This window comes from Hyperolius riggenbachi, chromosome 4 (genome assembly GCF_040937935.1).
Source record: "Hyperolius riggenbachi isolate aHypRig1 chromosome 4, aHypRig1.pri, whole genome shotgun sequence".
Classification (NCBI taxonomy): Eukaryota; Metazoa; Chordata; class Amphibia; order Anura; family Hyperoliidae; genus Hyperolius; species Hyperolius riggenbachi.
Genome location: NC_090649.1, coordinates 146686066 through 146974423, shown reverse-complemented (window position 1 = coordinate 146974423; position 288358 = coordinate 146686066). Strand labels below are relative to the sequence as shown.

Below are 288358 nucleotides of genomic sequence, written 5' to 3'. Positions count from 1 at the left end.
TGCAAAGTCCAAATCGATCAAGGAAGAGAGAAGGGCACTGCTGCATAAAAATACCCTTTATTGTGACCGGGTCGACACACAGGTTACAGCAGTGGGGGGAGGAAAGTTGTCTGACAGCTGTTTCGCAAGGATTAACCTTGCTTCATCAGAGACCTCTGATGAAGCAAGGTTAATCCTTGCGAAACAGCTGTCAGACAACTTTCCTCCCCCCACTGCTGTAACCTGTGTGTCGACCCGGTCACAATAAAGGGTATTTTTATGCAGCAGTGCCCTTCTCTCTTCCTTGATCGATTTGTAATGAAATATCTGTAAGATTAGTAAACAGCAGTGCTGCTCGGATATAATCTGTGATCACGGCATAGCCGTTATTCACAAGCATTTTTTCACTATTCGACATTGTGATATGAATCTGTGATCGGGAATCGCTCACAGAATTCAATCATGGATGCGACCGTTATTTCGCGTACTCGGCCCGTGATCACAGAAAATATATCTGTGATTATAAGCTGAAAAGCCGATGACTTTAGCGGTTTATAGCAAAACCCCCTTACACGATATAAATACCAAATTTGCAGGATATGTGAAGTAGAACAGTGAGAACAAGGGGAAAAATTTGTTCAAAAAGACTTCATAGTTTTAGAGATAATCGATTTTAAAGGTTCAAATGAAATTTCAAAGGAAAAAGTATACGCGTAAATGCGGTAAATACATTAAGGCTGCTTTCACAGTAAGACGTTACAGGCGAACGTTAGTGCAGCCTTTAACGCAGCCCACCGCATAGCAATGAAAAATCAATGGGCGGTTCACAGTTACATTGTAACGCTTCACATTATTTCAAAGTGCTGCATGCTGTGTGTTCTACGTGGCTAAGCCGGGTTAGACTGTTTGCACATGCTCAGTAGTATTGGAGGAGGAGGTCTCCCCCTCCTCCTCCTCGGCCAGGCACATGGCTAATTAATATTCACTGCACGTGTGACGTGCAGTGTTTAATTCCTGGAGCGCCGCTCTGTGCGGCGATTGGCCAGCGGGACCACGTGATGCCGCATGCGTCCAAGAGTACGCATCACGGCATCACAGGACGCATGAAGAGCTGCTTAACGCGGCTCGATCTGACGTCCAGCTTCTACCCCACTATGCGTTGCGTTAGGTGCACGTTATGCAACCTTAACGTAGCATCTAACGCAACGTCTTAGTGGGAAAGAAGCCTAACTGTCATTTACCACATTTAAATGTATACTATTTTCCTTTGAACCTTTACAATCCATTATCTCAAAAACTATAAGGTCTTTTTGAAAAAAAAAATGTTTAAGTTGAACTTGTAACCACTGATCACCTTTATAATCCATGCAATTTTGCTGATTGTAGCATGTATGGGAGCTTTGCTATTAACATTAAAGTCTAATCTTACAGGCAATCACAGATAAAATCTGAGTAGAATTTGGCTTACCCGGATTTTGGGACTGCCGTGGCCGGATTTATTCGAATCAGTGATCGGGGGTATCCGAGCAACACTAGTAAACAGTGTTGCTTGCAAATTTTCGCCAAACTAATTTTCGCATCAAAAATGCTATTTTTGATTTTAAGAAGATTGTCGCAAACACAGCTTGAATCTTCTCGTTTTCATGACAACGTGAAAAATCTACATTAAGTACCTCTTTCAATGTGTGAACCTCCACAATGTGGAACACCACCCACGCCCTCCCTTTCACTTTCAAGTGCTTTTTTTTTTCGTTTCAGCAGACTCCAGAGCAGACCCCGGCATTCCCCAGGGTTGCCTTCTGTCACCTGGAATAAGATTATCGCTTTAAATGTAGCACCTGCGCAGTTCGCATAGCCGGGAGTGCGGCTGCGCAGAGCCTTATCCCCGCCACGGAGAGCAGTGGTCCGTGAGGAAGCTACTTCAGCGAAACAATTGTTGACCGTAAGGGTCTCTGTGGGTGTTGACACCGGAACTGGTGATGTATTGCGATTGAGGAGAGGGGGAAATAGGGTGAAGTTGTTAATTAGAAGGGAGGCATTTTAGATCAAGACTCTTGGGACTTTGGCTCCCGGGGGTCTTATTCGTGAGTTAGGACCCTGCATTTAAAGTGAGTGATATTTTTATTGGGCAGTGACGATGGGTCCCCTATCTTTTGCACGACCAGCTAGGCCATGCGTATCTCGTTCAACCGTTTTTGAGGGATTTTCCTTTGTTTTGCTAATCTGGAAGATTAATGTTTTGTATTGGTTCAGCTCCAACTTTTCGCATCTGTTTTTATGCTTTAGTACCTTAACGCGTATTTTTTGCCGTTCGTATAGCGTATGTTTGCCTACTGAAGCATATTTTCGTTGCTTGCATTTTCATTGGTTCGAAAAACCACCAAATTTGGGCAAGCACCATCCACTACACCATAAAATATGGGTAAGTAATAGAGAGAACAAGAACAGGTAGTTCCCTAAGAAACCGCACCACTCAATCAATTCGCTGCCTCTAATGCGCAGCTTCGTCTGGGCATCAATGCTTCATGCCCAGACGAAGCTGCGCATTAGAGGCAGCGAATCGCGACGGCGTTTGCAGGGCACACCTTTCCCTTGTCTGATCCTCATCCTCCCCGGTAAGCTGCAGCCTCATTTCTTTGCCTTCCACAGTACCTTTATATACATGGTTGTTTCCATTCTTGCATTTTTGCACGCTGGTTCTTTCACTTTGTTTCCATGGATGGTCCTCTGTACTCCACCATCCTCTGATGTTATTATGCACACTACATAATTTATATATATTTTCAGTATTTAATGAGTGTGGCTGACACCTTGTCTGGGGTCTTTGGATTACTACCTCATATTTATTTGATCAGCTTAGTGCTTTTCTATTATATATATACTATTTAGGAGGTGTATTAACAGACATTGTGATTTTGTATATAATCTGCATTATTTACTATTATCATAGAGTGCCCCACTGTTCATTGTTTTTAGTGTTTTTATTGATTTTTTGTACTGAATAAAGATTAATTACATTTTTTGATACATTGATTGAGTGGTGCGGTTTCTTAGGGAACTACCTGTTCTTGTTTTGTGTATGCATTTTAATTGGTTGCCACTCTTTGAATGATGTTTTATGCGTACATTTTTACACGTTAGAGGATTTATGCATGTTTTTGGCTGACGTAACCTGATTGGTTATTGTGGTGTGCTGACCAATTTTACATCACTTCCTATTTACAGCTGGTCCGTTTTTTTGGCTGTATTTTTTCAGAATGTTCCTGATTGGAGGAAACTGGTAGCTATCAGTTTCCCACCAAGCCCTCTTGCCTTTTGTATCTGTCTCTCTGCCGGTCTTGCTTCTGATTGTCCGACACAGTGTCACTGCCCCTATTCTGATTGGCTAATTATTTTTGAGCCTACTATATAAAGGTGGATGTTTCATTACTGTGTCAGAGGTATTGCAGGCTTGAGAAAGGGAGGAGGTCCTCCCAAAACGTTGCTGTTTAATGCTTTAGCCTCTTGTTATGCTGTATCCTGCCTTTGCTTGATGATGTCTTAATAAAGAGCTTATAAATACATTACGAAGACGGTGCTGGGTCATCTTATGGTTTTCCGAGGGATCTGGACCTACAAGCATGTCGACCTGTCTGGTGGGTGCAACCTGCATCTTGGCTGTTCTGAAACCCCATAAAGCACACAAAAGTAAAAGGGAGGGTGTGGATGGTGTCCCAGAAGGTTTACAAATTGAAAGAGGTACTTAACTATTTTTCACAGATTTGCATCTTAAGTCCTTTAAAGAGGAGCTGTTAGCCATACTATCTCAGATAAAACAAACAAACATTTACATAAGTAGATAAATACTTGCTCTACTTACATAGCATATGTATTGCAATGTCCACATTTTGATTTCAGTGCATTTTATAAAGTAAATAGAGACTTCTGTTTCTGTCAGTTTATATTTTGGAATCCCTGTGTCTGAAGCCAATCCTGATGTCATTTCCTCCCTTACTATGTTTTCTCTCCTCTTTCTGATTGTGTATGCATTGCCCATCCTCCTCCCAGTCTTCAGACACTCCCACACAGCTCTATAGTAAGAAGTGCATCTTCACAAATCATTGTGTGACTTTACAGACCTGGTTTATTTGTATGGATCGGATTTAAACTTTCTCACTTTCTCAGCACAAGACATATTGGCCAATCAAAGAGGAAAAGAGGTGTGGGAGGAGAAGAGTGAAAGAAACGTCAGCTAATCAGGCGGAGGGGAAAAGAGGAGCAAAGTAAAGGAAAAGAAATCAGCATGCACTGCAACTTCTCTTTTGCGGCAGATGTGCCAAATAAGAGCCAGGGACCTGGTAAATGATATTCTATTGAGAAGAAAATTAAATATGATTTTTAACTTTTGGATTGCCTGGTTAGCATCCTTATTATTTGTTTACCATATAAAATAGAGAATTGAATTTTGATTTTATGCCTAATAGTTACTCTTTAAGTGGTCCAATAGTAAGTGAAAGAGGCCCCCAAATTGGATGTGTTACCCAGAGCAATTGTTTCCTTTTTTTACCTTACTACAGATGCAATCGCAAAAGGAATCTTATTCTTCTCTAAACACATAATAGTAGCAAATTGCTTTCATATTATCCCTTATTTGTCTAGTACTGTAGTGTACTGCGAAGGAAAAAAGATTTGCTTCCTACCTATTTTTCTTAAAACTACTAAAAAATATCCTGACAAATTTGCTCTTTCTTCTACAATGCCTGGTTACATTCATAAGGAAACTGTAGCTACAACAGCAGCATCTGCTGGTCAATGAAGGGTACTGATACAATAAGTGTCATCCTATGTGCTCTCAGAAGCTAGATGTAGAAGAGAAATTACTGTCTCTTTTGAAAGGAATTGCCTGACTAGATTACAAGAAACAAAACCATTTCTGATGAAAGAGCTCTCAGTGTTAAAAGCTGACAAATAAAACAAAAGTTGTATATCTAAATGGAAAACAATATGAGATAAAGCTGATGAGTGTGTAGATTGAATTTGTCACAGAGTTTCCTCCGGGCACTCTAGCTTCCTACCACATTCCAAAACCATACAGATAAGTTAATTGGCTTCCCCACTAAAATTGTCCCTAGACTAGAATGGACACATGATTATGGTAGGGACTAGATCAGGGGTGCCCACACTTTTTCGGCTCGCGAGCTACTTTTAAAATTGCAGAGTCCACAAGATCTACCAACCCTTCTCCGCCCACACAGTGTCACAAACTCCTCCTCCTCCCCCCCCCTCCCCAATCTTAGCACACATAGGCAGTCACACATTATACTCAACTAGCAATAAATCAAAAGTTTTAGGAACACCAAAGTAAACTACAATATAGTTTGCACAACAGCATTACTTTCACAATTTACTTATGTTCACTTCGGCTGCCAGCACTGTATGTGTGACATGCAGCCCTGCCTGGCTGCCTGGGCTCTGCATTATGTCACACATACTGTCATCCAATCCTGGTTGAGGGCAAAGGTTATCTTCCTGAGCAGATGTCACTGAGTGAAATCTCTTTTACCTTACGGTGGAGAGGAGGATGACAAGCGTCCAGACTGGCCAAAAAGCACTCTCCTGTATCTACAGCCTGGCTTGCACAGCCACAGATGCCTGATAGGGAGAGAGAGAGCGATGGATGAATGTGGGGAAAAGGATGGGTGGGGAGCAGGGGAGAAGCACAGTAAGCACTTCCCTTTCATACTTCCTTCGGGGCTCTCCCCTTTAGCCGTGCCTCCCCTTCAGCCACGCCTCTCCCCTCTGATGCTGCTATGGTAGCAGATTCTGACAGCTGCGGCTGAGCGGCAGAAGAATGTGACAGGACGCGGCCAAGATCTACTCAGCAGGCGGTCGCGATCTACCGGTAGATTGCGATTGACCTATTGGGCAGCCCTGGACTAGATTGTGAGCCCCTCTGAGGGACAGTTAAGTCAGTGCTATGTAAATAATAATAACTAGCCAACCCGCGGCGTAGTAGCATACCCCGCATAAGAGGGTAGAGGGCAGGAAGGGGGTATTGGGCACAGCGGTGGGGAGGGGGGTTGAACCCCCCCTCAACTGCGTCCCCATGTGTGCTCTACCTCCAGCTTAAGCTCAGCAGGAACCCCCCCCCCTCTCACCTGGGTCCCCCATGTGTGCTCTACCTCCAGCTTAAGCTCAGCAGGAACCCCCCCCCCCCTCTCACCTGGGTCCCCCATGTGTGCTCTACCTCCAGCTTAAGCTCAGCAGGAACCCCCCCCCCCCTCTCACCTGGGTCCCCCATGTGTGCTCTACCTCCAGCTTAAACTCAGCAGGAACCCCCCCCCCCTCACCTGGGTCCCCCATGTGCGCTCCTCCTCCTGCTTAAAGAGACACTGAAGCGAGACTAAATCTCGCTTCAGGTCTTATATATAGCAGGGGCACGTGTGCCCCTGCTAAAACGCCGCTATCCCGCGGCTTAACGGGGGTCCCTTCACCCCCAACCCACCCCCCGCACACCTGGGTCGGAAAAAGGTCGCTGGAGCTGATCTTCCTGGAGGCAGGGCTAACGGCTGCAGCCCTGCCTCCAGTCGCGTCTATCAGACGCGCATCGCCGCCTCTCCCCCGCCCCTCTCAGTGAAGGAAGACTGAGAGGGACGGGGGAGAGGCGGAGGTACGCGTCTGACAGACGCGCATGGGGCAGGGCTGCGGCGGTTAGCCCTGCCCCAACCAGGAAGCGCTCCCCCGCTGCTCAGAGGGGGTTTGGGGGGACAGGGACCCCCGTTAAGCCGCGCTATAGCGGCGTTTTAGCAGGGGCACGCATGCCCCTGCTAGCTATGAGGTCTGAAGCGAGATCTATTCTCGCTTCAGACTCTCTTTAAGCACAGTAGCAGTCGCCACTATTAGTAAGAGGCAGTGGGTGGGGATGACTCACCTCTTCTGTGTTCCATCGTGCGTTACACTGTCGTCACTTCCTGCAATGCCGCACACTGTATTGGTGTAATTTGCCTTTTGCAAATCTGCAATAATTCAGCTATAAGTGAACATTTGTGGTTACCCACAATGCACTGCTGCTGAATATGCAAATTATCCCTCTTTGCCCTTGGTTTGATATGACACTACTTCTTCTTCTTGCTTGGACCGGCCCCTTCTTCTTGCTTGGACCGCCCTGGGGGCAGGGCGCTACTTCTTCTTCTTGCTTGAAGGTTGAGGCACTTACTCTATTATATATATAGATAATAAAAATATATTTCGACTTTGTCCACATCTAAAATCGAAATAGCTGTCGCCAGTGGTTTCGGCGCTCCACTGTGTGCTATGATTTTGTAAAAGGCGCTTTTGTAAGAGCTTTTGCAGAGTGATTCTGTTTTTTCACTTTCTGATATCAGTCAAGAAGTGAACTCTTTCACACGGAAATGAATAAATACAATGTATTTATTCATAAAAGTGCGAACGCAATCGCCAGATAAAGCTATTTGTGAGCATTTTGCACTTTTTCTATACCTTCCATTGTAGCAAAATCAGCCTGAAAATGGTACATGCAGCGATTTGCTGAGTGGAAAGCGGACAAAACGCGCTGATATGGACTGTTCCATTAGGAATCATTGCACTAGCGATTTCAGGGCGTTTTTAAAAATCATCCGCACTAAAAAAAAAAAAAAACGCAAAACACCCTAGGTGTGAACAAGCCCTTACACTTGGTGCTGGAGAGGATTCAGTGCCCGTGCAGTCCACTAACAGGCTATGAAATCAGGTTTGGAGGCCAAAGTGTCACAATGGGAAATTTGAGAAAGGAGGACTCTTGCAGCACTGTTCGCTGCATCTCTCTCAACTCACTTTTGGTCATGTGCTACTCTTAATGCACTCTGTGAGGCCTTGTTCACATTGCGTTCGGCTAGCGTATCAGTCCGCGGTGGGCTTTTTTTTCTGCGATATTTTCAGCGCATTCGGTCGTTTTGAGGGCGTTTTTGTAAGCGCTTTTGGAGAGCATTTCCGTCTTGTGATCCAGAAAAAAAGAAATACAATGTGTTTTAAAAAAAATGCTCACGCAATCATTTTCCAAAGCGATTTTGTGAGCGTTTTGCGTTTTTCCTATACCTTCCATTGAGGCAAATCACCTCAAAAATGGCTCAAGCACCGCTTTTTAAAGAGGATCGCAAACAAACCGCTCTGATATGAACTATCTCATAGAGAATCATTACACAAGCGCTTACAATTTAACAAAAATGCCTATAATGTGAACAAGGCCTTAAAGAGTATCTGTAGTGAAAATAGCGTAATTAATAAAATTGCTTCTTTTTTTTAATATTAATGCACAAATGATTTAGTCAGTGCGTGCCAATTGTAAAATTTTCCCTCTCCCTAAATTACTTTCTGAAATTTTTCACAGGTGGTAACAAACAGTATTTCGTCCTTTCAGGCGCAACTCTGTGGAATGTTTGTTTCTGAGAATTCAGAAGTCAGTGAAAATAATGCCTGGTCTCCCATAATGCTCCTGGAGAAGAATTATGCATAGCTGAACAGTCTCAGCTAAGTAACACTGGGAATGCAGGGTTACATACCAATATACAGCAATATAAAAATATAGGAAGTGCTTCTGATGCTGAAACCAGGAAAATTACAAAAATGAGTGGGTATCCTGAATAATTTACTGCATTCTATTTGTTGGTACAGTTCCTCTTTGAGTAAATGTAGCTGTAATAGTACTCTTCTCTCTTCTCCAAATAAAAATGAACATTCTCTTGCTCATTGTAACCTCAAAGTATATTATTTAAAGTGACACTGAAGCGGAAAAAAAAATTATGATATAATGAATTGGTTGTGTAGTACAGCTAATGAATAGAACATCAGTAGCAAAGAAAATAGTCTCATATTTGTATTTCCAGTTATATAGTTCTTCTTTTAATAACATTGCATCATTCTCTAATATTTGCAGTTTACACAATACACTCAGCATTCTAAATGATTTCACAGAGCAGGCTAGTGAACTTTTGAACTTATTCTGCAGAAAAAACAAAATACAGTGACAGACACTTGAGATAATAAGCTTCAGAAGACAGGACTCTCTGCGACTTTGAAAGTCATGGAGCTCAGATAAGCTCTTTTGCATGGATAACAATATTAGACTTATATCTCTGCTGCTAATGTTTTATTTCTTAGATGCACTACACATACAAATCATTATATCATAAGTTTATTTTCACTTCAGATTCCCTTGAAAAAAAATGAATACATTACAAATAGATGCATTGCTATTATGTAGGAACAGATGGTTGCCCACAGGGCACTGGAAGTACCAATACTGCTTCATAGGGGACCCCTTGATAGGAGGGGGGGCTTTGCCTTTGACTGCTTGTGCGCACCAGGGGAACTGACTTTTCAGATGGAAAGAGCATCAATCAAAGTGTTTCAGCACCACTCAGCTGGAGGTGTCAGTGTGAAGCCTACAGATAATCATTGAACCGGACTGAACCAGTGGTGACTCACTCACAGAGTCTGAATATATGCTACCCCTTGATGACTTCAGGGCCGCAGATGAGGCCCTTTCCCTTTACATCTAGCAAGCTGTCCTCCATTTTTCAGACTGACTATCTGTTATGACATATACAGAATTTGCACAATAGACTATAGACAGAGCTGTAATCAAAGTTTTTCCAACCTGAACTAAGCTAATGGTTGGTTTAAATTATTTGATTCATATTTTACCTTTAACAATAATACATTATACAGTGAAAATACATTTCTTTAAAATTGGTATTAGCCTTTTACCTGACTGGTGACAAGTCTCAGATATCACCAAGTGAACTTGTCTACCAGCTGGTATTTTAAATAGCTGTTGTTCCTGGTGAGCTTAATTTGTCATTTGTCTATAGATCAATAATTTTTAACTTAACCGGGCTTACAATGACTTAATACACGCTTTACATTACATTTAACAGTTTATTGCTGCCATCTAGTGGTCAGCACAAAACATATGAAACCTATTCTGAAGACAAGTTACACTACTGAAAAAGAGATGTTTCAAAATTGCATTGTGTATTGTGTTGTGTATCTTATCGCTATTACCTGTATTGTTGTATCTATTGTCTATTACCTGTATTGTTCTGTAACCCCTGTTATCATTGTCTGTAATCCTATTTATTGTACAGCGCTGCGTAATATGTTGGCGCTATATAAATATAATAATAATAATAATAATTGCACAAAATAAATATAAAAAAAAGCACAAAAATGGCTAAACCTACTAATGGAAACTACAGCTAAGAACTAGAGCTTCAACTTCGTGCACTCCCCAAATTGTATAATCGTTATACTCATCCTCCTGACCCACAAAAAAAGTGCTGTTCCTTCATGGTTTCCCGTAACCTCCAAATATCTGTGGGGTGATAAGGACAGGAGCCCAATGTTGCAGTGTCAATGGACAAAGGGAACTAAATAAGATCACATGTGTAAGTAATATACTCACAAAGGTGGGTTGCAACGACTTGCAACCACCGTTAGAGCCTGTGGGAAAATAACCATCCCTGCTCGGTGTCCCAGGTCTTTTAGTGCAGATGCAGGTCGGACTCTCTCCTGGATAAGTTCTGAGGACCCCAAGGTCCTCGTTACAAGGAACCCCTTAGGGTATGGGCTATACTAAAAACACTGGTGAAGGCACACTGAATGATATGTAACTAGTGGTTGTTATTTGAATGAGAAGTGTAGTGTCTTACCTTCTCAGAAAAACAAACAGTCAGTTCACTCATAAGCTTAGATGCCCATGCTTATGACCGATCTGCTGAAGGCACTTGTTAGTGACCTGAGGAAGGACCCGTGAAACTGATTGTCTAACATGCATGAATAAACATATATTTTTCCATTACTTATGATTTGTTCTTCTGAGAAGGTAAGGCGCTACACTTCTCATCCACATAAGAACTACTAGTTACATATCGTTCAGGGGCGCCTCCACCAGGGTTTTTAGTAATCCCACAAAAAAGGCCACACTTTAAACCTCATATTCCATTCAGAACTTTTAATATCCAGTGTGGAAATTGATTCAGTAGTTCGGTCAGACCTCCACACCATCCACTTCTCACAGCACCAGCTGCAAAACACCAAGTGAAAGAACTAATAAAATATTGTTCCTTGAAAGGCTTGTCAACCCAACACCTTCAGAACAACAACTCAATCTTAAATGACTAACAGATCACAACTTCAGCCTCTCTTTATGCATCAAACGTTGTACACCGGTACATAACAGTTATAACAGTTTGACAACTGTGTAAAGGAACTAAAGAAAAAGGACCACAAACTGGAATGACAGTGGCACAAACATCAGTCCTTTTGTTAAATGACTTGTTTAGACAAAAGATAGCAGTGAAATCATGTCTCAAACCAATGCCTATTCAGAAAGCAGGCCTTGGACAAGACTTCCTAATGGGGATAGTCAGTGAGCTGCAAATAGGTCTGAGCTGGTGATGGATTATGTACATTTTTATGCAAATATATTCAGCTTGATAATTGACCTTTCAATTGCATAGCTTTTCATACAAAAATTGCATAATCTTGCATCAAAACATAATTATCTGCATATCATTGGCTAGAGGAAAACTCCAGGGCAAAATAAGTAATTTGGGCAGCAGTGGCGCTTTTGGTAAAATGAGCGCTGCATAGACTGCAAGGGTCTATGCAACTTTATAGGCACCCAGGGAGTATTTTGGGTACTTCAACTCCATTTCCCTTTCCTAACATATACTATGGTCCCCCACTTGCTAAGTTCTAAGGGCAGGGCCCTTTCATCCTACTATGTGCAGCCCTCCCCCCCCCTTTCATTAGCCTCCCCCCCCCCCCCTTCATCAGCTTCATCAATTTCAGTCTCATCACTGTAGCAATAATCATCATCATCAGTGACAGTAAAGTCACTGTCATCACCAGAATCCTGTACATCTGATCCTGTGCTGCTGTCCTCCATAATCCGCTGTGCCACCTCAGCTGCTGACATTTTTTTTTTGCCTGCTGCAGAGGATGCTATTGCTCCTCTCTGTAAAAACACGTTTCCACTGGAGCGGAAACCATAGGAAACCATGGCATAGGAAACTATGGCACCGCCGGCCGAATCGCTTACCCTAGCGATTCGGCCGACACTGCCCGCAGATTTCACGCGGGAGGCTGCGAATCCCATAGCCATGCATGGCACAGCTTCTGTGATTCGCCTGCGATCCTGCACACCCGAAAGTGCCGCCACTCGTCTCGGTGATGCGTGTGGCACAAGTGGAAACGGGCCCTCAGGAATCTGCAAGAAAGAACCTGCAAGGATCTGCAAGGAATCCTCCTCCAGGTCAGCCTGTACTGTGCCTGCATGAGCAGCTCTGTCAATCACCGCCACGTGGACCGGAGCGGACTGCGCAGGCACAGCAGTTCTGCGCCTGCGCAGTCCACTCCGGTCCACGTGGCAGTGATAGACAGTGCCGCTCACGCAAGCGCAGTACAGGCTGACCTGGAGGTCGGCCTGACGTCATGCCCGGGGACCAGGAGGGAGCTGCGGCGAATGGCTGTGTGCAGAGCTGTGGCGAGGGACATGCAGGGAGCCTGGGGCTGGAGGAAACCCCAGGTAAGTAGCGCTTATTTTATTAATTTTTGCCTGATAACTCCTTTAAGTGTTTAAGCTTTAAAAACACGGATAAATGTAAAAAAATACTAAAAGTAGCCATTTTGGATTTAGTTTAACAGTAGCCAATACTGGAAGGATCGCACTCGCATCTGTGGGAATCGCAGGAATTCCCCGTAAGGGTTCACAGTAGCCACTGATTTCTATTGAAAACCGCATGCCTTGTGTGGGAAAGTAGTGCAGGCTGGATTTTTTTCTTAACGCTACAAGGCATTAGATATACTTCCAGAAAACACAGCAGCACCATAGACTTTCATTGTATGCAGAAAAATGCTGCAGATGTGCTCAAGTTCCTGCATGGTGTGGGGTGCTGAAGAGCACCAAAAGCCTAGGCTTACTGAAGGGTGATTCTATTGCTTTTGGTGCCCTTCAGCACCCCACACCACAGTGGCATAGCTAAGGAGCTATCGGCCCCGGTGCATTTTTTGCATTGACCGCCCCCCCCACTCCCAGCAATCTATACATAACAATTGATACGGCTCACCATTACCTGCCAAGGACAACTACAGTGTCAGAGGTGCAGAAGGAGGATGAGGAACAGTTTGTTAATGATTACTACTATTTAATGCATCTATAGAAGTGATTATTACCAGCACAGGACCAATAGAGAGCTAATGCTATGGTTGAGGTAGGGCCCCTCCAGCCCAAGATCCCCAGTGCGGTCGCAACCTCAGCACCCCCTATTGCTATGCCACTGCCACACCATTAAGGCCAAATACACATCGTTGTCCCATAATGTTTTGCCAAATACTTTTCTGCAAGCGTGTAGAAAAGCAGTTGGTAGCTTTTGGCTGCTTTCAGTCTCACTTCCTGCAGGGGAACACAGAGGCACAGTGCTTAGGGATTCTTGAAGCTGCATGTAGCTTCCAGGATCATCTGAAATGTCAGGGAAAAATTGGGATCAGAGCACGGCATTTGCACAACAGGTGCTGTCCATTCACTTGAATGGACAGAGCCCCACTTAAGCACCAGGGGTGGTTTGCCTGATCTGTGCTGCGTGGACTCTCCAGCCCGCAGCACAGATCAGGATTATGCCAGGGCGATCAGACTTACCCCCTTTTTTCCCCACTAGTGGGATGTCCTTCTGGGGGGTCTAATCGCCGCCGGCTTGCTGCATTTTGCGGGGGGGGGGCTCTTCAAAGCCCCCCTCCGCAGCGTTTTCGGCGCTCCGTCCCTCTCCCTCCCTCTCCCTTCCCCTCTGAGCGGTGCAGGACGAATATCCATCCTGCGCATTGTAGGATAGGCTTCAGCCTATCATATGCCAGCGATCCCCGGTCAATCAGAGGCCGGGGATCACCGATCTGCCTTACGGCGCTGCTGCGCAGCAGCGCCGTATGATGTAAACAGCGGGGATTTCTTCCCCGCGTGTTTACATTTTGCCGGCAAGCCGCGATCGGCGTCTCTCCGGCTGTTCACAGAGACACCCTCCGTGAACTGACACAGAAAGGCCGTTCGATCGAGCGGCCGTTTCCATGATAAACCACTTAAGACCTGCCGACGGCTATGGGCGTCAGCTGGTCGTTAAGTGGTTAAGACAAGTGTCGCAGCCCGTTCTTTAGCACCAAGGGTAACCTGTCTGAACTGGCCCTTAAAGAGACTCTGTAACATTAAAAAGATCCCCTGGGGGGTACTCACCTCGGGTGGGGGAAGCCTCCGGATCCTAATGAGGCTTCCCACGCCGTCCTCTGTCCCACGGGGGTTTTGCCGCAGCCCTCCGAACAGCCGGCGACTGTGCCGACTGTCAGTTCAATATTTACCTTTGCTGGCTCCAGCGGGGGCGCTGTGGCGGCTTTCCGTTCCGAACTACACTGAAATACCCGATCTCATTCGGGTCCGCTCTACTGCGCAGGCGCAGGAAACTTGCGCCTGCGCAGTAGAGCAGATCCGACGGCGATTGGGTATTTCCGTGTAGTTCGGAGCCGACAGCCATCAGAGCGCCTGCGCAGGAGCCAGGAAGGTAAATATTGACGTCACCGCTGCACGGACTCCACGGAGGGCTGCAGCGAGACCCCTGACGGATGGAGGACGGCGTGGGAAGCCTCATTAGGATCCGGAGGCTTCCCCCACCCGAGGTGAGTACCCCCCAGGGGATCTTTTCATGTTACAGATCCTCTTTAAAAGAAACCTGAAATGGGCTTTGTTGGTGTATTTATACTTACCTGGAGCCACCTCCAGCCGCATGAGGTGCGTGGGCTCCCTCACTGCCCACCCGGTAATCCAGCTGCCCACGTTCTTCTGCGCATGCATGACTCAGTCACGCCCCCTCAGCCTGGAACGGTCTGCATCTGTGCAGTAGCACACAGGGACACGCGCTCATCCAGGCTGTGCAAGCACAGGAGCGCACAACTGCCCGCAACATGCCAGATTACCGTGTGGAATTAGAAGATAACAGAGCAGCTTGAGAGGACAGGGAGCCCACTCACCTCATGGGGCTAGAGGAAGCACCAGGTAAGTATAAATATACCATTTAACCCTATCTCATGTACACTTTAAAGAAGTATCCTGTAAGCGTACTTGATTGTTTAATGGACATGTTATAATAATTATTGCAGAAGCAACACAAACATTTAATTAACCATTTGAAACATCTGGCAAAATGTAAATCATGCAAGCCAATAACTTATTCGCACAAGGCAGCACCCATAGCATTGCAAGAACAAAGGCGCTAATAAAGCTCCTTGAAAGCCAGTGAATACTTGAAAGTTAATTTAAACTAGCATACTAGGGAGAGTGATTGAAGTTTAAAACATAATTGGAAACCAATTGATTTGCTACAAAATTCATAGTCAGTAAAACAATGGGAAAGGAGTGAATTTGCCAGTGCAGTTCCTAAGAAACTTGTACCTCAAAATTAAGCATTTATTATTGGTGTGAATGCCTTTTTGTGAAATTTAACAAGAGAAAGAAGAAAAAGTAGGTAAAAAAAACTTGAGACTGCACAAAAGGAGAAAACATGCTATTTTTTGTAAAGTATTTACTACAAGCTGTTATGTAGTGGTATGACCCCCTTCTCAGATTGCACAGTTTGAAGGGGAATCAGTGGGTCAATGTTTTAGAAGTAGTCGGGCTCAGGGTACCAACCTACATATTTGGTGGGAATGCACCAAAATTAAGAAAATTTGAAGAAAAAAAAAGGGGGTAGATTTATACAATTTTTTTTCATTGGTGGCACTATTAGAGGAAAAAAATGAATGGACTTACTAAGGCCTCTTTTCCACGAGCAGTTGAACTGTGTGCTCAACAAGCAGTTACCAGGCAGCAGCAAGCAGTTACCAGGCAGCAGCAAGCAGTTGTGATAGTTAAAGAGACTTTTCACTGCCTATCAACTGCTCGTGGAAAAGGGGCCTAAAGCTCAATTTCAATGAATTCCCTTTAGCGTTAGGGCCCTTTTCCACAGGCGTCTGAACTGCGCACTCAGTGACCAGTTATCAGGTAGCAGCAAGCAGTGGGGGCTGCACATGGCATGGAAGGAGAGCTGCTGCACATGGAAAGGGGAGCCACAAGAAATGTGACCCAAGGCCCAACACAGATGACAGGGAGACTTATCTGTAAACTGTGCTTGATCTTCATCTTGTGATGGTGGAAAGTCAGCACTAGTCAATTTTACATGTCAGGTTTGCTTTTGTCGTGGCCTATATAATCTATATATATAATAGAGTAAGTGCCTCAACCTTCAAGCAAGAAGAAGAAGTAGCGCCCTGCCCCCAGGGCCGGTCCAAGCAAGAAAAAGGGGCTGGTCCAAACAAGAAGAAGAAGTAGTGTCATATCAAACCAAGGGCAACGAGGGATTATTTGCATATTCAGTAGCAGTGCATTGTGGGTAACCACAAATGTTCACTTATAGCTGAATTATTGCAGATTTGCTTCTGTTTTAAGAAGGAAAATTACACCAAGCTTTGCTTTTTTTAGTAGGAGGGCTTTTTGGTCTCTTTTATCCTCCTATACATTCTTAGTAGCTTGGGTCACCCTGAGCTGCTTGGTTACTCTGTTGTACTGGTTCAAGCCCTATCTCACACAGCCTTATCAATCCCTGCTATGTACTGATTAGGACCAACTGTCTGAAATAGGCTGTCACATGTGGGTTTGATATAACTGTGGAAAACTTAAAGCTATAGGCTTGCTTGACTTACCAAGAGTGAAAAGGAATAATTTGCATATTTAGTAGTGATGTGTGTTGGGTAATCACAAATGTTCACTTATTGCTGAATTATTGCAGATTTTCTTATGTTTTAAGAAGGCAAATTACACCAAGCTTTGATATTTTTAGTAGAAGGTCTTTTTGGTCCCCTTTATCCATTTATACATTCCGAGTGGTTTGGGTCACCCTGAGCTACTTGGTTACTCTGTTGTCCTGGTCCAAGCCCTGTCTCATACAGTCGTATCAATCCCTGCCATGTACTGATGAGGACCAAAAGTCTGAAACAGGCTGTCACATGTGGGTTTGATATGGCTGTGTAAAATTTAAAGCTATAGGCTTGCTATACACCAGTGGTTCTGGATGCTTGCTTGGCTTACTAAGGGTGAAAAGGAATTATTTGCATATTTAGTAGCAGTGCATTGTGGGTAACCACAAATGTTCACTTATAGCTGAATTATTGCATATTTCCTTCTGTTTTAGAAAGGCAAATTACACCAAGCTTTGCTTTTTTTAGTAGGAGGTCTTTTTGGTCCCTTTTATCCCCCTATACATTCTGAGTGGTTTGGGTCACCCTGAGCTGCTTGGTTACTCTGTTGTACTGGTCCAAGCCCTATCTCATACAGTTGTATCAATCCCTGCCATGTACTGATGAGGACCAAAAGTCTGAAACAGGCTGTCTACATGTGGGCTTGATATGACTGTCTAAAATTTAAAGCTATATGCTTGCTTCATCCTTCAAGTGCTTCAACCTTCAAGCAAGAAGAAGTAGTGCCCTGCCCTCAGGGCCGGTCCAAGCAAGAAGAAGGGGCTGGTCCAAGCAAGAAGAAGAAGTAGTGTTATATCAAACCAAGGGCAAAGAGGGATAATTTGCATATTCAGTAGCAGTGTATTGTGGGTAACCACAAATGTTTACTTATAGCTGAATTATTGCAGATTTGCTTCTGTTTTAGTAAGGAAAATTACACCACGCTTTGCTTTTTTTTTTAGTAGGAGGGCTTTTTGGTCTCTTTTATCCTCCTATACATTCTTAGTAGTTTGGGTCACCCTGAGCTGCTTGGTTACTCTGTTGTACTGGTCCAAGCCCTATCTCATATTGCCATATCAATCCCTGCCATGTACAGATGAGGACCAAAAGTCTGAAACAGGCTGTCACATGTGGGTTTGATATGGTTGTGTAAAATTTAAAGCTATAGGCTTGCTATACACCAGCGGCTCTGGATGCTTGCTTGGCTTACCAAAGGGGAAAAAGGGTAATTTGCATATTTAGTAGCAGTGCATTGTGGGCAGTGGTGCTCAAATACCCCTTTTCAAAATTCGAGTTTGGTCGAATTCGAATAGTAAATTATTCGAGGTCAGTCGAATATTCGAGTCGAATAAATTTTACTATTCGATTCGACCTCGGACTTCGAGCTCACTATTCGAGTCGGTATTCGAGCTCATTATTCGAGCTGACTATTCGAATTGGCCTTAAATAGCTTCCTACACTTGTTTTGAGGGTGAATGATGCAAGAAACATCTTTTTTTCCAAGTAACAACAGCAAGTGATTATGTGGGGATGTTCCTTTAAAAAAAAAATGGTGAAAAGAGAAGTTGTGTCCAGAATTTTGTTCAGTACTGTATATACTTCTTCTTCTTCTTCTTTATCTTCTATATCTTCTTCTTCTTCTTCTATATCTTCTTCTTCTATATCTTCTTCTATATCTTCTTCTTCTTCTTTTATATTGTCTTCTTCTTCTTCTTCATCTTCTTCATCATCATCTTCTTCTTCTTCATCTTCTTTTTCTTCATCTCCTTCATCTTCTTCTTCTTCATCTTCTTCATCTTCTTCTTCATCTTCTTCATCTTCTTCTTCATCTTCTTCATCTTCTTCATCTTCTTCTTCTTCATCTTCATCTTCTTCTTCTTCTCCTTCTTCTTCTTCTTCTTCTTCTATATCGTCTTCTTCTTCACTTATTTCTCTTTTCAATTTTTTTTTTTAAAGAAATGCAGCTATTTTTGAGCGTAACAAATAGCTGGTGGCGCACGCATGTTGGAAGCGCCATTGTATGCGCTCCCTGGCAGTGGAAACACACAGACAGCAGGAGGTAAATTCAGCAGCAGGAGGAGGAGGATGAGTGTGTGGCAGCAGGCAGTCAATGAGGCAGGCAGCGTGACATAATAGCCCTGGTACCTAGCGGTGATACCAGGGCTGTAAATAAACACAGCAGGCAGGAGGTCCCAGACAGCGGTCGTGCAGCCCACATCGTGTCCAATACACAACTGGGACAACACAGTTTTCAACCCGGGCACCTCAGAAAAATTAAACCTTTTTTTTATGGTTTTTTGGTTTTGTTTGTAAAACAAATTACACAGATATATAGCTATTGTTTGACGTAATAGCTGGTGGCAGAGTGGCAGCAGAATGTAATTCTGTGTACCCTGGCAGTGGGAAACACAGACCGACAGCAGCAGCAGCGGGAGGAATGGAGGAGTAATGTGAGCAGCTATTGGTTGACGTAATAGCTGGTGGCAGACTGGCAGCAGAAGGTAATTCTGTGTACCCTGGCAGTGGGAAACACAGACAGACAGCAGCATCAGCAGGAGGAATGGAGGAGTAGTGTGAGTGTGGCAGCAGGTAGGCAGCGTGACATAATAGCCCTGGTACCTAGCGGTGATACCAGGCCGTAAATAAACACAACAGGAGGTCCCAGACAGCGATCGTGCAGCCCACATTGTGTCCAATACACAACTGGGACAACACAGTTTTCAACCCGGGCACCTCAGAAAAATTAAACCTTTTTTTTGTAATGGTTTTGTAGTTTTGGTTTTACAACCAATTACACAGATATAGCTATTTTTTGACGTAATAGCTGGTGGCAGAGTGGCAGCAGAAGGTAAATCTGTGTACCCTGGCGTTGGGAAACACAGACAGACAGCAGCAGCAGGAGGAATGGAGGAGTAATTATGTGAGCAGCTATTGTTTGACGTAATAGCTGGTGGCAGAGTGGCAGCAGAAGCTAATTCTGTGTACCCTGGCAGTGGGAAACACAGACAGACAGCATCAGCAGGAGGAATGGAGGAGTAGTGTGAGTGTGGCAGCAGGTAGGCAGCGTGACATAATAGCCCTGGTACCTAGCGGTGATACCAGGCCGTAAATGAACACAACAGGAGGTCCCAGACAGCGGTTGTGCAGCCCACATTGTGTCCAATACACACCAGGGACAACACAGTTTTCAACCCGGGCACCTCAGAAAAATTAAACCTTTTTTTTATGGTTTTTTGGTTTTGTTTGTAAAACAAATTACACAGATATATAGCTATTGTTTGACGTAATAGCTGGTGGCAGAGTGGCAGCAGAATGTAATTCTGTGTACCCTGGCAGTGGGAAACACAGACCGACAGCAGCAGCAGCAGGAGGAATGGAGGAGTAATGTGAGCAGCTATTGTTTGACGTAATAGCTGGTGGCAGTGTGGCAGCAGAAGGTAATTCTGTGTACCCTGGCAGTGGGAAACACAGACAGACAGCAGCAGCAGGAGGAATGGAGGAGTAGTGTGAGTGTGGCAGCAGGCAGGCAGCGTGACATAATAGCCCTGGTACCTAGCGGTGATACCAGGCCGTAAATGAACACAACAGGAGGTCCCAGACAGCGGTCGTGCAGCCCACATCGTGTCCAATACACAACTGGGACAACACAGTTTTCAACCCGGGCACCTCAGAAAAATTAAACCTTTTTTTTTTTTAATGGTTTTTTGGTTTTGTTTGTAAAACAAATTACACAGATATATAGCTATTGTTTGACGTAATAGCTGGTGGCAGAGTGGCAGCAGAAGGTAAATCTGTGTACCCTGGCAGTGGGAAACACAGACAGACAGCAGAAGGGCAGTACACAGCAGCCCACTGTAGGTGTAAAATGTGTGGCTGCAGGCGACGTAATAGTCAAAGTGAACCAGGCTGGCTTAGTGAGCAGGAGCCAGGAGGTGGTAAAGGGTGGTAAGGCACATTAACGATGGTTCTTAGCCAGTTCATGTCCCCCTCTCGCCGACAACAGGGGCCAGGAACTCGCCTTCCACCCACGCCTGGTTCATCTTAAGAAACGTCAGTCTGTCCACAGACTTGTGAGACAGACGTGAGCGTTTCTCGGTGACCACACCACCAGCTGCACTGAAGCAGCGCTCGGACAGCACGCTGGAAGGGGGGCAGGACAGCACTTCCAGGGCGTACTGCGCCAGCTCGCTCCAGATCTCCAGGCGCTTGACCCAATACTCCATGGGATCAACAGGGGCATCGCTGTCAAGCCCGCTGTAGGACCCCATGTAGTCAGCCACCATGCGGGTCAGGCGCTGGCTGTGACCGGAGGAGGATGCTGCTGCATGCACCTCCTCTCTACTCACTGCTGCCGGAGCCTCTACAGTCCTGTAGAGCTCGTGGCTGAGAGACAGCAGGTCTGTGGGGAGCTTGCTGCTGGATGCAGGCACCTGCTGCTGCCTCTGTGCTGGCTGCTGGACAGTGGGGGTGGAAGGCTGGGGGAAGGCTTCCTCCAAGCGCTCAACAAGGGCCTGCTGCAAGCTCCTTATTTGTTGCGCTGGGTCTCCTCCTACAGGCGGCAGGAACTGGCTCAACTTCCCCTTGAGGCGTGGGTACAACATCATGCTGATCCAGATGTCCTCCCTCTGCTTCATCTGGATCACCCTGGGGTCCCTGCGCACGCACGTCAGCATGTGCGCTGCCATTGGGAAGAGGCGGGCCACGTCTGCTGGCACATCGACGGCAGTGCTGCTGTCCTCATCCTCCTCCTCTGCCTCGTCAGCCTCATCCTCTCTCCACCCCCGCACCAACTCAGCTGCACTGTGCTGCTCCCCCTCATCAGCAGCAAGGTCAGGGACCTCCACCAAGTCCTCCTCCTCCTCCCCCTCAGAGGTGGACTGTGCAGCTGCTTGCCGCTCCTGCTGGTCCAAGGCTGCCGCTCCCTGTTCCAGCAAAGCATCGAGGGCCCTGTTCAGCAGACAAACCAGGGGCACCCACTCGCAGACCATAGCATGGTCCCTGCTCACCATGTTAGTGGCCTGCAGAAAGGGAGCCAGCACTAAGCACACCTGCTGCATGTGCCTCCAGTCATCATCGGGGACGATGGACGGGATGTTGCTGGTCTTGTCCCTTCTCTGAGCGGCGGAAACAGTGGCCAGGGCAAGGTACTGGTTGACAGCGTGCTTCTGTTCAACCAGACGCTCCAACATCGCCAGGGTGGAGTTCCAGCGAGTCAGAATGTCAAGGATCAGCCGACGGCGTGGCAGATCCAGCTCCTTTTGCACGTCTTCCAGGCTCGCACAGGCTGCAGCCGAGCGCCGGAAGTGACGCACAACGTTCCTTGCCGTTTCCAGCAGTTCGCCCATCCCCTGGTAGGTGCGCAAGAACTTCTGCACCACCAGGTTCAGCACGTGGGCAAGACAGGGGATGTGGGTCAGGTTTCCCCTGTCTATTGCGGCAACCAGATTGGCCCCATTGTCGGCCACCACCTCTCCGACTCTGAGGCCTCTGGGGGTCAGCCAAATCCTCTCCTGCTCTTGGAGTTTGGCCAACACATGGGTTGCCGTCAGCTTGGTCTTCCCAAGGCTGACCAAGTGCAGCAGCGCTTGGCAGTGGCGGGCCTTCACGCTGCTGCTGAGGCGGGGGGTTTGGCCAGGTGTGCCGGAGGATGGCAGAGGATCGGAGGAACCTGCTGCAGTTCCCCTGACCCTGCGGGGTGGCACCACCCACTGTGTTGCTGCTGCTGCTGTGCCCGCTGCTGCTCTCCCATCCTCACCCCCTTCCACCAAGCTGACCCAGTGGACAGTGAAGGACAGGTAGCGGCCTGTCCCGAAGCGGCTGCTCCAGGAGTCCATGGTGACGTGGACCCTATCACCAACCGCGTGCTCCAGCCCTCGCTCCACATTGGCCATCACAAAGCGGTGCAGTGCAGGAATGGCCTTGCGGGCAAAGAAGTGTCTGCTGGGGAGCTGCCAGTCTGGGGCTGCGCAAGCAAGCAGCGCACGAATGTCGCTCCCCTCCTGCACGAGCGTGTACGGCAGGAGTTGGGAGCACATGGCCCGTGCCAGCAAGCCGTTCAGCTGCCGCACGCGACGGCTGCTGGGAGGCAGAGCCCTAACCACCCCCTGGAAGGACTCGCTCAAAAGGCTCTGGCGTGGCCTTTTGCTGGCACGGGAATCAGCAGACACAGCGGAGGAGGCCACTGAGGACTGGCTGCCAGAACAGGCCTCAGTGTCGGCGGCAGGAGTTGCAGAGGGGGGAGGAGCAGTGCGTTTCCGCACTCCTGCTGGTGCTGCTGGAGGAGCAGGAGGGCAGGTGGCTGCTGTTGCTGCTGCTGCTGCAGCTGAAGGCTGTGCAGTGATGGGTGTGGTGCCACTGCCAGCACCAGATGCCTTCAGCCTCTGGAACTCCTCATGCTGGTGGAAATGTTTCGCAGCAAGGTGGTTGATGAGCGAGCTGGTGCTGAACTTTAAGGGGTCTACACCTCTGCTCAACTTCCGCTGACAGTGGTTGCAAGTGGCGTACTTGCTGTACACAGTGGGCATGGTGAAAAATCGCCAGATTGGTGACAGAAACATCCCCCTACGGCATGGAATCGCTGCTGCCGCCTGTCTCCCTGTGGTGGTTGGGGGGGGGGGCTTGGGTGCGGCTGGTGGTGGTACTGGCAGATGCTGCTGCTGCTGCTGCTGAGCCTGAGACACCAGCAGGCTGTGGGACCTGCCTACTGCTGCCAATGCTTGCAATGATGCGCCTCCTTGCAAGGCCCACAAGCGCATCCTCCTCCTCCTCCTCAGAGCTGCTGAGGACGACATCCCCTGGAGGTGGTGGCACCCAGTCTCTGTCTGTCACCGGGTCATCATCATCCTCCCCCTCCTGAAACATGTCCTGCTGGGATGATGACCCCCCAAACTCCTCTCCTGATGCATGGATGGGCTGCTTGACTGTCGCCACAGTCTTGCTGTCCAATCCCTCATCCCCCAAAGTGCCCATCAGCATCTCCTCCTCCAAATCGCCAACAACAGCAGACAATACCCTGATGGTGCCTGGGGTAAAAATACTGCTGAGTGACAGGTCGCCAACTTGTGACGGTGAACTGGCCTCCTCCCCAGACCCTGCTGGGCGGCTGCTGCGAACAGGGGTGGTGGTGGTGAGGGTGGAGGCCTCGGATGCAGAGCTGATGGCGGGCTGCTCATCCTCCGTCATGAGTTGCACCACAGTGTCTGCATGCTTTTCCTCAATGGGACGTTTCCGACCCGGCTGGAGGAAAATCGGAGCAGGTGCTACACGCTGCTGCTGCTGTGTCTCTGCAGCGTGAGTTGCAGATGCTCCTGCTGGGCGGCGCCCAAGGCGTCCACGGCCAGTGGCTATGGGAGGAATGTTAGCCACTGACGCTGCTGCTGCGGAACTGTGCATGGAGGCGCGGCCGCGGCCTGCCACAATGCTGCTCCCTCTCCTCCTGATTCCCTTGCTGCCCTTCCCCTTGCCCAAACCGCGCTGGCTGCCACTTCCAGACATCTTCGATGTTTTGGGCGTAAAGACAAAAGTTTTTTAAAAGGGCGGGTTAAAAGTGGGGTACTTTAATGGAGTGGGTTGGTGGGTGAGGTGACTGAGTGAGTGTCCCTAGTACAGTAAGTAAGTAGTAACAGTCAGGAAGTACAACTAGAAGTTACAATAATCAGTAGTAATCACAAGGAAATTTAGTGTGTGTACACTACAGACAGTGAGTGCACGCACGCGCAAACACGCGCAGGAGCTAGCCTATGAACAGTGACTGAGTGAGTGTCCCTAGTACAGTAAGTAAGTAGTAACAGTCAGGAAGTACAACTAGAAGTTACAATAATCAGTAGTAATCACAAGTAAATTTAGTGTGTGTACACTACAGACAGTGAGTGCACGCACACGCGCAAACACGCGCAGGAGCTAGCCTATGAACAGTGACTGAGTGAGTGTCCCTAGTACAGTAAGTAAGTAGTAACAGTCAGGAAGTACAACTAGAAATTACAATAATCAATCAGTAATCAGAAGGAAATAGAGTGTGTGTACACTACAGACAGTGAGTGCACGCACGCGCAAACACGCGCAGGAGCTAGCCTATGAACAGTGACTGAGTGAGTGTCCCTAATACAGTAAGTAAGTAGTAACAGTCAGGAAGTACAACTAGCAGTTACAATAATCAGTAGTAATCACAAGTAAATTTAGTGTGTGTACACTACAGACAGTGAGTGCACGCACACGCGCAAACACGCGCAGGAGCTAGCCTATGAACAGTGACTGAGTGAGTGTCCCTACTACAGTAAGTAAGTAGTAAGAGTCAGGAAGTACAACTAGAAATTACAATAATCAATCAGTAACCAGAAGGAAATAGAGTGTGTGTAGTGTGTACACACTACACAGACAGTGAGTGCACACACACACGCAGGAGCTAGCCTATGAACAGTGACTGAGTGTCCTAGTACAGTAAGAGTAAGTAGTAACAGTAAGTACAACTAATTACAATAATCAATCAGTAATCAGAACTTCAGAAGGAAATAGAGTGTGTTGTACACAGACAGTGAGTGCACACACGCAGGAGCTAGTAGCCTATGAACAGTGACTGAGTGTCCTAGACTCCTATAGTACAGTAAGAGTAAGTAGTAACAGTAAGTACAACTAATTACAATAATCAATCAGTAATCAGAAGGAAATAGAGTGTGTGTGTACAGTACACAGACAGTGAGTGCACACACGCAGGAGCTAGTAGCCTATGAACAGTGACTGAGTGTCCTAGTACAATAAGAGTAAGTAGTAACAGTAAGTACAACTAATTACAATAATCAATCAGTAATCAGAACTTCAGAAGGAAATAGAGTGTGTTGTACACAGACAGTGAGTGCACACACGCAGGAGCTAGTAGCCTATGAACAGTGACTGAGTGTCCTAGACTCCTATAGTACAGTAAGAGTAAGTAGTAACAGTAAGTACAACTAATTACAATAATCAATCAGTAATCAGAAGGAAATAGAGTGTGTGTGTACAGTACACAGACAGTGAGTGCACACACGCAGGAGCTAGTAGCCTATGAACAGTGACTGAGTGTCCTAGACTCCTATAGTACAGTAAGAGTAAGTAGTAACAGTAAGTACAACTAATTACAATAATCAATCAGTAATCAGAAGGAAATAGAGTGTGTGTGTACACTACAGTACACAGACAGTGAGTGAGTGCACACACGCAGGAGCTAGTAGCCTATGAACAGTGACTGAGTGTCCTAGACTCCTATAGTACAGTAAGAGTAAGTAGTAACAGTAAGTACAACTAATTACAATAATCAATCAGTAATCAGAAGGAAATAGAGTGTGTGTGTACACTACAGTACACAGACAGTGAGTGAGTGCACACACGCAGGAGCTAGTAGCCTATGAACAGTGACTGAGTGTCCTAGACTCCTAGTACAGTAAGAGTAAGTAGTAACAGTAAGTACAACTAATTACAATAATCAATCAGTAATCAGAAGGAAATAGAGTGTGTGTGTACACTACAGTACACAGACAGTGAGTGAGTGCACACACGCAGGAGCTAGTAGCCTATGAACAGTGACTGAGTGTCCTAGACTCCTAGTACAGTAAGAGTAAGTAGTAACAGTAAGTACAACTAATTACAATAATCAATCAGTAATCAGAAGGAAATAGAGTGTGTGTGTACACTACAGTACACAGACAGTGAGTGAGTGTGTGTGTACAAGACAGTGAGTGCACACACGCAGGAGCTAGTAGCCTTAGCCTTAGCCTATGAACAGTGACAGTGAGTGTCCTAGTACAGTATAACTACAATACTAAATACAGAATCAATCAGTAGTAAAGGACAGCAGAAATACTGGTATAGATGAGAGAAATATACTAACAGAGGACAGGAGAGGACAGCTGCCCACACAGGCAGGCCCTGAGGCCTAAAGCTGTAAGCTTGCCTGCAGCAGCTGTCTCTGTCTATGTAACACAAAAGCTACTAACTAAAATACAATGTCTATCTAACTAACAACAATATAGGTGTGTATAGGAGGTGTATGTGAGCAAAAACGCTAGGTAAATGACCACAATAGAGCTCTTGCTAAGCCAAAGCACAAAGGAGCAACTCTCTCTCTATGCAAGTCTCAGGCAAGGACAGAGAAACCTAACATGGCGGCCGCTATTTATAGGGTAGGGGCTGGCCAGGGTCCCCCTCTGTGATTGGCTGCCATCAGAGGGCCTGGGAGCCCTCTGATTGGCTCTAAGGACATCAATCTGGGCTATGACGCTATTCGAGCTCGGTACCCGAGCTCGAATAGCGCCGTTTGCTCGAATAGCTCGAATAGTGAATGGGCTATTCGCGTTTACTCGAATAGCCCATTCGAATAGCTGCAGCTATTCGGAGCTCGAATACCGAGCTCGAATAGCTGAAAAAGAGCTCGAATATTCGAGCTACTCGAATATTCAAGCTCTGCTGAGCACCACTAATTGTGGGTAACCACAAATGTTCACTTATAGCTGAATTATTGCATATTTCCTTCTGTTTTAAAAAGGCAAATTACACCAATACAGTGTGCGGCATTGCAGGAAGTGACGACAGTGAAATGCACGATGGAACACGGAAGAGGTCAGTCATGCCCGCCCGCTGCCTCTTACTAATAGTGGCGGCTGCTACTGTGCTTAAGCAGGAGCGCACATGGGAGACCAAGGTGAGGGGGGGTTCCTGCTGAGCTTAAGCTGGAGGGGGAGTGCACATGGGGGACCCAGGTGAAGGGGGGGGGTTCCTGCTGAGCTTAAGCTAAAGGTAGAGCACACATGAGGGACCCAGTTGAGGGGGTGTCCAACCCCCCTCCCCGCCGCTGTGCCCAATACCCCCTTCCTGCCCTCTACCCTCTTATACAGCGTATGCTACGCCGCGGGTCGGCTAGTCATACATAGAGCACAATGAAAGACTCTACCAGCTCATAAGATGATACGTTCACCAGGCCTCCAGAGCTCATCAAATGCTGCAGCTGAGACATTTAATTGGTCAGTTTTCAAGCTCCATGGTTTCCAACAAGTTTCCTGAAACATTAGAGCAGCTGTAGACTGAAGCTGAAAGATAATATTTAATAGAACCCATTTACAAAATGACTTGTCTAGTAATACATCTACTGTATGTTTTGTACTACAGTTGGGGAATCCTTTAAAAGGACAATGCTTTCTGTAATTGTTGTAAGGAATGTCTTTCTGGATGTAATACACAAAAATGTGGAAACCCAGTAATGTTCACAGAGATTGAGATTGTGAGACAGAATGCCTACCAAATTGCCCATTGGCATGCAAGACTTTAATAAAACGTCTGCTCTGGTCTGTGCATTCACTTAGAACCCTTCTGCTGGAGATCAACATGCTATTTGTAAGAGAACGGCAATACATATTTCCTGGCTTACTTGTCTGTCAGCTCTCGCCAAGATGTGTTCTTACTGCTTACATGTTTCTTCCAACAACTGGAGCATACACAATATTAAATATATTGACACAAAGGTCCTGATCCATTTCAACTTTTCTCTTTGGTTTTCTCCTAGGTGAATCTTCACATCATCAATAAAATGTCTTTTAAGCCATCAGCAAGCAAAAAAATACTCAGGATAATATTGACAGTACTTTTTCACCTAAATGTAGGTTCTTTTCAAATTGCAAAGTGCTGAAAAGTTCTATAAAAGGAAGATGAAAAATTATCTGCTGCTAGGAGAAAACTTAGGATAAAAAGTGAGTTGAATCAGGCTTAAAGCCTAGTTCACACTAGGTCCAGAAATGTATCCGTGGCTCCGTTTTTCAGCCCGGGTCAAAACTGGAGCCACGGATAGCAATGTTAAAACTATTAGCCATCTTCACCCCCCCCCCAAAAAAAAAGGATCTGGCTGCATTTGCAGGGACCCGTTCTCAACACCTGAATGGACGGTCCGGGTTTGCTGCATTTTCACGGACCCCGGATACACAGAGGGGTAGTGAAAATGAATGGGAAAACGGATCCCCCTCTACACAGGCAGAAATGGACACAGAAGCAGATCAGTTTCTGTGTCACAGCCTATGGATGAGAGGGGGCCGCCATGCTAGAGGGGAGTTGATGTCCCGCTCCCTTACCTGGGTCCCTTGTCCCTGCTCCCCCTCCAGCTAGTTTCACATTAAAAATCATGTAAAATTAATATAATGTAGTAGGCGGCAAGCGGGGAACTTACTTCCTTGCGTCCCACCACTGCCGCGATACTTTCTGTAATGCCGTCCTCTGATGTTCATTGGACAGCAATACAGGAAGTGATGCAGCGAGCGGTGGAGTGCAAGGAAGTAAGTTCCCCGCTCACCAACTGCTACATAATATTGATTTTAAATGACTTTTAAATTATTGAAACTAGCTGGAGGGGGAGCGGGGAAGGGGAGATCCAGGTGAGGGAGTGGGGGGACAAACCTCTTTCCCCAGTGCTGCCCCCACTGTCCCCTTCCTGCCTGCTCTCCCCTCCAGCATGGTGGCCCCCCACCCACAGCGAGGGCTGACGAAGTTTCCACAGACTGGAAACTTCCTTGCAAAAATAAAGCAATTTCTCTCAAAACAGAGAGAAAAAAAATTGTTTACAAAACTGAATCCATTTTAAACGGATCCATTCTGCAGGGTACAAGTGTGGACCTAGCCTAAGTGTGATGGAATAAACTCTCATTTAGGCCTCTTTTTCAGGGGCATTTAAACTGTGTGCTCAGCAAGCAGTTACCAGGCAGCAGTGAGCAGTTACTAGGCAGCAGTTAGCAGTTGTGAAAACTTTAGAGGCATTTCACTGCCTATCAACTGCCCATGGAAAAGAGGCCTTAGGGCATCGTTCTGCAAACTCCTTTCTCAATAGCTTTTGGCTAATCACTAACTTTACTAAACCGACAGGGGCGTAATTAGAAATCACTGGGCCCCCCTGTGAAAATTTGGATGCCCCCCCCCCCCCCCCGGGGCCCACTCAGAGTAGGGGGCAGAAGGGGTTGCAGCATGAGGGGAGAGCATTGGCTCCCACATCGGCATGGAGGGGGGCTCTTCCCCCCCTCCCTCACCTTGGGCTCTCCCCTCTACGCTCCCCTCCATTCAACAGGTGGCAGCAGCGGAGGCACGAACACAGGCATACCTCAGTGTTCCACCGCTGAGGTCCGATCTTTAATTACAACACGCTACTTCTTGTTTACCATGCTAAAGGAGTCTGGATAGATGTGCAGCACCAGAAGTCACATTTAGAGAGCTTCCTTCACTGTTACTTGTTTTCCAGCGAAATAAGGCCAGTTTAACCAGGTCCGGATTTACCTCACAGACAGGAGCCTTTAGGCACAGATGTCCTGGCACCTAGACTTCTCCCTCTGTGAACCTACAAACCACCACCGAACTGTACCGCAAGTGTGCTAGCTGTCCCAATTCTCACTTCTCCCTTACTTCCCTTGCCCATCATGGGTAGCTACAGGTGCCCCTTAGTATTAGGTTGCCATAGGTACCCTAAGTATTAAGTAGCTAGAGGAGCCCCCAAGTATTAGGTAGAAAGAGGAACCTAAGTATTAAGTAACTAGAGGTGCCCCTCACTGAAGGAAGATCTCGTCAGTGGAATGTCGAGAGCAGAGTGAGTAACCTCTCATTTACACTCTCATCAGGAGGGAGGGAGGCACTGTTATATATGTTTTGTTATGCTATGTACAGTATATGTGAAGTGTTTTGTTTGTGCTGTATGTGAAAAGTCAAAGGCACTTGTATTTTGGAGTTTCACACATTGATATGGAAACCTGTGATGCTCACAATTAAAGCAAAGAAAAACCAGGATTTATTAGCCAAGAACATTTTTTGTGATAGGTCACCTAATTTTTGTGGACTGGGACTATTAACCTTTATGAGCCTGGCTCAGGGTAAAAAAAATGGTTGCCAGGAGGGATAACCTTAATCCATCCTCGAGGTAGCTGAAAAAAAGACAGACAACATTACCTAGTCCATCGTCACATTCCTGCCCTGCTAGAGCCTCCGACAACAAAAGTGACAGTGACTCCATCACTGAGGTAAGTGATGTGTGTGTTTTTTGCCCCATTGACCCTCATCAGGCTTCGCCAGTCGCCCACATTTCCCATTTACTGGTGAGCCTGGCCTCATACTAGAATGTGAGCATACAACAAATGGGAAAAAAAAAGTCTGAAATGAATTGAAATTCTACTGCCCCAATTGTGATGTCACGCTCTGTGCAGTTCCCTGTTTCAAAATATACCACAAGTGGGAGGTGTATAAAATACATATAGTCTGGTCCCTTATTTGTAGTTTCAATATTTTTTAAGTTTATTCTTAAATTGAATCATTTCAACACAATTATGTCTATAAGACCTTTATTCTGACATATTTTGGTGAGTCATGACTGTTTTTAGACACACAAATCCAGAAAGATATGAACCGCTAGGGAGGTTAAAAGGGCACTATGGCGAAAAAATGTAAAATGTAAAATATGTGCAAGCATATACAAATAAGAAGTATGTTTTTTCCAGAGTAAAATGAGCCATAAATTACTTTTTTCCTATGTTGCTGTCACTTACAGTAGGTTGTAGAAATATGACAGAAGCGACAGGTTTTGGACTAGTCCATCTCTGCATAGGGGATTCTCAGGTATTTATTTATTTTCAAAAGCACTTAGTGAATGGCAGTTGCTCTGTCATTGTTGCTCTGTTAATTATTATAATCTGTTTATTTCTATGTCACTGTCTGGGAAATTTGAGAACATCTCACACAATACAAAGCGGTATCATACGGTTTCAGAAGAGAGAATACAGGAACCTGGAAGACTCCTGTTCAGTGATCATGATGTTTTTTTGTTACTTGCTCACGGTCTTAGTTTTACTCTGAATAGGAATATCTAGAATGAATTTCACTGAGACAAAAGGTGTGCACTGTATTTTCACCACATGGTGGCAGCAGAAATCATGACTTGGTAACTACGTGCATTATTTCATGCTCAAGTTTCACTGCTTCTCACATTAACACTACAAAGAGTTAACATAATAGAATAATACATGGATATAATATCTCTTCTAAGGAAAGACACTGGATCTATTTATAATATATGTTATGAAATAATGAAAAGCAGATGTTCTTTTTAATGTTAAGAACTTTTGGACTAACATAAAAAATGTTTTTGTGCTATCAAGTTCAAATTACACCAATGTAACAGTTTTTTTTAAGTAATTTTTCTTTGCTTTGTGTTAGCGGTTTATAACAGACCATGAAATTTTATCACAGCTAAAAAGAAGGTATGCTGCTGGTGTTTCTCGTGCCAAGTTGCTTGTGTTTTTCTTTTAAACCTTATCTATACAGTCATCAAATATGTAGACAATGGTAGGTGAGAGTACATGATGAGCGAGTGGCATCCCTTCATAGGAAGTTCCTGCCGGAGCAGAACCCATTAGGCAAGAACTTTCTGTGCTGCGGGATTGCTGGAGGGGAGCCCAGGATCACTGAATACACCTCTGACTTCAGGGCCAGATCAGACATGAACAATGGTGTTACACCTAAAATGTGTAGATAGCTTTAGAGCAAGCCTATGGTGAAAGGAATAATGATTCTGCTGTGTTTATACTCTTTTAAAATTGTGTTGCTGACATAATGATCTTTTGGCTGCAGCAGTTTCAGAATCCTAGACCTGCAATGATCACACAGGTAATTTAAAGGGTACATAGGGGGCATGTGACATGATGAGATAGAAATGTGTATGTACAGTGCCAAACAATAAAAACAATGCTTTCTTCCTTTTCTTATTTTTCTGTCTGAAAGAGTTAAACATTAGATATTCAAGTAACAGTTTCTCTCACGTCAGACTATAGCATAACCTTCACTGATAAGGAATTACAGCTATAAGGCCTCTTACACAGTACATGCGATTTGGACTTTTTTATACAATCCAATTTTTGATTCCGATAAAAAGTATAGTAGTATGGCATGCTGCTACGGTTTTTAATCAGAATCAAAAATTGAATCGGATAAAAAAAATCAGAATTGAATGTAGTGTGCAAGAGGCCTAAATCTTTTTCCTGGCAGAGAATAGCATCTGAGTGTCAATAGTTCATATATTTTGGCTCAGAACATTGTAAAGATTGTGAGAAGGACTGTAAAATTCAGTTAAAGAGAATCTGTACTGTCCGATTTGTACAATAAAAAACATACCAATCGAGTCACTGTGATCTCCTGGATCCCTCTTTGCCATTTCCATCGCTCCCCGCCGCGATCCTGGCTTTTAATCGCCAGTTTTAGGCAGTGTTTACAAATAAAAAACATGGCCGCTAACCAGGAAGTGAGGTTTGTGTGTATATACACACACACACACACACACACATATATATATATATATACATATACATACACACACACAGTATACTACGAGTTTTTATTACATAGTGAATTATCTGCACTCCAGTCTGGGATTCACAAACTGTACAAGATGAAACTGAGAACAGAGAGTGAGGAGTAAACAAAGCACACAGAGCCTGCAGGGGGCGTGCATAACTTGTATTCATTACAAGGGATGCAGCCCATCCCTCCCTGGGTCAACAAAGCTTGACAAAAAAAAGATTCGATATATTACAGAGACAGTGCAACTAGAAAAGGCTGCAGTTATCAAGACCAGATTAGAACAACTATAGGAACTTATAGGATAGAATAGAGCTGAACATTTTGTTACAGAGTCTCTTTAAGGCAATACTTTTTTCTTTAGCTTGTACACAGACTAAAACTGTGGGATCCTGAAAAAAAAATAATTTGGGGGAGTAGGAGGATGGATATAATTGTTTATCTCACCAATTGTCACCTTGGGTTTCTTTTAAAGGGAACTTGAAGTGTGAGGAATACCGAGGCTACCATTTTCATTGTCTAATACATAATAGCAGTTGTCTGACTTCTGTGCTAGTGCTTTGCCTTCTATACTTTAACCTCCCTAGCGTTCTGGACAAGCTAGGCTCGTCCAGAGACGCCGGAGGTCACTGCTCAGGCCCCGCTGGGCCGATTTGAATAATTTTTTTTTAAAAAAACATGCAGCAAGCACTTTGCTTGCTGCGTGCCTTACCCGATCGCCGCCGCCCGCCGCCAATCCGCCGCTATCCCCTGCGATGCAGGGCCCCCCCAGGCGAGACCCCGTGCGCTGCCTGGCCAATCAGTGCCAGGCAGCGCTGAGGGGTGGATCGGGTCTCCCTGTGACGTCACGACGTGGGTCGCCATGGCGACGGGGGAAGCCCTCCAGGAAATCCTGTTCAGAACGGGATTTCCGGACGGGCCATTGCGCCGGCGGCGATCGGAGGGGTGGGAGGGATGCCGCAGGGAGGGGGGAATCATGTAGCTAGCGCTAGGCTAGCTACATGAAAAAGAAAAAATATATATATGCAAAAAACGTTCCCGCGGCCGCAGGGCCGCGGGAATCAGAACGCCAGGCAGGTTAAGTCACCTTGGGGCAGTTAAACATTTATAAATCGGGGAGCAGGCTTTTGTAGGAATCTCTCCTCTTGCCCACTGCTTATCACAAGCTTTTTCACCATGGCTCTTGCTTTATATTTGGTGCCCCAGGGTGCCCAGATCTTTCAGGGTCTTAGCAACATACCTAGTTGTATTGCATAATGCATGCTTTAACATTTACAGTGAAGCATACATTGTATGTACTGTATGCTTCACATACATGGATTTGTGTGTCTAAAAACGGTCATGACTCACCAAGATATGTCAGAGTAAAGGTCTTATAGACATAATTGTGTTGAAATGATTCAATTTAATAATAAACTTTAAAAATATTGAAACTGTACAAATAAGGGACCAGACTGCATTAGACCTGATGTTGGCTGAATAGTGTACTGGTTAAGAGCTCTGCCTCTGACACAGGAGACCTGAGTTCGAATCCTGTCTCTTCCTGTTCAGTAAGTCAGCACCTATTCAGTAAGGAGTTCTTTGGGCAAGCCTCCCTAACACTGCTACTGCCTACTGAGTGCGCTCTTGTGGCTGCCTCACAAATTAATTGAATCTGACAGAAGAAAAGCGCTATACAAATATAGAAATTATTGTTGAGTTACTTTTCCCCATCTTGAGATCCTGTTTTTGCACTGCAACCTGGCACTATCAACATAGTCTAAAAATGGAGCATGCAATACAATTGTTAAACTTAGTACTGTAAGGGCTGAGACACACTATAAGCGATTTTCTGAGCGCTTGTGATCAATTAGCACTTTTTAAAAATTGCTCCCATTCACTTTCATTAAATTTGTGATACAAATCACGTAAAAATTGCAGCGATCGCGTACGTTTTTACGGGTACACGATTGCTGCGATTTTTACTGTTTACTGTTCATTTGCTGCCTTATATGTCCCTCCCTTTGACAAGTGCAATTTTAACTAGAAAATCATTATCAATTACCATCTGTCGTCTATTTATTTGTTGTGGATGAGGTGTGTATATATTTTGTGATAAACAAAGTATTGTTCAAGAAAAGCTGAAAATGAAAAGAAAAAAATGTAGCTATTATTTAAAGTGAACCTGAGGTGAAAATACAGTTAACTGAGGAGATAAACAAGCATGTTTATCCTCCTACTTCTAAAAAATTGCTTTAAGTATCCCAGGGTTTTCTTTTACATTTACAAAGTAGGTTGAATGTTTTACTGTCTGTAATCAGTGGCAGCCTATGAAGTGTCCCATAGTTAGAAAAAGGTCAATAGTTCACGTATTTTATCTCTCCCTGCCCTCAATTGTATTCTGCCAGAAAAACTTTTATGCCTGTAATTTGCTTTTCAGTGATGTCTGCTGTATACCGGACAAGCCACCTACAAGACAGAAGCTGTCACTTCTATGCCTAGAAATTGAGGGTAGGAACACACTAGGCAGAACCGCTAGCATTGCGGAAAACTCACATAATGCAAGTCAATGGGCCGCATAAAAAATTGTATATGTTTATGTTCTGCAATGTAGGTTTTTAAAACCGGTGGTATTGCTGCATATTTTTCCAAAACCCATCTAAACCGCACATAATGAAAGTCGATGGTGACGCAGAGATATTACGTTTTATATGCATTTTGTATGCATTCTTTTTAAAACCCAAAGTTTGACGATGTATTTCCGCTTCAAGTTGACTTCCTAGTGATTTGCATAAAATGCATTAAAAAAATGTAAACCGCATATGCAATTAATATATGCGAACCGCAAACCTATTAAAATGCATGCGGAACGCAAGAAAAACACATGTTCGTGGGAAAAGATGCAAATTGCAAACGCACAAAAAAACGCACAAATGCACATGCAGCATAACGCTACCTTTCCGGCACTGCCTATTGTGTTCCCAACCTGACTCTTTCAGGCAGCAAAATAAAACCAGTAATACGCCCTGGTTATTAATATGTTTTGTACTATAAATACACATGTTTATCTCATCACGTCACATATCACCTCTGGTATACTTTGAGTGACATTTGTAACAAATCGTCTACGCATGTATATAACACCGGTTTAAACAGCTATGACCGAACACTCTGCAACAAAATTGGATAATCATTTAATTTGGTCCAGTCGGGAAAGTCTTCAAAGTCAAGCCAGACACATATAACACTAACGACCATGAAGATGATGCCAGTCATTGTTTCAGATGATTATTAAAGAATTTAATTCTTGGAGTTGCTCCCTCGCCCAGCCCACCAGATGTGACAAACCTTGCATCATCTTCTATTTATTTCTCTGAGAACTTGCAACATTTAAAGCCCATTCATACTGTTATGCTGAAAGCTACAGATTTAAAGTGTATTTTTATGCAGTGCTTAAAGGACCACTATCGTGGAAAATTGTAAAATAGACGTCTGTGCATATGTATAAAATGTACATTTATCCCAGAGTAAAATGCACTGTCAATTATTTTTCTCCTATGTTTCTGCCACTTACACTAGGTAGTAAAAATGTGACTGATCTGACAGGTTTTGGACTAGTCCATCTCATCTTAGGTATTCTCAAGGTTTTCTTTGTTTTCAAAAGCATTTGCTGAATAGCAGTTACTTACCCCACCTCCCAAAATAGTGTGAAAACCAGTAGAGAGGCTGAAAGAATATAAAGTTAGGTTTCTCTCCGGGACTTATTATGTTATGTTTTCAAAATATTTTATTGTGGTAAACATTCAAATTATTACAAAGATGTAAAGTTCTATAACAAGATTACATTACCACTTTTTGAGAAAAAAAACAATATCAAAATAACCATAAACTAGACATTGTAGAAGCTATGTAAATGCTTGGTATTAGATATATCCACCAAATTATTACTGGCAACAAATTAACTAAAATTGAAGACATGGTCAAAAATTATAACCTACTGAATGACCAAAAATTTTACTATTTAAGAATCTACCATCTTCTAAAATGTAAACCAGGCCTAATAACAAAAATCCCAAAAGACATAGTGGATATGCTATCACCCTAATTCAAACAATTTAAAGGTATTGCCACCTTTTATCAACTTTCCCCCAGCAATTCATAGGTAGGCAGACCTGTCGTCGTCCCCCCATTTAAATATAACAGTTATTTGTGTATTGAATCAAATTAATTGGTTCAGAGCCGATTCATTTGATTCAATACAAAAAAAACCCGGCTCATTGATGAGCCGGTTACTACACCTTAGAATGCGTCCTGTGCAGGACGTATAGCGCCGGCTCCCGCTGTCTCCCCACCTGCCTGCACCTGTCACCCCTTACCTAGGCTGGCACCCGATGCACCCATGGGTGCACCAGATGCCAGGCTAGATGAGGGTGACAGGTGTGGGTGACAGTTGAGGAGGTGGAGAGGACAGCGGGAGCTGGCACTGTGTCGGCAGGACGCATTCTAAGGTATAGTTAATTGCCGTGGGAGATCTTCAATCAACTTAATTGAAGATCGCAAGATTGGAGGATACTGTATATGTTGGATCATTTACCAAGGATATGGGCGTGGGATTTTTTTTTTAAAGGTACAGGTAAGTATTTCTGGTTAATTTAGGTGGGGGGGTGAGAACCCTACCCGTTCGGAGGGGTCGGGACCTGACCGGGGCCGTTATTACTACGGGAGCCATGGTGGAATGAACAGGAGGGCACGGATGGCGTCCTCCATGGATCTGGATTATAAAAAGGTATTTAACTTTTTTCACATTTGTGGCCTTGGAAGTCATATAAATATTGTTTCCTGCTATCTTTTTAACATCTCCCGCAAATTTGGTGTTGCTAGGGTGTAAGGGGCCTTTGCTATTAACTGCTAAAGTCGGTGGGTGATAACCAACCAGAGTTATAGGGGTGCAAAGGTGCTGAATTTTGCCATTGGCTTTTATTGGGCTCCCTATTTCACTTTCAAAAATCTCAAATCTTTTCAAAGGGTGATGGCTCAGCAGTGGCAAATTTTCTAGCATTGTAGGGACTGTTAGGGGGATCATGACTGGTGAGTTTCGGGCCCCTAGGCCAAAGAGGTCATAGCTTAGGGTCACAAAAACCTGTTCATTTGGGCAATGTTAATGGTGGCGATTCTGACGAACATAAATCGCAGCCATGGTCGTTAGCAAAGTCTGAATCTCACGACATGTCTCATGCAGGTAGAAGGCATATTGTTGTACTTGCACTCCAATCTTGGGTCCCCTACATCTCTGAAAACCAGAGTTACGGGGGTGCAAAAGTGCTAAAATCCCCCATAGGCTTTCATTGGGCTTCCTATTTCACTTTCCAAAATCTCACATTTTTTCAAAGGGTGATTATCACCCGCCGACTTTAGCAATTAATAGCAAAGGCCTCTTACACCCTAGCAACACCAAATTTGCAGGATATGTTAAAAAGATAGCAGGAAACAATATTTAAAGGACTCCCGAGTAGTGTTGGGCGAACAGTGTTCGCCACTGTTCGGGTTCTGCAGAACATCACCCTGTTCGGGTGATGTTCGAGTTCGGCCGAACACCTGATGGTGTTCGGCCAAACTGTTAGGCCATATGGCCGAACTAAGAGCGCATGGCCGAACGTTCCCCGAACGTTCGGCTAGCGCTGTGATTGGCCGAACGGGTCACGTGGTTCGGACCCGAACGCGCTCTGATTGGCCGAACTGTCACGTGGTTCGGGTAAATAAATACCCGAACCACGTTATATCTCCGCCATTTGTCTGTGGGTTTAGCTTTGGGTAGGCAGGCAGGGTAGTTCGCGCTCCAGCCACGCTAGCCAGGGTCCCCCCAGTCATTGTGTCGTTGCTGGGAATAGTAGTACACCGCTCGCTCAGCCACACTATATAGCATTGTGTTTACTGCCACTCTGTGTCTGCTGGGAATAGTAGTACACCGCTCGCTCAGCCACACTATATAGCATTGTGTTTACTGCCACTCTGTGTACCTCGCTCAGAAACACTATATAGCATTCTGTTTACTGCCACTCTGTGTCTGCTGGGAATAGTAGTACACCGCTCGCTCAGCCACACTATATAGCATTCTGTTTACTGCCACTCTGTGTACCTCGCTCAGCCACACTATATAGCATTGTGTTTACTGCCACTCTGTGTCTGCTGGGTATAGTAGTACACCGCTCGCTCAGCCACACTATATAGCATTGTGTTTACTGCCACTCTGTGTACCTCGCTCAGCCACACTATATAGCATTCTGTTTACTGCCACTCTGTGTCTGCTGGGAATAGTAGTACACCGCTCGCTCAGCCACACTATATAGCATTCTGTTTACTGCCACTCTGTGTACCTCGCTCAGCCACACTATATAGCATTGTATTTACTGCCACTTTGTGTCTGCTGGGAATAGTAGTACACCGCTCGCTCAGCCACACTATATAGCATTGTGTTTACTGCCACTCTGTGTACCTCGCTCAGCCACACTATATAGCATTGTGTTTACTGCCACTCTGTGTCTGCTGGGAATAGTAGTAAACCGCTCGCTCAGCCACACTATATAGCATTCTGTTTACTGCCACTCTGTGTACCTCGCTCAGCCACACTATATAGCATTGTGTTTACTGCCACTCTGTGTCTGCTGGGAATAGTAGTACACTGCTCGCTCAGCCACACTATATAGCATTGTGTTTACTGCCACTCTGTGTACCTCGCTCAGCCACACTATATAGCATTGTGTTTACTGCCACTCTGTGTCTGCTGGGAACAGTACTACACCGCTCGCTCAGCCACACTATATAGCATTGTGTTTACTGCCACTTTGTATCTGCTGGGAATAGTAGTAAGCTGTGCAGAGGCGCCAAAAGAATAAAAAAATATACTAAAAGGTTTAAAATATTCGGGTGGCGGCGGTGGACCGGCCACTCCAAAAAGGACAAGAAAATTGTCACTTGAGGGTAAGACAATTTATTAAATACTCCACAAACGATTCGCAACGCGTTTCACGGGCATATCCCGCTTCATCAGGCAATAAACATACGGAGTATCACTATAAAAATGACAGAGATGGAAGTATGTCAAAGAACTGTACAATATGCTTACTATCAAGATTTCCACCCTGGTGGAAGGGTGATATACCCTCTTTTCCTTCTACAGAGAGCGACATCTTAATCCTGAGTGGGGACAGGTCTAATCTCCCCACCTGCCTATACAGTGGTTGCCTATGCGGTAACCCTCGTTTGTGAGTATATTACTTACTTGCCTATTATTCTCCTGGTTCCAATACATACTACACCATACCGGGCTCTCGGTTTCTTTGTTTTGCTGGGAATAGTAGTACACCGCTCGCTCAGCCACACTATATAGCATTGTGTTTACTGCCACTCTGTGTACCTCGCTCAGCCACACTATATAGTTTTGTGTTTACTGCCACTCTGTGTCTGCTGGGAACAGTAGTACACCGCTCGCTCAGCCACACTATATAGCATTGTGTTTACTGCCACTCTGTGTACACCGCTCACCCAGCACACTATATAGCATTGTGTTTACTGCCACTCTGTGTCTGCTGGGAACAGTAGTACACCGCTCGCTCAGCCACACTATATAGCATTGTGTTTACTGCCACTCTGTGTACCTTGCTCAGCCACACTATATAGCATTGTGTTTACTGCCACTCTGTGTCTGCTGGGAACAGTAGTACACCGCTCACCCGCCACTGTATAGCATTGTGCTCTGTGTCGCTGCTGGGAATAGTGGTACACCGCTCACCCACCACTGTATAGCATTGTGCTCTGTGTCGCTGCTGGGAATAGTGGTACACCGCTCACCCACCACTGTATAGCATTTCTGTACTGCCACTGTACTGCTGCCAGTCAGCGTGTACTTTAAGGATAAGTGAAATGAGGAAGAAATCGGGTGAAAGAGGGAGGGGCAAGGGAAGAGGTGTTTCCCCTGACGGTTCACGTACAGGCCACAGGGAAGCACCCAAGAAAACCCACTCAATACCGCCCATGTTGTCCAGGACAACAACCCTCACAAATCCAAAAGAACAGGACCAGATAATTACTTGGATGACCTCTCAAGCGTCCAGCAGTGGGTTAAGCAGCACCAGCACATCACTCACGAGGTCCGAGTCCTCAGCCAGTTACAAGGAGCCAGTGGGCACAAAGCTGACACAACCGGCAGCGACACCACGCACCCAACTGCCAGATAACCAGTCCGATTAATTACCTCAGGACACAATGGAGTATTCGCAGGAGCTATTCCCAGCCCAACAAACTTCCACCTTTGAAAGGTCAATGGAGGAACAGCCAGAAATGTTGTGCCCGGATTCACAACCATTAACTGTGGGAAATGCACCGCGCACTGAAATGCAAGGCGAGTCCGAGGACTTTGAAACCCAAATCCCAGAGCAAGTTGGGCAGGAGGGGTTGCAATTGCAGGAGGTCGGCCGAGAAGATCTGGAAGACGACGTTGGAGTGAGCTGCGCAGAGGTTGTTCTGGGGAGCTCTACTCCACGGCGGCGGCCCCCCACAATGACATATGACGAGTTTGAGGAGATGGAAGAGGAGGGTATGGACAATGTGGACATAGACCCAGATTTTGGTTGTGAACGAGAACATCGCCGTCGTAGCAGCAGCACAGATGAGTCTGTTGAAGAACCCACTGCTGCACGAGTTCGCCTTGTGCCACAAGGTAGGCGGCGCGCAATTTCAGGCACCACAAGCATGGAAGTTCAAGTGAGAGGCAAAAGAGGCGCAAACAGAAATCGCCAGCAAGGCAGGTGCTCCAAAGTCTGGGCTTTCTTTGAAGACTGCACTGAGGATGGTACTATGGCGATTTGCAAGGTGTGCAAGACCCGCCTGAGCAGGGGGAAAAGTATTAACAACCTCTCCACCACCAGCATGAGCCGCCACATGCTATCCAAACATCCCACTCTGTGGGCAAACGCGGCAGGGCAGGGTACCAGCAACACTGCCTCCCTTGGGGTCACCAGACTCACCACCAGACCCGCCTCAGCAGCAGTAGTGTTGGGCGAACATCTAGATGTTCGGGTTCGGGCCGAACAGGCCGAACATGGCCGCGATGTTCGGGTGTTCGACCCGAACTTCGAACATAATGGAAGTCAATGGGGACCCGAACTTTCGTGCTTTGTAAAGTTTCCTTACATGCTACATACCCCAAATTAGCAGGGTATGTGCACCTTGGGAGTGGGTACAAGAGGAAAAAAAAATATTTGAAAAAGAGCTTATAGTTTTTGAGAAAATTGATTGTAAAGTTTCAAAGGAAAAACTGTCTTTTAAATGTGGAAAATGTCATGTTTCTTTGCACAGGTAACATGCTTTTTGTCGCCATGCAGTCATAAATGTAATACAGAGAAGAGGTTCCAGGAAAAGGGGCCGGTAACGGTAACCCAGCAGCAGCAGCACACGTGATGGAACAGGAGCAGGCGCAGGAGGAGAAGGCCATGCTTTTTGAGACACAACAACCCAGGCCTTGCATGAGGACAAGAAGCGTGCGGATAGCATGCTTTTTACCGCCATGCAGTCATAAATGTAATAAAGATAAGAGGTTCAATAAACAGGGACCGGGCGTAAACGCTAACCCAGCAGCAGCAGACGTGATGGAACAGGAGGAGGTGCAGGAGGAGAAGGCCACGCTTTCAGGTGCAACTCAGGCCTTGCATGAGGACAAAAAAATGTGTGCGCAAAGCAATGCAATGAGTAGTTTTCAGGACACAATGGGCTATTCGGAGGAGCTATTCCCACCCCCACAATCTTCTACCTGTGAAAGGTCAATGGAACAGCCACAAATGTTGTGCCCGGATTCACAACCTTTTTCTGTGGAAAATGCACCTCGCACTGAAATGCAAGGCGAGGCCGAGGATGAACATGAGGTCAACAACTCAACATGACGCAAAATGGGGGCGGAACAGAAAGCTGCTTTCAATGTTTTGAAGGCCTTAATTGCCTCCGGTGGCCAGTTAGATGCATCATTCATCACACCCAAATCCCAGAGCAATGTGTGCAGGAATTTGAATCGCAGGAGGTGTACCGAGATCATCTGGACAAGTGACCAAGTGACAAAGTGACCAGTGACAAAGTGACAAAGTGACAAAATGACAAAGTGACAAAATGACAAAGTGACAAGTGACAAAATGACAAAGTGACAAGTGACAAAGTGAGAAGTGACAAGTGACAAAGTGACAAGTGACAAAATGACAAAGTGACAAGTGACAAAGTGACCAGTGACAAAGTGACAACTGACAAAGTGACAAAATGACAAAGTGACAAAGTGACAAAGTGACCAGTGACAAAGTGACAACTGAGAGGTTGTTCTGGGGAGCTCCACTGCACTCAGTCGCATATGAGGAGAGGTCTCGTCGGGACTGCTGATCCTCCTCAGCTTGCTCAAAGCCTTGAGGGTTCCTGAAGATCCTCTGCTTGGAGTTCGCCGGGGTTCAGCTTGGTGTCGGGGTCGGCGGCGTCCTCCTCACTCCAACGTGGCAGATCTTCTGTTGAAGGAAAAAAAAAAAAAACATTGTTAAAAGTCCAGTACCGCTTCTGAAGGACTCACCAAGAGATGCAGGAGCGCTTCAATCTAGCACACCATCGCTCGCTGGGTGATGTCCCTGCCTACGCGCTGGAATTCTACGCTGCACATGCTAGCACGCTTTTGCGCAGTGCCGAGGCGCATTCCAGCAGCTAGTAGCTACCAAGCTTCTGTGGATCTGATTGGGCCACCATGTTGGATCTCTGCCAAGTCCTCCAAAATTTTGAGCAATCCACGTTGCGTGACTGAGCAGTGACAACTCTACAGTCAGCATTACAATACCACTGCTGTGTTTACTGAAGAAATCAATGTTGAAGATGGAAACCGCTGGCATGATGCAAGTGGGGGATTCTGAAGATGAAAACGATCAGCGTGATGATACCAACATCAGGCAACCTGCCTCAGGAAACGCTGGTCCCAGCTATGACAAAGAACAGGACGAGGAACAGCTGGAGTTGGAGCAGGAATTGGATGCCCCCACTGCCGAGGGACAGAGCGGTGCACGTTGGACTTCCACAATTTAGCGGGAAAGGACAGCAGAAGAGGAAGAAAGTGATGCTGGTGACGAATATGGTGCATCACAACAATCACAACGCTTACAAGAACATGAAGATAGAGGAGTCTGGCAGGACTCTCTGGCACACATGGCTCAATTCATGCTAGACTGCATTGAACGCGGCCCGCGCATTATTCACTATTCATTATTATTCATTATTCTGGAATCTGGACAACACCAATTACTGGGTTTATACCCAGTTTATACAAACACAATGCTAAAAAACTGATTGAAGAAAGTGTCAGACAGGTCAAAAATGGAACAATTCCAGCAGGCCCTTGAGGATGGAGACTTTAGAGAGGAGATTGACATCCTCCTCCTTCTCTAGCCAGTTGTACGCCGACATTCCAAACACACAGGAGATACTCACTTCCCAAACAGTTCTCTGCTGCTTATATAAAGCCTGCAGGCTGCTTGTAAGCCAATCAAGAAGTGCACATACACATGACACCTAGTCTGCAGTGATTAATTCAAACAGAAGCTGAGCTACTCAGCTAGTAATTGGAGAGGGTTTCAGTTGCATATAGACAATGGCTATATGGCCAGCAGGGGGCACCAGCGTGCAGGATATACCCTCTCATCTGCCCCCCTCCTAACTAAACTGCATGGGAATCTACAATAAAATTAAAAACAATAATGGTGCACAAGCCAGCCTAGGGCCCCAGGAACTCTCACTGCCCGGGGCCCCAGAACCAGCATGCAACACCATATGTGAGCGCAGCCAAGCCCTGGATCTGCCACACCCAGGAGCTTGTCCCCAACTGCTCTAAGACTTACCAAACACACAGGAGATACTCACTTCCCAAACAGTTCTCTGCTGCTTATATAAAGCCTGCAGGCTGCTTGTAAGCCAATCAAGAAGTGCACATACACATGACACCTAGTCTGCAGTGATTAATTCAAACAGAAGCTGAGCTACTCAGCTAGTAATTGGAGAGGGTTTCAGTTGCATATAGACAATGGCTATATGGCCAGCAGGGGGCACCAGCGTGCAGGATATACCCTCTCATCTGCCCCCCTCCTAACTAAACTGCATGGGAATCTACAATAAAATTAAAAACAATAATGGTGCACAAGCCAGCCTGGGGCCCCAGGAACTCTCACTGCCCGGGGCCCCAGAACCAGCATGCAACACCATATGTGAGCGCAGCCAAGCCCTGGATCTGCCACACCCAGGAGCTTGTCCCCAACTGCTCTAAGACTTACCAAACACACAGGAGATACTCACTTCCCAAACAGTTCTCTGCTGCTTATATAAAGCCTGCAGGCTGCTTGTAAGCCAATCAAGAAGTGCACATACACATGACACCTAGTCTGCAGTGATTAATTCAAACAGAAGCTGAGCTACTCAGCTAGTAATTGGAGAGGGTTTCAGTTGCATATAGACAATGGCTATATGGCCAGCAGGGGGCACCAGCGTGCAGGATATACCCTCTCATCTGCCCCCCTCCTAACTAAACTGCATGGGAATCTACAATAAAATTAAAAACAATGCACCATTATTGTTTTTAATTTTATTGTAGATTCCCATGCAGGGTTTAGTTAGGAGGGGGGCAGATGAGAGGGTATATCCTGCACGCTGGTGCCCCCTGCTGGCCATATAGCCATTGTCTATATGCAACTGAAACCCTCTCCAATTACTAGCTGAGTAGCTCAGCTTCTGTTTGAATTAATCACTGCAGACTAGGTGTCATGTGTATGTGCACTTCTTGATTGGCTTACAAGCAGCCTGCAGGCTTTATATAAGCAGCAGAGAACTGTTTGGGAAGTGAGTATCTCCTGTGTGTTTGGTAAGTCTTAGAGCAGTTGGGGACAAGCTCCTGGGTGTGGCAGATCCAGGGCTTGGCTGCGCTCACATATGGTGTTGCATGCTGGTTCTGGGGCCCCGGGCAGTGAGAGTTCCTGGGGCCCCAGGCTGGCTTGTGCTCCATTATTGTTTTTAATTTTATTGTAGATTCCCATGCAGTTTAGTTAGGAGGGGGGCAGATGAGAGGGTATATCCTGCACGCTGGTGCCCCCTGCTGGCCATATAGCCATTGTCTATATGCAACTGAAACCCTCTCCAATTACTAGCTGAGTAGCTCAGCTTCTGTTTGAATTAATCACTGCAGACTAGGTGTCATGTGTATGTGCACTTCTTGATTGGCTTACAAGCAGCCTGCAGGCTTTATATAAGCAGCAGAGAACTGTTTGGGAAGTGAGTATCTCCTGTGTGTTTGGTAAGTCTTAGAGCAGTTGGGGACAAGCTCCTGGGTGTGGCAGATCCAGGGCTTGGCTGCGCTCACATATGGTGTTGCATGCTGGTTCTGGGGCCCCGGGCAGTGAGAGTTCCTGGGGCCCCAGGCTGGCTTGTGCACCATTATTGTTTTTAATTTTATTGTAGATTCCCATGCAGTTTAGTTAGGAGGGGGGCAGATGAGAGGGTATATCCTGCACGCTGGTGCCCCCTGCTGGCCATATAGCCATTGTCTATATGCAACTGAAACCCTCTCCAATTACTAGCTGAGTAGCTCAGCTTCTGTGTGAATTAATCACTGCAGACTAGGTGTCATGTGTATGTGCACTTCTTGATTGGCTTACAAGCAGCCTGCAGGCTTTATATAAGCAGCAGAGAACTGTTTGGGAAGTGAGTATCTCCTGTGTGTTTGGTAAGTCTTAGAGCAGTTGGGGACAAGCTCCTGGGTGTGGCAGATCCAGGGCTTGGCTGCGCTCACATATGGTGTTGCATGCTGGTTCTGGGGCCCCGGGCAGTGAGAGTTCCTGGGGCCCCAGGCTGGCTTGTGCACCATTATTGTTTTTAATTTTAGTTGTACGCCGACAGACTGACTTCAGCAAACCCAGGAGGACCAGGAGGGCAGCAAAGAACACAAGCTGCTGCTAGTGCCCAAAAGGGAATGGTATTGGCAGTGTCCTTGGAGTGGGAACATTTTCTGACACCCATGCAGCAGCCCACAGAACAGCAATCGGGCAGTTCCACGTCCTCCAACACCAATCGCCTAGAGAAGATGGTCAAGGTCCAGGACTACATGTCAGATGGCGTAGCTGTGTTGAACAATCCATCTGCAGACAGACGGTGAGTGTGACAGGCAGCACAGAAGGACCATGGCAACTCACTCATAGTACCACAGTTTGATAGTGCTGCCCAAAAAATTATATGGATCCGTGGACCCGGGCACTGCAGGCAGTACTGGGAAGTGGGAACGCAGATTTTAGTACCTAAACACACGATACAACATGTTTTCCGGGGTCGGACTCTGAGGCACATACAGATGGTCCCGATCATCATCCTCATCATACAACTCTTCTCCTGAGTCTGACCCACCCACCACCTCTGCCACCCCAACATCCCCAGACACAGACCCCTCATCGTCCTCAACATTAACTTGGGATGCTGGCCTGAGCCCGACCTCCTCCTCCACATCAGGCCCCATCATCTCCTCAATGGCAGCCCTCATTAATCGTTCTGGCGACGGACCGATGGACACAACATTCTCCTCCGGAGAGGGCTGCTGTAGTGGATGTTATAGCTTGCGTGGGGCGTTGGCTGTTGCTGTTGTTGGGAGTGCTGCTCACAGCGGAGGTCTCTGAGGAACTCATGGTGAGCTCATATAGTGGTTGGCGGTGAGTGGAGTATTACTGATCCCAGCAATATACACACTGACTGGCAGAGTACGCAATGCTATATAGTCTGGCTGAGCGGTGTACACAGAGTGGCAGTACACACAATGCTATATAGTCTGGCTGAGCCGTGTACACAGAGTGGCAGTACACACAATGCTATATAGTCTGGCTGAGCGGTGTACACAGAGTGGCAGTACACACAATGCTATATAGTCTGGCTGAGCCGTGTACACAGAGTGGCAGTAAACACAATGCTATATATAGCGTGGCTGAGCGAGGTACACAGTGGCAGTACACACAATGCTATATAGTCAGGCTAAGCCGTGTACACAGAGTGTCAGAAAACACAATGCTATATATAGCGTGGCTGAGCGAGGTGCACAGTGGCAGTACAAACAATGCTATATAGCCAGGCTAAGCCGTGTACACAGAGTGTCAGAAAACACAATGCTATATATAGCGTGGCTGAGCGAGGTGCACAGTGGCAGTACACACAATGCTATATTAGTCAGGCTAAGCCGTGTACACAGAGTGTCAGAAAACACAATGCTATATATAGCGTGGCTGAGCGAGGTGCACAGTGGCAGTACACACAATGCTATATTAGTCAGGCTAAGCCGTGTACACAGAGTGTCAGAAAACACAATGCTATATATAGCGTGGCTGAGCGAGGTACACAGTGGCAGTAAACAATGCTATATATAGTGTGGCTGAGCGAGCGGTGTACTACTGTTCCCAGCAGCGACACACAATGACTGGGGGGGGACCCTGGCTAGCGTGGCTGGAGAGCGAACTACCCTGCCTGCCTACCCAAAGCTAAACCCACAGACAAATGGAGGAGATATGACGTGGTTCGGGTATTTATTTACCCGAACCACGTGACCGTTCGGCCAATCAGAGCGCGTTCGGGCCCGAACCACGTGACCCGTTCGGCCAATCACAGCACTAGCCGAACGTTCGGGGAACGTTCGGCCATGCGCTCTTAGTTCGGCCATGTGGCCGAACGGTTTAGCCGAGCACCGTCAGGTGTTCGGCCGAACTCGAACATCACCCGAACAGGGTAATGTTCTGCAGAACCCGAACAGTGGCTAACACTGTTCGCCCAACACTAAGCAGCAGCAGTAGCCCAGCCATTGCGTGGTTCACAACATTCACAAACATCAGACGCTGACACTGTCACTTTCCGGAGTAGTGCTCTTGAGGTCTCCCAGTGTTCATCAAACGCAACAACCAACAGCCCTTCAGTGTGCAGCCCTACGATTCAGCTGTCTGTCTCGGAGATGTTTGATCGCAAGAGGAAATTGCCAGCAAATGACCCCCGGGCCGTGGCAGTAACAGCCAGCATAGCCAAGCTTCTGGCCTGCGAAATGCTACCATATCGAGTGGTGGAGACAAACAGCTTCAAGGGCATGATGTCAGTGGCCATCCCACGTTACGTGGTTCCCAGCCGCTACCACTTTGCGCGCTCTGCAGTGCCTGAGTTGCATGAGCACGTGGTCAGCAAAATAACCCGAAGCTTGAAGAATGCCGTTGCCTGCAAGGTTCACCTCACCACTGACACCTGGACGAGTGCGTTCGGCCAGGGTCGATACATCTCCCTTACCGCGCACTGGGTGAACCTTGTGGAGCCTGGCAGCGATTCCTCACCTGCTACGGCGCGGGTGTTGCCCACGCGACCCACGCATTGTGCGCATTCTGGACAACACCAATTACTGGGTTTATACACTTCTGGATCGACGGTACAAACACAATGTTCCAAAACTGCTTGAAGAAAGAGTCAGACAGGTCAAAATGGAAGAATACCAGCAGACCCTTGTGGAGACTTTAGAGAGGAGATTGACATCCTCCCCCTCCTCTAGCCAGTTGTACGCCGACAGACTGACTTCCGCAAACCCAGGACGACCAGGAGGGTAGCAAACAACACAAGCCGCAGCTAGTGCCCAAAAGGGAATGGTATCAGCAGTGTCCTTGGAGTGGGAACATTTTCTGACACCCATGCAGCAGCAGCCCACAGAACAGCAAGCGTGCAGATCCACCTCCAACACCGATCGCCTGGAGAAGATGGTCAAGGACTACATGTCAGATGGCGTAGCTGTGTTGAACAATCCATCTGCACCCTTCAACTATTGGGTATCGAAGCTAGACACCTGGCACGAACTGGCAATGTACGCAATAGAGGTGCTGGCTTGCCCGGCAGCCAGCGTTATGTGGGAACGCTGTTTCAGTGCTGCCGGAGGCATCGTCACAGATCGGCGTATCCGCCTCTCCACAGAAAATGCAGACCGTCTGACTCAAATTAAAATGAATCAATCCTGGATTGGAAACGACTATGCAACACTCCTGGACCCCAACCAAGTAACATGAACAATGACCATCTGTGATGGGTTAGCGTTGCCGGTCCCTGTTTATGGAACCTCTCATCTTTATTACATTTATGACTGCATGGCGGTAAAAAGCATGCTATCCGCACGCTTCTTGTCCTCATGCAAGGCCTGGGTTGTTGTGTCTCAAAGCGTGGCCTTCTCCTCCTGCGCCTCCTCCTGTTCCATCACGTCTGCTGCTGCTGGGTTAGCGTTGCCGGTCCCTGTTTATGGAACCTGTCATCTTTATTACATTTATGACTGCATGGCGGTAAAAAGCATGCTATCCGCACGCTTCTTGTCCTCATGCAAGGCCTGGGTTGTTGTGTCTCAAAGCGTGGCCTTCTCCTCCTGCGCCTCCTCCTGTTCCATCACGTCTGCTGCTGCTGGGTTAGCGTTGCCGGTCCCGGTTTATGGAACCTCTTATCTTTATTATATTTATGACTGCATGGTGGTACAAAGCATGCTATCCGCACACTTCTTGTCCTCATGCAAGGCCTGGGTTGTTGTGTCTCAAAGCGTGGCCTTCTCCTCCTGCGCCTCCTCCTGTTCCATCACGTGTGCTGCTGCTGCTGCTGGGTTAGCGTTGACGGTCCCTGTTTATGGAACCTCTCATCTTTATTACATTTATGACTGCATGGCGGTAAAAAGCATGCTATGCGCACGCTTCTTGTCCTCATGCAAGGCCTGGGTTGTTGTGTCTCAAAGCGTGGCCTTCCCCTACTGCGCCTCCTCCTGTTCCATCACGTCTGCTGCTGCTGGGTTAGCGTTGCCGGTCCCTGTTTATGGAACCTCTCATCTTTATTACATTTATGACTGCATGGCGGTAAAAAGCATGCTATCCGCACGCTTCTTGTCCTCATGCAAGGCCTGGGTTGTTGTGTCTCAAAGCGTGGCCTTCTCCTCCTGCGCCTCCTCCTGTTCCATCATGTCTGCTGCTGCTGGGTTAGCGTTGCCGGTCCCTGTTTATGGAACCTCTTATCTTTATTACATTTATGACTGCATGGCGGTACAAAGCATGCTATCCGCACGCTTCTTGTCCTCATGCAAGGCCTGGGTTGTTGTGTCTCAAAGCGTGGCCTTCTCCTCCTGCGCCTCCTCCTGTTCCATCACGTCTGCTGCTGCTGGGTTAGCGTTGCCGGTCCCTGTTTATGGAACCTCTCATCTTTATTACATTTATGACTGCATGGCGGTAAAAAGCATGCTATCCGCACGCTTCTTGTCCTCATGCAAGGCCTGGGTTGTTGTGTCTCAAAGCGTGGCCTTCTCCTCCTGCGCCTCCTCCTGTTCCATCACGTCTGCTGCTGCTGGGTTAGCGTTGCCGGTCCCTGTTTATGGAACCTCTCATCTTTATTACATTTATGACTGCATGGCGGTAAAAAGCATGCTATCCGCACGCTTCTTGTCCTCATGCAAGGCCTGGGTTGTTGTGTCTCAAAGCGTGGCCTTCTCCTCCTGCGCCTCCTCCTGTTCCATCACGTCTGCTGCTGCTGGGTTAGCGTTGCCGGTCCCGGTTTATGGAACCTCTTATCTTTATTATATTTATGACTGCATGGTGGTACAAAGCATGCTATCCGCACACTTCTTGTCCTCATGCAAGGCCTGGGTTGTTGTGTCTCAAAGCGTGGCCTTCTCCTCCTGCGCCTCCTCCTGTTCCATCACGTGTGCTGCTGCTGCTGCTGGGTTAGCGTTGACGGTCCCTGTTTATGGAACCTCTCATCTTTATTACATTTATGACTGCATGGCGGTAAAAAGCATGCTATGCGCACGCTTCTTGTCCTCATGCAAGGCCTGGGTTGTTGTGTCTCAAAGCGTGGCCTTCCCCTACTGCGCCTCCTCCTGTTCCATCACGTCTGCTGCTGCTGGGTTAGCGTTACCGGTCCCGGTTTATGGAACCTCTTATCTTTATTATATTTATGACTGCATGGTGGTACAAAGCATGCTATCCGCACACTTCTTGTCCTCATGCAAGGCCTGGGTTGTTGTGTCTCAAAGCGTGGCCTTCTCCTCCTGCGCCTCCTCCTGTTCCATCACGTGTGCTGCTGCTGCTGCTGGGTTAGCGTTGACGGTCCCTGTTTATGGAACCTCTCATCTTTATTACATTTATGACTGCATGGCGGTAAAAAGCATGCTATGCGCACGCTTCTTGTCCTCATGCAAGGCCTGGGTTGTTGTGTCTCAAAGCGTGGCCTTCCCCTACTGCGCCTCCTCCTGTTCCATCACGTCTGCTGCTGCTGGGTTAGCGTTGCCGGTCCCTGTTTATGGAACCTCTCATCTTTATTACATTTATGACTGCATGGCGGTAAAAAGCATGCTATCCGCACGCTTCTTGTCCTCATGCAAGGCCTGGGTTGTTGTGTCTCAAAGCGTGGCCTTCTCCTCCTGCGCCTCCTCCTGTTCCATCATGTCTGCTGCTGCTGGGTTAGCGTTGCCGGTCCCTGTTTATGGAACCTCTTATCTTTATTACATTTATGACTGCATGGCGGTACAAAGTATGCTATCCGCACGCTTCTTGTCCTCATGCAAGGCCTGGGTTGTTGTGTCTCAAAGCGTGGCCTTCTCCTCCTGCGCCTCCTCCTGTTCCATCACGTCTGCTGCTGCTGGGTTAGCGTTGCCGGTCCCTGTTTATGGAACCTCTCATCTTTATTACATTTATGACTGCATGGCGGTAAAAAGCATGCTATCCGCACGCTTCTTGTCCTCATGCAAGGCCTGGGTTGTTGTGTCTCAAAGCGTGGCCTTCTCCTCCTGCGCCTCCTCCTGTTCCATCACGTCTGCTGCTGCTGGGTTAGCGTTGCCGGTCCCTGTTTATGGAACCTCTCATCTTTATTACATTTATGACTGCATGGCGGTAAAAAGCATGCTATCCGCACGCTTCTTGTCCTCATGCAAGGCCTGGGTTGTTGTGTCTCAAAGCGTGGCCTTCTCCTCCTGCGCCTCCTCCTGTTACATCACGTGTGCTGCTGCTGGTGCTGGGTTAGCGTTACCGGTCCCTTTTCCTGGAACCTCTTCTCTGTATTACATTTATGACTGCATGGCGACAAAAAGCATGTTACCTGTGCAAAGGAACATGACATTTTCCACATTTAAAAGACAGTTTTTCCTTTGAAACTTTACAATCAATTTTCTCAAAAACTATAAGCTCTTTTTCAAATATTTTTTTTCCTCTTGTACCCACTCCCAAGGTGCACATACCCTGCAAATTTGGGGTATGTAGCATGTAAGGAAGCTTTACAAAGCACGAAAGTTCGGGTCCCCATTGACTTCCATTATGTTTGGAGTTCGGCGCGAACACCCGAACATCGCGGCGATGTTCGGCGAACGTTCGCGAACCCGAACATCTAGGTGTTCGCCCAACATTACTCCCGAGGCCACAAGTGTGAAAAAAGTTAAATACCTTTTTATAGTCCAGATCCATGGAGGACGCCATCCGCCATCCCATTTGACTTCAACATTTTGCATTTGGACATGTCTGCAGTCTGCACGTTATGTGTGCAAATGCACGTATGGCTGGATGCCAAGGGTGTAACAATCACCCACAATTACTTAAAGGACTACTGTGGTCCCCCGCAGACTTCCGGTGCCCACACAGCCACTCACCAATGCTCTGGTCCCTGCCTCTGTTTCACGTCGGGAATTTCCGACTTTAAAGTTGGGAAACCACTGCGCCTGCGCGCCCGTGTCCTCGCTCCCGCTGATGCCACCAGGAGCATACTGCGCACGCTGTACTGGGCCTGCACAATACACTCCTGGTAACGTCAGCAGTAGCGATGGCGCGGCCGCGCAAGCGCAGTGGTTTTCTGATTTTAAAGTCGGAAATTCCAAAAGTGAACCGGCGGTGGGGACCGGAGCATCAGTGAGTGGCTGCGCAGGCACAGGACGTCTGCGAGGGACCAATAGAAGCCCCGGGTAAGTTCAACTTTTTTCCCCCTACCCCCCTACAGTAGTCCTTTAAAGGACAACTGTAATGAGAGGGATATGGAGGCTGCCATATTTATTTAGTTTTAAACACCACCAGTTGCCTGGCTGTCCTGCTGATCCTCTGCCTCTAAGGCTGGGTCCACACTTGTCCACTTGCAGATCGGATTCGTTTTCTAAAATGTTTTTCCTCCCCCCCACCTCACCTGGGTCCCCTGTCCCCGCTCCCCCTCCAGCTATTTGCACAAATATTGTTAATGTAAAGTATGCAACAAGCGGGGATGCTTACCTTCCTCTCTTGCATTCCACTGCTCGCCACATGACTTCCTGCAATGCCAACCTGTATACTTCAGAGGGTGGCATTGCAGAAAGTGACGCACAGAGCGGAGGAAGTAAAGAAAGGTAAGCTTCCCCACTCGCTGCATACATTACATTACACATTGGTGCAAATAGCTGGAGGGGGAGCAGGGATGTGGGACCAAGTTAAGGAAGTGGGGGGCACCCCCCTCCCCGCTGCCACCCCCGTCCTGGCTGCTTCCCCCTCTAGTCTATAACTGAGGACACCTAACCTATGCTGAGGGGAGGAGGATACAGCAAGCAATCCGGATCTCCCTCCAGTTTCTGTGTCTGTGTAGAGGGAGATCCGTTTTTGCATTGCCTGCCACTACCCCTCCGTTTATTTGGCTCAGTGTGCGGTCCATGAAGTCCCGACAAGTCCGGACCGTCAGTTCAGTTTTTCAAAATGGATCTCCCAGAACGCACACGGATCCGTTTTGAAACTGAGTGAAGACTGCTGCTATTTTTAACATTGTTATCTGTGGCTCTGTTTTGGATCCGGGCCAAAAAAACTGAGCCATGAATACATTTTAAAATAAGAGTGAACCTACTCTAATACCTTCACTTTTAGCCATGGACCTTGAACAAGCATAGGCCGACCAGGCATTTCTGACAATATTGTCAGATCTGACGAGATTATATGCATGCTTGTTTCTGGTGTGATTCAGACACTACTGCAGCCAGATACACCATCAGGGCTGCCAGGCAACTGGTATTGTTTCAAAGGAGATATATGGCAGCCTCCATATCCCTCTCATTACAGTTGTCCTTTAAAGTACACCTGAAGTCAAGTAAATGGGATATGGTGGCTGCCATATTTATTTCCTTTTAACAAGACCAGTTGTCTATCAGTCCTGCTGATCTCTTTGGTTGCAGTAGTTTCTGAATCACACACATGAAACAAGCATGCAGCTAATCTTGTCAGAAACACCTGATCTGCTTGCTTGTTCAAGGCCTATGGCTAAAAGTATTCAAGACGGGATCAGCAGGACAGCCAGGTAATGTGCATGGTTTACAATTAAATAAATACGTCAGCCTCTATATCCCTCTCACTGCAGGTTTCATGTAACCCTGGCAGAGCATATGGTGTGTAGGTGCAAGCAGTGATCTCTGCAGGCTCCTCCTGGCCCATTCCTAAAAGAACCTTCCTGTGCAGTGAGTCATCCATTCCCTGCACGGAGAAGGAGAGGAGCCTCCTTCCACTGAGCTAAATCTGCTAATTTTAAGGTAAAAATGCCCCTCTATGATCTGACTGACTTTTCCTTATCCATAGCAGACTCCTCCTTCCTAGCTCCTCCTTGGGTGAAACTTTCCCCATGACTACCCCTTCAAGTTTGTTTGCCTCCACTCTGTTTCCTCCACCCCTCAACCCTGGCTGAACCTCTACACCCCTTAGTTTCTACCCTGACTAAGGCCTCTTTTCCATGGACTGTTTGAACTGTGTGCTCAGCAAGCAGTTGCCAGGCAGATGTGAGCAGTTATCAGGCAGATGTGAGCAGTTACCAGGCAGCAGAAAGCAGTTATGAGTGTTTAAAGGGCAACTGAAATGAGAGAGATGTGGAGGCTGCCATATTTATTTACTTTTAAGCAATACCAGTTCCCTGGCTATTCTTCTGATACTCTAATACTTTTAGCGATAGCCAGGGCCGGCCCTAGACTTTTTGCCGCCTGAGGCAAATTTTGAAAAAATTATTGCTGCCGCCGCCGAGCTGGAGGGGTAGCGGGCAGGGCGGGGGTATTGAGCCTAGCGGCGGGGAGGGGGGGTTGGACCCCCCCTCCCTCGCCTGGGTCCCCCGTCCTCCGCTCCCCTCCAGCCTTAAATACATCAGAAGCGCAACTCTCGTAAGAGGCAGTGGGCGGGGAGGACTCACCTCTTCCTCGCTCGATCCAGCGTGCGCTCCACTGACGTCCCTTCCTGCAGCGCCGTCCATTTACAATACAGTGGGCGGCGTTGCAGGAAGTGACGTCAGTGGAGCGCACGCTGGATCGAGGAAGAGGTGAGTCCTCCCCGCCCACTGCCTCTTACGAGTTGCGCTTCTGATGTATTTAAGGCTGGAGAGGAGCGGAGGACGGGGGACCCAGGCGAGGGAGGGGGGGGTCCGACCCCCCTCCCCGCCGCTAGGCCCAATACCCCCGTCCTGCCCGCTACCCCTCCAGCTGGGCGGCCGGCTCCCCGCACCCACCGACGGGCGGATGCCGCCCCTAGAAGTTTGCCACCTGAGTGGGCCGGCCCTGGCGATAGCCCCTGAACAAGCATGCAGCAGATCAGGTGTTTCTGACATTATGATCAGATCTGACAAGATTAGGTGCATGCTTGTTTCTTGTGTGATTCCAGCGGGGCAACTGGTAGTGTTTAAAAGGAGATAAATATAGCAGCCACCATATCACTCTCACGTCAGATCCCCTTTAAGAGGCATTTCACTGCCTATCAACAGTCCGTGGAACAGAAGCCTCACTCTTCAATTCTGACTGCCACCTCCATCCTCATTTCCCCATCAATTCTGGTTGTCTGCCGAGTTCCCCACTTCCCTCCCCCCACCATGGCTGACTTTTTCCACCCTGTCTACCTCCTCAATTCTGTCTGCCCCGCTACGTTCTGAACACCCCTACCTCAGATACACACATTGAGCCCTTCATATAGGCTAACCTTCTCGCGTACGTTAAAAAAGGGCGTCGGGAAAAAAGGGCGCAGGGTTTTAAACGATAAGCATGATTAACGTTTAAAAAAAATTGTGCTATATTTCGTTTAAAAATAATGTTTTATAAAGTTATAAATTATTAAATAATGTGTATGAAATCGGCAATTGTAAAAACGTTAATCTGCCCTGTTTCAAAAGTGAAATGTATAATAACGTTTTATAAAAGATTAAAAAGAATATTACTAAAGCTATACCTAACCCTACTCTCACACAGAACCCTCCCTGTACCTACCCCTAACCCCTAGAACCCAGTGGTGGTGCCTAAACCTAAGACCCCCCTGGTGGGCCTAACCCTAAGACCCCCCAGGTGGTGCCTCACCCTAAGACCCCCCAGGTGGTGCCTCACCCTAAGACCCCCCAGGTGGTGCCTAACCCTAAGACCCCCCTGTGATAAGCATTAATAACGTTTGAAAAAAATATTGTGCTGTTTTTCGTTTAAAAATAATGTTTTAAAAAAGATTGTACTGTTTTTCGTTTAAAAATAATGTTTAAAAAATTATAAATCATTAAATAATGTGTAATCATGAGAAGCAGTTACAAAACACTAAAAGTCTCCGGGCGCCGCTTGTAAAACGTTATTTTTCTCCAGCGCCCTTTTTTCCTGTTGGGCGCCCATTAAACGATATTTTATATGGGAGTGAATGGCGGCACCCTTTTTGTCCACTTGCCTCAGGCGCCCGAATTTACTGTTTCCAACCTTCCCACCCTGACTTCCCCCTCACTGACCTCTTCATTCTGGTTGACCCTCTCCACATTCCATCCACCCTGGCTGAGTCTGTGTTCATATCGGTAGCATCTTCAAAAAATAAAATAAAAATCAAGGCATTTTTTAACTGGAGTTCATTCTTTTGTTTTGAATGAATAGAATTACATCTTTTCTCTCTTACCTAATTTATTTGTCAAACACTTTTAGGCAAGGGCCTGATTTTTCCTACAGTGTAAAAATAGCAGGTATCTATGTATTCAGCCAGGCCACAGTACACGTAGAGTGATGAATTTGAGTGGAACATAAACTTCAGCTCACTGCCGTGAAGGAAAGGTACTGTGCATTGTGCACAAGCCAGTCTCTGTTCCATGGTGTCTGGCTCAGTCCTGAAAAAAAGAGAAACGCAAACAAGAGCTGCCTTCACATTCCATTTATATACCTAGACATTTAATCAGCATTATCAAAGAAGAAGAAGCGCCGGCACCACAACGGACATGTTTTTTTCTTACGGTTTATTTTAAGTAGATAATTGTTCAGTCTTCAGCGCTTTTGTTTCCTCTGGCATGGAAATTGATGATTTTATGGCTTTTTAAAGGCATTCGTCCATACTTTCTGCACGGGGAGCTATGTACTTATAACAGTTCCTAGTTATATTAGAGTGAAACACTTTATATATGGTGAACTACTGCAAGACAATGGGAGATTCCGCATTGCCATTCCCAACTATATCCGTGTAATGTATGGGAAAAAAAAAAAAGAGCACAATATGTTGTGCTCTTTTTTTTTTCCCATACATTACACGGATATAGCTACAAAGCATGCCCCCCCCCCCCCCCCCCGAAAAATGTTGATCCCGCCTCACTTTCCTGTTCATACCCTTTACCGTGCATCTCCTGGTGACCCTCATTGCATGGAGGGGGGGGGGGGGGCAAATAACAAGTGTGGACATCATTATCTTCACGCCCATAGCAAGTGTAGCCATGGGCGTAGCAATAACTCCTGCCATCGCAGGGGGGCCAGAGGCTTTGGGGAGCCCTCCACCTCCCTCTCCTCAACTGCAACTACAGCCAATTAGCAAAAAAAACCTCCCTGTTCGCTCACAAAAACCCTGTGCAGGAGTGTGTGTAATTTTTTCCTGCTTCCAGATGCTGCTTCAGAGCAGAACACACTCTGCTGCCATTTGCGGGCTCCCAATCTTGTGACCTGCATGGGGTTCGGGGACCAAGGGGGCCCCATGCTATCATTTTTGCAGGGGGGCCCTATTAAGTCTAGTTACGCCTCTGAGTGTAGCCACAAAAACCCCTGATCCCAAGGATGGACCCCTTTATCAGAGGGAGTGAAGTAGTAGTTGGGACCCCTTACAGCTCAGGACCCCCTGCGGTCGCTTCCCTGTAGTTATGCCCCTGCAACATTGGATACAGTATATAATGTGCAGACAATTTACCCTGTCCATGAAGACCAACTTTTATGTTTAACCACTTTACCCCCCGTGGTACGGATTTCTCCGTCCCTTTTTCCACCCTTATAAAACCAAGGGACGGAGAAATCTGTACCTCCCGCGCTACCGCCGCTGTCCGCACTCCCGTCGCTCGTGCACGCCGCCGCCTGCTCGCCCGGAGATCAATGAATGGGAAAATCCATTACCGTTCGTTGATCTAATCCCCCGCAATGATCTGCTGCTTCTATGAGAAACAGCGCGATCATTGTGATTTTCCCAGCCTCATAGTGCTTCCTGTAAGCGTCCTTCCGGATGCTTACAGGTCGCATGAACACAAACTCACTGTGGCCAAATAGTAAAACTACACCCTAAAGCATTTTACATATACAAATACATTAGTTTTACACAATAAATTAACTCATTACCTCCCACACTCCCCACATTTTTTTTTTTTAATTAAAAAAAAATACAATAAAAAAAAACCATAAATAGTTACCTTAGGGACTGAACTTTTTAAATATTTATGTCAAGATGGTATAACACTGTTATTTTATAAACTAAGGGCTTGTAATTAGGGGTGGATGCAAAACTGAAAAAATTGCACCTTTATTTCCAAATAAAATATTGGAGCCAAACATTGTGATAGGAACATAATTTAAATGGTTTTATAACCGGGACAAATGGGCAAATACATTTCATGGGTTTTAATTACAGTAGCATGCATTATTTAAAACCTATAATGGCCGAAAACTGAAAAAGAATATTTTTTTCCCACATTTTTTTCTATTTTCCCATTAAAACACATTGAGAATAAAATAATTCTTGCCATAATGTCCCACCTAAAGAAAGCCTAATTGGTGGCGAAAAAAACAAGATATAGTTTATTTTATTGCGATAAGTAATAATAAAGTTATAGACTAATGAATGGAAGGAGCGGTGAAAATTGCTCTGGTGTTCAAGGGGTAAAACCCCTCAGTGGTGAAGTGGAAGCCTTTTCAGTTTCCTGAAAAATAAATGGTACAAACCAATAAAATGTTGTGGTGGATCCAGCATATTGGTTAAAAAAAAAAAGGCCTACTCGTTCACACTTGAGCGGGATTCGCACGTTTCCCGCTCAGCGCAAAACGCTAGCGGTTTTTTAAAACCCATTAGCCCATGTAAGCATTAACCGCAAACACATGACATGCAGCGTTTTGCTGGTGATTAGCGATCTCGATTAGCATGCACAGCACCACTAATCGCGATCGCTCAAAAAAGCACTGCAGTAGCCAGTGATTTTTCTTCCATGTTAATCGCGGAAAAATCATTCCCGCAAAACGCCGGCGTTTTGCGGTTTTAGGTGTGAATGAGGCCTTAGCCCTATGCAGGGGATTCATCAAGTCCTGAAAAGTCCTAAAAAATCCCTGCAGCGGAAGGAGAGTGATTCAGTACACACTTAGGGCTGGTGCACACCGAGCGGCCTTTTCAGCGTTTCTGCAGCCACCTGCGGCTGCTGATCCGCTTGGTCAATGTATCTCAATGGGGTGGTTCACACCAGAGCGGGAGGCGTTTTGCAGAAACGCATACTCCCGGGGTGAGGCATTTTTTGGATTGCAGATGCGTTTCTGCCTCAATGTTAAGTATAGGAAAAACGCAAACCGCTCTGAAAAACGCCAGTTCAGAGCGGTTTTGCAGGCGTTTTTGTTACAGTAGCTGTTCAGTAACAGCTTTACTGTAACAATACATGAAATCTACTACACCAAAAACGCTTCACAAAACCGCAAAATGCTAGGTGAAACGCTACAGAAAAATAAGAAAAAGCGTTTCAAAATCTGCTAGCATTTTGCGGATCTGCTAGCGGTTTTTGGTGTGCACCAGGCCTTAATCTATGACACAAGCACCAGAACATAGTAGTATTTATCAGCATCACTAAATTCACTAATTACTAAATAAAGTTACATTTCCTGCAGCAGTAAACTATAAGTTGCATGAGGGCTCGTTTCCACTAGTGCAGTGTGCGTCTCGCAGACGCACGCCGGCACTGAGCGGGTGGGCGGGATCGCAGGCGAATCCCATGAGCCGTGCCATGCACGGCTATGGGATTCGCAGCCTCGGCCGTGAATTCTGCGGGGGGTTCCGGCCGAATCGCTCCTGCAAGCGATTCCGCCGCGGCACCGTCATCCCCTATGGCAGAGTTTCCCCGTGCGATTCATGTGCGGGGAAACTCTGCGGAATAGCGGCGGAAATCGCGATAGTGGAAACGGGCCCTAAATGAAGCTCAGACTGAACAAGGAAATAAAGAGCCTACAGACTAGACTGGAAAAGTGATCTTAATCACATTAAATAGCAAATTGCCCAGTGTATTGGGACAATATATGAACATTTTTAATTGAAACTGGAGATACACTAACACTATGCCTAAACATAACCTTCTTCTCCAATGCCTATAACTGTTTCTCAACCCTATCCTCTTGACAGATGCCCAAGGTTAGGTCCACAGTAGGACGTTGCGGTGCTGTGTTATAAAGTCTTACAACGCAGCTTACCACGCTGCAATAAGTAAATGGGCTCGATTCACAAAAGGGTGCTAAGCTTTGGGCATGCTAACTAGGGTGCTAAGCAGTTAGCACGGCCAAATATTTTATTGATCGAGCGCAAAGTTTAGCGCTGCGCCCAAAACAGCGCACCAGGTGCGACTATAACATCTGTAACGTCTATACGTCTATAACGCACTGTGCGAAGTTTTGGACGCACCCGGTGAGACATTTTAGGGGCACCCGGCGCTGACTGCGCACAAAACTTTGCGCATCCTAAAGGGCTTTAGGCGTGCTAACTAAGTTAGCACCCTTTTGTGAATCAACCTCAATGTGACATTCCCAGTGCGACGTTAGCGTTGCATTGTAACGTTTAGCACTGCTGCAGTGCGTTACTTCTAAAGGTACACATTACCAGGTGCAGGAAAGCATACTTTTCATTGCCTGTATGCTTTACTGTAGCCACTGTATGCAACGGTAATCCAGCGTTAATATGCGTTACCACTTTTTTGTTGCGTTGTAATGTTGCATTGCAACTCAAAGGGAACCAGAGATGTCCCATTGCTGAAAAAATGAAAAATATTCTATACATACCTGAGACTTCCTCCAGCCCCATACGCACTGATCGATCCCACGCCGCCATCCACCGCTGCCCGCAACTACGAGAACAGGCTCCCGTCGCTGACGTCATCGGAGCCAGCTACGCAGGAGAAGTGCGCCCTCTACGTATCTCTCCATACACTGCTGCAGAGATACGCAAAGAGCGCACCTCTGCTACGCTTAGACTGGCTCCGACTGACGGAACAGCGCAGAGCCGGTTCTCGTAGCTGCGGACAGAGGAGGATGGCGGCGTGGGATCGATCAGCGCATATGGGGCTGGAGGAAGCCCTAGGTATGTATAAAATCTTTATTTTTTGATCTCTGGTTCCCTTAAAACATCGCATCATAATGCAATGTTCTACTGTGAACCTAGCCTACCCATAACCTAAATTACAATGTGCTACTAACCTTGTCAACAGTAGCCCAATTCTTATTCACCACCTTCCTCCACCACAGTCTTTACCATTTCCTAACGTTAAAAATCAGATACTGAACGACCTGGGCAGAACAAGAGATACTTGGAAATGGCTGTACACCTATATAAACACACTGTCAAAATCAGAGCCGGGACAAGGTCCTCCAGCACCCAAGGCTGAGACACCAATGTGCACCCCAGCCCTCACACACTGATTGCTGTTAGAATAAGAGGTGCCCCAGGACACCCCCCCCCCCCCCCCCCCAACACCTTAATCTCTAATTATCTGGCTTGCAGTCACTGCCATGTGTCCCCTTTTCTTATTTTTCTCTGTTTCACAATAGGGGAATGATAGCTTAGTGAGTTGTGTGCCCCTCCTACACTGCGCCCTGAGGCTGGAGCCTCTCTCGCCTCTGTCTCAGCCCGGCCCTGGCCAAAATGACATTTTAGGCAACCGTACACCAAAGGTTGTATGTGTACTGGTCTCATCCACTGATAGATTTCTGCAGATTAGTTAGGCCACTGTCTAAAAGAATATTACAGTAGAATGTCCATGGAGGGGAGAAATTTCTCCACATGGGAGACAGGGTTTGCTTTGCACGTGCATGTAATCATGCATGTGATGAAAGTGGTGGGAAATTTGAGTGCTGTGGCAAATTTCCCTGCAACATTTATTACTAATCCCCCTTTGAAACCATTGTTCGGTGGGTTAAGATGTAATTCAGCTTCCAGCTATTGCTGGTGGCTAAATTAGGGTTGTGTTTTTGACTTTTTAGTAATTTGAGCTCTGGCTTTCGGTGGTGCCCAAATTACTCACTGAGTGCCACTATAGCCATAATACCAATTATGGCGCCCAAATCTCAGCCACCACATGACACCCTTATTACCCGTCATGTCTTATTGCCCATTTGCTCACCTGGGACTTCTTTCAGCCCTCTTAAGTTTTCCTGTTCCCTCACCATCATCCCGCACTCTTCCGTTTGTCCGCGCATCCCCCTCCAACACTGGATGTGTGGCTCTGTGCCATGCGCCTCCTCCAACGCGCTCCTGTGACCAGTAATGCTCTGCACTTCTCTAGTAAGAAAAAGTTGGTACAGTGCTTGCGCAGAATGCTCCTGGCCGCAGGAGCGTGAGAGAGGATATCTGAGACCAGTACCACACATGCGCAGTGGCCAGACAACTCATGAGTTTGACGGATTATGGAGGATGACAGCGGAGGAACTGCTGAGTGCAGAATCGCGGCGCAGGAGAGGTAGGATTTCAGAAGGCTTGAAGAAGCCCCAGATAAGTAAATAGGCTTTTTTTCTATTAAGGTTCTAATGAGCAAGGAAATGGGGCATTTTACATGGAAATGGGCAAAGTACTGCGTGAAAAAGTAGGTTGTTGCACATAGGGAAAGGGGGTAGTGCATGCAATGGGGGCCTGCTGTGCATTATATTGGAGAAAGGAAAACAATGTTATATGCACATGAATGTGAGAAACTGCATGGAGGAGGGGGCTGTTGTACAACTATATATAGAAAGGGAGGGAATACATCACATGATTGTATGGGTGGGGAACTGGCACAAAACAGCTTGTGGAACACAAATTATAAATCTAATCCTTCTCCCAACACCCACATTACACCACTATTATGAATAGGGTACCTGATCAATGAAAACTGTTATTAAATGATTTAAAGGACCACTATCACAAAAAAAGGCAGTTAAAAACTGACAGAACCGACAGGTTTTGGGTCAGTCCATCTCCTCATGGGGTATTCTCAGAGTTTTGTTTGTTTTCAACAGCATTTCCTGAACTGCAGCTTAACTGCCAAAATAGTAAGATACCAGCCAGCCTCCCTACTCACTTGCACGCTATTTTGTCAGTTAGACTTTGCAACTGCTGTTCTGGAAATGCTGTTGAAAACAAAGAAAACCCTGAGAATCCCCCATGAGGAGATGGAGTGGCCCAACACCTGTCGGTTCTGTCAGATTTTAACTGCCTAATTTTTTTCACAATACGGGTCCTTTAAATACACATTTTAAACAATTTCCTGCACTGCATTATTGAATGCCATTTGCATTGAGTGTTAATCAACAGCTTAGTTGTTGTTAGCTGCAGACCTGTTACTATTGGCTCTGACCATCGCAGAGGGAAATCAGCTGTTTACAACAGCTGCTAATTCTTGCAAAAAAAAATAAAAATAAAAACTGTCTAGAGTTTATCAATTATGAAATGCAGCTATAAACATAAAACACACAACAACAAATTAGCTACATCTGTTTTTTGTTTCATAATTGTTGAGTTTTGTATTTATGTATTTTTTCAGAAGAAAATTTGTCAAAGAAGCTCCTGCTTTAGTACACAGCAAGAAAGGGGATGACAGCATTCTTCTAAAGTCAAAGAAGAAATGTCCGTGAAGCTGCTTTCAAGGAAGAAAAAAAAAACATTAAAGGCAACCTAAACTAAGGCTTCCCTATTTATTTCCTTTTAAGCAATACCAGTTGCCTGACCGTCGTTGGCTGCAATAGTGTCTGAATCAAACACCTAAAACAAGCATAATCCAGTCAGACTTCTGTCAGAGTATCTGATCTGCATACTTGTTCAGGGTCTATGGCAGGAATGTCAAACCGGTCCTTTGGGGGCCGAGGTCCTTACACATTTTTGACACAGCTCAAATTAAGTGATGGGTCTGAATCAAAAAAGGTGTGGTCCATCGGGTATAACACGTTTCTCTCTTTCTCAGTCCATCCTAAACACTGACATGGATCTGGCCCTCCAGGCCTGGAGTTCTACACCGGTGGTCTATGGCTAAAAGTATTAAAGGCAGAGGAACAGCAGAACAACCAGGCAATGTGCATTGTGTAAAAGTAAATACAATTGGCAACCTCTATGTTCCTCTCGATCTTAATTATCTCAAATTATTCTCTCTCCTAGGCCCATGGAATTATCTTTTTCTCCTAAGTTTTCTCCTAAGTTTTATGATTTTTCATCATCTGTTTAAAATAACTTTTTAGCACTCTAAATAATTATGGCAGTACTTTTTCATCGACTTTTTGGTGCCTTTTCAATTGCAGAGTATTTTCTTGCTTGCTGACGGTTTAAAGGGCATTTTATTGACAATATGTACAAATTTCACCTTGGAGAAAACTTAGGAGAAAGTGAATTGAATAAGGGCCCTGGGCCCATATATGCAATTCACTCGTTCTCCTGAGGTTTCTCATTCTCTTCCAGGAATGGAATATTTGAGGATAATAATTCCAGGAATGAGGGAGGGAATGTTATCTTCTAAGATATCATTATAGCACTTTTACAATTAAGGTGTTAGAATGTTGGAGAATTTGTTTATAGTACATTAAACAAAGTCCATCCAATCCTGGGGCTTTTAAAGGGAACTGAAGATGGGAGATTATAAACAAAATATACATACCTGGGGCTTCCTCAAGCCCCCTCTGGCCTGATTGCTTCCACACCGTCCTCTTCTGCCTCTCTGTTCTCCTGCAGTTGGCCCTAAAAAGTCCTCCGGTATAGGACCATCTATGCCTGTGCGGCCCGGCTGTACACGCTCTCCAGCGGCTTTCACGTCGCCAGCTGTGTGTGCCTGGCCGGCATGCGCAAACTGGCCCTGACTGGAGAATTTCCAAATGAAGAGGCAGAAGAGGACAGCATGGGAGTGATCAGGTCGGAGGGGGCTGGAGGAAGCTCCAGGTACCTATATTTTCTTTATAATTACCCATCTCAGGTGTACTAAGTTTTTGAGCTTTTTCATGTTTAAAGGGGACATTCAATAGGATAAATGTCAAAGGAGGGTTCTTATCCAGCAACTTGTAAATGGCATCGCTCTAGTTAAAGGTAGTATCAGCATATAATGATTGGTAGTAAGCAAAGCAGACTTTATAGGTTTGGTGAGGTTCTTGGTAACTGAACAGAGGTTTATTGATCTTATGAATTCTGTTAACAGTACGGAAGTATGGCCAAAATGGTGATTTCCAATTCCGCAGAAATTCTGATTCTTTCTATTGGTCATTTTTTACATTCTTTGATTAGGCAAATGCAGAGCCGGGCCGAGGCATAGGCTGGAGAGGCTCCAGCCTCAGGGCGCAGTGTAGGAGGGGGCGCACAATTAATTCAGCTGTCATTCCTAATTGTGTTTGAAGCAGAAAGAAATAAGAAAAGGGGATGCATAGCAGTGACTGCAAGCCAGATAACTAAATATTAAGGTGTTGGGGAGGTTGTGGGCCCTGTGGCCCTCTTAGTCTAATAGCAATCAGTGTGTGACGACTGGGGTGGGAGGGATGGAGGGGCGCATTTTGGTGTCTCAGCCTTGGGTGCTGGAGGACCTTGTCCCGGCTCTGGGCAAATGCTTCAGTATTCCTTGATTGGGCTTAAATAACTGTGTTGCAGTAATGCTGTATTTCCAAATCAGTTTTTTTTTATTTCTGATATGAAATGCCTAATTAACAGTTTCCTGCATTTTCAGCTTGTGAGCAAGCCATCTATTTGGTTTACTTAGTTGCTCACAGGGTATTGCTTTGATCCATCGAAACCTCTTTTCAACCCTTGCCATTAACTAAATGTACATCTAACTGAAGGTTCAAATCCTTTATTTGCTTACTTAAGTTTCTAGAAGTGGTTTGTTGGTTAAGAAAGACCAGGTTAAGAAGGACCAGATTAGTGATTTTGTGTTTCAAGTTAATTATTGGCTCAGAGCTGGACCATTTCATTATTATTTATTTATTTTGTGGCACATTATCACATTATGTAACATCACATTTATGGTAACAATATTCATAATAGTATGTCAAGTAAAATAAGGTTAGGGGTGTCCGCAAGGTTTAAAAACAGGTGAAAAAATAAAACAAAATGAGTATTTCTCCTAAAAGGAGAACTAGAGGTGCAGTTGCACTCGAGTTGGAAGTAAAAATCAAAATAATTTGACTACCTATTCATTTTTTATTGGTTCTGTGCATTAAGAGTAATATGGAGGTTACCATCTTTGCTCCCTTATAAACAATTCCAGTTGCCTGGCTGCCATGCTGACCCTTAGGCTTTATGGGCCCATTCACACTAGAAGCACTTTTCTGAGCGTTTTGCGATTAACGGTTTTTAAAATCGCTCCCATTAACTTTCATTAAAATCGTGGTAAAAATTGCAGAAAAATCAATGTGATTTTGCGGTCACATACGTGCAAATCGCTGCGATTTTTCTGCGTTTTACTGCGATTTTAATGAAAGTGAATGGGAGCGATTTTAAAAACCGCTAATCAATCACAAAACGCTCAGAAAAGCTCTTCTAGTGTAGAAAAACACAAACAATTACATAGATCTGTACATCAGTCTTGAACAAGGGATCAATGATGAAGAAAGAGCGACAGAGGACTTTGTTTCCCAAAAAGGAACTGTCCATCTGAAAAAAGGACAGTTGGGAACTGTGCCATACTTCCTGCCTTTGTAGGGAGGCACAATTGAAAGTTGGGAATGGTCACAGTCCAGCTGGGAGATATAATCCATCAAGACATTCTACACTTGATTCCAACTGCTTGTGTTCTCAACAGCTTTCATACGAGCCTCCCAGAGGAGGCTATCCAAAGCACCTCAACTGCAATATCTCAATCAGAGAGTACGCTTCACAACAGTATCATTTCTAACCACGCAGAAACCATAGTGAAATCTGGACCATTATTTTGCATCACTTTTAAGATCAAGTTCTCAACACTGTAGAAATCAAAACTACTCATAAATCATAGGTACGACCTATTAGACACATTTTACTGTAGAGAAGATGAAAAACTGTTTGGCTTGAAAGAAAGTGCCGTGCATTTGACTCGAAATGCTTTCCCCAGAGCATGTACTCCACATGTGAAAAGCCCTTTGTCCAGCTGGAACACAAGATTCTTGGACTCCTTTCTTGTTTTTGGACAACATTTTCTAATACAGTAAAAGCCGGCTGTTATTGTGTAACACAGAAAGATCTGTATAAAAGCAATTTAAAATGAAAACTAGGCGTAGGAACGTGAGTCTATGATGTTTTAATACAAGCAAGATCTCTGCAACACCTCCTGACTGACCTCGTTTAGGCAGTATGTAAACAGTGGTTTCTGGCTAGACAATGCAGAAAGGATGAAGTTTGCCCAAATTCCTTCCCACCAATGCCCATCATGGAGGTGTCTGATATTTTTAAATTATGGCCAAGTTTCCATTTCTTTTGACATTTGAAATGAAAATGACTCTTAGCAATGTTACACAAGTTTAAATATACAGAGGAGGAAGATGAAAGCTGCTTTGGTTTATAGGTTTTATGAATACATCAGACTTTTCATGTATTTATTGGCATACATTTGAAAAGGGCGCCTGGATAAAAGGGCACCTGGTGTAGCCCACATGCCAAAGGTGGCTACAAAGGGCACCTGGTGTAGCCCATATGTCAAATTCAGCTACAAATGGCGCCTGGTGTAGGCAAAATGTCAAAGTTGGTTACAAAGGGTGCCCAGTGTAGCCCATATTCCAAATTTGGCTACAAAGGGTGCCTAATGTAGCCCATATGTTAAATTCGGCTACAAAGGGCGCCTGGTGTAGTCCATATGTCAAATTTGGCTACAAAGGGCGCCTGGTGTAGTCCATATGTCAAATTCGGCTACAAAGGGCGCCTGGTGTAGCCCATATGCCAAATTCGGCTACAAAGGGTGCCTGGTGTAGCTGAAAAGCTAGTTATAGTTTATAAAAAGGATGCTGTTAAATAGGCAAAATTTGTTGGGCTATAAAAGGGCTCTGGATATAGCCGAGAAAAGAGTTTACTATAACCTAACTTCTCCCTACTCTCACACAGAACCCACCCTGATGGTGCCTAACCCTAAGACCCCCCCCTGGTGCTTCCTAACCCTAAGACCCCCCTGGTGGTGCCTAACCCCTCTCTAGTGATGCCTAGCCCTAAGACCCCCCTGGGGATTACTATGACCCAACTTCTCCCTACTCTCACACAGAACCCTCCCCTGGGGGTTCCTAACCCTAAGAACCCCTTGGTGGTGACGAACCCCCCCCCCCTGGTAGTGCCTAACCCCAAGACCGCCCTGGTAGCGCCTAACCCTAAGACCGCCCCACTTGTGATACCTAATCCTAACCCCCCCCCCCCTGCACCCGATTAAAAAATCTTGCCTATAAAAAGGTGCCCCTTTGTAGCAGGATCAAAAACCTTGTAGCCGAATCAAAAAATGGGCTACAAAAAGGGTGCCCTTTTTGTAACCGAATCAAAAACCTTGTAGCCAAATGAAAAATATGGGTTACAAAGGGGCCCACTTTTGTAGCCAAAAAAAAAAAACACTGGTATTTGCAGATATAACATTGAAGTCTATGGAGGAGTCCTTTTAATGTAGATGGCTCAGGCGCCCTTTTCAACTGATCCCATTTATTGCTACCATAAATCCTTTACGGTGTCATGTAGAGAAAAGGGCAAGCATTTTAAAAATGAATACATTACCTTGGCTAGGCCTCTTTTCCATGGGCAACTGAACAAAACCATTTTCAAATTAGGGTTAGGTGGCAGGAGCGTCTGTACCTAGGAGGGGGGGGGGGGTGATGGGAGGTTACGGTTAGGTAAGCTACATTTGGTGGTGAGGGAAGGTTAGCAGTAAAGAAGAGATTTCTGTGTGGCAGGGGCGTAGCTAGAAATGACTGGGCTCCATAGCAATTTTTTTCTTGCACCCCCCATAGGACTACATTTGCAGCTGGCTGACTAGACAGCACAATACACTTGTGTGGGTTTTCCCCCGGGCACTTCGGTTTCCTCCCACTTCCAAAAAACATACAGATAATTTATATGGCTTCCCCCTAAATTGGCCCTAGACTTTGATACTTACACTACAGATACAGTGGTGTGAAAAACTATTTGCCCCCTTCCTGATTTCTTATTCTTTTGCATGTTTGTCACACTTAAATGTTTCTGCTCATCAAAAACCGTTAACTATTAGTCAAAGATAACATAATTGAACACAAAATGCAGTTTTAAATGATGGTTTTTTATTATTTAGTGAGGAAAAAAAACTCAAAACCTACATGGCCCTGTGTGAAAAAGTGATTGCCCCCCTTGTTAAAAAAATAACTTAACTGTGGTTTATCACACCTGAGTTCAATTTCTGTAGTCACCCCCAGGCCTGATTACTGCCACACCTGTTTCAATCAAGAAATCACTTAAATAGGAGCTATCTGACACAGAGAAGTAGACCAAAAGCACCTCAAAAGCTAGACATCATGCCAAGATCCAAAGAAATTCAGGAACAAATGAGAACAAAAGTACTGTAATTGAGATCTATCAGTCTGGTAAAGGTTATAAAGCCATTTGTAAAGATTTGGGACTCCAGCGAACCACAGTGGAAAAACATGGAACAGTGATGAACCTTCCCAGGAGTGGCCGGCCGACCAAAATTACCCCAAGAGCGCAGAGAAAACTCATCCGAGAGGCCACAAAAGACCCCAGGACAACATCTAAAGAACTGCAGGCCTCACTTGCCTCAATTAAGGTCAGTGTTCACAACTCCACCATAAGAAAGACACTGGGCAAAAACGGCCTGCATGGCAGATATACAAGGCGCAAACCACTTTTAAGCAAAAAGAACATTAAAGCGGACCCAAACCAAACATTTTTTTTAATTAAAAATATTTAGTTGCACCACTCTGACACATACAAAGATAAATAAACACTCCTTCAAACCTATGATCATTTCAGTGCATGCTTTTCACCCTTCTCTTTTCATAGCTAGGGTTATACTGGGGGCAGCCATTAGCAATTCCTCCATTGCCAGACACCATCTACTCCACCAGTTTGCCGGAAAAATCCCGGCAAATTGAAAGGAAGGGAGGGGTTCCTCCAATAAATGTAAAATATTTTATATTTGTCATCATGCAGCTGAAAAAAGGATGCTATTTATTATTATAATTTAGAAAATAGATTTTATTTCTGAAATCTTGTATTTTTAATTTGGGTCCACTTTAAGGCTCGTCTCAATTTTGCTAAAAAAACATCTCAATGATTGCCAAGACCTGTGGGAAAATACCTTGTGGACCGCCGAGACAAAAGTTGAACTTTTTGGAAGGTGTGTGTCCTGTTAAATCTGTCGTAGAAGTAACACAGCATTTCAGCAAAAGAACATCATACCAACAGTAAAATATGGTGGTGGTAGTGTGATGGTCTGGGGTTGTTTTGCTGCTTCAGGATCTGGAAGGCTTGCTGTGATAGATGGAACCATGAATTCTACTGTCTACCAAAAAATCCTGAAGGAGAATGTCCGGCCATCTGTTCGTCAACTCAAGCTGAAGCGATCTTGGGTGCTGCAGCAGGACAATGACCCAAAAGACACCAGCAAATCCACCGCTGAATGGCTGAAGAAAAACAAAATGAAGACTTTGGAGTGGCCTAGTCAAAGTCCTGACCTGAATCCTATTGAGATGTTGTGGCATGACCTTAAAGGGAAACTGAAGAGAGAGGTATATGGAGGCTGTCATGTTTATTTCCTTTTAATCAATACCAGTTGCCTGGCAGCCCTGCTGGTCTATTTCTCTGCAGTAGTATCTGATTAAAACCAGAAACAAGCATGCAGCTAGTCTTGTCAGATAAGACTTATAAGTCTGAACCACTGAAACACCTGATCTGCTGCATGCTTGTTCAGGGGCTATGGCTAACAGTATTAGAGGCAGAGGATCAGCAGGGCTGCAAGGAAACTGGTATTGTCTAAAAGGAAATAAACATGACAGCCTCCATATACCTCTCTCTTCAGTTCCCCTTTAAAAAGGCAATTCATGCAAGAAAACCCTCAAATAAAGCTGAATTGCAACAATTCTGCAAAGATGAGTGGGCCAAAATTCCTCCAGAGCGCTGTAAAAGACTTGTTGCAAGTTATCACAAACGCTTGATTGCAGTTATTGCTGCTAAGGGTGGCCCAACCAGTTATTAGGTTCAGGGGGCAATTTCTTTTTCACACAGGGCCATGTAGGTTTTGAGGTTTTTTTCTCACTAAATAATAAAAACCATCATTTAAAACTGCATTTTGTGTTCAATTATGTTATCTTTAACTAATGGTTAATGGTTTTTGATGAGCAGAAACATTTAAGTGTGACAAACATGCAAAAGAGTAAGAAATCAGGAAGGGGGGAAATAGTTTTTCACACCACTGTACATACATAGACATATGACTATGGTAGGGTTTAGATCAGGCATGGGCAAACTTGGCCCTCCAGCTGTTAAGAAACTACACAATGCATTGCAGGAGTCTGACAGCCACAGTCATGACTCAAAGGCAAATGCATTGTGGGACTTGTAGTTCCGTAACAGCTGGATGGCCGAGTTTGCCCATGCCTGGTTTAGATTGTGAGCTCTATTGAGGGACCGTTAGAGACAAGACAATATACTCTGTACAGCGCTGTGGTAGAGGTCATCGCTATACAAATACTTAATATTAGTAGTAATAATAATAATGAAGATGCAGACTGAGGTAAGCCTGTTCCATCCAGGCTGCAGCTTCCGTCTCTGCCCTGTGCATAACTTCCAGCTTCTGACTGCAGTTCCTGACCACACACTCTGTGTCTCCCTGACTGCAGTGCAATATGCCATCCAGTGCCACCAGTCCTCCTCTCCTCCACCAATTTCAGAACCTCCATCAACGCCGTCTGGCACCGCACCTCAGCCTGCACACACGCGTGGCACGCGGTCCGCAGCCATCTTCTCTGTAGTTTCAGGCACCACAGTAGCATCACTGTTGCCATAGCAACAGAACACAAAGGCCAGCCACATGTAGCACATTGGCCAGGCTTCTGTGTTTCCATGGAAACAATGATGCTTGTCAGCACCCGAAACTGCAGAGTTCAGCGGCAGTAGAGACAGCACGCATGAAGGACATCACTCCGGCTGCATGGTTTATTCGGGGGCCCGGTGGAATTATATGAGTAATAAAAAAAAGCTGCCAGAATGGGGCCCCTCTGTGGCATAGCCACGTAGGGCCCCATAGCCATTGCTATGGCGATTCCTATGCCACCGATGTGTGGGGTATTAGGCATCAGGAAGGATAAAAGATCGAGGAGGATGTTAGTGTTAAGCATTTGGAAAGATTTTACATGGGTGAGGTTAGGGATAGGTGATAGGAAAGAGAAGCGGATTGCTAAAGTATATATCCAAGCTTTTTTTTTTTTCCCCAGCTCCTGGCAGCGGATACATCCCTCACCGCAGCTCCAGTGGCTCCTGGTCCCTTCCGTTGCAGATGCAGACATTTACTGTTCCTGCGCAAGCACAGTTCCATCTCGCTCACATGGTCTGGAGTATAATTTGCAGTTGCAACAATGCAGTAGTTCTGCGCCTGCGGAGAACACTCCAGATGACATCAGCGTGACCATAAGTGGCTCTCGTGCAGGCACAGTAGATGCAGACCTGGTGAGGTCGGCATCTGGAACGGTGGGGACTGGGAGCCACTGGAGCTGCGGTGAGGGACATATCTGCTGCCAGGGGCTGGAGGAAGCCCAGGGTAAGTAGAACTTTTTTAAAAACTTAGATGTATCCTATAAAGTGAACTCAAGGTGAGAGGTAATATAGAGGTTGCCATATTTATTTCCTTTTAAACAATACTAGTTGGCTGGCCCGCCCTGCTGTTCTATTTAGCTAAAGTAGTGTCTGAATCACACCAGAAACCAGTATGCAGCTAATCTTGTCAGATCTGACAATAATGTCAGACACCCTGATCTGCTGCATGCTTGTTCAGGGTCTATGGCTAAAAGTATTAGAGGCAGAGGATCAGCAGGGCAGCCAGCCAACTGGGTACTGCTTAAAAGGAAATAAATATGGCTGCCTCCTTTTTACTGTCATCTTGGGTTCAACTTTAAGAACCATGCAAAGAAAAGAAAGAAGTGTACTAGATTTATAAGTTGGGAATGCTGTACTATGGTTAAAGAGGGGCTTTGAACTACATTTTTTTATGGTTAAAGAGGGGCTTTGAACTACATTTTTTTTATAGGTATTTTTGTACTAAAAACACCATGAAAATGGATCCTAAACACTATCTGTGTTACCAATAGTATCTATGTAGATTAGCTTAATAAAAGTTGCATCCTCACAATTATCCTCCCCTTTTTGAGTGGAGCCAATTACGACGTAATCAGAATTTTATGTTCATCAATATAGTACAATAAAAAGTAGTAGAAGGGATTATGTGTGTGTATGTCTATGTATACACTAAGCATCTTGGCAAATTAGTGAGGCACTCTGACTGCTGGGTGACATTATACTTGCCTTGTTCTTGAATTGAAAAGAGCTTTTCTAACCTAAATATTGTTCTTCATCTTTACTCCACCATATATTACATTAGACATGTGACTTGCAGAGTGTTCCACAAATGCAGTATAAACCAAACATGTAATTATAACAGTTACAAGTCTGCAAAGTAAAATCTGCTTATCTAGAATGGCAGCCTTTTACCCGCAGACTGGATTTGTTATCTGGCATACCAGACATGCTCATCTTAATACATGCTGGGTTGTAAGCTATATGAATAGATTTCTGCAGGGCGTATCTTGAACACCCCATCTCAGGTGACACAGAAAGCAATGAAGAAATCTCTGTGTTAGTGTCCTGAACAAATAGTGTTTTACCCTACAGCTGCACTTAGCATACCGGATACAGGATTGCTGATGGGATTTGAACGTACTACAATTTCACACTGGAAAGTGCAGTTAAAATAGTAAGTAACCGTCACACAAGTCAATCTATGTAGTAGAAGGCTAAAAGAGTGAATATATCGAATGGATACTTTAGGCCACCACCACTTCCACTGCCCCATTTCAACCAAACAAGTCATTAGCCTGTAAGCATCTGTAAAGCCTTGGCCCAGTGATGTTGCCTGAGGCATCGGGTCTGGACCCCCCCCCCCCCCCCCCCCTCAGGTGACATCCATCTAGCATGTGCATTAATGCCAATGAACTAGCTTAGTTTTAATTTAAGACATGACACAGTTGTCAAAATCAAACCCTCTACCAATCAGGAATTAGGTTTTTTTTAGTTGTCCTACAATTACAAGTTCTGGCTGTTTATTATGAATTACTAAAAATCAATGTCCATCATTGTCCCCTTATGAACAACGCATATGGTGAGAATGGAATTTTTTTTTCTCCCAAAAATAAATTCTGTTACACAATGACAGAGAAGCCTTTTTGTTATGGAACACTCTTAAATTGTATCTTTACAGTGTGCAGCCAGCTATGGTTTTCTAGACATGGGACAATTTCATTCAAACTTTCAGGGTTGGATTTACCATAAGGCACCGTAGGCACAAGTCTACAGGCGCCTGATGATGGGGAGGCGGCTTACTCCTCTCCCCTAATGCCTCCCTCTCTCCTTCCCTATGGAGAGTCCCGATCTGATAAATGAGAAGTTGTTCACCCAGCTCTCCGCATTCCACTGATTAAATCTGCCTTCAAGTCTGGGGCACCACTAGCTACTTAACAATGAAGGTACCTTTGGCTACTTAATGCTAAGGTGCACATGTAGCTTATGACGAGTGAGGGAGAAGTGACAGATGGGCTAGCCAGCACACTTGCAGTGAGGTTTGGCGGGGGGTTGTAGGTTCATGGAGGGTAAAGTCTAGGGTGCCATGATATCTGTGCCTATAGGCTCCTGTGATGTAAATCCAGGCCTGCAAGCTTCCATGTAGCTGGACATGGAGACAGTACCGCATTTGGGGCTCGACTCACTAAAGCGTGATAACTGATATCACTCGCTTGTTTCAGTTATCACGCGATCTGCCATGTGTGGCGCTTTGTGCGTGCCGAGCATTACTCTGTGTGATAAAGGAAGGTTTGCACGCAATCACTCGCTTGTTTCAGTTATCACGCGATCTGCCACGCGTGGCGCTTTGTGCGTGCTAAGCATTACTCTGTGTGATAAAGGAAGGTTTGCACGCAATCACTCGCTTGTTTCAGTTATCACGCGATCTGCCACGCGTGGCGCTTTGTGCGCACTAAGCATTACTCTGTGTGATAAAGGAAGGTTTGCACGCAATCACTCGCTTGTTTCAGTTATCACGCGATCTGCCACGCGTGGCGCTTTGTGCGCGCTAAGCATTACTCTGTGTGATAAAGAAAGGTTTGCACGCAATCACTCGCTTGTTTCAGTTATCACGCGATCTGCCATGTGTGGCGCTTTGTGCGTGCTAAGCATTACGCTGTGTGATAAAGGAAGGTTTGCACGCAATCACTCGCTTGTTTCAGTTATCACGCGATCTGCCACGCGTGGCGCTTTGTGCGTGCTAAGCATTACTCTGTGTGATAAAGGAAGGTTTGCACGCAATCACTCGCTTGTTTCAGTTATCACGCGATCTGCCATGTGTGGCGCTTTGTGCGTGCTAAGCATTACTCTGTGTGATAAAGGAAGGTTTGCACGCAATCACTCGCTTGTTTCAGTTATCACGCGATCTGCCATGTGTGGCGCTTTGTGCGTGCTAAGCATTACTCTGTGTGATAAAGGAAGGTTTGCACGCAATCACTCGCTTGTTTCAGTTATCACGCGATCTGCCATGTGTGAGGCACTTTGTGCGTGCTAAGCATTACTCTGTGTGATAAAGGAAGGTTTGCATGCAATCACTCGCTTGTTTCAGTTATCACGCGATCTGCCATGTGTGGCGCTTTGTGCGTGCTAAGCATTACTCTGTGTGATAAAGGAAGGTTTGCACGCAATCACTCGCTTGTTTCAGTTATCACGCGATCTGCCATGTGTGAGGCACTTTGTGCGTGCTAAGCATTACTCTGTGTGATAAAGGAAGGTTTGCATGCAATCACTCGCTTGTTTCAGTTATCACGCGATCTGCCATGTGTGGCGCTTTGTGCGTGCTAAGCATTACTCTGTGTGATAAAGGAAGGTTTGCACGCAATCACTCGCTTGTTTCAGTTATCACGCGATCTGCCATGTGTGGCGCTTTGTGCGTGCCGAGCATTACTCTGTGTGATAAAGGAAGGTTTGCACGCAATCACTCGCTTGTTTCAGTTATCACGCGATCTGCCACGCGTGGCGCTTTGTGCGCACTAAGCATTACTCTGTGTGATAAAGGAAGGTTTGCACGCAATCACTCGCTTGTTTCAGTTATCACGCGATCTGCCACGCGTGGCGCTTTGTGCGCGCTAAGCATTACTCTGTGTGATAAAGAAAGGTTTGCACGCAATCACTCGCTTGTTTCAGTTATCACGCGATCTGCCATGTGTGAGGCACTTTGTGCGTGCTAAGCATTACTCTGTGTGATAAAGGAAGGTTTGCATGCAATCACTCGCTTGTTTCAGTTATCACGCGATCTGCCATGTGTGGCGCTTTGTGCGTGCTAAGCATTACTCTGTGTGATAAAGGAAGGTTTGCACGCAATCACTCGCTTGTTTCAAGCAAGTGATCGCGTGCAAACCTTCCTTGATCACACAGAGCAATGCTTTGCGCGCGGCAGATCGCATGTCAACTGCTGTGATAGCAGTTATCGCCCTTTAGTGAATCGAGCCCTTGGTGTGCAAAAAGGGCCAAGTTCTCTTCCTTTATTTTTATTTGATTCTGTGGGAGAAATGCTAAAATTTTACTGAGAAAGTGTTTCAGCTGTACAGCCACAGAGTACAAATATTTAGGGAGGTCAATACATGTAGTTCTCTCTGACACCTCCAACATGGTTAGGGCCTGTACACACTGCTGCGCTTGCGCTGCACTTTTCAAATCACATGCACTTTTTAATCGCAAGGTCTTTTGAAAAATAATGAAAATCGTGAAGACCTGTACACACTGGTGCGATGCGCTTTTTCTATTCTCATGAAGGCTTGCGATTTAAAAGTCGCATGCGATTTTAAAAGTGCAGCAATGTGTACAGGCCCTTAGTCTGCAAAACCTGATGCATTTTCATGGACAATGCATGAAAATATAATTACCCAGTATGCAATTGCTTTGAAAATAAAGTTTTTATTATGTTTTTAGCTCATACCAACTTCACATTATGGGAATGTATGCTTTTTGAACAAATTAGACCCTAGAAATAAACAGTAATAAAGCATACCTACAGCTACAGGGTTAAAAACTATATCCAGTAGCTTAGTAATCAGAATGTTCATCTGAAAATTTTATGTGTAAATCAAAGCTTCTGCAGAGAACATCAGCCTAAACAAACATACTGTCATTAAGTTACATTAGTTATGTTAATTAAAATAGATAGGTAATATAATCTCTGACCCACCATGTTTAAAAAGAACAGGTAAATGTTTGTGATTTCATGGGGGCAGCCATCTTTTTGATTGAAAGGAGGTGACAAGAAGCATGAGACAGTTCCAACTGTTCTGTGTCCTGATCACCCCTCCCAGCTGCGCGCACTAGGCTTCAAATCTCAAATTAAAAAAAAAAAAGTTTTAAAAATTTGCAAAACAGCAGAAGGAGAACAAGACCAGAAATCCCATCATGCTTTGCACAACATCAGAAGAAAAATTCCCAGGCAGCTGTATTTGATGGGGCGGAGCTTAGCTTCTGTGCAGCTAAAAATGAGGCTTGGGTAATAAAAACAAAGTTCTGATGCTGGGAAACAGTTACAGAAATATCAAACCTTTTCAGTGCTGTTAAAGAGTAACTGTCAGGCAAAAACAAGTAATTTTGATCTATGTTCCCCTGTGTTAAACAGTGTGGAAGGAAGCCAAATATCAATACTGAAGTTAAAAAACTCTCTTACTTTATTGTGGGCTGAATAGCAGCCTTCCTTATCTCCAGGCTGTTTAGGAGGACGCATCAGACTGTAAAAGCCGCAGTCAGCCTGCAAAGCAGTATGGGAAGGTCTTACTTCCTCTCTACTGCCCTCCCTGCACCACCCCTTCATTTCCCTATCCAGCCCTGTTGCAGCCTCATTGGCTGGTCCCTCTCTCCTTCCCTCCCCATCCAGACACTCCGAGTGACAGCTGCAGGCTGCCTGCGGCAAACCCCCCAAATCCTACCCAACCTACCCCCCCCCCCCGGCGAGTGACACCCGCCCGCGATCGGCGGCACTCCAACCCCCCCGCGAGTGACACCCGCGATCAGCGGCACTTCCCCCCCCCCCCCCCCCCGCGAGTGACACCCGCATTCGGCGGCACATCCCCCCCCCCGCAAGTGGCACCCGCGATCGGCGGCTCCCCCCCCCCGCGAGTAACACCCGCGATCGGCGCCTCCCCCCCCCCTGCGAGTAATACCCGCGATCGGCGGCAGCCCCCCAAACGACCGTCATCGCTATCGCTCGCAAAACGACCGACATCGCAAGCAAAACAACCGACATCGCAAGCAAAACGACCGACATCGCAAGCAAAACGACCGACATCGCAAGCAAAACGACCGACATCGCAATCGCAAGCAAAACGACTGACTTCGCAATCGCAAGCAAAACGACTGACATCACAATCACAAGCAAAACGACTAACATCGCAATCGCTAGCAAAGTGACCGACATCGCAAGCAAAACAACCGACATCGCAAGCAAAACGACTGACTTCGCAATCGCAAGCAAAACGACTGACATCGCAATCAAAACGACTGACTTTGCAATCGCAAGCAAAATGACCGACATCGCAATCGCTCGCAAAACGACTGACATCGCAATCAAAACTACTGACTTCGCAATCGCAAGCAAAACGACTGACATCGCAATCACTTGCAAAACGACCGACATCGCAAGCAAAACGACCGACATCTCAATCGCAAGCAAAACGACTGACATTGCAATCGCAAGCAAAACGATCGACATCGCAATCGCAAGCAAAACGACCGACATCGCAAGCAAAACGGCCGACTTCGCAATTGCAAGCAAAACGGCTGACATCGCAATCGCAAGCAAAACGACCGACATCGCAATCGCTCGCAAAATGAACGACATCGCAAGCAAAACGACCGACATTGCAATCGCAAGCAAAACGACCGACATCACAATCGCAAGCAAAACGACCGACATCGCAAGCAAAACAACTGACTTCGCAATCGCAAGCAAAACGACTGACATCGCAATCGCAAACAAAACGACTGTCTTCGCAATCGCAAGCAAAACGACTGACATCGCAATCGCAAGCAAAACGATCGACATCGCAATCACAAGCAAAATGACCGACATCGCAAGCAAAACGACTGACTTCGCAATCGCAAGCAAAACGACTGACATCGCAATCGCTCGCAAAACGACCGACATCGCAAGCAAAACGATCGACATCGCAATCGCAAGCAAAACGACTACATCGCAATCGCAAGCGAAACGATCGTCATCGCAATCGCAAGCAAAACAACCGACATCGCAAGCAAAACGACCGACATCGCAATTGAAAGCAAAACGACTGACTTCGCAATCGCAAGCAAAACGACCGACATCGCAAGCAAAACGACCGACATCTCAATCGCTCGCAAAACGACCGACATCGCAATCGCAAGCAAAACGATCGACATCGCAATCGCAAGCAAAACGACCATCATCGCAAGCAAAACGACCGACATCACAATCGCAAGCAAAACGACTGACTTCGCAATCGCTCGCAAAACGACCGACATCGCAAGCAAAACGACTGACATCTCAATCACAAGCAAAACAACCGACATCGCAATCGCAAGCAAAACGACTGACTTCGCAATCAAAACGACTGACATCGTAATCGCAAGCAAAACGACTGACTTCGCAATCGCAAGAAAAACGACCGATATCGCAATCGCTCGCAAAACGACCGACATCGCAAGCAAAACGACTGACTTTGCAATCGCAAGCAAAACGACCGACATCGCAATCGCTCGCAAAACGACCGACATCGCAATCAAAACGACCGACATCGCAATCGCTCGCAAAACGACCGACATCGCAAGCAAAACGACAGACATCGCAATCGCAAGCAAAACGATCGACATCGCAATCGCAAGCAAAACGACCAACATCGCAAGCAAAACGACTGATTTCGCAATCGCAAGCAAAACGACTGACATCGCAATCGCTCGCAAAACGACCGACATCGCAAGCAAAACGACAGACATCGCAATCGCAAGCAAAACGATCGACATCGCAATCGCAAGCCAAACGACCGACATCGCAAGCAAAACTATTGACTTCGCAATCGCAAGCAAAACGACCGACATCGCAATCGCAAGCAAAACGACCGACATCGCAATCGCAAGCAAAACGACCGACATCGCAAGCAAAACGACAGACATCGCAATCGCAAGCAAAACGATCGACATCGCAATCGCAAGCAAAACGACCGACATCGCAAGCAAAACGACTGACATCGCAATCGCAAGCAAAACGACCGACATCGCAATCGCAAGCAAAACGACTGACATCGCAATCGCTCGCAAAACGACCGACATCGCAAGCAAAACGACAGACATCGCAATCGCAAGCAAAACGATCGACATCGCAATCGCAAGCAAAACGACCGACATCGCAAGCAAAACGACTGACATCGCAATCGCAAGCAAAACGACCGACATCGCAATCGCAAGCAAAACGACCGACATCGCAATCGCAAGCAAAACGACCGACATCGCAAGCAAAACGACAGACATCGCAATCGCAAGCAAAACGATCGACATCGCAATCGCAAGCCAAACGACCGACATCGCAAGCAAAACTATTGACTTCGCAATCGCAAGCAAAACGACTGACATCGCAATCGCAAGCAAAACGATCGACATCGCAATCACAAGCAAAACGACCGACATCGCAAGCAAAACGACTGATTTCGCAATCGCAAGCAAAACGACTGACATCGCAATCGCTCGCAAAACGACCGACATCGCAAGCAAAACGACAGACATCGCAATCGCAAGCAAAACGATCGACATCGCAATCGCAAGCCAAACGACCGACATCGCAAGCAAAACTATTGACTTCGCAATCGCAAGCAAAACGACTGACATCGCAATCGCAAGCAAAACGACCGACATCGCAATCGCAAGCAAAACGACCGACATCGCAATCGCAAGCAAAACGACCGACATCGCAAGCAAAACGACCGACATCGCAATCGCAAGCAAAACGAACGACATCACAATCACAAGCAAAACGACTGACTTCGCAATCGCAAGCAAAACGACTGACATCGCAAGCAAAACGACTGACATCGCAATCGCAAGCAAAACGACCGACATCGCAAGCAAAACGACTGACATCTCAATCACAAGCAAAACAACCGACATCGCAATCGCAAGCAAAACGAACGACATCACAATCACAAGCAAAACGACTGACTTCGCAATCGCAAGCAAAACGACTGACTTCGCAATCGCTCGCAAAACGACCGACATCGCAAGCAAAACGACTGACATCTCAATCACAAGCAAAACAACCGACATCGCAATCGCAAGCAAAACGACTGACTTCGCAATCAAAACGACTGACATCGTAATCGCAAGCAAAACGACTGACTTCGCAATCGCAAGAAAAACGACCGATATCGCAATCGCTCGCAAAACGACCGACATCGCAAGCAAAACGACTGACTTTGCAATCGCAAGCAAAACGACCGACATCGCAATCGCTCGCAAAACGACCGACATCGCAATCAAAACGACCGACATCTCAATCGCAAGCAAAACGACCGACATCGCAAGCAAAACGACAGACATCGCAATCGCAAGCAAAACGATCGACATCGCAATCGCAAGCCAAACGACCGACATCGCAAGCAAAACTATTGACTTCGCAATCGCAAGCAAAACGACTGACATCGCAATCGCAAGCAAAACGATCGACATCGCAATCACAAGCAAAACGACCGACATCGCAAGCAAAACGACTGATTTCGCAATCGCAAGCAAAACGACTGACATCGCAATCGCTCGCAAAACGACCGACATCGCAATCAAAACGACCGACATCTCAATCGCAAGCAAAACGACCGACATCGCAAGCAAAACGACAGACATCGCAATCGCAAGCAAAACGATCGACATCGCAATCGCAAGCCAAACGACCGACATCGCAAGCAAAACTATTGACTTCGCAATCGCAAGCAAAACGACTGACATCGCAATCGCAAGCAAAACGACCGACATCGCAATCGCAAGCAAAACGACCGACATCGCAATCGCAAGCAAAACGACCGACATCGCAAGCAAAACGACCGACATCGCAATCGCAAGCAAAACGAACGACATCACAATCACAAGCAAAACGACTGACTTCGCAATCGCAAGCAAAACGACTGACATCGCAATCGCAAGCAAAACGACCGAAATCGCAATCGCTCGCAAAACGACCGACATCGCAAGCAAAATGACCAACATTGCAATCGCAAGCAAAACGACCGACATTGCAATCGCAAGCAAAACGACCGACATCGCAAGCAAAACGACCGACATTGCAATCGCAAGCAAAACGACCGACATTGCAATCACAAGCAAAACGACCAACATCGCAATCGCAAGCAAAACGACAAACATCGCAAGCAAAACGACCGACATCGTAATCGCAAGCGAAACGACTGACTTCGCAATCGGCCGCAAACCTACTGACTTTGCAATCGCAAACAAAACAACCAACATTGCAATCGCAAGCAAAACGACTGACATCGCAAGCAAAACGACCGACATCGCAATCGCTCGCAAAACGCCTGACATCGCAAGCAAAACAACTGACATCGCAATCGCAAGCAAAACGACCGACATTGCAACCGCCCGCAAATTGAATGACATCGCAATCATCCGCAACCCCCCCCCGCGACTGACAACGCAATCGCTCGCACAGCTCCCCCCACCCCAACTGACAGCGAGATCGCATGCAACCCAGACATGATCGCTCCCCGCTGAGTGCCTAATAAACACTATGCGTTTTCCCGCTCGATCCGCGGGTCGATTAGATTATTTCCAACATGCTCGATTCGGATTTCGATCGTTCCTGCCGTCAATTTGGCATAATTAACATGTTGGAAATAATCAAATCGATCCCGATTGACCCGCGGATCGAGGGGAAAACGCATCTTGTGTACCGAGCATAAGACCAGAGACTGGTAGGAGTGTCTGAGGGCTGGGACTTGGGAGGGCTAATGTATAATTAATCAGGAAGCAGGGTAAGGGAGGATATGACATCACAATTGGCTTCAGACAAGACAGACAAACATGGAGCTGTCAGGAGCATCATTCTCTGCATATACTATATAAAAATTCTGTGAAATCCAAACGTGGACAGTGAAATGCATATGTAATGTAAGTACAGCCAGTATTTAGCTACTGATATATGTGTTTTTTGTCTCTGAGACCCTATACCTAACAGCTCCTCTTTAAGTAGATTTTTAGTCTGGAGGTTAACTTTAAAAAACTGTTTTAACATTGAGTCATACGTAAAGGAACCCTGAACAGAGGTGAAAAAAAGCAAATCTGGACTTACCTGGGGCTTACTCCAGCCCCTCATAGACCACGAGGTCCCATAGTGTCCTCTAGGATGGTCACCTCCATGGTCCCGCTGGTGGCTCTGGTAGGTGCGTGACTTTCCAGACACCCCAGGCACTTGGTGTATCATCACGCCCATTGCCATAAGGGTCCTGCGTCTGTGCAGTACTTACACTATACACAGGACCAAGGAGGGACCCAGAGGAGACAGAGGGACCTCGTGGGCTGCAGAAGACGGGAGGAAACCCATGTCCAGATTTGCTTTTTTTTTACCTCGGCTCAGGGTCCCTTTAAAGAGACTCCGTAACAAAAATTGCATCCTGTTTTTTATCATCCTACAAGTTCCAAAAGCTTTTCTAATGTGTTCTGGCTTACTGCAGCACATTCTACTATCACCATCTCTGTAATAAATCAACTTATCTCTCTCTTGTCAGACTTGTCAGCCTGTCTCTGGAAGGCTGCCAAGTTCTTCAGTGTTGTGGTTCTGTGATGCATCTCCCCCCTCCAGGCCCCTCTCTGCACACTGCCTGTGTGTTATTTAGATTAGTGCAGCTTCTCTCTGCTCTATTATCTTTTACAAGCTGGATAAATCCTCCTCTGAGCTGGCTGGGCTTTCACATACTGATGAATTACATACGGGCAGAGCTGTCTGCACTCTGCAGTAAGAAACAGCCTGGCACTTCAGTGGAAGATAGCTGCAGGGGGAAAGAAACACACAAATGATCTCTTGAGATTAAAAAGGAAGGCTGTATACAGCCTGCTTGTGTATGAATGTATTTTCTATGTGTGGACATACTGTACATCAACCTACTTCCTGTTTTGGTGGCCATTTTGTTTGTTTATAAACAAACTTTTAAAAACTGTTTTTAACCACTTTTAATGTGGCGAGGAGCGGCGAAATTGTGACAGAGGGTAATAGGAGATGTCCCCTAACGCACTGGTATGTTTACTTTTGTGCGATTTTAACAATACAGATTCTCTTTAAGGGCTCGTCTCCACTTTCGCGAATCCGCATGCGTCCAACGCATGCGGATTCGCACATGTAATGCAAGTGGATGGGCCTGTTTCCACTGTAGCGTTGTTGAGGTGCGTTTTTTTCAGCGGTGAAAAAACGCACAAAAGAGCCGCAGAATTCGCCTGCGAGTGGAATGCATGCGAATCACATGCAATGTATTTAATAGGGAAATTGCATGCGTTTTCTCCATGCGTTTTTTGCCGCGAATTCGCATAGGTACCAATGTAAATTCACACAGGCAGTGACATGGTTAAAATCGCATATACCCTCACCTATGTGAATTCGTGGCAAAAAACGCACACGGGGAATCGCATCCGCATGCGATTTCATCAGCGGTGGAATCCAGGCGATTCCGCACCGCAATAGTGGAAACAAGCCCCAAATCTTCCCCTGTGCTGAAAATAAAAATCACCCCACCATAAAAACTAAAGTTAAGTCACTGAAAGGGTTAATAGACTGTTTCACTTTGCAGAGAAGGTTATCAATCATCTGCTGCAGAAACTTATCACTGCAGAGGAAGCTCTCCAGATTGTTCTTTCAACACTAATTGCAGCTGATAAAACTTAGTAAACACAGCACAGAACTTTTTTTCTGAAGGATTCAGTGTCTGAGCAGTTCTGTAAGCATTGAACAATGAAAACAATAGAATGAATTTGATACTGTATAGCACACCCATGTAATGGCAGCTCCAAGCAATGCTATACTAGGCTTGTGATTTTTACACTGATCACATTACTAAGGGACAAATCATGCATATGGGTCTACGAGCAATAAAGAGTAGAAAATTATTTTTGGTATGCTTTGCCACACTGTAATTCCACTTTAGTATCAGATAGCCAGAAGCAAGTGAGTTGACGGGAAGAGGGAGTGCTGGGGGAGGGGTGCCTAGATTGGTCATTTTGCCTTTTACTACAAGTCAGGCAAAAACTCACTAACCATCTATTTTACAGAAATTAGCCAGTGTCTGACCAAGTACTTTAAAAGTAATTTAAAATCTGCTACACACTCATACAACATTTACGGATCTTTTACACTGAATAAGTAGCAACAGACAATATCATTGTAACGCAATACAATGATATTCTTATGGCATGTTCACACTGGGTGTGGTGTGGCAGGTCCCAATGGAGTAACGCACAGCATGAAAGCATTTGACAACATGCACATTTACAGTGTCAGTGAAACATACTTTCATTGTATTGTATGCTTCATGGTATGGCTGCATTGTGTGTCCATAAATGAAGCATACAGCCACTTGTCGGCACTGTGGCATCGCAGCGCAACATGCACAGTGTGGAAGAAACCTTATGCCTGCAGAGGGCTTTTAAGAATCAATCCCCTGAAAATGTGTATTTGATTTATGTTATCTACAAGTAGACCTGTATCTGCCAGCTCGTAAAATCCTAAAACACAAGTTAAGGATAGTAAAGGGAACCTGAGGTGAAAGGATTATGGAGGCTGACATTTATTTCCTTTTAAACAATACAAATTACCCAGCTGTCTTGCTAATCCTCTGCCATCTAATATTTTTAACCATACATCCTGAACAAGCATTTAGGGCTCAAACCCACTAGCAGCCTTTTCTAAGCGCTGGTGATTTGAAAAGCTCTGGCTAATGCAATGCTATAGGGAATTTTATAAAACCACATCGCTCAAGTGGGATCACAAGCATGGCATTACATTAGCAAGAGTTTTCAAATCACAAGCGCTTAGAAATTGCTTAGTAACGTACTGCTAGTGGGTTCCAGGTCTTAGATCAGGTGCTCTGACTGAAGTCTGACCAAATTACCACATACTTGTTTTAGGTATGCGATTAGACACTACTGATGTCACAAAGGTCAGCAAGACTGCCAGGCAACTAGAACTGTATTAAGTGGGCTGAAACTCCGACATAACAGTCAAAAATGTGTTTTCCTACTTTTTATTACTCTTATAGTTATCATATTTGCTTTTGTGCATAAGTAATATTGTCTGTTTACAAATTACAAGTTTCCAAAGTGTAGTTTATCTTGCCCTGAAACCCGCCATTGCATTTTATTCAAACTGCTTTTATTATATATTAGCATCTTCTAATACGCTGTTCTGAGCTGTTTGTGTGCTTGAAGCACAGAGAGCTTCTTTTCAATTGTCACACTGTGTTTACACACATGCATCAACATTGGAATGCAAACAAAGATACTGTTATCTCCAGTTTGGATGCAGATTTGAAGCTAAGTAGCAAGACAAAGTGCTTTGTTTAACCATTTAAGTGATGTTGTGCTAAAAAAAAAAATCTGGGATAGTAGCTTTCAAGCTGTGAGGAAACTTTTAGAGCAAAGTAGAAATGCTGACTTTCAGGCCACTTTAAAGGGAAGGTTCAGGGAGGGTGGGTAAAAAATAAAAATCAATTTCCACTTACCTGGGGCTTCCTCCAGCCCGTGGCAGGCAGGAGGTGCCCTCGCCGCCGCTCCGCAGGCTCCCGGTGGTCTCCGGTGGCCGACCTGGCCAGGCCGGCTGCCAGGTTGGGCTCTTCTGCGCTCCAAGGCCCGGAACTTCTGAGTCCCACGCCGGCGCTCTGACATCATCGGACGTCCTCCGGGCTCTACTGCGCAGGCGCAGAACTACTGCGCATGCGCAGTAGAGCCCGGAGGACGTCCGATGACGTCAGCGCGCCGGCGTGGGATGCAGAAGTTCCGGGCCTTGGAGCGCAGAAGAGCCCGACCTGGCAGCCAGCCTGGCCAAGTCGGGTCGGCCACCGGGAGCCTGCGGAGCGGCGGCGAGGGCACCTCCTGCCTGCCATGGGCTGGAGGAAGCCCCAGGTAAGTGGAAATTGATTTTTATTTTTTACCCACCCTCCCTGAACCTTTCCTTTAAAGGAAATCATTATGGCATCCTCTATATGCCTCACACCTCAGGTTCCCTTTGAGCTACAAATGGAGTTGCAGAAATCTCAGCAATACAATACCAAAGCTGATGAGCTAACTTATCAGCATGTGCTGAGAAAAGCAAATATGAGGTTCTGAGTGGGATGACCACATAAGGACTAGTTCACAGTACCTCAGTTGTGTTGCACAATAATTATGCATGTCAACTCACCGCCCATGCAGTTCTAGGGGCCTGTTCACAGTATTGCATTGTAACGGATTGTGTTATTCTAACTAGCTGCATGCAGATGTCTAGTCTCCATTGCAGTTCACACACATTTAAATTTTTGCATTATGCAACTGACCGCTGTGAATCCAGCCTCACGCTATCAAATCAGTTTATAAGAGAAACAAAGAAACACAATAAAAGAAAACATTTTTTAAATTAACATTTATTTATTTATCACAAACATGACATCACTGATACCTTAAGGCTGTTTTCTTCAAGTACTGCAAATACAAAGAAAATTCATATTTGCAAATATTGCATCTTGTATGTTTTTGAAAATGTATTTTCTTTCTTTTTTAAAAAGAGATCACTTTGATTAAAAAAAAACAAAAACAAAAAAAAAAAAACTACACAAAAGCTTATCAGCAGACTCACTCAATTTCAAGTAAACTGAAATATGTTTAAAAACGTCTTCAATACTATCATAAAATGGGAAAAAAGCATCCAAAACCAAATAACCATTTTCACAAAGAAAGAGTAAGGAAGGCACTTCGAGGTGTAGGAAAAAAAATATATATAAAGATTTATAAATTGAATATAAAACTTGTCAATCACATGATGAAATCAGCAGATCAGAAGATGTAAATCGTCATCATATGTAATTGATCAGCATTCAGATATTTGCTTAGGCACTTAAGTTCAGTAAGGAACATTATAGACTTCAGATAGGGCACTATTATAACTACCTCACTATAGACCTCATTTAAAAAAAAAAAAGTTGTAATCTTCAGGTGGGGCAAAATGCAGCTTGTATCCTTAGGGCTGGAGCCCACTACAGCGCTTTGAGCATTTTAAGTTGCTAGCAAGTTCCCTAAATGCTCAGCTAATGTAAACGGATGGGACAAATTCCACAGTAGCGTTTGCGATTAGCAAAATCGAAATTACAGGACATGCAGCATTTTGGTAGCATTTGCGCTTCAATGTAAAGTATGTAAGCGCTGGCAAAACGCTATGAAATTTGCTTTGTTAGCGATATTAAAGCGTGGAAGTACTCAGGAGGCCTATAAAAATCTGATTGCAAATCACTTCAAAAACACTGTTCATTTGTTCATATCGCTCACAAAAACACCAGAAAACGTTTAAGAATTCGCTTGTAATTGAAAATGTGAGTGATTGCGATAGCGCTTTGCACTTTGTAGTGGGTTCCAGGTCTCAGTAAGCTAGGAGAAATAATTTTTTTAAACTCAACTAAAGCCTAAATTGGACAAGGCCAATTCTAATAGAAATTAGATGACTAAGGGAATATAAAAAGGGTATAGGAGCAAAATGATGGACAAAATATTTTCCCATACATCAAAAGGGCTTGCCGAACTGCATGGAGATTAGTCCTGCCCTTTGTAGAATCAGACTGGTAGGTCAATCAGGAGTGACGATGTGACTCCTTGAGTAGTTGTATTGACAGAAACTAGACTACATTTTCCACCATTGCAGCAGAAAGCAAGGTCAAAGGTGGTGGCAACAGGTGGTGACAGAGCAAATGACAAAGGCAGGGAATGGAAATAGTATGCAAATTTGTTTCTTTGGCAGCGCAGATCACTGCCCACCTCATCCACATTCCACTTAATGCACAAGAGATGGACAGAGGCTTGTGTCAGTCACTATGCAATTAATGTTAAAATGCAAGAGTCAGGGCCGGCCCGCTCATGAGGCGGGGTGAAACATTTGCCTCAGGCGGCAGATCTGGGGGGGCGGCACCCGCCTGTCCATGGATGCTGGTGGCCGCCCGCCGAGCTGGAGGGGTAGCTGGGAGAAAGGGGGTATTCGGCCTAGCGATGGAGAGGGGTCGGACGGCGTTGCAGGAAGTGACGTCAGTGGAGCGCACGATGGAACGCGGAAGAGGTGAGTGATTCCCCCGCCCGTTGCCTCTTAATCATATGCACGCTGGAGGAGGAGCGCAGATCGGGGGACCCCTAGGCAAGGGAGGGGGGGTCCGACCCCCCTCCCCACCGCTAGGCCCAATACCCCCTTTCTGCCCGCTACTCCTCCAGCTCGGCGCCCCCACCCACCCACGGCTGGGGGGGGGGCGATTTTTTTCTAATTTTGCCTCAGGCGGCAAAAAGTCTGGGGCCGGCCCTGGCAAGAGTTGAGCTTTTGCTCTGCCACTTCCACTTTCCTCTATGCCTTTTTCTTCTAGTAGCACCATTGTTCTTCACCTTAATATTTAGAACACAAGGGCATAAAACAAAAATTACTTCCATAATCTTTAACATTACTGTTAAAGCTAATAAGTGTTGCCATTTACTGACCAGTAATTACACAGTACAGAGGAAACAGTAATTTATGCATATGTCAAGTTCCACGTTGCAGACAGATACTGAAAAACAGAATGCTACAATAGTTAAAAGTACTAATTGATGATGACACCTCTTCCAGAGTAGGTCGCTGATATACAAACTAGCACCAACTTTATTACACTTTATTTTTACATCTAACTTCAGATACTTTGTTCAAATGGTGTTTGCAGACTGCAATTTCTAGTTTGTATATGAGAATAACAATTCAAACATAAAAAGTGTTCATTTCAAAAAGGCATTAAAAATACTAAGTTGGAAACCTGGATATCATATTAAACTTTGTACAGAAAGAAGATAAATTATTCCCTTCCTGATATGAACAACAATTTCAAAGATCCACCACAAATCTCTTTGGGTGGTTTGTTGTGGTACCCCCCTCCCCAAAAAAAAATAAGCTTGCTAAAACCTGTTTGTAAAAAGTTTTTACTGCCATACTGCCACGGGAAAAAAACTGTCTACTGGAGATTTGCAAAAAAGAAAATGTTTGACTTGAGTTACCCTTTGAAGGAACTATACATAGTTTTTATAGGCTTATGTTATTTCAGCATTATGTTTAGCACTAAAGTTTTTTTTTTTTTTTTTTTTAAATAAAGATTTCAAGGTTTTTTTTTAGTACTATACCTACTGAATACAATAAGGATTAAAAACCCAGAACTTTCCCAGAGAGTAAAAATAGCAGTATACAAATCGTTCATAATAGATCAGATTTCTTTGGAATAAACTCTGTTTGCACAATAAATATATGTACATGAAAATATTCTTCATTGCAAATTCATGGTAAAAATACATTTCCCTGAAAACTTTAGACTGGCGATTTACAGCTTTTGTGAAAATCTGTAAGGGAGGAAAGGTGTCATAAAAATAGCTGTCTGAAATCTGCAATTCTTGAACCAGACATACCGGAAGTTTGTAGCAGGACAATATAAATGGGAGGCAGAATAGATTTAACAATACTGCTCCCGTAAAATTCTAAATCTGATTTTTTTACTTTATAAAAGATCACCGTCAAATAGACTACAAGTTGATTGCCATGCAAAAGAAATGGAAATAGATGCCAAAAAATGTCTCTAGAATTTTGGATACTAGCTATTACAAAAAACATCATTGATGATGGCTGCATGTATCTGCTACTTGTTTGGCTCTACCACAACCACTAGATGAATCAAAACACACTATATTCTAGTGGTGTTATTTAATCCAGTATACTTGGCTTGGGAGACTGCCATTGCTGCTGTCCTTTTGAAAATTGCTGTTGCTTGCAATAGCGCATTTTCAAACACTTACCTAGAATATATAAAGGTAACTTAAAAATGTAAGACGAAGCCCATCTGATATATATAGTTATACAGGTCAATGTTTTGTTGAAGTGTAATAGCTACTACAGAAAAAAACTAAAATATTGTACGAGGATATCAGCAATGGCAGTCTCCAGGTTTTCCTTTTTTTATCATGATAGGCATACATTGAATCTGAATTTATTGCACAGAATGGTCATGTTTATGAGCTAGTGGAGATTTTTTGTTTGTCCAACACAACTGTCAAACATTTTAAGAAAGATAATTGCAATACAAGGAATATAAAAAGGTTTGAACCCACATGGAGTTAGATTTAAACTTTGATGTCCATGTTCCATTTTTCTTTTTAAAAACAGTAGTGAATAGTCTGATCTCAAAAAAATCTCTATAAATAAAAACATAAAAAAAATAAAAAGATGGTTTGTTAATGGTTTCATGTGTCTACCAATGTTCATGGATCAATAAAAGACACAGCAATATATCTTGTCCCATTTGTAACAGGAAGGCCTTCATGCAAGTGTGTAAGTCGCCCCGGATGCATAAAGCTCCACCCTTTTCTTGGTGAGTCAACAGAACAGTTATATCTGGAAAATCTGCATCCTCCACCCTGCAAAAAATAAGATTACAGTTTAATGTTTTGAAAGCTTATCAGTTAGTTAGATCACCATAACTAATAATAACAATATTATTATTACTACTATTATTAACAATTTCGGTTTGAAAAACTGAACTTCTTAAGTTAATGGGCAACCTGAAGTGAGAAGGATACGGAGGCTAACATCGAACATCGCTTAGCGTTGCATGGCAATAATGACTATCACGGTGGATCGGATCTTTAAAGGATACTCGAGGGGACGTGACATGATGAGATAGACATGTGTATGTACAGTGCCAAGCACACAAAGAACTATGCTGTATTCCTTTTTTCTTTCTCTGCCTGATAGAGTTAAATATCAGGTATGTAACTGGCTGACTCAGTCCGGACTCAGACAGGAAGTGACTACAGTGTGACCCTCACTGATAAGAAATTCCAACTATAAAACACTTTCCTAGCAGAAAATGGCTTCTGAGAGCAGAAAAGAGATAAAAAGGATCAATAGTTCATAGATTTTAGTTCTGGCATACTTCATTGAATGTGTCATTGAGCAAAAACAATAAAAGAGTTAAAACTTAAAAAGTAGATTGAAACATAGAATAAAACTGTGGAATATCTTAAAAAGTCATTTTTAGGAGAAGGAAGATAGATACAATTGTTTATTTTATTAGGTTTTTTTCGCCTTGGGGGTCCTTTAAGATCCCTGATGACTTCCGCGCAAACTACTGTAATCGCTGGAAGTCTCGTTGCGTCTGTCGTGTTACATCGTGCATACCCGCCGATCGGAAGATTAGGGAAGATGGATTGTCGGAGCACTTGTCAGGGAGATGTTGCTGGATCCATCTCCCTGCATTGCGAGGTAAGTACTTAGCTTAACTTCAGAGTGGGAACGCTTTGTGATGAGCTTCCCTCCTGCTGCTATCCTTAGGCATGGACCCAAACCCAGTATAAATACAAATGCAAGCTTAGCGGAGTGCTCTAAAATAAACAATGCATTTTTCTGTTTTTTTTTTAAAGTGCGTATTTAAACTCTCTAAATCATCTCTTCTTACTGGTTTCACCCTCATCTGTAAATGACAGTGCCTGTCGATTCCTCATTTTCCTGTACCACTCAGCAGAGATCTCCCACGTCTCTACTACATGAAACACTAATGGCCAGTTTGCTCTTCCTAGCATAGCTGCACACTTGCCCTCTCTATTGGTGCAGAGGGCTGAATGGAAGTACTGAACTACCTGGCAGGCCCAGATGATTCCTCCATGCCAAAGGCATGCTGGGACAAAGGGGTGACAAAAAAAGAAGCCATCTCGAAAGAGAAAGAGGTAAAGTAGTGAACAGTAAGAATGTTAAGCACAGAGACGGCCTTACAGACTAAGGTCAGTAACAATTCCACGTTTAGCCCTTTAGCAGCCAATGCAGCCAATGAGACTTGCAAGTGCTCCAGGCCAATTTATTTTAGCACTTTTTTATTTCTTACTTGTTATATTTCCTTGCTTCTAATTAGTACTGCTGTAATGTGTCTCTATAGCCATTTGTCACCAGGGGGCAGTGTGAGACAATAATAGAGGATTTCTGCTTTCAGTTTCTATATTTTCTATATTTTTTTTTCATACTCTTTATATTTTATATATTTTCTGCTAACAGAGATAGCGAGATCAAGGCATTCCAAGAATTTACAGCACGATTTCTGCCGTTATGTTAAACTATTATTGAAGCTGCTAAAAACTAACTAGAACAAGTAACTTGTCTATATATCTTATCTAAAGTTTAGATAGTTTACACAGCATATCTAGCTGCAAACAGCTTTAAAAGTTTATGATTATTTATTCCTGTGATACAATGAGGGCAGCCATGTTTTGTTTGTCACAGGCTGAGGGCTGGGGATGCTATCAGCTTGCCTGTGTGTAAATTCAGTCCCCTCTCCTCCTCCCTCCTCCCCTCTGCCTCTGAAATCAATGGCTAGTAACCTCCTCCTCCTCCTCCTGCCCAGACTGAGCTCCCATAAGCCCTTGCTACAGTGCCAAGGCACAAAAGGAGCTGTGGACGAGCATTGTTTAGTTTATAGAGAATTAGAGTATTAAAACAAAACAAAAAAGTATTTGGCTTGAGGAATGCCCTATAAACTATATGAAAGGAACACAATTATGCAATGAGTAAAAGTTTATCTCGGATCTACAAAAAAAAAAAGTTACCTGGAAATCTTGATCCTTTGTATTGAGAGCTATATTTATAGTGAACGTTGAAGCATCATGATGTGGTCTCAAAAAGTATTGTCGACTAGGAGTGTATTTCACTACAAAATTAAGTAATGCTCGGCCCTGAAAAATAACATCAATATGTGAGAAATGGTTTGTATTAGATATGGTTAGGTTGACAGAAGAAGTATTACTATTACAGAGAAAGTACCAGCAGGGCAGCCATCAGAAATTTTGGGGCCCCTCACACATCATCAGGCCTAGGCCCCCCCCTCCCTGGGCCCACCCACTGGTTGTTGTGCCCGCCCACTAGCCACCCCACCCCTGTTGTCGTGCGTGAAGTGCGCTATAGTGAAAAATGTGCATGTTTCCGACACTGAAGAAAGCAGCATGCGAGCGTGATGCAGCAAAAAGTTGGCTTGACCACGGCATGTTGTGGGTGGAGCCAAATACTACCAAAAATACAGGTAGTCCCCGGTTAACAAATGAGATGGGGACTTGTAGGTCCGTTCCTATCCTTTATCCGTTCCCTCTTGTCCCTCTGTTTTCTTCCTGTGCCTCTTTTGTCCACCTCTGCCTCACCTCAGTTTGAGCCGCTTTTGTGTGCCTCTGTTTCACCTCACGTTCCAGTCTCATCTCTATTCTCCCTGTGACTCTTGTTTGCCTCTGTTCCCCCTGTGCCTCTTTTATCCCCCTGTGTTACCTCTTGCCCCTTTCTGTCTCAGCTCGTCCCCCTGCCCTAGCCAGGTATAGGTGCCCCCAGTATAGGTATCCAGGCATAGGTGCCCCTAGGTAGCAAGCTATAGGCGCCCCAGTATAAGTAGCCAAGTATAGATGGTTCCCCAGTATAGGTAGCTAGGTATAGGTGGTTCCACCCCCAGTATAGGTAGACAGATAGAGGTGGTGCTCTAGTATAGGTAGCCTGTAGCCAGATATAGGTGGTGCCCCAGTATAGAAAGTCCGCTGTAGCGGGCTCACTCATCTGCTCCCCATGTTCAAGCGCTGATGTCATTTTTCTCTCAGTGCTAGAATGCGGAGTGCTGGTTAGTGTGCCACAGGCCCGCAGCCAGCACATGCAGCCCTTCCAGCACTTTGGGGGAGCCCAAGGCCCCCAGAAGCCCTGGGCCCCTCACTGTAGAGTCAGTTGTCCCCCCCTGATGGCTGCCCTGAGTACCAGTCAGCCCAGGCTAGGTATAAGAAAAGCAAGCAAAAAATCCTTACTTTTGTATAATATCCTGCAAACACCTTGAGAGTTACTGGGGCAATGAATTCCCTAATGAAATGTAGCCATTCCTTCTCCATTTCAATTTGAGTCATGTGAATATCATCTGTAGGAACATTCTCATAGCCTCCAGAAATTCGAACGTCCTAAAAAGAAGAAATAAACCATTAAAAAAGTTGTCTTATGCCCAAATATAATCTCCTAGCTATGTCAACTGAAGTTTGTCTTATGACTCGCTTAACGTGTTGCAGTAGTCTGCATAGCTACTTACTGAGTGACTTGAACCAGACCATTGTCCAAAATGCTCCATCTCTTCCACCAGTTCATCACAGGCCTGCTCAGAAAACACTGGAAACCAAAAAACGTCTGGACAGGGCTATACCAGGGTGGAAAACAAACAATGATTAAGTCCTGCACATTGTGTTGTATCAACATAGACAAGTTACACGTTTTTCTTTATCACTTAATCATTAACACGTACTGATCTGCTTGCATGGTAACATGGACTATTTGGGGTAAGTGAGGGTTTTTGTTTATCGGGAATTAGTGAAATGACTTTATAGTAGTGTCAACCATTGTACTAGGGGAGTGATTTTGATAAAGCTATGCACCTTGTTCCATACTGTATTTTCATTGACAGCTGTCACAAAGAACAGCAAATGAGGCAATCATCATTAGTAGAAACACAGCTGAAAAAAAACTTTTGTTTTGGTTTTTTAATACAGGGAGGAAATGGTAAAATGTCTATTGTGGTGTTTTTTGTCCTGTCTGGAACATAATTTACAAGTATCACACACACTTTATGTTCCAGTGGCTGCTGTTAACAAGACAAAGTGGAGAGAACTCTTTACATTGGGAACCTACACCACAATAAAACCTGGGTAGTCTTTTTTGTATTTCTATGTTGTATAAAGTGTTGATGCCTTTTTCAGTGCTTCACATGCTGTACAGTATTATCCCTAAGAGAACCTCACATCTTATTTCTACCATAGTCATAGTCAATTTAGCCAAATATTTTTAGTAAATGCGCTTAATGATACTTCTTGAAAACTTGAGACAAACACTCTCCTAAAGCAACAACTGCAGTCTCACTTATTTATATTACCCAGGTCTGTTTTTAGGCATAGAGAAACCAGGCACATGCCTAGGGTGGCACCTGCAGGAGGGGGCACCACAGAGCTATTCTTAGCACACTGTACTTTATGGAATACTTATGCACAACAGCTTGTTCCATTGAGAAAGGGATGTATAGATCTACGCTGGCCCGCCGTTTCCGCTCCTGACGCGATCGTGCGCACCCGGAGGGGGAAATTAAGCTGTCATATGACAGCTGACATCTCCCCCGAGTGATCAGCAGCCATCGCGTATGGCTGCTGATCACGTGATCACTACGATCGCCGTCAGATCGCAGTGATCACTTTGACAGCGGCGGCGGCAGGGGGGAAAAGAAGAGGATCCACTCACCTCCCTGCCGTTCCAGCTACGATCGGCGCCCCCCTCTGTTCTGGCCGGCATCTCCGCTTCTAATGCCGCTCCGTTCTGGGTCCCAGCTCATCAAGCCGCGACCCGGAACTGAGTGGCATTAGGAGCAGAGATGCCGGCTGGAGAAGAGGGGGCTACTGCGGCTCATCGCTGGAGCCTGGAAGGTGAGTGATGGCTGCTTGCAAAAGGGGGGACACCTGCCACCATGGGGGGGGGGGGACACTGCACAGCCAGCCACAGAGGGGATCCGGCCGCCTGACCCCCCAAAACGTGCACCCCTCACACCGCAAAATGCCTGGTCCTTAAAGGGGGTTAGGCGGCCGGTCCCGAAAAGGTTAAGATAATTAGTGGAGGCTACGATCTTCCTATTCACAAGTTTGGGTAAAAAACAAAAGGTGGCTTGCCTGGGGCACCAAACTGGCCAAAAAAGGTCCTGGCATTACCTGTTCAAAAAAGTTTTCTGTAAAAATCCTTGAGTAGTTTGCATTTATATATTTTGCCTTCCAATCCTGTAAAGACATAACAAAATCAGATTGCAAGTAGGTTTAGAAAACAAAGATAATTCCAGTAACATTTTTTTTTCCTTTACACAAAAACGTTCCTTTTTTTTCCACAGGTCACATCACATGCCTAAAGAAGGATTCTGGTAACCCCCTCCCCAAAAAAATACAGTGGAATAACATATTAAAGCGGAATGAAACCCAGCATTTCTTCTTTTTTTTACTAGAACAGCATTCAAAGGGTTACACACAGGACTTGAAAGTTCAGTGCAGAGAAATCTGAACACATCCAAAGTTGTAGATAATGTTATCTTGTGTTTAATTGTTTCAAGTGATGAATGTAAATAAACACTTCTCCTACACTGCTGGGTCCCCTGAACAAAGTCAGATAATTTAGAAAGCATTTCTGCTTGCTTGAACATGAATAAAGCAGTTATAAATAAAATGCAAAGTCAGCTTTCAGCACAAAAAAAGTGTTCTTTGGGAACGTATAATTTCTAAATGAATACTAATACTTCTGCACAAAAGCAAATATGATAACCCTATGAAATATAAAAAGTAGGAAAACATGTTTTTATTGAATATTATGTCAGGGTTTTATACCGCTTTATGGTAAAAAAAACTAAGAGAACACAGTGTCCCCATTGTTTGCATACATGTACATTTCTGCAATGTGATGCCATATACTATATTATACATTTCAGTGTCTGATATGCTGAAGATACTTGTGTCTGCATTCACCTGTTCCAATTCACCATCCAGAATCTCATCACAATTGCAAATGGGGGATTGTATAGTTGGTAATATCGCCAGAGGCGAATTGCTGTATGCATTCAATATTATTCTCAGTTTTTCAGTGGCATCACCTATGACAGAGCAGTTTTTGCCTGCAGGCTAGCAGCTGCCTGTCAACAGTGTTTCAGTTAGTGACAGAGCCTTACTATTATAGTTCCTAGCAACATCATTCCATATAATGTAGAAGTATAATAACACGGCTGAGTAAGTTACCCGGGACCGAAACCAGGTGAACAGAGCCACCTGGGAGGACCGTGAGGGACGCATCAGTGCTCATGGGGCTGGAGGAAGCCCAGGGTAAGTATAAAATCTTTTAGTGTGCCCATCTTAGGTACACTTTAAGTTTGACTGCATTTGCTGCATGCTTGTTTAGTTAGTTAAGCGTACATTCAATACAAAATAATCTAACACTGACACTCTGGCTTCTATACAAAGATGTCAGAAGCTGCTAGAAGCCCGCAGGGGAAAGAGGGAGAGTGCTGGACATCGCTGGAGCCTCTGTAAGTATTTCAAAGCAACAGCATCCACAGAAAGCCTCCCAAAAGAGGTCCCAGTTATCCCTCAGACATGCCAGTTAGTTGAGACTTCCGGTTTCCTGTATTCCAAATAATAAGGGCTTAACTGTAATTCTAAAAAATAAACATTAAATGCACACAATTTGTAATAATTACTTTCATATATGTCTATTTTCTTTATTTGGTACATACCACAGGATTTTCAAAAATTTGCCAAAGGTCGTTGTTATAGTGAGACGTATTGTAGTTAGCTGTTGAAATAAGTCTTCCAAATTCATGACGGTTGGTGATGTACATGAATACACCCTAAGAGAATTAATGAGAAACATGTTAGAGGAGCTGCTTGCAAAAATGAAGTGAGAGCTTTCAGAAGAAATTAATTTAAAAGATCACAGGATTCTAGATAATTTCTTAAGGAAAAAAAAAAAAAAAAGTGAGAAGGATTCCATTAAAATTATTTCCTCTAGAGAACAAATCTTACATCTCAAACGTATTGACAAATTACTTTGACCTAAATATTCTATAGCAGTCGAAAGGGACTTAAGTAGTAGAAATTATTTGTACTTTAGTAAAGCTTAGTAAATGTAATTTTACTGTATTATAAAGCAAAGGAAAGACAAAAAAGTTAAATCTATAAAAACATTAAAGAGGTTGTGCCAGGCAGAATACAGAGCTTATTTTATGTATGTCTCAGCACTTAGGGAGAACTGCTAGTCTAGTTCATGAGAAACTGAGCAAACTGACGAAAACAACTTAAAAATAGTCTTAAAGTGGCAAAATATAAAATTGCATTTATGCTTTAAAACATTAAGCACATCATAAAACTAGAACACCACAAGGAAAGACTGGTTTTAAGTTACTGTAATGCTAGGTACACACCATACAATTTTCTGGCAGATTTACCTGCCAGATTGATTTTTTCCAACATGTCTGATCTGAATTTCGATCGATTTTCCGATCAATTTCTATAAAAGTGAGCAGAAATTGATTGGAAAAACTGATCGGTAAAATCAATCGAAATTCAGATTGGACATGTTGGAAAAAATCGTTCTGGCAGGGAAATCTGCCAGAAACTAGTATGTTGTGTACCTAGCATAAAATAAGTTCCACTTCACTAAAGCCAACTAATAATTTGTTGTGGAAATCTGAATTGTTATCAAACTGTTTTACAAAGTAAAACCTTTTCTGCCTCCTCACTGGACACAGGGGAAGCCTTTCTTCTTGCACTGCACATACAACTAAGCACAAACTGGTCATATCAAACCGTGACCACTGATCATTTGCTAATGACATTGTAAATGTTTGCCTGTACAACCCCTTTAATATAGTTACCTATGTTATATTAGTAAGAAAAATATTTTTGCATTTTTTTTCCCAGACCAACAATTTGTTTATACATTTAAATACATTTAAAATGATTTTTTTGTTAGGTTCGGCATTTTAAAGTCTGGGAAAAAAATCTCTAAGTATAGAATTAACTATGAAAATAAAAAGGGGGGGGGGGGGGGGGGAGGGGTAATTGTGTGGATTTTACCAGCAAGCCCAAACAATGGCATCATGGAGCAGAAATCCATAAATAGGTAACAAATGTGATTTCAATATTTGTATGTAATATTTTTGCCACCAAAAGATGAAATTCTCGTGGCTATTATAGATTAATCATGTGCTTCAATTTCAAACCAAAGAGAGAAAAAAATAGCAAGCAAAATTGTAGGCTATTCCAGCCTTGAATTTTGAGGATAAAAAAAATCTTTTTTTAATGGCTGCATATAGTATGAACAAGAAATGTATAATAATAATAATAATAATAATAGTCATCTTCGGACTCGGTCAGCTTTGCAATATTGAATTTAAAACTGGAAAATGTAAATATACTGTGTATATATATATATATATATATATATATATATATATATATATATATATATATATATATATATACATATATATATATATATATATATCTCAAAAAATATCAATAAAAACAGGTCCATGTTTCAGTGGGTCTTAACTATAGAGGCAGGCAAATCAAGGTGTTAGGACAAAGTTGTGTTGCCAGTGGTACAAATTCCTTAGATAAGGTGCAAGCTTGGTGATTTACAATTTGCTACATGAGTCACAGAGTACATGCCAATTGCTTTCGGTTACTTAGTTGCAACTGTTGTGACAACTGACATAAAATGAAAAAGAAATGATCCTTGCTCCCCTAATTCGCACTGAGCTGACTATAGGCTGGACATTTATTCAATCAATCTGGAGAACAGTCCCACCTTACCTCGGGAATTTTGACTATGCAAACAGTCAATTCAAAAATATCTCACTGAAAGAAATGCCCAACAGGATTTAGAAAGGCTAACATTGATCAAAACCATTACCTAATGACTGACATCTACAGTGCTATCTGTTCATATCTCAACTAGGCTAAATCTCGTCGAGCATAATTTTTTTTTGTAACAGTCTTTATTCTATTGTATAGTTTGTACTCTCTGATATACAGCAGCACGGAGGATGGTGCTGCTATACAAATCCAAAATAGTAATATTCTGATCTGCTAATGCCCAAATTGCTGTACACGTGCTTACTCATCTCTGACCATCTACTGTTACCTAAAAAATGTACTTTCCTCCGTTCTACTAGATGGCTTAAAGCGAACCTTAAGTCACCTAAAAAAAATGAGATGAACTCACCTGGGGCTTCCCTCAGCCCCCAGCAGACGATCGGTGCCCTCGCAGCTCCGCTCCGATGTCCCAGGACCCGCCGGCGACGACTTCCGGTTTCGCCGTCACCGGCCGACAGGCATGGGAACGCGAGTGATTGTTCGCGTTCCCAGCCTGTATATCGCCCCCTATGCTGCTATTGCGGCCAGGAGCGGAGCTGCGAGGGCACCGATCGTCTGCTGGGGGCTGAGGGAAGCCCCAGGTGAGTTCATCTCATTTTTTTTAGGTGACTTAAGGTTCGCTTTAAGATACTAATAATGAATTCGTGGAATGAAAATATGATGCAAATTACTAGGAACTGGTCCACTCAAAATCATCAAAAACCATTAGGCTGCCCTGATTCCAAGCAGTATATAATTTGTGTTTAATTTGTATGCAACCAGGAATTAGTTGTGTTGCATTGACCATTTCTACCTCTTACTAGAGATGTCACGAACCTCCGATTTTAGGTTCGCGAACCCTGTTCGCGAACCTCAGCGAAAGGTTCGGTTCACGAAAAAGTTTGCGAACCGCAATAGACTTCAATGGGAGGCGAACTTTGAAAATTTTAAAGAATTCTACCAGCTGGAAAAATGATAGAAAACATGTTTCAAGAGCTCTAATACCTGGAGGCACACCTGATTGAGTGAAATACACATCACTGCTGGAGGACCCGCCCTCCCTCCCACCTCCAAGCAAGGTCTTTATACCATTTGACTCAGTTGTCTGCCTACACTAATTAGTTATGGGACAGCTGCTACACAGTACACACTCTGCTAGGGAGATTTTAATTAGCCTCTTGTGGGTCTCCTCCCACCTCCCTCCTCCCCTTCTACCTATTCCCTCCTCCCTCCTACCGGAGGGAGGAGGGTCTCATCTGCCAGGGAATTATCCTATTTCAAAAACCAGTATACATCATACCATGGCTGGGAATCAAACCCAGATCTCACTGTGTGGTGGGCAAGCACACTAACCACGGTACCACTACAGTAGTAACTGAAGCTGGCCTAAAATTTACCATTTATGCTCAATCCAATAGAAACATTAGGTTGCTTAAAGGGAACCTTAACTGAGAGGGATATGGATGTTTCCTGTAAACAATGCCAGTTGCCTGGCAGTCCAGCTGATCTTTGTGACTGCAATAGTGGCTGAATCACACCCTGAAACAAGCATGCAGCTAATCCAGTCTGACTATAGTCAGAGCACCTGATCTGCATGCTTGTTCAGGGGCTGTGGCTAAAAGTATTAGAGACACAGGATCAGCAGGCGATTCAGGCAACTGGTATTATTTTAAAAGGAAAAATCCATATCCTTCTCCGTTTAGGTTCCCTTTAAGGATTTGTAGCATAAAAGCCAACTCACTTTGGCTGGGATTTGAACCTGGGTCTCACTGTGTGGTGGGCAAGCACACTAACCACTGTACCACTACAGTAGTAACTGAAGCTGGCCTAAAATTTACCATTTATGCTCAATACAAGAGAAAAAGTAGACAAGACAAATAACATTTATATCACACTTTTCTCCTGACGGACTCAAAGCACCACAGCTGCAGCCACTAGGGCATGCTCTATAGGCAGTAGCAGTGTTAGGAAGACTTGCCTAAGGTCTCCTACTGAATAGGTGCTGGCTTACTGAACAGACAGAGCTGAGATTCGAAATTTTAGGCCAGCTTCAGTTACTACTGTAGTGGTACCGTGGTTAGTGTGCTTGCCCACCACACAGTGAGACCCAGGTTCAAATCCCAGCCAATGTGAGTTGGCTTTTATACTACAAATCCTTAAAGGGAACCTAAACGGAGAAGGATATGGATTTTTCCTTTTAAAATAATACCAGTTGCCTGAATCGCCTGCTGATCCTGTGTCTCTAATACTTTTAGCCACAACCCCTGAACAAGCATGCAGATCAGGTGCTCTGACTGAAGTCAGACTGGATTAGCTGCATGCTTGTTTCAGGGTGTGATTCAGCCACTATTGCAGTCACAAAGATCAGCTGGACTGCCAGGGAGGTGGGAGGAGGGAGGTGGGAGGAGGGAGGGAGGAGATGGGAGGTGGGAGGAGGAGGGAGGTGGGAGACCCACAAGAGGCTAATTAAAATCTCTGTAGCAGCTGTCCCATAACTAATTAGTGTAGGCAGACAACTGAGTCAAATGGTATAAGGACCTTGCTTGAAGGAGGGAGGGTGGGCTTACAGCAGTGAGACCAGTGTGTTTGGCAATAATGTGTCTGCTGACAGTGATAAGGAGGGTCAAAGTTTTGCTCAATAGAGCATTATGGGGCGAATCGAACTTCCGCAAAAGTTCGCCTGATGCAGGCGAACGCGAACCCCCAAAGTTCGCCTGGAACCGTTCGCAGGCGAACCGTTCGCGACATCTCTACCTCTTACCTTGCTCATCTAAAGTGTTAAGCTTTTTACCTGTATTGAATTTATGAACAGAACGGTTTTGAGTAGACAAACCACGGTGAGGGGAAGAAATGGTGATGAGGAGGATTGGATCATGGAGAACTGTAGAAAGTTCAGGTCACCACCAGTTTCCGTTTGGTGGAATTGTACTCCGTTTTGATGAGATCATGGTGATTTAGGAGTGACCGAAAACATTTATACTTTTTTTGGTCTATTGTTTAACACAAAATTGCTCCATAATATGAGGGATAAAAAGAATTGGGAATATATTTCTTAACTTTCTTTTTTAAAGGACAAAAGAGAAGAAAAGACAGATGGCTGCTGAGATAAATTCTTCAGTGATCAGGATAATTAATTATTACACTTTAAAGAAGCCATACCATTTTTGACCTATTGATGGCATGTGCCTTTCAGCATGCATTCTGGTAACTCCTGGTCTAATATAAATAGACTAGTGACCTAAGCCTGTTTAAAAATGGGCTCCAAGTCTGTCACCACTGCACGCGCGTGCCCCCACCCGACGTGCAAGCACCTGCCCACCTGCATCCTGTCCCAACGGCTGTTAGTGCAGGACCTGCGCAGTAGCGCAAAAGCACTGACACAGGGACAGGACGCAAGGACACTTGCCTTTTATTAGATACAATAAAATAAGGTATCCCTTTTCAATAATGATCATGATTATTGAAAAAGGTTTCTTATTTCATCTATCTATATTAGTCTGTTTCCTGGGTGGGTATTTGACACTTGTGTGGATACTTTAAACTTTATGTTCTGTTTATTTAAAAGAATATGAGCAACTGGGTGGCTGGCCACAAGTTAAATAAATACATAAAACAAATATCTTCCTAAGGGAGGTTTGTAAATGCTGTGGGCTTTTTGGGGTCGACTGCTTGCATTTACTTATCTACAGGTGTGTGCTCCAGGTCCCGTCTATAAGAAAGCCTCCATCTTCTCTGTTCCTGTGCCTCAAAAGGGAAGACTGAAGAATCTACAGCAATGTATTCCCCTGAAGCTGCAGTGCGTGCCAGGAGACGTAGTCCATTCATGTAATGAAATCTACTGACCAGGAGACATAATTACATGAATGGACTACATCTCCCACAATGCACTATGGTAGCCAGGAAGCCACAACATCACAGCTGGTATTTTAACCTCCGGTTCTGTAGGTACAAATACAAAGAAGATGGAGGCCCTCATATGGATGGGGGCCTACGGAGCAGCTCCCCCGTAGGTAAGTAAATTCATACTGCCCACCCTAAAAGCCTACAGCATTTATGAAGATCCCACTGGGGGAGGTTTTATATATTTGTTATAAGTGGTTTTCATGTCCCTTTAATATTAATACTGATATTGTTGTTTTAATGGTCTAACAAGAACACCTGAAACAGAACTATAAAAAAATACTGAGATAAAAAAAAATAGAAGAAAGATTAGAGGAAGGAATAAACAAAATTTAAAAAAAAACCTTGGGGGGTCTGAACATTTGGAAAGTTTCTGAAGATGGGGAGTCTCTCTCTCTTTGGAAATTCTAAAATGAAGAAGCATCAAGTAAGTTGACTTGTTTATCCACTTTTCCTTTTTTTAAATTTTGCCTAGATTGACTGTGGAGACATGAAAACAGATTCAAAAATAACAGCTTAGATGGCAGCTGAAGAGCTATATGGGACTTGCATGGATAACATGCAGCTTGAAGCAAAGCTTATGTCCGACACACAACACGGCTTGCCATGCCTGTTGGCAAGCTGCTTAGACCAACAATCCTTAGAAGAAGAGTATGAAACAGTGAATGAGGAGGGGGAAAAAAAAAAAAAAGAATGTTGCTGCTTGACCAAAGCTTGCGTAGCATATCCAAGCGATTAGCGATGGTAGAGGTGACGAATGCAAAGCAATGACAGGAAGCAGTGCTGATAGATATGCAGACAATAACAAAACATGAAATACTTGCCAACTGTTTATACACATTTCAATAACAGTTTTCAAATACAAAAACAAATTAAACTGGTGACTTAATAAATAAATTCTGTTCAGTAACCAAAGTAGAAACTGTTGAATATTTAAAAAACTTTGCAAGCAAAAAAAACAAAACAAAACAAAATATAGTTCTCAAATTTGTATAGCGATGTAAAATATACATAATAAAATAAAATGCTTCCAAACCTAATTTAAAATTGACATTGTGTGTTTTATGGTTGTGTACATTTTGGAGTGGAGGGGTTAACACTAAATATACAAAAGTCTGCTAACCCTAATGATGGCTATAGATTATTATTACAGCTGGATAACATTAAATGTGTAGATTAAATTGTCTCATATTATTCCATTATCCTCCAAGGACTAATTTGGGGATAGTTCCCAGAAACGCATGCTGCAGGTACAAATAACAGATACTTGCACAAATCTGGGAAGCATCTTTACAGCACACTTTTTTTGTAGTGCTATTGTGTGTCTACGTTTTATTTGCTAGTACTTAGGAAATCTGCAGTAAGAATGTTTCGACAAACGTAAAGCCTGGTTTGCACCAGCTTACCATTTCCCTGGCATTTCTACATAAAGCCATGTCCGGATCCAGCCTGTCCAGGATGAAATGGTTTCTCTCCTTTAACTCTGTCCTAAGTGTTTGACCTTTAATCAGATACACATTGGCCATATATGGAATGTTCCAAACACCTCTAGATACAAAGATTGAAAGAGATGTGTTAGATTCAGTCAGCCTAATGTACTTATATCAATGTTCTATTGCAAAAATACTACATGCATGTGTTTGATTGTCATTTGTGGAACTTGGCAACTCTATCTGAAAAGCCCACAGAAAAAAAAAAAAAAACATGCTATGGCATTGGTGATTTCACAAGCACATCATTTGCACATACAGCACATATCCTCCAACAGTTAGACCTAATAAGGGGTGAGTAGTGCAGGAACAGGGTAGTGCTTCTCTTGTTGCATGAAATGAGCATAAATTTCACATAATTGCATTGTAAGTGCGAATTACGATGTGAAATCATAATGCAAAATATGGGGGAAAAAAATCATAATTACTATTGAATGCAAATGCAACCAGCAACTGTAGTTTAGAATTTTTGTGTAATTTTCACATACTTTTGTGCTAAGTTTAGGGGTTAATAGCAAATACATGCTATCATCACCAAAATTGCTACGTATGTTGAGTATAGTAGGAAACTTTTAAAATTAATAATAAAAACAATTGCAGCAGCAATTAGCGATCACCCAAAAAAAATGCTCTATTAGTGGCAAGAAAAGGAGGTAAAATGAATTTGGGTGCCAAGTTGGATGTCGCCTGTCATTAGGGTGGTACTTGTGGTCTTCAAGTGGTTAAACTAAAATATTTTTTTTTTTTTTGCAATTTTAAAATCGAGGTATGTTTTGGCTTGTTTCCACTATCCCCCTTAACCTCCCCGGCGTTCTATTGAGATCGCCAGGGAGGCTGCGGGAGGGTTTTTTTTTAATTAAAAAAAAACTATTTCATGCAGCCAACTGAAAGTTGGCTGCATGAAAGCCCACTAGAGGGCGCTCCGGAGGCGTTCTTCCGATCGCCTCCGGCGCCCAGAATAAACAAGGAAGGCCGCAATGAGCGGCCTTCCTTGTTTTGCTTAGATCGTCGCCATAGCGACGAGCGGAGTGACGTCATGGACGTCAGCCGACGTCCTGACGTCAGCCGCCTCCGATCCAGCCCTTAGCGCTGGCCGGAACTTTTTGTTCCGGCTGCGCAGGGCTCAGGCGGCTAGGGGGGCCCTCTTTCGCCGCTGCTCGCGGCGAATCGCCGCAGAGCGGCGGCGATCAGGCAGCACACGTGGCTGGCAAAGTGCCGGCTGCGTGTGCTGCACTTTATTTGGTGCAAATCGGCCCAGCAGGGCCTGAGCGGCAGCGGCATACCGCTCAGGAGGTTAACATATGTAGCAATTTTGGTGACAACAGCGTGCATGGGGACTCTAATCTGAGAAGTAACAGATGCGGAGACTGAAAGGAAAAAAAACGGACATTAAGGCTAAAGCTGAAGAACATCTGAACCCCTAATAAGCATGATGGCCCTGCTTTATTATAAAGAAATCTTATTGTAAGTGTATGCACATAATCACACATTTCAGCAACCTGTCAGCAATCCTCACTATAGCTTGTTATCACCTCTGTAAAGTTCATTTTCTTTTTGAATTCAGGCCAGGTTTTTTGCGCAATAAGTTCTCCAGCCTTGGAAAATGTTACTTAAAAGGACAACGGTAATGAGAAGTATATGGAGGCTGCCATATTTATTTCCTTTAAAACAATACCAGTTGCCTGAATGCCTGGCTATCTTGCTAGTCATCTTCCTCTAATACTTTTAGCCATAGACCCTGATCAAACATTCAGCAGATCAGGCATTTCTGACATTATTGTCAGAACTGACAAGTTTAGCTGCATGTGTGTTTCTGGTGTGCAGTAATATTCTCTACCAGAGAGAGACGGAGGGAGCGCACTGCACATGCTCAGACTGGCCGAAGTTACAGGATCGGGTACAGAAGACAGAGAAGACCGAGGACAGCGGTGTGGGAGCAATCCATGCGGATAGGGCTGGAGGAAGCCCCAGGTATGTATAAATGTTTTATGTTAGTTCATCTGTGGTTTTCTTTAACAGGAAATAAATATGGCAGACTCCACATCCGTCTCGTTACAGTTGTCCTTTAAAGGGAACCAGAGACACCGGAATCGTAAAAAGAAGAAAAGATTTTATACATACCTGTGGCTTCTTCCAGCCCCATAAGCCAGCATCGCTCCCACGTCGCCATCCTCTGCTTCCTGGATCGCCGGTACCGGGTCCCGTCACTTCCGGCGGACGCGGCCAAATGTCCGCATTAGCAGGGGCTCCCTCCATACCCTTACGCGTGCGGCTGCGCAGTATGCAGCTGCACGCATACGGGTATGCCGGGAGCCCCTGTGATGCGGACAATTGTCCACGTGCTGCCGCCGACTGGCCGAAACTACGGGACCCGGTACCGCCGGATGCAGGAAGCGGAGGAGGGCGGCGTGGGAGCGATCCGTGCGTATGGGGCTGGAGGAAGCCCCAGGTATGTATAAAATCTTTTTTCTGAGGCCTCTGGTTCCCTTTAATCAGACCCAATGTTTCTAATATCCATGGTGAATTTCTAATACACGCAGAATATCTAACTTTGAATTCACAGAATACCTAACTTTGAATTCTATAGAGGCACAAATTTGGAGCCATTGCACTGCAAACTTTCAATGTTGTAAAATTTTAACATAAACAGAGCTGATTAGAAATGAAGAGTCAGACGTATTTAGGCTACCCAACAAAGACTGATACATCAGTTCTGTTGGATCATAAAGACAATTTCCATGCCAGACGTGATCTTATTTATAAGTTTCCAACCTTAAAGAGAATCTGTAACATCAAAACGTCCCCTGGAGGATACTCACCTTGGGAGGGGGAAGCCTCAGGATCCTAATCAGGCTTCTCACACAGTCCTCCGTCCCTCGGGGGTCTCGCTGCAGCCTTCCGTACAGCGGCAACGTAAATATTTACCTTCCCGGGTCCTGCGCAGGCGCTCTGGCAGCTGTTGGCTCTCGAAGTAGGTGGAAATACCCGATCACCGTTGGGTTTGCTCTACTGCGCAGGCGCAAGTCTCCGGCGCCTGCGCAGTAGAGCGGACCCGACTGAGATCGGGTATTTCCATCTACTTCGGAGCCGAAAGCAGCCACAGCACCCCCGCTGGAGCCTGCAAAGGTAAATATTGAATCAACAGTCGGGTCTGTCGGTGGCTGTTCTGAGGGAGACACCCCCATAGGACAGAGGACGGCGTGGGAAGCCTCATTAGGATCCTGAGGCTTCCCCCACCCGAGGTGAATACCCCCCAGGGGATCTTTTTGATGTTAAAGAAATATCAGGCAAATAACTAAAAACCAAATTTACTTACCTGGTGCTTGCACAGGCGCAGTAGCAGCTGACCTCGCCAGGTTGGCAGTTGCTACGGAGGGACACACAAGCTTTCAGGGGCTGGAGGAAGCCCCAGGTAAGTAAATTTGTTTTTTTTTAGTAATTTTCTTGATATTTCCATTATGCTGTTTTAAGTTTTAATTAAAGTATCAGTGACTTCCTAAATGCTTCAGTAACTTAAGTCAGTTTCTAATTTTTCATTCAAAAAAAAAAAAAAAGATAATTAAAATTAAAAAAAAAAAAAAAAGGCGTTTGAGGTCTCAGACAATTCAGCTAAACTCCTTTTGGTCATTTAAATGTGGTAATAATAAAACACATAGGCTTCAAAAAATATTAGATCAAATGTTTGTACAGTGAAATGAAGGGGAAAGTGTATAATTCTAAATTCACAGCAACAAATCAGAAGTCCTGTTCCACTTCCTTGATGGTTAATTGAAATCTGGTTGTGTACTATGCATCACTTCGATATGTATATTATTATTGTGCTTTTTGTGTTTTTATTAAAACCTCACATAACCCAAAACCTTTTTTTTTTTTAGTTTTGTTTAAAGTGGAAAAGGTTTAGAACATTCCACTTATTATAGTTTGTGACTATGTTAGGTAAAATTTTCCAGACATGAAAAAACAGAGGAACAGGGATAGAGACAGTAATATAATTAGAACAACTAAGTGGACAAAGTGATATCACTTTACACAGGTTTATTGTTTGCTTTAAAAAATATATAAGAGTGTTTAAAGGAGAACTCACAAAGCTTCATTGCATTGAGCATTGTATTAAAAAAGTTTGTAAATTACACATTTTCAAAATAATTTCTTTTTTGCGTCATTCATTTGGGCACTAGAGCAGTTTTCAACTATGTGATGTGTTCTTCAGTAATTTTTCAGCTCCTCATATTTTACAGGATTTATCCTCTTGATACCTAAAGCTGTATAATGACTTCCCGATGGGTCCTGTAATGTCCTGTTGATGACGGTCGTCAGTGACGCCTCTTGTCACGGATGCGCATGACGTCACGTGACGATACACGCCAGGCACGAACAAGACTTCAAGCGATCGCGGTACATTGCGCTGGAGTCATTGGGGATCTTATTGATCCGCCGTGACAATCGTTATTGCAACACAACACTAATCGACGCTGCATGGTCGTGCGCCTGTGTACACACATCCGTGATATCACAGAAACTACCGCTCAGCACTCAAAAATTGCCAGTCGGTGGGAAAATCGTGACGTTGGTACTTAGCTTAACCGCATTTTTTTCCATTAACATAAGCCCCTTCCTGGTCAGGAATGGTTAACAAGATGTCATTTTAATGCAAATGTATGCAGCATATCATTGCTCCATTTTCAAGTTGCATACATTGCGTAAAACAGCATACAATTTGTATCAACTCAGAATTATTGAGATCTCATCTCTTTTCCTGACACATAAAGTTAACCTCCACATTTTATAATTTTTTTTTTAATACTTTACCCTATGTACCTACCTTAATATTGACCTGATGAAACCTCTAACTCCTAACTGTAGTTCCCTAACCCTAGACATTAAAACTAGCCTCCTCCCTTTCTCCTCCCACTAAAAGTGCACAATATTTTCATCAGATGCATTCATTCATATAGATTGGTGGGATAGAAAGCAATCAGAAGGTAATTAGTGATTCTTCTTATAAACCAGTAGCACTTTCTCTTCAGATACGATTGCAAAACCCAACATTATAATCAACTAAATTTTCAATTAATTTTCTATTCATAGAATCATTTTACATAGATTTTCTCTGTATAATTTTTTTTTTTTTTGTACAAGGTGAGGTTGAATAAAAATTTGCCTTTCACAGTCTTATAACTGGAATATTGGCTTAAAGGGAACCAGAGGGCCCAGAAAAAAGAATCTATATGCACCTGGGGCTTCCTCCAGCCCCATACGCACGGATCGCTCCCACACCGCTGTCCTCCGCTTCCTGGATCTGCCGGTACCGGGTCCCGTCACTCTCAGCGGGCGCGGCCAATTGTCCGCATGAGCAGGGGCTCCCTCCATATCCTTACGCGTGCGGCTGCGCAGTATGCAGCTGCACGCGTACGTGTACGGGTATGCCGGGAGCCCCTGTGATGCGGACAATTGTCCGTGTGCTGCCGCTGACTGGCCGACACTACGGGACCGGGAACCGCCGGATACAGGAAGCGGAGGACGGCGGCGTGGGAGTGATCCGTGCGTATGGGGCTGGAGGAAGCCCCAGGGATGTATAGAATCTTTTTTCTGGGCCCTCTGGTTCCCTTTAAAAGAGAACCTGAAGTGGGGAAACTCGCTTCAGGTTAGACACATACCCAAGTTGAGGGAAGGCTCTAGTTGCCATAGAGTCTTTCCAGCTATTGGTTCATCCCGATGTTCCTGCTTCGTCACCAGTTATTTGACCTGCTGTGTCGAATATCTCTTTAGTACACCTCAGGTAGCCTGAAGAACTACTTGCGTCCTCGAGAAGTTCTGAAGACAAATTCTTATGTACTGCACACGTGCACGACTGAGCTCACACGTCCACAGTACGGATAGGTTAGTCTTTGGAACTACTCTAGGATGCAATTAGTTACAAAGGCTGCCCGAGGAATACCAAAGACCTAGCAGGTTGAACAAAATCAACCGGGGTTGGTACAGGAATGACCGGACAGACCGAGGACCGGGAAGTCTCTACGGTATCCAGAGCCTTCCCTCTACTTAGTAAACTCACTTCAGGTGTGATAAATACCTAAGTTCAGGCTTGCTTTAATGTATATTAGTACATAGAGGTTATCCCAGTGTGCATCTACTTACACTCTGAGGCCTTGAACAATATCTATATAATCTTCTGATCTTGCGTAGTATCCATCAGGGCTTAAAGCACCCCAGAAGTTTGACCATAGTTTTCCATGACGGGTTACAAGTGGAGCAATGATTTTCCTGGAAGCAGAAAAATGGTACAAGGTCAATTATGTTTCTGTACTATAATAGAAGAAACCAGTCAAATACTTGTATAAAACAGCATTATTGACCATTGTGTATACTCACATTTTACCCTAAAAGGTGCTGTAGTCAGAGACAGCTAAACCTACTGAAAAACTGGCATAAGAATGTAATGTATTCTAAATGACTGTCTATTCCCCTAAAGGTGGCCACTAATGATCCAACCTTACAATTTCTATGTAATATAAGTTAACTGCCTGAAGTATCCATTCAGTATATTCACTCAGTTTACCCTTATACTACATAGATTTGATAAGATTGGATCATTAGTGGCCACCATAAGACTATCAAAACCTATTTCCTATGAAGTCGCATTCTTATCTCTTCACTTACAGTTATGCTATTTTGCCATAAGAACTACTATTTAAAGAGAACCCGAGGTGGGTTTGAAGAATATTATCTGCATACAGAGGCTGGATCTGCCTATACAGCCCAGCCTCTGTTGCTATCCCAAACCCCCCTAAGGTCCCCCTGCACTCTGCAATCCCTCATAAATCACAGCCACGCTGCTGACAAACAGCTTGTCAGAGCTGGCTGTGTTTATCTCTATAGTGTCAGTCTGCTGCTCTCCCCGCCTCCTGCAGAACTCCAGTCCCCGCCTGCATCCCTTCCCTCCCTGCTGATTGGAGGGAAGGGACGGGGCAGGGACCGGAGCTATGCAGGAGGCGGGGGAGCAGCTGAGACTGACACTACAGATGTAAACACAGCCTCACAGCACGGCTATGATTTATGAGGGATTGCAGAGTGCAGGGGGACCTTAGTGGGGTTTGGAATAGCAACAGAGGCTGGGCTGTATAGGCAGATCCAGCCTCTGTATGCAGATAACATTCTTTAAACACACCTCGGGTTCTCTTTAAAGGAGTGACAACAAGAACTATTTAATTGAACTGTGAAAAGGGCAGCCTGAAAAGTCTCTTTACCGACAGAAACATATTTGAAATAATACAGGACAGGGTTTATTTTTATAAAAAAACAGAAGCAAAAGAATCATCATCTAGCTACTTGTCATGAGGGGAGGAGTTAGGGGTAGAATGTTATGCTGAATGGCTATTCATTTTTCGTGGTTATTCCATAATTATTGGCTTCATTACATCTTTCATCCACCCAGAGGCGGTCAGACTAATAACCAGTTTTGCCTATTACCACATTTAAGGAGGCCGATTTCTAAGTTTATAACTTATATAGACCTAACCTATATATTTTTGTATGTATTTATTAATTTCTCCATGCCACAGTTGGTTTCATATGGATATTGGTTGCAATGACATAATCAAAGACTTTAACTGACCACCAGAAACATAGGAATGCCAAAAGCATACAACAATAATGGAGAAACTAATAAACAGCTTTCCTTTTCTCATTGTACATTTCGTCTGGTTCACCCATAGTCAAAGTGCAAAAAAAGGAAGCCTTTCATAATTTTCCTTGCCTGATTTAGACATTCTATAGGACCCCTGGATTTTATACTTTGCCAGTAACATACATAGGCATGATTTTTCATTTTGCATATCACTGTGCACTATCTGGAAGTTTATTTAATTAGCCTCTTAGGAATGTTCATTAGGTACCTGTTGAAAGACTGAAAGAGGTCTGTTGAAGTTCACAGAAAGCAAGGACAATCTGGATTTCACTATCCAGTAAAAAGGTATACATGATACTAAATCACAAACCTGTTTTGCTCAATGAGTAACTTTAAAGTCTTGGGGTTTGTTAATACAACATCTGCATCAATGCTGAAGTAGTAGTCACAGTGCTCATCCTGCCGGCAGTTGTGCCTGCCAGAAAAACAAAAGCAAACATTGACATTTAAGTATAGCACATTCATGGGTGTCTGCAAATAGGGACAAAATAGACCTCCAATCAGCAAGTGACCAGTGAGAAGAAGTGATGCTCGAATACCCCCAATCACGAATAAGAGTAAATCCGGCCACAGCAGAATCGAACTCTGGATTTAAGTCGTGATTACATGTAGAATCCGTGACCACTGATTTGACTTTGACGTTAATAGCAAAGTCCCCATAAATGCTACAATCACCAAAATTGTGTGGATTATAAAGGTAAAAAGTTTCAAATAAAAAAAGTATTTGTGATTAAAAACCACAAAAACCCACCTACTTTAGCAGTTAATAGCAAAGCCCCCTTACTTGCTAGAAACACCAAATTTGCAAGATATGTTAAGTTAAGTAGAACAGTGGGAACAAGGGGAACATTTTTTTTTTAAAAAAATACCTTAGTTTTTGAGAAAATCGATTTTAAAGTTTCAAAGGAAAAGGTATACATGTAAATGCGGTACATACATTAACTGTCATTTATCGCATTTACATGTATACTATTTTCCTTTGAAACTTTAAAATCTATTTTCTCAAAAACGATAAGGTCTTTTTTGAAAAAAAAAAAAATCCCCTTGTCCCCACTGTTCTACTTCACATATCCTGCACAATTGGTATCTATAGCATGTAAGGGGGCAGGTTTTGTCAGTTTTACTAACGGCAACGATCACTGCTAAATCGGTGATCACAAGCCGGATTTGGACCAAGATCACGAGTGCATTCGGAACTGAATCCGTGATCGAGAGGCGATCACAAATTCTGATCATGAATGATGTGAGCATCACTGGTGAGAAGCAATATCAATTGTTCTGTATAGAGGGCTTGAGGGGGCCCCATGTAAAACTCACACTGTGGCCCATAGCTGCCTAGCTACTCCACTGCTCCTGGTGTTCTCGGTTCTTTTTATTTCTCGGTCCCTGAAGTTCAACACCACCTGAATTTTATCCACCGGACACCCTGTACTTTAAGAACAGCCTCAGTGCAGCCATGTGGGAGAGCGATGTCAGCTCAGCTGTAACATGTAAACTATTTGGAAAGAAGCTGGATGCCAAAGTCAGCATTACAGTAGACAGAGAAATGTAAGATTGCTTTAAAAAGTATTGGTTTTTTATGCTATTAAGCATTGCAAATGAATCTTCCACCTAACTGCATAACAGCAACCTGAAGGATGTTGGTAGCAACCAATCACTGTTTGGGCTTTGACATCACATATCGGGAATGTCTTTTTTTTTTTAGAAATCTTCAATTAAACATTTGCAATAAAACAGAACAGGATAAAAGTCATTTTAATAGATGTACCAAAGGGCAGAAAGTTATGTGGAGTAGCTGAATAACAAAATAGTAATTTTAGGTTACAGTCTGGTATGACATCTCAGTGAGGGAAAAGAAAATTTGGTAAGAATAGGTCTACCGAGATAATTAGATTACTATAATCTTAATAAAGAGGCACAGTAATGAGAGAGTAGAATGCAGTAAATGATTCAGGATACCCACTTTTTTGTAATTTTTCCTGGTTACCGCATTAAAAACACTTCCTAAATATTGCTGTACAATTGTGTGTAACCCCAACCTGTTGCTTAGCCTAGGCCTAGGCTGATTAGAGGTGGAATTCTCACCCCAGAGCATTCTGGGAAACCAGGTATATTTTTGTACTGGCTTCAGAATTCTCAGAGACAAACATTCCGTAGAGATCACTGCCAGTACTATAGATGTTGCCGACTACGATCAATTTCAGAGAATAAAAAAATTTAAAATGCACAATCACTGACTAAAAAATGTATAAGTTAATAATGTAAAAAATTAACGATTTTATTAATTACCGTATGTTATTTTCTTATGTTATTCCTCTTTAAGAAAGCTGCAAACTGAAAGTAAGTGTTATTGCATTGGTGACCAGTACAACAGTGGCTAAACAATCCTGCATACTAATAGCAACAGCCACATTTTTTGAGCTAGTTTGTTATATCTACAAAAACAAAACAAACAAACACAGAACATTTATATTGTGCTTTTTTCCTGACGGACTCTAAGCACCAGAGCTGCAGCCACTGGGACACGCTCTATAGGCAGTAGCAGTGTTAGGGAGATTTGCCCAAGGTCTCCTACTGAATAGGTGCTGGCTTACTGAACAGGCAGAGCCAAGATTCGAACCCAGGTCTCCGGTGTCAGAGGCAGAGCCCTTAACCAGTACACTATCCAGCCAGTACTGATATTCTTAACATCCCAGTGTATTTTCAGCTAAGTTCTCTCAGACAGACAGCACAGCTCCCGTACTTAACAGCCCTGTCTGAGGAACAGATTCAATGTAAAGAACACAAACACAGATCAGAATATCCAAGCAACTCAGGGTGACCCAGAACCACTAGGAAGTATAGGGGACTAAAGGTATACACTGATAGATTTGCAGCAGATTCGACCATCAGATCGATTTCTGTCAGATGCCTGTCAGGTCGAATCTGACAGGAATCTATCTGATGTGTGCCACACACTAGGAACAGATTTCCAATATATTTCATTCTGAAATCTATTAAAAATCTATCTAAAGGCATTACTGCACCATTAGATCCAATGCAACTTTATGGGCCATTGATCTGCTGCCAGCAGCAGATCGACCTACATCTTCCATCCTGTCAGATAGATCAAATCGATCAAAATCGGCCACAAATCGATTGAATGGGGAATTTGATAGAATCAATTTCTGATCGATTGATCAATCGATGACTGAAATCGACCCCTTAAGGGAGACCAAAAAGCCCTCCTACTAAAAAGCAATGCTTAGTGTAATTGTAGTGGCTGAAAAGTGTAATGGTTAAGGGCTCTGCCTCTGACACAGGAGACCAGAATCTCGGCTCTGCCTGTTCAGTAAACCAGCACTTATTCAGTAGGAGACCTTGAGCAAGACTCCCTAACACTGCAACTGCCTATAGAGGGCTTCCTTGTGGCTGCAGCTCTGGAGCTTTGAGTCCGCCACGAGAAAAAGCGTGATATAAATGCTCTGTGTTGATGTTCTGTGTTTGTAACTGTCCTTCTTAAAACAGAAGGTATTTGCGATAAATCAGCTTTAAAGAGACACTGAAGCGAGAATAAATCTCGCTTCTTGTCTCATAGTCAGCAGGGGCATGTGTACCCCTGCTAAAACGCCGCCATCCTCGGCTAAACGATGGTCCCTGAACCCCCCAACCCACCCCCTACAAAATCAACGACCAACTTGGTCGTAGATTTTGCTGCTCTTCAGGCAGGGCTAACGGCTGCAGCCCTGCCTCTCAGCGCCGTCTATCAGCGGCGCATCGCCGCCTCTCCCCCGCCCCTCTCAGCGAAGGAAGACTGAGAGGGGTGGGGGAGAGGCGGAGATACGCGCTGACAGACGCGCGTGAGGCAGGGCTGCGGCGGTTAGCCCTGCCTTAATCCGGAAGAGGGGATGCGCTGCTCGGAGGGGATTTCGGGGGGTAAGGGACCCCCGTTTAGCCGCGGTATAGCGGCATTTTAGCAGGGGCACACATGCCCCTGCTGACTATGAGGTCTGAAGCGAGATTTATTCTCGCTTCAGACTCTTTAACCACTTGCCGACCGCGCACTCATAACGCGCGTCGGCAAAGTGGCAGCTGCAGGACCAGCGACGCAGATCTGAGTCACCGGCTGCAGGCTAATTAATCAGGAAACAGCCGCTCGCGTGAGCAGATGCTTCCTGTCAATTCATGGCGGGGGGCTCCGTGAACAGCCTGCGGGCCCCCGATCGCGGCTCGCAGGCTAAATGTAAACACAAGCGGAAATAATCCGCTTTGTTTACATTTGTACAACGCTGCTAACAGTAGCAGCGTTGTACTAGATCAGCGATCCCCGGCCAATCAGCGGCCGGGGATCGCTGTCACATGACAGGCAGGAGCCTGTTAGAGGCTGCACAGGACAGATACAAATGTTCAGAAATGTTCAGATCCGTTCCTGTGCAGCCTCCGATCTCCGAGGCAGGAGGGAGGAGAGGGAGAGGGGGAATCCTGCGGTGGAGGGGGCTTTGAGGTGCCCCCCCCGCCAGCCACACGCAGGCAGGAGCGATCAGACCCCCCCCCCCCCAGCACATCCCCCTAGTGGGGAAAAAAGGGGGTGGTCTGGTCGCTCTGCCGGGTGTTTGATCTGTGCTAGGGGCTGTAGAGCTACCACCCAGCACAGATCAGCGAAATCAGCGCTGGTCCTTAAGGGGGGGGGGGGGGGGTAAAGGCTGGGTCATCAAGTGGTTAAGTGAACAACTGGGTTCCCACAATACATCACTACTAAATATGCAAATTATCTCTTTATGCCACTTAAGCCTGGCTTACATCCAGAACCGCTGTTCTATAAACGCCTATAACTTTTTAAATTTTACATAGCCTCATCAACTCAACATGCAGACAGCCTGTTTGTGGTCCTCACCAGTGCATGGCAGCGATAGATATGGCTGTATGGGATAGGTTGGACTAGTACAACAGAAAATCAAAGCAGCTTGGGATGGCCCAGAAGCACTAGGAAAATATAGGAGACTAAAAGCGTATGTGTCTGCCTTTTCCCATTTCCAAGATGGCTATTGAGGAGATAATAGGAGATTACAGGCTGTACACACAGACAGCGCTGGAGGGACTACAAAGTTAGAGAGGAATATTACATTACCCAACTGAAAGAGGGTTTACTGTACTCAACATAGTAAAGATTATGACTAAACATAGTAAATATTATGACTAAATTTGGCAAACACAGATAATTTTGAACATAGATACGTGTGTTACCATATCTACAACATATAACAAAATAAAACATTTTTTTTTTAGTTTTACTCAAATATGCCCCCAGTTTAAGAGCAGTTTGGTTTAACTGGATAAAATATATAGAATATATAAAGCTTCTGAATGCAAACTATCTATGGGACTAAAAAGGAGCTTTGGTGGTTTCTTCTGCAATTATAGTAGCCCAATATACTGAATCACAACATGATAGAAAACTGCTGGGCTTTTCCCACCATTTCATTACAAGTGTCAGTTTAGCACACAGTATTAATCTACATGTACACATGAGTAAGGTCATCAGAGGCAGCCGATAACGGTATAATCATGCATGTGTACAGTGGCCACTGGCCACCTCACAAGCGATCCACCCAGCAGATAACTTTGGCCAAGTCAATTATGCATTTTACTACCCTGGCCCACCACGTGATGTCATGTACGCAATGCCCTCAGCCTCCCCAACCTCTGCATAGCAACAGTGCGCATCCTCAGCTACACAGCTGACTGTGCATCTGTACAGGTGGGCCCAGTGATGTCACCCAAGAGGATCAGGTCCCAGACCCCGACAGGAGACATCCATCCCAGATGTGGGCCTTTAGCCATGCATTGATCTGCTCTATCCCTCAAAAACTTATTTTAACACCGCCAGGTATTAAAAATGCTGTTTCCTTAGTAATTTTAAGAGGGCAGTTGAAAGGGTCATCCTAAAATATACTTGGTCACTGAGTAGAGGCAAAAGGCAGCATTTGACTTTAGCCTGCATTCAAACAGCACCACTAGCCTTTTATTGAGTCATGAATATCATATTACAGAATAGGTTTATAATAATCTACATTACATTCCCATGTTTCGGGCTTCTGCTTGAGTGATCGGCTCTTCAGGTCCAACAACTTTAAAATTTCTAATGACTCCCTTGGCTTGCTCCCAAAATTTCTGGATATGTTTTTCATGATAAACCTCCTGTAATTAAAGTACAGTGCATGAGAAACTATTATTACATTACAGTACTGCCTCATCAGAATACTGATAAATGGAAGAAACAAAAATACATAAAAATTAAACCACAAGCTGAAATGATGTAAGATTTAGCACTAGAGCATACATCTAACTAAGGATAAATAAGCAATCCATCAAGCAACACTAAGTTTTGTAGACTTTAAATTTTAGGACGGAGTCATCTTTCTTATGATCCTAACTCATGTGATTTAACAAATGCATCAAGCAAAACAGACAAGTAAATCAGTACACATGGTGGACATTCCAGCTTAGAGCACCAGTTTCAGGCTAGAGTAGGGACAGCTCTTGTGAGCTCTGTGGGAAAGTGTTTTTAGCCCTTTTTCTCTGCCAATCATAATGAATATGATATAAATGACCATGTCACCATTCTGCTCAAATTATCTCCATTCTCAAATGAGCAAACCGGAGATGGTAGTATTCCTATCCTTATTCAAGTGCAAATATATCACAAAAGCACTCTATAGAAGCGTGGATAGGATTTTAGGTAAGTGTGTTTATGTGTGTGCTTTGATTAACATAGCATTCTTAATACAATTGACATTGTTGCTATTTTTTGTATTTTTTATTTACAGGCTTAACTACCATTTGATTTGCATTATGAACTGCTGTAAATGTATCTTGAAACCTATTTGAGACTATTTGAAAGCTGAAATGAAAAACTAATGAGATAATTTTATATTTGGTACTAATAGTAAACAGGAGCTTTAGATGTGTTATGTCAGTTTAAAGTGGTCTGAAACACTGACATTACATTCAATAAAAATGTGTTTTGCTACTTTTTATTACCCATGCAGTTACCATATTTGCTTCTGTGCACAAGTAATATGGTCTGTTTACAAATTACAAGTTCCTAAAGTACAGATTACCTGCTCTGAAGGCTGCCATTGCATTTTATTCAAGCTGTTTTTTTATTATATATTAAAACCGTCTAGTGAATTATTTTGAACTGTGTGCATGCTTGAAGCAGAGAGAACTCATTTTCCGTTGTTACACACAATGTAACAACTGAGGAATGTAAACAAAAGATACTGTTATTTCCACTTCAGATGGATCCTAAGCTGAAGGGGCTTTCCCATGCAGAGCAAAGTGCTGCGTTTAACTGAATGCTGTTCTGCTACAATTTGTTTTGTGATAGCTTTAAAGCTGTAAAGAATCTTTTAGAGAAAAGAAGAAATACTTAGTGTTACATGAAAATACAGATATGTATTAAGTTTTATATCTCTTTGGCACTGAAGGTCCTAGTCAAAGTATTGAAAATATCAAACATTAAATGTGTTTTAAAATGAACCTGCAGTCAAATGATGCACTAAGAATTAGTAGTAAGGCTGAAGACTGTAAACTCCATCATCTTTAAAGAGCACCTCCAGCCAAAAAAAGGTCTGAATGGCAATGTATACAAGTAGTCTATGCACTGTGTACAGTCAGATGAACATATAAAGTTTACATCTTGTACATCATAGTGGATAGAACAGATTCACATTTATATCTGTAGCAGCACTTACTTATTTCTCCTAATGCTGAAGCTTTTTGTCCCACTCTCCAGCCTGGTTCCCTCCCCGCCCCTCCCTCACCTGCTCTCTGCCTGCCTGGATCAAGTTACTTCTCTTTTCACAGTGTGTAAGACAGAGGACAGACAGCATAAAACCACTGCAGTCTGTCTTATCCTGTCTGTTTGCTATAATTCTTCTTTAAGATATCTTTCTGCCTGGCTTGATTAGATCCCATGTACATAAGGGGTGGAGTTATGACATCAATCCCCCATCATTTGCACCAGGTCGGCCTGTACTGCGCCTGCGCGAGCGGCGCTGTCAATCACCGACACATGGACCAGAACTACGCCTGCGCAGTCCACTCTGGTCCACGTTGCGGTGATTGACAGCGCCGCTCGCACAGGCGCAGTACAGGCCGACCTGGAGGTGAGCCTGACGTCATCGCCGGGGACCGGAAGGGAGCTGCGGTGAGGGACATGCTGGGAGCTTGGGGCAGGAGGAAGCCCCAGGTAAGTAGCCCTTATTTTGTTCATATTAGCCTGATAACTTCTTAAAGGCAGATGAAAATCTAACTGAATGCCCACCCCCACTGTCCCCATTGGAAAATGCCCATTCCCTACACTGGCACAACTCCCAATGAATAATGCAGCCAAGTGGTGAGAGGGAAATTCCATGACTTCCATAACAATAAGTCCAGCTGACTCCATGGACCCACCAGTGTTCAGAAGAGAGGAAGATGCAATTACAGGTTTGACAGTGGCTGGAGTGCACTGGTTAAAGGGAACCTAAACTGAGAAGGATATGGATTTTTCCTTTTCAAAATAATACCAGTTTCCTGACTCTCCTGCTGAGCCTGTGTCTCTAATACTTTTAGTCACAGCCTCCCAACAAGCATGCAGATCAGGTGCTCTGACTGAAATCAGACTGGATTAGCTGCATGCTTGTTTCCGGTATGTGATTCAGCCACTACTGCAGCTAAAGAGATCAGCAGGGCTGCCAGGCAACTAGTATTGTTTAAAAGGAAAGATGTACAGGATCTTCTCAAAAAATTTGCATATTGTGATAAAGTTCATTATTTTCTGTAATGTACTGATAAACATTAGACTTTCATATATTTTAGATTTAAATACACACAACTGAAGTAGTTCAAGCCATTTATTGTTTTAATATTGATGATTTTGGCATACAGCTCATGAAAACCCAAATTTCCTATCTCAAAAAATTAGCATATTTCATCCGACCAATAAAAGAAATGTGTTTTTAAAACAAAAAAAGGCAACCTTCAAATAATTATGTTCAGTTATGCACTCAATACTTGGTCGGGAATCCTTTTGCAGAAATGACTGCTTCAATGCGGCGTGGCATGGAGGCAATCAGCCTGTGGCACTGCTCAGGTGTTATGGAGGCCCAGGATGCTTCAAAAGCGGCCTTAAGCTCATCCAGAGTGTTGGGTCTTGCGTCTCTCAACTTTCTCTTCACAATATCCCACAGATTCTCTATGGGGTTCAGGTCAGGAGAGTTGGCAGGCCAATTGAGCACAGTAATACCATGGTCAATAAACCATTTACCAGTGGTTTTGGCACTGTGAGCAGGTGCCAGGTCGTGCTGAAAAATGAAATCTTCATCTCCATAAAGCTTTTCAGCAGATGGAAGCATGAACCCACTTTTGAACCAGAAACAGCGGCAGAAGCGCCTGACCTGGGCTACAGAGAAGCAGCACTGGACTGTTGCTCAGTGGTCCAAAGTACTTTTTTCAGATGAAGGCAACTTTTGCATGTCATTCGGAAATCGAGGTGCCAGAGTCTGGAGGAAGACTGGGGAGAGGGAAATGCCAAAATGCCTGAAGTCCAGTGTCAAGTACCCACAGTCAGTGATGGTCTGGGGTGCTATGTCAGCTGCTGGTGTTAGTCCACTGTGTTTTATCAAGGGCAGGGTCAATGCAGCTAGCTATTAGGAGATTTTGGAGCACTTCATGCTTCCATCTGCTGAAAAGCTTTATGGAGATGAAGATTTCATTTTTCAGCACGACCTGGCACCTGCTCACAGTGCCAAAACCACTAGTAAATGGTTTACTGACCATGGTATTACTGTGCTCAATTGGCCTGCCAACTCTCCTGACCTGAACCCCATAGAGAATCTGTGAGTGTGGGATATTGTGAAGAGAAAGTTGAGAGACGCAAGACCCAACACTCTGGATGAGCTTAAGGCTGCTATTGAAGCATCCTGGGCCTCCATAACACCTGAGCAGTGCCACAGGCTGATTGCCGCCATGCCACGCCGCATTGAAGCAGTCATTTCTGCTAAAGGATTCCCGACCAAGTATTAAGCGCATAACTGAACATAATTATTTGAAAGTTAACTTTTTTTTCTGTTTTAAAAACACTTCTCTTTTATTGGTTAGATGAAATATGCTAATTTTTTGAGATAGGAAATTTGGGTTTTCATGAGCTGTATGCCAAAATCATCAATATTAAAACAATAAAAGGCTTGAACTACTTCAGATGTGTGTATTTGAATCTAAAATACATAAAAGTCTAATGTTTATCAGTACATTACAGAAAATAATGAAGTTTATCACAATATGCTAATTTTTTGAGAAGATCCTGTATATCCCTCTCAGTTTAGGTTCCCTTTAAGGGCTCTTACTCCAACACAGGAGAACAGGGTTCAAATCTCAGCTCTTCCTGTTCAGTAAGGCAGCACCTATTCAGTGAGGAGACCTTGGGCAAGACTCCTTAAGGCTAGAAACCCACTAGGAGAGCTTTTCTGAGCGCTTTGTGATTTGAAAAGCTCTAGCTAATATAATGCTATGGGTGTGATCCCACTTGAGTGATGTGATTTTATAAAAATACCCCATAGCATTGCATTAGTAAGAGCTTTTTCAAATCACTCACGCTTACAAAGTGCTCCCAGTGGGTTTCTGGCCTAATGCTGTTATCTATAGAGCACGTCCTAGTGGCTGCAGCTCTGGCTCTTTTAGTCCCCCAGGAGAAAAGCGCAATATAAATGGTCTGTGTCTGTCTGTCTGTCTGATGTTCAGGAGTAAAGGGTCTAACTGTCCGTTTACTGTGCAGTAAAATAGCAGGGGATTCTCTTAACAGGAGATGTTGCTGGTTTTGGAAAATTATAATGCAGATGCATACCTATAAAATACTTCAAATACCGTTAATACACAACTTATTTTACTAGTCCATGATTCCAGCATTAAATGAAAGACTTTAAATTGCTTCAATTTTCTACTAACAAACATTTAGGCAAGCAGAGGGAAAAAAATAGCAAATTTTATGCATCTTGTTACTAATCAAACTCTTAACCACGTCTTACATCATTAACATAACCATTAGGCTGCTTCTTGATTAGACGGGGCACTGATTAATAACTACATATGATGTAAATGGTGCATTTTGCTAAATTCTGGTCAGCGGCAATATAGCCATTAAGGATTGCTTTTAGAATTTGAAACTATCAAATTTCATGTGGATTTTGCAAATTACGGTTTAGAGATTTAGTATGGTAATTTTCTATGGCTGATTTTAGGATACTTCTCTACTCCTTTTGTGCAATCAATTCCTGCCTTGTAATAAAACCTATCCATTATTCGTAAAATAGCTCATCACATGTAAAAATGCATACCGGATAATTCTTACTGTGAAACAGTAATCATCAACTTTATGACTATTCATAAAATATACACCACAAACTGTACAATTAAGCAGCCCACAGTGACAAGATCAGTATATCATGGCAGTCAGTTCGCAATCAGTTTAGTTTAAAGGATACCCGAACTGACATGTGACATGATGAGATAGACATGTGTATGTACAGTGCCTAGCACACAAATAACTATGCTGTGTTCCTTTTTTTCTTTCTCTGCCTGAAAGAGTTAAATAGCAGGTATGCAAGTGGCTGACTCAGTCCTGACTCAGACAGGAAGTGCCTACAGGGTGAACCTCACTGATAAGGAATTCCCCTTTTTTACCTATTTATTGCTCGCAGAAGCCATTTTCTGCTAGGAAAGTGTTTTATAGTGTAATTTTCTTATCAGTGAGTGTCGCACTGTAGTCCCTTCCTGTCTGAGTCAGGACTTAGTCAGTCACTTGCATACCTGATATTTAACTCTTTCAGGCAGATAAAGAAAAAAGGAACACAGCATAGTTATTTGTGTGCTAGGCACTGTACATACACATGTCTATCTCATCATGTCATATGTCAGTTTGGGTATCCTTTAGGGCTCGTTTCCACTATCGCGAATCTGCATGCGTCCAACGCATGCAGATTCGCACATGGTATGCAAGTGGGTGGGCCTGTTTCCACTGTAGCGTTGGTGATGTGCGTTTTTTTCAGCGGTAAAAAAACGCACAAAAGAGCCAACGAATTTGCCTGCGAGTGGAATGCATGCGAATCGCCGCTAATGTATTTAATAGTAAAAACGCATGCGTTTGTTACATGCGTTTTTACCCGCGATTTTGCGTGCGATTTCGCACCTTTTTCAATTTTATTTTGCCCTGGCAGTGTCATGGTTAATTTCGCATGGCACCCTGCCATGCGAAATCGCACGCGAAATCGCGGGTAAAAACGCATGTGGAAACGCATCCGCATGCGTTTTTACAAGCGTCGGAATGCGGCCGAAATCGCGTCGCAACAGTGGGAACGAGCCCTTAAAGGACACCCAAAGCGAAAATAAACTAATGAAATAAACAATTGTATCTATCTTCCATCTCCAGAAAAATGACTAAATCTACTTTTTAAGTTTCAACTGTTTTATTGTTTTTGCTCAATGACACATTCATTGAACTATGCCAGAGCTAAAAACTATGAACTATTGACCTTTTTTATCTCTTTCCTGTTCTCAGAAGCCATTTTCTGCTAGGAAAATGTTTTGTAGTTGGAATTTCATATCAGTGAGGGTCACACTGTAGTCACTTCCTGTCCGAGTCAGGACCGAGTCAGCCACTTAAGCTGGCCACTAACGGTCCAATTTCTAGCGAAAAATCGTTCAAGCGATCAGAAATTCTGATTGGATTGGTTGTAAATAATCTCCATTGGTGGACACAATCGATTATGAACGAGTGAAAAAAATGTTGCCCGAATGAATTTTCGTCTAACAAAAATTTGGATTTTCTTGGTGGTCATGATAGATAGGAAGCAATGATTGGTTAGTTGATGGTGTAGTGAACGATTTTCGTCCGATTAGAATTTCTGATCGCTCGAACGATTTTTCGCTAGAAATTGGATCGTTAGTGGCCAGCTTTATATACCTGATATTTAACTCTTTCAGGCAGAGAAAGAAACAAAAAGGAACACAGCATAGTTATTAGTGTGCTTGGCAGTGTACATACACATGTCTATCTTATCATGTCTTATGTCACTTCAGGTATCTTTTCAACTTTTATTTGCGTTAGGTCAGCTTGTAGCTAGCCACACTACTACACGTACATGTTTTTCTGGACCTATGCAGAGCTTGTTTTTGCCTGTATTGACTTCCTCTTATTAGGTGATGCTAAATAAATGATCTCTCAGACAGGACTATTAAAATCAGTACATGATCCTTCAGAAGCACAGAAAAATGGGAGTGGGGGGCCTTGAATCTCACCATGTAATAGTGAAAGCAACATGTGATACTGTATTTCCAGCAAGTGTTCCAAATCCTTCATACAGGGGATGTGACAACAGGGGAGCAGCCCTGGCAACTGCAGAGCTGTAAGGGGTGCCCAACTGCTACTTCACTCCTCATTAAGGGCTCCATCCTTCAGATCAGGTGTTTTTGTCCATATACTTGTTATGAGTGTGAGGATTACAACATCCACAATTGTTTTGTAACTCTTGCAAAATGGGCCCCCAGGCTGCGATGGTCACTGGGGTAAGCAAAGGGTGTGAACACTAGGGACTCCATTAAAGCCCCATGATTTGTAGTTACCCCTCTGCCTTCATAATACAATTATTGTATATTTTTGTTAGGGGGGAAAGTGGGGCTGTGTGGCATTTTTCTTTACCTTTTATGAGGTTTAAGATTAATAAGAATATTCATAAGAAAGTTTTATTTTCCTCTTTATTTTGTCAATTATTAGCAAGTGAAGATCTAACTATTTTTTTAAACCGTATTTTAACACAAAACAATACACCAAGTTTTAACAGAACATTGGCTCATTTCTCTCCTCACACTCAGCCAAGCTCGTCTGTTACAAAATATTCCCATTGTGAGCTCCAATGGATCCAATTTTTGTCTGCACTTCGGCAATCTAGGCCCTCTCCAAGAGGATGGATTCAATCAGTACCAATGCTGTGCCTTTTTCTCAACAGATTTCCACCCACTAACTCGGAATTGTCCATATCCAAAATATGTGCAACATGTCAGATTTAGTTAATTAACTAAAATAATGCACTGTGCTTGCAAGTTAATGCAGGTAAGCAGGTTCACTAACTTTCTTAGATTATTGCCATTATACTGAATAGCAAAATTACTAAAAGACATGATACACCATAAGCTTCGACGTGCTTGATTTTTAATTTTACACTATTAAGAATACTGTATAGCAGTAGGATGAAACTATTCTTTCAGACTCTGACACAGTAAAAAGATCAGGAATTGTAGGAAAAATGTCCATATATATATCCTATATAATAAAATCCTAATGTTCCTGCGTCCGTCCTTGTGTCAGTGCTTTTTTGCACTGCACATGTGCAGGGACAGACACAGAGACACTGTGAAGAGGCGGAGGAGGACGGGGCCAGAAGGGGCGGGCGGGCGCGGCAGGCGCGTGCGTCTGGCGTGGCAGGCGCGTGCGTCTGGCGCGGCAGGCGAGTGCGTCTGGCGCGGCAGGCGAGTGCGTCTGGCGCGGCGCTGTTAGCGACAGATCTAGCCAGTTTTTTAACGGGCTAAGTCACTAGTAATAAATAAAATCACTAGTCACAATCCATACCTAGTGTCCACCAAAAACTGTGTGGGGTGGACACAGTCTTGACATGTGGGGCTGGATAGTGTAATGGTTTAAGAGCTCTGCTTCTGACATAGGCAATCTGGGTTCAAATCTCATCTCTTCTTATTCAGTAAGGTCATGGTCACATTTAGCAGAATCGCATCAGTTTCCCCATAGAACACATTGGAAAACTCATGCGATTCTGCCAAGTGTGACCCTGGCCCAAGGAGTTCTTGGGCTAGACTCCCAAACACTGCAACTGCCCACTGAGCATGCTCTAGTGGCTGCAGCTCAAGTGCTTTGAGTCCACCAGGAGAAAAGTGCAATATAAATGTTATTTCTCTTGTCTTGACAATGTGGTGAGCAAAAGACGGGGATCCGGTGGGGAAGCTTTAGTTTATAGACTATTCATACAAAGTATACACCATACACTTTCTCAGCTTCCACATAAGCAGCTTTCTAATGCGCGGTTTATAATAAAACGGCAAAGATTAACCTCTTGTGGTTCATCAAATAAACACATCCATTTTCGGCTAAGTAAGTAGATTAGGCTATTCTACAGAAATATGCTTTAAAACTGACAGCTGTGAGTTATAAGTTCGGATCAATGAAACAAGCCATCAAAATAAATCTGCTTAATGACCTGCCAGCATACATACTTCCAAAATACAATGGATTTTATGACCTCTCAAGTCTACTATGAACCATAAGCCGGTTTTATGGAAACTTCACAGTTCTCGAAGCTTGTAAATTCAGCTAGACCAGGAGCCAATAAACAGCTACTGCCACACTTAAGACAACGTGACTAAGAAAATATGGAAAAGAAGATACATATTGCAAAACTTACACTGTTATGAATGAAGATTGATAACTTTTCTGTGGGATAGTCGAGGGCTAATATTCTGTTGAAGAACTCTGGCAGGAAAGGAGTAGGCTGTTCAATAAAAATTCCAACTGTTACCATGGGATAGTCCTGTAAAAAGAAAAGAAATAAAATCACTTACGTTACTGTTTAAAACCAAAATAAAACTGCATTTAAATAACATTTATAGTATCTAGTTCAGAAATAATTTTATTCTCTCAAAATTGGGATTTGCATCTGAATTGGCAAGGAATTTGAGGAACTAGCACTAGCAAGTCCATTGAATGAATTAAGTGGGTCCAACCCTCTGCTGACGCTGGATTGAACTGTCCATCACAGAACAGGCTCTGACTCCCTACTGAGTGTGTATATTAAAAATGTAAACAATACAGTGTCTAATGACCGTCAACCCACTAAAATTTCCAATCCATACAAGCTGAACAATTTCAGTTACTCCATTCATTCAGATGTGCATTCAAATTAATTGTGTCAAATGTGTAATAGTAATGAAGTATAGAACTAAGGAGTTTTAACCGTGAACTGTGCACAGCAGCCATGTCAGGGTGACAAAAATGTGGTTCATTCAGTCCTCCCCCCCCCCCCCAAAAAAAAATATCAATAATTAGCTTTTGAGCATGCTCTTGTTATCAGGATGGTTTGCACAAGATAAATATGTTGTTTCTACATTTTTTTTTGAGAGCTGCCAATGCAGTTCCACCCACTTATTTGTACGCATGAAGCATGGGTCTATTAACCATTGCAATGAAAAAAAGTGAACAGAGGCAAACTAAATAGGCCTGTAACCATGTTTATCTTATGTTATATATCAGTTCAGGTATGCTTTAAGATGCCAGTCGCAGAAATAAACTTAAAAGTACAGCCAGACAGGGTCTGAGTGAGAATGGTCTATGAAAACCTCCCACCTCATTAGCTGGTTGCTATGTACATCCATAGCCTGACTATAACAATGTTATAACATCATCTAATGACCCTCTTAGTTAGAAGAAAACGCTAAACTTAGCCCCCCATTCTTAACCCTCTTTTTTCTGTTATTCTGACCCGTGTTTACAATATGCATTCATTCTATAATATTGACATTAGCTAAATGGAAAATGACAGAATTGGAAAGACTTTTAAAAGACTCCTCAAAGAGAACACAACTTATGGGATCACGTCTGATTTTAGAGTTCACACGAACGATGTATTATTCAAATAAATGTTAAATGAGCTCTTAAGATATTGGCCAAAGTAAATAACCATTGAGACAAAGATGCTTTGTCACCGTGCTCAAGCTGTACCCATTGGTTCATTGAATGCATATTGTGAAAACATGAATAATGGAACAGTCCAGCTTGCTACATCTTCATGTCAGACTTATGAGAAAACCAGATGGTAGTTCTTACACTTACAGTTTATGTTAGTAACGGTGAACTGTTTAGGTTAAAGTATTTCCAACAGAATAGTTATATTCACGGAGATTATTTTGTTTCCAATAGAAAAATAGAACATGTTTAAAATAACCACCAGATAATTTCTCTGTGTTTAACTTTAAACCAGCTTAATATTGAAATGCTTAATCTCGCCTTACAGGTCAGAGGAATGTTTAGACAATACTATATAGATTCTTTTAATAAAAAAAAACAAAACATCTGTGGCTTGCGTATAGTTGCAGTGCTTGGGAAAGGTTAATCCTGGGTGAATTGTGGATGGTGAGAAGAACCACTAAATATCAGAACAAGCAAAAATATAAAATAGTCTGTGACCCAATCTTGTAAAGAAACCCCATCTACTGTATATAGGCCAGTATAATCATGTTTTATTTCAACTGTCCAGATTTCACTACTACTAGTTATTTTGTAATTGTATTTGTGAAACAAACAACCACAAAAGCATGTGGTCTTGGGTGCAGCACAGCACCACTAAAGTGGCTGTGGCAGCTCCCAAATACATTCCAGCCCTGAGCTAATAGAAGATAGCAGGAAGTATTTGAAGGGTCATGCCACGATAATCCCCTTCCCCCTTATGTCAACTATGGACAAAAATAAATCTAAATCATCTCAGCATATGCATGTTATTTATTGTGCAATAAAAAATCAGGATATATTATATATATATGGTGCTGCACCCAAGACCACATGCGTTTGTGGTTTGTTTCACTAATACAATTACAAAATAACTAGTAGTAAAAATTGGACAGTTGGAATAAAACATGATTATACTGCCCTATATACAGTAGATGGGGTTTCTTTACAAGATTGGGTCACAGACTATTTTATATTTTTGCTTGTTCTGATATTTAGTGGTTCTTCTCACCATCCACAATTCCCCCAGGATTAACCTTTCCCAAGTACTGCAACTATACGCAAGCCACAGATTATTTTTTTTAAGAAAAAAAACTATATAGTATATATTTATTTTGGGGGGAGGGGCATGCAACAATGACACACACACACTTCACTCACGTAAAAATATATGACTGAGGTTTGTTTCAAGCGGAACTGAAAGGTAAAAGAAAGAAAAAAGAAAAAAGAAAAAAAAAAAAAGATTTCACTTACCTGGGGCTTCTGCTAGCCCCTTGCAGCCTTCCTGTCCCGCTCCGGTCCTCCACAATCCTCCATTGTCTCGCCACGAGCTACTCTCGGTTCGGTCATACCGTCGACTTGTAAATCGACGGCAACTGCGCCTGAGCGCCCTGAGCCATACGTACCTTTTGTCGCGTCCCAGCCCGCAAAAGCATCCTGCACCAATAGCGTTGGATGCTATAGTGTGCGGGAACACTAAGAAAGCTATGCGTGGCCTGGGACACACAGGCGCAGTTGCCGCTTCGACCGAACCAAATGTAGCTGACGGTGGGAGAAAGGAGGATAGTGGAAGAAGCCCCAGGTAAGTGAAACACTTTTTTTTTTTACCTTTCTGTTATGCTTTAACATTCTGTAACTTGTCTCTTAAAAGTGCAACACACGTGCACTCACACACACAGCATCACCCTAAGGTAGCATTACACATAGGCTGCATTGGTCACATAAATTTGGGTGCAACACACGCCGTTCACTTTGGGAGTAACCATAGGTGCCCATGTAAAATTTGGCTATAACTGGCTACAAATTTCCAGTCATAGCCGAGTGTTACATGGTAATCTATGGTGGTGCCCAGCAGGGGGGAGACACCAGTGGTATTTAGGGTTAGGCATGGGGGCTTAAGGTTAGGTGCCCATCAGGGGAATTTTATTTTTCTTGTTAGGCACTATCTGGGGAGGCCCTTAGTGTTAGGCACTACCTGGGGAGGACCTTCATGTTAGGCATCATCAGGGGGTATCGGTTAATGTTAGACATCAAGATGGTGGGTTCCTTGTGAGAATAGGGTTATGTTAGGACATCGTAAAATATCTGTTTGCAAAATGGAATGTCAGTAAAGTTACCGATATTCTTCTACAGTTATTGAGCACCCATTTTTACTCACTGTGCTAGTATATGTACGCAGCTGCAGGGCTGTTGGCGACAGACTACACAGCACATAAAAAACACTTGACAGCTGCCATCTCCCTATACCCCTTGTGTCCTTAACACTACAGCTAAGGCACACTTTTTGTTTTTCGTTTCAGCGATTATCAAATTACAATCCTCAAAGTAATATTCAGTTTAATGCTATTTAATCTGATTAATTCTTCATTTCAAATTGTTTGTTTAAAAACAATTGTCCACCTGAGATACACCAGATGCAAAAGTATGCTTGCTTTTAATGGCCCGCTTCCTCCAAGTGCATTGCTTTCCCTTTGGAGTAATGAAATTAGACCCTTCTGTAAAATCTGTACAACAAGCCAAGCTCGGTTTCTGGAAAATCACTTTATGTAAAATGATAGCAAATTTAAATCAAGGCCATTCCTAATTATTCTTATACGGTAAGGCCTGGAACCCACTGCAAACCGCAAACGCTAAACGCAACCGCTAGCAATTTGTAACAGCGGTTTGCAAGCGGATTCATGCGCGTTTGCGGTCGCGTTTTGCAACATTGTATTTTTTTGCCCAGCGGGTGCGTAGCGTTTTGCGGTTTGCGGTTTTATCCTGATTGGTCGTGTGAATAATTTTTCATTTTGTTACATTGCGCTGCACCGCAAAACGCTAGCAGAACCGCTCAGTTTAGGTTTTGCTGAGCGTTTCCACTAGCGTTTCAATACTTTACATTGAAGCGCTAACGCTCCCAAAATGCTGCAGGTCCTGCGTTTGCGTTTCTGAGAAACGCAAACGCTCCTGTGGAAGTTGCCCCATCCATTAACATTAGCACAGCGTTTTGGCAAACTGCTAGCGTATCGCAGTGCTGCCAAAACGCTGCTAAAAGCGCTCCTGTGGGTTCCAGCCCTAACAGTCGCAACCCTCTACAAACGGTATTAGGATTTAAAGACTTTCTGTGAAATTCTATTGTAAAGCCAAGCTATACTTTTTCTAACAAAGTAAAAGTATGACAAATATCCTGCTAGTACAATATAATAATCTGCAAGGGAATACACATTTAAAATGCATCCAATTACCGCACAAGACAATTCAAAGTAAAAAAAGAAAAAAAAAAAAAAAAGTGTTTTCAAATGTTGCTGAAGTTGATGCAGCGACAGCGTTCCTTTTATTTTATGAACTTTAGAACAATCCAAACAATAATTGTGACGTATGCAAAAGTCTGGACACCTTAGAAAGTCGGTATTTAGTAACACTCCCTTTGAAAGACACTGCTGCTTGTAAACACCTTTTATATATTTATTGTCTTTCAGTTCTTGTAGGGACTTTTGCCACTCTTCCTTGCAGGTCTTTTCTTATGCAAAGATATTATGTTACCTTGTGAATGTACTGTCTGTTTAAAGGTTTATTCCACTTCCGTGCTAGAGATGGTTAATGAAATACAAATAATTTTGAGTTGAAGCAGGATTATGCAAATTCTGCATGCAAATGTATGCAGCTTGAAAATGGACCAATTAAACTTTACTTCAGCAGGATGCCATTGGTTCATTATCAAGCAGCATAGATTTGCATACAACATTTGCATAATGCTCCATGAACTTGAAATTATTTGCATCTCATTAACCATCCCTATTCAGTTGCAACTTATACATAATTGCACTTAAATGAAACAATATAATTCACAATCACTTTCCAAGGAGGAGTGGACCCCTACACTTCAGCCTTGAGATCACATTTTAATATCAGATACAACTATGCAGGGCTGCTTTAAGTAGAGGGGCCAGCAGCGCTTCAGAGCAGTAATCAGGGTAAATGCATACATATAAAAATAGCACCTGGTAAAAAGGGTGCCAGATAAAAGTTATTTTCATTTAGCGGGTAGTAAAATGTGCATCAGTAAATGTTGTAGAATATCGATAATACCAATATTCTACTGTCCCCAAATGTAGCCTCTATAATTGCATCTAGTAAAATGTGCGCCAGGAAAAGAAGCAAAATATCTGTAACTTTGCTGATATGCTACTATTCCCTATAGTAGAATATCGGTAATTATACTGATATTCTACTTTGCCCCTCTGTATCCTATGCCTAACACTTCCCCCATATATGCTTACCCTAAGCACCCCCCCCCCCCACTTGTAACACTAATCTCCCCCCTATATATACGCCTAACACTAATCTCCCCCATCTACTACTAACACTAAACTTTCATTTACATATGCCTAACACTAACCTCCCCCCACCTACTCCTAACACTAACCTCACCCTATATATGCCCAACAATTACCAGAACAGTATGAGTATTGTGTATCTGAGAAAAATTCCCTAAACCAATAAGTTACATCATATTGAAGTGATAAGTTGAATCATATAATGGTCTGAACCAGCACGGTGGCGTAGTGGTTAGCACACTTGCCTTGCAATGATGGATCCCCAGTTTGAATCTGCAAGGAGTGGTCCTTGCAGGATGTTCTCTCCGTGTCTGGAAGAGTTTCCTCCATGCACTCTAGTTTTCTCCCAGACTCCCACTTCCAAAAAACATACAAATAAGTGAATTGGCTTCCCCCTAAATTGGCCCTATACTACAATACATACACAACACAACACATACAGACATAGGACTAAGGTTGATCATACTGAGTAGCTACAGAATCAACATTTAAATGTGATTGGGCTACCCTCGGCCCGGTGTGTGTGTGTGTGTGTGTGTGTGTGTGTGTGGGGGGGGGGGGGGGTTCACTTACCCAATGTGTCTGCCTTAGATGATGCGCTCCATTTGCATCCCACGTCACTAAATTGCTTCCTTCTTTCGGGTTTCGGGTCGTGGGCAGCCCAATCTAATTTTTCAATTTCGATTCCTATTAGCTACGTACTTGTAACTACTTGGTATGATCAATTCTATATATGACTATGGTAGGGATTAGATTGTGAACCCCTCTGAGAGACAGTCAAGTGCTCGGTCATTGTCAATTATTTAACTTTGGCATACAACAAATTGTTGATAGTGGATTTCATTCTTCCCTCCATCAGTACAATATTGCTTGGAAACTGGCTACCACAAAACTCCAAATTTCCCATCTACAAAAACCTCCACATGCCACACACAACTACAAATATAAGGAAGCCAATGGTCTTCCAGAACCACCCATTTCAAACAGAACAGACCAACCAGAGCTCTACCAAATAGAGCGTTATTTCAGGCCTGGTACTCCATTTTAAACAGTGGTCAATGAGATTTTTTTCATCAAGTTTTTTCTTTGAAATTGTGGCTAAATTCGGTTTCTACTTAATCGCTCCACCATACTTTTTCCAGAAGACATCTGACTTGTCTAGATGCCATTTTGCATGCTTAAATGTTGACTTTAGTGATGAGGACATAGGAAAAGCTTCCAGCTCATTACTGTTCCATGTTGGTTATGTTTGTGCTAGCAACACTTTCATATTGCCAAACCTTCTTGTAGTCATATGAGGATTTTACCTCATCTCTGACCTGCTTACAAGCAGTTTTCAGTGAAAGTATTCTTGATTTTCTCAATATTGCCTCAAAACCTCAACTTCACCAGTTTCCTTAAAGAACAACTGAAGTGAGAAGAATATGGAGGCTGCCATATTTATTTCCTGTTAAACAATACCAGTTGCCTGGCAGCCCTGCTGGTCTGTTTGGCTGTAGGGGTGTCTGAATTACACCGGAAACAAGCATGTGGCTAATCTTGTCAGATCTCAGAATGTCAGAAACACCTGATGTGCTACTTGCCTATTCAGTATCTATGGCTAACAGTATTAGAGGCAGAGGATCAGCAGGATAGCCAGGCAACTAGTATTGCTTAAGAGGATACAAATATGGCAGCCTCCATATCCCTTTCATTTTAGTTGTCCTTTAAACGAGGTGAAAATAAATGTATAAGAAACAATATTATCTATCCTCCTCCTAAAAATGACTTTTTTATATATCCAACAGTTTTATTTTATTTTTAAATCTCCTTTTTAAGTTTTTACTGTTTCATTGTCTCTGTTCAATGACACATGCATTGCAGTATGCCACAGCTAAAATCCACGAATTATTGATGCTTTTTATCTCTTTCCTGCTCTCAGAAGTCATTTGCTGCCAGGAAAGTGTTTTATGGCTGCAATTCCTTATCAGGGAGGGATTGACCCGGTCCCGACCCAGACAAAAACTGTCACTTACATACCTGATTTTTAGCTCTTTCAGGCAGAGAAAGAAAAAAAGGAACACAGCATAGTTATTTGTGTGCTTGGCACTGTACATACACATGTCAATCTCATTATGTCACCTCGTGTGTCCTTTAAGTGAAATTAAGTGAAAGGGTTTTTAAATCTTTTTAGCATTTTTTCTCTTATATAGACACTAGGCATTAAGCCTGCCCGTTTAAAACTGCCACTAGGGCTCAGCCGCGACCACACCATTTTGCCCAGCATGCAAGCCGTGCTCCCCGACACACATGCTCCCCACTGCGCGCGCCTGTGCTCCCTTGCACCCATCGTCCTGCTCTCCAATGTCGGCCTGCATGCCACACATGCGCAGTAGTGCAAGCGCATGGACACAGAGACAAGAGAGGACGCAGGGACACAAGGTTTATTTTATAGGATACTCAGGAAACAGTTGACCTAATTTTAAGATCCTCATTTGCTTAGGGCTCTTTCACACCAAAGACCTTTTTCAGCGTTTTAACGCAAAGTCTGTACTTTGCGTTAACCAAGGTAAAAGGAAAGTCCATAGACCTTCATTTTACTTTTCACACCCGACGCTGCTTTTCGATGCGTTGCGGTACGACGCACCTGGGAGTATTTTATCGTCAGGAATCAGGGTTTTCCCATTGGGTTAATTACTACCGCCGCATCGCAGATTCCCGACGACCGCCGCAGGCTAGTAAAACACGTGCAGGAGAACGGCTCCTGCAAGCGTTGTTAGATGTGAAAGGAGCCTTAGAGGAGACCACGGTTAATGAGTAGAAGCTTAAAGGGATACTGTAGGGGGGTCAGGGGAAAATGAGTTGAACTTACCCGGGGCTTCTAACGGTCCCCTGCAGACATCCTGTGTTGGCGCAACCACTCACCGATGCTCCGGCCCCACCTTCGGTTCACTTCTGGAATTTCAGACTTTAAAGTCTGAAAACCACTGCGCCTGCGTTGCCGTGTCCTCGATCCCGCTGATGTCATCAAGAGCGCACAGCGCAGGCCCAGTATGGTCTGTGTCTGCGCAGTACACTCCTGGTGACATCAGCGGGAGCGAGGACACGGGCGTGCAGGCGCAGTGGTTTTCTGACTTTAAAGTCAGAAATTCCAGAAGTGAACTGGAGGCGGGGCTGGAGCATCGGTGAGTGGCTGCGCAGGCACAGGATGTCTGCGGGGGACCATTAGAAGCCCCGGGTAAGTTCAGCTCATTTTCCCCCGACCCCCCTACAGTATCCCTTTAAAGTTTGGTGTATTAAGCTCTACAGATGAAATCTCCTAATTGATTTTAAGACCCAATGAAGAAATTACAGGCCGGAACCTTGCAAAAAACAACAAAACTCACCCACTGTTCTTAAAGCAAATAGGAAGTCATATTAAAAAACAAAACAAAAAACTAAACAAAAACTAAACACTTACCTCAGAAGGTAGAGGCTTCCTTGACAGGGATCCTCTTCTTTACTGCCATGCTCCCCTGCATGTACGAGCATAGCTGCACTGCGCTTGCCTGCACAGAAGTCCTGGATGTGCCTGCACAGAAGCACAAAGCCCCAAAATGCATGGAGGAAAAAGCTGTGCATGAGCATCATTGCACAGCCAGGAGTCAGGACTTGTGCAGGCGCAGTGATTGCAGATATAGTGAAACACTGCCACAAGCAACATATTCAAACAATATTGTTAAATATGTTTAGAGGGAACCAGCGCTGGAGTGGAGAGCGTGTAACAAGATTGGGGAAACCTCTGGACTGTCCTTAAGTGTTCCTTTACAGAAGGAAGCATCTAGTTGTTTTTTACCATATGGATTTCAGATATGCTTTAAAATGTCTTGTTATTTGTAATGGAATGAAAATTGTAAATATCTGCTGTTTTAAGAAGGCACTGCTGTATGTCCTAATGAGTTTAGTAAAGGCTTTGTTTGTTTAATTAAAATAAACCTCCCTCCCCCCAGCCTCCATAAACAAATGGTTGCTATTTATGATTTGAATGATGATTTTATAATCCTGGCTGGAGAAACTTTTATCCCTTTCTGCAAACATCCTATGCATTGCTTATTTATACCGAGCTGAAAGCCTCACTTATGTTTATATCAGAATCCTTTAAGGCGGTCCTTGATGTATTTTTGAGTGTTTGGAAATGTCTTTTCTAAGCCTTTTTAACAAATTACCAGCTTCTATTTGTCAGCCATCCAAAGCAAATCACGACATTTGAATACAGTGGTTTTCTCTTTGGTTTTCCAGTCTGGAAACACTTTTCAAATGTGACACACTAATGTGTAAACACAAATACAATGATCATGCTCTAAAACATGGGTCCTGTGCCAGAAGGGATGTAGATAGTTTAGGATCACCCTGGTTTTCATTATGCACTTCTGTTTTTAGTAATCTAAATTTACATGTATGACTTATGTCAATCCAAAAGACCAACAGTGACTAAAGCGCTGCAATAAAATCAGACATTTAATGTCTTCTTCAACCATCACAGGAAACTGGGAAATGAACCTGGTAAATCCAAAAACAATATAGAAACACAAGGTGCATTTCCAATTGCATATTTGCAAAATCCCAAAAAACAGTGTACAGGAGGATAAAATTGGAACATCTGTCAGCTTTATTTCCAGCACATCATAGATTTCCACATTAGAAACTGTCCTACCAGCTTTATATGTTGTTCGCGACAAAATAGAGACAAATTTCCATGCCGGAGTTCATTTACTGCTCATTCAAAGTTTTACATGGTGAATTTTTAGCTGGAGGTTTGTGGTTTGGACAGTCAATAAAAATACTGGAAGATGGCGTTTTTCCCTGTTACATTCAAGAAAATAATGTTATTCCATTATTATTTCACAGATCATACAATAAAAATCTGCATCACTTCCTCTGCAGGAATCTGAAACTAGGTTATGAGCTGTAGTTTTGAAAAGAGAACAGTCATGCAATATGCTGGCATGGCAAGGATCTCACTTCCATCAGTCTTTACTTGGGTTTACATTTGTTATTTTTCTTTATTTGGATTTAAAAGGCTTATGAAAAATATAACAAACTTTGACACCTTTTTTTTGCATTCTCACAATTTCACGTGTAACCCCGCTTTCAGGTTTTAACTTCCGCAGGTAAAGCCGAGTTTTGCAACCTGACCACTGAAATACATGGATATCTGATGGATGTTCTACAGGCATTATTCTCAGTAATTCAGACAGATCCCAGAAAATACATACTAGCCAGTAGGCCCGTTTCACATTAACGGGCACTGGGTTGTGCCCCTCTGCCTCCCATTCCCTTTCTACCATACTGCACATGCGCATGGACATGGTCTTGATTGGGCGTGCACTGCCACAACCCTACCCACAGTACGATGGCACACGGACACCTGGACACAGATCTCTGGCATTTTATTAAGTTGGATGCAAAACAAAGGCCTCCAGGATGGGTATTCCTAAGAGACATTGGTCCTGAGCTAATCAACCTTTCTCTTAAGTCTTGTTTCATCTACAAAACACCTCGAAAAAAGTAATACAAAGTTTTAAAGGTTCCTTCCTGCTCTGTGCATGAAGATAAGTAGACGGTGCCTGAATCAGAATTCTGTTGCTATGGTTGCACAGAAGTGAGACCAGAAGAGCTCTAAAAATATTTTTTTCCCATGAATGGAAAATCATATTAAATGTGAAGAATCCCATTGATGGGAAAAAAACAAAGTGTGATGCCTCAGGCTCTTAAACCACTCCTCGTCAAACTCACCTACTAAACGTCTCTTCTATAAGAGCTCGAATTTCGCATCGTGGTAATTTGTTTGCGAAATTTGCAGGTACAATGCACCATTGTAAAATTAATTCCATGTATTCAGAATAACAATGCCAAATTTTGTGAAAATATAATGGATTTTCACAAGATATCCATTTTCATGAAATTGAGAACTCTTGAAAACGTGTCTTCCTAAGCCCGTTCTTCATTGCATTTGGTGAAAATGTGTTTTTGCCTGCCACATATTTTTGCATATAGTCCCATCTGTGCCAAAATGTGACATGTTGGAGAAGTTGCATGCCTAACACGAACATACTTTCTCAAGACAGGTGAAAATGCAATAGAGTGGATTCTGTAAGCCTAATTTTGCATAACTTGTGAAAACTATCCCAAATCAAGATTACCCACACAATCTAATTACAGTCAGAATTGTAATTGTGAAAAATCACAAAATCAAAATTGACCATTACAATCACCACTCTTATCTCCTAAGGCCCGGTTCACATTAGCGTTCGCTGTCCGGATTCGCCTTATCGGATCCGGACCGTATACTGTACAAACGGAACGAACGTTCCGCATAGCAATGCAAAGTCTATGCGGCCGTTCACACGCGTCCGTTCTGTACGGACCGGAGCCGATCGGATCCTGACTCCGGACACTTTTCCAACATGCTCTATTTTTGGGTCCGGATCATCCGGCCGACGCACCCAGACCGGAGCCTGACTGCACCATCCGTGCATAGAAACCAATGGGAAACGTTAAGCACAGAACACACTGGCTATAAAAACCTGACGTTCTACCCCACTTCCTATGCGTTTTCTAGTGGCCATTTTGGATGGGGACACATGGGCCCAGCATTTCTGGAGTGGAGCAGCAGTGACTTGTGCTGGGGCTGTTTGGCAGTATATGTCGGACGTGGAGGTGAGGCCCTACACAGCGGAGGACCTGATTCTACATGTGCACCTTCTGTTGACTTTCCAGACCCCAACAATATTTATATAGTTTGTATCTCTTTTACCAAACGGATCCGGATTGCAGCCATATCAATACGTATGCAAACGGACCGGATCCAGATCGGAACCGTACGCTTCCGATCCGGATCCGTTCCGGTCTTCCGGTCCGTTCTTTACAGAAACGCAAATGTGAACAGGGCCTAAGTCATCAGCCAAAGCTCTATTTTCCTTTCCTTCTGTAATTCAATGCAATCTATGCAAAAAAATTTAATTGCCATTACGATAAAGTACTACATTTTTTATTTTTTTTTTACTTTTTAAAGAAGATTGTTTATGGATGGATTGATGAATGGATGATGTTGGGCGATATTGGGTCATATCAAATGATGGTTCCAGATACATAATTACTGATGAGGTAGAGAAGAATGATGATAAAAAATAAGAATGATGATGAATAGACCATACTTACATCAATCGTTGACAAATCAATTGTGTCGAAATTGCAGGCTGTGCAACCAGTTTCAGGTGTCCATGCATCAGGGACATAATTTCCAAAGTAGTTTAGTTGTGTCTGTAGAAAACAAAAAACACAATAAAAGTTTAGAGATAAATCAAACTATGAATCCTGCATTACATGTCTTAAAGCAGACCTGAACTCAGAACTTCCTCTCTGCTCTAAAGATACGCAACAGCATTATAACCTTTAAACAAAAAAAAAAATGTTTTACAGCTGATACAAATCGTAAAATCTGCACTGTTTCTACTTCTACGTAATCTACCTGATTTATGGAAGCAGACATATTGTTAACAGCCTGTGCTTTCAAATGAACTTATCTGCCATAGGCAGTCATGTGACACAGGGGGAGATCAAATTACAACTTGCGATAAGACACAAATGAGGGAGAATTAAACAGGCTAAACTATCTAAAGACATACAGGGTGCATGTCTCTAGGTTTTCCGTCTGTCTTGTGCAAGAGTTCAGGTCTACTTTAAAAAAATGAGAAAAGACAAGTTCTACAGATTTCCTGGTCACTTTCAGCATAAAACGCGTAGCAAACAATAGACATCTACACTTCTTTATTTCTTGATTAGGTTTTTACTCTCCACTTGTTAGTTTGTACTTTGTGAAATAGGTGTTGATTTTTGCAGCATATTGTATGAAGTAAGGAAAGGAAGAACGTTAAATCATTTTGTAAAATGTTATGGGGAATGTTGTTATAAACACCTACGTCAAGTAAGGCTTACTCTGTTATAGTAAAGAGTAGAGATGGCCCGAACTGTTCGCCGGCAAGCAGTATTCTGCGAACATCTGCTGTTCGCATTTGTGGCAAACAGTGAACATTTGGTGTGTACGATTCGCCCCACATACATTATCATTGAGCTAAACTTTGACCTCTTACCTCACAGTCAGCAGACACATGGCAGCCAATCAGCTAGCACCCCCTCCTCAACCCCCCCCCCCACCCCACCCCATATCAAAAAGCAGTTGCGGTGGCCATATTGGATCAATTCTCTGCTGGCTGCTGACTGTTAGTGAGAGCAGGGTCAGACTTGCTGCAGATAGGTAGGGAAAGCATTAGCGAGGCCTGTGTTGTTCCTCACTTGCTGTAAAAGCATCCCAAACACATTAGTCTCCTGTGTTTTTTTTTGTGTGTGTGCGAGACTCCACAGCCCACTGACACCCAGAGCTGTGTGCACCCACTACTGTGCTGTTGCCTCATTACGTTGCAGGCACAGAACCACTCCAGTGCATTATTATTTCACCCAATTCTCTGTGTGAGACACTCCACAGCCCACTGACACCCAGAGCTGTGCATAATGTGATTTCTACCCTTTAGGGGTTAAAACCCGACTTTGCGTCGACTCCATATTTTTTGGTGAGACTTTTGGCATAGACCCCTTGAAACAACTTTTTCATAACTTTTGTGTCCAGAAACAGTCTTTGTAGGTTTTAAAATTTGCCTGCTCATTGAAGTCTATAGCAGTTCGCCAGATTCGCCTGTTCGTGAACATTTGCTGAAAATGTTATGTTCGCGACATCACTAGTAAAGAATAATTGATTATTTCATACCCATTTCATTTCATACATATATATGTACCATGTTATCCCTCAGTTACAGCGGAACTAAACTCAGAACTTCCTCTCTGCTCTAAAAGATAAGCAACAGCATAATAACCTAGCAATATAACGTTTCTTCTTTACAACTTACAGAATTCCTACAATTCTGCAGTTATTACTTACTAGAATTCTTGGGAGCACAGAAAGGGTTAACCTTCAGTGTTTACATATTAGCACATAACCTCTGCACACCATTAGTACAGCTGACAGCCTTGATTTACAATTGCTGATAAGGAGTAATTAGACAGGCTAATCTCTCTGCACAAAGTGAATTTCTCAGCAATTATAGGTTTCCTTGTCTGCTGTGCAAAAGTTTAGGTCTGCTTTAAAGAATTTCCTCTCTGCTCTAAAAGATGTGCAACAGCATAATAACCTTTAACCACCCTGGCATTTTGATTTGCGGCGCTCAGCTGCGGGTGGGTTTTTTTAACCTATTTTTTTTTAATCATGTAGCTAGCCTAACGCTAGCTACATGATTCCCCCCTCCCTGCGGCATCCCTCCCACCCCTCCGATCGCCGTCGGCGATCATACCCAACAGGAAATCCCGCTCTGTTAGGGCTTCCCTCGTCGCCATGGCGACGATCGGAATGATGTCATCGACGTCAGGGGGAGTCCCGATCCACCCCATAGCGCAGCCTGGCGGTGATTGGCCAGGCTGCGCTGAGGGTCTGGGGAAGGGGGGCCCTCTTTCGCGGCAGGTATCGGCGGAGAACAGCGGCGATCGAATGAAACACGCAGCCAGCAAAGTGCTAGCTGCGTGTTTAAAAAAAAAAAAAAACCACCAGGGGCTGAGCAATCCACCGCGGCGGTCATGGATGAGCTGAGCTCGTCCAAACCGCTCAGGTGGTTAAAGAAAAAATCGTTCTCGTTTAAGCTCATGCAAATCAGCAGAGGAAATTCCTGACCTGACAGTTGAGAGATCAAATGACAACTTGTGATTAGTGACAGATGAGGGTGAATTAGACAAGCTAAACACTTCAAATACATACAGGGTGCATTAGTCTAGGTTTTCTGTCTGTCCTGTGTAAGAGTTCGGGTCCACTTTAAAGCATAGCATAAGTTTTAATTTAGGGTGATAACATTTATTGGCTAACAAAGGACATCTGAACTGAGAGGTACATGGATACTGTCATACTTTTACCATACATTTTTTTTTGCCATACATTTGCCTGCTTATCCATATTTATCAGGTTCGGGCAACACACTGAATATTGAATAACTGCATCTGCGTCCCTTTAAAATATCAGACCTGTAAGTAGTAGAAAGAAAATATTTTCCTACCACAATCGGCGGGGTGATGGGAGGTGTGGGAGGGGAGTTGAAGCAGAACTGGAAGGTCATAAAAAAATAAAAAAAAAAATAAAAAAAAAAAATAAGAGTTTCACTTACCTGGGGCTTCTGCCAGCCCCTGTAGCCGACCTGTTCCCACGCTGTGACATACCAATCCTCTGTTCCCCCGGCTGCGGCTCACTTCTCTTCTCGTAGTGGAAGCCGACTTCTAAGTCGACCTCCACTGCACCCTGGCAACACGTATCCTTGTGCGCACTACTGAACGCTACTGAAGACGCATAAAATAGGGTTCAAAGAATGGAGAACTTTAAATGTTAAGACTGGGAACAGACAACACACAAACAAGTCACATACACATTTGTATGGAATGTGACCTTGTAGAGGGTACGTTATGTCACCATATAAAGATGTGCTTTGGTCAGGAAAATAACCACTTGTGTGTCCTGTAAGCCTGTAGCTGGGGTAGTACCATTACATTTACAGGCGTGTGACCACAGCAACGGATGGTCAAGAGTGCACACATCCTACAGACTTTCTCCGTGTGTGTCTCATCTGGAAGCAATCACTGAGCTGCTGTCCAAGGTTCCCTCCATTAATGTGGTGATAGCTAAGCCTCACTTGGGCAGGATTACACAGCAGACTAAAACCGTCATCCATAGACATGTCATTTGGAAACTCTGCTGCTCAAAGCAGTGAAAAACACTTCAGTTACCATACCATGCACTAGTTTACAATAGCTGCTCATTACTGGATCAGAACAGGGCTACACTGAGACAACCACATTCCCGTACATCGTTAGCATTCCAGATCTACACACCGCTTACAGGAATACTCATTAGGCTGAATTCATGCTGATGTCTAAACCCATCCCTTCTCCATCATTACCATCACTGGGAGAGAGAGTGTGAGCCCCTTAGCCAGGAACTCAAATTCATTTTTTTGGCCTGTGAGTTAACATGCTATAGCTGCATTGGTGCCCAATGGGGTTTTTTAGAAGTTGCTCTCTTTAGGAATCGGCATTAAACTGATCAGGTATACAAAAGTGATCTGCATAGTGCAGAATTCGAATTTCAAAGCAACCTCATTATTACTGTTCATTACACGTACAAGCTTGAGACAAGCAACAAGGGCTCTGGAAATTTGGGCTCACTATGAGCAGGGCGAGCAGTTTTTCAGCTTTGCCTTGCGTCCAAATTTCCGGTGCCTTAAAAGGAACTTTAACCGAGAGGGATATGGATGTTTCCCTTTAAACAATACCAGTTGCCTGGCAGTCCTGCTGATCTCTTTGGTTGGTTGCAGCAGTGGCTGAATCACACACCTGAAACAAGCATGCAGCTAATCCAGTCTGACTTCAGTCAGAGCACCTGATCTGAATGTTTGTTGAGGGGCTGTGGCTAATAGTGTTAGAGACATAGGATCAGCAGGAGAGTCAGGCAACTGGTATTATTTTAAAAGGAAAAATCCATATCCCTCTCAGTTTAGGTTTCCTTTAATTAACATGAATGCATGCAAGTTTTCTTATGTAGTTATGCATTTCTGCTCTTCTTTTGTCTCTGGAAGCTTATTGAATGGGACATATTCGAAAATTAACAGTGTTCAAATTTCTGCTAAAAAGACTACATTATGTTTAGACTAGAAAGAATTGTTTATTAATGGCTAGATGCACTTTTTGTCTATCAAAGTATTTTTTTTTTCCTAATAAGGATATAGGTGGATAAGTGGCTAGGATGTTTGCCTAGCATCATTGGAGTCTCAGGTTTGATCTACAGCCAGGATACCATCTGAGTGTATATTGTATGCTCTAACTGTGGTTATCGGTGGGTATCTCTGGGCACTCTGGTTTCTTCCTTCATGCTATAAACATCCTAGTAGGTTAATGGGCTCCCAAGTTCTCCCTAGACCAGTAATCTGCAAACTTGGCTCTCTAGCTGTTAAGGAACTACAAATCCCACAATGCATCGCAGGAGTCTGACAGCCACAGTCATGATTCATAAAGGCAAATGCATTGTGGGACTTGTAGTTCCTTAACAGCTGGAGAGCCACGTTTGCAGATCACTGCCCTAGACTATGGTAGGGTTATTAGACTAGGACGATGTTAGGGTCATTAGATTTTTAGCGCCTTTGAGATTTCTGCTATAAAGTTGTGCACCCAGTGTCCACTAATCTAGGCAGCAGCAAGAATGCAAAATCTCTGCAGTGCAAGAATAGAAAAGGATAGCTGAATTCCTCTGTTCTGGATTATAACACTTTTAAAGGACAACTATTGGGAAAGATTGTATAATTTAAAATGTCTACATAGAAAATGCACATTTGATCCAGAACAAGATAAACTATGAATGAATGATTCCCTAGGACTAGGTCACTGTCCCTTACAGTAGATAATTAATATGAGAGATTTGATAGGTTTGGGAGTAGTCCATCACCTCAAATAAGCTCAGATTTCCCCATCCAAAAAAGCTAACAATACAAGTCCATACTTATGTAATGTACAGTACCCAACCTATACTGTTATACTACAGAGAAATAAATCCGTGATATTTTGTTTCCCCTCTCCTTCATAAAGTGTGCTGTTTAACTATCATTTATGATTATTACATTCTTCATGTTCCTACTATTTCACTTATTGATGAGATGCCATCTGTAAATCACACTGAACTCAGAATATGCTTCTTTTTTACTTGTACATCATTACCAAACATTGTTTGCTTCTGACACTGCCACAATACCTTATTAGCTTTTGCTTTAAGACCATAAAAAAAATTGCCAAGTCTGATGAGACCAAAACCGCAAACTAATGTTAGCAGGAAAAGAAGCAAATGCTTTCCAGATGACATCAGCCTATCACAGTCTGGTCCGTCTCTTGTAAGACAGTTTTTCCTCCTTTCATACAATTTCCTTCTTTCCGTGTTATTTTACTAAACTAACTCACCAGGGAATACAGAAACATCTGAACAGACATTCAACCCAGCAAACACTGGTGTGGCCTGCACAGTCAGACGTAGGCATCCGAGGTCAGAGAATTACTGACATAAAGTCAGACTCCCATCACACATGTAATCTCCTTCAGAAGCAGAGACTGGAAATTAATTCAAAAATAACTAGTGAGTCACTGGGAAGAGGAGAACGTATTAATGACATTGGGTTTCCAAATGACAAAAACATCCACCTCGGTCTTGCCTTTCATTTATACAAGAACAAGGAACTCCATGGTTTGAACTGTTCTTGAATTTCACAGTAGGGGATTTTACTGCAGGTGTTGGCATACTGAGCAAGAACAAAAGGTAAAAAAAAGTAAACAAATGACAGCTTATATCACATTTTTGGATGGCAAACAAACTAGAGCTACAGATATGTCAGTTTCCTGGGTCCATTTCAGAGGCAAGCAGTTACCAAAAATATTGAAAGGCCACAAGAATTATTCCACAACTGTCTACACCTCCGCTGTACTATTTGATTTAGACTAACACGCTTTCCAGTCTGGACTTTTTCCTTATCGAAAATCTGTTTGATTGTTTTTAGGAATTCATCACAGCTCTTGACTTGACTCTTAAAAGCACATTTATTTAAGGTGTTGCATCTGCTCCCTTTGTTTGGCTTCCAAAACGGAGGTTTTCTCCAGCACGTACGGCATGTCCTGGCCTCATTTCGTGGAAAGGCCAAGATGTACTGGTAAATGTGATGGAATTTAGACATATGGCTCATGAGCAAAGAACAACAACATTTGACTTGTTTGCCCCAGCTAAACAGAAGTCACAAAAGAGCTTTAACAGTTTGTCATACATGGGGCTTGATTCACAAATCTGTGATAACCCATATCACTGTCGCGCTAGCGTTTTGCACGCCTTATAATGTGTGTAATGTTTTACACGCGTAATCGCAAATTTTCACGTGCAATTGCGAATTTTCACGCGCTAACGCAAATTTTCACGTGAAAATTCACGTTAGCATGTGTAACTTCGTGATTTGCGCAAAACCATTACTCGCACAAAACGCTAGCGTGACCATGATATGAGTTATCACAGCTTAGTGAATCAGGCCCATAATATGAATACATCTTCATAACATTGGAGAATAAAATATGTTTCACACACAGCAAAATCTTCAATACCCTCCTTAGTCAAAGTTTTCACCATCCTGAAAAAGGCAAAGAGCAGTATAGAAAGTAAAACATTTAAATGAACCTGAGAGGAGTGTGCAATGGAGGCTGCAATATTTCTTTCTTTTTAAGTGGTAATACAGTCCATATTTTAATAACTCTTACTGTAAAGAAACCATTTCCTAAATAAAAATGGGTAAAGCTTTCTTCCTCCATGTGCAGATCATGCCCCCTAGTCTTTTGCACAAGACTAGGGACAAAAAGTTCATCTGCCAAGCTTTTATACTGCCCTCTGATGTATTTATAAATGTTAATTAGATCTCCCCTAAGGCGTCTTTTCTTCAGACTGAATAAGCCTATTTTATGATAGAAGCACCCGTTCCTTGGCTCAATGAATAATAGTTGCTCCTTTTCTAATGACCTGATGAAGCGGGCTATAGACCCATGAAACGTATTGCATTACACTGTTGGAGTGAACAATAAATATTCATTCCTTTCTGATATTGACATAAGGAGTCTTCAATGGAGAGGCATGTCCCACCACTAGCTCCCTTTTTAAAACTGGTCTTAATACATTTTATCCTGCATTGGTGCCTCTGTTTCGATAATACTACAGAGTTTATCTAACCTATCCTGGTAAGTGAGATCTTTCAACCCTCTAATCACTTTTGTTGCTCAGAATCAGAATCATTTATTTCGCCAAGTACAATGGGGGTTGTACCTAGAATTATTTTTGGGTCGGTGATGTAACAGTGAATAGACATATAGTAGAGTACATACAGTCAAGGTAATCTAGTAGATATTTAGAAGGCATACACAGTGCATGCAGTACAAAATCAACATATAGCAGAACAAACGTGCACAGTGGAGAAGGACCGGAGGGATCACCTGGCAGATGACTCCTGGCTACAACAACTGCCCTGTGTAGTGAGGGCCTGTTGGAGGAGAGCAGGACTTCCTGGAGGCTGTGCTAGGCTGTAGGTCTCCAGGGTTGCGGTGTAGGTTGTCAGGAATATACTGGGGTGCTTATGATGTTAGGATAATATTTTCATTTGCCTGTCTGACTGCTATGTACTGTACTTCAGATGCGTATGTATGGGTCATCATCTGGCTTTGGAGGAAGCTGTACTTGTCTGTGTGACAGTGTGGAATACAATTACCCTCAGTTCCTCGGAGAGCAGGGAGCTAATTAGAAGCCCTATTGTCCCATTATACCAATCAGGACATAGTCAGGGAACTTCAAAGACCTACATTTGCATCTAAAGAGGACTTCAGTGAATAATGCTTGGGGTAATAAGACAATGGCAGAAGTGAAGTGTGTTGAAGTCCTTTTGATACCATTTGCTACCTGTGGAAATTGAATTATTGGTGGAGGTGCAACCTCCTTATCTTTGATCAGCTAGGAAGTACTGTCAACAATGGGGTTGTCACCTGTAACGTGGACTAGGGAAATCTTTTCATGTATGTGGGCTATTGTACATTTTTCGCAGGTGGATGTTAGATCTCTGGAGATCCAATTATGACTGAGGATGTAATTAAATCTAGCTTCCCCCCGTCCACACAGGCTTACAGCCTCGAGGCGAATATTTCATTATAAAAACCAGGGGACATCTACCTCAAATCAGTTCTCTTCTGACGGTAGTGGCAGCCGGTCTCCTGGCCCAAGCTAGGGAACTCCTGGTCTAACCAGAATTGTGTCCGTCCACCAAAATCCAAGGTTCTTTTATCTGGATTCCTGTATTTTTGGTAAGCAAATTGCTTGGTGTTGTATCTTTGTAACCTCTTCTTTTTGTAACTTTTATCTTGTAACATTTTTACTTTGTTTTTGTAAGCTTTTTGTATATATTAAGTTCTGCATTGTTCTATGTTTTTCTAGAATATTAAATTATTATTTAATAAGTTTGACTTCTGCCGTACTAAACTAACACTCATAGCCTAGAAGAGACTGAAGTGTAACCGTGTATAAGTTCATGCCTAATTGTACGCTTGAGCAACATTACCGTATGAAATTGTGATTGCATTGTGTGTGGGGGCGTTTGTCATACGTTGGCCTAAGCGCGCAGCTGACCCAACGTACGAACAACGCCAGTGCGAGTAGCGACAGCAGAGTGGCTAACAGTATCGTTCGGAACGACTGTTAGTGGGTCTTTGCTTCACGACAGTGTAAGATTGCAACTGTGTGTGTGTGTGGGTGCGTGGCGTTCCCATATTTGGCCTAAGCGCAAAGCTGACCCAAATATGAAAACGCAGATTGCGTATTGAGCACTCGATAGCTGAGTGAACGTGTCTAGCAACGCTAGTGGTGGCAGTGGGAAGTGTTTGAGGGGTTCCAGCCTTGTTTGTAGCTTAAATAAGGCTGTTCCCCGCTTAATCTGGTCAAACTCGCAGTCGGGAACCGTATACGCAGGCGTGCCGCGGGCCGGTTCCTGACATAGGTGTCTTGAGAGATGCAGGAACCCAAGTGTCTAGGGCTTGTAGTATATATACCAGCATGTTACAGGGCCTTGTGGCTCTTCTGTGCTGCTGATACTAGCCTCACAGCAGTGGGTACATGGTCCTGATGACTGGAGCCCAGTGGTCCGTGAGCTGGGCTGGTTGCCTGCTAGATGTCCCAGTGTGTGGCTATAGGTGGAGTGTGTAGCTGCCGCTGTAACAATGCCACTAAATGTTGAGGGCTGGGGTCAGCTGGCGAAAACTCAAAGGTGATGGCTGCACTGGCTGGGCCATGCTATGTTGTTCTGGCATGGCTGTCGGCTGACGTTTCCCGAATGTGTCGGCTACCAACGCTCCAGGATTCATGAATCCACAGTGATGGCAGCAGGCGTCTGGCTGGGGGATCATTAGTACTGACCTCCAAGGACACATTGATGAAGTGATCTGTGCATCCGAGGGAGCGCGGTGTACCATCATTCTGCTGCAGTGCTTCAGACCTCCTCAAGTCTTGGCGGTGGTGCAGCACGTATGTACGTTGATGGTGGCATCTGGTTTCCTTGGGCAGCGGTGGTGCAACATCAACATGATGAGGATCACATGGATGCTGAGGTCGGACCAGCATTTTTCCTCCAGTCTTCCTGCCTCCTGAGTCGTGGCAGTGTACTGGCCCACATGGAGTCCATGGGCTGCATGAAGGGGCTGCATGAAGAGGCTGCCGGGGCGATCGAGACCCGCACAGCGGCCTCGGATTGGAGAGCTCACATTGCAGCACATCCGTGAGAGTGATCAGGGGAAAATTAATGGAAAGAAAAAAAAAAGTTATTGAGAGAAGTGCTGGAGCCCTGCATTGCCGTGGCTATCCGTCCGGCGCCATCTTGATATTGCTCATCTCTGCACCTGCTCTAAAGCTGCAGTATACTTCCTGTAATGCAAGAAGTAGCGAGTGTAAGCTTTACTTTCACTTTTGTATATGACCATAAGCATCTTATTGATGCCAGTGAATATTGATCATGGGCACTTAGACCAGTGAATGGGAACTATGTTTCTATTGACTGATCTGTGTACTAATGGGCTTTGGAGTTGCCAGAGATTGAGGACAATTCGAAAACACTGCCAAAAGTGCTCCAGTGGGTCCAAGCCACAGAGATCATTGGAAACCCAATCTTGTCGTGTAAATGCAGTTGAGAAGTGAGTTTATGACCTCACTCCACACATTTTTTTGTTTATATTAGTTTGATTTTGAAAGCATGATCTGTGTGACAATATAAACATTTGTTGGTGGTAGTCACAAGAAGTTCAAAGCCATGCTGCAGAGAAGAAACCAAAAAGAAAACAAAACAAGAAAAATATACCCGGTGCCATGCCTAACCAATGTTATTATAGCACCATGTATGGCTTCATTGATCCCTGGACAGCCCACAATCATATACTTCACTATAAATTATTCATGGTAATAGACCGCGTTTGATGGAAATGTCAATGTATTCCTATGAATTCTGATACAGGCCATTACAATCACCTCCTAAATGTGTCAATGAACAGGCTGAAATAGTTCCATGCATTAGTTGTATCATACAAACAGACTGTGACAATTAACATAGAATATCAATCTCAAGCCTACAGTTATATAAGGAAACTGTACTGTACCTTAGTTGGACCATTTCCATGTATTAGAATTGGGTAGGTTTCATACTGTGTATTCACTACTCTGGCATTCGAACCATCAAAATTAACCACAACTTCATCTGTAAGACACAATCGTCAGAAACTTTCATTAACACATGATATTGATAAGTCATTTCAAATAAAACAAACAATTGTATGAACTATGCACCACTTTCCTTGGGAGCAAAAGAAAGACCATAATGTTGAGCAGCCCCCTGGACCAGTGTATAAGCTTGTGCCATTGTCCTAACAGGACAAAAAGTTGCTCTATATTGCTTGCTTCGGAGTGAAGCATGGTGGTGGCCTATTAAAAACACCATGGAGAAGATTTTGATGTGTGGTGCTGCAAATTACTTATTTGGTGCTCCTAGAGCTATTTTACGGCAGTAACTGAGGCTACCTTTTTTTAGATATTAAATGTTCAGTTAGTGCACTGTTGCTTTTCTTTTGGTTAGTAGTTTTCTCTTAAAAAAAAAAAAGCATTATTATTAGGATTAGTCAAATTTAGGTCAAAATCTAGTAGTATGCCTTATTAAAACTCTTAAAATGCGTACAGAAATATTTGATAAGGACTGTTTTGCTCAGAGGAAAGAGTTGGATATGTTTTAAAGTGATATTCTGCGCTAAGTAGTTTGTTACCTTTTGAACTCATAAAACACCAGTAAAAAAATAATAATAATAATAATAGGAAAAATTTTTTTGATATGGAATCATTATTTTATTTTTTCATGCGACATAAGTAGCATAAAAAAAACTTCACTATGGTGTGCTGCTGCTTACAAGCCTCTACTGATTGATAAAGCCAGGAGGAAGTTCAAGAAAAATCAAAATACTTTCTGCCAGGAAATCCCATAGGAAGTACAGCTGTAGCATTACAATGAAAGAGTTTGTTTAAAGAGACTCTGTAACTTCAAAAAGATCCCCTGGGGGGTACTCACCTCGGGTGGGGGAAGCCTCCGGATCCTAATGAGGCTTCCCACGCGGTCCTCCGTCCCACGGGGGTCTCGCTGTAGCCCTCCGTACAGCCGGCGACAGGCCCGATTGTAATTTCAATATTTACCTTTGCTGGCTCCAGCGGGGGCGCTGTGGCTGTTTTCGGCTCGGAAATAGACAGAAATACCCGATCTCCGTCGGATCCGCTCTACTGCGCAGGCGCCGGAGACTTGCGCCTGCGCAGTGCAGCGGACCCGACGGCGATCGGGTATTTCCGCCTACTTCGGAGCCGATAGCCGTCAGAGCGCCTGCGCAGGAGCCAGGAAGGTAAATATTACGTCACGGCTGAACGGAGGGCTGCCGCGAGACCCCCGAGGGACGGAGGACAGCGTGGGAAGCCTCATTAGGATCCTGAGGCTTCCCCCACCCGAGGTGAGTACCCCCCAGGGGACGTTTTGCTGTTACGGTTCCTCTAACAATACTGTACCTTTAAATGTGAAGTAGCATCAGGTTACAGGGTCTGCAGCTTTATATAGTTTTGTTAGCTACAGAGTTAGATTGTCTTGGGTTCATGATTATACAATGCAATCCTATTGTGGAGCCTTCCGTACAGAAGTTCTGTTCACATCCCTGTTCCACTGTCGGCTTTTGCCCTGGCTAACTAGAATCTCCAGAATTCCTGCCAAGTAAAATTTCCAGCACCGTATATTATGTCAAACTGAACATGGTGAACTGCCACACTCTACATGAAGTAAACGGATATTGTGGGAAATCTACAATAAGTGCTGTAAACCAGCTGTTCTGGATGCAGAGATGGGTACAGGCATAACAAATGAAAGTTATATAAAGCTTTTTAAAGCCGTTTAAAACCCTGACATAATATTCAATAAAAACATGTTTTCCTACTTTTTATATGCCATACATTTATCATATTTGCATTTGTGCAGAAGTATTATTCATTTAGATATTAAAGGTTCCCAAAAGTACAGTTTTTTGCTTTGTGAGCTGACTTTGCATTTTATTCATAACTGGTTTTATTCATCTTGCATTGAAAGCAGAAATACTTTCTGATTGTCTGTCTGTGTTCAGGAGAGTCTGCAAATGTGTCACATTCCTCACTTGATACAATCAAGTAAACAAGATAACAAATTATCACTAGTTCGGATGCGTCCAAGTTTCTCTGCACTGAGCTTGTAAGTCCTGTGTTTAACTAGTTAAATCCTGTTCTAGTAAAGAAAATGGTGGTAGTATATAATATGCTGTAAATAATCGTTTTGAGCAAAGAAGAAATGCTGGGTTTCATTCCGCTTTAAACAAAGGCAAGGTCAAAATCATGGTTCAGATGCCAATATGTTGTGTGTGTGTGTTATTTTTTTTACTTGTACTATGGCATCTTAGTCCAAATCAACTATCTGGTACAATACCCAACAAATCCACAACTTACAATGTGTGGCCCACTCTCCTACAAGCAGTTCTAAAAATAGACATACATTTTTGCTGCTGAAAAACTGCATGTCAAAGCATAAACTGACTATTATTCCATATTGTGGCCATCTAAATGTTACATTATGCACAAATCAAATAAAGGACCCTTGAAGTAAGAGGACTATGGAGGCTGCCATATTTATTTCCTTCTACGCAATATTGATTGCCTGGCTGTCCTGATGATACTTTACTTCTAATACTTTTAGCTATAGATCCTGTACAAGCATGCATATCAGATGTGAGAGTGAAGTTTTACTGAATTTGCCACATGCTTAATTCAGATGCGATTCAGACATGACTGATACAAGAAAAAAAAGCATGACCTGCCAGACAACTGGTATTTTCTAAACAGAAATGCATATGGCAGCCTCCAAATCCCTTCCACTTCAGGTGTCCTTAAGCATTGCTCTATATAAAAAAAAAGTTACAATAATCCTTACCAATCGCTCCATTTAAATTTTGGAAAATGTGCGATTTGTGATCCAGCGTGATGTTTATCCGCTCCTGAGGGTGAGAGAAGGAAAAAAGCAGAGTTTTAACAGAAGAGCTTTATGTTACATATTCCATTTCACTGTAATGCAACAATTGTTCTCTCTGAACTGGCTGGAACCACAAAGCTGGCAAGGAAAGCCGTAAATATGCCAACAGTGAGTTAGAGGGGAAACATATTGCTGTAGGAGAATGAATAAACTTTTGCTTCTTTAGGAACTGACAAACTAAAGCAAGTTTCAAGACCCTCTTTTGCCACCTGAAATTATCTGTAAAGATTGGTCCAGGAGACAAAGATTTCCAGTACCCGTGCTTCTTAAAGGGGCACTATGGCGAAAAAATTTAAAATATGTGCAAAGATAGACAAATAAGAAGTACGTTTTTTCCAGAGTAAAATGAGCCATAAATTATTTTTCTCCTATGTTGCTGTCACTTACAGTAGGTAGTAGAAATCTGACAGAAGCGACAGGTTTTGGACTAGTCCATCTTTTCATAGGGGATTCTCAGCAAGGCTTTTATTCTTTATAAAGGATATTCCCTAAAACTGATTTAAACAATGATGCTGGCCAGCTTTCCTGCTTGCCACACAGTTTTTGGGCAGTTGGATTTTTTTAAATAATTAAATCCCTGAGAATCCCCCATGAAATGATGGACTAGTCCAAAACCTGTCACTTCTGTCAGATTTCTACTACCTACTGTAAGTGACAGCAACATAAGAGAAAAATAATTTATGGCTCATTTTCTCTGGAAAAAATGTACTTATTTGCATAGATTTGCACCTATTTTAAATTTTACAATTTTTCACCATAATGCCCCTTTAAGTGTGAGGAGCTGGAGTGGGCAGACATAAGGAGGTTACTAAGAAGTAGCTATGAGTGTCTATGAATTTGTACATTTTATTTGTCTTTATTTGTTTTAAATTGCAAAAACTACAATTTATTTTGCTAAATATTTTACCCAAAAGTTTATCTAAATAATGTTCTGCTAAATGCATAAAAAAACCCACAACTGTTCCTAGCCTTGGGCTTTAAGGAGTCCTAACCAGTAGCTAGCGATGCAAATCCTAACTTGGTCTATGTAACATTTAAATCTCAGAGGGTCAAAAATTAAATGATGTACTAATGGTGGTCCTTATAAATATTTACCCTATAGGACACCGCTGTCCTATAAGAGGTCCCTTGTTTACTGTAGGAAGGAAAAGGATTCCGCTACACCTTTGGTTCGCAGAAAAAAGTCTCCATTTATTAGAACATCAGTGGATGCACAGCATTAAAAAAGCTCACGCGTATCGGAGCTCACGGCTCCTTAATCATAGCTATGATTAAGGAGCCGTGAGCTCCGATATGCGTGAGCTTTTTTAATGCTGTGCATCCACTGATGTTCTAATAAATGGAGACTTTTTTCACCGAACCAAAGGTGTAGCGGAATCATTTTCCTTCCTACAATACATGAGCTACCTTCATGGATTCCTGACTCCCTCTGGTATGTGTGTGGTTGGTAGAAGTGGGTCCTTCCTCTTTTTGTCCCTTGTTTACCTTGCAGATGGAAAACAATCTCAATGGCACACGGTTAGAGTCAAATAATTAAAATCTTGACAAGAGTTTTTTGTTTCTAAATCTGAATAAATGTAAATTTTTATATTAACCAGCATTGCTTATGCCTATTCCAATTTTTTCACTGATGAAGCTTGTGATCCCCATCTTACACTATTGAAGTCTCTTTGGTAAAGTAGTTAAAACTTGTTGAGTAAAAAGTGTAATTCAAAAGTGAAAAACTTTTATTTAACAAAAGTTTTTGTGAAAATTGTTATTAAACTTAAGCCTTCTCATTCAAGTTGCACTCAGCTTTTAATTTCCAAAACGTTCCAAAAGTCAAATTGCACCAGGGGTGTCACTAGCCCCAAAGATCAGTGGCATGTGCCCCGGATCTATTCTTGGGTGCCCTGGATGTCCCCTAGGCATTTGGAAGAAGTACTAGCCTCCAGCCATTTGGTCTCCAGATTCTGCAGACATCTTCTCTTCTGGGCTTCTCCCCCTAGTGTCTGAGAATGAATCAGACTCTAGAGCTCATAGCATCTGATTCTTGGATGCTAGGGGAAGAATGGCCAGCTACAGAGGATGTCTCCAGACTTGGAGACCAGATGGTGGAGATGAGTAGTTCCTTCTGCGTTGCTACTATGCTGGGGTCAGGGGCAGGAACAGTGAGGAAACACATGATGCATGCTCCCTATGGAGGCTCCAGGCACCACAGCTTCCACCATATCACTACAAACCCCCAGCATGCCCCTTAGAGGTACCAAAGCACCCAGCATGGCAACCACACAGCACCCAGGATGTCCCATATGTTTATTATTATTTATATAGCGCCAACATATTCCGCAGCGTTTTACAAAGCACAGTAAGACAAAACGGGGAACATAGGTACAACCAAAAAAATTTTACAGCAGAGTCTCAAGCAGCACAAATATAAACAGTAAACATTAGGAGTATGACCATGCCCTTGCGAGCTTACAATCTAAATGTTTACGTGACATTGCCTATTTATGTGATGCTGCATTTTATTTTTTTTCTGGGCAGGCCTACTTAGACGGCTGTTAAGTTGATGTAAATTTAGCTCCATTCATGACCACACCCACATTCTGGTGCATGGCCACACCAATTTTTCATCTGGAGTGCTCAAAAGTGCCCTGGATCTTTTAGGATCCTAGCAACACCCTTGTATTGTACAATTGTACTTCTTAAAAAGCCTGGCATCCCACCTGATGGTCTGTTCAAGTGGCTATACAGGAATAAATATAAGCAGTAGATTATTATTATGAAAGTTATACTGTATACGGTAGTACTGACATTTTTCTGCAGCAACTCACAGGCTATATTGAACACTTCAAATCATTAGCTTTTCCTTGGAAGAGCTAACTATAAATAGCACCGACATACACCACAGCGCTGCACAGTGTATCTAATCTTGTCATTTTAGACAAGACAAATAACATTTTCTCCTGGTGGACTCAAAGTGCCAGAGCTGCAGCCACTAGGACACACTCTATAGACAGTAGCAGTGTTAGGGAGACTTGCTGAATAGGTGCTGGCTTACTGAACAGGAAGAGCAGAGATTCAAACCCTGGTCTCCTGTGTCAGAAGCAGAGCCCTTAACCAGTACAGTATCCAGCCACTTAAACTAATTTTTAATAATCATAGTCTTGCCTCCCTAACCCAGCATAATGACATTGTAGTGGGAAGTCACTTAAAGGGGACCCAAACCAAACTTTTTTTAATTCAAAATATTTTGTTGCACCACTCTGACACATACAAAGATAAATAAACACTCCTTCAAGCCTATGAGCATTTCAGTGCATGCTTTTCACCCTTCTCTTTTCATAACTAGGGTTACACAGATGGCAGCCATTACTTCTGAGCTTAGTAGGAGGTTTTAGATCATGAGTGTGTTTGCCATCAGCTACCCTCCCTCACAGGGGCGTCATCTATGTTAAATCTCACACAAGCTGAGATCACCTCCCCTGTGACGTCACCAGTAGCAGCCTGTGTTTTGTTTTCGTTTTTTAGCTTCTCCACCAGTCTGCTGGATTCTGTCCCGGCAATATGAAATATTGGTTCCTCCAATAAATGTAAAATATTTTATATTTGTCATCATGCAGCTGAAAAAAGGCTGCTATTATTATAAGTTAGAAAATAGATTTTATTTCTGAAATCTTGTATTTTTAATTTGGGTCCACTTGAATCACTTTTAGAATTTTCTGGGATGCCATAGTGATTTGGAGCATAGCTAGAAAATCCATACAAATACATGGAGAATATAAAAGCTCCATGCAGATAGCGTACTGGACAAGATTTTTGACCCAACCACTGAAAGACTGCTAACCACTTAGCCACTGAGAGTCATCCACTGTTCTACTGATCCCAGCCTACTAATTAATAAGATTCAGATTTATTTTAGACAATGTATCTATAAAAGCATAATTGGACAAAGTGGTAAAAAAATTTTTTAGAGAGGCGGAGTGGCGGTGTACTAACTGTGCACTAATTGTCACATAATCTTTGTATCACATCAAGCAGGACAGCATTAGAGGTGAAAGTAGTTCCATTACCCCTTCATACAATTTCTGTTAAAATGTGACTGCAACTGAGTTGGGCAAGAAGGTACATTACTGCTGTTACTATTATTACTATGGTCAGGCCCAGATTTACCTCACAGGAGCTATAGGCACAGATGTCCTGGTACCTTAGACTTCACCCTCCATTAACCTACAAACCCCCACTGAACCGCATCACAGGTGTGTTGGCTGGCCCAGCAGTCACTTCTCCCTTACTTTTCTTGCCCATCATAGGTAGCTATAGGTGCTCCTTAGCATTAGATAGCCAGAAGTACCCTCAATATTAAGTAGCTAGAGGTGCCCCTGACTGAAGGAAGATCTCATCAGTGGAATGCAAAGAGCTGGGTGAGTAACCTCTCATTTACACTTTCATCAGGACTCTGCATAGGGAAGGAGGGATAGAAGCACTTGACTTGGAGGGGAGTGAGCCACCTTTCCATCATGGCAGCCTCCATATCCTTCTTACTTCAATTGTCGTTTAAGAAAAATCCGGCCCCGACTATGGTCCAATTGATTTCTAATGGGGCAGTGGCTGACCCTTATTCTAATGGTTCTATTAATTTCAATTCCAGTCCTGTATGCCATGCTTTGGAAACAATGTGGTGGAATGACTCCGTTTCTCATACACAAAAAGCAAAGTGGGCAAATTGAAATGAGGTTTACCAATAATCCTAGCATAATATAATGCTAAACTTAATGGGCAACTCAATGTGGAATTTCACATTAAATGTCAAATTATAAAAAGTGTTCCCTTTTTTGTTTAAATCCATTGAGGTTAGTTCATTGCATCTTAAAGCTGAATGAGGTACTTAAAGACCAGCATATGGTAAATATCAGGGTGTAAAATAAAGTAATGGTTTGGCAGCAATTACAGGAACAGCCTGCTCATTTTTATAGCATACCTTCATTAATCCCCACTCATCCTGCTGAAATGAGACAAAAGCGCAGACATTTATCCCTTCATTCTCACTCGCTTGAAAATAAATTGGTGTTGCTTTTACCATAATACATTCTGCAGGTGTGCATAGCTGTTTGGATACAGCTGCAGCATCACAAAAGTGACATATACTTGTTCCTCTTATGTCTAGGAAAATCTGGATATGGATTATTAAATGACCACTATTAGGAAAAATTCTGGGATTCTCAGGGTTTTCTTTATATCCGAAAGCACTTAGTGAAAGAGAGATCCCTGTGGACCTTTATCATGTTATGAAAACTGTGCAGTGTCCAACTCTACTTTATCTTGTTATGAAAGCTGTGGAACCATCAGCACTAATCAGAATCCATGATAACTGCAGGCTGTCTAGCTTCTGACTAATGGCCCTATAAATGCTCTTTGCACAAAATAATAATAATAGCAATAATATATATTGTACAATACATCTAAAACTAATACCCAGATCAGAGATGTGGCACATATTTTACATCTTACCCTTTGAGATGCATCAATGTATATCTTTGTGTAGAAAAGCTGATCGTCATCATTATCTTGCAACGTCCATTGCTGTACAATGTCTTTCACATTATGTGCATAACCAATAAATCCTGCAACATAAAGAGAGAACATGTTACTGCTCTAGTAATATTTAGAGAGTAGGCTTTTGGTGAGTGATTTACATGTATTCTCCATAAACTGATGGGACAGTCCTGCTGATCATGACTATGATCTGTGTAAAGAAACTTAAAGCAAGATCTGCACACTATTTCTTGGAGAAAGCTCCCTAATATGGATGGTAAGCACACAAATCACAAAAGGTAGCCATACATCTAGCAAATCTGATTCAATCTGATTCTATTGACAAATCAATCTACTTTATTAAGGAATCAACTTCAGTATGGTTGATTGAAAGTCGATCGACTAGTGGCCCCCACACTCCAAGCTATATCCTATGCGATTTAACTTTACTCAATTCTCTGAACGACGTTGTGTCTCCATGCTCTGAATACAAAAGAGTATTTAGAGTTGATCGAATGACGTGAACAGTATTCAATCCCTGTGTGATGGACCGATATCTTGCATCCTGCTTGATTGACTAAGCTGGCCGATTCGATAGGATAGCCACTTTTCATCGATTGGGCATACTGAAGTACGCTCGATTCTCTCTCAATTCTATAAAATGATTGAATTGAATGGTAGATCGTACAGCCAAATTGCTAGATGTAGGGCCTCCTTTATTCACCAACTTATGAGCAGGAGGTTGCCCAATGTGTGACACTTGTAGTGTATTTGGATCAATGGCTCATTACAATTCTTATCAGAAGTAAAAACTTACCTGAACTGGCATGATGCATAATGAGATAAACATGGGTACATATACTGTAGGACCTATCCTATTTGAGTTTGTACAAGTTCATTTGCATTTACAGAGTTAAAACAGTGCTTTTGTCTATGTTATAGAGACAGTTGCTCTTCTAAAACATAAATAGAAGGTAAACAATTATTGATCTGCACATAGACTCGTAATAAGCACATAGTGCTGCTGAAAATAAGTTCCACTACAGCTACAATGAATTGTCTCATAAGTTTATTTTCAGGTTTGCTTTCACTTTCCTAGCGGTAACCCCGAGTCAGGTTCAGGGTGGAAAAAAAGAAGCCAGGAGCGGTAATCCTGAGCCTGACTTGGGGTAGCCACTGGGAGATATAGGGACACAGTGCAGTATTTCAACTCGCCTCCCCCTGGATCCAGACGCTGGCTGCCATTCTGCCGGTCCTTGGAGGCTCTGGATCCCTCAGGTAAAATTGCCATTGATCATGATGACACACCGCAATCTTACATTAGGAGTACAGCGCCACCCAGAGGACAGAGGTAGAACTGCAGTGTTGGTTTCCAGGGAGGCGAGAAAGTGCATGGGCTGCTGCAGATCTTTCTGCGGTGTGCTACTTTTTTCTGGTTTTAGAGTCTTAAAGCATGTGAAAAATTTGCACCGCTTTTAGACCCTAAAATCCGGGGAATAATCATAATGGCAGTGTGTGCCAGGCAAGTGGATGCCAGGCGTTAAAAGATGTGAAGGCAGCCATCTTGATCTACTAAATGAATGGTAATGTCTTGGCTTTAATGCTCATCTTCTACCTATAATATGTTCACACACACTCCACAGAAAATAATAGATCAGGAAAGTGAGAATAGCTGATCTACTGCCTTGTAAGAGTACAAATTGTGTACTTTTAACATGTCTAAATATAAATATTTTATCTTCATTTTAATTGTATATAAAGAAATGGATGATGTAACTGAAAAAAAAGCTAAACAAACTGTTTTGCGGGAAGCATATTGAAGAAGAACAGGTAAAATAAGGAAGAACAACTATACATTCTGTTACAGTGGAAAAGATCACAGACATGGAATGTATAGAACAGGATTTATAGTTCAAAACAAAATAAAGCCCACTGTTCTGGAATTTGCATTGATCAACAAAAGAATATCCAAGCTGAGAGACAAAGGCCCGGTTTCCATTTTAACTTCTATCAATATCTGTACTACGACAAAGGATCATGGTGAAGATGCAAATGTATGGCCCAAACTTAAAAAACAACAACTTAGTTTAAAGGAGAAGAGAACCAGAAGCTGATCACTATATATAGAGGGTAGAAATTAAGCCGATTTTATAATGACTAAGAGGTAGATTGGCTATGTCTCAAGAATGGATCATGATGGGCACACCAGAAAGATTTTTGAATGGATTGTGCATCCAATCAAAAATAGAGTAGACCAATGGAAGAATGGAGAAGGATGAAGATCTTAAAAGCCTGAGTGAGAAGATGGAAAGATATGGATGAGGACAGAGGAGTTAAAGTATGAAAATGTATTTTCTTCTCTGGAAAGTTTAAGTGTACTCTTGACCCTTTCCCACTTAGATAGAAAGAACTTCAAATACGCATGAGAACATACGAGCTTATGGAACAGACGTTCATAAAGTACATTGTACAAGGAGGTAGGTCTACCAAAGAATGGCTCATGGCAAGCAAAGATCATTCCTCTATAAATGTGTTTATAGAGGAATGACCTTAAGCTTGCCATTCTTTGGTAGACCCAACTCCTTTTACAGTACATAGTACCTCTTGATTAGCCTATTGCCTCTCCAGGTTCTCCCTGTATGGTAGAAGCAGAAAACAGTGACCTAATCAACCCAGGCAGCTGAAGTACCTAGAATTACAGGTATGAATTTACCATTAAAAAAACGTATATACTTGCTTAGGAATAACTTAGCACGACAAAATGTGCTGTATACACATGGTAAGAAATGTGATGTGCTGCTGATCACATCAGCATTTTGTAAAAACTAACGGTTTTGAATAATAACTGAGCCTCTCAGTGAAACTCAAGCAGAAAAACGAAAAAACTAAACAAAACAAACAAAACAGAGTTCTGATCTCTGGTGACAAGTTAACAAGACATAAATGCATTAACAAGCTATGGATTTATAGCTGCACAAATTGTGCAAATACAGGGTTAATGTGCAGGAAGCTTTGCCAGAGATGCAAATGAAGCATGATAAATAGAGAAAGGCAGCTCTGAAAACCTCAGTGTTTGAGCCCAGAGTCCCTGAGAAAAGGTCAAGCTAGACTGATCACTCTGCAGTTATGTGTTCCATCCATTCATAGTACTCGCACGTTGGACTTGAGTGAGTTCCAAACCCAGCTCAGCTCTTCCTGCCTAGGAATTTCAGTAAAGGTGGTAATTTACGGGGAACTTGGTAATTGAAAGTATAGTTCTACTGTTTCTCTAAATAACAGTAAGAATAGCAAGAAAGCGTAAGTGATACATTGCTTAGTACAAAGCATTGTAATTTTAGGAGATCCCACATATCCATTATGTTAAGGCACCTTATGGACCCTGGTCAAGACATAAGAAAAACAGAACAGAAGAACAATGATCATAAAGATATAACAACAACCACATACTTGTCAAACTCAGCTATGCCTATGAGTAAGACAATACTTTACAATGCCTCTAAAAGTGAGCTTAACGTGCTAAGCAATTTTTAATTATCTTGTTAATCTGGAACTTTTGATTCTTTATGTATTTGCATATTACCACTAGTACAACATAAAAAAAAAAAAAAGTTTTCTCATCCCTTTTAGAAAAAACATCTTGACCTATTTGCAATATGTTTCTGATGGAAGTTTGTAGCAGTTTAATTTTTTTTTTAAAGGGACCCTGAGCAGTAAAAATAAAATCGGGACTTACCTGGGGCTTCCTCCAGCCCATCGTAGGTCGGGAGTTGTCCCGGTGTCCTCCTGGCTCCTCTCCCGGTCTCACTGCAGAATTGATGACCGGTGGCACCCGTGCCAAGTGTCGGGCTGACACTTCCTCAATGGTGACACTACGCGTCATCACGGCAGCCGGCATAACAGTACTGCGCATGTGCGTTTTTCTACCTCTAATCTTATCGGCGTGATTATGCGTAGCATCACCGATAAGGAAGTGGCAGCCCGACACTCGGCTCCGGTGTCGCCGATCGTCAATTCTGCAGCAGGGCCGGGAGAGGAGCCAGGAGGACACCGGGGGACTTCCCGACCTACGGTGGGCTGGAGGAAGCCCCAGGTAAGTCCCGATTTCCTACTGCTCAGGGTCCCTTTAAAAAAAATTTTTTTTTAAATGCTACAAATTTCCATCAGAAACAAGACGTTTTTTCTAAAAGGGATGAGAAAACTACTTATTTTTTATGTTTTTTTGATGTTGTACTGGTGGTAATATGCAAATACATAAAGAATCAAACGTTCCAGATTAACAAGATAATTAAAAATTGCTTAGGCCTGGTTCACATTAGCATTCGCTGTCCGGATTCGCCTGATCGGATCCGGACCGTATACTGTACAAACGGAACGTACGTTCCGCATAGCAATGCAAAGTCTATGCGGACGTTCACATGCGTCCGTTCTGTACAGAACGGAGCCGGATCGGATCCGGACTCAGGACACTTTTCCAACATGCGCTATTTTTTGGGTCCGGATCATCCGGCTCACGCACCCGGACCGGAGCCTGACTGCACCATCCGGAAATAGAAACCAATGGGAAACAGAAAGCACAGAACACACTGGCTACAAACACCTGACGTTCTACCCCACTTCCTATGCGTATTCTAGCGGCCATTTTGGATGGTGACACATGGGCCAAGCATTTCTGGAGTGGAGCAGCAGTGACTAAAGTGCTGGAGCTGTTTAGCAGTATGTCGGAGGTGGAGGTGAGGCCTAAACAGCGGAGGGCCTGATTCTACAGGTGCACCTTCTGCTGACCTCCCAGACCCCAACAATTATATCGTTTTATTTATAACTTTTACCAAACGGATCCGGATCGCAGCCGTATACATACCTGATGCAACCGGACCGGATCCGGTCTGGTCATCTGGTCCGTTTGGCACAGAAACGCAAGTGTGAACGGGGCCTAAGCATGTTAAGCTCACTTTTAGGGCCCTTTTCCACTAGCAATCACTAGCATTCGCGCTGAACGCTAGTGATTGCGATTCAGCAAATGCACAAAATTTTGTGGCGATTTTCCGACGTTTGCGATCGCGATTTTGCTATGCTATGCATTGCATAGCAAAATCGCGGCAATAATCGCTCCGCCGCGCGATCGCATAAAAAACGAATCACGGTAGTGGAAATGACCTACCGCGATTCCTATGTTAAAAGCAAACTGTAGCGATTTGAAAAATCACTAGCGGTTTGCGGTTTTGCGATTCAGCCATCGCAAATGCCGTAGTGGAAAAGGGCCCTTAGAGGCATTGTAAAGTATTGTCTTACTCATAGGCATAGCTGAAGTTTTTCGTTTAAGTTTTCTCCTAGGTGATATTTTTACATCTTATGAATAAAATACCTTCAAAGCCACCAGCAAGAAAATACTCAGAATAATTTTGACAGTACTTTTTCACCTGCTTTTCGGTACTTTTTCAATTGCAGAATGCGGACAGGTTATTTTAAACAGAAGATTAAAATTATCTCCTAGGAAAAAACTTAGGAAAACAAAAGTGAATAATATTGGGCCCAGAGTGCTATATTTACTCCTCCTGCCATCCCCAACTGCCTAATATTTCATCTGACATCAAACGAAAAATACTTCACCTACGTGTTGTTAATCTCATGTCAGATGATATATTAGGCAGTTGGGGATGGCTTGAAATTTTCATTGAACTTAACTTGGAAGCAAAATTGCCCTTATTCACTCGAATATTTAGCAAAAATTTCCTGTATACACCATGTAAAATCTATGCTGAAAAGAAATACTGTTGGAGACGAAGTACACCCAGCCATATTGGGCCAATGAACACTAATATACAGGGTGGGCCATTAATATGGATACACCTTAATAAAATGGGAATGGTTGGTGATATTAACTTCCTGTTTGTGGCACCTTAGTATATGTGAGTGGGGAAACGTTTCAAAATGGGTGGTAACCATGGTGGCCATTTTGAAGTTAGCCATTTTGAATCCAACATTTTTCTATAGCATTTTAGTAAGAGAGCTTTTTGGTCCTTTGTAGCCCCTTACACACTCCCTATGAGTTCAGGTTCACCATGAGCTTGCTGGGTACTCTGGGTGTTTCAAGTGCTACTCCAGAGCCAAAATAATCCATGACATGCACTGATAGGATCAACCAATCCAAAACAGTCTGTATGCATGTTGGATTATTGTGGCTCTGACACATCATTGCATTCCAGCGGTTCTGTAGATGTGGTTAATGTGTACATATAGCAATAATCTCTTACTGACCTTGCACATAAGAATATTTTTGGTGGGGCATATTACGGTGCTGCCCTAAGTCAGCAATAACCAATCACAAAAGCTGTGATCTCAGGTTGGATTCCTAGGAGTCAAATCTTTAAAAAAATAAAAAATATGACTGGCTGCCTAAGACTGTAAGATCATCATTTTTGGGCTAAATCAGAAGTTCATATGTCTTTGGAATTTAATCCCCATCCAACATATAAAGTAGCATGGAGTGATTTTTTTTCAGAAAGGCATTTTGGCTTAAACTCCAATAAAATAAAAATTTAGAAAGATTACCTCCTGAATTAAGAAATCGTTTCCCACTGCGCACCACTGGGTACTTGTCAGCTAATCTTTTGTCAGGCCATACCAGCGCTTCTGCAGAAAACACAACTTTGTGGTTTGTTTGCTGGAACTTCTTGAGTAATTCTTCTGGGCCACCAGAAAAGATGACATCATAGCTGGAATGCAAAAAATATTCCATTATTATTATTTAGTATTTATATAGCGCCGACATATTACGCAGCGCTGTACAGTGTATATATATATATATATATATATATATATATATATATATATCTTGTCACTAACTGTCCCTCAAGGGAGCTCACAATCTAATCCCTACCATTGCCATATGTCTATATTATGTAGTGTAAGTACTGTGGTCTAGGGCCAATTTTTTTAGGGGGAGCCAATTAACTTATCCGTATGTTTTTGGAATGTGGGAGGAAATCGGAGTGCCCGGAGGAAACCCACGCAGACACGGAGAGAACATACAAACTCTTTGCAGATAGTGCCCTGGCTGGGATTCGAACCAGGGACCCAGCGCTGCAAGGCGAGAGAGCTAACCACTACGCCACCGTGCTGCCCGTATGCTGTGATATTAAAATCAAATTTCTACTGAGCAAGCCATAAAACTATAATTTAAAAAGGAACTGCAGTGAAAATAACGTAATAAAAAAAAAGTGCTCAATTTTTACAATAATTATTTATAAATGATTTAGTCAATGTTAGCCCATTGTAAAATCTTTTCTCTCTCTGATGTACATTCCGGCATTTATCACATGGCGACATTTTTACTGCTGGCAGGTGATGTCTGTGGAAAGAGATGATGCATTTTTGGCAGTTGAAAACAGCTGTCATTGCCCACAATGCAACAAGGTTCCCGCAGTGTGAGGTCAGTACCTAGGTGCTGACATCACACTGTGGGAGGGGTTTCACCACAATATCAGCCATACAGATCCCCCTGATGATCCGTTTTAGAAAAGGAAAAGATTTCTCATGGAAAAGGTGGTATCAGTTACTGATTGGGACAAAGTTCAATCCTTGGTTACGGCTTCCCTTTAGGAATGAGATTTTGATTCTTACACTACCCCTGAAAATAGATGAATGAACGAAATAAAGAAACATTTAAATAGTTACATAGACACAAACTACCAAATTAAAAAAAAGCAAACAAACAAAAAACTAAAAATATGTACTGGTATTTGTTCATTTGACGTACAGCTATTGAAGCACCAGCCAAGTAATATGGTTTCGCTTACCAGCTTTTACTTTAATGTCCGTATTGCAATCCCGTCAGAGAGAGACGAGAAGCAGATGCAAATTTTCATACTAACTTGTTGGAAGAAAAGGAAGTTCATAAAGGAAGTATGCGTGATGATAAACTGGGGAAATCAACATTTAAGCTGTGAAATGGAAAATACAAGTTTTGGAACGTAACCCAGAATCACACAATGAATAGACACATGTCTTGACTTTTCTGTGTCACACCTGGAGCATTTTGGAAGGAGGTGTAAAAATAGCTCTTAAATATTAGGCTGCACTTACAATGGCGTTAAGAATCAATATATATTAGGAAAAGGTGGATAGACACAGATCATGGTCATTCACATGCCTGTTTCCTGTGGCTAGTACATACAGGTGTCCACATGCATGTTGAGACTTTTATGCATGGAAGTGTATTGTGGCTTGTACAGATTCATTTGCACACAAAAGTTTCGGGCCTCTGTATTGGAAGACATTCATGCATGTGAATGAATGCGAGGTGCGCATATGCAAACATTTTTGCAATGACAAAAGACCAATTTAAAGGGACACTGTAGGGGGGTCGGGGGAAAATGAGTTGAACTTACCCGGGGCTTCTAATGGTCCGCCGCAGATGACCTGCGCCCGCACAGCCATTAAACAATGTTCCGGCCCCGCCTCCAGTTCACTTCTGGAATTTCAGACTTTAAAGTCTGAAAACCACTGCGCTTGCATTGCTGTGTCCTCGATCCCGCTGTTGTCACCAGGAGCAAACTGCACAGGCCTAGTATGGTCTGTGTCTGTGCAGTGTGCTCCTGGTGACATAAGCGGGATTGAGGACATGGCAACACAGGGGCAGTGGTTTTCAGACTTTAAAGTCTGAAATTCCAGAAGTTAGCTGGAGGCGGGGCCGGAGCGTCGGTGAGTGGCTGCGCAGGCACAGGACATCTGCGGGGGACCATTAGAAGCCCTGGGTAAGTTCAACTCACTTTCCCCCGACCCCCCTACAGTATCCCTTTAAGCCCAAGGAGAACCAATTGCTGCAGTGTTGCAGCCATATACGTTGTGTGAGTGTGTTCTCCCCTTGACCTAACCTTGTTGTTCACCCTGTTCCTGCCAGATTCTGATCTTGGCTTGACTACCCCCTCTGCTTTCAACTTCTTGTCTGAACACCTGTCCTGTTTCTGTCCTCAGCTCTGTACTACGCCCAACTCCTGCTTGTCGGAAAAGCGGTGCTGCTGCCCACCTCTGCCTAGTCTGACTACTTATTTTACTGCCATGATCCACAAACTAGAAGGATTCATCTGCTCACTTGCTTGGTTCAGCTAATCAGCAATCCTGCAACTGGCACAGCACTCTACCAACTGGAGCTCTCTACAAAGTGGTCTACAACCTAGCCATCCTGCCATTCATTGCCCACAGTGTCCAGTTTAGAGAAGTCGTGAACATAGAATTTTCAGTTTGCCAACGGCGAACAGGCGAATCTGGCAAACCACCATAGACTTCAAAGGACAGGGGAATTTTAAAATCTACAAAAGACTGTTTCTGGCAACAAAAGTGATGAAAAACTTGTTTCAAAGGGTCTAACACCTGGATAGGGGCATACCGGAGGGGGATCCATGCCATAAATATCACCAACATTTACTGAGTTGACACAAAGTTGGGATTTAATCCCTAAATGACAGGGAATCATTATGTACAGCTCTGGGTGTCAGTGGGCTGTGGAGTGTCTCACTCAAAGAAATGTAATAGTACTATCAGAATACAGAGAAATATGAATGCACTAGAGTGGTTCTGTGCCTTCAACTTAATGAGGCAACAGCAGTAGTGTGTACACAGCTCTGGGTGTCAGTGGGCTGTGGAGTGTCACACACACACACACAAAAACACACGGGAGACTACATCAGTCTGTTTGGGATGCTTTCACAGAAATTGAGGAACAAGAACACAGGCCTAGCTAATGCTTTTCCTACCTATCTGCAGCAAGTCTGACCCTGCTCTCACTAACAGCAGCCATCAGAGAATGAATCCATTATAGCCACCGCAACTGCTTTTTGATAGGGGGGTGTGCGGTCCAGGAAGGGGTGCTAGCTGATTGGCTGCCATGAGTCTGCTGACTGTGAGGTAAGGGGTCAAAGTTTAGCTCAATGATGATGTATATGGGGTGAATCGAACACGCCAAATGTTCTCTGCACATGTGAACAGCGGATGTTTGCAGAATACTGCTCGCTGGCGAACAGTTCGGGCTATCTCTAGTTCCACCCCAGGGATGAGACAGGCAAAAACAGCGCAGAAAATGTGGGTGCACCAGGTGCTTCCATAGGCCTTACTGTGAATCATGGCGTAAGGTCAGTAATTTGAGCGCCATCAAAAGACTGAGCTAAATTTACTCCAAAAACAGCGTAATTCAGCAGCTGAATTACATCTTACTCCAGAGTCCATGGCAGCCTGGAGGTGAAATAATAATTAACGCCGCCAGGTCTTTTGTAGGAGCTGGGTGAGCCATTTTTTGGCTTTTCCCTGCCCCAAAATTTCCTTGCGCCTTAATTACATGTACACCAAGAGAAGGTGTCCTCTACACTGTGGTCTTTGCAGATTCAGGTACATGACAACACATTGTTTTCCTAGATCAGTTATTCTCTAACACATTTTCAATCTTAGTTATTTATTGTTTGGCTATGAACAAAGCCAGTCATCCACAAAAGTGAAACAGAAAAGTCTACTGGCAACAAGCCTATATATCTGTATATTTCCCCACCATCAACTTACATGCTACTCCCAGAGCAGCCTGAATGGTGAATACAGAGACAGCAGACAGTTTCCTATTTAAGAAGTGTCAGTCCTCTGTAAGATGAGAGGTGTTTAGGAAGCAAAGCAGGATGCAGGTGGACATGTTCACCTATAGGCTCACTGAATCAGCTTCCATGAGTGAGACAGAAACAGAGAATCTGGTTGAAGCAGCCAGACGTAAATGAAACCGAGTCAGTCAGTTATCTCACTGTCCAACTATGTGGTGGTACCTTCCCGTAGCTGTATGTCTTCATTACACAGACATTTATTTCTCATGTTAAGAGGAGCATTGTTCTGCTGTCCACAGACACGTGGGCTGTGAAACACTCTGTAGAGCTGTCTCCATTTCACAATAAAGTATTAGAGACCATAAAAGATTTATTCCATTGCATCACTTTCTTGGCATCCTTTGTGGCATTTTATTAGAGGACTGACAGAGACTGATTAATGATGCAAATTCTGGAAGCTTAAATTGAGGGTAGGTATCAGGAATTTTCAATGACTGCATGTTCCACAAACCCTGCATGTCATGTGCCCAGCTTAAAGCTGGGGGGGGGGGGGGGGGGGGGAACGGGAGGACATGCTAAGAGCCACTAAACTGTAAATGCATTCTAACAGGAATAATAAGAAACAAACTGAAAAAAAATATTTCTCAGTTTTCGGCCATTATACTTTAAAAATACATGCTTCCATAATTAAAACCCACGTATTGCATTTGCCCATTTGTCCTGGTTATTACACCATTTAAATTATGTCCCTACAATGTATGGCGACAATATTTTATTTGGAAATAAAAGTGCATTTTTTTGTGTTTTGCATTCATCACTATTTACAAGCTTATAATTAAAAAAATAATAATCTTTACATTGATATTTAAAAACTTTTTTTTTTTTAAATCAGCTTTTATTAACACATTAAAGCAGAAAAATGGAGCAAAAATAATTTTTGATGCAGCAATGCGTCACCAACCAGCACAAGATACAAATTACAGATATTGGCAATGAAAAAAAAAAAAAAAACTATGCATAAAATACAGCATTAGAATGTGCAGAACAATAAACCTACCAAGCACCCAGATACTTTGTAAATTATTGCAACCTTCACATTAAAATACAAGGACTTAAGATGTGGGACCAAATAATCTGTTACGAATCAGCTCAAAGTCAGCCAACCCTGGTGTATCAAGCCATGAACCCCACATTTTTTCAAATTTATGAGGAGCATCTCTGTGGGTGTAAATTAATTTTTCCATTTTTAGGTAGTTATTCATCTGTAAAAGCCAATCCTCAATTGTAGGAGGTGATGGCTGTTTCCACATGAATAAAATTAGTTTTCTAGCTTGGAACAGCGCTCTTTGAATCAATAGCTGAATATGGTCTGCCAAATTTGTTCCAGATACCAAGCCCAGGACACAGCTCTGAGCCGTTCTTGGGATGTTAGAGCCCGTTACCACATCTAGAGTATCGAATACTCCTTTCCAATATCTATGTAGTTGAGGACATTTCCATAGCATATGAAGTAAGTCACCATGGTCCCTACAACATCTAGCACAAATAGGATCTGAGCGCAACCCCATGTCATATAATCTCTTAGGATATATTTAAAAACTTTAGACCCTTAGGTAAATATTTAGGTTTTTTTGTTTTTTTTATGGTAATTTTTTTGTTTTTTGTTAAACATTTTATGTGGGTATTTTTGGGAGGGTGGGAAATTAGTAAATAATATTTTTTTAATGTAACTATATGTGTATTTTTTTTTCTTTTTACATTTAGATGTAGTTTTACTTTTTGGTCACAAGATGGCAGCCATGAGTTGGTTTACATGACGTCACTAAGCGTAACATGTATGCTTAACCCATTCGCGTTCCGTCGTTTTCACTTGAGAAATGTTCACCTCCCATTCATTAGCCTATAACTTTATCACTACTTATCACAATGAACTGATCTATATCTTGTTTTTTCCGCCACCAATTAGGCTTTCTTTGGCGGGTACATTTTGCTAAGAGCCACTTTACTGTAAATGCATTTTAACAGGAAGAATAAGAAAAAAACGGAAAAAATCATTATTTCTCAGTTTTCAGCCATTATAGTTTTAAAATAATACATGCCTCCATAATTAAAACTCACGTATTGTATTTGCCCATATGTCCCGGTTATTACACCATTAAAATTATGTCCCTATCACAATGTATGGCGACAATATTTTATTTGGAAATAAAGGTGCATTTTTTCCGTTTTGCATCTATCACAATTTACAAGTTTAAAATAAAAAAAATATAGAAATATTTCATCTTTACATTGATATTTAAAAAGTTTAGACCCTTAGGTAAATATTTTCATTTTTTTTTTTATTATTGTAATTTTTTTTGTTTTTTTTTTATATTAACATTTTATTTGGGTATTTTTGGGAGGGTGTGATGTAAACTATAGTTTTATAATGTAATTGTGTGTTTTTAATTTTTTTTACTTTTAGTTGTAGTTTTACTTTTTGGCCACAAGATGGCGGCCATGAGTTTGTTTACATGACGTCACTCTAAGCGTAACACATGCTTAGAGTGACGCAGGGGGGAGGCAATGGCCAGAAAAAGCACAGCTTCCGAGAGAAGCTGTCGCTTTTTCAGCGGGGGAGAGGAATCAGTGATCAGGCACCATAGCCCGATACATTGATTCCGTGGCTACCGAATCCGCGGCCGGGAGTGCGCGTGCACGCGCGCGGTAGCGCGCATGGTTCCTGGACGTAGTTTCTACTTCCAGGAACCAAAATAGGTTAAAGGACTTATGAGGCCTGATTTGTAAAAAATAAATAAAAAAAGTTAGATACCTGTGTGTGTTTGCAAGGCACGGAGGACGCCGTCCGTGCCCTCCGTGCCGTTCCGCCTGGTCCCCGCCGCTGAACAGCCCCCCGAACGGTCCCCGACCGCGCGGCCCGGGTTGTGCTCCCCAGCCTTTACCAAGATGGCAGCCGGAGCTGGCCGCGGCTGCGCAGTCCGCATAGCCGCGAGTGCGGCTGCACAGCTCTAAGGCCTACCCCCCGATCAACGTAACAGTAGCGTGGATCGGGGAGTTGGCCTTAGAGCTGCGCAGCCGCGCTCGTGGCTATGCGGACTGCGCAGCCGCGGCCAGCTCCGGCAGCCATCTTTGTGAAGGCTGGAGAGCCCGACCCGGGCCGTGCGGTCGGGGGGCGTTCGGGGGATATTAAGCAGCGGGGACCCGGCGGACTGGCACGGAGGGCGCGGACGGCGTCCTCCGTGCCTTGCAAACACACACAGATATCTAACTTTTTTTATTTATTTTTTACAAATCAGGCCTCGTAAGTCCTTTAAAGTGGATCCGAGATGAACTTTTACTCATTGCATAATTGTGTTCCTTTCCATTTGTTTATAGGGCATTTCTCAAACCAAATACTTATTTTGTTTTTGTTTTAATGCTCTAATTCCCTATAAACTAAATAAGCCACGCCCACAGGTTTTCAGAGAGCCAAGTTACTTTCAGACAGTAGCAAGGGCTCATGGGAGCTCAGTCTGGGCAGGAGGAGGGGGAGGTATTACTAGCCAGAGATTTCAGAGGAAAAGGGGAGGGAGGGAGGAGGAGGGGGGGGTTAGGTTTTTTTGCTAAGGGCTCTTTCACACTACAGGCAGCGGTGAAAGGCTAAAACGCTGCGTTTTGGCTGCAGGCGTTTTCAAGGCGTTTTGAAGGCGTTTTAACGCCTATACATTACAATCAATTGTAATGAGAAACGCAGCGGTAGGCCCAGAAAAAGCGCCTGGGAGCGTTGAAACGCAACGCTCCAAAACGCGGCGTTTAGTGTGAATGGTAAAATGAAAGTCTATGGACTTTCTTTTACCTAGGAAAACGCCAACTTCGGCCGTGGCGTTAAAACGCCGAAAAAGCACTCTGGTGTGAAAGGGCCCTCAAGATGCAGATAAGCCTGACTCTGTGTAATGTTTACAAACAACATGGCTGCTGTCATTGTATCACAGTAAGAAATATTCTTATTATATTAAAGCTGTATCTGTATCTAAACTTTAGATAAGATATATAGACAAGTTACTTGTTACAGTTAGCTTCTCATCTCGGATCCGCTTTAAAGGGACGGAGGGGGACGCAAGAGGCAGAAAAAGTGAGGCTTCCGAGAGAAGGGGGTGGGAAACTGTGTATTAATGATCGCCACTACTCAAATCAACTATGGAAGTGAATATTATCAGCACCGGAACAATAAAAAGCTAATTCTGTGTTTGAGGGGTGGGCCCCCTCTAGCTCAAGGGCCCTGATGTGGTCGCTACCTCTGCACCCCCTATTGATACGCCACTGATGCAATATCTTTTTCTAACCTATGGCACACACTGAACTATTTTTTATTTTTTTTTATAAATAATAATGGGCCATCAGGATGGATCACTTGGGAGAGGTCCCGAAATGGCAGGCTGTAGCCACACCACAGCTATGTTCTGTTACTTTTTGTATCCAGTTTTAACCTGTTCTAATAAAGTGGACCATTTAAAGAAGTGGTGCTGGGCTTCGCTTGGTGGATGTTGTTGTAGGGTGCTGGTGGTACACAGGGCCAGTCATTTGCACACTTCAGCCCAGTCATTCAAGTGCAGCTTTTCCTTGCTGTGGAGACTTCAAATATTAGAGACAGAGGATCAGCAGGACAGACAGGAAATTTGCATTGTTTAAAATGAAATAAGAAAGGTCAGCCTCCGTATTCCTCTCACTTCAGGTGTGCTTTAAATTTACTAGGATTCCAGAAATTCTACTTGTTGGCTTCAGTGAGAGTAGGAAGATTACAGCTGTCATCTGTAATGGTAAGTAACACTGGCCAGCTGTGGTTCTTCTACTCCCTTCCATTTCTCAAGCCTGACAAGTAGGCCTAGCACAGGAACAAAGAATAATGCAAAACTTTTATAATGAATATTTTTTTTTAAAGGCATTCTGGTAAAAAGTCAAGTTCCAAGCTGTGGCTGATAAAACAAAAATCCTGATGAAAGCTCGACTTTAGAAAGTGAGAGCAACATAGTTTGTTTATTAGAAAGAGACAGGCTAGATTAACACATGGAGATATAAAAGCTTTTACCAAATCGAAGCCCAGTCTAAGCTATGAGCATGTTTACATGTCTATCAATCCCGACAACGATCACATGGATTTGGTTTTCATGAACTGGTGTTTATTAACATCTCAGAACAAACTGATTTTGTAAAAGCTTTCCAGTGATTGGAGAGACATCATACAATCAGATATCACAGTGAGTGCTGCAGAAATGTAACATCTACTAACTGCTTTGTTGATTTGTTTGAAATGCCCCCCGAGGAAGTTTTGGCTTTGGCTATATAATAAATGGCTTTGCTGGGATACAAGCTTGTCCAAGCAAAATGGTTTTGATTTGTTTTTCCAGAGGTGTCAAACTAAAATAACTGGTACACGCCAAAGGCATTTACAAGTCACATCCATGCATTCCAACAATACAAAGAATAAAGGGGGGGACATAAATAAATAAATATTATATATGTATATATATTACATATATATATACACATATATATACACACACACACACACACACACACACACACACAAGAAACCATGAGCCTGAGATAAGGTTTTACTGCAGGAAAGTTCAAAGGGTCATTATTTCCTCTTTGTTTAATAGCCTAAAAGACAAAGTGTGGTTTTAAATCTGCAAATGTGACAGAATGATTTAATGTTGTAAAAAAGCTACTAATGCTACTAATGTTCTTTTCATTATCTGTACTACTCATACAAATCATTATATTGTACTTCTTTTTCAGTTTAGGTAAGGTTTGCTTTAAGGTGAGGCGTCAACTTACCCTACCCTGGTACTTATCCAGGTGACACATATACATTGGTAAAAAAAACACTTGTTTTATTACATATGGATACATTAATTGGCTTCTCTCTTAAAATTGCCCTAGATTATAGTAGGTTAATGGCTTTAGTAGAGACATTAGATTGTGAGCCCCTTTGAGGCATACACATAAAAAACAGTGATCAGTAAAAAGGGTGAAGTACTAAGCCATAGGCACACTTTGCATGGCAGCAGTTCTGGATGTGTGTCTGGCTTCCAGGGACATAGAGGGATGAATTGCATATTTAGGAGTGGTGTATCATGGGAGACCTTTCTTGCTCACATAAAGCAGAATAATGGCAAATCACTTCTGTTTTAGTAAGGAAAATGTATATTTACTGTGCAAGGGTTTTTGTTTTTCTCAGAACAACCATACTACCATAGACTTTGTCAGATGCACTTTGATATTTTCTCACTGAACGCATGTCTGATGTAACCCTAATCACTACACTATGGAAGAATTTATACAAGTTTAGCTAAGTTGCCAAACGTGCTCATTGTTAGCTTCTTATAAAGAGGAGACGTGTTTTGAATGTTGTGTTATAATATTTAAAAACAAAATTAAAAATGTAAAGGACTCCAGAGGGGAGAGAAAAAAAATATTTTTACTTACCTAGGGCTTCTTCCAGCCTCTACAAGTCACGTGTGTCCCTTGTCCCTACTCTGATCTTCCTCAGTTTCCCGCTAACAGCCCGGTTATACTTTTCGAGGGGGGTGGAGGGGGGGGGGGTCGTAGGGGAAGAGGGACCAGGCAATGATCTTCAGAGGCTGCCAGCAGGAGACAGAGAAAGACCAGAGGTTCGGTATGGGAAACACAAGACTTGTAGGGGCTGGAAGAAGCCCCAGGTAAGTAAAGATATGTTTTATCTTACCTAGGGAGTTCTTTGCACTCATCTGAATCCCACCATCTGAATTCCATAAGGGCTCTGCCTCTGACACAGGAGACCAGGGATCGAATATAGGCTCTGCCTGTTCTGTTCAGTAAGCCGTACATATTCAGTAAGGAGTTTCTAAGGCAAGCCTCCCTAACACTGCTACTGCGTACTGAGTGCGCTCTAGTGGCTGCCTCGCAAGCGCTTTGAGTCCGACAGGAGAAAAGCGCTATACAAATACAGGAATTATTATTATTATTATAAAAGCTAATGGGAATCTTATATAAAAAAAATAAATAAACCAGATACTTCCCTAAGAAAAGGGAAGACTCTGGGTCCTATAGAGCCTTCCTGCTCCTCTCCCGGTACATCGCTGGCTCCCCCATTTGAATCCCCTGCCATGGGGGACTTCAAGAGGACTCCACTCCTGAAGACTTCTGAAGACAGGTGGCTCCATACGGTGCAAGCGCGAGTGCACAAGAGAGGGTGCTCACACATTCACAGCATGGAATCACTCACGCATTCACGCATTCACAGCACTCGGGCTCCCGAAGATGGGCCTTGGTCGGATACTGCTACGGGGGAGCCTTCCCTCTTCTTAAGTATCTGGCTTATTTTTTTTATCCTCAATTACTCCTTACTTTAAGTGGTTTATATACCAAGACTTTTGAATTCAGTGAAAAAATTTTAGTCCATGTTTTTTTTTTTTCTTCTTAGAAGTACTCCTAGGAATATTTGCTTTCCTTTGGGTTATCACAGTAAAAAATCTGTATTTATGACATGAATATTTTAGGAATGTGAAAAGTAAACACAGTATGCTATCAGCCCATGAACATGTTCCCCTGAAAGAGGTCTGTGCGTGATGCTGAAGTGAAAGGGAATTACAATAGTAGTAGCGTGGCGATGGATTAGTTTTATGCTAGAAAATGCTGAACTATTTCCCACCAAGCATACATTTTAGCTCCTACGCTGAAGTTATAGCCCAAGCTATTAGAATCTGATGACATTTTTCCACATGTCATCATTATAAAAGGGAGCAATCTAACAGGATTCCTTCCGAAACAGCATTTTCTATTTTTCTAGCCCAAATTACATTACTCATACATCAAAGCTATGGGTAAATCATGAGGTTAAAAAAATAGTAAAATGGCAATCGTTTCAAACCGCCAGTGAGCTTTGTCAGCAACAATGTGAGCCAAAACTGCATGTGTGTTATGCAGAATCATAAGATTTAAAGAGGCACTGTAGTGACATATAGTGGAATGAAGTAAATTATTACATATACCCTAGAAACACTTCAGATATCTATATATTGCTGAATATTGGTATGTAGCCCTGACCTCCCAGTGATGGCACAGCCTATGCTGTTTAACTACGTGGAATTCTACTCTCAGAGCATTCCGGGAGACCAAGTAATTATTCTACTGGCTTTGGAACATTGAGTATACAAACGTTCCGCAGAGCTGCACCTGACAGCACTAAAGATGTCACATACCACATGGTAAAAGTCAGAATGTTAATCAGAGATATTAAAGAATGGGGAATGATTGTTGTAATCAGAGACAAAGGGTCACTGCCTCATCCATCCTCCACCCCCTAACCTAGTGTGTCCCCCACTACCCATTAGAGTGTAAGCTCGCAAGGGCAGGGTCATCCTCCTAATGTTTACTGCTTTGTAACAATATTTGTGCTGCTTGGAACTCTGCTGTACATTTGTTAGTTGTATCTATGTTCCCCTTTTCATCTTATTGTGCTTTGTAAAGCGCTGCGGAATATGCTGGCGCTATATAAATAAAAAATAATAATAAAATAATAATAATAATAATTGGAAAAAAACTGATTAAATAATTATTTAATATTGTACAGAAAACCATTTTATTAACTATGTTATTTTCAATACAATTCCTTTTTAAAAGAGCTTTTCTGTATAAAAAAAAAAAAAAAAAAAAAAAAAAACATGCTTTTTATTTATTTATTTATTCATTCATTCATTTTTTTAGACACCTAATTCAATAGCCAATAAATCTAGTACTAGACTACTCAAGGTACTCTCTGACATGTTTGCAACATTTTTCCTCTTTAAGAACTCAATGGCGGTCTTCCGGTTTCCGGCGCCGGCATGGAAGGCTGAGCATCAGGAGAGCTCCGCTTAGCTTCATCTAACCAGCGACTAACCGTCGCTATCATACATCCACCGGCTGGCCGAGTGGGTGGCCCATAGCATAGAGAACGCATCACCAAAGTCTGATGGATAAATACGTTACCGGATCGGCACGGAAAAGCCTCCGTCCCGAGGGACTTAAAAACAAGATGGCGCAGGCGGAAAAACGCCACACCAGAGCCTCACACCAAGACGCTGAAGTTAGAGGCTGGGAGACAGACCCTGAGGAGTACGAGGAGAGGCCTCGGATGCACTTAACAACGGCAGACTACCGGGAAATAGCAAAAGAGGTAGCCACATACATTGCTCCCGACCTCAAGGAGATCGTGGAAGCGGCAGTCACGAGCTCGCTGGCCGCCATCACACAAGCCCTACAGTCACACGCTACCCGCCTGGACGAAGTAGAAGCACGCATCAAAACCTGCGAGACAGATACAAGCCAAAACAGTGGCAAACTAGCCACGGTCCTGCAGGAAAACAAAGAGCTGAAAGAGAAGCTAGACGATATTGAAAATCGAACCAGGCGTAACAACCTCCGGATTGTAGGCCTTCCTGAATCACATAAGCCTGAGCACCTGCAAGAACTTTGCGAATCCACCATCCCAAATCTCCTAGGCCTCCCGGGCTCGTGCAGAGTGGAACGCGCACACAGAGTAGGCCCGCCTAAAACCAATACGTCTTTACCGAGAGTGGTCATGACAAGGTACCTAGATTATAATGATAAGTTTAAAATCATCAATGCCTTCAAGGCACGAAAAGAACCACTGCTGCTACAAGATACTGAAATTAGAGTCTTCAACGACTACTCCGCGGAAGTCACAAAGAAACGCAAGCTATTTAGCGTAGTTTGTTCCGAACTTTACCACAGAAACATAAAGTTTGCACTCCTATATCCAGCAACCCTTCGGGTAACGTCGGAAGAAAACGAGGTACTTCTCTTCAAAGAACCCTCAGAAGCCAAAAAGCATTTTGATATTCCTGGCTCAAGATCAAACAAGTCTCCAAGAAGCTGAAACTTGCTAAGCTCCGGCTCCTTATTTTTCATCATTTAGTCCACACCAACCATAAACCTTAAACATGGTGATGCGACTCTCGATTGCTCCAATTCACTCAAAAAGAAGCTATGGAGGGGGGAGTGAAGAAGGCTTCCTACCGGGAAGAAGTGGAGTCAATGCCGAGGAAAGGCTCACGTTGTCAGGACAGTGAGTATGCTCCTAGTCTCACTAGGAGACATCACAACGTACAACCTTCTTCAATTTCTTGTTTAAAATGTAAACTGTTTATTTTCAGGGGATGTTCTGATAGATTAAGGGGGTATAATTTTCTGGGATCTCTCTTTGCTCTCTCTCAGGGGTATGACACAGGCTCGTCACATTATTATTATTGTCTGATGCTACTTATGCCTTCTTACCACACACTGACCTAAATCATCATGGCAATAAAGATAATATCTTGGAATGTCAAGGGCCTCCGATCACCTATCAAAAGGGGACAGGTACTTAGACATCTTAAAAAGCTGAATGCGGATATAGCATTATTGCAAGAAACGCATTTAGGCCAAAACGAAATCAAATACATGAGGAAAAAATGGGTGGCACATAGTGTGGGGTCCCCCGCAAAAGGGAAGAAAGCGGGCACCATGATATTAATAAGTAAAACAGTAGGAGCTGAGATATTGGATATTGCACATGATGATGAAGGTCGCTGGACATATGTAATGCTGCAACTTCCGGGGGAAACCCTGGGTATTTTGAATGTCTATGCCCCAAACACAGAAATTCGCTCCTTCTTAAAAACACTACAATGGAAAATTTCTAGTCTACCAGGGGGAAACTTGATATTGGGTGGTGACTGGAATGAGGTCATGTCACATGCAGAAGACAGATCCACACGTGGGGCACGGCCTTTGCAGCCTTCTCAGGGAATAACTCCTCTCTCAGAAATGATTAAATCACTATCCTTTATAGATGCGTGGCGCTATCTTCACCCATATGATAGAGAATACTCTTTTTATTCCCACGTACATCAATCACGATCTCGCATAGACTATTTATTTCTTCCTCCCTCCATGACTACTAGATTGCAAGACGCCGAGATACATGATCTTGTTATTTCAGATCATGCTCCCGTCTCCATAACTCTAAATGAAACGATACCACGCGGCACCGACATTATTTGGCGCTTTCCTCAATTCTTATATGGAGATGAAGGCTTTCATCAACTCTTGTCTAATTGGTGGGAAGAATATATGTTCGATAACAGAGCACATATATCTAACCCTGTTCTACTATGGGAAACTGCAAAGGCTGTCCTCAGGGGGAAAATAATATCGTACGTCAAGGGGAAAAAAAACAAGAGCGAGGCACAATATAGACAAGCACTGATCACAGTAAGAACCGCATATACACTATATAATCTAACCCCTACAGAGGAAAATAGAAAAGAGTGGCTGGAAGCAAAAAAATCCTTAGATACGTGGGCAAAAGCAAGGGAACAACATGCAAAATCATATAAAGACCTATACATGCACAAATTTGGAAGTAAATCAGGCAGACTTCTTGCGAGACTTGCTGGAGGGGATTCACTATCCCCACGCATATATAGGCTCAAAGACAAAAACAATGTCATTGTGCATCACCCTAAAGACATTAATGAAATATTTGCAGACTACTATAGTACATTCTACAAAAATCCAATAACCCCTGACCCCTCATCCACACACTCCATACTTTCAAGTGTATGCTTACCAAAACTAACAGAAACACAATTAGATCTGCTAAACGCCCCGATAACAATAGAAGAAGTAAGAGCCACGATAACTAATCTCCACAACGGCAAAGCCCCAGGGCCTGACGGCCTGACAGCAGAATTCTTTACAATTCTAAAACAAGACATAGCCCCGTCACTGACCAAAATCTATAATCAAATTCTCACAGGCACAAATTTCCCTGACTCTGCAAATGAAGCACACATTAAATTAATAGGCAAGAAGGGAAAAGACCCTCTTCTCCCTGATTCCTATCGCCCAATCTCCCTCATAAATCAAGATTTAAAGATCCTCACCAAATTAATGGCAGATAGACTCTCACAAGTCATCCCGTCCCTAATCCACCCAAACCAAGTGGGGTTCATACGAGGGAGAGCAGCGGTGACAAATGTAAGACGCCTTCTGGCGGTCCTAGAACATGTCAAAGCCTATCCCATATCAAACAAGAACGCTGCAATTTTAACACTAGACGCAGAAAAAGCGTTTGACGCTGTACAATGGAACTGGCTTGAACAAGTCCTCCTCAAAATGGGCTTTAAGGACTCATTCATGAAATTCTTTCATCTTCTATACGCAAACCCTAGAGCCAGAATTGCTACACCAGGTTTCCTATCTAAGCCATTCCCTCTTTGTCGAGGTACAAGACAGGGGTGCCCCCTATCGCCGCTGCTCTTCAATATAGCCTTAGAACCACTGGCCAGACTTCTAGATAGCAACATAAGTGGTATCAAGATAGGTGAACAGAGGGTGTCCTCGGCACTTTTCGCAGATGATATACTCCTCTTTCTAGATAATCCCCACCAGCAAGTCTCCCATGTGCTAGACATAATACAAAAAGTAGGTAGGGAATCAGGATTCAGAATAAATGCTCACAAAAGTGAACTTCTCTTTCTCTCCCATAAAGCAGACCTAACTCACACCCACTCTTTAGGAGTGAAAATAGCCCACAACCATATCACATATCTAGGCCTCACAATAAATAAAAACCCTTTCCAGATATATGCAGACAATATCACCCCAATCATAGCCAAGGTAGTAACTCAACTAGAGGGCTGGGCAAACATTCCCCTGGGACTGGTGGGAAGGGCTGCATTGATAAAAATGATAAGCTTCGGCAAACTGTTGTATCCGATGCAGGTCCTTCCACTACTCCTCAAGCACAAAGACCTGAACAAGCTAAATAAAGCCTTCTCGTCTTTTTTATGGGCGGGCAAAAAAGTCAGAATAAAACTCAATAGACTGCAATTACCTAAAGAATCAGGGGGATTAAATCTTCCAGATGTCAGAAAATACAACTTAGCTTGCATAACGAGGCATGTTCGAGATTGGGTATCGGAGACCAATTCCTTTTCAAACTATAATTTAGAAAGTAGCATAGCTGAGCCCTGGCACCTCAGAGGCCTGCTTCATTCCCCATGGCCGAACTTGCCAACCAGAATTAAACAAAGCCAGTTACTACGAGACACTATAATCGCGTGGAAAGAAATTCGCAAGCTTTTTGGTCTCCCCTGGACAATCTCAAAGTATATGCCCCTCTGGGGACACCCAGGTTTCACACCAGGTATGATGCACGAAACTTATAGTACATGGGAAGACAAGGGCCTAACAAAGTTGGGAGCCTTCTTTAACCTTGCAGAACACAGATGGCTCACTTTTAAAGAACTCCAACGAGATCATAACCTCCCCAACCATCATTATTTCATGTACACACAAATCAGATCATATACCAAAGCACACTTACATGATATCTCTACCATTGCCAAGCTTACTCATTTTGACTCGTTTCTTAAGCCGGGAAGCATAAAACTATCATTATCAGAATTACAAAAGGCACTGGCAATGCTAAAGATTGAGCCCAAAATAAAGCAGAATTTTAAAAGCTGGGTACCACATATAGAAGACGAGCAAATTGAAAATAAGATAGTGGAGGGAAACAACAAAATTAGAAGTATCATAACAAGTGAGAGATGGAGGGAATCGCACTTATTATTTATTTTTAGAGCAAAGTATGCCTTTGATATTAAATATGCTACACCCCCAGCCCACTATAAAAACCAGTGCCCCAAGTGTTCAGAGCAAAATGCTGGCCTATTCCACTGCATATGGTCCTGCCCAAAAATTCGTAAATTCTGGTTGGAAGTGAGCACTCTACTGAGATCTATATGTAAAAAAACAATTCCACAGCAACTGACACTCCTCCTCTTCAATTATGTGGACCCCTCACAGCAAGGACAATCCAATACATCAATACCGGACATTGCGCATCTTATCATATTGGCTGCCAGAAAGGCCATATTTAACCGTTGGATCTACCCAACTCCCCCCTCCACACAAGATGTCCATGATGAACTCTCTTATCTGATGAAACTGGAAAGACTGGACGCCACCTTGAACATATCCAAAGGTACTAAACGGTTCTTCAAAATGTGGAAACCATATATCCTACACACAATTCCTCCAAAAGATATCAAAGACTTTATGGAACCTTTCAAATACTCGGAGTGGTATGCCTACAACCAGCTCTCAGGAACGCTTGGAGCCCTGGAGATAACGCCTGAATCCACCCATTGCTGATTTAACAGTCCTCATGCCTCTGTACCGTAGAGTATTTACCGACTTTGATAAACCCCTGGCATGTTACAACTGTAACCAAATTGCAGAAAGTGACCTTGATACCTTTAGACTCCCCTTTTATAGGATGCCGGTGTCAGTTTTTGAGCCTGAGAGCGAGCAAAGAGATGAAAAGGAGGGTGGGGGGGAGTTCTTTTCGAGGGGGTTTTAAAGGAGGGGAGGGAATGGGGTGAGTAAGTACATAGAAAATCCCCAGAGCAACATTCAAAGAATCTAGCCCAACTGAGGATTCACGAACTTTTAAATGAGACTTTCTTGTTCTTTGTACTCTTTTGAAGTTGCCCCAGATGTATCTTACACACTTACCTTGTTTTCTTGTTAAATATATGAAAAATCAATAAAAACTTTTCAAAAAAAAAAAAAAAAAAGAACTCAATGGCAAACATACATATTGAAACGTGAATGTAATCTTCAAAGTGGCATCTCAAAACGTACAATGATTCAAATTTAACACCACAAAAAAAAAAAAAAACAAAAAAAAAAAACTTTACAAACATGCCTGCTGCACTTTTTCCATGGAGACTGGGCTCTGTTTATATCATCAGTTGTACAACTTAGCTTGTACAAGCAGACAGTAGAGTTTAAAAGGAACCAGAGGTGTGAGACCTATAGAAGCTGCCATATTGATTTCCTTTCAAACAATGCAAGTTGCCTGGCAGTGCTGCTGATTTTTCTTGTCAATAGGTCTAAATCACACACCTGAAACAAGCATGCAGCCAATTTTGTCAGATTTGTCACAGACATCTAATATTCAAGCTTGTTCAGGGGTCTAGACGTATTAGAGGCAGAGGATCAGCAGGGCAGCCAGACTATATGCATTGTTTAAAAGGAAACAGACATGTCAGCCTCCATATCCCTTCCCTCTTATCTCAGGTTCCCTTTAAAGCGGAATGAAACCCAGCATTTCTTGTTTGCTCTAAAAAAATATTTACAGCATATTATATACTACCACCATTTTCTTTTTTTTTACTATAACAGCATTTAATTAGTTAAACACAGAGATGGCGCCGCACCGGTAGCCACGGCCACAGGGCTCCGGCCTCTTCTTCTCTTTTCTATCTCCTTTCTCTCCCTAGTCCTCCCTAATCTGCAAGGGAGGATGTGGGGGCACATGAGAAGGCATGCGGAGACACACGGAGATCTGTGCTGTCCCACGGCGCCCGGTTCAGATGCGGGCTGTGGGCCGACAGCTGATCAGCTGTTCGGACCCTCGTGCTCACTGCACCCCCATCTCTGCCCGACTCTTTGCTGCAAAAACCAGCCCGCTCACTGTACAAAGGGGAGCCATCTCTATTGCTGCAGATGGCCACGATGGGAGGGACAGAGACACGTGGCGGATCCCATACAAATCGCAGCTCTGCTGCCGGGGCAACCAGACGCCGTCCAGGAAATGTAGCCGCTCCGACCCGGAGACTGCGTATCCTACACTGCTGCAGCCAGCTACAACTCTGCTGCCAGGGTAAAAAGACGCCGCATGAGACATGCGGCTCCGCTGCCACCATCCGAGACCCGGAAACTGCCTGATCCACACGCCGCTGCCCGGAGCCACTACACCGCCGCTGCCCGGAGATGCCATCACAAAACAAAAGCAGGCAGCTCCATCGCCGCGGCCCGGAGGGGTATGTGTTCCACCACTCTCCCCTGCTCCCTCAGGACCACTGAAAATCAGGGCTGCGGCCGCTCCACCACTTTGGGGTATGTGCGCCCCCGCTCACCCCGATCACCCTCCTGCTCCATACAAGCCAGGCCCTGCACCCCACCACCGAGCCCTGCAGTCACCAGCAGCACAGTACAGCCCTGGAGTACCCTGTGCTCTCAACAACTAGGCCACTCAGACCAGCCTAAACAGCAGGCCTGGATCCCCATACGGTGTACTTTCTGCTCCCAGGAGCACGGGGCCCCCTCTGGCCCTGCCAACTCGGACTGGACAGCAAGCCAGGGCTTTTGCTTAAGCGCGCCCCCCCCCTCAGGGATACCCTCAGTTCGTCGAGGAGCACATGGTCTCGGACTGGATGAATGGGTGCTTCAACCTGCAGCCCAAAAGGGACTCTGTCTCCTCTTACATTATTTTTTCTCTCTCTCTTTCTTCCATTTACTCTCTTAGCTATCCTTCTCTCTTTCTCTATCCACTCCTTTCCAGGACACACTGCGGGGCATCTGGAACTGCTGCGGAGCTGTGCGAGCGCCGTCGGTAGTCGGCAGGCTGCTCCCCTCACATAGCATTCCAGACTTCCCCACGCGTCCTTCACTATAGTTATGTGCTGTATGTATATATAGGTAATGCTTATTTTGTACTTACTGTAACTGATTGTATGTGTTGTAGGATCGCATGTATGTGTTGTACCATCACCGACCCTGTATGAGCCAAAAACAATTCCGGGTACAACCCCCGTTGTACTTGGCGAAATAAACGATTCTGATTCTGATTCTGATTCTGATTCTGAAAATTAAGTGCAGAGAAAGCTGGATGCATCCTAAGTGGAGATGATGTTATCTTGTGTTTACTTGATTGTATCAAGTGTGGAATGTGACACATTCTCTGACTGTGCAGAAGCTCCTGGACACAGACAGAAACAAAGCATTTCTGCCTTCAATACAAGATGAATAAAACCAGTTATGAATAAAATGCAAAGTCAGCTCTCAAAGCAAAAATCTGTACTTTTGGGAACTTGTAATTTCTAAATTAATAATACTTATGCACAAATGCAAATAAAATAACCATACGGCATATAAAAAGTAGGAAAACATGTTTTTATTGAATATTATGTCAGGGTTTTATACCGCTTTAAGCAAGGTCATGTGACAGCGCAGTCCATATGTTAACCAGAACAACTAAGGCACAACAACTGAATAAGGAAGGTGCTTACCTAGCCCAAGCAGTGCAGTTAAAACCGATATTTCATAATTATAACAAAATATCACTGAAACAACACAACATTTTGGGTAATCAGTCAAATTTCAAAGAGCTCTTTCTTTGGAAGTGATGAGGGGGCTGATGTAATTCCACCCTTGGATTAAAATGGAAGCACAAAACTGTGGTAACAGTAAAAAAGGGCGCAGGAGGCTAGTGGACAAATCGGGCGCCGCCATTCACTCCCATAATAAATATCGTTTAAAGGGGAACTGAAGTAAGAGGTATACGGAGGCTGCCATATTTATTTCCTTTTAATCAATACCAGTTGCCTGGCAGCCCTGCTGGTCTATTTCTCTGCAGTAGTATCTGAATAACACCAGAAACAAGCATGCAGCTAGTCTTGTCAGATCTGACTTTAAAGTCTGAAACACCTGATCTGCTGCATGCTTGTTCAGGGGCTATGGCTAATAGTATTAGAGGCAGAGGATCAGCAGGGCTGCCATGCAACTGGTATTGCTTAAAAGAAAATAAACATGGCAGCCTCTATATACCGCTCTCTTCAGTTCCCCTTTAATGGGCGCCCGATAGGAAAAAAGGGCGCCGGAGAAAAATAACGTTTTAAAAGCGGCGCCCGGAGACTTAATGTTTTATTACTGCTTCTCATGATTACACATTATTTAATGATTTATACATTTTTTAATATTTTTAAACGAAAAACAGTACAGTTTTTTTTTTTTTACATTATTTTTAAACGAAAAAACCGCACAATATGTTTTTGAAATGTTATTAATGCTTATCACAGGGGGGTCTTAGGTTTAGGCACCAACAGGGGGGTCGTAGGTTTAGGCACCAACAGGGGGGTCTTAGGTTTAGGCACCAACAGGGGGGTCTTAGGTTTAGGCACCAACAGGGGGGTCTTAGGTTTAGGCACCAACAGGGGGGTCTTAGGTTTAGGCACCAACAGGGGGGTCTTAGGTTTAGGCACCAACAGGGGGGTCTTAGGTTTAGGCACCAACAGGGGGGTCTTAGGTTTAGGCACCAACAGGGGGGTCTAGGGGTTAGGGGTAAGTACAGGGAGGGTTACTTAGTAAAAAAAATTTTAAACGTTATTATACGTTTCACTATTTAAACGAAAGATTAACGTTTTTACAATTGCCGATTTAATGCACATTATTTAATGATTTATAACTTTATAAAACATTAATTTTAAACGAAATACAGTACAATACATTTTTAAACGTTATCCATGCTTATCGTTTAAAACCCCGCGCCCTTTTTTCCCAGCGCCCCTTTTTAACGTACGCCAAAACTGTACCCACTGGCGCTTTCCAACAGATACTATGTAGTGTTTGTTAGGAAAGTTTGTTTGGAACACCACTTATTAGTCTGAAAATGTTACGAGTTCAGGCCTGCTTTATTTGTAGAGTATCGATTCACTTTAATGAACAAAGAAATGCAAAAAAAACCAAGCCAAGCTTTTTTCCCAAGACTAAAAAGGTTACCTGTCTGTGAAAAGTACTACAAGTTCCTTCTGGTCAGCTAAAGTTTCCAACGCTTCCTTTAACAGACGAACTTTCTGACCACCACCGATTGAATTTGTAACATCTCCACCTTTCCAGTCCAGTCCATTTCCCAGAACCTATAAAAATTATTAGAAACACATGCATATATTAGGGCTGACACAGTTCATTAAAATAAAGCATCATAAGATGGCCCCAAGCCCGATCACAATAAAAAGCAGATTTCGGATGTTAAGCTCTTACATTTTACATCTGAGAAGTACAGAGAGGGACAGTGGTTTAAGATTATGCTTAATGTGCATTCAATCTTTAGCTTTCCAGTGTGCTGGATTCCACAGTAAACAGTTCACTGATAACACCCACATGTCTGACTAGGTAAATTTTGCCCTTGGCCGACCTTGTCAGACAAGAAGGAACATCTTAAACATATTAGAACAGAAGCAATTACTGGGAAAAAATGGAAATACTTCAGACCAAAATCTTTTTTTAATCAGATCACACATGCATAAAAGCTTTGGCATGTACAGCCCAGGGCCAGGCTGAGGCAAAGGCTTGAGAGATGCCAGCCTCTGAGCGCAGAGCTGTATGGGTGCATTCCTCTTACCCACCATCCTAGGGTCACCATCAGGGCACTACTAGAACTGGTACTGCCATATGGGGTCTGGCTGACAGAACAAGGGACATAAGGAGGGGTGACTTCAAGGGAATAATATGGTGGGAGCACTAGAATACTAGAGAATATTGTGGGGGTTGGGAGGAGCACTCGATTACCAGATGCTGGAGAACCTTGTACTGGCCCTGGTCCAGCCTTATACCCAACCAGGACTGATCAGTATTAAAGACTTAAAGAGAACCTGAACTGAAAATGAAAAGTCAAAATAGCCATACACAGGTCATACTTACCTCCTGTGTAGTCTACTCCACTCCTCAATCTCTTTCTCCTCTCCTGCGTCCCATTTGTCTACTGTGATCAATGGATTTCTCCATCCTCTAGTTCAAAAATGGCCATTACCACATAACATCTTCCTGGTGAACACACTGTTAAACTGTAATATCTCCCACTTGAGGTATAGGGAAACTTGGACATTACCTTGCACATTCAGTTGTAACTGACAGCTGCTCATGTATAACTGACAACAACTGGTATATTTCAGTTCTGACAAAATAGTCAGAAATGGAAAGGATCACTGTAAAAAGAAAATGGTGAGCTTCTGAGAGGAACTGACGGTGAGGTTAGTATATAATATTCATTTGCAGCTACGTCATGTGTTTATTTTAAATATTTTTACTCGCTTCAGGTTCCCTTTAAGAACTGACCTTCACAAATGTACTGGGCAATTTATATGCTATTTATTCTCCACAAACCACCTTTGTTTTTTTTTTTTTTTTTTTTTTTTTTTTTTTAGCAGTGTTCATATTTTTCTGATTCGCATATATTTTCTGGTGATGCAAATTTGAATTGGACATACAGCCTATGTAGATAAATGGGCTTGTTTATATCCTATGCCATTTTTTTCAGACTCTGCATGTTTACTATTTGCTATTGTGGAAAAATGAAAAAGAAAAAGAAAAATTTGGCGTGTGAATGAGCATGGTATTATAAAAATTGCATTAAAAAAAATGAAAGCGCATGCAAGTGTGAGCCCCGACTTATTCTTAGTTTTCTTGACATCCTCATGTCTTGAAATGATGCCTTTTTAATCTGACATATTATTATTACTATAACTATTATTACAAAGATGGTCACTTATTCTCACATCTCTCAAATTGATGGTGGGACTATAACAGACAAATACCCAAAATGCGTGCTTTCACACCTTTCATCTATTACGCACGGTTTTACAAAAATGTTACAGTCCCAACAGCAAAAAACCCACGGGAACCAACATCCGCAAACTTGACATAATTGACATGTATGGTCAGCTTTCAAGTTTAAAGAGCCCGATACTAAGCTTACTTGTAAATGCAATCGGTGTTAAAAAGGTATATGGGCTTTATCAAAGACCACTTGCACACACAACTTCAGTAGTAGAATAAGATAGAAAGGGGGCTAATGTGCTCTAAAACTACTACTGAGGGGGGGGGGGGGGGGGGGGGAGAGCTTTAGCTGGGGGCCAGGGGCGGACCTAGGCCCATGCAGACCATGCAGTCACACAGGGAGCCCATGTCCTCTGGGGCTCACGCAGCTAGGCTCATGTATTTGTTGACACCCAGCCCGTTCAGAAGCCGTCGCTCCACTATGTAGTAGTCTTTCCCTCCATGTGATTTTCCTTCATGTGGCGGTCTCATAATGATGAGAATCATTATTTTGTGAAAATGGCAACACTATATACACAATAATAATAATACTAATAAGGTAGGGAGACTTTAAACCTTACCATAGTTATATTCTGGACTTTAGGTTCCTGTGAGGACAGTCCGTGATATGACTGTACTCTGTAAAAAGCAATGGAAGAGCTATAGATCCAGAATAATAATATTAAGGATGATGGAATAGTAGGGTTTTTTGATCATTTCAATTTTTTCAAGTTTTCAACTTTTTTTTTTTTCTTAGCAACATGGGTGACTCTGCTGTATAAGGAGCAGTGATAATTACTTGTCATGTAGTTACCAGTAATTAACAGTCATGCATGAGACATTATTATCATTATTTTTTATTATTTATTTAGCATTAACAGTCATGTATGAGACATTATTATTATTTAGTATTTATATAGCATCAACATCTTCCACAGCGCTGTACAGAGTATATGGTCTTGTCACTTAACTGAGTGTCCCTCCAAGAGGCTCACACTCTAATCTTTACCATAGTCATATGTCTCTGTATGTATTGTGTAGTCGTGCATGTATAGTAGGCTAGGGCCAATTTAGGGGGAAGCCAATTTATCTGTTTTTGGGATGTGGGAGGAAACTGGGGAACTTGGAGGAAACCCACGCATAAGGAGAGCATACAAACTCCTTGCAGATGTTGACCTTGCTGGGATTCGAACCGGGAACCCAGCGGTGTAAGGTGAGAGCGCTAACCACTACGCCACCGTACTGCCCATAATGAATAGGTAGAAAAGATACGAGTGCTGTAGGGAGTCGCACGCTGAACACGCCGGTTCTCCGTGCAGGACAATGGCGGCAGCAGGAAGTGTGTATGCAATGGTCGTCACCAGTCACTAGTCAGCTGACCCGACTCCGTCACCAGTCAGCTGACTGGTGACTGGTGACGACCATTGCATACACACTTCCTGCTGCCGCCATTGTCCTGCACGGAGAACCGGCGTGTTCAGCGTGCGACTCCCTACAACGCTGTTATCTGGCAGTGGCCGGTGACCCAAGCTATACAGGACCCGGTCTGCGCAAGAAACTGCTAGACTTAGTGGGCGCACGAACATTATTCACGCACGGATGAATCTGGCTATGGAGTCTCTACAGTGAGCGCGGAAAATTGCCTGTGTCCTAAAGGGAACTACTGTGCGGGTGAGACCCATCCATGTACTGTTTTCTTTAAAGCTACAACGCTACAAGTTACCTGGAAGGTTATTCATAAACTGGAACTTGTTGATTATACATGGATCTCCCTATCCTAATATCTATCAAGTTAAGGGAAGAGAGGTATTTTTTAAGGGCCCCCCCCCCCCGCCCCCCGCTTTTTCTTCTTTTTGAGGCAGTATGGATGTGGAATGTATGCGCGGACGGATGATTGGTTATGTGATTCTCTGGCCAGAGACTAATCAATTTATCTGAAACAGCAACACTAGTTATGCGTAACCTTTACTCCGCCATGATTCCTGTTTTTAACTATGGGGAAGAGTGTATTATGTGGAGGGTTGTATCCTAGGGGATTGTGCTTTGTATTTTGATAAAGTATCTTTAATAAATTTTTCATGTTGGTATAATTTTGGTGGCCTCATAACCTTTGTAATAGTATTTAGATATATTCATGTGTTTTAGGTTGGCCCCGCCCTGTATTTTTCAGGGATATTGACAAATTATACTAAGCACCCTTGCACCTTATTTAATTGAGAAAAGATACGAGGCAGGGCTTCTTGGTGTACAGTGCATGCTGCCTGAATTGGGCACCGCTATAGCCACAATGCTACAGTGCGGTGCCTGCACAGCTTTAATTTGGGGCTCTGGCAATTGCCGGACCCTGAATTACTTCTCCCTCTGAGTAGCTAGGACTTGTAGCGGAGTAGTAATTAATAGTAATTAATGCCGCTCCGATTTTCACTGGAAGCAGGGTTAGCCATCATTCGACTCCCCCTGCACCAAAGTGACTGGATTCAGATTCATTTCCCAGAAAGAAATGCACATATGAAATTGCCAAAAAGCATTTTTTACTGCAGTCCAAGGACTTTCTTTATAAAATAATGATTTCTAGCGCTCAGGGCTGTCTAAAGCAGCCCCATCACTCTTACCAGACTGTAAAAATAACAGTGGTAGTCCTAGCTCTGCTGGTTTCTGGAGATGGGGATAACCTTCTACATTCCCCAAACTTTCAGGGTAGGGAGTTGACCCCAACGGACTACCTCTCTGCCAAATTGCAGCCCCCAAGCCCCACTGGTTCCCGACATAGATAACAGAAACCTATCTTGTGAACCAGCCTGGGTGCTGCAATTTGGCACAAAGGTAGTTTGGGGGTCCCCTCCCAAACCTGAAAATTTTAGGAGTGTAAGAGGTGTGGCTATGGAGATATTTTGGGTGTTTAGCGCTGTCAGCATAATTAAATAGGAAATGTGGCAACAACGGCTCGCCTCTCTCCATTCTGCTCTACACTGCCGTACACAATCGCTTGGCAGGTAAGCTGGCCAGGCTGTGCAGACTGCAGGGATAAGGAGATAACAACCTAGTGAGGACTGCCGCCAATTTTGGATGTATGCAAGAATGGGAAAAACGTACTGAAAAGTTTCTTGTTTATTTGGCATATCACAATACAGAGTCCCTACCATGGGTTTCGGCTCTTAGCCTTCGCCTGGGCACAATCCCTGTAATCTATACAGGCCGTCCACCTTCCGAGCGGTGTGTACGGAAGTGTAGGTGGGGACAGCAGAGTGGAGAGACTCAAGAAGAAGCAGCCTTTTTGAAACCGACATTGCTGTAATGTTGAGCTGCATCTCAGCTGAGGATCAAGTCCGACATATTGTGTTGCCCAGCACTGGGAATCACTGTTTTACACTGACCCCTTGCAAAGCTTAGTAGTAGTACTGAGCTTTTATCCCTGGCAGCTTTTTTTAATTTAGGTGCACTGGTGCATAACTATGTTTTTGTATAGACTTTCATTACTTGCAAAAGCGCACAACACAGGCGAATCTGCTTAGTGTGCTCATAGCTCAGAGAGGCTTCATAGCAGGACTTCAGAGTCCAAATTTTCCCAAAGTTTCTTCTTCTTGTATTTAGCTATCAGAAGACTTCAGGCTGTGCTTCAGACTGGTTAGCTGCTCAGTTAAAATTTGGTCTCACGATCCCTCCATCTGGTGAGCAGCCAACAGCGCACTTTGGCCAACTGTAGAAAAGGTTTTGTTGTCTCAGTGGGAAAACCTTAAAAGTTCATTTGGTGGAAAAAGTGGTCTTATAAGAAATAATCCTTTGGCTTTCTGATTGCGATGTCTTGAAGTCCGCATTACTTTGGCTATCCATACCATAACTACTGTCAAGAAATGCTATGGGCACCAATTATTCCAGCTGTATCAGAATGGTTACAGCACATTTGTAAAATAAATGTGAGCCACTGGAATATGGCAGCCTTTACAGGTGATATGAGACATTATTCTTGTACAGCAAAATGCCCAAGTCACAACATTTTTCAGAATACTCAGTGGTTAGCTACCCCTAAGAAATACGGAGTGATCCATGTATAGCAATGACTGTGAGTCAATCTTAAAGCCTGTAATAGAAAATTCACAGGTTCAGACAAAAGAAATACATTATAAAAGGGAGACCCATACCTTCACAGTGTATTTAAAGTGCTTGACAGACTGCATAAATCGAAGAAAGCCATCTGTTTCCTTTGTCGCAACAGTTAAAACCAATAGATTTTCTAAAAGGAAAGAAAAGGGAAAAAAAATAAGATCAATACACACTATTCACTTAACTTTTCTCCTGACCTCTCTCACAAGAGATGTTCTTACACATTGTCAATAAAATAGTTTTTAAAGTAAACCCAGATGATCAGAACCACAGGATTTTTACTTACAAACAAACAAACTAACACACAACATTTGTATCGCGCTTTTCTCCTGATGGGCTCAAAGCGCCAGAGCTGCAGCCACTAGGACGCACTCTATAGGCGGCAGCAGCAGTGTTAGGGAGACTTGCCCAAGGTCTCCTACTGAATAGGTGCTGGCTTACTGAACAGGCAGAGCCGAGATTCGAACCCAGGTCGCCAGTGTCAGAGGCAGAGCCCTTAACCATTACACTTTTCAGCCATGGAAGTGCAACCAAGGAGACACTCAAACAAGGCCATGCATGCACAGTAGTCTGTGGCTGAGTCAATCCACAGACTTTACTAAGGCTGAAAGTAGTACAATGGAGGGGATCAGCGAGACATTTAGGGAGCGGGAAGCCTGCAGGGGACTGGAAGAAGACCCAGGTAAGTAAAAATCATACGGTTCCTCTTGTCTCAGGTACACTTTAACCCCTCAGCAAACAAGGAAATACGCAAAATAAGTTTGATATCACTTAACCTACATGCAATGCATTGTATAGGTAGCCAGATGGGCTCCCCAGCATTAGGTGGATAATTTAGCCATCCCCCACCCCCAGTATAGGAAGCCAGATGGGAATCCCAATAGCCAGATGTAGCCCCATACTGCAGTATGGGTAGCCAGATTTAGGTAGCCCGCCTCCTGGTCCATCCTGCATCCTGTCCCAACGGCTGTGTCAGTGCAGGACATGAGCAGGAGCGCAAAAAGCACTGACACAGGGACATGGGACACTTGCATTTTATTAGGTAGGATTTTCACTACAGTTCCTGATTAAATTGTCCTTCATTCTATCTTTTCAAAAATGATTCCTGAAAAGAACCTATACAGAATTGCAGGCTGGACAGCCTACTTGAGTGCCCACTATTCTGGCAGTTGGACTAAGTAACTGCCGTGGGAGTGGTTTTGAAAATAAAGGAATTCCTGAGAATCCCAAGTAGCTTGACCATTCAGAATTGTCAGATTAAGAACAGGTGTGATAAGTGACACCAACTTAGGAACAAACGGTATTTACAGTGCATTTTTACTCAGACAAACGTACATCTTATATGTAAGCATGCACGTGTATTTAACATTTTACAACTTTTTCATGGTAGTGGTCCTTTAAAGTGGAGCTAAATTCAAATCATCCTCTCTGCTCTAAAATATATGCAACATCATAACAACCCATTTTTGTTATAGCTGATACAAATCCTGCAATAAATCTGAAGTGTGTACTTCCGGCTTTCATGGAAGCAGACATATTGTTAACACCCTGTGTTTACAAATTAGCTGCTCTGCTGTGGTAGAGGAGAGATCAAATTACAACTTGTGATTAGTCACCGATGAGGGGGAATTAGACAGGCTAAACACTATAAATGCACACAGTGTGCATTCCTCTAGGTTTTCTTTCTGTACTGTGCAAGAGTTCAGGTCCACTTTAAGAGGGTACAATGAGGAGTCCATGATTTATAAATCTGTCCCTCTCCACGGTCTATAATTAGGGCATGGATTGAAGCAGATTAGACTTGGATGAATGACATAGTAACTTGTAAATCCAGGCACCAGCTGAGCAGTGGATGGGAGAAATATGAACTCTCATATCCCTGTCTCAAGAGGAAATTGCAGGAAATTGGGTGATGAAAATTCTGAGGCTGGGGTACAAAACCAGGTGGCTCTTTATTAATGTGGACAGCTTGACAGACCTCAGGCAAATGGAATAACTAATTTATATTCAGGAATTTTGCATGCTAAAGACTGTGAACTCTTCAGAAAAAGTGTGTATTTAGCTTGTAAGCTGAACCAAGTTCTTTGTTTCCTTACAAAACTGAGAAACCCGGGATTATTATTAGTGGATTCCCTCATGGATGTGTCAGAATGAGTGGTTAGAATCTCTAGTGGCACAAAGAATGGTGTGAAGCAGTTGAAGATCACAAGAAATGAACTGTTCCCTGTACATTTATGGGTTAAATGGAATAAAAAAAACTGCTTCTCCGTTTCATAAAGGGGTTAACATGAGAGCTGCTAGCAGTACTTCACACTTGAAGGAGGCCCCTGTGCCCTTGTGCTTTAAGACAACCTAAGTATGGCTAAAGTTTCAATGGGGATCACCCAAAATATGTTCTAGTCTTGCACTAGCCAGCACAGATGATCCAATGAATCCAACATGACCAAAATTGCAAGGAAAAAAAAACTAATTACATGCACCTAAAAGGAAGCATTTGGTAACAGCGTGCCGTGTTTGACAAGCAGCAGCATTACCCAGCTGCAAAAATTTGTCTCATTTCACAGCTGAGAGTGGCAACTGTCGTGCTCAGAGCAGGCAACTACATGGAAGGCAGCCAGTACAGCGCTTGTGCCGAGCACAAGCACCCGGACGGTAGATGGGAGCAGCTGACAGGCAGCGGTTTCACCGCCTTCAGGTGCTCGTGGAAAATAGGACTTCACTCTGCCTAATTCACTGCTTCCCACCACATGTTCTATAATATTTGTGGTTTTTATCGTCTTCCCATTCCTGGTGCAAGGACCACTTAGTGTTTCTATTTGCAGCAGCCCTAGTTATCATAGGCTAACAATAGCAAACTGGCAGGTGCTGGGTAGAGGCAGAGACTTTAAACCACAATGGAGGACAGCAGTGTACAAATATACAAATATAACCAAGCCTGCATTTACTAAGTGATAACTGTTACTGTAATAAAAAAAATGGTGAAATGAGCAGCCTGGTTGATTGAAACAAAGTTCCCGATAGCTTTGCACACAACAGTGTACTTTGAGCTTTAGTATAACCTTTGCTTCTGAGAGAATTATAACACAACAATGCAGTGTGCTTAGGTTGGACTTTAAATTGACACACAAAAGTGGACCTGCACCCTATTAAAAAAAACGAACACTTAATAGAACCTTTACAAAAATGATCCAGCTTTTATTATTATTATTATTATTTAGTATTTATATAGCGCCAACATCTTCCGCAGTGCTGTACAGAGTATATAGTCTTGTTTCTAACTGTCCCTCTGAGGGGCTCACAATCTAATCCCTACCATAGTCATATGTCTATGTATGCATTGTGTAGTGTATGTATTGTAGTCTAGGGCCAATTTAGGGGAAGCCAATTAACTTATCTGTATGTTTTGGGGATGTGGGAGGAAACAGGAGTACTCAGGAAACCAACACACACGGGGAGAACATACAAACTCCTTGCAGATGCTGACCTGGCTGGGATTTGAACCGGGGACCCAGCGTTGTAAGGCAAGAGCACTAATCACTACGCCAACATGCTTGCCCCCTATGGTCTCCTGGCTCCTCTGCAAGCGACAGACACAAACTACAGAGGTTCGTCAGATCAGTGGAGAGGATCATCGGAAAACTACTTCTTCCACTGGACCTCCTTTACAACTCCAGACTGTACTCCAGAGCATTGAGAATTGCCAATGATCCCTCACCTCCAGGCTTCCCCTTCTTCAAATCGCCTCCCTTCAGGCCAGAGGTTTTGATCCATCTCCACCAGGACCTCAAGGCACAGGAACAGCTTCCATCCCTCAGCTGTCAACTCTCTGAACCCTATGATCCCTCTTCACCTCACTTCCCCCCCTTCCACACCCTCTCCTCTCCTTTAAGATCGTCCTCCTCATAAAGCTGTAACTGATGAAACACATTCTTCACTGCCACACACTGTACATGACTGTAGTTCATTTTTGTGTAAATTTTTAGGTGTTAAATTGCTGTATTTGTGGACTATGCTACCCCCCTATCTCTATATGCGGAAAGATTTCTCTTATACTGTGTCTCTTATCCTATATGTAAGCCCTGTATATGCCAAGTCCAATTTTGGGCATGACCCAGTAGTGCTTGGCGAAATAAAAGGATTCTGAAGAAGATGAAAAAAATAATTTTCACACTTGTCTAGAAACCAACTATAAGACTACACCATCTGACTTGCCCCGTGCTACTGAAATATTATTTCATTCCTGCTTTCCTTTTTTAAATAAATAGTAAAAACATCTTATAAATTATTAGCCATGTTATACCAATTAAATGCAGGTTGTAAACACGGGATGAAAATATTATACTACTCAGAGGTTTGAACGTAGACACAATTTACCGTCATTTCTTTTTAATGTAATTGTTATTGACATCAAACTTTATAGGTAACCTTTGCTGCAGCTTATTTTTTAAGCCCTAGTTAACCTGAGCATGTTCAAATTAAACCAATTTTGTTTGCTGTGGTTGAAGGCCGATGTACAGTTTTGTAAAGGTTAATTGAAACCATCTGCACAGCCTGGTGCACATCAGCAGGGTGCAGCAGCTTGAGGTTCATATGGTGCTGGCTCTCTGGTCTGCAGTACGCTAGATTTCAAATGATGTCTGACTGTTTTCCACAGCAGTACTAGTTTCATGACCAGGCTGCATACATTTTTTTAATGCAGTGTTTATTTTGCATTATTAAATTCCTTTTTTGTGTTATTTCAGAACACTATAATATTTCCATAAGAATAACTTGATGGGAGTCTCTCACGATGCCTAGCATGTAGCAGTCTATGCACACGAGAAAGGAGAGGCATAACTGGCACATTTAATATCCGTTGTATAGGAGTAATGGTGTTTCTCTTTCTCGCACGAGAGTCCTGGAGGCAGTAGATGGTCTGGTTCCCCATAATATAGCCCCATAATAGAGCTTACGCAACTGTGGTGTCAGGATTTGAAAAAGCAATGTTATCTCTACAGACTGGCAGCATCCTTTCAGAGAGACAAAACAGTAACATCTGGAGTTGCTGTAGCAGTCAGTCTACAGGGACATGTCACTATGAAGAGCATAAAGTCCAACAACAGCGGGTAGCAGGGGTTGTGGAGGGTCAGAAAAAGCTGACTACTTAATGAACACTGGGGATCCAGGTCAAAGCTTGGCCAAAGTTTCCTGTAGCTAGAAGTCTTGGAAGGCAGTTAACCCAGAAAGATGGAAAATACATTGCAGAGCATGCATGACAAATAATCAGCCTGTTGAAAAGCTGGGATCATATTACTGTAGGCCTATACAGTAGCAGTAAAATGTATGTGATCCCTTTGGAATTATATGGATTTCTGCATAAATTGTTCATAAGAGGTGATCTGATCTTCATCTAAGCTTTTATTGAACACACTATGTAAACATTCAAAGCGCAGGTGCATAACGTATGTGAACCCCTAGACTAATGACATCTCCAAGAGCTAATTGAAATGAGGTGTTAGCCAGTTGGAGTCCAATCAATGAGATAAGATTGGAGGTGTTGGTTACAGCTGCCCTATTAAAAAAAAAAAAAAAAAAAAACACCAGTTTTGGGTTTGCTTTTCCCCAAGAAGCATTGCCTGATGTGAATGATGCCTGGCACAAAAGAGCTCTCAGAAGACCTACAATAAAAAACTTGCATAAAGCTGGAAAGGGTTATAAAAGTATCTCCAAAAGCCTTGCTGTTCATCAGTCCACAGTAAGACAAATTATCTATGAATGGAGAAAGTTCGGCACTGCTGCTACTCGTGATGTGTCCGTCCTGTAAAGGTGACTTTAAGAGCGCAGCGCAGAATGCTCAATGAGGTGAAGCAGAATCCTAGAGCGTTAGCTAAAGACTTACAAAACTCTCTGGCATCTGCTAACATACTGAAGCTGTTAGCAAATTTATGATACGTAAAAACTAAACAAGAATGGAGTTCATGGGAGGATACCACAGTGGAAGCTACTGCTTCCACTGCTGCACGTATAAAGTTTGCAAAAGAGCACCTGGATGTTCCACAGCAGTACTGACAAAATATTCTGTGGACAAATGAAACCAAAATTGAGTTGTTTGGAAGAAACACAACTCTATGTATGACAAAAACAAGGCACAGCACGCCAACATCAAAACCTCATTCCAACTGTGAAGTATGGTGGTGGGGAAAATCATGATTTGGGACTTCTTTGCTGCATCAAGGCCTTGACTGATTGCTATCATCAAAGGAAAAATGAATTCTCAAATTTATCAAGACATTTTGCCAGAGAAATAAGGCCATCTGTCCACCAGCAGAAGTTCAGCAGAAGATGGATGTTGCAACAGGACAACGACCCAAAGCATAGAAGTAAATCAACAACAGAATGGCTTAAACTGAAGAAAATACGCCTTCTGGAGTGGCCCAGTCAGAGTCCTGACCTTAACCCCATTGAGATGCTGTGGCATTACCTCAAGAAAGCGATTTACACCAAACATTCCAAGAATATTGTTGAACTGAAACAGTTCTGTAAAGAGATATTGTATATCTGGTCAAGAATTACCCCTGCCAGTTGTGCACGTCTGATCTGCAACTACAGGAAATGATTGTATTGCTGCCAAAGGAGGTTCAACCATTATTAAAGCTAAGGGTTCACATACTTTTTCCACCTGCACTGTGAATGTTTACATGGTGTGTTCAATAAAAACATGGAAACAGATTGTGTGGTATTCGTTTAAGCAGACTGTAATTGTCTATTGTTGTGACTTAGATGAAGATCAGATCACATTTCATAACGAAATTGTGCAGAAATCCATACAATTCCAAAGGGCTCACATACTTCTCACTGCTATATACATATACACACACACATACATATACATATATACATATACACATACATACATACATACATATACACATACATACATACATACACACACACATACATATACACACACACACACACACCAACAACACTGTTCTGCGTAATTATGCACTGGGCACAACATATAGGACCACCACCAAGGCCTGAGCAAACCCATAATATATTTACCACAAGAATGAGGTTGTCTTACATGTAAACATTGCTGACAAAAGCATATATTTTGCAAACCGACCTGAAGGAAGCATTTGAATCTTTCAGATAGGTTTAAAAGGTTGCTTCAGTTAAAGGGCAACTAAACTCTTGCAATTTAAAGAAAACTTGAAGTGAGGGGAACATGGAGGCTGCCATATTTATTTCCTTTTAAGCAATTTCAGTTGCCTGGCTGTCCTGCTGATCCTCTGCCTCTAATACTTTTAGCCATAGACCCTGAACAAGCATGCATCAGATCAGGTGCTCTTACTGAAGTCTGACTAGAACACTTACATGCTTGTTTCAGGTTTCTGATTCAGACACTACTGATCCCAGAATTAGCATAACTGCCAGATAACTGGTATTGCTTAAAAGGAATTAAATACTGTATGCATGGGCGTAGCAATCACCCCTGCAAATCCTGCCATCGCAGGGGGGCCCAGAGGCTTTGGGGCCCCTTCACCTCCCTCTCTACAACCGCAAGTGCAGCCAATTAGCTAAGAAACCTCCCCATTCAATTACGGAAAACGTGTGCAGGAGTGTGTGTAAGGTTTTCCTGCTTCCAGGGGCTGCTTCACAGTAGAACACTCTCTGCTGCCATTCACTGGCTCCCGATGCCATGGGGTTTGGGGACAAAGGAGGCCCCATGCTATCATTTTTGCAGGGGGCCCTATTAAGTCTAGTTACTTCCCTGACTGTATGGCAGCCTCCATACACCTCATTTCATGTTCTCTTCAACTTTATTTAAAAAAACCAAAACTCTCTTTTCATATCAGTCTGCTATTATTTTCTAGACGTGTCAATTTATACAAAACCTGTCTTCTTGCAAACATGGTAACAGTTCAGTATTTGGTGAACATCATTTACACATTCTCATGAGCTACAGAGTTCATCTAGAAGCGCATCTTGTTACTACGTACTTTCTATCCTCATACTCCTTAAAAGTGCAGGTATTTTAAGTGCACCTTCAGTTGAGTGCAAATATTTATACAGAATATTTTGCAGGTGAGTGTTGTAAAATATAATTTGGTTTTTCTCTGCAGATGCTTTAGCTTTAACACTGATAAAAATAAATGTGTAGTATACTTGCTGGTAGTTATAGCAATGTGGCATCGGTTTAGAAGTTTGCACAACGCATGGAGTGAAGCTTCAGGCATCGCTGCCAGAGCTCACAGTGTCTCTAGTTTTATGATAATGACTTGATCTTTTCAGGGCGAGAGAATGCATAGCAGTGTCAATGCTGGAGTCCTACATTATTTAAATAGTCTTAATTTACTGCTACCCACCACTTCCTGCCAGGAAGATCTGGAAGGCAACTGCAGTGATCACATATGCAGCTTCAGAGCAGTCGCAAGCCTGAATGTGTAATACAGCGTGGGAAAAAAGCTTGCAATGGATAAAGAAGATTTAGTAGACTAGAGATTCATGTTATGTCAAAGAAGAGTAGAGTACAAAAGTTATAAGACAAACACACTATGGCAAAAATAGGGGGAGAAAAAAAACCTCTTTCAAATGTGTTCAAATTCTCCTGATGAATACATTTCTACTTATGTACATTAGAATATTTGGACTATTTTTGGGATATGCACATTAAAATGCTATAGCTAGGTCCTAAAAATTACAACAATCATCAACAAGACATTCATCAAAGTATATTCCAGCCACATATCTAGTGACCGACCAAGCTTAACAAAAGTGCAAATTGGCAGTCATGCCTTGCTTTACTAGAATGCATGGTTTCTAAAGGTACACACACACGTCTGATTTTTCTAAACGACCGGTCATTCGGACGTCAAATGGAGCATGTGTACAAATGATCGTTGGGCTGATAAGATTAGTTTTGAGGGATCCGCAAAATCAGCATTATCAGCCTAACGGTCGTTTGTACACATGCCCGATTCGACGTCTGAATAAACGGTCGTTTGAAAAAAATCAGATGTGTGTATGTACCTTTACAGGCTGCTTGTGATGATAGTCTGTGCTCTAGCTGCTGTATAGCAGATGGAATATTGTGGCACCTTTAGACAAACCAGGCTATACATATTCACCACTGGGAGACTGGGAGACGGACAATCACCAATCTTTTTTTTTTTTTTTTTTTTACCATATGCCCTCTCAAAAATACAAACCTGCTGCTTATGATACAACCATGAAGCTCTTTGGGAAAGCAGATGTTTTTAATTCTAGTAGACAAGATTAATAGGAGAATACTGCTCAGTCAACACCAGCCTCATCCATTCTCACAACAGTACAGGAATGTCTACTGGTTCTGTGTTACCGAGCTCTGTCAACACACATAGGCTTGACTAAAAATAAATAAATAAATCTGTAATGACATTAAAATCCCAGGTTCCAGGAAGAAAATGTGTTTTAGTTTTGGATAGTGTAGTTAGTTCTGGGAACTTTTTGCATTTTTTTCTCTGCCCTGATATAGTCCTCATGATGTTGTGCCTTATTTCCAGTCTCCGGTACCACCAGTCTTCACGTAAAAACCACAAAGCTCATGGAGGTCTTAGGGACAGGAAGTTAGGTAAAATCTTTCCTTCATGAACATAAGAAATAATAAATATTACCCCACACCCAAAGAAAACAAAATTATTTTCTATACTGCTCAGAAATCAGTAAAAAATAAATACATTCCAAGAACTGAGCTTGAGCTTTAAAACCACTGCCAGCTGTGATAAATAGTATGACTTGAAACCACGTTATTTGTAGTGAAACAATGAAGACTCAACATTCATCATATGAATAACCTACGGCATAATGGCACATCTGGCAACAAAACATCCTCATTACATTACAAGGCATGCTACACTTGCCCTATAATATTAAGTATTGTATTTTCAGAAAATAGGTTTTAACCCCATTTCAAAGACTTGGCTTCAATTCCATGGTAACTCATTTTAAGGCTGAAGTCATTTATGCCTAGATCAACGCAGTAGGTAGTACTTTTGATGCCTGGTTTAATGTCATAGATAAACCTTTAATTGTCTGTGTAATCCTCAAAGTAATTTTACAGAAGGAACAACCCCTAAAATATACTATGCATAATCTCAGATAGTCCAAAAAAAGCCTGTATTTTGGAATAAGTACTGCTTGATATATGCGCCACTATGATGTTTCAACCAATGAAGACCATAATTATGCCAAAACTTATACTTAAAGGATCACAGGAAATCTACTAGATATAGACATTTTGATCTTCTTTCAGTAAAATTATAGAGGACAGCATATCAGCTGGAAATAGTCCATATATAGTTTTATTTGATCTGTTGCTGTTTTAGTCTTTGTAGTATGTTGAGGTGAACATGTAATGAGTACATTGCCATTTTGCAGCTGCTGCCACACGTTAACCATGCCTCCCTGTAAGCCGGTTGCCTATTAAAAGGAAATTTCACATTTGCACAGGAAATGAAAATGCATTCACTTGATATTAATATATTACATTTCTGCATTTTAACTTTATTTTATGAATATTATATTTTAATATATTTTATGAATAATATAATAATACACTTTGGTAGATAGCTAGCAGAGGGGGGGGGGGATTAAAAGACACAAAGGAACACCAAGGAGAAAAATCTAGTGTTCTATATAAAACAATGGAGGCTAGTATAGAGTAGATCAAATAGGATACTCACAAACCAGGGGTGCCATGCCAAGCAACCACTATAATCACTTGTGGGAAGTACCACCACCACATGGCATTTAATTTACTAAGTGGTCACTCAAAAAGTTTTTATGATAAAAAGAATCAAAAAATATTAATCCCCCAACAGGAGTGACAATCATGACAGTGTAAAGGTGGAGGCACACAATTCTAATGTATTAAGAATAGTTTAAAATGGAGGCAAGTGTTATTATAAATGGTAAACTTTAGTATATTGTGTTGCTCCTATTAAATTGTGACTATAGATGAATGGTTTCCAATAAAAGGCATTAGTACAGGAGATGAAATGAGTAACAAATGGCCATGACCTTTAGAAAATTCTGCTGGGATGGTCTTTTGGATACAGTGGGATGTACGTTCTGGGCTTGGAGCTTACATTTTAGCTTTTGGGTGGGGGAAGAGGCTCAAAAAGGTATTTTATATTGGAGAATTCAAGCCCCTCTTTTGTTGGAACTCATCCTTTGAATATTTTCTATACATTTTATCACTTTCTGGGTGCCATTTTCATTTTTCCGCTCTCTTTCCTGGAGGGGTTAGGATCAAATATAATTTTTTAAAATACATTTAAATAAAATTTAAAAGTATACTTGAAAATCTATAATTTACAAATGTTATTCTTATTCAATTTCCAGTCCAATGCAAGATCAATAAAACACCAAAGGCATCTATAGGCATCTATAGAATGATTGATTGCATTTTTTATTTACCTTCAGAATTAATTTCAAATGAAATACCAGCTAGACATCCTTTCTAAGAAATCACTGAAGTTATACACAACTCCAATGAAGTAGCAAACTGAACTCTGTATTCTAACCGTAGCATTGTAATCTACTTAGTGAACTTAATGCCACAAATACTAAAATAAAAATTTAAATAATGATAGCTGAAGTTGCCAATATTGCTTTCTTTATTTTACTTTTCATATACTTAGAGCTCTGTTAAAATAGTTTAAACTGATGAACATCTTGGCTAGAGTAGGCCTGCCAAAGTCATAAAATCAGATGTGCCAAAGAAAAAAGAAAACTGTATTCCAAAATGCATCTGTTTTTACGTGTATTCTGTTATGTGTATTTTATTTAATCCATGTTGTCTATACATAAGGAAACTTTTCAAGTCAAAAGCACCTCTGGAATAATGCTCAGTTTAAATGATATACAGAACATTGTTATGCTAACTACAATATAAACTGCAGAGACTCAAGTAATGCTATGTGTAAGGCTTGGTGGTGTATTCTCCACAGTCAGCATGCAACGCATGAGCTGACATGAAGGAGGTACACACACTAGCACAAGGAAACAGGCTATCCCTAGTATAGTGGAGGGGAGGACTGACTCCAATACGAGATTGTGGCGCACAGAGCCAGTGCAGATCCGACAGCCACAAACAATACTTTTGCGATAACGTCTCAGCGCAAGGTAGCGCTGAGCGCATAAACCAGAACTGAGGAGATCAGGACATGTAGACAGAATGAACGCTTGCTAGCTAGCCGCTACTTAGTGACAGCAAGCGTCCACAACAAGACAGACTGGAATGAGGCAGCCAATGCGTTGCAGCGATGGCGTGCCTCACAAAGACAGGACAGGATAGTCAGGAAATAGCAGGATCGAGATAGATGAACGTAACACAGACAAAAATACAATAAGTATGTTTTCCTAGCGTATTACAATTACAGCTATCAATGAAACTATTTGTAACGTCTGACTAACATATGTATATATCGGCAATGAACCGATATATGACATAAGCAGGAACTCTGACTAGGACAGGAGTAATACAGGGAACAGGACTCAGAAGGATTCGCTATCTCTTCGCAGAGATGAACGCAATCCACAAACTGTAACAGAACAGGATTCAGAAGGATTCATTATCTCTTTGCAGAGATGAACGCAATCTACAAACGAAAAGATAGAAGACCGAGAGCCCAATATAGTGTAGTATGTATTAGTGGGGGATGGGAATAATGAAAGTAAGTAATATACTCACAAGTCAGGGTTGCCCAAGCGCAACCACTGAAAACGCAGGTGGGGAGAACAAGCCTGTCCCCACTCAGGAATAAAACGTCGCTCTCTGTGGATAGAAGAATTGTAGGGCAGAGCACCCTTCCACCAAGGGTGGACTTCTGGATACGTCAAGATGTGCAGAGGCGCCGAAAGAGTAAAAATGGCTAAAACGTTAAAATGTTATGGTCGCGGTGGTGGACCGGCCGACCATCAATGGACAACAAGGCTGTTGTTTCACAATAAATACAGAATTTATTTAGATAGCTCCAAGCGACTATTCGCTGGGAGCTATCTAAATAAATTCTGTATTTATTGTGAAACAACAGCCTTGTTGTCCGTTGATGGTCGGCCGGTCCACCACCGCGACCATAACATTTTAACGTTTTAGCCATTTTTACTCTTTCGGCGCCTCTGCACATCTTGACGCAATCTACAAACGGTAACAGAACAGGATTCAGAAGGATTCGTTATCTCTTCGCAGAGATGAACGCAATCCACAAACAGAACCAGGAGCAGGGTAACTAACTCAGCACGGGTGATCACGATACGCGCAACCTACCAAAACGTGCTGGAAAGCTGACTAACTGCACACAGGATATAAACAGTTCGTGTACGCATACATCAGCGACACTGATGTATCAACGTAACACGAATACAAGGAAAATAATAAACGTGCTGGTATGCATATATATTGGCAATGAACCAATATATGATGCAAAGACCAGCAAAGTATCTTTAGAACAAGAAACACGATCGGGGGCTGAAGCAACAGCAAGACAGGCTTAAACTGAAGCTATGAAAACCCGAGGAGTCCTGCAGGAAGCAGCTCTTTATACTGAGGTCATCCAATGGGAGCAGACATGCAGATTCCCACACAGGTGAATGATAATCAGTCACAAGCTGACAGCAGGGAAAGGCAGACAAAGCTATGCAGCTTGCATGGAAAGAGATCAGAACTGCCTGAGCTGCAGCACTACTACTTCCAGCAATACCTGCTGCAGCAGCGATCATGACACTATGTACAGTAGTTTAACATACAGATATAATAGCAACATGATGGGGTTAGTGGATCTTGCCTTGCATAAGTGTCCCAGGTTTGATTCTCAGCCAGGACATTTTACGATACCATTTACAAAATTTGCATAATCCTGCATCAACTCAGAATTATTTGCATCTCACTGACCATCCCTAGCTATAACAAGTGCATGTATTGTTACCCACTATCGTCTGTATTGTGATGATGGTGTTACTTAAACATAAATCAATAACCGTAATTGATTTGAATGGAACAGTTAATATTAATTTGTGACTTTTTTTGTCCGAATAAAATTGGAAGGAAAATTAAACAGACTAGACCTTAGACATTTCAATTAAGTTTTTCAGGATAATATTATATTCATTACTTCTCTCTATGCCTCTGCGATCTACCCAAGGTGCCTTATTGCTGGGTGGAGAAAAATATTTTTTTTGGGAGGTTTGAGAATCACCAGGCCTTGTAAAAAATCTTTGCTGATGCAAGACTATGGTGTTGAGCCCACTAGAATGATTGCAGTTTTGGAAATCGCAGGACATGCAGCATTTTGTGAGCGTTTGTACTCATATACATACACACACTTAAGGGATTATTAGGAACACCATACTAATACGGTGTTTGACCCCCTTTCGCCTTCAGAACTGCCTTAATTCTTTAAGGCATTGATTCAACAAGATGCTGAAAGCATTCTTTAGAAATGTTGGCCCATATTGATAGGATAGCATATTGCAGTTGATGGGGAATTGTGGGATGCACAAAGCTCCCGTTCCATCACATCCCAAAGATGCTCTATTGGGTTGAGATCTGGTGACTTTGGGAGCCATTTTAGTACAGTGAACTCATTGTCATGTTCAAGAAACCAATTTGAAATGATTAGAGCTTTGTGACATGGTGCATTATTCTGCTGGAAGTAGCCATCAGAGGATGGGTACATGGTGGTCATAATGGGATGGACATGGTCAGAAACAATGCTCAGGTAGCCTGTGGCATTTAAACAATGCCCAATATGCACTAAGGGGCCTAAAGTGTGCCAAGAAAACATCCCCCACACCATTACACCACCCCCACCCGCCTGCACAGTGATAACAAGGCATGATGGATCCATGTTCTCATTCTGTTTACGCCAAATTCGGACTATCGAGACTCATCAGACCAAGTCTTCAACTGTCCGATTTTGGTGAGCTTGTGCACATTGTAGCCTCTTTTTCCTATTTGTAGTGGTGATGAGTGGTACCCAGTGGGGTCTTCTGCTGTTGTAGTCCATCCGCCTCGTCCCTTTTCACACCATTCTTTGTAAACCCAAGAAATGGTTGTGCGTGAAAATCCCAGTAATTGAGCAGATTGTGAAATACTCAGACCGCCCGTCTGGCACCAACAAACATGCCATGCTCAAAATTGCTTAAATCACCTTTCTTTCCCATTCTGACATTCAGTTTGGAGTTCAGGAGATTGTCTTGACCAGCGCCACACCCCTAAATGCATTGAAGTAACTGCCATGTGATCGGTTGATTAGATAACTGCATAAATGAGAAATTGAACAGGGTGGTGAGTGTATATACGATTTTTTCAGCGATCACAATTAGCTCTTTATTTTGCATTGTAATTGACATTGCTCTAAAAAGAAAAAAAACCCGCAAGAAAATGCTACATGTAGCACGTTGAAGCGATCACCGCTTAGTACAGATCACCGGCACTACTCGCACCAGTGTGAATGGGCCCTTAGACTGAACTGGTGGGTAGCTGGAGAAATCCACCTATGGCCAAACAGCAATAAATCCTCTCTTAGGCCTCGTTCACATTGCAATAAGCTTGTGCTTTCGCCCGCGCTGAGCGATTTTTTTTTTCTTTTTCAAAATCGCTCTGCATGTTAGAAGTGCTATTGTAAGCGCTTTTGTAATACAATGTAATTATTCTTTAAAGCACTGGGGAAATCGCTATTATGAAGCGCTTTTTCAAGCACTTTGCAATTTCCCTATACCTTCCATTCAGGGCAAATTTCCCTGAAAATAGTACATGCAGCACTTTTGTCAGCGGCAAGCAAATAGAACACCCCAATGAGAACTCTCTCATTGGAAAGCATAGTGTAAGCGCTTTTAGGGCGATTTGTACAAATCGCCTGCGCTTAAAAAAAATTCAAAAACGCCTCTAGTGTGAACGAGCTCTTATTGTTCCCTACTGTAAGTTTACACTAGTGAAGAGATGGTTATCACTGCTTGGCCACAGGTGGATGTCTCAAATCCCCACCAGCCGAGTCCTGTATTGTAGTATTATATAGATGTTGGAATATAAATAGATTCCATTGTTAGGACTTTTCATTCATTTATTTATTCATCCATCAACTAAACCAGCTGCACAGGCAGGTTCCTAAAATAAAAATTATCTTCAGCGTAGACTTTTGAAAGATACATTTTTTGGCAGATCTAAAATTGGCAAAAATTGCAGAGTTTTCCATGCTTCAAGGTAATTCTGTGGTGAAAGGAATATGGATGTCATTTTTTCCCCTTAAAATCCCGCTCCCTGCTTTCCATACTGCTCTGTTGGCTTCTGCAGCTCGAGCCAAAAGTCACATACATGCAACAAATGTGCTAGTGAAGTCAGAGTGGAATTCATAGTAGCCAAAATATCCAGTAATAAAAATGATCAATGAGATATTAACTTTTCAAATTGGTGCTAAATATTTTTGCAAGGTGCTTGTAGCTTGGAATTGATCCAATCTGAACATCTCCTGCATTTGATTGTCTCTGTTATTATTGATTTATAGTGCCAAGATGCTTTGTGACGCTGTACAACAAAATACAAGGTATAGGCTAAATAAACAATACAACAGTTAAAGTGTACCTGAGATGTTAATTACTGGTATATTTATACTTACCTGTGACTTCCTCTAGCCCTATGAGGTGCGTGGACTCCCTCCCCATCCACTCGGGCCACTCTGTTCTGTTACTATGCCCAGCCCGGCCGCACGCCCCCAATGCCTGGGAGCAATCTGAGTCTGTACAGTACTACTGAGCAGAACACTTCCATCAGCGGGAGTGCAACTGGGGCGCCCGGGGGATTTGAAACTCGCCTCACTTACCGATGTCCCGCATCATGTCTCCATGGCAACAGGGTGTCACATGACGTGATGTCAGGACGCGCCAATGTATTACACGCTGGCAGCCAGGCTGTGAGCGAGGCCAGTTTTAAATCCCCCGGTGCTTGCTAGCAACTTTGAATGGAGGGATTCCCCTCCAGAAGAAGCAGTGCATGCGGGTCGGATGCGGGCTGTAGTTTGCCCAGCGTTGGGTTAGAGGAAACCTCAGGCAAGTATAAATACACCAGTAATTAACAACTCAGGTTTCATTTACAATACAAGACAATGGTGGATTACAGCTGACGCAAAGAACAAATCAACTACAGATTTTTACACGGGATGGAAACGTGAGATCTTGAAATCCTGTGAGCACACACATTACACAGCATTGTGAGACAAAAGGGAAAGAGAACGCAGGTCAGAGATAGGACAATAGGTGAAGGGAGTCTGTGTATGAGATGGTAAAAATGGTGGTCAGTAGGGAAAGTGTATTGGATAGCAAAGTATGCTTGCCTGAAGTGGCGAGTTTTTACAGTGCGCCTAAACACGGTGTGAGTGAGTGGTAGATGTGATGAGGGAAGGAGAGGGGGGGTGGGCGTAAGGATCGAGAGAAGTGATGACCAAAGAGGAAGACAGGAGAATATAGTTAGTAGAGCAGAGATTGCGCGTAGGATGCTATATGGAAATATTTTTTTTTTTCCGATCAGAAGTACAGTAGCTAGGTTGTAAATTGCTTTGTAGGTCTGCGTCAGGATTTTTCAATGTATCATATTCTCTTCTGTAACTGGCAGCCAGCGGAGAGACTGAAAGAGTGGGATAGGGCTGGAGAAGCAGGAGGCAGAGCCGGATCATCCATAATCCAAACCTAGGCAGTTGCCTAAGGCCTGGAGAAAGTCTAGGGGCCTTAGTGGATGCTAGCCCCCACCAAATCCTACAAAAAAAATCCATATGACCATCAACCATGGGTAAAAAAAAAAAAAAAAAATCTTGCCTAGGGCCCCATTTCCTCTTAATCCTATTCTGGCAGGAAAAGAGGTGGTTGAGTCATGCGACCGAGTTAACGATGGACTGTACTGGGGCCAAAAAGTTAGCATGTAGGCTACAGAGCACATAACATGAGATCCTGAAATCCTGTGAGCTACAAATCTACAGCAGGCTTTGTCAGCATAAGTACTCCTGCCCATCTCTTGTGTATGTATAGAACTGAATATGGATGAAGTGTGCAGCTAAACATACATGCTTCATCCTTATTGCATCTATGATAGCCCTTTGCAACACTCATGTATGCATTTTATTTTGTAATTGTGGAGAAATGAAGTCTGTGACTCTTGAGTCACACTCACTCGTATTAATGGATAGTGTAATAGTTAAGGGCTCTGCCTTGACACAGGAGGCCTGGGGTCAAATCTTGACTCTTCCTGTTCAGCAAGCCAGCACCTGTTCAGTAAGGAGTCCTTAGGCAAGACTACATAACACTGCTACTGCCTACCGAGTGCGCCCTTGCAGCTGCAGCTCAAGGGCATCGAGTCTGCCAGGAGAAAAGTGAAATATAAATGTTATTTGTCATGTCTCAATAAAGCCGCCCACCGGCTGAATCTACAAAAAGCAAGAAACCAGTTGTACTACAGCTAAGTAGTACATATGACTTGAGAAGGAAAAAAAAGAAAAAAAAGGTATTCTGTCCACCACTTTGCTGCTATCTATGGGCTCGGTTTATACAGTACTCCCTTATTAACTGGACTGTGAATATCATTGCCTTGTTACATTTTGTTTGAAAGGAAAAAGTTAACATATTTTTAAATACTAGTATTTTCGATCTGTTTTTGAAGATTACTATCCCTGCTTCCTGTGGTTGAGACTGGTCAGCAATGCATGCAGAATCCAACCACTTTTTGTTTTTCTTTTTAGGAATCCTAGATAATTGTGTATATTCCAACTCAATGCGAAACTGAAATATGAAGAGAGAACCTCATTTTCCTTCTCTTGTCCATAAATGGATAGATTATTTTTACAGTTTTTTGAACATTTGTAGACCAGCTGGTCATAAACGGAACGGATTTTCTGATGTATTTAAATAAAACATGCAAGTGGTCTTCTGACTCCCAAAACATTAAAGTTGGAGGGGCAGTGGTTCATATAACTGCCAACCAAATTTTGAGCTGAAATCTAAGAGGTGACAGACTGTAAATCAATCTCGACTCCCTCATCACCAGTGCAAGTGTAGACAAAAATGCAAATTAAAAAATGCAAACACAAAGAAAGCACAGACAAGTGTGCTCTCTTCCTAATGGTTTGCATAAATGGATTTATTACATTCAAGGAATGGTAGTAGTGGGTGATAGGCAGGCTCTTACCTGGTCCCCGGTGGTCAGAAGGACAGATGTTTCATGACAATATTACTCACCTACCACAGGTTCTGTCAATGGTGCTGTCCTCCCAAACTGCTTCTTATTTGGAAGATAAAACAAAGAAACTGAGAGCTCAATATAGTGTAGTATGTATCGGATCAAGGAGAAACAATGACAAGTAAGTATTATACTTACAAACATGGGTTACCGCTCAGGCAACCACTGTATAGGCAGGTGGGGAGATTAGACCTGTCCCCACTCAGGAATAAGATGTCGCTCTCTGAAGATGGAAAAGAGGGTTTATCACCCTTCCACCTACAGAGGTGTCAAGCGTATATTGGACCTGCAGCTGTGTGATACTCCCGTTGTTTAATGTCTGATGAAGCGGGATTGTGCCCGTGAAACGCGTTGCGATTTTGTTAGTGGAGTATATGAATAAATTGTCTTTATCTCAAGCGACAGCATCGAGTCCATTTCTGAGTGGCCGATCCACCGCCGCCACCCGAATATTTTAAACATTTTAGCATATTTTATCCTTTTGGCGCCTCTGTACATCTACTTGCTTCTTATTTGCCTTTTAGGCTGCTTCCACACAGGGACGTTTCAGGCGCACGTTAGTGCAGCCTGTAACGCTCCCCCAATGCACAGCAATGTAACACAAGTGGGCTGTTCACACTGCCCACGTTGAGTTACATGTAACGCTGCACGTTCTTCAGAAAGTGCAGCATACTATAGCGTTACAGCGGCTTAAGCCGCGTTAGACTGTCTGCACATGCTCAGTAATATTGAGGAGGAGCGGAGAGCGGCCAGGCACATGGCTAATTAATATTCACTGCACGTTGTGACGTGCAGTGTTTACTTCCTGGAGCGGCTGCTCTGTGCGGCGATTGGCCGGCGGGACCGCGTGATACCGCATGCGTCCAAGAGTACGCATCACGGCCGCCAGAGTGAGCTGCACAACGCGGCTCACTCTGACGTCCACATCGAAGAGCACCAGGCGTTGCGTTAGGTGCACGTTATGCGACCTTAACGTGGCACATATCGCAACGTCTTAGTGTGCAAGTAGCCTTAGGGTCACTCCCTGCAACCACATGCCACTTACTCTACCCCTTGTTGTGACTGAACAAAGTAGCAAAGTAGTGAGTGGCAGCTTCCAATGCTTAAACAACAGACAACACTGTGGAGGAGAGTGGAGAGCGTAAAGCATGACCTGACCACCTAGAACGATGTGCCTAGGAACGCCCTGATTGTATTAATATCCTTTGTCCCCAAAAAAAATAAAATAAAAATAAAAATTGTGTACTTAAAAGGCATCCCCTTACTCATCAAGAAATGTTGGTAGATTTTTGATATTGGCAGAGTATTAAACACCAAAAAGTTCTTACATTTCTATTATAAGCTTGTAGAATTGCACTGGAATAATCTACTATGTATTACGGCAGAAGGTGGAACATACCAGAATAAATAACCCCAAATCAATCTTCATCTTTCTGTTCCTAAGTTATTTCTTCCTGAATGATTGTGTCATAAAGCTGGGAGGTCTCAGGTTTGGGAAAGTTTCTTTTTTATTGCTTCTGCTTTTGGAAGCGAGTAGAGTGATTCCTACACATACCGAAGTCCCTGTGGTGAGCCAGTCAAGTAGACACCATTATTGGATTCATTTGTGGGAAACCGTTTCCAAAAAGAAAATTATAAATATTTGCTATTCGGGAGGCTCTCACTGACGGAAGCCCTGTGGGCAGACACTTCTGTAAGCCATTTTCTTAGGTATTTATAGACAATAGACTCAAAAAATTACTGCAATGTCCCACAATTTATTTACTAATTATGGAATATGTGGCAACCCCAAAAGTTTGATAGTGAAACTGAAGGCAAGAAAGTATTTTTTTTCCTAAAGCCACACAACTTGGAATTATTATTTTTTTTTACTCAGTTATTTGGTACACACTGCTCATGTGACTTCTCCTAGACCCGATTTACCTCTAATTTACTTACTGGTGACAAAGCCGTTGCACCCTTAACCCGTTCCGGACCAGCTTAGTCGAAATTTATGGCCGATTTACATCTGCCTAAGCCTGCCATGGCATATATTTCAACTTCCACATTCCATGTGCCCGCCTTACTTGCTGCAGCCCACTCGCTATGGTGTCATGATGACAGCAGAGCTCCGTATCTCGGTTAGGTGCCCATTTCATTGGCTTCTGACTTTGTGATTACTGTGAGCCAATCACAGTAATCACTGGTTATAAAGGAAAAGGATAGCTCTGGTCCTCACGGAGCCAGGGCTGTCCAGTCCTTAAGTGGTTAAGACTTTTTTTTTTAATCTAATTCTGCTACAGTAGAAAAGCTAATGGAAGGAACTGATAGACACTTGTTACATAGTTATTTGGGTTGAAAACAGACATACGTCCATCAAGTTCAACCAGAAAATAACATATAACACTAGCCTGCATCCTCACATATCTCAGTTGATCCCAAAGGAAGGTGAAAAGTCCTTACAAAGCTTGTACAAATGAGCCCCCAAAAGTGGAAAAAATCCTTTCCATCTCCAGATGGTAATCAGCTAAAATCCATGGATCAACACCACCCAAAATAAACTTCTTATATAATATACTTATTATAGAATATAGCTATGGATGTTATGTTGAGGCTGAGTAAGTGAAGGAGATGCACCATTAGGAGCTGGGACTAAGTAAGCCAGCACCTATTCAGTAAGGAATTATCTGGGCAAGACAACCCTAACACTGCATACTGCCTACTGAGTGCGCTCTAGTGGCTGCCTTGCAAACGCTATACGGAAAAAAAGGAATTAATGGATACGTCAAACTGGTGTTCGGGGGAACATGTGACCCTCATATTAATTCCATGCAGCTCTCACCCAATTCAGTGAAGTAAATGAGGCTCTGAACGATCTGTTCTGTGGATCATCAGAGTCATGCTATCATACATAATTCTACAGCTGAGTTGTTTAGAAAATGCTCCCTTGCACCCAGAGTTAAAATTTACATTCATTTTTTTTTTGAACCAAACTGCTGCATACAGTACTAATCATATATCAATCAGAATTGGCACGTTAACAGTCAGATACTGCCATATTTTAAGTGTCTGGGTGTGCGCGGCCGTCAAAACAACCCGGGTGACCCCTTGCTTAGTCAGCCTATAAAATTTGCCACTTTTCCATCTTAGTCTGACATGCTTGCATTACATCGTGTTCAGTTCAGACATCAAATCTTGTACGCAGAAATTCTGACCTTTTAAAAATTCTCCTGCAGCCTAGGGGGAAATAGAAGTAAATGCACTGTGAAACGTCCCTGCAACTCCTCGTTAGTATATTACACCTAGCATGGAGTGAATGGTTGCGCTCAGACTGGGAACAGACATAACAGTTAAGCACAATGTTAAGTGATGCTTGTACAGACAGGCATGCTTTGTTCAGCTGAGTGGAGTGTATTGTACTAAAGAGGTGCAAAAAGTCCTTGCTTCCATAGTGGTAAGTCAGATATAGCTAAATTAAATAACAAAAAACAAAGTCTCACATTCAGTATTGCCAGGAGAATTTACCATAGCCATAGCTCAATACAGTATTGCAGAATACTTCTCACTGACATACCACAGTTAGGGAGGGTCTTTGTATGTGAACTTTACATAACTTTATGGAACTATGGATATGTTAAGCGGTTATACATCCAGTAACTGATGTCAACCTGGCATGCAGAGAATGTGGTGTACTCTGCGTACCTTACCTATTATATGCAATGTATATCTCCCTTCTCAACCAGAACATTGTGATATGGCATTTAAGGGGCCACTACCATGAAAAATTTTAAAATTTAAAATATACGAAAAACAAATAAAAAGTAACATTTCTCCCAGAGTGAAATGTGCTATAAATTACCTTTATCTTATGTTACGGTCACTTTACAGTAGGTTGTAGAAATCTAACAGAACTGACAGGTTTTGGACTAGCCCATCTCCACATAGGGGATTCCCAAGATTTGCAAAAGCACTTAACTACTTGCCGACCGTATCACGCCGATGGGCGTGGCCATGGCAGCAGCCCAAGGACCGCCTAACGCCGATCGGTGTAAGGTCCTGCGGACCAGTTTTGGAGGAGATTGCGCGCGCATCTCCATTTGGTAGGCAGAACTCCGCCCAGTCTTCAGTTTCCCAGCAGTGATCGCCGCAAGGAGACTTTTACATGGCGAAACCGCCGTCTTTTCACTCGGTACAGAGCTGAGATCTAAGGCATCGCTGTACTGGGGACAGCCGTGTGACATTGCTGTCCACTCCAGAGGCTCCGAGGTGATAGGCTGTCATAGGCTGAAGCCTATGAAAGCCAATCATAGTGATTGGCTGGTGGGGGGGAGGTAGGGAGGGAGTGTAAAATAAAAAAAAAATAGGCAATTTTATTTAAAAAATATTCAAATATCGACAAAAAAAAATAAACATTGGGGGAGCAATCAGACCCCACCAACAGAAAGCTCTGTTAGTGGGGAGAAAAGGGGTGGGGGAAATCACTTCTGTGCCGAGTTGTGCGGCCCTGCAGTGAGCCCTTAAAGCTGCAGTGGCCTATTTAATGAAAAATGGCCTGGTCTTTAGGGGGGTTTAACACTGCGGTCCTCAAGTGGTTAATGAATGGCAGTTGCTCAGTCCAACTACCAGAACAGTGTGCAAACAGGTAAGGGAGCAGCCTGCATCTTTATAGTAAGTGACAGCAACATAGGAGAAAAGTAATTTATAGCTTATTTTACTCTGGAACAAACATACTTTCTATTTGTATGTGTTTACATGTATTTTACAATTTTTCGTGATAGTGGTCCTTTAAAGAGAACCAGAGATCCTGTAAAGAAAAGAAGTTATACATACCCGGGGCTTCCTCCAGCCCCAAAAGCGCTGATCAATCCCACGCCGCCGTCCAGTGCTGCCCGCAGCTATGAGAACTGGGACCCCACTCTGCCACCAGTCAGAGCCAATCTAGCTTAGCGGAGGTGCGCTCTTTGCGTATCTCTGCAGCACTGTATTGAGAGATACGTAGAGGGCGCACTTCTACTGCGTAGCTGGCTCCGATGACGTCACTGACTGGAGCTGGTTCTCGTAGTTGAGGGCAGTGGTGGATGGCGGAGTGGGATTGATCACCGCATATGGGGCTGGAGGAAGCCCCAGGTATGTATAACTTCTTTTCTTTACAGGATCTCTGGTTCCCTTTAAGTATATTTAAAAGTCATGCTTACTTGTAATGGACCAGTATACAATTGTATTTTTATTATAATCTAGTGCTGCATATGTGAAGAACCCGACAATCCATATTTGTAAGAAAAAGTTTGTTCTAAATGCGACGAAACAGTAAAGTTGCGATTGGCAGCCGTAAGCCAGTACAAAAGTCTATCCAGTACGGAGTAGGAAAAATTCCTATACAGTTTCCTACTTACAAACGATACAAGGTACAACATTTCATACATTCAAACAAAGTGGTCTCCATGTACAGGATACTGTTTTTGTTACTGTACACTACTGTTATATGTTCTACCTTATGTTCTACCTTACGCTCTATGTTAGGCCAAGTTGCACTCCTACTAGATATCCTAAAACACATTACCCCTAGGTATTTTTATTGTATACTATCCAACCTCTTGTTTCTCCCTATTCCTGTAGATTATAAACTTGTAAGGGCAGGGGCTTTCTCACCCTTTTGTCTCTTGGAATTTGCTATATATTTGATTTATCATGTTACTTTTGTCACTGTCATTACCAATTCTGTACTTTGTATTGATTCTGTATTTTGTCACCAATTCTGCATTTTGTATATATTGGTGTATACCATTGTCTGTAGTATTATGTACCCTATGTTTGTTTCTTACTTTGTACAGTTCCACCCCCCCCCCCCCAAAAAAAAAAAAAAGAAAGAAAGAAAGATCAACCACCAAAAAACAAACAGACAAACACACACAACACTGTTCATCTCATTCGTCCAAAACCAGAGTTGTCCAAAAGTAAATAATCCACGTTTTATTATATAGAACACATGACTCAACATAGAAAAAAAAAAAATCTCAATTATCAACACTAACAATATCTCCCACATGGAACCGGTTTGTATTTATACAAAACATGACTACTGTCCATTTATTCATCACTTTTAGCTGATGATTGAAAGAAAAAGTCCAATGTAATTACAGTTTTCCAAATGTTTTGTCTGTAAAAATACAAGGCTTTTCTGAACATTCATACATACAATACAGACATCACCACACTGCGAAGCAAAAATAAAATCCATCAACAGCTGGCATAGGTTTGTCACACACACACACCACACTATTTAAAAACGAGTTAAAAGTTTGCAGTTTCTGGAGGTAACTACTGCAGCGCAGAAAGCCAAGGACTTCCGACAGGAATTCCCTTTGGCCAACCAAGAATGGAGAAATCATAAAAACTCAAATGATTCTTCTCAGTCTGTATTCAGGGAAAAATGTTCCAGAGTATTTCATACTTATACGCCAATGACTGGATTAATGGGAATAAGAGACAATGCTGGAAACATGCTCTTACAGTCTAGTTTTATAGCAATAAAATGTGCCATCAGTGTGGACTGAACGCAGACTGACAAAGTCTTAGCAAGCAGATGCTGTGATCATTATTGGCAGTTAAACAAGTGCTTAAAGGGGAAGTTTTTACCAAACTGCAGTGAGCAGTTATTCATCACTATGCAGGGGAAATCTCAATTGCATGACTCGATGGCAAAAATGCTGGTGGACAGAAGAAAGAACAATGAGTGTGTGGTTCCTCCCTAATAGACCAACTAGCTCATATTGCTTTCAGCATGGGAACGGGACGAAGCAGGTGGTTTTGGCACTGAGCCCTGAAGCTGGGCGCACTTAAAGTGCACCTGAAATGTAAGGGTATAAAAGTGTTATACATACCTGGGGCTTCCTCCACCCTCCTCTGCGCCAATCAATCCCACACCGTCCTCTTCCGCCTCCTGGTTTGCCTGGCAGAAGCCCTGTTAGCACTGGGAGTGTTCTGCGACTGTGCAGTAATACTGCATAGGCACAGAGCACTCCTGGTGATGGGAGCATGGTGCACAGCCAGGCTGCATATACACAGTATACCCCAACTACTGGCCAAGCTAACGGAGCTTCTACCGGGCAAACCAGGAAGTGGAGGACGGCGGCCTGGGATCGATTGGTGCAGAGGGGGCAGGAGGAATCCCCAGGTATGTATGAAACTTATACCTTTACATCTCAGGTTCACTTTAAGCACTACTGCTACAGTGTGCACCCCACACAAGGGTAATTCGGGGATCCAACAATTGCCAGAGCCCAAATTACTTCTCTCTCTGAGTTGCTACGATTCGGAGGGGAAATAGTATTGAACACCAACGGGAATTTGAGCAGCAGCAGGATGAGCCATCATTCGGCTCACCAGCAGTGTTATAACATGCGCACACGGCGGTATCATGCAGGCTCATCCTGCTTACCAAAGTTTTTTACGTAAGGTGATGGTAGTCGGTAGAAGCCAGGTCACAGAAGTGCCAGCCAAGCCCTGCATCTTCTCTTGGATATGGAAGCCCTCATAACAAAGTGAAGAATACCTAACCATGCCAAGCCTGGTAAATAAAAGGCCTGTTTCAGACCCCTTGAATTATAAAAAAAAAAAAAAAAGTAGGTTAAATGGGGCACAAACACCTATTGAATTTTTTTTTTTTAAACAAAAAAATATCACATCTAATTTTTATCATATATTGTCACTAATGAGAGTCCTCTGTAGTCTGTTCATATTTACCACACAGAACCCTTGTTGGGAAATTTGACGAGGCCAGCTCTGTGGCTCTGGTTTTCCACTGTAAATGCAACTAGAAGAGATGGCAGCTCCTCGGTCACAAACACAATTGCACAGTTTAAAAATAAAAAGGTTGCACAGAATTGAATGCAAAAATGCAGTTTAAAACTTGAAAAAAATGCAATTGCATCACAGTGTATCTCACACAAAGTGGCGACACCCTACAACGTATTACTGATTTTGCCCCCTGAAGACATCTAAGGTCACGCTGGCTGTGTAGGCATTATTTATGGTTCACCTGTACACAGTGGGGTAACTAAGAAACTTGGTGCCCCAGTGTGAGAGTTTTACATGGGGCCCCAAGCTCTCTGTTTATAATGAACCCCAAAAACGATCAAGAACAGCTGCAGGGTCTGTGTATTTAGAGTAAGGGAACAGTTTATTAAGGGTTACCTCTATGTAACGAACATGTAGAGGTGTTCATTTCCAGCATAGGCTCAACAAAAAGCTAATAAGATGGATGAAGGCAGGCCTATAGTAGACCCCTCTAATCCAGGGGTCCCGATGCGGTCACAAACTCTGCATCCCCTATTGCTATGCCACTGCCTGTACACATACACCAGCTCTACTTACTTATTACTAATGCTTGCTGTAACAGTTTCCTAATGCACCCCCCCCCTAACTACAGATAGTGACAGCATTACAAACTAGGTTTTACTTATTTATTTAGTGATGTGGAAACCCATGAACAAGAATTATATTAGCAGTAAGGACAGGCATACCCTGCTCAACGTTTTCAGCAGTTTACATGTAAATCTATAAAAAAACATCAAATGTAACAGAAATCTATTTTGAAAATCTGATCAGGTAAATATCCTTCGATGACACGATTCTAAATGCCTGACTTAACACACAACCTCAGGATTACTACAGCAGTATGCCAGATTCCTATTACAGAAGCCGCAGTGTTTAAAAAATACATGTCTATCCCCACAAGGAAAATGCTTCCTTTGTAGCTGGACCTCAGGTTTTGCAAGAAAAATAAGTCACTGTATCTAAACTTTCTACTTAGATTTTTGACATTTTCCGCTGTGAAATACAACATAGTTCCCGGGATCTGTTTGTACAGCCCAGCAAGAACCGCAAAACCAATTTCCAGATTTTATTTTTAGTACACAATCAGGTCTTACTTTGTAGGATTTATTGAACAGAAATCTGGAATAATACAAATAAATTAGACTAAACCATTCTGTGAATAAATCGGACAGCTTTCTACGGTCCGTGCGCCCGGCGCACTTAGTGCTGTTTATACAAAGGGGAAAGAGGCAGAATCTTTTTATGCTGTCTGATCCCAGCAGATCTTAAAAAAACACACACATTTACTAAACTAATGTGGGCATATTCAGGGAAACTTGGACAACCTACTGCTTACACTGGTTCCAGGAAGTCCATCTCAGAAACGCAAGCCAAAACATTCTTTTTACTGTCTACTCTAGAGAGTGGGTGTGTGTTCTGGAAGATTTTTTTACTGCTGTCTGAATGAGCTTGTCCCTTTAAAGAAAAAAGGTAAATTCCTCCGTTAAGTAAATATTCAGGTCTTTATATTGCAAACATTGATGTCAAGCCTCACTTCACTTGCAGAAAGGATTGTCAAAGGTGGTTTAATCAAAGGATTGGTACAGGTGTTAAAGGGAATATGAAGTGAAAATAAACGTATGATATAATGAATTGAATGTGTAGTGCAGCCAAGAAATAGAACATTAGTAGAAAAAGAACAAAGTCTCATACTGTTTCTAGTACAGGAAGAGCTAAGAAACTTCAATTATCTATGCAAAAAAGCTTCTCTGAACGCTGTAATTTAGTCAGTGAGCAGTGCTATTTTCTGTAGTACTTATACATCAAACAGTGAAAGACAACTTCAAATAAGATTGTACTGCAGGGAAGTTCAAATGGTCATTATCTATGCTCGGTTTCATAGTTTAAAGAAAAATCGTAACTAAAAATTGAACTTCATCCCAATCAGTAGCTGATATCCCCTTTCCCATGAGAAATCTTTTCCTTTTCTCAAACAGTTCATCAGTGGGGTCTGTACCGCTGATGTTGTGGTGAAACCCCTCCCACAGTGTGAAGTCTGTGACTCACAGCATGGAGGTACTGACATCACACTGTGGGATCCTTGTTGCATTGTGGGAAATAACAGCTGTTTCCAACTGCCAAAAAAATCAAGCAGAATATCCTTCCAGTGGCATCACCTGCCAGCAGTAAAAATGGCACCACGTGATAAATGTCTGAATGTAAATCAGGGAGAGAAAAGATTTTACAATGGGTAAAAAACACTGACTAAATCATTTATACATAATTATTGTAAACATTAAGCACTTTATTACATTATTTTGACTGGAGTTCCTCTTTAAATTCCAGTGTAGTTTGCAAACTGCAAATATTAAAGAATGAAGTTACGGGTCCCGTAACTTCAACCAGTCACGGCAAGTCTGCACAAGAGAAGTGCACCCTCTACGTAGCTCTCCGCCAGCTGCTGGAGAGATACATAAAGAGCGCACTTCTCTTGCATTAGACTGGTCGCGCCTGGCTGAAGTTACAGGACCCAGTACCGGAGCTGGAGAAGGCTGGGGACGGAGATGTGGGAGCGATCCGTGCAGATGGGGCTGGAGGAAGCCTCATGTATGTATAACACTTTTATTAGTCAGCTCTGGTACACTTTAAGCCTGGTACACACCATCAATTTTGATTGGCCAAAGACTGGGCAATTTTACCACCTTCATGTTGTATAGAAGTATAAGTATATTCAATTGATGCAATAAATATCTATCAGTCTGTGGCCGGCATTTCTTCAAAGCGTGAAGTATGTCACATGTAAATAGTGAACTCTCATGTAATATCCAGTTGGCCATTTCCCCCCACATAGATGTTAGTGCATGAACATTACCATATTCAATGAAGCGTGTCTCCACCCTCAGCCAGAGTCATTAAATTAGGTGTGAGGTGTACATTGTAAATGCGGCGCCAAATGTAATTTCTGGCCACAGCGACGCCAACTGAGTAATCTGGGTGCCGGAGTTCAGCTGTAGTATAGTCAGACTTCAGCTAATGGCACTCATAGCAGCAGCAAAATAGAAGTGGGTGTGCCAGAGTTCAGCTATTGTATAGTGTTAGGCATAAGTAGGGGGTAGGTTAGTGTTTAGGTAGCCACACAGTGGCTGACAGGTGGGGAATATGCTGCTCAGCAGCCAATCACCTCTTACATTACAATTTTATCATGAATGCACTCACAATAAAAGAATAAAATTCAATTTCATGTTTCCATTAAACTAAACATTTAATCTATTTAAAACTTCTTACTGAGTACTGCCAGCTTAAAGGGAACCTTAAGGCTGCTTACACACCAAGACGTTACAGGCGTTACAGGCTCCCCCAACGCACAGCAATGTAACACAAGTGGGCTGTTCACACAGCCCACGTTGCGTTACATGTAACGCTGCACGTTCTGTGCAAAGTGCAGCATGCTACAGCGTTGGAGCGGCTATAGCCGCGTTAGACTGTTTGCACATGCGCAGTGGGGGGCGGAGAGGAGGCGGGGAGAGCCAGCTACAGTAGCCGCGCACATGGCTACTTAATATTCACTGCACTGGCGGGCGCTGATTGGCCGGCGGGACCACGTGATGCGGAGTGTCTCGCTCCGCATCACGTGGTCCCGCTGGCCAATCAGCGCCACTCTGGGAGACATTATAGGACTCGAGCCGTCTAACGCGGCTCACTCTACCGTCGGCTCTTGCAGCACCATACGTTGTGTTAGGTGCACGTTATGCAACCTTAATGTGCCACCTAATGCAACGTCTTGGTGTGCAAGAAGCCTAACAGAGGGATATGGATGTTTCCTTTTAAACAATACCAATTACCTGGCAGTCCTGCTGATCTCTATGACTGCAGTGGTGGCTGAATCACACACCTGAAACAAGCATGCAGCTAATCCAGTCTGACTTCAGTCAGAGCACCTGATCTGCATGCTTGTTCAGGGGCTGTGGCTAAAAGTATTAGAGACACAAGATCAGCAGGAGAGTCAGGCAATTGGTATTTTAAGAGGAAAAATCCATATACTTCTCAGTATAGGTTCCCTTTAACTTCCACTGTCACCTACATGCAATTTAAAGAGACTCTGAAGCAGTGGCATAGCTAAGGAGCAGTGGGCCCCGATGCAAGTTTTACAGTGGGGCCCCCCAAGCACTCTATACATAACAATTGATCCGGCACACCAAAACCTGCCAAGGGCAACTAAAGTTTCAGAGGTGCAAGAAAAGGATGGTGTCACAGGAGCCCCTTGTGGCTGACCGCACTTAGCCCTCTAAACGGTGCCAGCGCACAGATCGTGCGAACTCTGGTCGCAGTCAATGCGCAGGAACCGTTAAGAATTAGCCGCAGACAACTCAGAAGGGAGCCTGTGAGACACGGGTAATTACAACGTCACCTACTGGTTCAGAGTAAACTGCCACCACCGCGGTTACTATGGGACCGTGGGGCCCACTAACTGACTGACTAATCCGGCGAATAAAACGGTTAAACACACGATATTCTGTCTAGCCAACAACAAACAAACAGTAGCGTATCTTCAGAGACCCGGGATCAGTTCTGTGTGTGCTGATAAGCAGGGTAGCGAAACAGTGAATGACTTGGGGAAAGTCGTTTATTCACGCAATATAAATAATTAATATATACAGACAATTATGAAAATCAACAATTATGAAAACAGTAATAGCCAGTATGAAAAATAAAAGAAGGGAGAAAAATAAATACTTAGTTCCTGGAAAGATGTCCTGTTTGTGGGAAAAATCAGAGTTCTGGTTTCCAATCAAGTTCAAGCAAAACGGTTTCAAGTTCTTAGAGTTCTTTGTTCAGATGGGTCAGCAAAATGGCCACCAGCCCTATGTCCTCTGGCTGGCAGCAGATTGTCATGAAGATGGTAAAGGGAGGAAGAACTTCTCAGGCAGCTCATTCACTTTTAATGGAGATGAGCTCAGAGGCGGGCTTCCAGAGTCGGCCCCCTAGGCCGGACTATGGTAATCACACCTGGGCAGGGGCTTTAGCAAATCCATAATCCTGACAGGTTCCCTAGGCCGACCTGCGCGGCCGGCACACAGATAATAATTACATATTCTCGATCCCCAGAACCTACCGATTAATATGATATCAAACTTGGGCATGTTTGCATGCCCGGTTACAAAACGGTGGAATTCCCAGCGTTCTGGTTAGGCTAGGGGCCCAAATTTAATATCAAAACACTCACAAGCTCCGGACCAGCAGAATGATATAACTTTCACATTTCTCCGATGTATGGTACTTCTAAAACATGCATAAAGATCATAACTCTATGTTTCCCTATCCTGGCTGAATGGTTCTGCTAAGTCTGCCCCCTGCTGGGATTAGCTTCCTTGGCTCTGAAAAGACTCCTGGTTTGTTAATTAACATCTCCATGAGATCAGCTAAGTGTCACCTGGTTCCCAGAGCCAAAAGGGAAATTGTGCCTTCCACAGGGAATATGTCCCAGCTAATTAACAGCTTCCCCCCAGGCTGTCACTGTAGCTTAGGAACAGCTGGGGAATCTGTCTTAGCTGAGGGATACTGTCTGAAGCGCAATCGATGCAGGAATCGAGTGCGATCGTTCTTTACTTCACGGGCGGTGCCAGGACGCGCCTGCGTCCCCGCAACCGTCCGTGACAGCCCTCCCCCTTGTCCGCGGCTCAGCCACTCATCCGCAAGATGTGTGGCGGCGCCGCTAACCTGGCTGACGGGCCTCGAGTTGCCGGTACGGCGGGAAAACCTATTGGAGCCTGTGGCTCGGTTCCCCTGGACCGGTCGCGGTCTGCTACCCTCAGGGTTGACCCAACATGGACCGTTCTGGACAGGGCGTTTGCGCCACTGCAGTCGGACGTGGTGTCTGCCGGGACTGCTGACAACGGGCAGTGGGTTGGTTAGGTCAACAGCCAGCCCACGCAGGGTTCCCCTGCTAAGTGGCTGTGGACCTAAGGGAACCCCGCGGGAATCCCTGGACCTTCCCAGCTCCTGACAGACGGCACATGCCCTGCAGTAGTTTGCTACATCCCTGTTCATCCGGGGCCAATAAAACTGGTTCCGAATACCGGCAAGTGTCTTGCGGACCCCTGAGTGCCCTGTCAGAGGATTACCATGTGCGGATTTCAGCACATGTCCCCTGAACGCACTCGGGACCACCAGCCATTTGGTATTCGCGTGGGATCTACCTGTAGGGGGCTGTACAGACTCACTGTACAGTCTCCCACCTTCCCAGTACACCTTGAAAGCGGCCCCGTCTGCGAGGGGCTCAGCGGCTTGCTTCCTGAGCACCTCCAGGCTTGGGTCACTTTGTAGTGCGGCTGCGAATATGGCGCTGTCAGTTTCAGCCAACTGGCTCATGTCACACGAGGCCAGCGGCTGAAAGGTCTCATCCCTGCGGTCAGAGGAGGGGGAGGAGGCCGGAACCCCCTCCACCTGTTCTGAGCCCAGGTTCTGAGCAGTGCAGCTGCGCGGTACTGCTAGCACCGGTACACTGTCAGAATGGCACAGACGGACAGTACTCAAATCATCATTGCATGCAGTAATGATATTGACAGGTATAGACATTTTTTCATTACAGATAGGTTGTACAGTAAACTCAGGTACAGTTACAGCATCATCACAACAGACAGTCTGTACATCAAACTCAGGTGCCTTTGAAGCAGGCACTATTGAACCTGGTACCCTTGAACTGGGCACATTCAACCCACCTCCCCCTGGTGCTCCCCCAAGTGTATAAAGTACCTGGTGGTGGGTGGAGAGTCCGTCTCCTTCCGTGAGCGACAAGGCGGTCGTGGCAGGTTCATAGTAGGACACAAGCTTGCCCAAATCAGTCCCTAGCAACACAGGGACTGGGAGATCCTTCATAACCCCAACAACCCTTTCTTGGACCCCTCCCACTCCCCAATCCAGCTTCACTCTGGCGTGGGCTATGTGAAAAAGGGTGCCTTCTACTCCAGTAAGGGCAAGGGATCGGCTGGAGCTGATGCTCTCCTTTGGCACAAGGTGTGAGTGAACTAACGTGATGTCAGCTCCGGTGTCTCGGAATCCGGTGACAACTTTGCCGTTCACTCTAACAAGTTGCTGCTGGTCGGTTCGGTCGCGGATTTCCTTTCCGCGGGCAAACAGGACAAAATCGGATGATCCAGGCTGTGGTTCGCTGGCGGGTTGCCTCTGCTGTGGGTGAGGTGCAGGTGATGCAGATGATCCAGGTGCTGGTGGTGTCTGTCTCCGCTCCGGACAGTCGAATTTCATGTGTCCGGGCTGGCGGCAGTAGTGACAGGTGACCTCTCCAGGCGCTGCAGGCCTGGGTGCAGCAGCTGCGCTGGGTGGCCTCTGTGGCGGACGGCTCACAGGGGCAGGAGGGTCTGCCGAGGTATTGGGCTGACCTCCTCTCCAGCTGGATGGGACAGTTCTGCGTGTATCAGCCACCCGGGTAGTTGCAAAAGTCTCAGCAAGGTCTGCAGCGACAGTTGCTGAAGTCGGCTTGCGTTCTAACACAAAATTGTCGTACATCAGCAGGGCAAATGTTCAGAAATTGCTCGAGGACTATCAAGTCCTCCAGGACGCCATAAGACCCTTTGGTGAGGCCTAGTGTCCACTGGCGGAGTGTGGTGAGCAAGCTGCTGACCACATCTCGGTACGAATCAGAAGACTTTTTCTGCCAGGCCCTGAACTTTTTCCGATAGGCTTCTGGCGTCAGCTGGTACTTAGTAACGATAGCGTCTTTTATAGCAGCATAATCATTATCCTTCTCCGCAGGCAATTCTGCGAAGGCATCAAGCGCTTTGTAGCGCAGCAACGGTGTCAGATGTCTGGCCCACTGGTCTTGGGACAGACGATACTGACGGCATGCTTTTTCAAAAGATCGCAAAAACAAGTCAATGTCTGTGTCTTTCTCGATATTAGCAAATTTAAATTTTGCACTTACGGGTGCTGCAGCTCCTTCAGCAGGGAGGCTGGGCGGTGAACTCCGGCTGGCCTGTTGCACTTTTGCCATGTTTAGCTCATGCTGTCGTTGGCGCTCCCGTTCTCGCTCAGCGGCATCCCTCTCCGCGTGGCGTTCAGCAGCAGCAGCAGCAGCTTTGCGTTCTGCAGATTGGCGCTCCTCACGCATGTACTGCAGGTACTTGTCCAGGTCAGTGTCCATCAGCTTTTGTAATGCCTGCTGCATTACCGGGTCAGCACCCATGGACAGTCCAGTACTGGCCGGTTCCAGGCGAGTACTTTCAGAAACTCTGGGGTTGGGGTCCACACTGACATTCTCTGGCGTAACTGTTGCAACAGGGCCCGCAGGATGCTCAACCTCTGTACGCCTAAGATCTTCAGCCTCTGGTTCCCCTTGATTGTCAGATGGGCTGGTATCCACCTCAGCGGACACTCCCAGCTCCCGCAGTTGCTGGGCATCCCATCTGGACAAGTCTGCCATCAGGTCCCGTTTTGTCTTGCGGAGGATGGCAATGCCCCTCTCTTCGCAAAGATTTTCCAGGTCTGCAAGGCACATGTTCTGGTAGTTCCCGGACATTTCCATGCCAAATAAAATAAAACTTTGGGGAAGGGGTACTGGCTACACAGTCTCTCTGTATATATAAAAAATATATTGCCTTCCAGCTACACCAACGAATTAGTTCGTTTCTCGATAGCGCTAGCGCTATCGCAGATACTTTCAGCACAACACAGATCCAACCGCTGCCTAACACTGTCACAGGAGCCCCTTGTGGCTGACCGCACTTAGCCCTCTAAACGGTGCCAGCGCACAGATCGTGCGAACTCTGGTCGCAGTCAATGCGCAGGAACCGTTAAGAATTAGCCGCAGACAACTCAGAAGGGAGCCTGTGAGACACGGGTAATTACAACGTCACCTACTGGTTCAGAGTAAACTGCCACCACCGCGGTTACTATGGGACCGTGGGGCCCACTAACTGACTGACTAATCCGGCGAATAAAACGGTTAAACACACGATATTCTGTCTAGCCAACAACAAACAAACAGTAGCGTATCTTCAGAGACCCGGGATCAGTTCTGTGTGTGCTGATAAGCAGGGTAGCGAAACAGTGAATGACTTGGGGAAAGTCGTTTATTCACGCAATATAAATAATTAATATATACAGACAATTATGAAAATCAACAATTATGAAAACAGTAATAGCCAGTATGAAAAATAAAAGGGGGGAGAAAAATACTTAGTTCCTGGAAAGATGTCCTGTTTGTGGGAAAAATCAGAGTTCTGGTTTCCAATCAAGTTCAAGCAAAACGGTTTCAAGTTCTTAGAGTTCTTTGTTCAGATGGGTCAGCAAAATGGCCACCAGCCCTATGTCCTCTGGCTGGCAGCAGATTGTCATGAAGATGGTAAAGGGAGGAAGAACTTCTCAGGCAGCTCATTCACTTTTAATGGAGATGAGCTCAGAGGCGGGCTTCCAGAGTCGGCCCCCTAGGCCGGACTATGGTAATCACACCTGGGCAGGGGCTTTAGCAAATCCATAATCCTGACAGGTTCCCTAGGCCGACCTGCGCGGCCGGCACACAGATAATAATTACATATTCTCGATCCCCAGAACCTACCGATTAATATGATATCAAACTTGGGCATGTTTGCATGCCCGGTTACAAAACGGTGGAATTCCCAGCGTTCTGGTTAGGCTAGGGGCCCAAATTTAATATCAAAACACTCACAAGCTCCGGACCAGCAGAATGATATAACTTTCACATTTCTCCGATGTATGGTACTTCTAAAACATGCATAAAGATCATAACTCTATGTTTCCCTATCCTGGCTGAATGGTTCCGCTAAGTCTGCCCCCTGCTGGGATTAGCTTCCTTGGCTCTGAAAAGACTCCTGGTTTGTTAATTAACATCTCCATGAGATCAGCTAAGTGTCACCTGGTTCCCAGAGCCAAAAGGGAAATTGTGCCTTCCACAGGGAATATGTCCCAGCTAATTAACAGCTTCCCCCCAGGCTGTCACTGTAGCTTAGGAACAGCTGGGGAATCTGTTTTAGCTGAGGGATACTGTCTGAAGCGCAATCGATGCAGGAATCGAGTGCGATCGTTCTTTACTTCACGGGCGGTGCCAGGACGCGCCTGCGTCCCCGCAACCGTCCGTGACAGATGGGAAACAGTTTGTTAAGGATTACCACTACTCAAAGTATCTATAGAAGTTATTATTAGTACAGGACCAATAGAGAGCTAATGCTGTGGTTGAGGGAGGGCCCTTCGGGGCCCCTCTGGCTTAAGGGCCCCGATGCGGTCGCTACCTCTGCAACCCCTATTGCTACGCCCCTGCTCTGAAGTCTCCCGAAAATGAGGTTTTTACTTTAAAAACCTCATTAACATTATTGTCCCTCTTAAAACGCAGCAGAACCGCAGCTGAAAATCCTCTCAATCACCCCAAACTTACGGGGGGTACATCGCGGGCTCCTTCCGCATAGAGGCAGTGCAGCTCTGCCTCTATGCGCGTCAATCAGCCCGGATCACCGCCTCTCCCCAGCCCTTCAGTCTTCCTGCACTGAGAGGGGCGGGGTGAGAGGCGGAGTTATGCACTGATTGACGCACATAGGGGCAGCAGCAACATCCACAACCTAGAAAGTTGTGGATTTTGCCTGCCGAGTAAGGGATGAGTTTGGGGCGATTGAGGGGGTTTTCAGCCGCGGTTCTGCTGCATTTTATGAGGGACAATAATAGAGGTTTTTAAAGTAAAAACCTCATTTTTGGGAGACTTCAGAGTCCCTTTAACTCATGTTCTCCTGCAGGCTGTTAGGTATAATACAATTATACATCTGAAAATAAAAGGTTGTGAAAAGGCCTCGGTTTTAGGATTCCACTGTGACCCCACCAAAACTTGTCATTTCCACATTTGCTTCTGTTCTGTATTTGGTATAAGGTTACAACTTACAAGTGACAGAATACAGGAGATTTCTATTTATTCTAGTTGCCACGCTGTCAAAGCCACACAATGCTTCAGGTATCAGAAAAGATGCTGGAAAACCATTTGAACAACTTTAACTTAAATAACATGCAATTTTATAACTGTGCTTTAGGAAAGCGGCACTTAAATTTGTATACTCTGTAGTACACACCCATCATGCACCACACCAGTAAATAGTATACCGTACAGTCTATTTATAGCTCAGGTGCATTTTGAATAAACACATACTCTTTTCAGAGTAAGTTACACAAACGCATGTCTAGGATCACTTCTGCATATTCTCACCTTAGCACTTTTACACATCACCCGAGTCTGATAAGTCCTTAGGGCCTATAATCTTTTCAGTGAATAGAGCTGTGAAAAGCAGCAACCAATGGACAAGGACACAAGAGCTGTAGAGAGCTTAGTACACAACAAGTTTAGCTGTTGGTCTTATTTTTGTTACTTCATAGTAATTATAGATTATTTTATTGCCAATTATGCGCTGTTAACCTTTTCAAGAAGAAGAACAAAATGGGAAACTGCACAATGTAGAACACCACAATGACATACTGTATAATAGAATGTAATACATTTCTCAGGATACCCAATTTACATTATCTTTGTTTTGGCATCAGAAACACTTTCTATACGGTACATATGAATTGCTTTATATTTACATAATGGTATGCCACCTGCGATAAATTTAAGAATGTAAATCAGGGTGAGGAAATAATTTATAATGGGCAAACACTGACTAAAAAAAAAAAAAAAAAAAAGGACGACAAATGAACGTTGTGTATAGAAAAAAAAAAAAAGTTGAAAATGAACACACAAAAAGCAATCTTATTCATTAAGTTATATTCTGTAAAATTGCTCTTTAAGACCAGCTTTTACAAATGTATTCATTTTTGAGAACTTTGACTTGTAAAGTGCCCAATAAGTGTCCTTTACAGAAATGGCATGTGATTAGTTACTTTTTAAACTCTCTCTACAGTAGAAACCTGCACTTTATGCTGGTTTCCAATATTTGAGCCTGCAGTAAGGATCCCTAATTAAAGTTGATAAAACAACTTAAAAAAAATTGCATCTCAAGTGTTGAAGAGCTCAGTCAAAGTGTTTTTCTGGAAGAGTTTGAGACAAGCCAGAAGACAAATGTTTACAGTCAGCCAGTACATTTTCCTATCAAAACAGCTCCACTACTCAAGAGTGCGTTTTAGATTTTCCTTTCATATTGAAATGATAATTCGGCAGTGTGCTTTGTGAACTCCGGGTGCTGTTTTACCACTCGCTGGGCCTGACAAAGTAAATAGGTTTATGGGCTATAAATAGATGAAGGAATGTCTATTTTTCCCACACTGCATGACACTCTAGCTAGCATTTAACATTCACATCACAGTCCCCGCATTATCATAGCACCATGGAGGACTGCTCCGTCTCTCCCTGCAGTTGTTTACAGCGGTCATAGAGGTCAATCTGTACAATACACAGGACTTTCCCTACAGCTGTGAGTGGGACAGTTATGTTTCCCCAATCATACTGGAACCATCAGTCACATTTCATCATCCGTTGGTGTACTTGATGGAAGGTTCCTCATCAAAACAGGAAATGGAGCAAGGACAGAAAAAGGAGAATTAACTACACTACAAAGAATAGCAGTGATTTTTCATGCCCAAGTGGTGTGTTTGTACAGTATATATACATTGTATCATTAATATTTACATAGCACCAACATGCATTTTCTGCAGCGCACTGTACAGAGTATATATTCTTGTCCAGAAAAGGACTAAGATGAAGTGGGGCCTTGGCAAGATAAATGTTTTTGACCACAGCTGACAGTCAAAAGGCTGTTTTTAGTTAGATTTGGTGGAGGCAAGCATCTACCAGGCTCCTAGAATCTCTCTAGGCAGCTGCTTAGGTTTGCCTTTTGGATGATCAGGCTCTGGTCTTGTCACTAACGGCTCCTCAGAGAAAATCACAATCTAATCCCTACCAGATTTATATGCCCATCATAATCTAGTGGCAATATTAAAGTGGCAACTGGAATAGTTTAAAAGGAACAAAATATAGCAGCCTCCATATTCTTCTCACTTCAGTTGTCCTTTAAAGTTTTCTATAAAATGGTCCTAAAGGCCAAAGTGAACCACACCAAGAACCACTACTTTAATGCACTCGACTAGGACTCCACCATGACTATACATTTCCACTCTCCAGATTCAGAATATGTGCATACCACCACCCTCCTCTCAGGGCTTGTTCACACCTAGGAAGTTTGGTGGGGGTTTTTTTTGGAGCACCGGCGATTTTTAAAAATGCCCTGAAATCGCTAGAGCAATGAATCCTTATGGAACAGTTCATATCAGCGCGTTTTATCCACTTTCCTTTCAGCAAAGCACTGCATGTACCATTTTCAGGGCAATTTTGCTACAATGGAAGGTATAGGAAAAATGCTCACAAATCGCTTAATCCGGCGATTACGTTCGCGCTTTTAAGAATAAATACATTGTATTTATTCTTTTCCGGGTTAAAGGGTTCACTTGCTGACTTGCGTCAAGAAGTGAAAAAACTAATCGTTCTGCAAAAGTGCTTTGAAAAAGCGCCTTAACACAAAATCGTAGCGCGCAGTGGAGCACCGGGAGCGTGAAAAAAGAAAAAGTGCAAAAAAATCAAAACTCGCTGGAGTCAGCGATTTTAATTTTTGATGTGAACAAAGCCTTACATGACAGTTCTTTATCCTAGTGACTGATTGCTGTAGTGTGAATGAGAGGGTGGACCTGATGCAGTCAACCAGGAAGCAAAAGCCTGGATTTGTGAGAGCTATAGGTAAGCTAATGGTCTATCCACAAGCCTATGGCATCTGTTGCACTGCAATCAGCTTGCATTCCCATTTTGGGAGTTCATGTGCACTTTTAAAACTCAGAGCTGTGGACTACAATTTGCGGTTGTAGAGTATGGATATCCATAGCTCTAAGAATACATAAACAACTGTAGCTACTGTGAAATACACATTTAGTAACTTGTCACTGGCCTCCTTAACATTCTTTTATTTACTCAGAAAATATGCAGCGCCTCAGTAAAGGATAGAAATAATATTTCAGCTCATGACAGTGTTTATTTCCAGTATTTATACAGCAGTGACCTGTCATACAGATCTTTACAGAGCACATGGAGCCGTTTTTGCTTTGTGGTAAAGAAAACAGAACATTTGGAGGTCACACGTCAACGACATACAAACTGCACGCTAATGGCGTCCCTGGAGAGAGTCCAAGCCAGGACCCAAAGTGGATTAGGTTTACAAAATGAAATATGGCTACAGAATACAAATTCTAAAATTTTCTGCATGGAATCTTCCAGAGGCGTTATTCTTGTCTCCATGGAAATTGCTAGGATCCTGGAAGATCGGGGTACCCCTAAGCACCACGAAAGGTCAAATGTGAGGCATGCTTAGCATGATTCACCAAAAAGTGGGCATCCTGAAGGGTAGCTGCGGCTGGATAGTGTACTGGTCTGACACAGAAAACCAGGGATCGAATCTCGGCTCTTCCTGTTCAGTATGCCAGCACCTATTCAGTGAGGAGACTTTGGGCAAGACTCCCTAGGGCGCATCCTATAGCAGTGCTATTGGTTGCCGCTCTGGCGCTTTGAGTTCACCAGGGGGTAAGTGCAATATAAATATTCTTTGTCTTCTCTTGTCTAGGGATGGTCAATGACATGCAAATATATCCCAGTTGATGCCATTTTTTTTCTAATTGTATATGAATGTGCAGTTTGTAAACTGACCAAATCAAATGCTCTGTTTTCATGATGCAATCAATTTCATAGAATAAACATTTGTATGTGTTCTGAATTAATTGCATCCTATTGACTAACCCTACTAAGAAACACACACACCACAACTGCCGCAAAGCACCCGCAGCCCAACACTACAACCACTGCAGACCCCCGCCACCCAAAGTCTGTGCGCACAGCAGAACTGTCGCACAAAGCCAATGGGAGTGTGAAGTATCCTGGGGGCAGGGTTTACACTTACAGATATCATGTGCAGTTTCCCCACATCCAAATTTGCATTAGGGTAGATGTGACACTGTGTTAACCTTCCTGGCAGTAACCCCGAACGTAATTCGGGGTAAGCCGCGCAGGAGGTTTTCTCAGGCCCTGCTCGGCCGATTTTCTTAATTTTTTTTTTGCTGGACGCAGCTAGCACTCTGCTAGCTGCGCCAGCACACTGATCGACGCCGCCCCGCGCCCGATCGCCGCTATCCGTCGCGGCGCGCGCCCCCCCCCCAGACCCCGTGCGCTGCCTGGCCAATCAGTGCCAGGCAGCGCCGAGGGGTGGATCGGGACTTCCAATGACGTCACGACGTCGCTGACGTCATCCCGCCCCGTCGCCATGGCAACGGGGGAAGCCCTCCAGGAAATCCCGTTCTTTGAATGGGATTTCCTGATCGGAGCCCTGGGCTCGCTACATGATTTAAAAAAAAAAAAAAAAACTGCCGCGCTGCCTCCTGGCGGAATTTTTCATACCGCCAGGAGGGTTAATCAGTGGTTCATTCACTTTTAATGAGATTTTTACATGTAAGGGAATAAAAAAAAATATGGCTCTGCTGCATTTTCCACACAACCTATGTGTGTTATTTTCCTTTAAAATCATCTAATTTTCTCTAGCTGCACACACTGTAACAGAGACTAGGTGCATAGTACAGAGCTCATCCCTCGTTATACCTCGTGATTTTTTTGATATATATATATAAAAATATAGAAAGGGGTGGTGGGGTGAGGGGCGGCTCAAGCACACTACCTGCAATGTCACTTCAAATGCCTCAAAAATCATATACTTACCTAAGGAGAGGGAATCCTCTGGGTCATAATGAGGCTTCTCTCGCTGTCCTCTGGTCTCCCGTTGCCAAGGCCGGACCCTCCATTGATTACAGGCAAGGGCTTGTCAGTAATCTGATCAGGCCTGACGACTGTACTGTGCCTGAATGGGTACGGCCACGCTTGTGCAGTAAGCCAGAGCGCCACTCATGCATGTGCAGATCTGTTCTATTGCGTAGGCTCAGCCATGCTTGTGCCAGTAGAGAAGCATGGCCCCGATCAGCTGGAGGGTCCTGGCGAGTGGCAGGGGACTGGAGGATGCAGAGGGAAGCCTTATTACGATCCAGAGGCTTCTCTCTTCTTGGTAAATAAGCATTTATGAACCTGCTCAGGTTCTCTTTAACCTCCCTGGCAGTCAATTGTTCTGCGGCTGCGTGGTCGCGGGAGGTTTTTTAAGCCTTTTTTTATCATGTAGCTAGCCTAGCGCTAGTTACATGATTCCCCCCTCCGTGCGGCTTTACTCCCACCCCTCCGATCGCCGCCAGCGATCAAGCCCATCCGGAAGTCTAAACGGGATTTCCTTCAGGGCTTCCCCCATCACCATGGCGACGAACGGAGTGCTGTCATCGACGTCGTGACGTCACAGGGAGTCCCGATCCACCCCATAGCGCAGCCTGCCGGCGATTGGCCAGGCTGCGCAAGGGGTATGCAGGGGGGGTTCCTGTATCGCGGCGGGTAGTGGCGCTGCCATTTCCTTCTGCTGTACAAAACTTAAGTATACTTCAGGCTAGCTGCCTCCAGGGGTGTCAGCTTGCATTCAAATTTTAGAATTTAGATTAGTGTTAGCACATAATTTGCATCGGATTTGTATTCAAGGTGTGTATTTAGCCTCAAGGGGCTGGGCATATCTCTGGAGCTTTCACTTCACTTGCAGCCTGTGAGCGCTGCCCATTGCTTGCTGGGTAGTGATGCATCGGCGGAGATCGACCCGAACACGCAGCAAGAAAAAAAAAAATTATGAAAAATCGGCCCAGCAGGGCCTGAGAAACCCTCCGCGGCGGCTTTACCGCCAAGGAGGTTAAAGGATACCCGAAGTGACTTGTGACATGATGAGATAGACATGGGTATGTACAGTGCCTAGCGCACAAATAACTATGCTGTGTTCCTTTTTTTTTTTCCCCTTTCTCTGCCTGAAAGAGTTAAATATCAGGTATCAGGTATGCACTTGGCTGACTCTCAGGCAGTGACTACAGTGTGACCCTCACTGATAAGAAATTCCAACTATAAAACACTTTCCTAGCAGAAAATGGCTTCTGAGAGGCGAGCAAGAAAGAGATAAAAAGCAGAATTTCTTATCAGTGAGGGTCACAGTGTAGTCAGGACTGAGTCAGCCACTTACATACCAGATACTTAACTCTTTCAGGCAGAGAAAGAAAAAAAAAAAAAGGAACACAGCATAGTTATTTGTGTGCTAGGCACTGTACATACACGTCTATCTCAAGTCACAAGTCACTTCAGGTATCCTTTAACCAAAAGTTAATGAAGTGATTCCCCTACCATTATTGAATTTTTACATGTTTTTCAAAGATATACAGCAATACGGTGAAGGCAAACCGACAAAAGGGTATTAACAGGATTGCAAATGTAAACGATTGACAGAACATTCAAATCTGCAAGGAAAAAACAGCTTAACAATACATAACTGTAGACAAACGGTTCCCTGCCATTTTTAAGGAGTTCCTAGGACAGTGCAGCTCCTGATAGGGGGCCACAGGTGTCTGTGGCTCTGTGCCTCCAGGCAGAGTGCAGTTGCATCCTACCAAGGGATCATGGTGGTGTACTAAGCCAAAGAAAGGTTCAACATGTAAACTCCTTCAGCTGAGTGAATCAGGCCCATTGAGAGTACTACATATTTCAAACAGAGTATCTCGGAATATAGTATTTCCAAATGAAAGCCTCTTCTATTCCTCTGTCAGGTTCTTTCAAACTTTCTGTAATTACCTCACATATGTAAACCAGGTAACTCACAGCAATTGTAGATTTCCTGTCATGTGACCTCTCATGTCATCAGGGTTTTCAAGGCAATCACTGTACTCTTACAGAGCACGTCTGTTGCAGCAAGAACCTCTCAGACTGAAGGGAAAGCTTTACCAACTGTTCGTGGCTTACAGCACAGCAGAATGTGGCACTGAGCTGAGCTTTACACAGCCCTAGGGAAGACTGCAGCTTTGATTTTCAATGTTCTCTCATGTGAACAAGCCTTTGTGGGGAATGCTGACATTAAAACCAACTTAAGAGAAAGGTGTAGAAATAGTAATTGCCTTTGCTGGCATATCACGAAGGAGATAACGTTAGCTGCAAAACACAGTGAATTACTCACCTGGAACAAGTAGAATGATCAAGTGCCCTGCCTGACCCAGGTCTGTGGAGAGCTTCTCTCATGACAAGTGTGATTTAAATTATTATTAGAAGTACCAACATACTTGCTGTCGAAGGCTCACAATACAGGACATGGAGGGCAGATCAGACCTGCACAAATCACTCACTGATCCTGTTAGGATTAGAGATGGTCCGAACCTCCGATTTTAGGTTCGCGAACCTTCGCGGAAGGTTCGGTTCGCGGAAAAGTTCGCGAACAGCAATAGACTTCAATGGGGATGCGAACTTTGAAAAATAGAAGAAATTATGCTGGCCACAAAAGTGATGGAAAAGATGTTTCAAGGGGTCCAACACCTGGAGGGGGGCATGGTGGAGTGGGATACATGCCCAAAGTCCCGGGGAAAAATCTGGATTTGACGCAAAGCAGCGTTTTAAGGGCAGAAATCACATTGAATGCTAAATTGCAGGCCTAAAGTGCTTTAAAACATCTTGCATGTGTATACATCAATCAGGGAGTGTAATTAGAGTACTGCTTCACACTGACACACCAAACTCACTGTGTAACGCACCGCAAACAGCTGTGCGTAGTGACGGCCGTGCTGGACTGATGCGCAACATGGCCAGAGTGCAGGCCGTGTCAGTTTTCCAGCCCATATGGTCGCCGGGCTGAGGTAGCTCATTGATAGAGCAACAGTGACTGTCCAGCTGATCAAATTTGCTCCGTCCACAATGAAGCAACGACCTTATTAACTTCTTGTATGTAGGTAGGCATAGGTAGGAGTCCCAGTATAGGTAGGTAGGCATAGGTAGGTGCCTCAGTAGTTAGCTAGACATAGGTAGGAGACCCAGTATAGGTAGGTAGGCATAGGTAGGTGTCCCAGTAGTTAGCTAGGCATAGGTAGGAGTCCCAGTATAGGTAGGTAGGCATAGGTAGGTCCCCTAGTATAGGTAGGTAGGTAGGTCTCCCCGTATAGGTAAGTAGGTGCCCCAGTAGTTAGGTAGGCATAGCTAGGTGTCTCAGTATAGATAGTTAGGCAGGGCCTGGCTGGCACAGTAATAACAATTACCAAGGTCCAGCTGCAACAGATAGGGCTGTATAATGTCAGTGTCAGTGAGCAACACACACACAAAAAACCACATCAGGAAAACATTAGCTCTCAAAAGAGCTGTTGAGGGGTGCTATTTTAGCAATAACAATCAGCCAGGAGCAAGCCAAGAGCCTAACTAATATTTCCCTAGGAGAAAAAAATCTGCAGCAGCTCTCCCTAGTGTGTCTATTTGCAGCAGGCACACGAGTGAGTGTCATGGCCAGCGAGCCTGCCTTATATAAGGGGAGGTGGGGCTCCAGGGCTTAGTGTAGCCTGAATGGCTACAATGTGCCTGCTGACTGTGATGCAGAGGGTCAAAGTTGACCCTCAGTGCATTATGGGGCGGATCGAACTTCCACAAAAGTTCGCCTGGTCCAGGCGAATGTGAACCACCAAAGTTCGCCTGGAATCGTTCGCCGGCGAACCGTTCGGCCCATCTCTAGTTAGGATCTGGGTCTTTGTCAAATGTCTTCATACTCAGGAATGTCACATTCAGACTGTGACAGGAAGCGGGTAACAGTGCACAGGAATGTATGCAGGCTATGAGCCCCAACCCCCACCAAAAAAATTTTGCATCTTTACTTATTTGGGGCTTTTTCCTTCCAGCCTCTAGAAGTCCCTATGCACCGGACAGCTACTAAATCCCATACCTCCCAACTTTTTGAGATGAGAAAGAGGGACACTTATAGAGACTCTGAAGTCTCAATTTGTACATGTTTTTATAATGTAATCCTCTTCAGCATTATAGCCCAAGTTAAACCACCACAATCCCAGCGCAAAACGAGGGCTTATTCATAGAGAAAAAGCCCTGCAAAGCTCCAGGGCTCACAGGGCTTTACTTCCCTAAAAAGAGGCAGAGCTTTGAGCTGTAGCTCTGCCTCTCCACAATCAATCTCTGCCGATCGCCACCTCCTCCCACCCCTCTCAGTCTTCTTTCACATGGGGCGGGGAGGAGGTGGAGATCCACGGAGATTACGGAGAGGCAGAGCTACAGCTCAAAGCTCTGCCTCTCCAGGGCAGCACGATCTGCGGCGTGCAAAGTCGTGGAACTTTGCAGGTCATTTTCTCTATAAAGAAACCCTCATTTTGCAGTGGATTAATTTAGGCTAAAATGCTGAATAGGATTAAATTATTAAAAAACACGTGTAAAAATTGGGACTTCTGAGTCTCTTTAAGCCCCTGATCACACCCCCATCACACCCCTAGTCACGCTTACCATATAAATTTCATAAGAAAAATATTTTTTATAATTCAAACCCCAATGGTCCTTTCTATCCTGGTTCATTTTCCTTCATATCAACATTTTAAAATGAGTAATTTATCAATTTAAAAGGATGAAAATAAAGTTAAGAGTCAAACACTTTTATTAGTAGAGATATAGAATATCTATATCTATCTATCTATCTATCTATCTATCTATCTATCTATCTATCTAGCTATCTATCTATCTATCTATCTAGCTATCTAGCTATCTATCTATCTATCTACACACATTTACATAGAGAGAGGGTTTACGGAGCTCCAAAAGAGGGACAGTTGGGAGCTATGAAATCCCCTGGGAACAGTATTCTCGTACAGAGCCATCAGTAGCAGCCATTCCTCATAACAACCATTCTCTTAATTAAAAAAAAAAATCTTAAAAAAATTAGATGGCAATATTAAATAGGGAGATAATTGCATCTTATAAGCATTCAGCTTGTAAAGCGTCTGTGGAACACATTCACAACTGCCATGTGAAGACATCTGGAGTTTGTGCCTTCATCATTTTGCTGTTTCCAAACAGAAGGATTAGCCTGGAAAACACTGTCTATAACACGGATTAGTTTCTCAGAGTAAGCAGAATAAGGTTTAAATAAATATTTAGTAATAGAGTTGTCCTCCTCCCTTCCCCCTGCCAACTGCAACACACACACACACAAAACACAGGGTGCAGCTGACGGAGTTACTAGATGAACGACAGATATTTGTGGCTAATCTAAATGATCCTTCCCCTGTATAAAGTAACGGCATAGCAAGCTGTGTAGCAAAGTAACGCACGCATTGGACACAGATCCAATCAGAAGGAACTCTGTGCTTTACTCTAAATGAGACGTCCAATCAAACCATCATTTACACTGGAATTAATCTCTGCTTAACAGTTATTTCCGTAATTGCACATAGCTTCTGATTTCGATTTATAGGCCCCGTTTCCACTTAGTAGTGGGAATTTACGGGTGCAGACACAGTGTCTGATGCACACGGAAAAAGCATTTGCATTTTCCACAGTCACAATGCAATTCCCAAAGATAAACATGCCTTTTTAGTAATCAGCAATCAAGAACCTCTGTGCACCAAATATCTTACTCCACACCATCATGCACAGTGGTTTGATAACTCTATAAAAGAGCTGAAAAGACAAGGCCGAAAATGTAAGACTGTGGCGCAACTCTCAGTCCCCAGAAGACAAACATGGCTTAATCCTCCACTTGAAGAACTACCAAAAAGAAATCACTGAGAAAAAGTCATCCTTTCCATCACACGAGATTGCAAATGCAGTTCACAAACCAGCCCAGTTGTTCCGCACAGTGAAAAAAACTCTGCAACCCGGCATGTCAAAAAAAAAAACAACTTAATATCCAGTCTTCAAAGGATCTCTGTGACCAATTTGCCAATTTCTTCTCAGATAAAGTCTCCACTATAAGGTCCGCCATCCAACTTACAGCATCTGAACCTAATATAGAGCTGAAGACCATTAGCAGAGATAACGTAACCTTGGTCAAACGTCAAAGAAATTGATGAAGAAGTCACATCAAGCATCCTCCTTCACCTCCGCCAAACTACCTGTGACCTGGATCCTTGCCCAACATAGTTCATGTTGAACTGCCCCGACCTGTTCGTACCAGTATTACTCAAAATTATAAACTGTTCAGTAAAGCAGGAAATATCCCTGATTGTAAGGAAGGAAGCAACCATCAGACCTCTCCTCAAAAAACGCTCCCTGGACCCAGATGCAATGACCAGCTACAGACCTGTCTCTAACCTTCCCTTTCTGGGTAAGCGAATTGAAAAAGCTGTATACCTCCAGCTAGAAGCCAAAATCCTACAAAATAACAGTTCTGACCCATTCCAGTCTGGCTTCAGGAAACATCACAGCACTGAAACTGCATTCATCCAAATATGTAACCACCTGCTCATGGCAAGAGACAGAGGAGAGTGTTCCATCCTGATACTGCTAGACCCTTCTGCAGCCTTTGATACAGTTGACCATGACATCTTGATAAGCAGGCTACAGGAATACTGCGGCATGATGACATAGTTTTCCAGTGGTTCCAATCCTTCTTGCATGGCAGAACCCAAAAAGTGTCTAAGGGGCCCTTCCTGTCCACTTCTGTACCACTTAAAGGGAAGATCCGTGCATCTAAAAAAAAAAAAAAAAAAAAAACTGCACTGACCTGGGGCTTCTTCCAGCACCTGGCAGTCGATCGTTGCCCTCGGCGCAGCTCCTCTCCCTCCGGGCATCCAGCGCTGAAGAAGCAGACCTCTCCAGGTCGGCTTCCGGGTCGGCGTCATGTGCGTTCCACGGCGCCGGTCACGTGATGTACGTGACGTCATCGGGTCTCTGCTGTGCAGGCGCAGTAGTTCTGCGCCGTAGAGACCCGATGATGTCTACACCACGTGACCCCTCCGCCGTGGAGCACACGGAAGCCGAGCTGGAAGCCGACCTTTTTAGTACCGTGATCCTTCCCTTTAAGTATGGGGTGCCCCAGGGCTCAATCCTTTCTCCCCTGCTTTTCAGGATTTACATGTTACCGCTTGGAAAATTAATCCAAAAACATGGCCTGACATACCACTGCTATGCTGATGACACAAACTAGATCTTTCCTTCAAGCCTGGTGTGACAGACCTAACTCCAACTATAAATGCCTGCTTAGGCGACCTACAGCAATGGATGAGCGACAACTGGCTGAAACTAAAAGCAGGTAAAACTGAAGTCCTTCTGATTGGAGGGCAGCACATGAAAACAAAACACCTTAACTTGCAGTCTTCACCACTGAGAATAGGAGGCACGGATCTACACAGCTCTGATCATCTGCGTAGCCTGGGAGTTCTAATTGATGAGGATTTAAAACTTCAGAACTCACATCTCTGCTGTGGTGAAATCATCCTATTTCCACCTGAAGAACATCGCAAAATCAAGCACCTCATCCCCCCAGAAGATATACCAACCTTAGTTCATGCCTTCATTTCATCCTGACTGGACTACTGCATTGCTCTCTACATTGGCCTTCCAAAAAAAGGCTTGTACCGCCTAGGGCTGATACAGAATACTGCGGCCAGACTGCTAACCAACCAACCCCGTCACTGCCACATAACGCCAGTCCTGCACTCCCTTCACTGGCTACCTATAAAATGGAGGGTCCTGTTCAAGATCAGCCTACTGACATTTAACCAGCCGGGCGGTATGGACGAGCTCAGCTCGTCCATTACCGCCGGAGGCTGCCGCTCAGGCCCTGCTGGGCCGATTTGCATGCAATAAAAAGCAGCACACGCAGCCGGCACTTTGCCAGCCGCATGTGCTACCTGATCACCGCCGCAGCACGGCGATCCGCCGCGTGCAGCGGCGAAAGAGGGTCCCCCCAGCTGCCTGAGCCCAGCGTAGCCGGAACAAACAGTTCCGCCCAGCGCTAAGGGCTGGATCGGAGGCGGCTGACGTCAGGACGTCGGCTGACGTCCATGACGTCACTCCGCTCGTCGCCATGGTGACGAGGTAAGCGAAACAAGGAAGGCTGCTCATTGCAGCCTTCCTTGTTACTTCTGGTCGCCGGAGGCGATCAGAAGAACGCATCCAGGGGGCCCTCTAGTGGGCTTTCATGCAGCCAACTTTCAGTTGGCTGCATGAAATAGTTTTTTTTTTAATTAAAAAAAAAAACCTCCCACAGCCGCCCTGGCGATCTTAATAGAACGCCAGGGTGGTTAAATCACTAATTAATCTGGGCCCTGGATATATGAAAGAAATGTTACAGCTGCGTAGTAATCCCTGCAATCTCAGATCCACAGGTTCTAATGATCTAGTCATACCCAGAGTACACTTGGAAACCTTTGGTCCCAGAGCCTTCTGTCATGCTGCTCCTACGTTTTGGAACTCCTTACCGCAGCAGATCAGGACAGCTCCATCCCTGGACGTGTTTAAGGCTGCTTTCACAGGGGGACGTTACAGGTGCACGTTAGAGCAGCCTGTAACGCACCCCAACGCACAGCAATGAAAAATCAATGGGCTGTTCACAGTGCCCACTTTGCATTACATTGTAACGCAGCATGTCTACATAATGTACTGCATGCAGTACTTTACCAGCGGCTAAGCCGCGTTAGACTGTTTGCACATGCTCAGTAGGGTTTTTTTTTTCATTTTATGGGCGGAGAGGAGGCGGGGAGAGGTCGCTACGTAGCCAGGCTACTTATTATTCACTGCACTTGCAGTGTTTACATTCTGGAGCGGCCGCAGTTTGGCTGGCGGGACCACGTGATGCGGAGAGCTCCGCTCACGTAGTCTCCGCAGTGCCTCCGACAGAGCAGGCGCACCAAGAGCTGCTTGTAACGTGGCTCTTGGTAGCGTCCTGCTCCAACACCACCAGGTGCAACGTTAGGGGCATGTTATGTGCCCTATAATGTCCCCTAAACGCAACGTCCTGGTGTGTGAGTAGCCTAAATCCAGACTGAAAACCCACCTGTTCAGTTTGGCATTTCCAGAAATATAACTTTTGTTGAGTGAATACTTCGTCCTACTACCAACTACTAAATCTGAGAGAGCCTAAGCCAGGGGTTCTCAAACTGGGTGCCGCGGCACCCTGGTGCTCCTTGAGGACATCCCAGGGGTGCCTTGGCAAGCATCCCCATCCTTTGTACAATGCCACCAGGTAATGCAACCAGCTGCATTACCTGCCAGTTAACCTGTAATCCCATTACTTACTGCAGTCCCCATGTGGGGAAAGGTCTTTGTGGTCTATAAGGTTGACTCTTTATCCTTTTGTGCTTTCAGGGGGCTGCATAATATGGGGAGGGGGTCTACTTAGAGGCGGATGCTGCCTAATAGGCATCACTGGCTACTTGGAGGGGGTGCTACTTATTAAGCCATCAAGGGCGCCCTCACCCAAAGAAGTTTAAGAACCACTGGCCTAAGCGCTTTGAGGCCTATGGGAGAAAAGCACTATAGAAATGTTATTTTATTGCATTGTATTGTACTTTCCCCAAATCTTAAAGGACAACTGAAGCGAGGGGTATACGGAGGCTGCCATATTGATTTCTTTTTAAGCAATACCAGTTGCCTGGCTGTCCTGCTTTTCCTCTGCTTCTAATAATTTTAGCCATAGACTCTGAATAAGCATGCAGCAGATCAGGTGTTTCTGACATTGTCAGATCTGACAAGATTAGCTACAGGCTTGTTTCTGGGGTAAGTCAGAAACTACTGCAGTCAAATAGACCAGCATGGCTGCCAGGCAGCTGGTATCGTTTAAAAGGAAATAAATGGTGGCCTCCATACCTCTCTTGATTCAGTTGTCCTTTAAATGTTGTATGAATTTTAGTGGTACTTGATAAAGTAATTATACATCCAAACTCTTTGGTTACGTGAACACTAAACAATTCAAACATGCAAGATGATTTTACAGTATAGGGAGAAATGCTGGTGCACAAGACAGTGCCAAATGCATACAGCTTAGCAACATATCCTCTATAACAAAGCTCGTGTCTCTGCGTCCTGCGTGTGTGTGTGTCCCTGCTTCCAGACTTGACAGTTTGCCCCGCCTTGCTGGGGGGGGGGGGGTAGGGCGGTGTGCTCGTCGCCTTTTTTTACCAGTATAAACAATCAAGCCAGAGGTGCAAGTTGATTTTAGGTTGCGTTTTTAAGATAAAAGTGCATTTATTGCCATTTAATGACAACATTCATGCCTCATATATCACAGAAGCAATTTTGACGTTTCTGTAAAAAATGAGGCCTTAAAAAGGACGCCTGAAGGGAGAGGGATATCAAGGCTGCCATATTTATTTCCTTTCAAACAAGATTAGTTGTCTAGCATCTAGTTGTCTAGCATCCTGCTGTTTCATGCATCAGGAATCACATCTGACTTTCCATGCAGCTAATCTAGTCAGATTTCAGTCAGAACACCTGATCTGCACGCTTGTTCAGGGTCTAAAATGTTGGCTAAAGGTATTAGAGGCAAAGGATCAGCAGGACAGCCAGGCAATGAGCATTGTTTAAAAGGAAATGAATATGGCAGACTCCATATCCCTCTCATTTCATGGGCTTGATTCACAAAGCGGTGCTAACTGTGAAAAGCCCCTCTTCACGCTTAAAGTGACTTTGTGTGTGCCAACTAGCACTAGCGCGCAAACTCCCACACGCAAATCTTTGCGCACGCACACAGCGCTGACCGTGCGCAAAGTTTTACTTCTGGGTGTGACCTAACCACACCAACGCAAATCAACCCCTGGCCGGTGCCACTACTTCCAAGCCATAATCTGTGGTTGCAACCTGTTTGTTTTCTTTTTCTTTCTGCATTCCTTACATACTATGACCAGAAGGGCTCTTTTCCACTGGGGAGCCCATTCGCAAGTGCATTCGCGATGTACTGTGATCGTGCAATCCGCAATTTACACCAGTAATTGTGTTCAGGAATAAACAAAAATTGCACTGAGAAATGTTGCTGCTGTGATCGGCAAGAGGGCTGCAATCTGCTTTTTAAAGCATATCACAACCTAGTGGAAAAGGGCCCGAAAGGGCTCCCAATTCTTTTCTGTTTGTTGTTTTTTTTATCTCCCCCTGGTAGAACGACAGGTATTCTAGACCCATATCAATAATTCCCCCAAAATTAGATTTAAAACACAGAGAGAAGCAGCAGTTAGCCAACCAACTCACATTTTGTTGCCTATTCTGTTAGTTTATACCGCAGTTAATGCAATCTCTGAGACATCGGTCAGCCAGCAGTATGCCAGACACAAAGCTTATTATTACTTTCAGCAATAACAGTTTATGCATGTTTTTCTGCTTGATAAAGCAGGTTTGTACAACAATCCTCTATCCAAGTTAAGCATCCAATATACCTGCCTTATTGAACATACTGAAAATATTATACAAATGTTTGACAAAATCAAATACAGGCACAGTATTCATCAGATTAGCCAAGGGTTTATTAAACGTAGAAATGCCAAGATGACGACATACAGAAGACTTTCTGCAAGCGGGCAAAAAGGAAATAAGTCACAGCTAAAAAAAAAGTACAGGAAAAATGACGTCGTCCACTGGAAAATATGAATATTCAGTTTGAAAGTATTCTAAAGAAGAGTAAATTACCTGGAAAACTTCTTAAATGACACATCCAAGGAAATAAAAAAAAAAAGAAAAGAAAAGAAAAAAATGGGGCTTCATCCAGCCCCTGGCAGCAGATATGTCCCTCGCCGCAGCTCTGGATCCCCTCCGTTGGAGATGAGGGACATATCGGCTGCCAGGGGCTGGATGAAGCCCCGGGTAAGTAGATTTTTAAAAATATTTCCTCTGACCTGTCCTTTAACGTGAACCAGAGGCGAAGCACCCTCATGTATTTTACCATATATATCAGTGGGAACACTAGAGAAAACACCTACCCTGCTTCTCTGTTTCATTCTTCACTGCTCAGCCTGCTTGTTAACAGCCCTGATAAAATCCCAGACTGAGCATTCAGTCTGGCTTTGCTCAGGAATCATTATAGCTGAGTCATTATAGCAGAGCCACAAGGGGGCAGGCTTGGGCTTGAAAAGACATCAGAAAATACAGACTCTGCTATAATGATTCCTGAGCAAAGCCACACTGAATGCTCAGTCAGGGATTTTATCAGGGCTGATTAGAAGCAGGCTGAGCAGTGAAGAATGTAACAGAGAGCAGGGTAGGTGTTTTCTCTAATATTTACACTGATATATATGGTAAAATACATGAGGTTGCTTCGTTTCTGGTTCACTTTAAGCAGTATGTGAAAATGTAACAATCTCAATAATAATAATAATAATAATAATAATAATAATAATAATAATAATAATAATATTTATACTGCCCTCTATGTATTAGCAGCTAAGGAGCTGTGGCCCCTGATGCAAGTTTTACAATGGGGCCCCCCAAGCACTCTATACAGGACAATTGATACTGCGCACCAAAACCTGCCAATGGCAACTACAGTGTCAGAAGTGCAAGAAGGGTATGGGAAACAGTTTGTTAATGATTACCACTATTCACAGTATCTTTACAAAATAAGTGATAATTATGAGCACAGGACCAATAGAGAGCTAATACTGTAGTTAAGGGAGGGCCCCTCGGGGCCCCTCTGGCCCAAGGACCCCAATGCAGTCGCAACCTCTGCAACCCCTATTGATATGTGATACCCCTGTGTATTAAAATACAATGTTATGTAGCATGTAATATGATTGACAGATACAGGCCTCAAACACTTCACTCACCGATCATGCAAAGCCCTCAATAACGTTCAGATTTTTTTTTTTTTTTTGTTATGAAAGCTGTGTTGTGGTTCCTAAGCAGGACCTTTGACCTAGACACAAGTGGTTGGCATAAGTTCTCCCAGGGGGTTGAGTCTAAGTGGCCACGGGTCTTCAGCACCGCGCAACGGATGGTGGGCCACTACCCCACCTTGGGCAATGGACTACTTTACTACCGGTGACAAAGGAGAACATGCAGAGTCAATTAGTTTTAGGAGTTCAGGCGGCTAACAAGTGGAGTTGAGGTCATAGGCCAAAGAGTCAGGGCAGGCAGGGAGCAGGTGTACTCAGGTCACAAGCTAAAGATCAGAGGCAGGCAGATATCAGGAGATTGGGGTCACAACAGGTAAGAAACAACTGATAGAAGGCAGATACTGGTATAACAGGTGCCGAGACAGGTAAAAAGGATGCCGGACATTTGGGCATCGCCATAGACTGTAATGTGAATTACTGCTATAGCGGCGCTCAGAGGGTTATTTGGACGCTGGCAAAAGATGAAGCTCAAATTATAAAAAAAAGAAACAAAAAAAAACTGTGCATTTCAGCCACTAGATATAGCTGGCAGCCAAACTACATCTTACCCCTGGGTTCATAGCAGCCTGGAAGGGGGAATAGTAATCTACGCTGCTAGGAAGCAGGGCGAGAAGTTTTTCGGCTTCATCCAGTGCCCAAGAGTCCCGGCGCCCTTTTTACATGCATACAACAGGAGCTGCTAAGAACAAACAGCACTGTTGCAGGAGCTGAGCTGCCCACACTGAGCTGCGTAACAAGTCATGCACCGCACAAAGCTTCATGGTTCTCTCAACTCCTGAGAACAAGTGTGACAAGGTGAATACGGGTCTATGCCGGAACTCACATTTTCATATGGAATATAGCTGTTAAAGTGAAATTCCTGTTGGGAAAGTCATGCACGTCCCAGAGCTCTGTGCATGGAGTATAGGGTTGCCAGCAGAGTGGGAATGTCTTCCTCTGCACTCCATAGAGCAGTACAAGAGCTGCTAGACTAAATCACTGAAAAGCACTAGTTACCAGAAATGTCATGCTAATGTTCAATCCATGATCAGTAAAGCAAACCTGTGAGCTTGTGTTAACAAAAAGTTATTTGCTCACATCAGGAGAGGCTGCATGCCTCCAGATCGTGTTCCCGTGGATGGGAGGATTCTACACTTGCGTGGTCTTAAAAATTGGTACTGCGCAGGCGCCAGGGATTGAGGAGGCGTACAAGGCAGTAGCCTGTGACTTGTCCAACCGGCCAACATTGGAAGGGGCACAGCGGCCGAATAGAACATGGAACGTCAGTGAAGGAGCATGTTGACAATAAGGCTGGAAGAAGCCACAGATAAGTTAAACTGGATACTTTTATTTCACTTTAGGTTCCCTGTAACAGCTAAACTTACCAGAAAAAAAACGTAATTTACTAGACTGCAGTACTAAGAACAGTAGATACGCAGCAAAGTCTTGTTTAGACAGAAGGATAATGAAGATGGATTCATGTTTATCATTTACCGGATATGGCCAAAACTGCCTTGATGGAGCAAATTACATCCCCATACAAGACCGTTAAACCAAAGTTTGGATAACACATTGCCCTGTATTGTGTTTCTTGCCAACAGCGATGTTTTCAATTGCTTCTCGTTCACTTTTGCATCATTTGTACTACAAATATTATAATGAAACTTTATTTACAAAGTGCTGCCATATTACACAGCGCTGTACAATGCATGGGGGAGGAGAGATTACAAAATTACATAATGTTACACAGAGACATCACCGTGTTAAGCAATGTAACAAAATAATGATACAACAATAAACAATGGTGCACAGATTACAGTGTAGGGATAAAATATAGAAGAAAAGTCGCTGAGCCCATATGGTGGGGGAGAAGGGTACACAGGAAAGAGGGAACTGCCAAATAGACTCACAATGTAATCAAACTAATGTCATTCAGGTATCGGAGAACTGTTATGCAAGATGCCATAACACTTTTTACAGATGTGTGAGGACTGGAACCCACTAGAGCGATTTTGTGAGCGTTTAGGGAGCAATTCAAAACACTAGCGATTTCCCTAAACGCTCAGCTAATGTTAATGGATGGGCCAAATTCCACTGGAGCGATTGCCAAAATCGCAAACGCAGGGCATGCAGCATTTTTAGTGTTTCTGCAAAGTATATAAATGCTGGCGTAATCAAAACGTACAAAGAGCGATTTTGCTAGTGTTTTGAAGTTACTGCACACTGTAAAAAAAATTAAAATTCATTGAAAGGGCCAATCAGAATTAAAAACGCTATTCGCTAAACAATCGCTGGCAAAACGCTTATACTTTTTAACATTGCTACCAAAATCGACAGAAAACGCTGATAAAATCGCTTATAAAACACTAGCAATTGCGATTAGCGATAGCGATTTGTAGTGGGTTCCAGATCTAATGAGGGTTCTCTAAGTATAGGATAGATTCACAATGGGGCATTGCATTCCCTGGAAAGCAGCACGGTGCCGTAGTGGTTAGCTCTCTCGCCTTGCAGTGCTGGGTCCCCGGTTCGAATCCCAGCCAGGTAAACATCTGCAAGGAGTTTGTATGTTCTCCCCGTGTTTGTGTGGGTTTCCTCCGGACACTCCGGTTTCCTCCCACAATCCCCCAAAAAACATACAGACAAGTTAATTGGCTTCCCCTAAAAATTGGCCCTAGACTATGATACATGCACTACTCAATACATACATAGACATATAGCTATGGTACAGACTAGATTGTGAGCCCCTAAGAGGGACAGTTAGAGACAAGACAATATACTCTGTACAGCGCTGCATAATATGGCAGCGCTATATAAATACTTAAATAAAAAACGTAACACAATGGAATAGGAAAGTCATGCCACACATTATCAGACCGTTGCACCACATACAGTAGGTTAAAAGTATGCTTCACTGTCAATGAGCATGTTTTGCAGTAACACATGGATGCCACACCGTTAGACCACCCATGCAATGTCTACAATGCTTACATTGCATAGCTTTGCAGTGCGACATTCTGCGTTACAATGCGCCTGTAACATTGCACTGCAATGCCCCACTGTAAACATAGCCTTAGGCCTGTGGTGTCCAGGTGGACTTTTTTTGTGCACATTTTCTCTCAGATTTTGTGGTTTTCCCATTGTATTACGGGCATTCTCTATAGCCACACACGAGCATCAATAGACTACGATCTGTCATGTGTTTTTTCAATGAGTGAACATGCATGAAAAATGCATTTACATGGAAACAAAACATTGATGTAAATGGGCTGTCAATTTTTATATGCATTCATATGTGTAAAAAAACAAAACAAAACAAAACACACACACACACACACACACACACACACATACTGCACAATAGAAAATGCAGCGTAAATGTCAGGCTGACAGTAGTCAGTAAAATTATGGAGTAATAATCCATTGTTTGCTTTACATTATTTAAAAAAGCCGACAGTTTGAGCCAAATCTTGCACCCCACTGGTATTATAGTATAAAAGTTATTATCCCACCCAGTCTACAATAACAAATTATTTATCACCACTGTACTCTTATGTGTAACCCTTTTATAAAAAAACTAGATAAGGTGTTGGATTGGCTAAATGTTTTGTCCAATAAGCAGGAATAAGGAGATAAGACTCTGGGATGCAATGCTGGCCATAAAGACTTAGAGGAACTGTAGTAAAAACAACAATGAATATGAAAAAAAAAAAAAGTGTGTGTGTGTGTGTGTGTGCGTGCGTGCGTGCAAATAGTTTTCTACCTGATTTACATTCTTAAATTTATCACAGGTGCCAACATTTTTATTCCTCAGAAATGTTCATTTCTGAGTGTTCTATGCACAGAGGGAGATACTGCTTGCTTGGCAGTTGCAAACAGACATTATTTCCCACAATGCAACAAGGTTCACAGACCGTAAACTGTCAGGGCCATGGCCCTGACATCACACTGTGGGAGGCGTTTCACCACAACGTCGGCGAAACAGATGCCTCTGATGATGTATTGGAGAAACGATCTCTCATGGGAAAGGTAGTATCGCCTACTGATTGAGATGAAGTTCAACTCTGGGTAAAAGTTCCTCTTTAAGGACCTGGAGGTTTGTGGAAGAGGAGTTTGGTCCCAATGAACTTCTAAAATAGAGAAATAGTGAGTGAGTGAGTGAGTGAGTGAGTTAGTATATATGAATTAGAAATGACGCATCACTGCCATAATACATGCATTAATGGATACATGAGATGACAGAGCAAGATTATCCACCCAACCTAGGCAAGAGCTTGGGCCCTTGTGGGTGACAAGGGGTCCACCTGCCATATTCTTTGACTGCTCTTCTCTTCCGCTACCAAAAGGATAACAAAGGGGCCCCAAATGTACTACCTTGCCTAGGGCCACATTGCATTTTAACCATTAATGCCACAGGGACGCGCTAGTCTCTTCCCTGCAGCTTGGGGGGCTATGCGGGCAATCCTGTGGGCAAATGCTCGCGATCATGCTGTTACCGGGAGCAGGGGGAGATTGGCTGCAGTGGACAAAAGTCCCCTGTGCCAATCCGTATATTCCCGCCGACGATAAACACTGTTTTTGTTCAAAAACAGTGTTTATTCTTACATAGAATCTCCCACTGTGATTTCTGCTGGGTAATCTCTATGGCCTAGTGCACACCGGAGCGTTTCCGCTGCGGTTTGCGATCTGCTTGCGGGTGCGGATCCGCTAGGGTAATGTATTTTAATGGGCTGGTGCACACCAGAGCGGGAGGCGTTTTGCAGAAACGCATACTCCCGGGCTGCTGCAGATTTTGGATTGCGGATGCGTTTCTGCCTCAATGTTAAGTATAGGAAAAACGCAAACCGCTCTGAAAAAAGGCACTTCAGAGCGGTTTGCCAGGCGTTTTTTGTTACAGTAGCTGTTCAGTAACAGCTTTACTGTAACAATACATGAAATCTACTACACCAAAACCGCTAGACAAAACCGCAAAACGCTAGCTGAAACGCTGCAGAAAAATAAGAAAAAGCGTTTCAAAATCTGCTAGCATTTTGCGGATCTGCTAGCGGTTTTTGGTGTGCACTAGGCCTATGTCAAGAGGGCATATAATTATTAAATAATGGGCTAAAAATTAGTGATTGATGTAAAACTGAAAAAAATGCACCTTTATTGGGGAATGAATGGGAGGAGCGCTGAATATGTGAAAATTCATCTTGTCTATAAAGGTGAAAAATACCCACGGCTGAAATGGTTAATCAATCTCTGAGTGACATGTGATTGACATGTGGATGTACAGTGCGAGGTATACAAATAACTATGCTGTTTTTATTTTTTCTGTCTGAAAGAGTTAAAAATTAGGTATGAAAGTGATAGTTTCTGTCCAGGTTGGATCATAGCGTAATCCTTACTAATAAGGAATTACAGCCATAAAACACTCTTCTGGCAGAAAATGGCTTCTGAGAACAGGAAAGAGATAAAAGGTGTCAATAGTTTATAGATTTTATCTCTGGAATATCTTAATGAATGTGTCCTTGAGCAGAGATGATTAAATAGTAAAAGCTTAAAAAAGTAGAATTAAAATTAAAATAAAACTGCGGGATATCAAAAAATAAATGAAAAAAAAAAAGTCATTTTAGGAGAAGGAGGATAGATACAATTATCAGTTTATTTTCACCTCATGTTTCCTTTAACACTGTATTTGATCTTATGCTGTAAGAGGAATGACTGCCTATACAAGACTTACATTGGTCTTAAAATGTTATTTACTTTACCATTGTGCAAGGATTCCTTTCTCTTTTAGGCTACTTGCACATTGGGACATGGCGTTTGATGCAACGTTATAGTCGCACAACGTGCCCCTAACGCAGCGCATGTAGGTTATGAAATTGGACGTTATTTTGCACTGCGTTATGCCTCTCTTGGTGCGCCATTTTCATCGCATACTGATGGAATGAAAACAGCGCATGCGTTTCAAAAAAAAAAAAAAAATATTACTGAGCATGTGCAACACACAACGCAGCAAATTTATTTCTAAATGCACAGCATGCAGCACTCTCTAAATATTGCTACACGTTGCACACAACGCAACATGTGCACTGTGAATGTCGCACAGACTTTGCATTACTGTGCGTTAGTTTTATTACGTACGCCTTTAACGTCCCACTGTGAAAGAGGCCTTAACCAACAAAGTCAATAGGGAATCAGAGGCTAGCTGTGATGGCCAAGACAGCTTCATGTGCATGTCTTGCATTTTATACATTTCCCACAAGGATTTTTTGAGGGATTAGTTTGCATATTTAAAAGAATAAACAAAGTGTATGGAAAAAGGTTAGCTCTTTGCTGAAAGTGGCAGAATGCACAGAGCACACATGAGCAGAAACGCGTACGTTAAAAAAGGGCGCCGGGAAAAAAGGGCGCAGGGTTTTAAAAGATAATCATGAATAACGTTTAAAAAAAAATTGTGTTATATTTCGTTTAAAAATAATGTTTTAAATCATTAAATAATGTGTATAAAATCGGCAATTTTAAAAACGTTAATCTTCCCTGTTTAAAAATTGAAATTTATAATAACATTTTATAAAACATTAATAAGAATTTTACTAAAGCTATACCTAACCCTACTCTCACACAGAACCCTCCCTGTACCTATCCCTAACCCCTAGACCCCCCTGTTGGTGCCTAACCCTAAGACCCCCCTGTTGGTGCCTAACCCTAAGACCCCCCTGGTGGTGCCTAAACCTAAGACCCCCCTGTTGGTGCCTAACCCTAAGACCCCCCTGTTGGTGCCTAACCCTAAGACCCCCCCTGTTGGTGCCTAACCCTAAGACCCCCCCTGTTGGTGCCTAACCCCAAGACCCCCCTGTTGGTGCCTAAACCTAAGACCCCCCTGTTGGTGCCTAAACCTAAGACCCCCCTGTGATAAGCATTAATAATGTTTTAAAAAATATGGTGCGGTTTTTCGTTTAAAAATGCAAAAAAAAAAAAAAAAAAAAAAAAAAAAAAAAAATTGTACGGTTTTTCGTTTAAAAGTAATGTTTTAAAAAATATTGTACTGTTTTTCGTTTAAAAATAATGTTTTAAAAATTATAAATCATTAAATAATGTGTAATCATGAGAAACAGTTATAAAACATTATAAGTCTCCGGGCGCCGCTTTTAAAACGTTATTTTTCTCCGGCGCCCTTTTTTCCTGTTGGGCGCCGATTTAAACGATATTTATTATGGGAGTGAATGGCGGCGCCCTTTTTGTCCACCTGCCTCATGCGCCCAAATTTCCTGCTTCCAGCAGAAACTGCTGTTTTACATCTTCTGTGTATTTTGTGATTTGTCTCCGTGTTTGTCTAAACAGGGGCTATACCACTAATTTTATCGGAAAAGTAAAAACGGGCCTGATCTTTCAAAATGTGTGAAATAAGAACCGTGTTCCCTGACAACAAAGCAATTAATCTAACAGATGGATAAAAGTTTGGACCTGACAGCTTGCCATGAAGTAATACAACTAGAACAAATGAGGTCTAGTGTGTCACAGTGTTCCATTACAAAATTCAAAAATGTCAGTGAAGCAGATGCCTGGAGAAAATGGTCCATTACTACATCAAACCCAGCCAAAACCCCTTCAACAAAGTAGCTACAAACTATGGAAAATAACTGCAACACAATTTTTCAAAGGAGAAATTCCATCTGACTTGTGCTATCTTTGTCCTTATGTTAGGTTACTCAAACTGCTTTCTTATGTGAGGTTAGTGAACTTGCTGAGAAGATGTACTAATAAGGAGTGGTATAGGGGTTTTGATGTCTCAGCTCTATCATGCTCAACAGTACATCATAATTAAGGACAGTCAACCAGGAGCTAATGATTTGGTCCTACATGCACACCTGCACGAGCTAGTGACTAGTGACAAGCTCTCATTCGTAGGTCCAAGTGCTGCAATAATGCTGCGGAGGACAACGAGGGAAGCCTTTTTAGGATCCAGAGACTTCTCTCTCCCGAGGTAAGCACCACCTAGGAGCGAGCGCTGTAATAACAGCGCAGGAGATTCGTGCGCAGCCGGCGTCACCATAGTCCGTAATAGGTATTACGGCTCCCGGCGCTCAGTGAGCAACTTCGGCGCTGTCAGAAGACGGAGCTGAAGTTACTTTTAAAACACTGTAATTCGTCCACCAACAATAACTGGAAGCCGAATTACATCATTTCCCACTATCCATGGTGACCTGGAGGGGGAATAGTAATTAATGCCGCCGCGACTTGTGCAGCAGCGCGATAAGCCATATACTGGCTGTATCCTGCACAGTGGCGTAGCTACAAACCTCTGGGCCCCGATGCAGAATCTGGATGTGGGCCCCCCCGGCAACAACAGCCTCCCCCCACCCCCTCCGCATCACCCGAAGCACACACATATCCGAATCCCTATAGCTGTGCATGGCATGGCTATATCAATTTAGCTTTTCAGCAGCATGAGTGCCACGTTCAATTTGCAAACATACGCAGCACCCAGAGGAAATAGGGCAATTAGTAGCAAGATGCCAGTCTGAAGGAAAATAATCGTTATGTGTACAGCATTCACCAGAAAATAATTGCTACGTGCGCAGCATTCACCAGACAATAATCGCTATGTGGGAGCATTCACCAGAAAATAATAGCAATGTGGGGAGCAGTCACCAGAAAATAAACCTGTACAAATTAACCTCTTGAGGACCCACCCTTTACCCCCCCCCCCCCCCCTTAAGGACCAGCGCTGTTTTAGCTGAATGTGCTGGGTGGGCTCTACAGCCCCCAGCACAGATCAGGGTGCAGGCGGAGCGACCAGATCGCCACCCTTTTTTCCCCACTAGGGGGATGTTGTGCTGGGGGGGGGGGTCTGATCGCTCCTGCCTGATGGGTGTTGCGGGGGGGGGGGGGGGGGGGGGGCACCTCAAAGCCCCCCTCCGGGGCGAGATTCCACCCTCCCTCTCCTCCCTGTCCCCCCTGGTGATCTGGGCTGCACAGGACGCTATCCGTCCTGTGCAGCCAGTGACAGGCTGTCCCCTGTCACATGGCGGCGATCGCCGGCCGCTGATTGGCCGGGGATCGCTGATCTGCCTTACGGCGCTGCTGCGCAGCAGCGCCGTACAATGTAAACAAAGCGGATTATTTCCGCTTGTGTTTACATTTAGCCTGCGAGCCGTGATTGGTGGCCCGCAGGCTATTTACGGAGCCCCCCCCGCCGTGAATTGACAGGAAGCTCGCGCGAGCGGCTGCTTCCTGATTAGCCGGCGACGCAGAACTGCGTCGCTGGTCCTGCAGCTGCCACTTTGCCAACGCGCGGTATGAGTGCGCGGTCGGCAAGTGGTTAAAAAAAAAAATTCACTCACCTGGCCAGCCTCTGATGTGAGCTCCCCGACGTGCAGCCTGCCTCCCTCATGCAGCTCCTCCAGCAACGATCCTCCTGCAGCCAGTTTCTCCCGTGCTGACAGGCAGAGGGCAGGGCTACGGGAAGATGGCGCCCGAAGCCCCGTACTGGAGACACAAATAGTCTCCAGTGCAGGGCTTCAGCAGCCATCTTGCCTTGCCCTGCTCTGTCTCCAAGAGCCAGTCCCCGCAGTACGCTGTAGGGATTTCAACACCTGGGGGGGTCCAGGCCCCCGGGCCCCTCCCCCGCCTCTTCAGGATGTGGGCCCGGTCGCCAAGGCGACTGTTGCGACCACAGGCCCTACGCCCATGATCCTGCACCCAAATCTCCCAGCGGCGATTGCATACGTATGAGCTCTTCTTTTTACTAGAGGTAGCCTTTAAATTTGCATGCAACTAAAAAAAAAAAAAAAAAAAAAAAAAAAAAATTTGCAGCAATGACCATCTCTAATTATGACATTTGAGGACAATTTGGACTAGATCTTCTCTCAAACTGCCCAGCAGGCAATGAGACAATGTTAGTCAGTCATTAATAAATGCCAGCAAAGATAGTGAGATTTTTCCAACTTCTAAAGCAAAGTTCACAGTGGGGACACGGCGCGTACAGTGAGGTACAGTAAAGCATACAGACAATGAAAAGAATGCTTCCTTTTACCTGTTCAAGTAAACCCGGAGATGAGGAATAAAAAAAAAAGTTTTATACATACCTGCGGCTTCCTCCAGCCCCCTTCAGGTTAATTGGTCCGTCGCTGTTCTTCTCTGCCACCTGGATCTTTCGGTAGGCGGCCTGGTAATCTCACAAGTCGGGGCATCCTGTGCATACGCAGCCTGGGCACATCTGCATCTGTGCAGTAGTACTGCACGCAGGGGACTCTGCCTGCGCTGACTTGCAAGATTGGTGGGCTGGATGGTGTAATGGTTAAGGGTTCTGCCTCTGACACGGGAGACCAGAGTTCAAATCTCGGCTCTGCCTGTTCAGTAAGCCAGCACCTATTCAGCAGGAGACCTTAGGCAAGTCTCCCTAACGCTGCTACTGCCTATAGAGCGCGTCATAGTGGCTGCAGCTCTGGCACTTTGAGTCCGCCAGAAGAAAAGCGCTATATAAAAAAGGGTTTGTCTTTTTGTCCTTTACCGGGCCACCTAGTCAGCGTCCGAGGACGGCAAGGGACCAATTAGCCTGAAGAGGGCTGGAGGAAGGTACATAAACCTATTATTGCAGTGCGTCGTTCCTCGTTGCATAGTCTCCCTAATGTAACTCCATAACGACCCACTGAGAACATAGCCGTATGATAACCACAGCCAGCAGTGACTAAAAAGATTGCTGCCATGTAAGGAAGGCAGTCAGTAGCTCCCTGGCTTGGAAAGATTCTACACTGTGACCTGAACCTTTTTTGCTCAGTATTGTAAAGGCCCATACCTACAATGTTATTTATTTTCATAATTTTTCACGATGATCAATTTTTCCACAAATCAATCATGCAACATCATCTAATGAAAATTCGTTGATCAATGTTTCACAAGGCACGCCACCCACAGTGATGGTTTATGAACGACTGCCATGTTGGATTCAGTTGTGGAGGATTGTTCCAATGTTGATCAACTTTCGCAACTTTTCTGCAATCGGGTAAATGATGGTACAAATGACGCTTGCAGATTTAGCAAATGCATCGGGGGAACAATCGCTTATCGGCAGTGCACCCCGATCCATCCGGCCGTGGGTGCTTAGCTTTTGATATTTCATTTTTAATTTTTTTTTTTTTTATGTACTCTTCACTTTGGGGTTTAAAGTACAAGTGGTACTTCAGTAGCACTTTTTATTCCACCTTAATGATTCATATGTAATGGCAGGCCACTTAGGTTTATTTGAGCTGGATTACATTAGAATAACAACAACTCTCCTCTTAGAATTGTCTGGACCATTTCCCTTCTATTTTATAACATAGCAACTGAGTGACTAAGCATCTTTATCAATTGTGAATATATGAATACTTAAAAGGGATATTCTGCTTTTGTTGAAAAAGACTCATTTGTTTCTATACTGCAAATATGAATGACAAACACTTCTCAGACTAATTACTGTGCTTTTATGTGCATATCAAAAAACAGCATTTTCTAACTGAACTGGCAGATGGGAGTAACAAAGTTTTCTGTCAGTCAATGAATTAGTCTAGATGTTGAAAAGGAGTACAGCCCTGACACATGCTAGATGGCAACCACTAGTGTCAATAATTTGGTACTAGACTAGTCTAGTTTAGGGGACCCTGCAAGCCTCATAGAGAACAGTTCTCCAATCACGGAACCCTCTACAGCATGAAGCGTTGTGATAGGTTGTAATGAACCACACCCGCATAACCAATCTGTAGTGCCAGAGGTGGCAAGCGTAGATCTGCATCTGTGCTGTGTTTTTTCTCCTGTTTAATGCCTGATGAAGCAGGATATTGCCTGCGAAACGCGTTGCAACCTGTTCTAGGAGTATGTGAATAAATTGTCTACAACCATAATCGACAGTACCGGTGTCTGTTTTGGGTTGGCTGGTCCACCACCGCACCCCGAACTTTTTAAACATTTTTAGTGCTTTTTATCCTACTGGCGCCTCTGTACATCTCTACATACAAAGCTATCCACCCTTGGTGGAAGGGTGTCACACCCTCTTTTCTCCCCTGTCAGAGAGCGACGTTTTAATCCTGAATGGGGACAGGCTTGTTCTCCCCACCTGCCTATTCAGTGGTTGCCTTGGAGGTAACCCTGGTTTGTAAGTATAATACTTACGTCTTATTTTTCTCCCACCCTATTTCAAATACATATTACACTATATCGGGCTCTCGGTTTCTTCTTTCAATCTGTAACCTAGCAGTCAGAGATGGTGCTGTCCACCCAATCAGGTTAGCAGAATTTCCCCTAGGAGGTTTTCTGCTGGTTCCTGTAAACTAGACTAGCACCAAGAATCTAGCATATGTACAGTGATCTCAGACCCTCTGCCATGCGCCCCCAAGAGATCTGGAGTGCCAGATCATATTGGCTAAGCACCTAGGGTAACGGTGAGCATGTGTATGCACCTCAATGGTGAGTTTGCACTCCGCGTATTGCTTAAAAATGATTTGCTGCATGTGAACACATTGTCCATAGAATTGCATGCATGTAGTCACATCTCTATGTTTGGACAACGTGATTTGTTACAGTCCACTTTCTATAGTGTGTTTCTGGAGAACGTCCAATAACGACCAAGTAATTCTTCATGCTATGAAAAATGTGCATGTTTTATGCTATTTTCACACTGCTGTGTTGTGGTGCATTATGTCTGACAATACAATCGCATGGCTAGCATGATGCAGTTATATTGTAATGGTACGTTCACATCGGTGCATTAGTGCAATGGATCTGTTGGTAATGAAGCGACACGCATAACGTGCACTTTAAGAGTTGCAGATCGTGAAGCATACTTTCTATGTACTGTATTTTTCGCACTGTACAGGCACTGCAACACAATTCCCCAGTGTGAAAGTAGCTTGCAGAATGTTTGTTGCGCTATAACCATGCAGCGTTGCCATTATTATACAGTGCACATGACTTCTTCACTTTGTTCATAATTAGTTTTTGGATTCATGAAACCAGTACTCCAAACAGAATATGTTGCCAAGAAGAGTAATTTGCGTTTACTGCCACTTTTGGAAGTTTTAGCTGGTTGCATATTAACCCCTTGCATACCAGCAGTCTCTAGCCCCTTAAAGAGACTTAACAACAATTCCATGCTTTTTTTTCTACCATCCTACAAGTTCCTAAACCTATTCGAATGTGCTCTGGCTTACAGCAGCACTTTCTACTATCACCCTCTCTGTAATAAATCAATGTATCTTTCCCCAGTCGGACTTGTCGCCCTGTGTCTAGAAGGCTGCCAAATCTTCCGTGCTGATCTGTTATGCACACCCCTCTATGCACACTCCAGTGTGTGTTATTTACATAACGCTGCTTATCAGTGAAAGAGAGCTGGATAAAAATTCTCCTCTGTTAGGCTGTGAAAGGAGCTGGCTGACACATACTGAGGAATTACAGACACAGGCACAGGCAGAGCTGTCTGCAGGAAGCCTGTCACTCTTCAGTGCATGAGAGCTGCAGGGGACAGAAGGTAAACACACAAATGATCTCTTGAGATTCAAAAGGAAGGCTGTATACAGACTGCTTGTGTGTGGATGTATTTTCTATGTGTGGACATACTGTACATCAAATAAACTTCCTGTTTTGGTGGCCATTTAGTTTGTTTATAAACAAACTTTTTAAAACTGTTTTTGACTACTTTTAATGTGGCGAGGAGCGGCGAAATTGTGACAGAGGGTAACAGGAGATGTCCCTTAACGCACTGGTATGTTTACTTTTGTGCGATTTTAAGGACCAGAGACTGTTGGTGCAACAAAGCAATACTTCCTGATGAATCGCTGCACATACCCCCCACTACCGCCGCTCTGCATCCGCCCCTATGACTGCACAGCTCTGTGCGCCGGTCAGGAGGCGCTTTCATTGGCTCCTGACACTGTCCATCAATGTGATTGGCTCACAATGAACACACGGTCAGGAGCCAATGAAAGTGGCTCCTGACCTGCTCGCAGAGCTCTGCTGTCATATAGAGGGCAGGGTGAGTGAACTGCGGCAGGTCCAGAGCAGCAAGATTGGTGGTAGCCATGACAGGGAAGGTGAAATCTACATCCTGTCAGAACCACGCAACCACCTGCAGGATGTAGATTTCAACCAACGTGGTCCGGAAGCAGTTGATATAGAAAATTCATTTGTAAAGACATTAAACTTGATCTATAGTATATTTGTTGCAATTTCATTACAAAATGGAATTTTCCTTCAAATACTTTACAGATCCCACAGAAGTAAAACCACAATTGACGTAACCACTGGCAACCAATCCTATCTGATAAGATTATGGAAATACATAACTGATATAGCTGTGTACACTTCGTCCATCACTTGACCTAAGACAAACATAAGCCTGCAGCCTTAATGGCTGAGATAGCAAAATGTTAATTGATATAAGAAGAACTTTGTGAAACAAGCAGGGAATCACGGGCTGTTCCAGACCAGAATACAATGCCAGAACTATTGAGTTTTAGATGCAGCTGGCCAGCCCAGAGCAGAGGCTTATTATAGAGAGACCCACCCTGAATTGAGACTTAAAGCCCCATAGCCTCAGTTCACCTAAAATGAAGGAGTTTCAGATTTAACTCAATAGCCTATTCACCCAGTACACAGATGACTATTGATTAGTAGCAGGTAGGAGGGATCAGCATGAAGGATTACATAGAGATGACATTATTGTGTGGAAACGCACACAGCACTGCAGAACAGTGATACAGCAATCATTCAGGCCCGGACCCACTGATTTTTCAATGACCATTGATTATTTTTTGAGCAACAAGTGATCGTTTCTGGGATCTCACGAAGTGTGAAAAAGGCACACGATTACGCAAACAATGCTTTGCAACACACAACGATAACAACCATCACGGCGGGTCAGATTTTTCAGATCCCTGACGACTCCCGAAAAATGTACGGTGATCACCCAAACTCTCATTCCGCTCTGTCATGTGACGTCACGTATACCCCCCCCCCCCACCAGGGATATAGATCGGGGAGCACTCATCATCGTGGTAAGTCGCTGGGATCCATCTTCCTGGGTCGCAAGGCGAGTATTCAGATTTACAGTGCACACTATCACTCTACACATTTTCTCTCCAGCATACATCTCATGTTCCTGCTCAGTAACACAAACTCATTATGAAGGTGGCCATACACTTACCGATTTTTCCTATCGATTTTCAGTAGATCCGATCGATCTGCTAGAAACCATTGCCTGAACATACCAGCCCGATCAATTATTCGAACGATTTTGGCCAAAATTGATCAAATTGGTCGATCTTACCCTAGATGAAAAATATAGTTCAATCTGTGGCTGGTCAGCAATGGCAGCAGATCAAAGCCCATGACGTTGCTCTGCATCAAACAGTGTAATGCTGCAGTGCAATAGATTTTTAATAGATTTCATGCTGAAATCAATTGAAAATCTGTCTGCAGTGTGTGGAGGGATTGGATCAGATATCAAAGGACTTTTGGCCACATCTGAAATAGTCTGGCTAGCTTTACTGGGTGTATTTGTATGCCTGGTACACACCATGCAATTTCTCACCGGAAAGACGGGTCGAATCGATTATTTCCTACACCTCTTATCTGATTTCTGGTAATTTTTCTATGCAAAATTGCAAAATCTGTTTCCGATGGGTCCAATCTGATTTCCAATTGTTTTTCTGATCAATTTTGCATGGCATTGAATCGATCAGAAAAACGACAGGCAATCTGATCAGACCTGTTGAATTGACCCTCTATCTCACAAGAAATTGCATGGAGTGTACCAGGCATTAAATACAACACAAGGTCACAAATCAGCTACACTTCTCAGCCTTCAGCAAGACACATGGGAAATGGGTGGCACAGCCTAATAAATGAGATCCTAAAGCCATCTATCCCATGGAAAGCTGTGGCACCGTGTGGCAATCCGTGTACGTGCAGTGCAGGGGAATGCATAAACACAGCCTGCTGTCTGTGAGCATCAGGGCTGGAATCTCTCAATGAATCACTGTCTCAACACCTTGGAATTAAACAAGTTCCTTGCCTCTCCTACCTAATCCACAAGCCTGCTACGGTAGTGCTCAGAACTAAAATCAGCCTACAGCATGCATAATTTCCCCAAACAACCTGCAAAAGGATTATTAATAATTTCCTCTATGAAAAAAAAAGTCTCACCTGCTTTAATGTATATTTTTTAATTACATTAAAAAAAAAGTTTTGAACTTGTTTTAAGTAAAGAAAGATACAAAGTATAAAATAGGCAAACATACCAAGGCTAATAAATAACATCCACCAATAAAAAGGAAGTAACGGATTTTTAACAGTGCTCTAAAACTAGCTCAGTGACAAAAAACAAACGGTGTTCCCCATAAACTGCAATTAGACTATCCGACAGGCAGCCAGCAACGATCAAAGACCCCGCAGAGAAATATGACCTTGTAAAAGTGTAACTTAATGCTTAAAATGAGTGCTGAGATACACTGCTTACCTGCTGGGATCGGAGGCTGATCTGGTTCGCTGTCACTGGCTTTGATAGGCTGAGATAAGGCAATGAGATAAACAGATACTAATAAGAAGTGGATCTTGAAATAGCCCCAAGGCATTTTCCCCTCTGGTGGAGTAGCAGGAGCAGCAGCTGAGAATGACTGAAGTGTGTGCACTGAGTGGAATAAAGCAGCCGTAGCAGAGAGAGCAGGCAGCTGGCTCCGCTCCTCCCATCCATCCACCCTGGCCTGGGAAAGAAGGGGGTGCTAAGTAATCATAGACCACCAACTCCTTCTCTGCCAGGCTGCTAGTTGTATTGTGCACACTGAAAAAACAAAAGTCAGCCAGCTGGAAATTAGAGCAGGAGCCCTGCATACAGTGCAGGTCTTCTTTCAAGCTCAGATTCTATGTGCTGCTTTTTTCTTTCTTTTTCATTTTTTTATTTATTTTTCCCCCCTTTATCTCATTCCTTGAAATCGTGACACTGTTCTCTGTTTATGCTGGCATTTGTGAACTATTGCTGATTGCTGATGAATTCTGGGAAAGTCAAATGCAAAGCAAGAATGGAACTGAAGCTTGGTTCACAGTGGGACGTTGTGATGTACCGTGAAAGTCACGCAGCATTACAACGCAATGCAAAAAAAAGGTGGTAACGCACATTAACGCTGCATTACTGCTGAATACAGTAGGTACAGTAAAGCATACAGGCAATAAAAAGTATGTTTTCCTGTACCTGGTAACGTATGCATTTAGAGGTAACGCACTGAAGGAGTGCGTTACCATAACACTACATGGTACAATGCAATGCTAACGTCACACTGTGAACGTCCGATAGGATTAGCATTGCAGTGCGGTAAGCTGCGTTGTAAGACTTTATAACGCAAGCTCTGCAACATCTCACTGTGAAAGCAGCCTCAAGCTTCAGATTTTGTTTTAGCAGAGTATTAAGTGTTTATGCAAAAGTAAAAATGTTCTGTACACACAATGCAATTTCCCATCAGATTGACGGTCGAATCAATCATTTTCCACAGGTCCGATCTGATTTCCGATCGTTTTTCTGATCGATTTTCTATAAAAGTTATCAGAAAAACGATCGGAAATCAGATTAAATTATCAAATTATCGATTCGAAAGTCAGTCTGATTGGAAATTGCATTGTGTGTACCGGCATAAGGAAAGTGCTATAGAAAAATGTGCCGTGATCAAAAGATGCATAAGGCTACGCTCACAGTGTGGTGTTGTATTCTCTGTAAGGGCTTGTTCACACTAAGGGCGTTTTAGTTTTTTTTTTTAAGCGTCGGCGATTTTCAAAATCGCCCTAAAAGCACTTGTGCAATGATTCCCTATGAGAGTGTTCAAATCTGAGCAGTTTGTTTCCGATCTGCTCACCAAAGCGCTGCCTGTACCATTTTCGGGGTGATTTGCCTCATTGGAAGGTATAGGGAAATCGCAAAGTGATTGAAAAAACTCTTTGTATAGCGGTTTCCCCAGCGCTTTCATGAATAAATACATTGTATTTATTAATTTCTGGGTGAAAGAGTTAACTTCCTGACTAATGTCAGGAAGTGAAAAAACAGAATCGCTCTGCAAAAGCGCTTAGAAAAGCACTTTATAAAAAAAAAATCGCAGCGCACAGGTAACCACCGGGAGGTGCAAAAGAAATCACGCAAAAAATTGAAAAACCGCTGGTGTCAGCGATTTTGATTTTAGATGTGAACAAAGCCTAAAAACAGGAACACAATGGAAGGGAAAAGTCACATTGCAGGTTGTGTGCTTGTTGTGTTGCATACAGTAAAGCAGCATACAGTCAAAGAAAAGTATGCTTCACTGCCCCTGCTACCGCATGCGTTATGCAGTAATGCTCTGCATGCACCATGTTGGGATAGTCAGTTGGATTACATTACACTGGAGCCATTTTGAATTGCCTCTTTTGCAATGCACGGCAACACCCCACTGTGAATGTAGCCACTAGAGCACTTTTTTGAGCTGATAAGGATCACTTTAAATCGATAGCGATTTCCCTAAACGCTCTGCCAATGTAAATAAATGTAACAAATTCCACAGTAGTGATTGCGATTAGCCAAATCCCAATCACAGGACATGCTGCATTTTGGGAGAGCTTGTACTTCATTGTAAAGTATTTAAGTGGAGGCAAATCGCTTATGAATCGCTACACATGGCGATTTTTGTGTGATTTTAAATTAATACAAACTGTAAAAAAATAATAATTTAAAAAACGACCAATCAGAGTTGAAATTACTAATCACAATCACAACTGCTGGCAAATAGCTTACACTTTTTAACCACTTAAGTCTATCTGGATGGATATATCCGTCCAGATAGACTGTGTAGCTCCTGCTGCCTGAGGCGCACGATCACGCGTGCTCCTGCCGCCTGCCGTTAGCCCCCAATCAGTGAATGGGTATATAGTTCCCATTCACCGATCTAAGTCCCCCGCAGAAAAACCAATGGTCTCTTATCAGGGACCGCGGTCTTTCTACCAAAAAATTGTTTCCCGTCTTCTTTCTAGTTCCTGGAAGCGTGATCGTACGCTTCCAGGACATTTTTGACTGCAGCCATCTTGTGGCCAAATAGTAAACTACACCCACATCCATTTTTTATTAAATAATTACATTATATTACATTTAAAATTAGCTGTTTACTTACCACACTAAAAAAATACCCAAATGCATTTTTTAATAAAAAAAAAAAATTACAATAAAAAAAAAAAACAACAACATAAATAGTTCCCTAGGGGTCTAATTTTTTTAAATATGCATGTCAAGTCCACGCATTACTTTCAGCCAGTAGTTACTGCGTATATCTGCAACGTGATTTTTCCGACTATTTTTTTCATGGTGAACGAATGTCTTCACAATATTGTGTAACATTGTTTAACAAAAATGTGGTAAATGATGTTTAACCTCCTTGCCGGTTATCCTGAGCTCAGCTCGGGGTAACCTGCGCAGGAGGATTTCTCAGGCCCCGCACTTTGCTAGCTGCGTGTGGTACGCGATCGCCGCTGCTACCCGCCGATTCGCCGCTACCCGCCGCACCGTTTTGGCCAGCGGCCTTTATCAAGTGTCAAGTCTTTTCTTGCTGCGTTAAGATTGCCATAGACAGTTACAAAAATCACCCCTATTGTTCAAATGATCATTTGTGCTGCAACGTTCGTTTGTCTTTTGTGCGGTCACAGAAGATGCATTGGGGAACGATTGTTCAACACTGTTAATTGCTCAATGCATCTTCTCGTCGTGGGTACTTAGCTTTATTGCAATTTGCAAGCAATAACTGCAGGCAACATTCATGTTGTCTCATCTGAGTACAAAGCAGGAGCATAAGAGTACAGACTTCAGCTCAATACAGTGGTGTGAAGAACGCATTCTGCAGAGGCAGCTTTAGAGTATACGGGGCCTGTAGCAAGTGTCATATGAGGGTCCCACAGCCAGAGTATAGTTGCCCTCAGTATAGCTAGCCAGCTATAGGTGCCCCCAGTATAGGTAGCCAGCTATTGTTGCCATCAGTATAGTAGCCACGTAAAGTTGCCACCAATCGGGAAGTACAGTGAGTAGCATTGAAGACTGAGAAGACCAGTGATACGCAGAACTAGGAAGAGGTGAGTCGCTCCTCGCCCATTATCACTGAGCTAATTACTGGAGGGGAAGCATGGAAGGGGGGACCAGGTAAGGGGGGAGGGAGTCTAGCCCCCATCCCTGCTGATGTGTGCCCGCGGCCTCCCTTTTTTGCACTGCTACCCCCTCCTATTGTCAGAGCTGACCTGGGGCGATTGCCCTACTCGCCCCCACCCCCCCCAAGGCCTCCACTGCATTCTGGTTATAGTCTCTTTGTGTGCAGAGCCTGGGAGTTAAAATCTAAGACTGGGAATGAAGCCTTTTCAGTTCCTGCAACTTGATTAATTTGGGAATTGAGGGAATACAGAGAACTTTATTAGATCATCTTAAGTTTGGCATTAGTTTCCTAACAAAGTCATCCCAATCCTTCACTGCAAAGCATTGTGAGAGACCTTGACTCTCAGCTTAACAGGTACAGTATGTGCAAAATACAAGACAGAGTAAAAAGTGATATATATCAGTAATCTACAAACTTTTAAAACAAGAAGACATAACAGACACATGCATGACAAGAGGCCATTGAGAAGATCTAGGATTTTCTAAGCCTATACAGAATCATTACAGCCTCACCACAAATGAATTGGGTGTTGAAATACACGCCTTCTAGTTGTTTGTTTAATTTATGTAAGTGGCATATATCATACATCACTCTGTTCAGTCCTGTAAGCTGTATGTTTGGAATTCCACTCATGACAAATACAATTCTTGAGTTTTGTGTTTTTGCACTCAAGCAGAATGACTTTGATTACAGAAAGGGAGCTTCATTTATAAAGACCTCTCCGGTGATCCCATAGGATTTCCAGTGATCCATGAAAACTAAACTGGTCTTCTATTCTTCTATTAGGTGGCAAATGCAACTTTTACATGAGTCATATTAGACCATGGCGGGAGCTGCTGAAAAGTTAGTGACTTAGTAGTTTTGTGATTGAATTTCACATGTAATTTGCAACATATAACATGCCTTTAAGCCAGACAACTTCCAACAAAGTCGTGCTATGACCCCTCTGGAGGAGCCTCTTGCAATGGCCATGCGTGTCACTTCCTCTTCCTGCTTCATTCAGTGATGCACTTCTCTAACAGAGAAGACAGAGGTGACCCAGAAGTTATAACATAGCCAAGATGGCAGCCGCAATTTTTAAATTGAAATCGATCGAAAACTTTTTGGTGTAGAACGGCGATTCAGGCATCAAGTGAAAGAGGAGATCACAAGCTACAAAAAGGTATGCATCTTTAAGTACTTTGCAGTACTGGTCGGAGTCATAAAGGCTTGCCCATGAGAGGTGCTCAGAGTCCCTTTAAAACAAATTCAGGATGCTATTATTATTATTATTATTAATGTTATATAATGCCAGCATCTTCTCTGGTGTTGTACAACAGAATACAAGGTATAACAATACAATATAAACATACAGTTACAGGAAACAGAACAAGACAAAGGTGGATTACAGCCTACGCAGTGAACAAATCAATAACAGGTTTTTACATACTGGTGGAAGATATGCATACACATTACACAGCATTAACCACTTAAGGACCAGGCTCCTTTTCCCTGATCTGTGCTGCGTGGGCTCTCCAGCCCACAGCACAGATCAGGTTTACTGCAGGGCGACCAGACTTCCCCCCCCCTTTTTTCCCCACTAGGGGGATGTCCTGCTTGGGGGGTCTGATCGCTGCCGGCTATCTGCGTGCTGTGGGGGGGGGCTCCTCAAAGCCCCCCTCCGCAGCGATTTCCACCCTCTCTGCCCTTCCCTCCTTCTCGCTATGGGCGGCGCAGGACGGAGATCCGTCCTGCGCCGCCTAGGATAGGCTTCAGCCTATCAGATGCCAGTGATCCCCAGCCAATCAGAGGCCGGGGATCGCCGATCTGCTTTACGGCACTGCTGCAGCGCCGTACGATGTAAACAGCTGGGATTTCTTCCCCGCATGTTTACATTTCACCTGCGAGCCGCGGTAGGAGGCTCGCTGGCTGTTCACGGAGACACCCTCCGTGAACTGACATGGAAAGGCCGCTCGAACGAGCGGCCATTTCCATGGAAACCCACTTAACACCTCGGTCCGTCGATCGGCTGACCGTGGTTGATAAGTGGTTAAGAGACAACATGGTAAGAGAGCCCAGGCCAATCGGCCTTACAGTTTAAAGGGTTAAGAGATAGGACAATAGTTGATGGGAATGTGTGTATGGGATGGCGAAATGCTGGTCAGTTGCCTGGGTGTCCTAAGATAGTGAGTATGCTTGCCTGAAGAGGAGAGTTTTCAGGTTGTGCCTAAAAAGGTTAAGTGTGGGCGAGTGGCAGATGTGTTGAGGGAGGGTGTTCCAGAGGAGGGGAGAACATCGAGAGAAGTCTTGTAAGTGAGAGTGAAAAGAGGCCACCAGAGAGGAAGGCAGGAGGTCATTGTTACTAGTACAGCAGAGATTGCATGTAGAATGGTATCTGGAAATAAGTTTATTTAGATAAGAAGGAACTATGTTATAAAGTGCTTTGTAAGGTAGCATCAGGATTTTGAATAGAATCCTTTGTGTAACTGGCGGCCAGTGAAGATACTGACAGAGTGGTATAGGGCTGGGCAAGTGGGAGGAGAGGTGAATGAGTCATACAGCAGAGTTCCCGGGTAGGCCACAGAGCAGAGAGTTGCAGTAGTCTGGATGTGAGAAAAGTGGGGCGTGCACAAGAAATTTGGAAGTGTCCTATTTGAGAAAAGGGTGGATGCGAGAAATGTTTTTTGAGTGGATGCAACAAGAGGAGGATAGTTTGATAATGTGTGTTTTGAATGAGAGAGTCGAGTCCAAATACTCTAAGATGCATAAGTCTTCAGTAATACAGATACTAATTACTTAGGGTCCATACCCATGGCAAGATTTAATCGGTCAAAATGACAGCTGAACAGTCATTCCAACCAACGTCATGTAACAATCTTTTTTAAAAATCCCTAAAGGACGGTTACAGATGGCCGATGTAAGTCGATGCACGAACATTTTGAAAGATCATTATAACGGATCAAATTGGATCAATTCAACATCCCTGTGTGTACAGATCTTTAAACAATCTTTCTACTTAATTCTATGGATTTTCCCCTGCATTCTTCCTTGTTTAATGGTCCTATCATTGGCAATCTACATGCAGTCTATTGCTGTTGTCCATATTCCATGGGTAAAGATCTTTTACGTAAAAATCGTAGAAAATTTGTTCTTCAGCAGTTTCCATGGATTCAGTAATTATACTCACTACAATCTGCTATTACTCAGGTTAATGTTTTAAATACTACAAATTACAAACAACTTTTTATCCAGTCCAAGCTTGCTGGGCCAATAATGATACCTCTACTGGTGACCCTCAGGGATCTACAGAGATACCTTAGTAAATCAGGCCCATTGTGTCTTTGCAAGGTATACATGTATCTAATGGAGAAACAGAACGATTTAGATTTGTTTTGTAGTGGGCAATAAGGTCTACTGCTAATATGGACATCCTTTACAAAAATGGTCCATATTTAATTTACATTTTCTGCAGCATTACTGTGTATGAATGTAGGTAAAGTACTGTATGTGAACACAACTTGTATAGGCATTATGCAGATTCAGGTCACTGCATGACAGAGGTGTTTTACGTGGAGAAATGATATGTGTACTTTAAAGTGAACTCTGTTTCCCCATGCAAAGTTTTTTTTTAACACCTTACAGAAGCGAATATAGAGGCCTGATTACACCAACACAGCTGTGTTTGGCAAACCCTTTCACTGTATCGAGAAGCCCTGCGGTGTTCCACCAACAAAGGTCAAATCTCTGCAGAGTTCCAAATTGTAGTAAGACAATAGTCGTTCACTTAAAGCTGAATTATCGCAAATACCTCCTGTGTTAAGAAGGCAAACTACACTAAACATTGCTTTTAAGTAGGAGGGTTTTTCAGTCTCTTTCACTCCCCTATACTTTCCTAGTAGTTTTGGGTCATCCTGAGTTGCTTGGGTAATATTATTCTAAAATTTTAGTGACAAGTGTCGTACCAGGATTTCTTGGTGGTTCACATGGCAATAGCAGAAGAGCAAAGATAGACAGAACTAAGACAATAAAGTACGTGACATACAGTAGAGCAGATGACATATGAATATCGTTGACAGCATGGAAGAATAAATAAATACGAGACATTCAAGAGCTATGCGAGCATACATTAGGGCATAAGGCAGGCTAAGTCACCGAGGTGTGAGGAGGTAGAGGCTGCCGGAAAATAGCTGTCCAAGGGACTATGGTCCCACAGTTTGGGGGTGTTAAGCAGGGCAACTGGAATGTTGAGCTACCATTGTGTTGGAGTGCCGCCGGAGGACGTGTCTGGCATGGGAACTAGAGTTTAGCAGGAGGACCGCTTGGGGGAAGAACGTGTTCCTGCACCTGGAGGTTCTTGAGGGAATAGTTCTGTAACAGGGACCCGATGGGAGGAGATTGAAGAAGCAGCTGCCTGGGTGGGAGGCTTCTTGGGAGATTCTGGAGGATCTAATTTTCACTCAAGCAGAATGCAGGAGGTCTAGAGGCAGCAGAGATGATCCAATAATTTTTTCGCTGTGCTGATAACTCTTTTGAAATTTATACTTGTCACTAGCGGTAGTGTCTGCATGCCAGGTGATAATAGCAGAGTAAAGGATGGACATCACACAGATGTGAATGCAGTATTACAATATCATTTCATTTCATTGCCTTACTCTTACTGTGCTTTGAGGCAGTGAAATAGCTTTTTGTTTTGTTTTTTTGTTTTTTATTAGCATACATGATGTACATGTGCTGATATATAATATAATTTGCTTTAAAAACTAACAAGAGCATAGAGAAGAAAAAAGGGTTTCGCGTCCTGTAGAATTTTTTTAAAAGTACATTTTATTCCGGCATAATATATAACATCCAAACAGATGAAAATCTTTGAAAATAATCGAAATTGTCATGAAAGATATTCACATATCAAGACCCTGATGCATGTTTCTCAACCTTCATAAAGGCAGCTTCTTCTGAGGCAAGAAGAATTACAGTACTGCATCCGTAAGAACCAATAAAACCATATACCCCTAGTCATTATATCTTTCGGTACATCGTGGACATATTTCTCATATGCTGATACCAGCTTCCATACCATCTCAAAAGTCCATGCCAGACCAATATGCTCCAGTGATCAATGTCAAACTATGACTCTGTCCCAACTAAGTGCGTAATCGCTGGAGGCACCAGTGGACTATACTAATACCGGTATACTGTAGGGGCATTGTTGTCTACATAATGTGCTGCTGTTTTTGTACTTTTCAACTACATTGAAACCGGTCATCTGCAGATTACCTGTAATTTGCTTAATTAGCAGGACTACTGATTTCTGAGATTACTTTCTCTGACCAACCATCCATGAACAAAGGGATTCAAGCATTTAAACCTGAGCGGAAGTAAAAAAATTAATTTTCCCTTACAGAATGGGAGATGTAGCCTTGATTTTTATGTGTGACGTTTCATAATGTTATACTTATTATGTGCACAACATTATTATTATTATTTAGTATTTATATAGCACCGACACCTTCGGCAGCGCTGTACAGAGTATATAATGTCTTGTCACTTAACTGTCCCTCAGAGGGGCTCACAATCTAATCCTTACCATAGTCTTTATGTCTATGTATGTGCTATGTATTATAGTCTAGGGCCAATTTTTAGGGGGAAGCCAATTAATATATCTGTATGTTTTGGGGGGGATGTGGGAGGAAACCAGAGTACATGGAAGAAACCCACACAGACAGAGGGAGAGCATACAAACTCCCTGCAGATGTTGACCTGGCTGGGATTCAAACCGGGGACCCAGGGTTGGGCAGCACGCCCAACATACACAGGTTTATGCAAGAAGGAAAATGGGCATAAACTAAATCTATAAAACATAACAGCTAGCCACAAGTAATCAATTTTACACCTTTACTACAGTAATATGTATAATTTAATACAATTTTTTCAGGGAGTGCAGTTTGCAATTGCTTGCAACTCTACAGAGCTCCAGAGTCAGCCTCCAGTTCCTGGCTTGTATTGGCAAGACAAGCCCTCAGGCAGTCCCATAGTGCTGCTCTACTGATCCTTGAGTAACAACATAGCCTGCAGAAAAGTTATTCAAAGCTCTGAAACCCCTTTATAGATTACTACAGAGCTGATTGGATTGGCAAACAAACAGCAAAATATGGCTGCCACATGGATCAGCATGAGAACCAGAAACAACTGCAACCTGCACCACCATCAGGGAAGCTCAAACAGCAGAAGAGGGAAATGCCTTACATAGTCTTTTCCATCCATGCAACAGGCTGGTAAAAGGCACATGCCTGCCTGCAAATCATCAACAAAAGGACTGTCTCACTTAGTCTCAATAAACACTTCAATATTTATTACATATCTGCATACAACCCCCCCCCCCCCCCCCATTAACCCACATAAAAACGAGCCTAATGGCCCATACTCACGGGCTACAAATGTCGCCGCAACACGCGGCGCGCGCGTGTTGCGGCGACAGGTCGCCCATGAGTATGAGCCGTTGCACGGGTGCGCACCCTGAACCGTCGCTCGTCGCTGCTGTCACCAGGCGATTGGCGCGGTCAATCGCCCGGCGACAGTTGCCGCCGCATCTCCGCCGCAGCTGTCGCTAGTCTGCGTGAGTATGCGGACTAGCGACAGCAACACCCAGGGAATACCATCAACTTCTGGCGGGGGGAGGAACAACAGCGACAGCTTCCGCCGTATTAGTTGCCAGGTCCCTCCTCCGTGTGTATGCGGAGGGACCTGGCGACGAGCTGTCGCCAGCCTGTCACGCACACGCTCACGTGTGCTGGCGACAGGCCACTTTTGCAGCCCGTGAGTATGGGCCATTAGAGTGTATACCAGCCTAGCATACACAGCCGGCTGTGTCACTCACGCTGCACAACCAAACAACACCACTCAATCACAGAGCTACACTCCCGGGAGTTACCAGATTGTAATGAATCTCCATGATGTGTGAACTATGGCCTTAGATCCAGCTCCGTATCCAGTATTGCGCATAATCGATAGTAAAAAGTCCCAGTTCAATTCCAGGTACAATCTTCACATATAAATGTAACAACTGCTGCGCTGTCTTGCCGTGTATATTCATATATAGATTCAGGGGGAGTGAGGGTTAGCATGCAGTAGTGTTAGTCCATGCAGCGGGGGGTCCCAGTTAGCAAATGCGACCACTTAACTTAAGGCCAGCATTAAGGCATTAGTAACAGTTCAGTAACACTTGGAGGGCTAGCGCCCAATCCTCGCAGTGTTTTCCACTTCCCTTATATGCACAAACAAGATGCACTGCCCAGCGGGCTCTCACCACCTCCTCAGGCTTATAAGTCGTTCCTGGCGTCTCTTCGGGCCCCCTCCGGCTACTGCTTGCCTCCTCCTCCTCTCAACCCCTTACACCGCCAGCATCAGTCCACGCAACTATGGATCCATGTGCCTGCAAATCATAGTAGTGATACAAAGCGTTACCCAGAATAACCTGTTTCTGCATATACTACATTCATATATTATCCATATTCATATTATATTATATATTCATATCATATATATCATATTCCATATATCAGATTCAACAGTAACTGAAATTGTGCTCAAAGATATCCTCCTTTGATTAAAGATCAGTTGTACACCTGAACTAACAAAAAAACCCAAATATGATTTAGCCATGTCTGGGGGTACTTCCAGACCCCCATAATATAATTGGCCCATCAGTACTCTTGGCTTCCCCTCTGTGACCCAGCCAGCTCTAGCTCACACTGGCTGGGTCACAGGTATGGTACACGCTCTGTCCTGTCCACATGCCTCTTTGATCATGATCAGGTGCAGCTGAGCACAGCAGCTGTGGCAAGGAGTGTTCTGCTCATATGCAGTTGGGGAGGAATTGTGACCACACATGTGATGAATAGAGTTGGGCCGAACGGTTCGCCTGCGAACGGTTCCATGCGAACTTCAGTGGTTCGCGTTCGCGTCCCGCAGGCGAACCTTTGCGGAAGTTCGGTTCGCCCCATAATGCACATGGAGGGTCAACTTTGACCCTCTACATCACAGTCAGCAGGCCCAGTGTAGCCAATTAGGCTACACTAGCCCCTGGAGCCCCACCCCCCCTTATATAAGGCAGGCAGCGGCGGCCATTAAGGCCACTCGTGTGCCTGCATTAGTCAGAGTAGGGCGAGCTGCTGCAGACTGTCTCTCAGGGAAAGATTAGTTAGGCTTAGCTTGTTCCTGTCTGGCTGCATACCTGTTCTGTGAACCCACCACTGCATACCTGTGCTGTGAACCCACCACTGCATACCTGTGCTGTGAACCCACCACTGCATACCTGTTCTGTTCAGTGGACCCGCCACTGTATACCTGTTCATTGAACCCACCACTGCATACCTGTGCTGTGAACCCACCACTGCATACCTGTGCTGTGAACCCACCACTGCATACCTGTGCTGTGAACCCACCACTGTATACCTGTTCTGTTTAGTGAACCGCCACTGTATACCTGTTCTGTTTAGTGAACCCGCCACTGCATACCTGTTCTGTTCAGTGAACCCACCGCATCAGTGCGCATACCTGTTCTGTTCAGTGGACCCGCCACTGCATACCTGTTCTGTTTAGTGAACCGCCACTGTATACCTGTTCTGTTTAGTGAACCGCCACTGTATACCTGTTCTGTTTAGTGAACCCGCCACTGCATACCTGTTCTGTTCAGTGGACCCGCCACTGCATACCTGTTCTGTTTAGTGAACCCGCCACTGCATACCTGTTCTGTTCAGTGGACCCGCCACTGTATACCTGTTCTGTTTAGTGAACCCGCCACTGCATACCTGTTCTGTTCAGTGGACCCACCGCATCAGTGCGCATACCTGTGCAGTTAAGTGAACCCGCCACTGCATACCTGTTCTGTTCAGTGAACCCACCGCATCAGTGCGCATACCTGTGCAGTTAAGTGAACCCGCCACTGCATACCTGTTCTGTTCAGTGAACCCACCGCATCAGTGCGCATACCTGTGCAGTTAAGTGAACCCGCCACTGCATACCTGTTCTGTTCAGTGGACCCGCCACTGCATACCTGTTCTGTTTAGTGAACCGCCACTGTATACCTGTTCTGTTTAGTGAACCCGCCACTGCATACCTGTTCTGTTTAGTGAACCCGCCACTGCATACCTGTTCTGTTCAGTGGACCCGCCACTGCTTACCTGTTCTGTTTAGTGAACCGCCACTGTATACCTGTTCTGTTTAGTGAACCCGCCACTGCATACCTGTTCTGTTCAGTGAACCCACCGCATCAGTGCGCATACCTGTTCTGTTCAGTGGACCCGCCACTGCATACCTGTTCTGTTTAGTGAACCGCCACTGTATACCTGTTCTGTTTAGTGAACCGCCACTGTATACCTGTTCTGTTTAGTGAACCCCCACGTGACCAGGAACCGTTACGGCAGGAACAGGCATGGGACCAATTTTCATCAGACCCAGCTGTTTCCTCAACACCTGCGGCAGCACAGAGGGGGGAGGAGGAGGAAGAAGAGAAGTCGTGTGCAGAAGACGAATCAGACTCAGAGGATGATGAGCAAGGTGTTTCTTTGGGGGAGGAGGAGGAGGAGGAGGGGACAGCGGCAGGAGAACAACCTCAGCAGGCATCGCAAGGGGCTTGTGCTGCTCAACCTTCCCGTGGTATTGTTCGCGGCTGGGGGGAGGAGGTTGACTTACCTGACGTCACTGAGGAAGAGCAAGAGGAGATGGAGGGTACTGGATCCGACTTTGTGCAGATGTCGTCTTTTATGCTGTCCTGCCTGTTGAGGGACCCCCGTATAAAAAACCTCAAGGGGAATGAGCTGTACTGGGTGGCCACACTACTAGACCCTCGGTACAGGCACAAAGTGGCGGACCTGTTACCAACTCACCGGAAGGTGGAAAGGATGCAGCACATGCAGAACCAGCTGTCAACTATGCTTTACAATGCCTTTAAGGGTGATGTGACGGCACAACGCCAGCAAGGTACCACTGCCACTAATCCTCCTCCCGTGTCCACGCAGTCAAAGACAGGACGCTCCAGCGATCTCATGGTGATGTCGGACATGCGGACGTTCTTTAGTCCAACGCCTCGCCGTAGCCCTTCCGGATCCACCCTCCACCAACGCCTGGAACGGCAGGTAGCCGACTACCTGGCCTTAAGTGTGGATGTAGACACTGCTGTGAACAGCGATGAGGAACCCTTGAACTACTGGGTGCGCAGGCTTGACCTGTGGCCAGAGCTGTCCCAATTTGCCATCCAACTTCTCTCCTGCCCTGCCGCAAGCGTCCTCTCAGAAAGGACCTTCAGCGCAGCTGGAGGCATTGTCACAGAGAAGAGAAGTCGCCTAAGTCACAAAAGTGTTAAGTACCTCACCTTTATCAAAATGAATGAGGCATGGATCCCGGAGGGCTGCTGCCCGCCCCTAGACTAAGTCAGTCCCCGCACATACAGCATCTCTGCCTGCACGCCGTGTGACTGGCTGCCTGGCCTGCCCCAAGAAGACTAAGTCGCTCCCAGTCCCTCCACACAGCATGTCTGCCTGCAGGCCGCTTGACTACCTTCTCCGCCACCACCAACAGGGTCCGGGACTCCAGGCGGATTGCTGAATTTTTTAGGCCGCTGCTAGCAGCGGCCGCTGTAATAATTTTTCGGGTGCGTGTACATGACTGCCTAATTTTTCTGGCTGCATTGCGGGCAGCTGCAACAACAAAAGAAAAGGCATGTACATGCGCCCATTCCCCTTCGTGATCATTACCTTGCCGTGGTGAAGGGGCTTGCGTATCACAATGGAGCAATGACCGGCGCCTAGATGAGTGTCTCGGGGGGCACACCCACGATAATAAGGTCGTTGCCTCATTGTGGTCAGACCAAATTTGATCAGCTGGACAGTCACTGTTCTGTCATTCAGCTACATCAGCCAGATGACCATAAAGCCACTTTAAACTGTAAAGCCACCAAAACCTGCACTCTCGCCATGGTGCGCACCAGTAAAGCACGGCCGTCACTACACAAACAGCTGTTTGCGGTGCGTTACACGATGAGTTTGGTGTGTCAGTGTGAAGCAGTACCTTAATTACACTACCTGATTGATGTATACACATGCAAGATGTTTGAAAGCACTTTAGGCCTGTCATTTAGCATTCAATGTGATTTCTGCCCTTAAAACGCTGCTTTGCGTCAAATCCAGATTTTTCCCGGGGACTTTTGGCATGTATCCCACTCCGCCATCCCCCCCTCCAGGTGTTAGACCCCTTGAAACATCTTTTCCATCACTTTTGTGGCCAGCATAATTATTTTTTTTTTTCAAAGTTCGCATCCCCATTGAAGTCTATTGCGGTTCGCGAACTTTAACGCGAACCGAACCTTTCGCGAAAGTTCGCGAACCCGGTTCGCGAACCGAAAATCGGAGGTTCGGCCCAACTCTAGTGATGAATGCTCCTGGCCAGAGCTGCAGTGCTAAGAACATCCACTCTGGAGCGAGGAGGCATGCAGACGGGACAGAGCAGCCCAGCCATGTCACAGCTATCAAAGAGGGGCAACAGCAGCACCCCAGAAACAATCAAGTGGCCACATTGTGGCATTGCTCTCTGCCAGATACAATCATTATGATCGAATCTCAGAATAATGATGCTGAAAATAGAGTCATGTTTAATTAACAGTGGTGTACCTAAAGAATTTGATACCTAGTGCTGATTATTTACAGACACCTAATACCCCCCCCCCCCCCCCTTGGGGGAAAAGGAGCCTTCATGATGTGGACGGAGCTAACTGTTATGGAACTCTGTACTCTATACAGTGCTGCAGAAGATGTCAATGCTATATAAATACACAAAACTAATACGGTAGGATATCATACTAAGACTATGGTATGATTAGATTGTGAGCTCCTCTGAGAATAGTCAGAGAGGAGGACATATAAAAGAGGGGGATGCATACGGGTGATAAAGAGGTAGAGGCACAAGACAGAAAGCCTGGTGGGAGAGGAGAAATGCCAGGAAGGACTCTCATCAGGACTGCAGACATCACCAGTGCTGTTTGGCAGAGATATGCTGTTAAAAGAAGCCACTGGAATCTGAAAAGAGGAAAGGGTCATGGGGAAGACAACAGGGTGGGAGGGGGAGCTGGGAAAATGAGATGAGATTACCTGCAATCAAGATAATCTAAATTGTCTGGAGCTTGCTTCTCTGTTCACTACAGAAGTCGGGTGTCAGCTCAGCACAAGTATCACTGGCTTCTGCAACAGCAGACTGGCCTGCATTATTGATTAATTACTCTGATCAGGATAAATAATCAACAGTCTAGGGCACTCTGGTATTACAGCAGCCAATGCACTAATGACAGGCAACTTCTGACGCTAAACACATCCTGAGGCCTGGAACCCACTGCAAAACGCTATCGCTAATCGCAATCGCTAGTGGTTTGTATGCGTGTTTAGCATGTGATTAATTAAGCGTTTTCCAGCGGTTTTGTGCGCGTTTTTTGCTAAATGATTAGCGTTTTGTAAGCGTTAGCGATTAGCGATTTTAGTATAGCGTTTTGCTATTTCATTGGTTGATTCAAATTTTGTCAGTTTCCCCCAAGATTTAGCCAGTATCTTGTGATTGGTGTTTATGTAAATTGCTAGACACACCTGATTGTGTTAATGGCATCATGTGGTTTTTAAAAGCAGATCTCAGCATACTGTGTGAGTTTTGTAGAGGAGTTAAAGAGACTCTGAAGCGAGAATAAATATCGCTTCAGAGCTTATATTCAGCAGGGGCATGTGTGCCCCTGCTAAAACGCCGTTATCCCGCGGCTGAACGGGGGTCCCTTACCCCCCAAATCCCTCGCTGCAAAATCAATGACCAACTTGGTCATAGATTTTGCTGCTGTTGAGGCAGGGCTAACGGCTGCAGCCCTGCCTCTCAGCGCCGTCTATCAGCGGCGCATTGCCGCCTCTCCCCCGCCCCTCTCAGCGAAGGAAGACTGAGAGGGGCGGGGGAGAGGCGGAGACACGCGCTGCGTGAATTAGCCCTGCCTCAAACAGGAAGAGATCCCCGGACACTACGGAGGGGATTTGGGGGTAAGGGACCCCCGTTTAGCCGCGGGATAGCGGCGTTTTAGTAGGGGCACACATGCCCCTGCTGAATATAAGAGCTGAAGCGAGTTTTATACTCGCTTCAGTCTCTCTTTAAGTGAGCGATAGAGCGATAGAGAGAGAGATTTATTGGGGTTTGGTGTGCTTCATCATGGAGGTATGTGCTTTGACCATCCTGATGACTGGAGCTGCTGTTGTGGCAAGATGCAGGAGAAGAGCACATCGGTACTGGGTGCACCCCATGCTACAGGAAAGGGAGAGAAAGGGCCAGTTTAGGACACTCTATAATGACTTTCATGCAGATGCTGAGAAGTTTTTGGGATATACCAGGACGTCCATTTCAAGGTAAAAGGCTGCTTATATTTGAATAATGTTTCATTGCATCATTAATTGCCATGTGGTTACTTGATATTTGTAGATATGTTATAGTGAGGCCCATCACTTACATTATGTAAGGCACATTTGTTACAGTATCATGACACTCTAGTATGTAATGAAGCTATACACAATGTGTTCAACCTCAGTTTTATATCACATATGTCACTCAATATATGTTATCAATATATCTCAATAGTGTGGTGTGAATACACACAAGAAAGAAATCAGACCAATATGTTGTTCTACTTTTTAATAAAAAAATGAAGTGTCAGCAGCACCGCTTAGATGAAAATAGCTATTTTATTAAAGCGGTAAAATCACATGTCAAGAATAGGCTGAGGGCAACTACAGCCCGCTGTTTCGAAGCGACATGCTTCTTCTTCAAGTTGCAAGCT

The 288358-nt window shown here is 43.6% G+C and overlaps 1 protein-coding gene across 4 annotated transcripts; it reads right to left on the bottom strand.

Moving 5' to 3' along the window:
• Positions 1-92210: 92210 nt before the first annotated feature.
• On the bottom strand, positions 92211-271073 carry PLOD2 (procollagen-lysine,2-oxoglutarate 5-dioxygenase 2). Of its 4 annotated transcripts, none has more exons than XM_068280760.1 (20): positions 270849-271073; positions 198672-198763; positions 192718-192854; positions 170048-170211; positions 163475-163587; positions 157883-157946; positions 155007-155104; positions 143889-143990; positions 131078-131203; positions 121645-121766; positions 115900-116004; positions 114041-114166; positions 107819-107960; positions 106757-106819; positions 100388-100501; positions 98829-98894; positions 97175-97279; positions 96903-97049; positions 95679-95804; positions 92211-93500 (listed from the first exon to the last, which is right to left on the bottom strand). In XM_068280760.1, the coding sequence occupies exons 1-20, from the start codon at positions 270961-270963 to the stop codon at positions 93345-93347; spliced, it is 2283 nt and encodes a 760-aa protein (XP_068136861.1). In that variant the 5' UTR covers positions 270964-271073; the 3' UTR covers positions 92211-93344. The 4 variants fall into 4 exon arrangements, with proteins under 4 accessions (XP_068136861.1, XP_068136864.1, XP_068136863.1 ...); XM_068280763.1 differs by lacking the exon at positions 270849-271073 and adding an exon at positions 243781-243801; XM_068280762.1 differs by lacking the exon at positions 270849-271073 and adding an exon at positions 243429-243501.
• Between the last annotated feature and the right edge of the window lie 17285 nt (positions 271074-288358).

Excerpts from the sequence above, each read along its gene's own strand:
- PLOD2 (XM_068280760.1), bottom strand. The coding sequence starts at position 270,963 with ATGCCTTGGGGCTATTTCAAGATCCACTTCTTATTAGTATCTGTTTAT. Across the intron at positions 198,764-270,848 it reads TCAGCCTCCGATCCCAGCAG|AAAATCTATTGGTTTTAACT; the intron begins GTAAGCAGTGTA and ends CTTTCCTTTTAG. Across the intron at positions 131,204-143,888 it reads TTGATTTGTCAACGATTGAT|GACTATCCCATGGTAACAGT; the intron begins GTAAGTATGGTC and ends TTCTTTTTACAG.